Genomic DNA, 251197 nt, shown 5'->3' on the forward strand with positions numbered 1-251197 from the left:
AATATGTATGCATGACTTCACTTGTCGACTTCACAAAAAGATGATACTGGAACAACCTGTTTTTCCCCGGATACTGACTGGGAATATCTTATTGTGCAATGTGACAGGTAAACTCTATATTCTATAGTGAGATATCTGAGATGGTCCAAACTGATAAGATGTTCCAAGATAACAGAAATCAATGTCTCTTGTAATAAATAATGTGCTTCCTGTGTGAATTTTAAGTGAATGATTTAATATGTAAAATTGTTATGTATAGGGCGGTCCTATATGGCAAATGTTCAGGATTGGATCTTCAAAGCCTCCTGTTTGGCACACCTGCCAGTGGCGTAGCATCCAGGACAAGGCAAATATTGTGCCCCCCTAACCAATGTGCCACTCTCTGAGTCCCTTCCTCCATTATACATTGTAATATGTGGGGGTTATTTAGCTTAAATGTAGAGCTTACCAGTGAGCTTAGTCCATACAGTTGCGCTGTTTAAGGGCTTGTTGGCCCACTTCTATTAAAGAAAAACAGTCCATCCAGGATTCCCACGCAGGGGTTTCAACTTTACATAGCAGTAACGAAATAAGTGAAAAATACCAAGCCACCTGGCTCTCAGGTCAGCACTGCAGCTCTGGCTTTGACCTCGGTCCTTTTGACCCTGTTACAGTGTCCCTGTTTGGTACACACTCTGTACCCCTACCGACACACTCTTTCACACCTTCCTTGCTGCTCCAGCCCACAGACTTGGGCCCTCCGTCTGCTCTGTCAGACTGCACCGTGCAGACATGCACACTTCTCCCTTGCACGCCAGGACTCCTCGGGAGGGTGGAGCCCAGATTCCTGGTCCTGTCTGTCTAAAAAGACTCAGCTACACCAGAACCATCAGTGTCCTGGCTAGTCCTAAATCCTGGTCCCAGGATTGGAGATTTCCTCCCACCCAGATCGCTTGGAAATCTCCAGACTCCAGGTCCCCAACTGGACTTTACAAATCAGCAAGGAAACTTAAAAGCCAGTTTCCTGCAAATAAAACAATCCTCCTGGAGCCTCTCAACCTGCCTGGTTGACAATCCTGGGCGATATACCGGCTCAACACTAGTTGCACTGCCACAACATATACAGTATACACTATATTACAAAAAGTATTGGGACGCCTGCCTTTATACGCACATGAACTTTAATGGCATCCCAGTCTTAGTCCGTAGGATTCAACATTGAGTTGGCCCACCCTTTACAGCTATAACAGCTTCAACTCTTCTGTGAAGGCTGTCCACAAGGTTTAGGAGTGTCCATGGGAATGTTTGACCATTCTTCCAGAAGAGCATTTGTGAGGTCAGGCACTGATGTTGAACGAGGAGGTGTCAGGTGACCTGACACAAAAATCCCAGCAGAGAAAAGGTGGATGATCTCCTCCAATGTTCTGGCTCCCAGTCTGATTATTTGAGCTCAACATCTCTCATACATAGGGAAGAAACATAGACCTATAGTGCAAATATCGCTTTATAAAACCCCCGGTGACGAAGTCGGAAGTGACGAAACGCATTGGGGCGTGGCCAGGCGGCGTACCCTACTACTGAATTTGTGGTGACGGAAGCTTCTGGTGTTCCCTGCCTTGGCGTGGAGCCAAGTCTCGTGCACTACGGCTGCTCTCCGCACTAATTGTGTTTATTATGAGCCTGTATTCCATGTTATACAAGTGAGTGCAATTGTCTTATTCATTTTATAAGAATAAATCGTTTATGCAATATTGCACGAGTGGAGGCTGTTATTTGTTCTTCCGCATGTACTAGAGCTCCAGTGTTCTGGGGACTGATCAATTGGAAGTGGATGCTTCACTGGACCTCATACTCAATGTGATTTCTGCTTGTTCACGAGTAAGCATTGTGTTCTGGTGAGTGGCCATTTTTGCATCATCTTTGGCACTTGGTGGTGGAGAAAGTGGTGATCCCTTCTTAGACCGTACGTTCACCGGGACCTTATAACTATTATTGGAATGCACATTTATTTTTATACACTGTGAGATTTTGATAACGTTTTATAAAAGCAAACATTTACTTAAAATATGTACAATGACAGAGAAGCTCGATAAGTTGCCCACTGTTAAGCTTAAGATCTCAAGCCTAACAGTGGGCAACCTATCGAGCTTCTCTGTCATTGTACCGGCAATTTGTATATCCCGCTTGGATAGTCTTGTGCTCTTCAAGCATCTGGCACATGTGAGTGTTCTACATATTTTTAATAAACGTATGCTGCTGGGATTTTTGATGCTGATTCACTGACCAAGCTTAATCGGTTGCCGACCACACGCCGTGCATTTACTGCGGCAGGATGGCTCCCCCAGGCAAACCGACGTAGGGCTACATCAGTCGCGAGCAGGGAGCTAGGGGGCGAGCATGCGTCGCCAGTGGCACGCTCCCATCCCCAGTCGGCAGCGGGAAAGTCGATGCACAGGTCTGGCGGCCACGATTACCACCTGACACCCGCTGAGAGAGAACGACGGTCAGCTGTTGTAAACACAGCCGACCGATCTTCTCCCTGGAATGATCACAGAGCTCCTGTGATCCTTCTATATAGCAGTGGTCCTCAACTCTGGTCCTCGGGCCCACTAACAGGCCAGATTTTAAGTATTACCTTGGGGAGATGCAGACTAGAATACTGCAATCACTGAGCAGCAAATGAGATCACCTGTGATGTTATTTAGTTATCTTGCAAACCTGGCCTGTTAGTGGGCCCCAAGGACTGGAGTTGAGGACCACTGCTATATAGGATCACAGGTCTCTATGGTCACTTCACAAGCCCCCCCCCCACAGTTAGAATCACTCCCCTAGGCTCACATTTAACCCCTTGATCACCCACAATGTTAACCCCTTCCCTGCCAGTGTCATTATTACAGTGACACTGCATATTTATAGCACTGATTACTGTAGTAATGTCACTGGTACCCCCAAAAGTGTCAAAAATGTCAGTCAGGGGTCCGATCTGTCCGCCGCAATGTTGCAGTCCCGCAAAAAATCGCAGATCGCCGCCATTACTAGTAATAAAAAAAACAATAAAAATGACATAAATCTTTCCTGTAGTTAGTAGACACAATAACTTTTACGTAAACCGCTTATTGCGATTTTGTTTTTTCACCAAAATATGTAGCAGAATATAAATTGGCCTAAAATGTTAAAAAAAAATGATTTTTAATAATTTTTTTTGAGAATGTGAAAAATATTGATTTTTTTTATTCAGAATTGTCGCTCTTTTTTTGTTTATAGCGCAAAAAATAAAAAACGCACAGGTGATCAAATACCACAAAAAGAAAGCTCTATGGCTTCTTTCACACGGTCCGCCTCCTTACGTGGACTCCGTGCTGCTCATCAGGGGATCGATACACTGATCCCCGCTGAGCAGGCAGGTGACAGCTCCCTCTCCGCTCTGTATGCAGAGACGGAGCTGTCAGATTCCCGCTGTTCTCTATGGGGAGATCGGATGAGAGTGGACCGCCTGTCTGCTCTCATCCGATCCCATCCGATCCGATCCCCTGGATGGATGGAAAATAGGGTTTCCATCTGTCCGGATTTCATGGACAGGATCGGATGCGGATGGCAGCGGAGACGTCTCCTCTGACATCCGCTGCCCCATAGGGATGCATGGAGGATCCGATCAGATCCGCTTAAAAAACTGACAGGCTGATCTGATTGGATCGTTCGTGTAAAAAAAAAAGGACATCAATTTAATTTGGGTACAGCGTCGCACGACTGCGCAATTGTCTGTTAAAGTAACGCAGTGCCGAATCGCAAAATATGGCCTGGTAAGGGGGCAAATCCTTCCGGTCCAGAAATGGTTAATTGCGAGGTCACACAACATAAGGTGAGAACCCACCTTGCGGGGGGTCACAAGAGTGGAGGTGAATCGTTGGACAAACCGTTATAATAACTACAGTTCATGGATTGTCAATTTTTCATAAATTTTTTGAGCACTGGTGATTGGGACTATTTTCCTATTTTGAATCATGTATCATATTTATATTTATAATTTCAATATCACTATGTATTCATTTATTTCAATATTTATTTACTGATGATATATATTTATTTTTTTGTTGAAACTGTATGTGATTTTTAAAAGGAGTTTTATATAAATATTACCAAATATATATCATTCATATTCATTTATATAGGCAATCACGGATATATACACATACATTTATTATTTTTGATTTGTCATTTTTATAAATACAGATTTATTTTAAAATATTCTATTTACACTTATCTTAAGGGGAGCAAATAGTGCAAGCAGCATAGTCTTATTTTTATCACATAGTAGCTCGCAGGATCACTCACTTTATTTGGCAATATACAGTATCTGACAAAAGTAAGTACACCCCTCACATTTTTGTAAATAATTATTATTATTATCACTATTTTTTAAGTGGTAGTATACAGGATATACTATTATTATTATTATTATTATTATTATTATTATTATTATTATTATTATTCAGGATTTGTAATACAAATTATTCGTATTATTATACAGGATGTATATGTATTTATTTATTTCAATATTTATTTACGGATGATTAATATGTATTTATTAGTTGATATGTGATTTTTTAAAAGGAGATTTATATAAATATTACCTAATATATAACATATTAATTTATATAGGCAATGACAGATATATATATACACATACATTTAATATTTGTGATTTGTCATCATTTATATTTGCGTAGCACAGATTTATTTTAAAATATTGTATTTACACTTACCTTCATGGGAGTGAATAGTGCAAGCAGCATAGTCTTATTTTTATCACATAGTAGTTCACAGGATCACTCACTTTATTTGACAATATACAGTATCTGACAAAAGTAAGTGCACCCCTCACATTTTTGTAAATAATTATTATTATTATTATTTTCATTATTTTTTAAGTAGTAGTATACAGGATATACTAATATTATTATTATTATTATTATTATTATTATTATTATTATTAATATTATTATTATTCAGGATTTGTAATAAAAATCATTCTTATTATTATACAGGATGTATATGTATTCATTTATTTCAATATTTATTTACGGATGATATATATTTAGCTATTTCTTGATATGTGATTTTTAAAAGTTTTATATAAATATTACCTAATATATAACATATTAATTTATATAGGCATTCACAGATATATATACACATAAATTTAATATTTTTGATTTGTCATCATTTATATTTGCATAGCACAGATTTATTTTAAAATATTCTATTTACACTTATCTTAAGGGGAGCAAATAGTGCAAGCAGCATAGTCTTATTTTTATCACATAGTAGCTCGCAGGATCACTCACTTTATTTGGCAATATACAGTATCTGACAAAAGTAAGTACACCCCTCACATTTTTGTAAATAATTATTATTATTATCACTATTTTTTAAGTGGTAGTATACAGGATATACTATTATTATTATTATTATTCAGGATTTGTAATACAAATTATTCGTATTATTATACAGGATGTATATGTATTTATTTATTTCAATATTTATTTACGGATGATTAATATGTATTTATTAGTTGATATGTGATTTTTTAAAAGGAGATTTATATAAATATTACCTAATATATAACATATTAATTTATATAGGCAATGACAGATATATATATACACATACATTTAATATTTGTGATTTGTCATCATTTATATTTGCGTAGCACAGATTTATTTTAAAATATTCTATTTACACTTACCTTCAGGGGAGTGAATAGTGCAAGCAGCATAGTCTTATTTTTATCACATAGTAGTTCACAGGATCACTCACTTTATTTGACAATATACAGTATCTGACAAAAGTAAGTGCACCCCTCACATTTTTGTAAATAATTATTATTATTATTATTTTCATTATTTTTTAAGTAGTAGTATACAGGATATACTAATATTATTATTATTATTATTATTATTATTATTATTATTATTATTATTATTATTATTATTATTATTATTATTATTATTCAGGATTTGTAATAAAAATCATTCTTATTATTATACAGGATGTATATGTATTCATTTATTTCAATATTTATTTACGGATGATATATATTTAGCTATTTCTTGATATGTGATTTTTAAAAGTTTTATATAAATATTACCTAATATATAACATATTAATTTATATAGGCATTCACAGATATATATACACATAAATTTAATATTTTTGATTTGTCATCATTTATATTTGCATAGCACAGATTTATTTTAAAATATTCTATTTACACTTATCTTAAGGGGAGCAAATAGTGCAAGCAGCATAGTCTTATTTTTATCACATAGTAGCTCGCAGGATCACTCACTTTATTTGACAATATATAGTATCTGACAAAAGTAAGTACACCCCTCACATTTTTGTAAATAATTATTATTATTATCACTATTTTTTAAGTGGTAGTATACAGGATATACTATTATTATTATTATTCAGGATTTGTAATACAAATTATTCTTATTATTATACAGGATGTATATGTATTTATTTATTTCAATATTTATTTACGGATGATTAATATGTATTTATTAGTTGATATGTGATTTTTTAAAAGGAGATTTATATAAATATTACCTAATATATAACATATTAATTTATATAGGCAATGACAGATATATATATACACATACATTTAATAATTGTGATTTGTCATCATTTATATTTGCGTAGCACAGATTTATTTTAAAATATTGTATTTACACTTACCTTCAGGGGAGTGAATAGTGCAAGCAGCATAGTCTTATTTTTATCACATAGTAGTTCACAGGATCACTCACTTTATTTGACAATATACAGTATCTGACAAAAGTAAGTGCACCCCTCACATTTTTGTAAATAATTATTATTATTATTATTTTCATTATTTTTTAAGTAGTAGTATACAGGATATACTAATATTATTATTATTATTATTATTATTATTATTATTATTATTATTATTATTATTCAGGATTTGTAATAAAAATCATTCTTATTATTATACAGGATGTATATGTATTCATTTATTTCAATATTTATTTACGGATGATATATATTTAGCTATTTCTTGATATGTGATTTTTAAAAGTTTTATATAAATATTACCTAATATATAACATATTAATTTATATAGGCATTCACAGATATATATACACATAAATTTAATATTTTTGATTTGTCATCATTTATATTTGCATAGCACAGAATTATTTTAAAATATTGTATTTACACTTACCTTAAGGGGAGTGAATAGTGCAAGCAGCATAGTCTTATTTTTATCACATAGTAGCTTGCAGGATCACTCACTTTATTTGACAATATACAGTATCTCACAAAAGTAAGTACACCCTTCACATTTTTGTAAATATTTATTATTATTATCTTCATTTTATTTTAAGTAGTAGTATACAGGATATACTATTATTATTATTATTATTATTATTATTCAGGATTTGTAACACAAATTATTCTTATTATTATACAGGATGTAGATTATCTTTATTATTTGTATTTTATTATTTGTTATATAGGATTTATATAGCGCCAATGTATGTACAGAACCCCCTCTATTGGGATTTTTTAAGGGCATAGATCAAAGCCAGTTAAAAAAGTATGGATTTTCGTCATCACCCATTCATCATACACAACCTGATCGCAGCCATCGCATCCAACTGGAATCAATCGGTGACGGTCCCTCCAGACATTTTTGTTTTTACGGCTAACCTTAACACACAAACCCAATTTGAACTTATGTTTTCCATCAAAAATGGCAGAGGACAAGCCTTCTGGTCTCAATGGTCACCCTGGCTACAACATTCGTCATGTACAGCACACCTGTAATGATGGCACAACATCTCCCTTTGCTACACTGGGAAGCCATCCTTTTATTTTCTAAGTATATCATTAGAGTCCCCCCTCACTTCTCCTAGGAGTACCCAGACGGGTCCTCCTCACCGGTGATGTTGGTTTCAGAGTTACTAGTCCTAAGCCTTAAGTCTTCATTTCTGTAAATCCTTTTGTATGCAGTCGCATATCTTACTGTTGACAGTGTAATGTAATTGGGTGTATTACATAATTAAAAATTTGAATAAAATATGATTGAATTAAAATAAACAAGTTCTCAACACAAATTGATCCCCCAGGTGTGTTTGGAGGCGACAAGCACCTCACCTATTGTAAAGATTAGATCTGATCCTATTGTTTAAGAAGGTTACTACTTTTGTTATATTACTGTAGTACTACTCCCAAGGGAGCTGCTGAGTGTGGGTCCCCCTGGGTTACCGCTAGCAACCGTAGTACCTTTAAGCATGTTTTCAAGTGTGAGCACCTCAAACAAGAACCAGTCCAGTTTCTTTGGTTTTTAGGGTTTATTTGAGAACTTGGATTTGAGAAGGGATGAGTGGGATACTCCAACAACTGAACTATGCACAATTTGGCAGGGACTCTATTAAGATGCTGCTTGACGCTGGTTAATGTTTCACTAACGCTGGTTAACGCTGAATGACGCTGGTTAACGTTGACTGACGCTTACTAGAACTTCACCTCTGACTGTGACAAAGTCCTTTGAGCTCCCTAAGGTACTCCTTCTGGAGGTAGTTGACTTTAGAGCAAACTGTATTGCCGAACACTTCAGGGCCCTTCCTGGTGCCCCCTTTACTTCCCTATCTTTGGGGCTTTAGAACTTGGCACCCCCTTTACTGTAACTACTGGTTAGCTGGCTCCTGGATCCCCATTGAACTCTCTGGAGTGGTCCCCTCTCTTAGGCAGACCCCTGGGCAGATCTTGAGTACTCACAACACTGTTTTTCCACAAGATCTCTGCCCAGCAGCTCCACTCGGTCAGCACACTCTGGATCCTCTGCAGCCCAGCTCAACCTCTGGTCCCTAGGCCGACTGCCTGAGCCACCTTCACACTTCAGCAGGAGGAGAGACAGCCGTCACCTCCTCCTGGGACTGATGCTCCCGCCAAAATACACTCTGTCACATGCTCCCTCAGGATTTATTCCCAATCCCAGGGTGCATTGCGGCAATCCCCGCCCACTGGCACAGTCATAAACCCTGGTGTGCCATTGGCCAGGTTTCCTCCGCTGTCCAACAAGGCTCCTCATTGGATACGGTGGGGAGACTCCCCAGACTCATCAGACCACACCTGGAAGCATGTGACAGATTAGCTAACAGATCCAGCCCCCCTGATAAGCAGACAGGGCCACATATATGCTTTTTCCTAGCACCTACCTAGGAGGGTGCAACATCACCAATTTATAACTATCTGTATATTCATCCACAGCACGGTTGGTATACTACATCTGTATTCTTTGTTACCTTTGAAAATTTAATAAAAATTATTGAAAGTGAAAAACAGTAATAGATTTTATTGCAAATATCTTACAAAGAAATGGCAATATACAAACAATGTCTGATGGCAGACATTACAGTTACAATACAACTTGGTACAAAAAGGAATCAGAGGGCCGTGCTCGTTAGAGCTTACAATCTAAGAGGGAGGGTCAATTGATACAAAAGGTAATAGCTGTGGGGGATGAGCTTATGGAGAAAGGGAAATATTGTATTAGTGAGAAGCTGGACTGGCTTCTTTAAAGAGAAGGGATTTCAGGGATCGTCTAAAGATGAATAGATTAGGAGACAGTGGGACAGATTGGAGCAGGGGCGTAACTACAGGGGTTGCAGGGGTTGCAATTGCAACCGGGCCCTATGCTCCAGGGGGCCCATGCAGCTCCCCTGTACATCTGAATAGGAGGGGCGGCGGGGGAAGCATGTAGAGAAATCACTGTCCTCCTTTTTCCTTCTGTAGCCACAGGAGGAAAATGGAGGAGATTGGTTCTTCTGTATGCTTCCCCCGCCACTCCTCCTATCCAGTTCACTTCTGTTCTGCTGTCTCTGGGCCCCTGTGTGCTCCCCTGGTCCCCCCCCCTACTGTGCTGCCCCGCCCCACTATGCTCCCTCCCCTCTCCTGCAGGGGATGTGTCACAATAGAGAACCAAGAAGGGGTTGGTGAAGGCAAGAAAGGAGGAGGAGTGGCCCTGTATGTGAAAGATAGCATTAAATCTAACCTAATACAAGTTGGTGAGGCCAACATAGAGTCAGTTTGGGTTACGTTGCAGTTTGCTAATCATGCAGTAACTCGTGTAGGTGTGATATATAGACCACCTGGTCAAGTTAAAGAACTAGATGATCTACTAGTTGAAGAAATAGCTAAAATGACAATGAAAGGAGAAGTTATCATTATGGGAGATTTCAATCTTCCAGATATAAACTGGAAAACCAAAATAGCAAGTTCTACCAGGAGTACAGATATTCTAAATTCCCTACTGGGGTTGTCTCTGCAACAAGTGGTTGAGGAGCCAACCCGGAGGGAGGCCATTTTGGATTTGGTATTCACAAATGGGGATTCGGTATATGATGTCATTGTAGGCGAAACCTTGGGATCTAGTGATCACCAGTCAGTGTGGTTTAATATAAGAACTGTGAAAGAATCACACCACACAAAAACAAAAGTTTTAGATTTTAGAAAAACAGACTTTTCAAAAATGAAATTAGTCATAAATGAGTCCTTATCAGACTGGAACGGATTACATGGAGTCCAGGAGAAATGGGACTACTTAAAAGGTGCACTATTGAAGGCAACAGAAAATTGCATTAGACTTGTCAGTAAAAGCAAAAAAAGGAAGAGACCACTGTGGTACTCAGCAGAAGTGGCCCAAATCATTAAAAATAAAAAGCTAGCATTTTGTAATTATAAAAAAACCCAGAGCAATGAAGATAAGGAAATCTACAAGATTAGGCAGAAAAAGGCCAAGCAAGTTATAAGAACTTCTAAAGCGCAGGCAGAAGAAAAACTAGCTCAGTCTATGAAAAAGGGGGATAAGACATTCTTCAGATATATAAATGAAAAAAGGAAATTAAAACAAGGAATAACTAAATTAAAAACAAAGGACGGAAGGTATGTAGAAGAGAATAAAGGGCTAGCCGACTGCCTTAATGAATACTTCTGTTCAGTTTTTACAGAAGAAAAAGAAGGAGAAGGACCTCCACTTGAAAGGATGACTAATGAATCGTTTGATGCATGTGTCTTTACAGAGGAAGACGTTCTAAGATTGCTGTCTAAAGTGAAGACAAATAAGTCACAGGGTCCTGATGAGATACACCCAAAATTATTAAAAGAGCTTAGTGGTGAGCTGGCAAAACCATTAACAGATTTATTTAACCAATCATTAGTAACAGGAGTCGTCCCGGAAGATTGGAAATTGGCAAATGTCGGGCCCATTCACAAAAAAGGTAGTAGGGAGGAATCGAGCAACTATAGACCAGTGAGTCTGACATCAATAGTAGGCAAATTAATGGAAACCCTATTAAAGGATAGAATTGTGGAACATCTTAAATCCCATGGATTGCAAGATGAAAAACAACATGGGTTTACTTCAGGGAGATCATGTCAAACAAATCTTATAGATTTTTTTGACTGGGTGACTAAAATAATAGACGGTGGAGGTGCAGTAGACATTGCATATCTAGATTTTAGTAAGGCTTTTGACACTGTCCCACATAGAAGACTTATCAATAAACTACAGTCATTGAACATGGACTCCCATATTGTTGAGTGGATTAGGCAGTGGCTGAGTGACAGACAACAGAGGGTTGTAGTCAATGGAGAACATTCAGAACAAGGTCATGTTACCAGTGGGGTACCTCAGGGATCTGTACTGGGACCAATTTTGTTTAATATCTTCATAAGTGATATTGCAAAAGGCCTCGATGGTAAGGTTTGTCTTTTTGCTGATGACACAAAGATATGTAACAGGGTTGATGTTCCTGGAGGGAAATGCCAAATGGAAAAGGATTTAGGAAAACTAGAAGAATGGTCAGAACTCTGGCAACTGAAATTTAATGTGGATAAGTGCAAGATAATGCACCTGGGGAGTAAAAACCCAAGGGCAGAATATAGAATATTTGACACAGTCCTGACCTCAGTATCTGAGGAAAGGGATTTAGGAGTAATTATTTCAGAAGACTTAAAGGTGGGAAGACAATGTAATAGAGCAGCACGAAATGCCAGCAGAATGCTTGGATGTATAGGGAGAGGTATAAGCAGTAGAAAGAGAGAAGTGCTTATGCCGCTGTACAGAACACTGGTGAGACCTCACTTGGAGCATTGTGCGCAGTACTGGAGGCCATATCTCCAGAAGGATATAGATACTCTAGAGAGAGTTCAGAGAAGAGCTACTAAACTAGTACATGGATTACAGGAAAAAACTTACCAGGAAAGGTTAAAGGACCTTAACATGTATAGCTTGGAAGAAAGAAGAGACAGAGGGGATATGATAGAAACCTTTAAATACATAAAGGGAATCAACTCGGTAAAGGAGGAGAGCATATTTAAAAGAAGAAATACTACCACAAGAGGACACCGTTTTAAACTAGAGGGGCATAGGTTTAAAAGTAATATGAGGAAGTATTACTTTACTGAGAGAGTAGTGGATGCATGGAATAACCTTCCTGCAGAAGTGGTAGCTGCAAATACAGTGAAGGAGTTTAAGCATGCATGGGATAGGCATAAGACTATCCTTCATATAAGATAGGGCCAAGGACTATTCATAGGATTCAGATATATTGGGCAGACTAGATGGGCCAAATGGTTCTTATCTGCCGACACATTCTATGTTTCTATGTTTCTATGTAATTTATTAGCTCCTTCCTTTTCTGAATGGACAGAGTCATAGTCAGTGACATTGTAAAAAAAATAAAATAAAATGATAAAAAATAATACAATTAAAATAACAAAAAATAAAAACTACTGACACCAGTGGGTGAACTTCCAGGATCGCAAAGGTCACACTTGCAACAGAGCCCTGGCATTCCACCACTGTGGGGAGTCACCAAGATGGCAGGAAAAGGGGGCCCACTGCAGAACTTGTGAAAGAGTCCCGCTGCAAGACCATGATAAAGGGCCCCATTACAAGAGTAAAGGGCCCCGGGATCAGTGGGAAGAGCCCCAGGCTTAAAGGGAAGGGCCCCGGCCAGGGGTCCGGGGGGCCCTTTCTGGTTTCTTGCACTGGGGCCCTGAAGGTTCTAGTTACGCCTCTGGATTGGAGTACAGAGTGCCAAAGGATGGGAAAAGCTCTGGAGAAATCCTGGAGGCGAGTATGGGAGGCGGTGACAAGGGAGTTAGAGAGCAGGAGGTCTTGGGAGAACATAAGAGAGCGGCTTGGTTGATATTTTGAGATCAGGTTAGTGATGTAGCTGGGGGCAGAGTTGTGGATGGCTTTGTAAACTATTGTTAGCACTTTGAATTTTATTCATTGCGTGAGTGGAAGCCAGTGAATGGATTGGCGGAGAGGGGTGGAGGACACTGAACGGTTGGTAAGGTAGTTGAGTCTGGCAGCAGCATTCATTAAGGACTGAAGGGGGGATAGTCTATGTAAAGGTAATCCAATGAGGAGGGAGTTGCAGTAGTCGAGGCGAGAGATAACCAGGGAGTGAATTCAAAGCTTGGTGGTGTCATTGGTTAAAAGGGGTGTATTCTAGCGATGTTGCGGAGGTTAAGGCGGCATGATTTGGACAGGGACTGAATGTGGGCCTGAAAGGACAGTTCAGAGTCCAGAGTTACCCCTAGCACCCTGGCATGTGTGGAAGGACTAATAGTTGTGCCATTGATCGTGACAGAGAATTCAGGAGAAGGAGCATGCGGGGGAGGAAATCTTATGAGCTCGGTTTTAGATAGATTCAGTTTGAGGAAGTGGTGAGACATCCAGGCTGATATGTCTGTTAGTAAATTAGTGATGCGGGAGGAGACTGATGGGGTGCGCTAAGGGGTAGAGAGATAGATTTGGATGTCATCAGCATAGAAATGGTAGTGTAGCTACCCAGGGAGAAGGTGTAGATCGAGAATAGTAAAGGTTCAATGACAGAACCTTGGGGGACCCCCAACGGTAAGAGGAGTTGGAGAGGAGTAAGTGGAGTTGTAAGTGACACTGAAGGCACGGTGAGATAGCTAAGATTCAAACCAATGGAGAGCGCAGCCATGGAGACCAAGCAAATTGAGTTTTTTGATGAGGAGGGGGTGGTCAACTGTACCAAAGGCAGCGGAGAGGTCCAAGAGTAAGAGTACAGGATAGTGACTGTTGGTTTTAGCTGTAAGCAGGGGCATAACTACAGGGGTTGCAATTGCAACCAGGCCCCATGCTCCAAAGGGCCTGTGCGGCTCCCCTGTACACCTGGATAGGAGAGGCTGTAGCTGCAGGAGGAAAATGGAGGAGATTGGTTCCTCTGTATGCTGCCCCCGGCCACCCCTCCTATCCAGTTCACTTGTGTTCTGCTGTCTCTGGGCCCTTGTGTGCTCCCCTGGTCACCCACCCCCCCCCCCCCCACTGTGCTGCCCCCCCCCCCCCCGCCCCCGTGCTCCCTTTCCTCTCCTGCTGGCTGCTACATGCAGGGGATGTGTCACAATAGAGAACCAGGAAGGGGTCGGTAAATATGTATTTTACCAGCTCCTTCCTTTTCTGAATGGACAGAGTCATAGTCAGTGTCATTGTAAAAAAAATCAAATCTGTTGCCCTGTGTGCATTACCATGATGTTTTTGTTGTTCTGAAGTGTCTAATAATGCTTTACGAGCCTTATATTTATAGTCATTCTAGCCCCTTTCCAGTCTGACTTTAGAAGTGCAAGATCCATTCTGTTAGACATCCTTATATCCACTCATGATTAATTAACCAATTTCCACCCCCACCCTTATACCAGTATAAATTTAATACACCCTTAAGGGTTAGCACATTGCTGGGGTAGCACATTGCTTGACATCTTTCCTTAAGTTTCGTTCTTTCTTTCTTTCTCTAAGTGATTTTTTCTACAAGTGATACGCACTTCAAGCTCTGCACTTCAGCAATTGCACAAGGCGAACATACACAGCAAACACCAACAAGCACCAAACTGGCTGCAGGTGACCTTGTCTCTCTATTCAGCTCTTTGCACTCTCTGTAACATGCACTCCCTACCACTCCTGCTGACAGTTGTGTCCTCTCTTCTCAAACTCACTCATATATATCACCCCATCTTCTGTCCTCTCCCTATTACTGCTCCTACCTACCAACTCTTGCTAATTTTACATCCACACACTGAGAAAATGTCCAGGGCTCTGAGGCATGTCACTTCATATAAATTGCACTCCCACATTATCTCCCTCACCCTTCTCCTTGCCCCTGGTGACATATCCCCAAACCTTCCTTGATTACTTTTCTGCCTGACTACCCTACTTTCTCTCTTCTGAAATCCCCACAATCATTCTTGGTGACTTCAACATCCCTGTTAATGCCAATATTACTATCAGGGCTGGGACAAGGTAATTTGGTGCCCAGGGCAAAGATGGCAAACTGCGCCCCCCCCCCCCGGTCCCCAATCCCGTCCCCAATCCCATCCTGGGTGTAATATAAGAATCAATGTAGTTTCAAAACAAGAAAATACTTAAAACAATACAAATTCAATTAGGTTTAATGCGATAGAAACAGAGTTCACTCACACATTTTAATTATATGTATTTTTATTGGAGGCACTTAAAGTGCTTATAGAAAGGCCTGTTAACTGTTTTTTCTGTCAGGGCCCATGCGAACATACTAAAGTTTTCGGTTTTGCATTAATTTTGTGTGAGGTAGTGCCACAATACAAAATATTCACAAAATGCAAAAACAAAAAAGTATCACAAACTTCTCAACCAACATACATGGCCTTCAACAAAAAAGGACCATCAATACAAACTATAATACGTAAAAGTGCAAAATCAAGGGATTACACTAATATTTCTCACTGAAACATATAAAACTTTAAACTGTAATCCTTCCTGAGGTAGTCAGTGCCCCAACCAATACAAAATATTCATATAAATATGAAAAGTGCAAAAAAGAACAAACCTTTATCAAACAACATACATGGCCTTCAGCAAAAAAGGAACCTTCAATGCAAAATATTATTATATAAAAGTGCAAAATCAAGGTATTACACCAATATTTCTCACTGAAACATATACCAGTAACTGTCAAATATAATACTTCCTGAGGTAGCCAGTTCTCCAGTATAAATTATTCATATAAATATGAAAAGTGCAAAAAAAGAACAAACAAAAAACATTTCTCCACCAACATACATGGCCTTCAACAAAAAAAGGACCATCAATACAAACTATTAATACGTAAAAGTGCAAAATCAAGGGATTACATTAATATTTCTCACTGAAACATATATAACTTTCAACTGTAATCCTTCTTGAGGTAGCCAGTGCTCCAATACAAAATATTCATACTTAATAAATATTTCTGTAAAGTTCTGAAAACAATCCATTCTCAGACTCATCCGATTCCCCCATAGAGGACAGCGGGGATCTGACAGCTCCGTCTCTGCACACAGAGTGGAGACGGAGCTGTCATCCGCCTGCTTAGCGGGGATCGATCCTCCCCTGAGCAGAACGACTCCGTCGGCGGGTGCGGACCATATGAAAGGACCCTAAGATCACCAACTTGATGGTGTAAAAACAACTCCTAAAAATTCTACAGTACCGTATATACTCGAGTATAAGCCGACCCGAGTATAAGCCGAGACCCCTACTTTTACCTCAAAAAGATGGGAAAAATCATTGACTCGAGTATAAGCCTAGGGTGAGAATGCAGGGCGGCGGGCATGGTACAGAAGAATGCAGGGTGACTGGCATGGTGCAGGAGAATGCAGGGTGACTGGCATGGTGCAGGAGAATGCAGGGTACTGGCATGGTGCAGGAGAATGCAGGGTACTGGCATGGTACAGGAGAATGCAGGGCGGCGGGCATGGTACAGGAGAATGCAGGGTGACTGGCATGGTGCAGGAGAATGCAGGGTACTGGCATGGTGCAGGAGAATGCAGGGTACTGGCATGGTGCAGGAGAATGCAGGGTACTGGCATGGTGCAGGAGAATGCAGGGTACTGGCATGGTACAGGAGAATGCAGGGTACTGGCATGGTACAGGAGAATGCAGGGCAGCGGGCATGGTACAGGAGAATGCAGGGCGGCGGGCATGGTACAGGAGAATGCAGGGCGACTGGCATGGTGCAGGAGAATGCAGGGTACTGGCATGGTGCAGGAGAATGCAGGGTACTGGCATGGTGCAGGAGAATGCAGGGTACTGGCATGGTGCAGGAGAATGCAGGGTACTGGCATGGTACAGGAGAATGCAGGGTACTGGCATGGTACAGGAGAATGCAGGGTACTGGCATGGTGCAGGAGAATGCAGGGTACTGGCATGGTGCAGGAGAATGCAGGGTACTGGCATGGTGCAGGAGAATGCAGGGTACTGGCATGGTGCAGGAGAATGCAGGGTACTGGCATGGTACAGGAGAATGCAGGGTACTGGCATGGTACAGGAGAATGCAGGGTACTGGCATGGTGCAGGAGAATGCAGGGTACTGGCATGGTGCAGGAGAATGCAGGGTACTGGCATGGTACAGGAGAATGCAGGGTACTGGCATGGTGCAGGAGAATGCAGGGTACTGGCATGGTGCAGGAGAATGCAGGGTACTGGCATGGTGCAGGAGAATGCAGGGTACTGGCATGGTGCAGGAGAATGCAGGGTACTGGCATGGTGCAGGAGAATGCAGGGTACTGGCATGGTAAAAGAGGATCCGGGGTTGTGGCCATACTACAGGAGATGCAGTGCTGTGGGCATGGTACAGGTGGACCATGCCCGCAGCACTGCATCCCTTGTAGTGTGCCCGCAGCCCTGCATAATGGCAGGTAGTGAAGCTGTTTCACTTACCTGTTCCAGAGGCGCCTTCATTTTAAAAATGGCGCTGCCCCGCGCCGACACGTCATTGCGCACGCGCCGCTCGTATACTTTCGGCTATTCCCGGCCTCTCCCGAGCGCCGCCGCCGCCGGTGACACGTATGCGACGGGTGGCGCCATTTTTAAAGCTTAAGCCCGTTGGAGCGGACAGGGAATTTTTTTTTTTTCCTTGACTCGAGTATAAGACGAGGGGGACGTTTTCAGCACAAAAAAATGTGCTGAAAAACTCGGCTTATACTCGAGTATATACGGTACTTTTTACTGTAGTACAATATATCCGTACAATACATTTACTAAACTTACTTTACTTGTTTTTGTGATGCTGCAGTCAGTAACCCTTTCTGGACTTCTGTTCAGGAAATGCTGAATGCATTTGACTAAAAGAAAAAAATATATAAACTATTTTATTTGAAAGATGACATTGACATCTTATGCTGGCAGCTACCTTCTTTAGCTCCCCCCTTAGTATTTCCTGTGCTTCCACAGTGTTATTTTAAACCTGTTCAACCTTCATGGGTTAGGTCTCTTTCACACGGTCCGCCTCCGTAGGCGGATCCGTGCTGCTCAGCGGGGATCGATCCGCCGATCCCCGATGAGCTGGGGGATGACAGCTCCGTCTCCGCACTGTGTGTGGAGAGGGAGGTGTCAGAGCCCCACTGCTCTCTATGGGGAATAGGATGAGAGCGGCCCCTGGATGGATGGAAAATAGGGTTTCCATCCATCCATCCAGATCCATCCACCCATCCAGATTTCATTGACAGGATCGGATATGGATGGCAGCGGGTGTCAGTGGAGGTGTCTCCGCTGACATCCGTTGCTCCATAGAGATGCATGGAGGATCCAATCAAATCCGCCTAAAAAACTGACAGACGGATCTGATCGGATCACCTGTGTGAAAGGACCCTTAAAATTAAAATGTTGAGGACTGACTGAAGAGCAAGTAGGAGTAAAATAATCCCCTTTGCTCCACTAACAGTACCTCCCAGCATTGATGTCAGCAGATGCAATAATATTCCCCAGCATTGATGGAAATGTTTGCAAAAGGAAACCCCAACATTGAAGTTTGTAGAAGCAATATTTTAACCCCCTCACTCTGCCACATCTACCCCCCCCCCCCCCCGGCTCTGTTTGACTTAATTTGTAAAAATGCAGCTTGAGAGAATTATTGTATTGCCCCTAGTCACTGCTGCATTAGTGGCACCAGTGTCAGTGTGAATTAAACAGTTCTGGACCCAAAGTATTTTCCCCCTTAATAACCAGGCCATTTTTTGCGATTCGGCACTGCATTATTTTAACGGACAATTTAACGGTCGTGCGACACTGTACATAAACTAAATTGATGTCTTTTTTTTCCCACAAACAGAGCTTTCTTTTGGTGGTATTTGATCACCTGTGCAATTAAATGTTTTTGCGCTATAAACAAAAAAAGAGCGACAATTCTGAAAAAAAATATATATATATTTTTCACATTCTGCGATATAACATTCCCAATAAAAAGAATTAAAAAATCGAAATATTTTAACATTTTAGGCCAATTTGTTTTCTGGTACATATTTTTGTTAAAAAAAAAAAAAAAAAAAAAATCACAATAAGCGTATTTTGATTGGTTTGCGCAAAAGTTATTGCGTTTACTAACTAAGGGAAAGATTTCTGTCATTTTTGGTGTTTTTTTTTTTTAACGAGTAATGGCGGCGATCTGCAATTTTTTTGTGGTACTGCGACATTGCGGCGGACAGATCGGACCCTTGACTGACATTTTTGACACTTTTGGGGTTACCAGTGACATTTCTACAGTAATCAGTGCTATATATATGCACTGTTACTGTAAAAATGACACTGGCAGGGAAGGGGTTAATTTTATTGGAGAGGGAGGGGTTAATGTATGCCTGGTGCTTACTGACGTGTGTGGGGGGAGGGGACTGAGTGACACAGGGACAGATCGCAGGTTGAGCTATGCTGAACCCTGCAATCTGTCCCTGTCTGTCACTTAGGAGATCCGCCCGCTTTGTTTACACAAGCGGGCGGATCTCCACACTAGATTCCCGACGATCGGGGAAGAGCAGCGTTGATCGCCGCTGCTCCTCCTCTGGCCCGACTCCCCCTGTGACTGAATACAGTGGGAGCGCGCCTCCGAGAAAGGGGAGTGTCTGGCGATGTAGGTCTACGTCGCCAGACGATAACGAACCACTTTGCCGCAGTAGAGCTCGAGTGAGCAGACGGCAAGTGGTTAAAGGTCAGGGAGTAGCAGCACTAAATAATAATTGACCTGCTCTTAGCCCAACAGAGCCCCCCCCCCCATCCCACCCTAATATAAATAGTTGACCTCATCTCAGACAGACCCCACCCTAATTTCAGCCAGAACCCCCCCTTCCCCCCCCCCCCCATCTAAAGAGTTTACCTGCTCTGAGCCAGAGAGACCCCCCCCCCCTCAGCCAGAACCCCCCCCCCCCCACTAATCTAAAGAGTTTACCTTCTCTCAGCCGCCCACCCAGAACCCCCCTCCCTTCCCCCACTAATCTAAAGAGCTGACCTGCTCTCAACCACACAGACCCCCCCCACACACAGAACCCCCCCCTGAGCTGAGGCTAAGGGGGGGGTTTCTCTGGCTCAGAGCAGGTAAACTCTTTAGATTAGTTTCCCCCACTAATCTAAAGGGTTTATCTGCTCTGAGCCAGAGAGACACCCCCCCCCCCCCCCTCACACTAATCTGAACTTCTGAAGAGTTTACCTGCTTTAGACTCAGCCAGAAAGACCCCCCCCCCCCCATCCCATCCCCCTCCATCTGAATGGTTCACTTCACCAGGGCAGGCAGGCTTCACTCACGCTGCTGCTGCTGCAGACAGGCAGACCAGGCTGTGGATGTGCTTTTCTTTTCTGCTTTCAGTTCCTCGAGGTAGTGGCTGAAGGCTTCAGCAGAAGCGTCAGTGCGTGACGTCACGGCGACGGCCGGGACAGACTACAGAGCGCCTGTCAGGGGGGGGTGTTTTCTCCCTGACACTGACAGAAGAAGTAGAAGAACAGACGGCTTCAGGCTGTGCCGAGTGCACTCCTCCTGCACTCGGCACAGCAGGCAGATAGCGGCTGGCGGCCAGCATTAATCTACACTTACTCACAGTCACAGTCAGCACAGTGTATGAAAGAACTAGTTTGCCAGTAGTGGCGCCCCCCCTCTCTCCAGTAAATGTTAGCGCCCAGGGCACCCGCCCCTTTTGCCCCGCCCTTGTACCGGCTCTGATTACTATTGCTTCTAAACCTCTCAGCCTAACCTCATCTCTTGACCTGAAGCAATGGATACAGGCTCCTACACACTCCAATGGCAATACCCTTGACCTTGTCTTCTCCTATCCATGCACTCCATGCAACCTCTCCAACAAACCTCTCCCACTCTCTGATCACCACCTTATTCGTTTCGCACTCTCCCTGTCTTCCACCTCCTCTCCCTGTCTTCCACCTACTCTCCCTCCAACCCCCTAACAGTTACCCGTAGAAACCTTCGCCACCTCAACCCTTCTATGCTCTCCTCTGCTATTGACCATCTATATAACAAAATATCACCTCTGTCATGCCCCAACCTAGCCACTTCCATCTATAACAGCTCACTGTCATCCTCCCTAGACAAGCTCGCTCCCCTCACTACACGCAGAATTCGGCCCCCGACCGCTACAACCCTGGCAAACAGACGATACCAGAAGTCTCCGAAAACGTAGCTGCGCTCTTGAGCACCTGTGGCGCAAGACTAAGTCCCTGGAAGACTTCCGCCAATATAAATCTGCCCTTCTAAAATACTTTTCCTGCCTCCTCACTGCCAAGCAAACCTATTTTACCACGCTCATCCAAACATTCTCTTCTAGTCCCCGTCATCTCTTCTCTACCTTTAACTCTCTACTCTGTCCTCCACCAACTCCACCCTCTAACTCGCTCACTGCCCAGGAGATCACCAATCACTTCAAAAATAAGATTGATGCAATTCGCAAGGAGATCTCCAATGTGCAGAAACCTCCCCCAATTAACAACCCGTATCCACAGGTACAATCATTACTTCCCTCATTCCACCCTACTAGTATTAACGAGGTTGCTGTACTTTAATCTAACACTCATCTAACCACCTGCCCCCTGGATCCTGCTCCCTTGCACACGATACGCTCACCCTCTGACTCTATTCTACGCTCTCTAACTCACATCTTCAACCTCTCCCTCTCTTCTGGCATCTTTCCTAATTCTCTAAAACACGCACTAGTCACTCCCATCCTTAAAAAGCCCTCACTGGACCCCACCAACCTTCACAATCTACGCTCCATCTCCTTACTCCCCTTCTCCTCTAAACTCCTTGAACGATTGGTCTACAACCAACTGAGCAACCATCTGACTAAGAACAATCTTCTTGATCCCCTTCAGTCCAGATTTCGCCCTCAATATTCCACTGAAACTGCTCTCCTTAAACTCACAAACGACCTACTAACAGCAAACACCAATGGACTCTAAACGGTACTACTCCTCCTGGACCCCTCTGCTGCCTTTGACACAGTAGACCACCCCCCCCTCCTCAAAAAACTCCACTCCTTTAGTCTCCATGACCGTATTCTTCACTGGTTCTCATCCTACCTATCCCAACGCACCTTCAGTGCTACTTACAACTCTACTACCTCCTCTCCTCTTCCTTTCTCTGTTGGGGTCCCTCAAGGTTCTGTCCTTGGACCACTCCTTTTCTCAAACTACACCTTCTCCCTGGGTCAGCTGATTGCCTCCCATGGCATGTATACGCTGATGACACCCGAATCTATCTCTCCACCCCCTCAGCTCACTCCATCAGTCTCCTCACACATCACCAGCTTACTAACAGACATATCAGCCTGGATGTTACATCACTTCCTCAAACTCAACCTATCCAAAACCGAGCTCATGATATTTCCTCCCCCATGATCCTCTTCCCCTGATTTCTCTGTCAACATCAACGGCACAACTATCAACCCGTCCACCCATGCCAAGGTCCTAGGTATAATCCTGAACTCTCCTTTGGGCCCCACATCTAATCACAGTTCAAAGCTTTCCACCTCAACCACCGTGACATCTCCAAGATACGTCCCTTCCTAACCAATGATACCACAAAGCTTCTAATCCACTCCCTGGTCATCTCTCGTCTCGATTACTGCAACTCCCTTCTCATTGGCTTACCTTTAAAAAGACTACCCCCCCCTTCAGTCCATCATGAACGCTGCTGCCAGGCTCATCCACCTTGCAAACCGCCCTGTGTCTGCTACCCCTCTTTGCCAATCCCTCCATTGGTCACTCAACCAACAAATTAAATTCAAGTCACTAACCATAACTAACAAAGCCATTTATAACTTGGCACCCAGCTACATCACTAATCTGGTCTCAAAATAAAAACCAACTCGTTCTCTTCATTCCTCCCAAGACCTCCTGCTCTCTAGCTCCCTTGTAACCACTTCCCAATGCTCGCCTCCAGGACTTCTCCCGAGCTTTTCCCATCCTCTGGAATGCTCTACCCCCATCTGTCCGACTATCTCCTACTTTGTCTACTTTCAGACGATCCCTGAAAACACATCTCTTCAGAGAAACCTATCTGGCATCCACCTAACAACTGTACTTTTATTTTCTCCATCAGCCCATCCCCCACAGTTATTACCTCTTGTATCTCTTGACCCTCCCACTTAGATTGTAAGCTCTAACGAGCAGGGCCCTCTGATTCCTAATGTATAAAAGTGTATTGTATTTGAACTGTCTACCCTCAAGTTGTAAAGCACTGCGTAAACTATCGGGGCTATATAAATTCTATATAATAATAATATAATTATTATGGAAATTACAGTCTTATTTAGATAGCAACCAATATATACAATCATTATAGTGTAATTATAATAATCGTGGGGTTATGCAGGAAGAGAACCACTCCTTCTAGTTTCTTGTTCTCTTAGTATTCAAATGGTAATTACACCCTTCCTTGTATTGAATTTTACACCAATGTTATCAACTACAACTTATTATTTTGTGTATTGTTGTTCTTTACAAATTAATAAAAATTGGTTGTTAAAAAAAATAAATGGTAATTACAGGAACATGCCCTACATTATTAATAGGGATGATCGAACTTTTGAAAAGTTCGGTTTGGCCAGAACACTCGAACTACCCGAAAGTTCGGCCCGGATTTCAGAACCCCATTGAAATCAATGGACCCGAACTTCGGTAATCAAAAAACACCATTTTAAAGCCCTAAACCCCAATAAATGCCCCTAAAAAGTGCCTAGGGTTCTGGCTCATGCCCCAGGGACTATTAATCACACAAAAAAGTTCTTCAAAATTGTAATTTTTCATAAAAAAGCCAATTATTGAAAAAATAAAAAAAAAGAGAAAAAAAAAAAGAGAAAAAGAGAAAAAGTGTACCTGTGAAGTTTCAGCTCTGTAGCATGTCCAGAACCAGAAAAAAAAGATAATTTTTCATTAGAGCAGGGATGGTGGGACCCCACTTTTACACCTATATGATCTTTTTTTGGGGGTTCTGGACATGCTACAGAGCTGAAACTTCACAGGTACACCTTTTAGACTCCCCAGACACAAAATCACACAAAAAAGTTCTTAAAAATTGTCATTTTTGATAGAGAGCCAATTATTTTAAAAATTAAAAAAAAAATTAAAAAAAATAAAAATAATTCTTTGGATTTAGTATCTGGGGGTCTAAAAGGTGTACTTGTGAAGTTTCAGCTCTGTAGCATGTCCAGAACCATAAAAAAAAAAGATAATTTTTCAGTAGAGCAGGGATGGTGGGACCCCACTTTTACACTTATATGATTTTTTTGGGGGGTTCTGGACATGCTACAGAGCTGAAACTTCACAGGTACACCTTTTAGACCCCCCAGACACAAAATCACACAAAAAAAGTTCTTCAAAATTGTCATTTTTGATAGATTTTTGATAGAGAGCCAATTATTGAAAAAAAAAAAAAAAAATTTCTTTGGATTTAGTATGGGGGGGGGGGGGGGTCTAAAAAGTGTACCTGTGAGGTTTCAGCTCTGTAGCATGTCCAGAACCAGAAAAAATAAGATCATTTGTATTTGTGCAATAATAGATCTGGAATATGGCTTCTCGCATTTCACACCTTGCCGGTTTAATGGCAGTCGGTTTTTTTTTTGGGCATTTTTTTGGGTTCTTTGGAGTCAGGAAAAACATCTGAACTTGTGTATAGTGGTACTGTATACACAAGTTCAGATGTTTTGCCTGCCTCCAAAAACCCCCAAAAAATGCCTGCAACAACACACCTGGGCGTTTTTTTTTTGGCGCTAGCGTTTTTTTTGGGCAGTTTTTTGGGTTCTTTGGAGGCAGGCAAAACATCTGAACTTGTGTATAGTGGTATATATACCACTATACACAAGTTCAGATGTTTTTCCTGCCTCAAAAGAACCCCAAAAAATGCCCAAAAAAAAACCGCCTGCTATTAACCACTTAAGCCCCGGAAGATTTTACCCCCATTCCGACCAGGGGGTATTTTGCGATTCGGCACTGCGTGACTTTAACGGACAATTGCGCGGTCGTGCGGCGCTGTACCTAAACGAATTTGGCGTCCTTTTTTTCCCACAAACAGAGCTTTCTTTTGGTGGTATTTGATCACCTGTGCGATTTTTTGATCATGCGCTATAAACAAAAAAAGAGCGTCAATTTTGCAAAAATAACAATATTTTTCACATTTTTTTATATGCAATTCCCCCCAAAAAAAATGTAAAAATCAAAATTTTTTAACATTTTCGGCCAATTTGTTTTATGCTACCTATGTTTGGTAAAAAAAATCGCAAAAAGCGTATTTTGATTGGTTTGCGCAAAAGTTATCGCGTTAACTAACAAAGGGAAAGATTTTTGTCATTTTTGTTGTTTTTTTTTTAACGCGTAATGGCGGCGATCTGCGATTTTTTTTGCGGTACTGCGACATTGCGGCGGACAGATCGGACCCTTGACTGACATTTTTGACACTTTTGGGGTTACCAGTGACATTTCTACAGTAATCAGTGCTATATATATGCACTGTTACTGTAAAAATACACTGGTAGTGAAGGGGTTAACTTTATTTGGGAGGGAGGGGCTGTGTGTGTCCCTAGGGGCGTGCTTTCTACTGTGATTGGCTGTGGCTTCAGCTGTAAGGACACTGATCAACGGATCTACATAGTAGATCCATGTGATCAGTGTCTTTGCAGCGAGGAGAATGACAGGCAGCTTGTTTACACAAGCTGCCTGACATTCTCCCTCTCCCCCGCCGATCGCCGAGTGGCCGGCGGACATCGGGTCCGCTGGTCACACGCGCGGGGGGGTCCGTGACCACGCGGGAGCGGGAGCGCGCCTCCGGGGGCGCACGCTCGCTCCCTAGACCCTCACAAGCAAGCAACGTAGCCCTACGTTAGTTTGCCTGTGAGGGGCTGGCCGCCGACGTAGATAGTCGTGCGGCGGTCAGCAAGTGGTTAAACCGGCAAGGTGTGAAAAGCGAGAAGCCATATTCCAGATCTATAATTGCACTAATACAAACAATCTTTTTTTTCTGGTTCTGGACATGCTACAGAGCTGAAACTTCACAGGTACACTTTTTAGACCCTCCAGATACTAAATCCAAAGACATTTTTTTTTTTTATTTTAATTTTTTTTTTTCAATAATTGACAATTTTTAAGAACTTTTTTTTGTGTGATTTAGTATCTGGGGGGTCTAAAATGTGTACCTGTGAAGTTTCAGCTCTGTAGCATGTCCAGACCATAAAAAAAAAGATCATATAGGTATAAAAGTAGGGTCCCACCATCCCTGCTCTAATGAAAAATTATCTTTTTTTCTGGTTCTGGACATGCTACAGAGCTGAAACTTCACAAGTACACTATACACAAGTTCAGATGTTTTGCCTGCCTCCAAAAACCCCCAAAAAAATGCCTGCAACAACACACCTGGGCGTTTTTTTTTTTTTTGACGCTAGCGTTTTTTGGGCATTTTTTTGGGTTCTTTGGAGGCAGGCAAAACATCTGAACTTGTGTATAGTGGTGTATATACACACATACTTATATGTATATACACACCTAGACATATATAGGTGTGATAGGAGCAGAAATATATTGGTGTTAATTGTTTCATTAGCGCAAGTAGTTTTTTCTGCTCCTTTCACACCTATATATGTGCAGGTGTGTATATTGTGACAGGAAGTCAGGTAAATCTGGGAATGTAGTCACTGAGAGGAGACACATTCCCACCTGCTTTGAAAAGTTCACTGATACTATAGGGTGTTGGCTGCAAAAAGAGCCAGCAGGAAGTTGAAAACCATTCAGCTGTTCAGAATGAGGAGATCAAGGCCTCTATAATTTGTCCAGAGAAAATCTATTGAGTGCTGCCTCCTGTCGCCGTGTGGGCTGGGAGAGGAAGGCAGACATACGTGTACCTCCCGACGCCGTGTGGGCATGGGAGAAGGACTGCTGCCGCCTGTCGCCGTGTGGGCTGGGAGAGGGGGACAGTCGGATGTGTGCCTCCCGACAAGCTGGTGAGCATGGGAGAAGACCCCCTACAGCGATGTGAAGCTAAGGAGGGTAACCACGAGTGAAGACGTCTCAAAGGTGAGAAAACAAAGTGTTCCATGTGAAGAGTGTGAAGAGTAAAGGGACCTGTTAAATGAACTGTGTTCAATGTGAAGAATCTGAAGAGTAAAGGATCCTGTTATAAATGAACATGTGCTGTGTGAAAGAAAACAAATGGACATTTGAGTGTCTGCTGTAGGATCAGCAGTGTCGGCCCAACAGTAGGTTGGGAAGACTTCTTAGGTAGGTTCCAGCGTGAGAAGGTAGCCGCCCACAGAGGCAAGGATTTATTTTGTCTTTTATTTTATTTTGGCTGTTTTGACGCTTGCAATTGTGTGAAGTAAATTGCATGAATAAATCAGTCTTGTTTTCAACCTCTGCTCGGCTATCTCTCTGTGAAAACGCAACCCCAAAGGGGTCACCCATACGCCTACCACCGAGCTAATCCCTCACATATGGTGGAGGTATGCAGTGGGCAGAAGCGAAGATCCCTGCAAGGAAGTGCAAATGTGGAAGTGCAAATGTTTGATGAACTTTATCTGGTGCATGAGATTGCACAATCTATGTGTGCAGGAGAGAAGATCCTGACAGAAAAAAAAAAAGTGTTTTAAAGAGACAGCGGTCTCAAAATTATTTGATGAACTTTGTTGTGTCTGGTGCAAGTGACTGCACAAACTGTGTGCGCAGGAAAAAAGATCTTGCAAGAGAGAGAAAAACTACATGTGTTAAAAAGACAGTGGTCTGAAAATTTTTTGCTGGACTGTGAAAAATTTGTTTGTGGAGTTATTGAAGATGGGGCGTTCAAAACGCCTGAAAAATGCAAAGATAGATGAAATGAGAGACCGGATTCTATGGATGGAGGGGATGTTACCGTCTGAACCAGCCCCATCCATGCCTAAAGAGAGTCTACTAAAGAGGAAGGTTGTTGTCCCTAGCAACACTGATGAAACTGCTATGGAGACGCAGTGTGCTCAGATGAAAAGTAAGCTCAAAATGGAGGAGATGTTGAAACAACTGATTATATCAAATACAGCTCAACAGCAGGCAAATGCAGCTCAACAGCAGGCAAATGCGGATTTTCAGCGGAGCTTTGCAGCTCAACAAAAGGCTCATCAAGAGAGCATGGCAGGCTGGAAACAGAGACGCCAGCAGCCAATGGAGGCCATCGGTTTGGAGGAAACCGAGTATGTGTGCAGGGCTGAGTTGGATGCCTTGCAACGGAAAATGGAAGAAAAGGAACAAGCCTTGGAATTGCTTAAAATGGAGCATAGAAACTTGCAGGAAATGAATGAACTACTCAAGTCTCATGTGTCACAGTGGGAAGAATCCACTGCTCTTCTTTTGGTCGAGTTGCAAAAACGCAGAGAGACTATAATGGAGAAAGATACCATCCTCATGGAAAAGGAAAGTGAAATTCAGACTTTGCAGAAGCAAAGTATGGCTGATATGTTGGAGTTGCGTAATCAGCTGGAAAAAAGTCTTCAGTCTTTGGGAGCTACAAAAATAGACCTGCAGGAGTCGCAGGAACAGAATGTTGCTCTGAAAGCGACATTGTCTCTCAGCGACAAAGAGAAAAGTGAAAGAGAGGCTAAATTACTGAGTACTGTGTATGAGCTCACTACTTTGAGCAATGTGGTAGATGAATGGCGTGCGGACTGTGAAAGTTGGAAAGGGGAAGCCCAACGTGTCCAGCAGCAGTTAAAGGAGAAAGAAGCCTGTGTGGCAGAATTACATTCTTATTCCCAGATGCTAGCCAATGAGGTGAAGGCTCTTATGCAGGGAAAAGGAGATTGTGAACATAAGAGGGAAAAAGTAGAGGCACGGCTTCTGGAATCGCAAGTCAAGGTGTCAGAAGGTGACCGATTGTGTGCTAAGCTGTCAGAGAAGGCAAACCGACTGCAGGTTGAGTTGGACAATGTTACAAATCGGCTTTCTCAAGCAGACAGAAAATCTAGAGAAATTGCGGAAGATTTTTCTATCTTGGAATCGCAGCTGCAAGACACGCAGGAACTCTTACAGGAAGAGAGGTGTCAAAGGCTGAGTTTTAGCACAAAGCTCAAACAAATGGAAGATGAGAAAAATGGCTTCCTGGAACAATTAAAAGAGGAGGCGGAAGCAAAGAAAAACCTATCAGAGCAAGTCGCAACATTGCAAGCTCAGATAGCGGATATGAAAAAACGCATGGAAGAAAGCGTTGGTTCATTACAGTGTGTTGAAGATGTGAAAAAGAAGTTTGATCAGATGCTTGGTGAAGAGAAGACTGTGTCTGCAAAATATGCAGAAGAACGCGCCCGTGCAGAAACGGAGGTGCGTGATAACGAGAGCAAAGCCCTGTTCTTGGCTCGCTCTTTGGAGGAAGCTCTAGAGTGTAAGGTTGAACTAGAAAGAGTTAACCAACAGCTGTGTACAGAAATGGAAGATTTGGTCAGCTCCAAGGATGATGTTGTGAAAAGCGTTCAGGAGCTAGAAAAATCTAAGCGAGCCTTAGAACAGCAAGTAGAAGAGATGAAGATTCCGTTGCAGGAACTGGAAGAGGAATTCCAGGCAACAGAGGATCTGTCCCAAAGAGGGGATAGTGTGCCTGATGCAGTTTTTAAAAGGATCAGTGTTTTGGGGTCTGTCCTGAGTGAGCCTCAGAAATGTGATGACACGTGGCTTGAATCACCCCTTTGGAATAAACCGTTCCTTCAAAAACTTCAAGCATTGGAAAATGTATCATTAGAGCTTCAGCAAACAAAAGAGTTGTGTAAGAAATGTGATGATTTCTCAGTTCAGGCTGAAAACCTAGTGGAGAAAACTAAAGCGGAGAAAACTAAAGCAAGTGATATAAATCTGGGAGAAAAAAGCAAACGCCACCTAGTGGAGAAAACTAAGGCTGTTGGTGAAAACGTGAAGCAAATGAATAAGTGCCTTTCAGGGAGTGTTTCCAAAATGGAACTGGTGAAAGACGGGTGGCAGAAGTTTGATCGTGATCTTGAGATGCATTCCATGTGGAATTCAGATAGAGAAAAGGAACTAGGTGACTTTGAGCGGTCAAAAAGTGCATTGAAGAAACCTGTAAAAGAATGTGTTGCAGTTCCATGCTTCTTCACTGATGCAGAGAGGAGGTCTATAATGGATACCACCCAGATCGCTGGGTTCAACTGTGTTGTTGCCTTTGACCCCTATGTTGGTGGAAGGAAAGTTGATGATGTTCTGGTTGGCTTCTTCTGTGAAGAGTTTGGCAAGAAATATAAACTCAATATCAAATCAAATAGTAGGCCTTTACTGCGACTCGCTCAGGAGGGCGAAAAGTTTAAGAAGTTGATGAGTGCAAATGCTTCAGATCTGCCTATGAATATGAAATGTTTGGTGAATGATATTGATGTCTCTGGGAAAAGGAACAGGGGTCACTTTGAAGAAATGTGTGACAGCCTGTTGTCTCAATTGGAAAATCCTCTGCACAGCATCTTAGAGCAAGCAAAGCTCAAGAAGGAAGATCATTCCCTTTTACAACAAAAAGTCAATGATTGTGTACAGCTGTATGGAGAGGCAACTCAAGTCACAGAGGGATGTCAAGAGTCCCTACTTGGAACAAAGCTTAGTGAAGCAAAGGTTCTCAAAGTTTTGTGGAAAACATTTATGGATTGCAGAGAGAGGCGTCTTAAGAATGTTGAAGACATTAAGACTAGCCCAATTGAGTTGCCTATGGATCACGGTCCTCCATGGTGGATTGGACAGACGGCTATGAGGGACAAGCTGTCTGACATTTATGAGAAAGCTGTCAATGAAGATGACAGAAACGAGAAGGAGCAAAATTATGCCAAAAATGCAGTTGAAGAATGTGTATATGAGATGAGAGACAAACTGTGTGGCATTTATGAGAAATCTGTCAGTGAAGATGACAGAAACAGTTTCATCCGGAAGCTTGAGGATAATAGGAGGCTTATCAGTGAGTCAGCAGTGCCTGACACATGCGTGCCTGGAAATATGTGTCCCAACCCTAGGGTTGAAACAAGAGGGGGGGGTATGTGACAGGAAGTCAGGTAAATCTGGGAATGTAGTCACTGAGAGGAGACACATTCCCACCTGCTTTGAAAAGTTCACTGATACTATAGGGTGTTGGCTGCAAAAAGAGCCAGCAGGAAGTTGAAAACCATTCAGCTGTTCAGAATGAGGAGATCAAGGCCTCTATAATTTGTCCAGAGAAAATCTATTGAGTGCTGCCTCCTGTCGCCGTGTGGGCTGGGAGAGGAAGGCAGACATACGTGTACCTCCCGACGCCGTGTGGGCATGGGAGAAGGACTGCTGCCGCCTGTCGCCGTGTGGGCTGGGAGAGGGGGACAGTCGGATGTGTGCCTCCCGACAAGCTGGTGAGCATGGGAGAAGACCCCCTACAGCGATGTGAAGCTAAGGAGGGTAACCACGAGTGAAGACGTCTCAAAGGTGAGAAAACAAAGTGTTCCATGTGAAGAGTGTGAAGAGTAAAGGGACCTGTTAAATGAACTGTGTTCAATGTGAAGAATCTGAAGAGTAAAGGATCCTGTTATAAATGAACATGTGCTGTGTGAAAGAAAACAAATGGACATTTGAGTGTCTGCTGTAGGATCAGCAGTGTCGGCCCAACAGTAGGTTGGGAAGACTTCTTAGGTAGGTTCCAGCGTGAGAAGGTAGCCGCCCACAGAGGCAAGGATTTATTTTGTCTTTTATTTTATTTTGGCTGTTTTGACGCTTGCAATTGTGTGAAGTAAATTGCATGAATAAATCAGTCTTGTTTTCAACCTCTGCTCGGCTATCTCTCTGTGAAAACGCACCCCCAAAGGGGTCACCCATACGCCTACCACCGAGCTAATCCCTCACAATATATACAGACATGGGTGTGTATATATACCCCCTATACTCATGTTCAGATGTCATGTCTGACTCCAAACATGTGCTCAAAAAAGCACTAGCAACGCCTGCAGCCAAAAATGCTGGCGGCGGCGAAGCCATATTACAGAAACGAAAGTGATTTCAGAGAAACTAGCTTTTCTCTATAGCGGTCACCCTGATATGGAAGGGTTTGGTCACCCTGCCATAGCAGTCACTGTCAGTTCACCCTACACTACATTACGGTCACCCTGATATGGAAGGGTTCGGTCACCCTGCCATAGCAGTCAGTTAACCCTACACTACATTACGGTCACCCTGACACTTCATACTTTCCCTACAGAAACTACATTTTTGAAGCTAACTAAAGTGTAAAGTAGCACTCTAACTACACTAGATATCCCTTTCCTCACACTAATAAATGCTAAATGACACTTTTAAAGTAAAATTAACAGAACTGCTTCCACTCTCTTCCATGTCCAGTATAACAATGCTAGGAATTTGGCAGGGGCTATCTTATATACTGGGGGGCGTATTCACTAATGATTGGACTATGGACCCCCTAGTCACTCCAATCACATTCCTAGCATTCTTCTGCCCCCTCAGTTTGCTTTTGCTAATGGTTCTGGTCCAATCACGGGCTTTTAAAGCCCATTTCCTGAACCATTGCATTTTGGTCGGTTCTGGTTGCCGAATTCCGAACTTTTTGGGCAAAAAGTTCTAAATTCAGCCGAACCTCGAACACCCAATGTTCGGGCCGAACCGATGGTCGACCCGAACCATTCGATCATCCCTAATTATTAATACTGTAGCACCCTTCTAGATAGGTGCTAGTGAGTGAGTATAGTTTTTGACTCTGTCTGCCTCTCAGAGGAGCAGCAGGTAAATTCTATATTCTCTCTGCTTAACAGATAGCAGAATCTGTGAGTAAGGTCTACTCAATGTGCTCAGTGTGTGATGCATCTGGTCTGAGGGAGTGTCCCCAACTGACCCAATGGGGAGGCACATTGGATAGTGGAGGAAACCTGGCCAATGAGTACATAGGCCTTGGTACAGCCCCAGTGATTGGCACAGACTGCTGTCTCGGTGCATTGTGGGGTGTAATATAAAAAGCCAGGAGCACATGTGCTCAAGGTCTTTGGCTGGTGAGCAGAGTCCCGCAAGGAGGGTGGCGGCTGCCTCCTCTTCTGCAGTGGTTGGTGTATGGTCACCGGCAGTCAGCCTGGTGAGCCAGAAGTGTGGAGCTGAACCCAGAGGTCCAGGAGAGCTGACTGAAGGAGTTGAGGCACTGGAAAACCTGGAAAGCAGTATCGTGAGTACAGAGAATCTTGCCTAAGGGCCTGACCAGGAAGGGGGCCACTCCGGAGTAGAGTAGTCAGTGGACAGGTGTCAGCTGGTAGATAGAAAAGGGGGTACAAGGTGTGTGCCCTGAAGATAAGTCCTAAAAGGAACATTACCTCAGATTCTTCTAGTGGCAGGATAAAGCTGTGGCCTGGCCGCATTCTCTGATAGAAGTCCTCAGCATTGTGAAAAGTTCAAGTGTTGGAGTATCCCACTCATCCATTCTCCTATCCCAATATTAAATAAAACAACAAAAACAACAACTCCTAGACTGTTCATTGATTGAGCCAAGGAAGTAAAGTGTTAAGATTCTGCATGCAGTTGCTACAGGTAACCCAGGGGAATCCAAAAGTGTAAAAAAACCAGGAGCCCTCAAGGGGGCAGTGCTATATTTGGGTGTCCATCCGGGATATCGTTCTGGGCTACTGCAATGGTTGCTAACGGCAACGGCCAGAAAATCTTGCATAATAACATCATGCTTTCTCAAGAAATGTGCAGGATTGGCAGGCAGTGGCGGCTGGTGCGTTGGGGGCGCATGCGTCCGGCCCCCTAATCTACATGCAGGGCGCCGGACGCATGGAGTTCAATGGGTTTTTTTCTTCTGAATCACCTGATTAGAGCCAGAGGCTCTAATAGGCTTCAGAAAAGGGTGGACCCGGGGCGCAGAGCACTGCGCCCTAGCCCACCCATTTGTGTGACACATTTGTGTGAATGAAAATTCGCTATTTTCACATGGGTCCTCCTCCTGGCCAATCAGGAAGCAGGTCCGAGACCCGTTTCCTGGTTGGCCGAAAGGCGAACCCATGCCATTGGCCAAGGAGAAGGTGGGAGGAGGAGGCGGTAGGACTTGAAGAGACGTGGGGGACTGAGGAGAAGCCGCCGCTGCAAATCAGGTAAGTGCACTGGTCACTCTGAATTGAAGGGGGCATGCTGGTCACTCTGCATTGAAAGGGGCACGCTGGTCTCTCTGCATTGAAGGGGGCACACTGGTCACTCTGCATTGAAGGGGGCATGCTGGTCTCTCTGCATTGAAGGGGGCACGCTGGTCACTCTGCATTGAAGGGGGCATGCTGGTCTCTCTGCATTGAAGGGGCACGATGGTCACTCTGCATTGAAGGGGACACGATGGTCCCTCTGCATTGAAGGGGGCATGCTGGTCACTCTGCATTGAAGGGGGCCGATGATCACTCTGCATTGAAGGGGGCACGCTGGTCACTCTGCATTAAAGGGGGCACAATGGTCTCTCTGCATTGAAGGGGACACGCTGGCCACTCTGCATTGAAGGGGGCACGATGGTCACTCTGCATTGAAGGGGGCACAATGGTCACTCTGCACTGAAGGGGGCACAATGGTCACTCTGCACTGAAGGGGGCATGATGGTCACTCTGCACTGAAGGGGGCATGATGGTCACTCTGCACTGAAGGGGGCATGATGGTCACTCTGCACTGAAGGGGGCACGATGGTCACTCTGCACTGAAGGGGACACGATGGTCACTCTGCATTGAAGGGGCCAGATGGTCACTCTGCATTGAAGGGGGCACGATGGTCACTCTGCATTGAAGGGGGCACGCTGGTCACTCTGCACTGAAGGGGGCATGCTAGTCACTCTGCATTGAAGGGGGCACGCTGGTCACTCGCCATTGAAAGGGGCACACTGGTCTCTCTGCATTGAAAGGGGCACGCTGGTCTCTCTGCATTGAAGGGGGCCGATGATTAGGGATGACCGAACTTTTGAAAAGTTTGGTTCGACCAGAACACCCGAACTTCCCGAAAGTTCGGGTCCGGATTCCAGAACCCCATTGAAATCAATGGGACCCGAACTTCGGTAATCAAAAAACACCATTTTGAAGCCCTAAAACCCCCAAAATCCCCCTAAAAAGTGCCCAAGGTTCTGGGTCATGCCCCAGGGACTATTACTCACACAAAAAAAGTTCTTAAAAATTGTTGTTTTTGATAGAGAGCCAATTATTGAAAAAATTATTGCAAAAAAAAATGAGATTTCTTTGGATTTAGTGTCTGGGGGGTCTAAAAAGTGTACCTGTGAAGTTTTAGCTCTGTAGAATATCCAGAACCAGAAAAAAAAGATCATTTGTCTTAGAATTGCAGTAGAGCAGGGATAGGGCTCCGCTATTTTCACACCTGGCCATTTTTGTTGCAGGCGTTTATTGGGCTTTTTTGTGGACGTCGTTGGAGGCAGGCATGACATCTGAACTTCTGTGTAGGGATATATATACATACACACACACATATATGTATATATACAAATACAGACATATAGGTGTGAAAGTAGCAGAACCCTATGCCTGCGCTAATGAAATTATTTGCAGGGATGTGGCTCCGATCCTATCACACCTATATGTGTGTATGTGTATAAATACATATATGTGTGTGTGTATATATACCCCTATACAGAAGTTCTAATGTTATGCCTGCCTCCAAAAACGTCCACAAAAAAGCCCAATAAACGCCTGAAACAAAAATGCCCAGGTGTGAAAGTAGCGGAGCCACTATCCTGCTCTACTGCAATTCTAAGACAAATTATCTTTTTTATATGGCGGTCACCCTGACATGGAAGAGTTTGGTCACCCTGCCATAGCAGTCAGAGTCAGTTCACCCTACACTACACTACAGTCACCCTGACACTTAACACTTTCCCTACAAAAACTAGATTATTAAATCTAACTATAGTGGAAAATAGTACCCTAAGTACACTAGATATCCCTTTCCTCACACTAATAATTGCTAAATGAAACTTTGAAGCAGAAGTAACAGAACTGCTTCCACTCTCTTCCACAGCCCCTGTATTACAGTGCTAGAGATTTGGCGGGGCTATGTTATATACTGGGGAGCGTATTCACTACTGATTGGCTTCTGGACCCCCTAGTCACTCCAATCACATTCCTAGCATCCTCCTGCCCCCTCAATTGGCTTTTACTGATGGTTCTGGTCCAATCAGGCACTTTTAAAGCCCAGTTCCTGTCCCATTGCATTTTGGTCGGTTCTGGTTGCGGAATTCCGATTTTGTTTCCGCAAAAAGTTCGGAATTCGGCCGAATTTCGAACAGTCAATGTTCGGGTCGAACCGATGGTCAACCCGAACCGTTCGATCATCCCTATCGATGATCACTCTGCATTTAACCACTTGCCGACCGCCGCACGACTATCTACGTCGGCGGTCAGCCCCTCACAGGCAAACTAACGTAGGGCTACGTTGCTTGCTTGTGAGGGTCTAGGGAGCGAGCGCGCGCCCCCGGAGGCGCGCTCCCGCTCCCGCGTGGTCACGGACCCCCCCGCGCGTGTGACCAGCGGACCCGATGTCCGCCGGCCACTCGGCGATCGGCGGGGGGAGAGGGAGAATGTCAGGCAGCTTGTGTAAACAAGCCACCTGTCATTCTCCTCGCTGTAAAGACACTGATCACATGGATCTACTATGTAGATCCGTTGATCAGTGTCCTTACAGCTGAAGCCACAGCCAATCACAGTAGAAAGCACGCCCCTAGGGACACACACAGCCCCTCCCTCCCAAATAAAGTTAACCCCTTCACTACCAGTGTATTTTTACAGTAACAGTGCATATATATAGCACTGATTACTGTAGAAATGTCACTGGTAACCCCAAAAGTGTCAAAAATGTCAGTCAAGGGTCCGATCTGTCCGCCGCAATGTCGCAGTAAAAAAAATCGCAGATTGCCGCCATTACACGTTAAAAAAAACAACAACAAAAATGACAAAAATCTTTCCCTTTGTTAGTAAACGCGATAACTTTTGCGCAAACCAATCAAAATACGCTTTTTGCAATTTTTTTTACCAAACACAGGTAGCATAAAACAAATTGGCCGAAAATGTTAAAAAAATTTGATTTTTACATTTTTTTTGGGGGGAATTTCATATAAAAAAATGTGAAAAATATTGTTATTTTTGCAAAATTGATGCTCTTTTTTTGTTTATAGCGCGTGATTAAAAAATCGCACAGGTAATCAAATACCACCAAAAGAAAGCTCTGTTTGTGGGAAAAAAAGGACGCCAAATTCATTTAGGTACAGCGTCGCACGACCGCGCAATTGTCCGTTAAAGTCACGCAGTGCCGAATCGCAAAATACCCCCTGGTCGGAATGGGGGTAAAATCTTCCGGGGCTTAAGTGGTTAAGGGGGAACGCTGGTCACCCTGCATTGAAGGGGACACGCTGGAAACTCTGCATTGAAGGGGGCACGCTGGTCACTCTGCATTAAAGGGGGCACAATGGTCACACTGCATTGAAGGAGGCACGATGGTCACTCTGCACTGAAGGAGGCACGCTGGTCACTCTGCACTGAAGGGGGCACAATGGTCACTCTGCATTGAAGGGGGCATGCTGGTCACTCTGCATTGAAGGGGGAATGATGGTCACTCTGCATTGAAGGGGGCACGATGGTCACTCTGCATTGAAGGGGGCACGCTGGTCACTCTGCATTGAAGGGGGCACGCTGGTCACTCTGCATTGAAGGGGGCACACTGGTCACTCTGCATTGAAGGGGGCACGATGGTCACTATGCATTGAAGGTTGTGCGATGGTCTCTCTGCATTGAAGGGGGCACACTGGTCACTGGTCACTCTGCATTGAAGGGGGCACAATGGTCACTCTGCATAGATGGGGGCACACTATACCTTGATTACTGAAGGCCCCTTTCACACTTTTGTGACCTCAAAGTCATGCAATTTTTTTCCGCGTTTTTTGCCACAAAGCAGTGCCTATTACATTTTTATGTTTGCGCCCCCCCCCCCCCCCCCCTCCAAAAAAAAATATTTTGAGCAACAGCCGACACTGGTGCCAAGGAGGAGATTGATGCCTGCTCTACAGGGATTAGGGAGAGTGGGATGAAGAATCAAATTCACAGTGATAGTTGCCAACGGCAATGGATGGAATTTTGTCAAAACTGTATTCTGTTCTTTCAAGAAATGTGCAGGAGAGTTAGAGGAGAAGAGATGCATCACTGTTCATTGAAGTAAAGTGTTAAGATTCTGCATGCAGTTGCTACGGGTAACCCAGGGGAATTCAAAAGTGTAAAAAACCAGCAGCCCTCAAGGGGGCAGTGCTACATTACTAACGGATATCTATTTTGTACGCATTTGCACAAATTTGGAAACAGGAAAATTACAATGTGTTGTCCAGTGATGAGCCAACCATACACGGTTTGGGTTTGGGGTTCACCGAACATTACTGAAGTTCAGATGCCGCATCAGAATCCCGCTGTAATCAATTTTAGCCAGATCCTAAATATCAGTAATGGCAATATTCTAGGTCAGTAGGGGAGGAATTGCTGAATTCTAGCTCCCTTGTAACCATTTCCCAATGCTCGCCTCCAGGACTTCTCCCGAGCTTTTCCCTTCCTCTGGAATGCTCTACCCCCATCTGTCCGACTATCTCCTACTTTGTCTACTTTCAGACGATCCCTGAAAACACATCTCTTCAGAGAAACCTATCTGGCATCCACCTAACAACTGTACTTTTATTTTCTCCATCAGCCCATCCCCCACAGTTATTACCTCTTGTATTTCTTGACCCTCCCTCTTAGATTGTAAGCTCTAACGAGCAGGGCCCTCTGATTCCTAATGTATAAAAGTGTATTGTATTTAAACTGTCTACCCTCAAGTTGTAAAGCGCTCTGTAAACTGTCGGCGCTATATCAATTCTATATAATAATAATAATAATAATATAATAATTATGGAAATTACAGTCTTATTTAAATGCCAACCAATATATACAATCATTATAGTGTGATTATAATAATAGTGGGGTTACGCAGGAAGAGAACCACTCCTTCTAGTTTCTTGTTCTCTTAGTATTCAAATGGTAATTACACCCTTCCTTGTATTGAAGTTTACACAAATGTTATCAACTACGACTTATTAATTTGCGTATTGTTGTTCTTTACAAATTAATAAAAATTGATTGTTAAAAAAAATAAAAGGTAATTACGTGAACATGCCCTACATTATTTCTACTGTAGCACCCTCCTAGATAGGTGCTAGTGAGTGAGTATAGTTTTTGGCTTTGTCTGCCCATCAGAGGAGCAGCAGGTAAATTCTATATTCTCTCTGCTTAACAGAGAGAAGGATCTGTGAGTAAGGTCTGCTCAATGTGCTCAGTGTGTGATGCATCTGGTCTGAGGGAGTGTCCCCAACTGACCCAATGGGGAGGCACATTGGATAGTGGAGGAAACCTGGCCAATGAGTACATAGGCCTTGGTACAGCCCCAGTGATTGGCACAGACTGCTGTCTCGGTGCACTGTGGGGTGTAATATAAAAAGCCAGGAGCACATGTGCTCAAGGTCTTTGGCTGGTGAGCAGAGTCCCGGAAGGAGGGTGGCGGCTGCCTCCTCTTCTGCAGTGGTTGGTGTATGGTCACAGGCAGTCGGACTGGTGAGCCAGAAGTGTGGAGCTGAACCCAGAGGTCCAGGAGAGCTGACTGAAGGAGTCGAGGCACTGGAAAACCTGGAAAGCAGTATCGTGAGTACAGAGAATCTTGCCTAAGGGCCTGACCAGGAAGGGGGCCACTCCGGAGTATAGTGGTCAGTGGACAGGTGTCAGCTGGTGGATAGAAAAGGGGGTACTAGGTGTGTGCCCTGAAGATAAGTACTAAAAGGAACATTACCTCAGATTCTTCTAGTGGCAGGATAAAGCCTGGTCGCATTCTCAGATAGAAGTCCTCAGCATTGTGAAAAGTTCAAGTGTTGGAGTATCCCACTCATCCCTTCTCCTATCCCAATATTAAATAAAACAACAACTCCTAGACTGTTCATTGATTGAGCCAAGGAAGTAAAGTGTTACGATTCTGCATGCAGTTGCTACAGGTAACCCAGGGGAATCCAAAAAAAAACCAGGAGCCCTCAAGGGGGCAGTGCTACATTTGGGGGTCCATCCGGGATATCGTTCTGGGTTACCGCAATGGTTGCTAATGGCAACGGCCAGAAAATCTTGCAAAATAATGTCATGCTTTCTCAAGAAATGTGCTGGAGTGGCAAGCAGTGGCGGCTGGTGCGTTGGGGGCGCAGGGGCGGCCCCCCTATCCATGCATCTGACCCCCTAATCTACATTCGGGGGCGCCGGACGCATGGAGTTCAATGTTTTTGTTTTTTTTCTGAATCACCTGAATAGAGCCAGAGGCTCTAATAGGCTTCAGAAAAGGGTGGATCCGGGGCACAGAGCACTGCGCCCTAGCCCACCCATTTGTGTGACAATAGCGAATGAAAATTCGCTATTTTCACATGGATCCTCCTCCTGTCCAATCAGGGAACGGGTCCGAGACCCGTTTCCTGGTTGGCCGAAAGGTGAACCCATGCCATTGGCCAAGGAGGAGGCGGGAGGAGGAGGCGGGAGGACTTGAGGAGATGTGGGGGGACTGAGGAGAAGCCGCTGCTGCAAATCAGGCAAGTGCACTGGTCACTCTGCATTGAAGGGGGCACACTGGTCGCTCTGCATTGAAGGGGGCACGCTGGTCTCTCTGCATTGAAGCGGGCACGATGGTCACTCTGTATTGAAAGGGGCACGCTGGTCACTCTGCATTGAAGAGGGCACGCTGGTCACTGTGCATTGAAGGGGGCATGCTGGTCTCTCTGCATTGAAGGGGGCACAATGGTCCCTCTGCATTGAAGGGGGCATCCTGGTCCCTCTGCATTGAAGGGGGCATGCTGATCACTCTGCATTGAAGGGGGCACGCTGGTCACTCTGCATTAAAGGGGGCACGATGGTCTCTCTGCATTAAAGGGGACACGCTGGTAACTCTGCATTGAAGGGGGCACGCTGGTCACTCAGCATTGAAGGGGGCACGCTGGTCTCTCTGCATTGAAGCGGGCACGATGGTCACTCTGCATTGAAAGGGGCACGCTGGTCACTCTGCATTGAAGGGGGCATGCTGGTCTCTCTGCATTGAAGGGGGCACAATGGTCCCTCTGCATTGAAGGGGCATGCTGGTCCCTCTGCATTGAAGGGGGCACGCTGGTCACTCTGCATTGAAGGGGGCACGATGGTCTCTCTGCATTAAAGGGGACACGCTGGTAACTCTGCATTGAAGGGGGCACGCTGGTCACTCAGCATTGAAGGGGGCACGCTGGTCACTCTGCATTGAAGGGGGCACGATGGTCACTCTGCATTGAAGGGGGCACGATGGTCACTCTGCACTGAAGGGGGCACGCTGGACACTCTGCATTGAAGGGGGCACAATAGTCACTCTGCATTGAAGGGGGCACGCTGGTCACTCTGCATTGAAGGGGGCATGATGGTCACTCTGCATTGAAGGGGGCACGATGGTCACTATGCATAGATGGGGGCACACTATACCTTGATTACTGAAGGCCCCTTTCACACTTTTGTGACCTCAAGGTCACGCAATTTTTACCGCGTTTTTTGCCGCAAAGCAAGGCCTATTACATTTTTCTGTTTGCGCCCCCCCCCCCCTCCCCCCCCAAAAAAATATTTTGAGCAACAGCCACCACTGGTGCTAAGGAGGAGATTGATGCCTGCTCTACAGGGATTAGGGAGAGTGGGATGAAGAATCAAATTCACAGTGATGGTTGCCAACGGCAATGGATGGAATTTTGTCAAAACAGTATTCTGTTCTTTCAAGAAATGTGCAGGAGAGTTAGAGGAGAAGAGATGCATCACTGTTCATTGAAGTAAAGTGTTAAGATTCTGCATGCAGTTGCTACGGGTAACCCAGGGGAATTCAAAAGTGTAAAAAACCAGCAGCCCTCAAGGGGGCAGTGCTATATTACTAACGGATATTTATTTTGTACTCATTTGCACAAATTTGGAAACAGGAAAATTACAATGTGTTGTCCAGTGATGAGCCAACCATACACGGTTTGGGTTTCACCGAACATTACTGAAGTTCAGATGCCGTATCAGAATCCCGCTGTAAACAATTTTAGCCAGATCCTAAATATCTGTAATGGCAATATTCTAGGTCAGTAGGGGAGGAATTGCTGAAGAAAAGTCACGGGGAACTGGGCAGTGCCCAGAGAAATACAGCTGCAAGAAAAAGTATGTGTACCCTTTGGAATAATATGGATTTCTGCACAAATTGGTCATAAAATGTGATCTGATCATCAAAGTCACAACAGTAGACAATCACAGTCTGCTTAAACTAATAACACACAAAGAATGAAATGTTGCCATGTTTTTGTTGAACACACCATGTAAACATTCACAGTGCAGGTGGAAAAAGTATGTGAACCCCTAGACTAATGACATCTCCAAGAGCTAATTGGAGTGAGATGTCAGCCAACTGGAGTCCAATCAATGAGATGAGATTGGAGGTGTTGGTTACAGCTGCCCTGCCCTATAAACACACACACACCAGTTCTGGGTTTGCTTTTCACAAGAAGCATTGCCTGATGTGATGGATGCCTCTCACAAAAGAGCTCTCAGAAGACATACGATTAAGAATTGTTGACTTGCATAAAGCTGGAAAGAGTTATAAAAGTTTCTCCAAAAGCCTTGCTGTTCATCAGTCAACGATAAGACAAATTGTCTATAAATGGAGAAAGTTCAGCACTGCTGCTACTCTCCCTAGGAGTGGCCGTCCTGTAAAGATGACTGCAAGAGCACAGCGCAGACGGCTCAATGAGGGGAAGAAGAATCCTAGAGTGTCAGCTAAAGACTTACAAAAGTCACTGGTAAATGCTAAAATCCCTGTTAGCGAATCTACAATACATAAAACACTAAACAAGAATGTATTTCATGGGAGGAAACCACAGAGGTAGCCACTGCTGTCCAAACAAAACATTGCTGCATGTTTGCACAAGAGCACCTGGATGTTCCACAGCAGTACTGGCAAAATATCCTGTGGACAGGTGAAACCAAAGTTTAGTTGTTTAGAAGAAACACACAACACTATGTGGGGCGAAAAAGGGGCACAGCACACCAACATCAAAACCTCATCCCAACTGTGAAGTATGGTGGTGGGGGCATCATGGTTTGGGGCTGCTTTGCTGTGTCTGGGCCTGGACGGATTGCTATCATCAAAGGAAAAATGAATTCCCAAGTTTATCAAGACGTTTTGCAGGAGAACTTAAGGCTATCTGTCTACCAGCTGAAGGTCAACAGAATATGGGCGTTGCAACATGACAATGACCCAAAGCATAGAAGTAAATCAACAACAGAACGGCTTAAAGTGGAGTTCCGGCCCCGGGGGTCAATTTTAGCTAAAAATCCCCCCGGGACAGTCAGGGCTAGTACATTCCATAATGGATAGCCTCTGAACTGTCCCGGGTCGCACTTACCTGTAAGAAGAAATACTTACCTTGAAAAGTTCTTCTCCAGTGCTGCCATCTTAGGTGTGGGCAGCTGAAGCCGCAGCTTCCCTCTTTGTGTCCTCTTCCGTGATGTTGGAGTCCCACAATGCACTGCACCGGCCCGCTCGTCACTTCCAGTACAGGCGCAGCATCCCTGCACAGCTTCTGGGCATGCCCAGAAGCTGTATAGCAGGGAATGTCGCGCCTACACCAGGAGTGACGAGCGGGGGGGCGGTTCAGGCGCATTGACTCCTGGGAGCGATGACGTTCAGCTCCCAGGAGTCATCGCAAACCGGAAGAGATGGCGCGGGCCATGGCTGCAGAGGGAGGAAGTGGAAGGAAGGTGAGTATATTTTCTTCTATAATAAGGTAAGTGACCAGAAAAAAAAAAAAAAATCGTCAGTATCCATTTCTTTTTCAGGTTGCACTCAGCAAGCGCATGGCCCAAAATCGATTTTTTCGATTTTGAGGCCGGAACTCCGCTTTAAACAGAAGAAAATACACCTTCTGAAGTGGCCCAGTCAGAGTCCTGACCTCAACCCGATTGAGATGCTGTGGCATGACCTCAAGAAAGCGATTCACACCAGACATCCCAAGAATATTGCTGAACTGAAACAGTTTCGTAAAGAGAAATAGAGAAGAATTACTCCTGACCATTGTGCATGTCTGATCTGCAACTACAGGAAACGTTTGGTTGAAGTTATTGCTGCCAAAGAAGGTTCAACCAGTTATTAAATCCAAGGGTTCACATACTTTTTCCACCTGCTCTGTGAATGTTTACATGGTGTGTTCAATAAAAACATGGCAACATTTCATTTTTTGTGTGTTATTAGTGTAAGCAGACTGTGATTATCTATGGAATCAAAAGTGTACCGCGCTATGGCTAAATGTGTGAATTATACCTAAATGCAGCTGTCAAAAAATTATGGTGATGACCAAATTTCTGAAAACGCAGTGCCAGAAACCAGCGCAAAAAGGTATACAAAATATAAATTAAATAAATACCAAATATGACACTCATAAATTAAAGTGCAACGTGCAGTACATGTGCAGTTCATATACAATTGATAATTCTGTGCTGTTCCCACTCCGGGTTTAAAATATATATATAAAAGTCAAAATTTATACCAATATAGTGCCAGTCCGTGATAAATAAATAGTGAATAGTCCAAGTAAATAGAAAAAATTCCACAACAGTCCCAACAAAGTGCTTATGTGCCGAAAACACAGTGCCAAAACATGCCTTCAATCCTGTGCTGTGGGTGGTGACAATCCTCCCCCTCCGGAAAATGCACTTACCAGACTGGGATGACCCCTATGCCATATAGCAAAAAAGGGATCAGTAAGGCTTGTGTCCCAACAGGGAACTTGATGTGGATATCCTTAAAGCCCCGTACACACGTACCGATGGTCGGCTTACAAATGTTCCTCTTTTCTCCCCGGGATGTCGGTGTCTGCTGAAAAGTGCAAAGACAGCACAAGGACAGCACAAGAATTTTGTCCGCCGACTGCAGAAGTGATGTCATGTAATGGTTAACTTTCCCTGTGTTTTCTATTTTCTGAGCATGCCCAGTCTTGCAAATCTGCGGTCTGTCGGCCGAATTGTGTACTGACAGGCGAACAATCGTCCGTTCTGGTGTCGGCATACAAATATTTTCATGTTTGCACGAAAGACTTTTGTCCGCGGATTGTGCGCAGACATCTGTCGGAGGCACCATACTAACACGCGTACAATCGGCAGATCCTTCGTCCACCGACGTTTGTATGCCGACGATCGGTACGTGTGTACGGGCCTTAAGGGTGGGATGCTGTGATTCCCAATAATTCTTAGTGCTCCGATATGCGTAAATGGAGAAAAAGCCACAATAGTGTAACTCTGATAAAACTTTAAGGAATAGCAAATTAAAGGTTACACTCACATTTGGTAGTGCAAATACACGCAGATAAAGTGCTTAGGCAGGTCTGACAGTCTTCCTAGCCGTGGGATACGCTCGGGATGGCTCCTGGTCCCGACGTGCATTCCACCGTGCCGGAAGTGACGTGCCGATGTCCGTAAACCTGAAATTGCGTCGGCGTGTTTCGCCCTCCCCTTCCGGGCGTTATCAAAGACATCATATCATACGTCTTTGATAACGCCCAGAAGGGGAGGGCGAAATGCGTCAACGCAATTTCCGGTTTACGGACATCGGCACGCCACTTCCGGCACGGTGGAATGCACTCCGGGACCAGGAGCCATCCCGAGCGTATCCCACGGCTAGGAAAACTGTCAGACCTGTTTATGATGTTTATGAAGTAGTGTTAAATCTCTCAGAGCTCGTTTCTCCCGAGCGGTTAAACGCTCAGGAGAAACGTCCCGAGTTTCCGAGAATTTAGTATATGGTAACTGTAAGATGATCTTACGGGCAAAGAGTCGCAAATCCTTAATCACTGAAAATGTGTCAATATTTTGTGATGTGCAAAAATTGAGGCCCAGGGATAAGACAGAGATCTCCTCAGTCGTTAATTCACGCGTGGAAAGGTTAATCACCTTTAATCTTTCTTGTTCTGTTGTGTCCGTGTCATGTAGGTGTCTATTTGCCTGTGTCCTTTGTGAGGCTTGTGCGGGTTGGCAAGGTGGGAAAAAGCCGGTGTTGACATTTGGGATGGTGCTGGGGTGTGTACCCGAATCTTGGGGGTTGCCCCCAAGTCATGGGGACCTGGAAGTGGTGCTTCCAACAAAGGAGCTTGTGCAAGTGCAGAGATAGAACCTACATTAGGTATATTAGATGCCTCGTGAACTGAAAGGAAATGAGAGTTGTCTGGATCAGTGGTCCGTCTCTTAGGACTCGAGTCCAGAGAGGACTCTAAGTGATAAAGACTCCTTTTTCTAGTTGTAGATTCATTGGCATTAGAACGATGTCTCTGTGAGGAAAAGGAAGAAGATGGTGTGACCAGGTGGTCCTGCCTCTGATGATGATCTAATATTCGTTTTTGTGTCTTGTGTATTCCAGAGATAGGCCTTGCCATTGGAGAAAGCCCGTCTGTCCCGATCAAACTTTTTTTTCTTTTTTAATGAGAATTTGTTTGTTGAATTGTTCTAAATCACTTTTTAGTTTAGTCTCAAATTGCGTGTATTTTGGATGTGTTTTTAGAGGGGTTAATAGGGACAGAAGTCTCTGTATCTCACCATCCATAGTCTCCATCTGGATCTTATAGTTGGAGGATAGGAGGGCCATCATATTTTTTGTACAGAAGTTTAAATTGTCCTCCCACTTCTGTTTAAAGTCTACAGATACATTGGGGATATTGGGAAAAATTTGTATTCTGAGTCCTTTAGGATTATAACTCTCTCGTGTGTATTTTTCGAAAGATTTTACGTGCTAATATAAGGCTGATTTATTTTCCAGTGCTGATCTCAGACTGGAAAAAAGAAATGATAGATCAGATAAAGGTTTGGACGTTTCATCGTGAGAAACGAGGAAACTTTGCATGAGGGCATCCCATTCGTTACCTTTAAAGCCAGACATGTTTGACCACTATAGATGACAAAAAATGCAGAGAAGGTGAGAATTGTGATGGAAAAAAGAAGAGAAAAAAATGCAACACAAGGAAAAATGAAATACATACAAAAATACCCTGTTACATCTCTATCCTCAGCTTCACATAGAAAAAAGACCAAATGTACTGAGCCAATAGGACCTCCCCCTGAGGGGTTTTTCACCCCAAATAATATTTATTAAAAAGCTCAGTTAAGAATAACTCTTAATACAGTTTGATCAGATTTCAGTTCAATTGCCTAAATTCTGGACACTATATTCTGTAAATCTGCATGTATGGCAGAAGTGATTTGATTAGCAGTTTGGGCCAATACTTTAGCGAGCATTTTGGAAAATGTGGACATCATAAAAGAGAAGTCCTGCTGATTATTGGGGATAGGAGGGGGGATACCCTGAGGCAGGCTTAGCTGATCCGTATAGGCCCCTACCGAGGACTGTAGTAGTTCATCTAAGGTCCTTTCCAGCAGGGACACAGTAGAGGCAGGAGAAAGGATTGTGGCTGGCCCAGGGGCTGTGGCTTGCATGCACTGACCTTGGCTGTAAACATAACAGTGCAATGCCTAAAGGTACAAAACATATGAACGCTTTCAGGGGCATAACTACAGGGGGTTGCAGGGGTTGGAATTGCTACCGGGCCCCATGCTCCAGGGGGCCCAGTAGCAAACCAGTGGGTGAACTTCCAGGATCTCAAAGGTCACACTTGTGACCGGGCCCTGGCATTGCACCACTGTGGGGAGGCCCCAAGATTGCAGGAAGGGGGCCCACTGCAGAACTTGTGAAAGGATCCTGCTGCGGGACCGTAATAAAGGGCCATGCAACGAGAGTAAAGAGCCCCAGGATTAGTGGGAAGAGCCCCGGGCTTGAAGGAAAGGGCCCCGGCCAGGGGTCTGGGGGGCCCTTCATGGTTTCTTGCATCGGGGCCCTGAAGGTTCTAGTTACGCCTCTGAACACTTTAATGCATCCAGGGCCGGATTAAGAGCATCATGGGCTTGGTGCTGAGGATTTTGAAGGGCCTTAAGGGCCGTGCCTTGGCATGCACCCAGAGGAGGAAGAGTGCAGCCACGCATGCCTAATTCAACATGGGATGCTGTCTCTGAAGCCCATAAACACATCCATGCATCGGCAACTGTCCCTCCTTGTCCGGCCTTCGCGCTGTGTGGGGAAGTTCTGAGGGAGCTGCCTGGGGAAGCGAGCATAGAAGCCAGACTTCTGTGTTTACAAGTGACAGAAGAGCGGTAACAGTGAATATGGCCAACCCGGGGCCTATATTAAGGTAGGGGCCTGGAGCTGCAGCTCCAATAGCCCCTACGTTAATCTGGCCCTGAATGCATCATCACTCTAATGAGCAATAATTAATATGATAAAGTCCAAATGAACGGAAAACAGGAGAAGGCAGCCACTAGCACAATAAACACAGGCTTGATGAAAACAGAGGAAACGAAGAGAAGGAAGCCGCTCCCAGCATAGGATAACCATCCACCACTGTGTTCAATGTAATTACACTCTTACCAGACTCAGTGGACCCCCAAAATAATGAGTGGTCAAGCAGACATATGAAAAAATCCTCCTGTGGCAGGACAGCATATGGTAATCTTCAATACATTAATTTCCCAGTGACACCACTAACACAGAGACATTTTTTCCTTCCAGTGACACCACTTAAGCAGTGACATTTTTCCTTTCAGTGACATTAACGACATAGAGGCATTTTTTCCTTCCAGTGACACCATCAATGCAGTGACATTTTTCCTTCAAGTGACACCACTGACACAGCCCCATATTTGTTCACTGATATTAAACTCTTCAGTTTGGAGTTCACCACAACCATTTGCACTATTTTAGCACATGTAACAACCATTCAATACATTTCAGTGTAGCATGGGCCGCTATTGGTCCCACCCCCTTTCTCCACCCAGTGTGGCGCATTTTTCCATCTTAACCTTGGGCACTATAGCATCTCCCCCATTATTTATACTTAAAAAGGGAGGAAAAATCCTCTACATGTTGGCTGGTTCTTCATCACATTGATACCTTCTGGGTAGATAGGGCAGGTGTGGACATCACTTTTTTTAGCCCCAATTTCCTTGTCACAGTCAGGGGTCAGGCTCAGAGACAGCAGCAGAGAGGCTCCCACCGACTAGCAGGAAAAATCACACAAACAGGTCACCCTGGTGGATGGCGAGAGCTCACCCAAGCTGCAGGGTTTAAGTCCTAACCGGTATTCACAAGAGTTCCTGATGGTGGAGGTGGACTTTGCTGCATGTTAGTACCAGGTCACAGTCCTGACCATGTTCTGTCAGTACCAAGTGACAAACCCAGGAGGTGAGCAAGCTGGTGCCCAGTAGCAGATGTAGGAGGCTGGGATCAGAAGCGTAGTCAAGGAACAAGCCAAAGGTCAGTAATGAGTGGTAGCAAAGCAAGGATATGGACAGCAGCAGGAGTGACAAGAGGGAAATATTGACAGGGAAGAGAACAATAATCTTGCAAACAGGAAGTGCAAAAGCATGGCTTAAATAGGAAGTTCATGGGAGGAGCAAAGAGTCCAAGATTCACCAGAAACAAGGTACAAGACAAGATTGTCTAAGACAGTGGTCCTCAACTCCGGTCCTTGGGGCCCACTAACAGGCCAGGTTTGCAAGATACCTAAATTACATCACAGGTGATCTCATTTGCTGCTCAGTGATTGCAGTATTCTAGCATCTCCCCAAGGTAATACTTAAAATCTGGCCTGTTAGTGGGCCTCGAGGACCGGAGTTGAGGACCACTGGTCTAAGGGATCTGATAGGGAGCTGTCCAGCATCTCAGGTGGCTCAGAAGGAAGAGTTAAAACTCGGCGATCTGCGATTTTTAGTGGGACTGCGACATTGCGGCGGACAGATTGGACCCCTAACTGACATTTTTGACACTTTTGGGGGTACCAGTGACATTACTACAGTAATCAGTGCTAAAAATATGCACTGTTACTGTAATAATGACACTGGCAGGGAAGGGGTTAACACAGTAGGTGATCAAGAGGTTAAATGTGAGCCTAGGGGAGTGTTTTCTAACTGTATGGGGGAGGAACTTGTGAAATGACCATAGAGACCTGTTTTCCTATATAGAAGAATCACAGGCGCTCTGTGATCATTCCATTGAGAAGAACGGTCAGCTGTGTTTACAACATCCTCCGTTGGGGAGCGATCGCGGGTGGCAGGCAGCAATCGGAGCTGCCTGCCCCGGTACATCCAGGGCCAGTGCTCCCGGTAGGTGAACTTGGCACCTGCCTAGGGCACCCTGCGCTTAGGGGGCGCAGCCACGGCCGCTGGTTTCCCTACTAGCCTGGGACATCCCCGGTTTGCAGGGCCGATGCTGGCGGGTGCACTGTGGACTGGAGCAGGGGGGCGCCATACAGTATACTTCCAGCTTGGGCTGCCTCCGGAGGGGAAGGGGGGGAGATAGGGATTAGAGTGAGGCATGATTACAAAAAGCCAAACTCTTCTGCTTACCCGGCGGGGAGACTGTCATACGAAGTCCCGCCTCCTGTACCGGCTCCTTCCTATGATAGACAGGACACTGGTGACGTCTATCATAGGAGGCGGGACTTCATATGACAGTCTCCCCGCCGGGTAAGCAGAAGAGTTTGGCTTTTTGTAATCATGTGGCACTCTAATCCGCACTGGTCACTCTGCATTAATGGGGGCACACTGGTCACTCTGCATTAATGGGGGCACACTGGTCCCTTTGCATTAATGGGGGCACACTGATCACTCTGCATTAATGGTGGCACACTGGTCACTCTGCATTAAAGGGGGCACACTGGTCACTCTGCATTAAAGGGGGCACACTGGTTACTCTGCATTAATGGGGCACACTGATCACTCTGCATTAATGGGGGCACACTGATCACTCTGCATTAATGGGGGCATGCACACTGGTAACTCTGCATTAATGGGGGCACACTGGTCACTCTGCATTAATGGGGGCACACTGATAACTCTGCATTAATGGGGGCACGCACACTGATCCCTCGTCATTAATGGGGGCACACTGATCACGCTGCATTAATGGGGGCACACTGGTCACTCTGCATTAATGGGGGCACACTGATCACTCTGCATTAATGGGGCACGCACACTGGTCACTCTGCATTAATGGGGGCACACTGATCACTCTGCATTAATGGGGGCACACTGATCACTCTACATTAATTGGGGCACACTGATCACTCTGCATTAATGGGGGCACACTGATCACTTTGCATAAATGGTGGCATGCACACTGGTCACTCTGAATTCATGGTGGCACGCACACTGATCACTCTGCATTAATGGGGGCACACTGATCACTCTGCATTAATGGGGGCACACTGGTCTCTCTACATTAATGGGGGCACTGGTCACAGGTCACTCTGCATTGGATGGGTCACTGGTCACTCTGCATTAATGGGGGCACTGGTCACTCTGCATTAATGGGGGCACTGGTCACTCTGCATTAATAATGAGGGCACTGGTCACTCTGCATTAATGGGGGCACTGGTCACTCTGCATTGGATGGGGGCACTGGTCACTCTGCTTTAATGAGGGCACTGGTCACTCTGCATTGGATGGGGGCACTGGTCACTCTGCTTTAATGAGGGCACTGGTCACTCTGCATTAATGAAGCACTAGTCACTCTGCATTAATGGAGCACTGGTCACCCCACTCTCTGACACATTGCTCCCACCCTCTGACACATTGCTCCCACCCTCTGACACACTGCTCCCCCCTCTCTGACACACTGCTCCCTCCTCTCTGACACACTGTTCCCCCCTCTTTGAAACACTGCTCCCCCCTCTGACACACTGCTCCCCCCTCTGGTACACTGCTCCCCCCTCTCTGACACACTGCTCCCCCCTCTGACACACTGCTCCCCCCTCTCTGACACACTGCTCCCCCCTCTCTGATAGACTGCTCTCCCCTCTCTGACGCACTGCTCCCCCCTCTCTGACACACTACTCCCCCTCTCTGACACACTGCTCCCCCCTCTGACACACTGCTCCCCCCTCTCTGATAGACTTCTCTCCCCTCTCTGACACACTGCTCCCCCCTCTGACACACTGCTCTCCCCTCTCTGACACACTGCTCCCCCCTCTGACACACTGTGAGTGATGCAATTATAGGGAATGCATGGAGTGTGCTGTGAGTATAGGGAAATAGGAACATTTTGAAGTGTTTTTTTATTTATTGGGGGGGGGGGGGTGAAAGTAGCTGGTCTTGCCTAGGGAGTAGAATAGTCTAGCACCGGCCCTAGATCTAACTAAGCAAATAACTAAACTAAGCATGCGGTGTCTCTCCTATTGGATACTGCATGTACCCAAAGAATGAGGTCAGCTGACCACCTGAATATACGGAATGACCAGGTTATTCCATCAATGGATTTTTTCTTCCCTGATGGCACGGGAATATTCCAAGATTACAATGCCAGGATTCATCGGGCTCAAATTGTGAAACAGTGGTTCAGGGAGAATGAGACATCATTGTCACACGTGGATTGGCCACCACAGAGTCCAGAACTTACCCCCATTGAGAATCTCTGGGATGTGCGGGAGAAGGCTTTGCGCAGTGCTCCGACTCTCCCATCATCAATACAAGATCTTGGTGAAAAATGAATGCAACACTGGACGGAAATAAATCTTGTGACATTGCAGAAGCTTATCGAAACAATGCCACAGCGAATGTGTGCCGTAATCAAAGTCAACCAAATATTAGAGTGTGACCTTTTTTTTTCTTTTTTTGGTGGTGACTTTTTTTTTTGGCCAGGCAGTGTATTTGAAAGTCAGCCCATTGGACACTTGGAAGTCGCATGCATCAAAATATTTGACAAACCATCCGGAGAGTGTAGAGATTTTATTCATCAAGGTTTATTTAATCCACAGGAATGTTACATTGTGGCAGAGATGGGAACATTGTGGTTTATTCCTTTGCAGGATTGAGGACCGTCCCCATGAAAAGAACGCTGTTGGTTTTTTGCTCAACGAGGAAGAAAACAAATGGATTATTAATGGATATGGATGGGGGTAGAGACGTTACAGTTATACCTATGGCGGTGGCTGCGGCGGCCACTGTCCCTTTTTCATCCACGCTTATTACAGCCTGGTGCACGGCCTGAAATATAATAACAGACATGATAACGTCAGCAAATAATCAGCAAACACAACCTGCTCAGCTGTACTTATATAAGATGATTGGTGTCGGGGTAATGGGAATTTCTAATCAGTACAAAAAAAGACCATGAAGTGTATTGTATATAGAATTGTGTTTTTTAAATGTATTTTTATCATTGTTACCATTACTTTTACTTACTGTTGGCAAGACCAGTGTTTCTCAACCAAGGTGCCATGAGCTTGGGACCCGGTTTTCCCTGGATCAGACCTATGAGTTGCAGTGGTGTGGATGAGTTGGTCCTCAGCACCGTGACAACAATGAGACTCTGGATCCAGGACGCATCATGTCATTCATTGCTATGATGATGGCACCATGGCGATGCATGACTCTGGGGGTGCATGCAGGGCTGCCCCCAATATTCAGCAGAATATGGAAGTCCACCTACTTCAGACCTCCTCCGCTTCCTCTCCTCTGCCATGCTACTGAAGCCAAAAAGTAGGGCTCAGATGTAAAAAGGGGACTGTGTGGTTGTGGGGCTCTGTGATGGAGGCACTCTGTGGTGATGGGGTACTCGTGTATAGGGAACTCTGATGTACAGGAGCAACTTTGGTGTACTTGAGTGCTTTCATGATGTGAAGGAGGAACTCCAATGTGATGGGCTGCCTCTGATGTAATGGGGGCCCTCGGATGTAATGGGGGGGGGGGCGCCTCTGATGTGAAGGGGAATCTCTGATGTGATGAGGGATCTCTGATGTGATGGGGGAACCCTCTGATATGATGGGGGGTTTCTGATGTGATGGGGGCCCTCTGATGTGATAGGGGCCCTCTGATGTGATAGGGGCCCTCTGATGTGATGGGGAAACACTGATGTGATGGGGTATCTCTAATGTGATGTGGGGGGGGGGGGTGTTCTGATTTGAAGAGGAAACTCTGATGTGCTGGGGGGCCCTCTGATGTGATGGGGGCCGGCTGATGTGATGGGGCCGGCTGATGTAATGGGGGCCCTCTGATGTGATGAAGGCCGGCTGATGTGATGGGGGCCGAGTGATGTAATGGGGGACCTCTGATGTGATGAGGAAACACTGATATGATGGGGAATCTCTACTGTGATTGGGGGGGGGGTCTTCTGATGTGAAGAGGAAACTCTGATGTGATGGGGGCCCTCTGATGTGATAAGGGCCCTCTGATGTGATGGGGGTCGGCTGATGTGATGGGGGGCCCTCTGATGTGATGGGGAAACACTGATGTGATGGGGAATCTCTAATGTGATGGGGGGGTCTTCTGATTTAAAGAGGAAACTCTGATGTGATGGGGGGCCCTCTGATGTGATGGGGGCCGGCTGATGTGATGGGGGGCCCTCTGATGTGATGGGGAAACACTGATGTGATGGGGAATCTCTAATGTGATGGGGGGGGGGTCTTCTGATTTACAGAGGAAACTCTGATGTGATGGGGGGGCCTCTGATGTGATGGGGGCCGGCTGATGTAATGGGGGCCCTCTGATGTGATGGGGAAACACTGATGTGATGGGGAATCTCTAATGTGATGGGGGGGGGGGATTCTGATGTGAAGAGGAAACTCTGATGTGATTGGGGGCCCTCTGATGTGATGGGGGCCGGCTGATGTAATGGGGGCCGGCTGATGTAATGGGCCTCTGATGTGAAGGGGAAACACTGATGTGATTGGGAATCTCTAATGTGATGGGGGGGGGGTCTTCTGATGTGAAGAGGAAACTCTGATATGATGGGGGCCCTCTGATGTGAAGGGGGACTTCCAATGTAAAGGGGAACCTCCAATGTGAAGGGAAACCTCTGATGTCCAAGGGGGATTCTAATTTGAAGTTAATAAAAAGTTGTTTGTGTGCGCAACATCCCAGGCTCGGGTTTCCCATTGCTAAGTAGCATTTGTATTTTTTATATTTTAGATTGGGGCGGGGGGGTCGAGATTTCGCATACTATTTGTTTGTGAAACGCTGGAATATACAGTCATTGCTCTCAAAGCTAAGAAAGCTCCAACCTAAATGATTGTTTGTACAACATGTATAGGATACCAGCCAATGATCTGTCATCTGCTGTGTCCAGTGGACAAATCTGGTGACGGATCGCACCGCAAAGCGCCCCCTAGGAGGCATGTGAGGCACGTGACTGGGAGGACGTCATATGACGTCCACCCAGGATGGGAAAGCTCCCAATTGGAGGTCATTCTTCTATAGGCCAGGTGGCAGTTAAAAAGGCAACCCCTAGACTGTTTACTGAGCCAGAGGAGTGAATGTTGCTGTTTGCCTGGCTGTACAGATGATGGAGGCCACTGTGCTCACTGGGACGTTCAATGCTGCAGAAATGTTTCTGTACCCTTCCCCCGATCTGTGCCTCCATACAATCCTGTCTCGGAGGCCTACAGACAATTCCTTCGACTTCATGGCTTAGTTTTAGCTCTGATAAGCCCTGGTAACTGTGGGGCCTTATATAGACAGGTGTGTGCCTTTCCAAATCATGTGCAGTCAACTGAATTTACCACAGGTGGACTCCAATCAAGTTGTAGAAACATATCAAAGATGATCAGTGGAATCAGGATGCACCTGAGCTAAATTTTTAGTGTCGTGGCAAACACTGTGATACTTACTGTATGTTACATGTTTTTTTTATTTTTTTTCATTTTTTCATTTTTTTTTTTTTTTATATAGATTTGAAATGATTTCAAACACATTTATTTCACCTTGTCATTATGGGGTATTGTTTGTAAAATGGTAAGAAAAATAATGAATTGAATCCATTTTGGAATAAGGCTGCAACATAACAAAATGTGGAAAAAATGAAACGCTTTGAATACTTTCCAGATTCACTGTGTGAATACAGTATCTCACAAAAGTAAGTACACCCCTCACATTTTTGTAAATGTTTTATTCTATCTTTTCATGTGACAAGACTGAAAAAATGACACTTTGCTACAATGTAAAGTAGTGAGTGTACAGCTTGTATAACAGTGTAAATTTACTGTCCCCTCAAAATAACTCAACACACAGCCATTAATGTCTAAACCACTGGCAACAAAAGTGAGTACACCCCTAAGTGACAATGTCCAAATTGGGACCAATCAGCCATTTTCCCTCCCCGGTGTCATGTGACTCGTTAGTGTTACAAGGTCTCAGGTGTGAATGGGGAGCAGGTGTGTTAAATTTGGTGTTATCGCTCTCACTCTCTCATACTGGTCACTGGAAGTTCAACATGGCACCTCAGGGCAAAGAACTCTCTGAGGATCTGCAAAAAAGAATTGTTTCTCTACATTGGCCTAGGCTATAATAAGACTGCCAAGACCCTGAAACTGAGCTGCAGCACAGTGGCCAAGACCATACAGCGGTATAACAGGACAGGTTCCACTCAGAACAGGCCTCACCATGGTCCACCAAAGAGGTAAGTGCATGTGCTCAGCGTCATATCCAGAGGTTGTCTTTGGAAAATAGACGTATGAGTGCTGCCAGCATTGCTGCAGAGTTTGAAGGGGCGGGGGGAGGGGTCAGCCTGTCAGTGCTCAGACCATACGCCGCACACTGCATCAAATTAGTCTGCATCGCTGTCATCCCAGAAGGAAGCCTCTTCTAAAGATGATGGACAAGAAAGCCCACAAACAGTTTGCTTAAGACAAGCAGACTAAGGACATGGATTACTGGAACCATCTCCTGTGCTCTGATGAGACCAAGATAAACTTATTTGGTTCAGATGGTGTCAGGCGTGTGTGGGGGCAACCAGGTGAGGAGTACAAAGACAAGTGTGTCTCCCTACAGTCAGGCATGGTGGTGGGAGTGTCATGGTCTGGGGCTACATGAGTGCTGCCGGCACTGGGGAGCTACAGTTCATTGAGGGAACCATGAATGCCAACATGTACTGTGACATACTGAAGCAGAGCATGATCCCCTCCCTTCAGAGACTGGGCCGCAGGGCAGTATTCAAATATGATAACGACCCCAAACACCTCCTAGATGACCACTGCCTTGCTAAAGAAGCTGAGGGTAAAGGTGATGGACTGGCCAAGCATGTCTCCAGACCTAAACCCTATTGAGCATCTGTGGGGATCCTCAAACGGAAGGTGGAGGAGCGCAAGGTCTCTAACATCCACCAGCTCTGTGATGTCATCATGGAGGAGGGGAAGAGGACTCCAGTGGCAACCTGTGAAGCTCTGGTGAACTCCATGCCCAAGAGGGTTAAGGCAGTGCTGGAAAATAATGGTGGCCACACAAAATATTGACACTTTGGGCCCAATTTGGACATTGTCACTTAGGGGTGTACTCACTTTTGTTGCCAGCGGTTTAGACATTAATGGCTGTGTGTTGAGTTATTTTGAGGGGACAGTAAATTTACACTGTTATACAAGCTGTACACTCACTACTTTACATTGTAGCAAAGTGTCATTTCTTCAGTGTTGTCACATGAAAAGATAGAATAAAATATTTACAAAAATGTGAGGGGTGTGCTTACTTTTGTGAGATACTATATATATATACAGTGCTCAGCATAAAGTGGCGTACACCCCCACAGATTTGTCAGAAAATCTGAAAACCTTTACTTTCCTTTCAGAATGAACATTCGCTGTTGGAACTCCATACTACAAAATCCTCCCACAAATGTGGGCCATTAATTGCAACCAAGATTTGTTAATTTGCACACACAAAAAATTATTTTTCCTAACAAATTCATTAAAGACCATGTTGCAAAAATGAACACACCCCAATGAAAGTCTTAGAAGCAAAGCTAAATTTTAGACAACAAACAAGAATTCAACTACAGGTGAGTGTAATTATTCATTAAACAGGTGTCCAGCAGACCGGTGATTATAAAAGGGTGTTACTTAATAAAGAAAACCCCTCCCATTTCATGCTGTCAGCAATGGCACCACATGGAAAAGAAATGTTACAAGGCCTGAGAAAGAAAATCATTTCTTTACACAAGAAAGGTAAAGGCTACAAGAAGATCAGTAAAGCTTTACTTATCAGTCAGAAGTTGAATACTGGAGCATAAGTGATACAAAAATGTAACAAAGATGGACCTGCAACCATCTCACAGAGACCCCCAGGCCGCCCATGGAAGTTAACATCTCGACAGCAGTGCCATCTTAAGAGCATTAAAGGGCCCCGGGCAATGCAGTGCACTGGGGCCCTGCCTACACAATCACCCATGAGAAAAAAAAATTATCGATAAGGCTATATTTATTGGTACAGCAGTGCAAGGCTAATGTCAGCTTCCAATTTTGGCAACTGGGTCTGGTGAACACACACACGGGCGGGAGTTAGACTCGACTTTCCTGTGTGTGCTTGTTCCCGTGGAGGCGGAAAGGCATTCCTGCAGTTGTGGGCTCCCCCTCCAGGGCCCAAGTGGCCTGACAGCAGCTCAGGACCGACAGGCGCTTGCCACTTGCTAAGTTCGGTGGCAGGATGCACACAGAAATTAGGACTAATGCTTAGCTGGGGCTGGAACGCTGGGCAGGTGGGGCCCCCTGGGCAAGTAGGGCCCCCGGGCAACTGCCCAGCGTGCTCATTCAATAAGATGGCCCTGCTCGACAGGAGCGTCTTCTGATGAGAAGGGTTGAAGAAAATTGCCATGCAAGTTCACTGCAGTTTGCCAAAGAAGTAGGAAGCCAAACTGGGGTGATTGTTTCCTGTGACACAATACGGCGTACACTGCAGAGGCATGGCATGCAAGGGTGTCATCCTTGAAGGAAGCCTCTCCTAAAGCCCATGCACACAAAAGCCCACCTAGAATTTGCCAGGGCCCATGCTGAAAAAGAAGACTACTGGGACTCTGTACTCTGGAGTGATGAGTAGGGATGATCGAACGGTCCGGGTCGACCATAGGTTCAACCCAGAACATTGGGTGTTCGAAATTCGGCCGAATTCCGAACTTTTTGCGGTAAAGGTTCGGAATTCGGGTAACCCGAACCGCCCAAAATGCATGTGGAAAGGAAGTGGGCTTTAAGAGCCTGTGATTGGCCCAGAAACGTCAGTAAAAGCCAATGAGGGGGCAGGAGTCTGCTAGGAACGTGATTGAAGTGACTATGGGGACCAGAGGCCAATCAGGAGTGAATACGCCCCCCAGTATATAACATAGCCCCGCCTAACCTCTAGCACTGTAATACAGAGGCTTTGGAAGAGAGTGGAAGCATTGGTGTTTCTCCTGCTGTGTTAAACAACGTTTGTGGCATAGCCAATTGCTTGTAAAGCTCCATATCAGCAGAAGAGCAGTCAGCTTACAGAAAGATTGTCAGTGTAGTTAGAAATACAGCGATTGTGAAAAAAAAAATTTAAAGGGACAGTGTCAGTTAGAAATTATCTTCTGCTGTATGGAGCTGTTCTTTTAGTGTGAGGAAAGGGATATGCAGTGTAGTTAGGGTACTATATACCACTATAGTTAGATTCAATAATCTAGTTTTTGTAGGGATAGTTTAAAGTGTCAGGGTTCCATCTAGTGAGCACGTTGCACTGCTGATATATCTACAGCAGGTATACGTGCTTGCTAGTCAGCTATTGTGCAAAATACATTTCAGCGATACACACATCTGCTGTATTTAGCGACAACTTTGGGTCACGTAGCAGTGTGCGTTTTGCAGGTGAATTTCACCACGCACCATGCCAAAGCCTTAGTGACAACTTAATGGCTGTTCTTGTTGTAAGCGTTAAGTCCACTGCAAAAGGCTTTGCTACTCTGCGTCACACACATCTGCTTTATTTAGTGGCAACTTTGGGTCCCATAGCAGTGTGCGTCTTGCAGGTGATTATCACATCGCACAGTTGATAAAGCCTCAGTGACAAGTTAACACCTGTTCTTGTTGTAAGCGTTATCAACTGTGCGATGTGAAAATCAACTGCAAGACGCACACTGCTATGCGACCCAAAGTTGTCGCTAAATAAAGCAGATGTGTGTGACGCAGAGTAGCAAAGCCTTTTGCAGTGGACTTAATGCTTACATCAAGAACAGGCAATAACTTGTCACTGAGGCTTTATCAACTGTGCGATGTGAAAATCACCTGCATTATGTCCCCATCATACACATTGGCTGCGCAGTTGATTAGGAGCAAAAGAAAGGCGTGGTTAAGCAAAAAAGTCATTTTTGAAGGTTTGGCATGCTATAATTCTGGTTCTGGACATGCTACAGAGCTGAAACTTCACAGGTACACTTTTTAGACCCCCCAGACACTAAATCCAAAGAAATCTCTTTTTTTTTTTTCAATAATTGGCTCTCTATCAAAAACGACAATTTTTAAGAACTTTTTTTTGCCTGATTCATAGTCCCTGGGGCATGACCCAGAACCCTAGGAACTTTTTAGGGGCATTTATTAGGTTTTAGGGCTTCAAAATTGTGTTTTTTGATTCCCGAAGTTCGGGTCCCATTGATTTCAATGGGGTCCAGGAATCCGAATCGAACTTTCGGGAAATTCGGGTGTTCTGGTCGAACCAAACTTTTCAAAAGTTCGATCATCCCTAGTGATGAGACCAAGATAAATGTTTTTGGAACTGATGGCTTCAAAACTGTATGGTGTGGCAAAGGTGAGGAGTACAAAGAAAAATGCATGGTGCCTACAGAGAAACATGGTGGTGGCCGTGTCCTTCTGTGGGGCTGCATGAGTGCTGCTGGTGTTGGGGAGCTGCATTTCATTGATAGTAACACAAATTCATAGATGTGCAGCTATATTGAAAGAGAGGATGCTACCATCACTCCGTGCCCTTGGTCATTGTGCACTTTTCCAACATGACAATGATCCAAAACACACATCTAAGGCCACTGATTCAGTGGCCAAGTATTTCTCCTGATCTGTACCCAATCAGGGGACACCTAAGGGGAATTCTGAAGAGACAAGCATCACTCTCCATCCAGCATCCAGGCTCTAAAAGAGGTCGTTCTTGAAGAATGGAAAAAGATCGATGTTGCAATATGTCGCCGTTCATTCCATGCCTAGAAGACTTTGTGTTGCCCTTACAAATCATGGAGGTGATACAAAATACTAGATGGAGGAGTTTTTGTTGTGGGGTGTATTAATTTTTGCATCAACTAATTTGAGTAAAACTGAAGATTTTGTCTAAGTTATATCTTACTTTCATGTAATGAGCTAAACAAATGTCCTATAGAACTCAAAATTTTGAAAATTGTGTTCATTGAGATATTGATTAAAATAGTACTTTTCAAAAGGGGTGTACTCATTTGTGCTGAGCACTGTGTACATATATATATATATATATATATATATATATATATATATATATATATATATATATATATTATAATATCTATATATTATAATATCTATATATGCACACACACTGTATTTTCTTGTGACTTTTCCAGACTCACATTTAGACTTGGTGTGTTTTTTCATGCTTTTTGCAAGTGGACTTTTGTCAAACAGATGTCCGGGAATGCTTACACAAGATACCCTCTCTGCTTCCATTGTTTATAGAGGTGTTCTGATCAGCTATATATAAATGTAATGGTCTAGCTTGACCTTTTGACATGGATGACCTATGCCATGTATGATACTGTACAATAGAGCCATCTAGAGGCTGAATTGGAGAATGTTTTACTATATTTGACATCAGTGTAATAAGGCAGAAAAGGATATGCCCATGTGGGATTGCCTTCTTAAAACTTTCCAAATAAAAGCCAAGAACAGAGATTGAGAGCAGGACTCTGTAAGGACTTAACACCATGAAAGGTCTCTGCCAGAACCTGAAGAAGCTTTTCGCTCCATCTCCTGCAATCGCTGTAGAGTAAGCCTGGGATCCTCATTGCCTGCAGAGATCATGAATCTTATATAGGCTGAGCTAAGTATCCATTTTGTGTATTGTATACAGACCATAGTTTTCCTAGGAAGTAGGAAGTAGGTAGCATTTTTCTTGTTATAGGTATATCTGTCAGTCTTGTATTGTATTCCTATAATTGTAATTGCTAGTATTTACAGAATATTTGTTTAGTAAAAGCACATTAATATACCACATAGGTCTAAGCTTCCTTGGCTTTTACCGCAAAAGCCTTTAAAAGACGCAAGCAAAACGCCATCATGTATGCTTATTGATATATTGTCCTGGGGCAGACTGGCCTTTTAACCACTTGCCGACCGCCCGCCACAGATATACTGCGTCAGGCTGGCTCGGCTGCGCGAACCGCAGTACCTGTACGCCGATTCGTGGGAGCGCTCCTGGGGGCACGCCCGCCCCCATTTGGCAGCAGGGAAGCCGATCCAAGGGGCCAGCGGCCGCAATTGCCGCTGGGCACCTCGCTCCCCGTGGAGAGAACGGCGGTCTGCTGTTGTTTTCTGTGGAATGAACACAGAGTGCCTGTGTTCCTCCTATTTAGGATCACAGGTCTCTGTGTGGATTCCACAAGTCCCTCACCCATACAGTTATAAAACACCCCCTAGGCTCACACTTAACCCTTTGATCGCCCCCTGGGTTAATCCCCTTCCCTGCCAGTGTCATTATTGCAGTAACAGTGCATATTTTTAGCACTGATTACTGTAGTAATGTCACTGGTCCCCCCAAAAGTGTCAAAAATGTCAGTTAGGGGTCCGATCTGTCACTAAAAATAGCAGATCGCCGCCATTTCTAGTTAAAATAAAATTAATAAAAAAAAATGACATAAATCTTTCCCCTAGCTTGTAGACGCGATAACTTTTGTGCAAACCAATTAAAATACGCTTATTGGGATTTTTTTTTACCAAAAATATGTAGCAGAATACAAATTAGCCTAAAATTATGAAAAAATTTCATTTTTAATTGTTTTATTTTTTTTGGGAATGTTATATAGCAGAAAGTGAGAAATATATATATATTTTTTCAGAATTGTCGCTCTTTTTTTGTTTATAGCACAATAAATAAAAATCGCACAGGTGATCAAATGCTACCAAAAGAAAGCTCTATTTGTGGGAGAAAAAGGACATCAATTTAATTTGGGTACAGTGTCGAATGATCGCACAATTGTCAGTTAAAATAACGCAGTGCCGAATCGCAAAAAATGGCCTGGTCATTAAGGGGGGAAATCCTTCTGGTTCAGAAGTGGTTGCAGAGCACCAGACTATGTCATCCCACTTTACCTACTTATGAAGGGCTACCTACCCTTTATGTGTAAAAATATACTTATCACCTTATTTAGCTTTACTTAATTTGCTGTAAGATGACACTTGGTCCTGAGAGGCCCCTCTGGCCATTATTGCTCTGTTACTCTTATTGGCGTCACAGCTCTTGAGGGGGCATAACATTATAAAGCAACAGCTCTGTTGTTGTTCTTAGTCCTCTTAACCGGTTGCCGACCGCCGCACGACTATTTGCTGCGGCGGTCAGCCCCGGCCAGGCAAAGTGACGTATATATACGTCACTAGCCTGGGAGCCAATAGCGGGCGAAGGTGCGCTCCCGCCCCGGCTCGTTCACGAACTAGTCCGCGCGTGTGACCGGCGGACCCGATGTCCGCCGGTCACTCGCGATCGTCCGCCGTGAAGGGAGAAAGGCAGGCGGCTAATGTAAACAAAGCCTCCTGTCATTCTCCCTGATGTAAAAATGGAGATCATACGGTTCTACTATGTAGGGCCGTTGATCTCTGTTCTTACACCTGAAGCCACAGCCAATCACAGTTAGAAACACGCCCCTAGGGACATACTTAACTCCTCCTTCCCCAATAAAGTTAACCCCTTCCCTGCCAGTGTGATTTTTACAGTAACAGTGCATATGTATAGCACTGATTACTGTAGTAATGTCACTGGTAACCCCAAAAGTGTCAAAAATGTCAGTCAAGGGTCTGATCTGTCTGCCGCAATGTCACAGTCCCGCAAAAAAAATTGCAGATCGCCGCCATTACTCGTTAAAAAAAAAAAAAAAACAACAAAAATGACAAAAATCTTTCCCTTAGTTAGTAAACGCAATAACTTTTGCGTAAACCAATCAAATTACACTTATTGTGATTTTTTTTACCAAGCATATGTAGCAGAAAACAGATTGGCCAAAAATGTTAAAATATTTTGATTTTTACTTTTTTTTGGGGGGGGGAATTTCATATAAAAAAATGTGAAAAATATTGTTATTTTTGCAAAATTGACGCTCTTTTTTTGTTTATAGTGCATGATCAAAAATTTGCACAGGTGATCAAATACCACCAAAAGAAAGCTCTGTTTGTGGGAAAAAAAGGACATCAAATTAGTTTAGGTACAGCGTCGCACGTTAAAATCACGCAGTGCCGAATCGCAAAATAGGCCCTGGTCAGGAAGGGGGTAAAATCTTCAGGGGCTTAAGTGGTTAAAGACTCGACTTCATTTCCCTTCTTTTTAGTTTTACAGTAAAAAAGGTTTAACACCTTACAACAAATCCCCTTCACATGGTGGTGATCCAAAGGTAACATTTAAAGTTTGTCCCAGCTTGGCACTATAAATTCACATGTAAAAAATGTGTTTTGTATGAATGAGGCAAAGTCAAAGGTTCTCTGGCTATAATCTCTGCAGTTCGAAAGTGCGATTGTGGAAAATACCACATTATGACCATTAGGTGGTGGTGAGGATCATACTTATATCTTCTGATACTCTGCACCATCCAGTGGCCATAATGCCGTATCTCTGAACTTTTTAGATTTATTGACATGTTATTATTTCAGCAGTTTTCTATGAGAGAACTATCATTGTGTTATTAGAGGATAGTAGGTCAGAGGTGACACCATATTTATGGGCCAAATATAAACTCAATACGGGAAATATAAATAGAATGGACTCTTACCGATCCCACTTTAAGCCCAAAATCGTGAGTTATTCCAGAGAAGTCTGCAGCATCGGTGAAAGGGGTTCTGATGCCAAGTTTAGGTAACTCTTCCTTTAGGTTTATTTTGGAGGTAATATTAAATTTGGGTACAGAAAGTTCAATGGTCCTGTGAAGTAAAAAAAAAAAGACAATGAAGCTTATTATGAGAACTGGAAAATAGTAATAGCTGCAACAATTATTGGGATAAAAAGGACAACTTCAACCACCTTCTCTATCCACCTCTACTGAAGCTTAGACACCCTTATATCTATTGATCCGGAAAAAATTGTAGATCCATACATGACCTGACAGTATATAAAAAACAGGACAATTTATCATTAAACATCCAGTGAGAGTGTTATAAACTGAATGGATTATTTAGGTAAGCCCTCACCCTAAAATTGTTACTGATACATCAATGGCTAGCCACATGCATTAGAATCTGATTGTACAACCTCTGCACAATCTTCTATAGATTTCATGTCCAGTTTTAGGTTTAATTTTTCCACTTCCAGGCACTGTACAGGAATTGGACTTTAATAATAACTATGTACAAAAACAAGCCATTCAATCTATTACCAATTTATAACTTTCCATGCAACATTTTTGGTAGATCTAAAAGAGATTATATAATTACATTGTAACATGCATGTCCAGCTTTAGGCTGCATTCACATGTCAGCTTATAATCGCGGGCAGAACCGCCGCGGTTCCGCCCGCGATTCGGAGATTTATTGCAAATCGCGGGACGCCTAGCGTTGCCCGTTGATTTGCAATAGCCCCCCAAACGCCGAGCGATGTTGCCGCGATTTACGCCCGCCGAATCGCGGCAACATCGCGCAAACAAAATCGCGGGACGCAATACGCTCCAAAGGAGCTCTTGTACTTTTTTGGAGCGTATTGCGTCCCGCGATTTTGTTTGCGCGATGTTGCCGCGATTCGGCGGGCATAAATCGCGGCAACATCGCTTGTTCTGCCCGCGATTATAAGCTGACATGTGAATGCAGCCTTAATGAAGAAACCTGTCAAAATAATAAAACCACGAGGGCTGTAGTTTCCGATCTCTATTTCTGACAGTGCCAGTTGCCTGAGCGTCTTAATGATCAGTGTTGGGGGTAACTAGTTACAATGTAACGGATTACAGTGTACGTTACTTTTTTTGGTAACGTAGTAATGTAACGAGTTACATTTGTAAGATCGGTAACTACATTACTTTACACGGCTTGAGGAACGCGCTTTCCTGCGTTACTCAAGCCGCGCGATCATCATACAATCAGGGTAGCTTTATTGCCTATATAATAAAACAATTTTCATAGCTTCAGCCTCCCACTCCTGCTTTTACTACCCAGAGCCTTAAATAAGTTAGGTTCCCTGGGCCCCATCTGCTCAAAAGAGGGTCCCAGGAGGCAAACTTTTTTTCCTTTTTCGGTCCACGTAGGTATCTATCATGATGTGCCGCGTCGCATGAACTGCTGCACATTATAGTTCCGGCTGGGCGCTGGCCGCCCACTGCCTATGCTCTGTGGCTCTGCCCTCCTCATCGGCTGAGTGATTCTCCGCTCCCTCCGCAGCTGCCGTGGGCGTGGACTCGGAGTGAGGGAGAAGAAGTTTCTGTGAGGTGGGTGGCTGTCTGAGACTGAGAGGGTGCAGAGATCACCAGCAATCCCAGTGGCGGGTGACGGACCTGGCGGTGCAAGCGGCAGTCACACAGTGACAGACTGAGACAACTAAGGAAGGTAAAGTCCGCAGACTGAGACTCCCAACGAGGAGACTCGGGGAGGAGGAGGCGAGAGGACCCAATGAGGAGACGCGGGGAGGAGGAGGCGGGAGGACGCAACGAGGAGACGCGGGGAGGAGGAGGCGGGAGGACTCGAGGAGAAGACGCCCGCCACTGCAGGTAAGTGCACTGGTGGTCAATCTGGGGGCACACTGACTGTGGTCACTCTGGCATTGAAAGGGGGCACACTGTGGTCAATCTGGGGGCACATTGACTGTGGTCACTCTGGCATTGAAAGGGGACACGCTGTGGTCAATTTGGGGGCACACTGACTGTGGTCACTCTGGCATTGAAAGGGGGCACACTGGGGGGCGTCGCGAGGGTGTGAGGACGCATCTCGTGTGAGCTCCTGCTTCCCTGAGTCCAGCACTTGACCTGCAGCGGCCGACTCTCGATCACTTACCTGCCAGCGATGCCACCGAAGAAGCGACCATCCTCCCAACCTCCCGGAGGGCTTTCCACTCGCTCCACGGACCTCCGCGACCTCTTCTCAGCGACTCCTCGGAACTGCCGCGAGGCGGCCAAGATGGCGGCGCCCTGCTCCTCGCCGATCTCCACGCTGCTCCCAGGACCGACTTCCTCCTCAGGAGTGCCGCTGTCTCAGGTACAGGGATGCAGCCCCAACCCCTTCTTACCATATGCTGCAGTATCACCCCATTCTACTGACTCTGGGGACACTGAGGAGGACTGGGACTGGAAGGCCCACATTAAGGCCTTGCCAACTAGGACTGAGATTGTTCATCTGATTACCACTACAGTGGAGCAATCGGTTACTCAGGCTTTAGAGGGGCTGCGGGCGGACACTGAGGCCTTAGGTCACAGGGTGGACTCTCTGGAAAACGGCCAAGACGATGTTTTGCATTCCCTATCCTCCCTTCAAGAGACTGCCTTTACACATGACACTGTCCTTAATACGCTGATGGACCAGCTTGATGATTATGAGAACAGAGACAGGCGCCAGAACATCCGTATTAGGGACCTCCCTGAAGCCACCAGAGCTCCTGACCTGATCCCCTCTGTCCAGGGCATCTTTCGCCAGATTTTGGGAAACAGAGCCCCAGACGTCATAGATATTGACAGAGCGCACAGGGCCTTACTCCCCCAGCCGCAGGATGGGGAGCCGCCCCGGGATGTTATTTGTAAGCTCCATAAATATGCTTTGAAGGAAGACATTATGAAAGCTGCTAGACCTATGGCTGTGATTGACTTTGATGGCGCCCAACTTTCTCTGTTTCCTGACCTGTCTCGTCGGACACTCATGCAACAGCGCTCCCTGCGCCCTCTGTTGGAAACCCTGCGCTCTCATCAAGTGGTGTATCGCTGGGGCTTTCCCTTCTGCCTTACTGCTTCTAGGAATGGCAAATCGGCTGTTCTCCGCACCAAGAATGACCTTCAACGCTTTTGTGCTGCCCTGGATGTCCCCTTGACGGATTTCCCTGAATGGAGGCTGCAGAGCGATATCCCCTTGCCGCAACGTCCTGAACGGTGGCATCAGGTCACCCCGCAGAAAGGGAAGCATTGCAGAGGCTCGCAGCGAGGTTTTGCCCGGGCCTCCCAGCAAGATTAACCCTTATCTACCTCCGTTGGGGTCTTGACGGACGGGCGCTGCCTTTTGCTGCTAAGGGGGGCTCGGACATGTCCCTATGCCATTACGGTGGTATTTGCACTGTTTTATTGCCCTTTTTCTGACTCATGTTTTGTTGGTTTACATGCGGGGCGTTCCCCATTGCGGTCTGGGGCAGGCCCAGGGTTCTTCAGGGCCGTGGGCCTCCTCCAGCCCAGCTGCAGGTCATGATTACTCAGTTATTACTGTTGTGGGCTCGGAGATGCATTGCTCCTCTCACTGGTGGTTCAGTCACTACCCCACAGTAGGTGGCCCGTGGGTTTGGGTGATTCCGTGTCCTCGAGGGTTTTTAAGGTTAGTTGCAGTAGCCTCTTTTCTGTGGCTACGGGGACGCATCCTCTTGGGATGTTTCCCCATAGTGGGGGCGGTTTTTGTTTCCTCTTCTCTCTTCTTTGTTTTCCGCTTCTTTTCTTACGCTCTCTCTTCCTGTCCTTCTCTGTGTCACCTTTCTTCCCCTCTCTCTCCTCCCCTTTCCTTCCCCTCTCCTCCTTGGTGGTTTGGCCGGGGGGTCTGGGTCCCACGGTGGGTGTGCGGAGCAATGTGTCTTGGAGATCCTTTCATTTGCCATGTTTCCCGGGACCATGTTTTCGGGTTATTCGGTACCTATGTGTTTTCTTAGCTTTCCTACTGATATACTATGTCTGATGTGCTACGTGTGACCTTGTACAATGTGCGGGGGCTTTGTTCTCCCAATAAGCGGGGACGGATGTGGCAGGAACTGCGTCACTTGCGTCCTGATGTGCTTTATCTGCAGGAGACGCACTTCACTGCCTCCTCCACTCCCCGCTTACCTACCCAGATGTTTTCCCAGTGGTATCATAGCGTGTCTCCAATTGCCAAAGCCAGAGGGGTTGCCATAGCTATACACAAACAGTGTCCTTTTGTGCTTACTGATTCCCTCACAGACCCCGAGGGGCATTTTCTTTTTTTGAAGGTTACGGTCCATGGCCACGCATATACACTTGCTACTGTTTATGCCCTAAACTCCAGGACAGTCTCCTTTTTGTCCTCCACTCTCACTAAACTGAAGGGATTCCGGGAGGGTATAGTTGTTCTTGGGGGGGATTTTAATGTGGTTCTTGACCCCACCCTGGACTCCTCCTCAGGCTGCTCTCCCCTCTCTTTTCGGGCTCAGAAGCACCTCCGGCAGTTGTTCAGGGCCCTGCATTTGGTGGACTGCTGGAGGATCCTCAATCCAGGGGTCAGGGACTACAGTTATTACTCCAAGGTTCACGACATGTATTCCAGGTTGGATTTGCTTATGGTGGATCAGTTCCATTTGGATTCTGTCTGTGCCGCTTCGATTGGGTCTATCACCCTCTCTGATCACTCCCCGGTCTCCTTATCATTCGTGCCCCCCGGTGCTCACCGTGTGACCCGGTCGTGGCGCCTTAACGAAAACCTCCTGGATGATCCCTCTATTTTGGGACAGGTTACTGAGGCGGTGCGCTCTTACTTCGAGCTTAACTCCTCGTCAGAGGTCTCACCGTCAGCCGTTTGGGAGGGCCATAAGGCTGTGATCAGGGGGGTTCTTATTTCACATGGCTCACGGTTGAAGCAGCAACGACAACAGGAGATCTCTGATTTGCTGGACCGGATCCACTATTTGGAAATCAAACATAAGCGTGCTTGGCCCCGGAGGATGCTCGTTCTCTGGAGGAGCTGAGGGGCACCTTGACGTCTTGTTTGGATAGGCGGGCCCGGGACAAGTTGCGTTTCTGAGTTCACCGTTTTTACGAACATAGGAACAAATGTGGTCGTCTTTTGGCCCGTATGCTGCATAAACGCTCTGAGGCCCGTCATGTCCATGCCTTGGAGACTCCGGAGAGGAAGGTGGTTAGTTCCCCACGGATCGCCAACTGCTTCCAACGATTTTATGAATCTCTGTACCGTCTCCCGCCGTCGGGGGGGGGGGGGGGTGTCGATTGCTCGACATCCGTGATTATGTGTTGGACTTCGGACTCCCCAGGCTCCCTGATGGGGTCCTGGCGGAGCTGGAAGCTCCTATTTCCGAGGACGAGGTGAGCAGGGTGGTATCTGGTTTGCCCGCTGGCAAGAGTTCGGGCCCGGACGGTTTCACAAATCACTATTATAAGGCCCTGCTCCCTGTCCTTGGTGCCTAGATGTGCACCTACTTTAATGCGGTGTCGGATGATCGGCCCCTCCCCCCAGAGGTGTTGATGGCCCATATCGTTGTGCTCCCTAAACCGGGCAAGGACCCCCAGCAGTGTGCCAGCTATAGGCCCATCTCTCTCCTCAATACTGACACCAAGATTTTGGCCAAGATTATGGCGCTTCGCCTCCAGGACCATGTTGCGGCCTTGATTCACCCTGACCAGGCGGGCTTCATGCCCCTTCGGGAGGCCCGCGACAACACTGTCCGGGCTCTCCATGTTCTTCACTGGGCGCAACACGGACCGATGCTTGCTTGGTCCTCTCCTTGGATGTGGAGAAGGCCTTCGACCGGGTGGCCTGGCCATACCTGATGGAGGTTCTCCGATCCCTGGGGCTTGGGGCTCGCATGCTGGGGTGGATCTTGGCTCTTTATCATGGCCCGAGTGCCAGGGTTAGGGTGAACGGGTTGCTGTCGGATCCCTTCCCTATTTTTAATGGTACCCGACAGGGGTGCCCCTTGTCACCCCTTCTCTTCGCCCTGGTCCTGGAACCCTTTCTGAGAAGAGTGAGGGCGACCTCGGACATAGCTGGCGTCACGGTGGGTTCTACGGAACACAAGTTATCGGCTTATGCCGATGACCTGCTGTTTTATCTTTCCTGACCGCAGCTCTCTCTCCCAGTGCTGGTGCGTGAGTTGGACTTGTTTGGCAGACTTTCCAACTTCAAGATTAATTATGACAAGTCTGAGTTGTTACCTATTCACGTACCCCCGCATATGTCTCACTGCGACGAACATTCGGCTTTAGATGGCGGGAGGACTACCTCCCTTATCTTGGAGTGAACATCTCTCCCGACTTGAAAATCCTGTATGACAAAAACTTCGGGGACTTGCTGGCATGCATTCATCTTGACTTGGAATCTTGGGCGTCCCACTCCATTACGTTGTTTGGCCGCATCAACGTTCTTAAAATGACTATTCTCCCTCGGTTGATATATTTATTTAACACGGTCCCTATGCATCTACCTGTATCCTTCTTCAAGCGCTTGCGTAGGGCTTTCTTGAAGTTTGTCTGGCGGGACAAGAGCCCCCGCTTGGCATACTCTATCCTTCGGAGGACGAAGACCGACGGTGGCGTAGGTCTTCCAGACGTCGCTTTGTATTACAACGCGATGGCCTTGGTTCGCATGCTGAACTGGGCACACGACGTTCAGACTAAACCCTGGGTCCCCTTAGAGAAAACACTGTCGGGACAGGATCTAGCTGGGGCTCCGTGGATTCCGGCGGGTGAGCGCGGGCTTTCAGTCTGGACATCGCCCCTGACAAAGGCCACACTTCGTATATGGGATGGCCTTAATGTATCTGGCGACTTGTCCTCGGGCGTGTCCCCTCTGACCCCCCTGGGTGGGATTCCCTGGTTCTCCCCGGGTGAGGATGTCCGTTTCTTCCGCTCCTGGAGTGCGGACGGCAAGCTGTACTGCGGTAAGTTCGCTCCTACGGGCAGCTTGTTACCCTTGGCGACTCTTCGGCGATTTTCCGATGTCCGATTGGCGTTACAGACAACTGACTGTCTTTTTTTTGCTACACTCCCGACTGCTCCCCGCCCGATTACTAGCCTCTCGCCCTTTGAGAAATGGTTTGTAGATCCCCCAGCCTCCCGCCATCTATTGTCGCATATGTATAAGTTGCTTCTGAGTGGGGTTTCCTCCTCGCCCCCTTACTATGTGAGGGAATGGGAGAGAGAGCTGGGGGTGGAATTTTCTCCTCCGCAATTGTCTCGAATCTTCCGTCTGACTCATGTCTCCTCCATTAGTACCAGGATCCAGGAGTCAGCCTATAAGTTTGTGGCTCGATGGTATAGGACCCCTGCTAAACTGGCCCGGATTTTTCCTGGTTCGGATCCCCATTGTTGGAGGGGCTGTGGACAGGTGGGTACCTTCCTCCATATCTGGTGGGAGTGCCCTCTGCTGCAGCCCTTTTGGGACGCTATCCATCGCTGGGTGTCCAAATTGTCACTCACGCCTACTGCTCGCACTCCCCTACAATATCTGTTCCATGACACACTCTCTTCGATCAAACGTTACAAACGTAGTGTTATGCCCTTCCTGCTGAACGCCGCCAAGTGCCTCATACTGAGGCACTGGCGAAGTTCTACCTGCCCCACACTTTCTGAATGGAAGAGAGAGGTTAATCTAGTGATGGAGGCGGAACGTCGGGTTCTGACCTCGCAGGGTAGGCAGGAACGCTTCAAGGATACTTGGACGGGGTGGATGTTCTACTCTGATGAGATTTCCGATGTGTAACAGTTGATTGTCACCGGATGCCGAGGCTCCTGGCCCGCATCCCCTTCGCTTGGGTCCCTACCCCCTTCCAGGCCCCCCCTTACCCTGTCCGCTCTCTTTCCCTCTTTCTATCTATACTGTTCTTTTCTACCTTTCTTGGCTTGCTCTCCCTCTCTTGCTTTTTCCAAAGGCCTCTTGTTGCTGTTATATGTACTATTCATTGTATTCTGGATGCCTGATTTTGGATGCCATTCCTCTGGATCTCCGTGATGTCTGACCGGCCTCCGACTCTCCCTATGGGAACCTTCCCGGATGGCGGTGTCAGACATAACGTACTGGGGGGGGGGGGGGGGGGGTTTGGGGTTTCTCTCTCTGTTTGATGTTTGGCCAAATGGGCACACTCTTTTATGACAGTTTGTTTGACTCCCTGTAGATGCATATGTATTTCTCATGGCATCCAGTTTGAAAGTTTTACCACTTGTGCCTTTTCTATGTCTCTCTTGGCTGCACTTTACTTACTCTTTTTTGCTGTTTTGCATATACTTGTACTATCTTGAAATTGTTAATTAAAGATTATTTAAAAAAAAAAAAAGAAAGGGGGCACACTGACTGTGGTCACTCTGGCATTGAAAGGGGGCACACTGTGGTCAATCTGAGGGCACACTGACTGTGGTCACTCTGGCATTGAAAGGGACACGCTGTGGTCAATCTGGGGGCACACTGACTGTGGTCACTCTGGCATTGAAAGGGGGCACACTGTGGTCAATCTGGGGGCACACTGACTGTGGTCACTCTGGCATTGAAAGGGGACACGCTGTGGTCAATCTGAGGGCGCACTGTGGTCACTCTGGCATTGAAAGGGGAAACGCTGTGGTCAATCTGGGGGCGCACTGTGGTCACTCTGGCATTGAAAGGGGGCACACTGTGGTCAATCTGGGGGCACACTGTGGTCACTCTGGCATTGAAAGGGGACCCGCTGTGGTCAATCTGGGGGCACACTGTGGTCACTATGGCATTGAAAGGGGGCACACTGTGGTCAATCTGGGGGCACACTGTGGTCACTTTGGCATTGAAAGGGGGCACACTGACTGTGGTCACTCTGGCATTGAAAGGGGACACACTGTGGTCAATCTGGGGGCACACTGTGGTCACTCTGGCATTGAAAGGGGGCACACTGTGGTCACTCTGGCATTGAAAGGGGGCACACGGACTGTGGTCACTCTGGCATTGAAAGAGGGCACACTGGTCAATCTGGGGGCACACTGACTGTGGTCACTCTGGCATTGAAAGGGGGCACGCTGTGGTCACTCTGGCATTGAAAGGGGGCACGCTGTGGTCACTCTGGCATTGAAAGGGGACACACTGTGGTCAATCTGGGGGCACACTGTGGTCACTCTGGCATTGAAAGGGGGCACACTGTGGTCACTCTGGCATTGAAAGGGGGCACACGGACTGTGGTCACTCTGGCATTGAAAGAGGGCACACTGGTCAATCTGGGGGCACACTGACTGTGGTCACTCTGGCATTGAAAGGGGGCACGCTGTGGTCACTCTGGCATTGAAAGGGGGCACGCTGTGGTCACTCTGGCATTGAAAGGGGGCACGCTATTGTCATATATATATATGAATAAAACAATAAATATTGTATTGTTTTTTTTTGTGCACTACAAATAAATATGCGCATTGGAATTTGTTCATATTTTTTTTCAAAAGTAAAGTAAAGTAATAAGTAGTGAAGTTACTTTTCAAATGCAGTAACTAGTAAAGTAATCTCATTACAATTTACAGAAGTAACTAGTTACATTTTTTGAGTAACTACCCCAACACTGTTAATGATCTAATGGCATCAAAACTAAAAGTTATGCCTGTGGGCAGCTTAGCTAAAAAATCTATTCTATAAACTATAAATCTTAATAATTTTGGCTACATGGCAGAGCACTGGAGCATCAAGAACACTTCAGAACCTGCACTTTGGACCTTGCCCTTGCCTTTCTACCTGCTGGCATTTTTTCTGCTTCCTACCTCCCCTTTGTTCTACCTTCTCCATGCTTGTGTCATATCCTGCCTGGCCTTGTTTAACCTTCTGCCTGCCTTTGTCCTGCCTCCCACCTGCCCTTGTCCCACATTCTGTCTGCCTATGTCATGCCTGCTGCCTGCCTTTGACCTGTCTCCTGCCTGTCCTTGTCTCACCTTCTGCCTGCCTATGTCATGCCTGCCTTTGACCTGCCTCCTGCCTGTCCTTGTCTCACCTTCTGCCTGCCTATGTCCTGCCTCCTGCCTGCCCTTGTTCAACCTCTTCCTGCCTTTATCCTGCTTCCTGCCTGCCCTTGTTCAAACTTCTGCCTGTCTGTGTCCTGCTTCCTGCATGCCCTTTGTCCACCTCCTGCCTATCTTTGTCCAGCCTCATGCCTGCCCTTTTTCAACCTTCTGCCTACCTTTGTCCTTCCTCTTGCTTGTCCTTGTTCAACCTTCTGCCTGCCTTTCTTCTTCCTCCTGTATTCTTTTTTTCCACCTCCTTCCTGGTTTTGTTCTCCTTCCTCTCTGACCTTGTCCAGCCTTCTATGTCATACCTGCTGCCTGCCTTTGACCTGCCTCCTACCTGCCCTTGTCCAAACCTTATGCCAGCCTATGTTATGCCTCCTGCCTGCCATTGTTCAACCTTTTACTTGCATCTCTCCTGCCTGTCCTTATTCCACCTCCTGCCTCCCTTTGACCTTCTTCCTGTCTGCCCTTTTCCCACCTCCTGCCTGCCCTTGTCCTGCCTACTGCCTACCATTTGGCTACTAGTCAGCATCACAGCACTGCTGGTCCCTGTCTTGGGCTTTCTTTCTCCTGTAAGCTAAAATGAGTATATACGTGATCCCATCCTTTTTTTGGGGGAAGACACAACCACAGCAATTTCCCTTTCCACTTTCAGCTGGCAAATGGCCCGTCAGAATATAGATACATGTAATGCAATAATATAATAATGATTTTACATTTGAATATACAGGTAAACTAGGTTTAGGGTTTTCTTCTCTTACGATTTTCTCCATGATGTCCTCCATCGTTGTATGGTCTCAGCAGACAATCCTTGCTCTACTTCATGGATCTTGCCTGAGTCGGCCATGGCGATAATCATGGATGCGTTATCCTTGTATGGAAGCTCCACCACTGTACAAGGAAGCTCTGTGTCACGGTAATTGTTGTACTGCCCTGTGCGATGCATCATTGGAACATCCACCATTGTGTTCTTATCTACATTGAACTTCCCGGTTCTTGTAAGAGCTGCATTAAAAGTATTCTGCCATTCTCCTAATAACATAAAACATGTATGAGTTTTAAACCCAATAAGATCTCTGGTTAATGGATAAAAAATTTCACACAATTATTAGATTTGATGCCAAATATAAAACATGTTTGGTGGCATAAAAACGAATGTCTTGAAAAAAAAAAAAAATGCAATATATCCCAACAATATATACACATTTCCCATGTTTTGTCTCCTTAATCTCTTGCTGACCAGCTACCGCACTTTCACAGGTCGGCTCTATTACGCAAAACGACGTACCTGTACGTCGCTTTGTGTAATAGACAGTGAGGGCAAGCGCGCACCGCTGGGGCCGTGCGCGCACTGATTGGCCAGAGGGGGAGCCAATTAGCGAGTCCAGCTGACGCGATGTCCGCTGGCCACCCTTGATCACTCCCCATAGAGACAGAATGTCAGTCTGCCTATGTAAGCAAGGCAGACCACCATTTTGTCAAGGATGAACACAGGGATCCTGTGTTCCTGCTATTTAGGAACACAGATCTCTATGTTCATCTAGTGAGTCCATCCCCTACACAGTCAGAAAGCACCCCCTAGGGACACACTTACCCCGTTGATGGCCCCTGGTGTTAACTCCTTCCCTGCCAGTGTCATTAGTACAGTAACAGTGCATGTTTTTAGCACTGATTACTGTAATAATGTCACTGGACCCCTCAAAAGTGTCAGTTAGGTATCCGATCTGTACGCCGCAATGTCGCCACTAAAGCTCACTGATCGCCACCATTACTAGTAAAAAAAAATAAAAAACACATAAATCTATCCCCTAGTTTTTGCACAAACCAACCAATATACACTTATTTGTATTTTTTTTAACCAAAAATATGTGGCAGAATACAAATTGGCCTAAAATTATGAAAAAATTAGATTTTTTAATTGTTTTTATTGGCTGTGTTTTATAGCAGAAAGTAAAAATATATATATATACTTTTTAGAATTGTCGCTCTTTTTTTGTTAATAGCACAAAAAATTGCAGAGGTGATCAAATACCACCAAAAAAAGGAAAAAAAGGACATCATTTTTATTTGGGTACAGCGTCGCACGACTGCGCAATTGTCAGTTAAAGTAACGCAGTGTCATATCGCAAAAAATGGCCTGGTCATTAAAGTGATTCATTAAACAAGCCAAAAGTTGGTAACAACTGGTTGCAACTTGGGATCAAGCAGGAGCATAGTTGAGGAACATGCCAAAGGTCTGCAATAAGTTGTAGTGAAGATACGGATGGCGGCAGAAGGAGCGACAAGTGCAAGATATTAGCTGGAGAGAGCTTAATAATCTGGCAAACAGGAAGTGCAAAGGAATGGCTTAAATAGGAAGTTCATGGGAGGAGCAAGGGGGATCAAGATTCAAGACAAACGAGATACAAGGCACGGTTGTGTTAAGAGATCAGGTAGGGAACTATCCAGTGGCTCAGAAAGAAGAGGCATTACCAGACACAGCCGAGGTCACAGGTTCAGACCTGGATCCTGACACCCGAGGTGATTGAGGAAATCCTTTGGTGCAGGGAAGCTGCCTACCTATCATATATCCTGACAGGGATGCAATTAACATAACATTGACACAAATTTGAACACAGAAAGTGTCAACCATTTTTGTCTCAAGGTTGTAGCACCATTAATCTACTCTATCCCAAGCAGTGTTTTCTGCCTTGTCCAGTTCAACATTCATGGACTACAGAACATCTCCTCCCTCCTTATCTCCATTAAATAAGGGAATGTGTTTTGCTATCGCTATCTAGCAGGGGAGAACCGGCAAAGCTGACAACCTTGGTAGCAACCTAAATGTAATTATTTACTCCAGATTCCAATGCCTTACCCTTAAACAGAACAAAGTTGACCAGGGCTAACTTAGTATCTGGAGGAAAATCTTTGATAAGTTCCTTAATTTTGCCTTCAGTTTTATTCTTCACATATTCATTTACTTCTTTTTTAGCCTCTTCTGGTTTATTGAAATTGGTCTTCCTAATTTCAGCATGGTAAAGATTTTTCAAATCATCTTCAAAGTTCTTCAGCAAGGTCAGTGTCTGCTGTACAAAAAGGGCATTGCCGATGTTCACTTGAAGGCTGCTTTTTGGTTCATTCAGCAGTTGGAGAAGAGTGGAATACGCCTGATGGACCTCACTTTCCATGCTATTCATGTTGTTCAGGCTCAAACCTTCCAAGATTTCCTGGTGGGTCTTTGATTGGGCGCCCAACAACAGCATGGAAAAAGCAGAAGAAATACTGAAAGGTGAGAAAACAACATTTTTGGATGGGGATTTGGAGGTCAGTTGCTTGAAGAAATTGAAGGCGAATTTAGTATTTCCTTTTACTGCCTCGTTTAGGACTTGGACTTTCTTTCCACATTCATGGGACTCTTCAGATTTGTGGCCATCTGAAGCAGTTATGACCGGGATGAGCAAAAGCAAAATTAGGAGGAACTTCATGTCTTCTCAGTATAGACGCTCACCTGCAGGTAATGACAATGTGTTAGCTGATTTTTTTGTTTTCAACCCTTGATAAAACTAAAGAAACATGGCATGAGACTGAGACAAACATCAACATGTAGGCATTAAAATGTACATACAGTAAAACCTTGGATTGAGAGTAACTTGGTTATGAGCGTGTTTTGCAAGACAAGCAAAATTTTTTAGCGCCATGTCACAACTGAGTATAAAAGAGGCGCCTCTAGGTGTAGCAATATGGTTACATTTAATGAAGGTTCAACATTTAGCAACTCACATGGTTGATGATTAAAACAGGCACATCTAAGTATGTAGGCATCTGGGGTAAAGCTGTCAACATAGGCCGTCCTCCATGCCACCATCGACGTCATCCCTTCCACACTGCGCTCTACGAGCACTTCAAGCCTCGCTTTCAGATCGCTCTACTGCAGGGTAGTCTTCCTGGTCACGATTACAGACTGACAGCGGTGATAGCCAGCAGTGCAGAGGATGGCCTATGTGGGCAGCTTTACCCCAGATGCCTGCATATTTAGATGTACCTGTTTTAACTATCATTGCTAACAATATTGCTGCACTTGGAGGTGCCCTCTTCTCTTTAATACTCTGTAGCCCCTGCTGGATTTTGCTTCTTATTCCCTTGTGGAGGTGCCATTTGTAAAAGGACATTTTATGGCTACAAAACCCATCACATTGCTCCAATCTTTGTATATGGACTATAAACTGAAGGATTTATGAATAAATGGTTGTGGAACTAATCATCTTAGTTTCCATTATTTCTTATGGGGAAATTTGCTTTGATATAAGAGTGCTTTGGATTACCAGCATGTTTCCGAAACAAATTATGCTCACTATCCAAGGTTTTACTTTATTATGTTTTCTTTTAGTATATGTGGTATTGCCAGGCTGCTTGACGGGTCTTGGACGGACAGCAACTGACTCTGCCATTCTAACTTTGAAGTTGACGGGAGCTGCCTTTTTCTCCCCCCCTTGCCACCTAGATTGGTCCTCTGTCATTCTTGATTTCTGTAGAATGTATTATTGTACGCTTGTAACTAATGTTGGCTGACTCGTATTCTATATCTATTGTATTCCATTTAGATTACTGTTCATGTTGTATTTTTCTACTTAAAAATTAATAAAAATAATTGAAAGTAAAAAGTGAAAAAACAGCGTTCACCAAAACTACCTCCTCCCACTCATTCACTGGATCTCCAATCACCACGATGAAAAAAAAAAAGTTAGGAATACACTGGTTAGGCCTATTCTACCTGATTAAAATTATCCTTCCTTTGATCAATTATTACACAACTGTATCATCTGTGGGCTGTTACTTTTAATGATTGTATGAAAATACTCACCTGTTCCTTGTGTTCTGCACATTACAACTGTGCCGCCACTTTCCAATATTTACACTGGTGGGCTAAATTCCCTTTGGTTTGATATTTAAACCCTGATAAACATCTGCCCGTGCTTCCTATTTCTAGTATGTTTTAGTCCATTTAACCTCATTCATCTTTTCTTCTGCTGGCCAATTTTTACACTGTTTTATCCTCAGCAGTATCTACATTCCTGTAGAAAAACATTTGCCTGTGCCTTGCGTCAGTTGTACACTTTGGTCCATTCTCCCTCATTAAAAATGTCTTGCTGCTGGCCAATTTTTACACTGTTTTACCCTCTGCAGTCTCTACATTCTTGTAAGAAGACATCAACCTAACCACTTTAGGACCAGGCCTTTTTCTGACATTTGTTTTTTACAAGTGAAAATCTGTATTTTTTTTTTTTACTAGAAAATGACTTAGAACCCCCATAGCATTATATATTTTTCTTTAGTAGAGACTTTAGAGAATAAAATGGCAATCCTTATTTTATTTTGCATGGTATTTGCGCAGCGGTCTTTCACATCAAATTTTTTGGGAAAAAATACACTTTAACCGCTTCCGGACCACCCACCGCCGATTTACTGTGGCAGGGCGGCCCTCCTGCGCAAAACGACGTGCGCCTGCAGTAATCAATTTTTTTTTTAAAAGGACAGCGTAAAAATAAAAAAATGAAAGGTAAAATAAATAAGAAAAGAAAAAAAACGTAAAGCTCCCCGTCCCTCCGAGCTCCCGCAGAAACGAATGCATACGCAAGTTGCGTCCACATATGTAAACGGTGTTCAAACCACACATGTGAGGTCATTTTAGCCCTAGACCTCCTCTGTAACTCTAAACTGGTAATCTGTAGAGATCTTTAAAGCGTCGCCTATGGAGATTTTTAAATACCAATGTTTTTCACTATTCCACGAGTGTGAGCAGTTTTGAAGCATTACATGTTAGGTTTCAATTTACTCGGCGTAACATTATCTTTCACATTGTAGAAAATGGCCAACTTTACTGTTTTCTTATTTTTTAATTTAAAAAAGTAAATTTTTTTCCAAACAAAATTTCATTTGTAAGACGCGCAAATATGGTGTGACATAAAGTATTGCAATGATCTCCATTTTGTTCTCTAGGGTCCCTGCTAATAAAAAATATATAATTTTTGGGGGTTCTAAGTAATTTTCAAGCAAAAAATATTAATTTTAACTTGTGAACAACAAGTGTCAGAAATAGGCCCGGTCCTTAAAGTGGAACTGCACTGCATCTGAGCACCACAAACCAAAAATGCTATTTAATTAATTTGTATTATTTAAAGCAATCTCCCCCCATCCATCCATGTCTCTGTGCTTTATTTTGCTGAGAAATCATTTTTTAAAAACGCCCCCTAGCATTTCTGGTTGTGACCATCTTGAGTAAGGGCAGATGATTTATGTAGCATTTACTTCCTGGAATCCACCTGCCCTTAGCTCAGGCATAGGCTAAGCTGAGAACCCTCCCTCCTCTCCTGAAGACTCCTGGGATGTATGACATAATTTGCCTAGGCATGGAAACCAGGAAGTAACTGAAGAAATGTAAAAAAAAAATGTAAAGAAAAGAAATATGATATTCTTTCCTATCTATTTACTAATGCCATCAGCATAAGGATTATAAATCTCCCATGCTGATTGAGAAAATGAAGTTCCACTTTAAGTGGTTAAAAAGCTCCATAGGCAACACTTTCAAAAATGTTGTTATATAATAGCAGGGAAGAGCACAATAATCTAGCAAACAGGAAGTGCAAAGGCATGGCTTAAATAGGAAGTTTATGGGAGGATCAAAGAGTCCAAGGTTCACAAGAAACGAGGTACAAGACAAGACCCAGATGACATCGCAGTGACGAAACGCGTAGAGCGGCAAAGCAGCGTCATACGTCACTTCCGGTTAGGTGGCTCCGGCCGGTGGAACGCGGAAGCACCGTGCGGCCGAACGCTGGAGATCCACTAAACAAGCTGACGGTGAACTTCCTAACAGTGAGTCGCTACTAATTTTTCCCTCAATGTTGTACTATACTACGCAATGGAAGCTCTCTTGGTCTTTTGTACACTGACTCCCTAGATGCAAGCGCAACGATATTTGCGGAACAACCAGCTCTTACAGGCATCAGGAGAAGGGAGACACAGTATACTAGAGTGAGAAGGGAGAGGCTATTGGTAAGTGCTTTACCCACGGTATTAGCACTCCTCACTCTCAGCACGCGCAACAGGCGTTTTTACTCTCTCACTTTACACTGTATACTGTTTTATAATATTCACCACGGATGTCAGTTTCCTCTGTAACAGGAGGCCACAATAAAGATTTTATTGTCAAATCACTCAATTGCACATAGCACTTTTTGCACTTGCCACCTATCAATAGTTGTTTACATCCGATGAGTGATACATAGATGGTACAATCCAATCGGCACTATGATAAAATATCATCTTTTATATCTGCACTAAATTGCACATTTATTTTGGTAAGCACGAAGCATTTTAACATTTTAAACATTTTATTTGCACAATATTTGTTTACCAATAAGCACTGTGCACTTTCACTTTGGATCACACACAACGAAGTAATTCGCTGTACAAGGTGGTAGCGCCCCATACCAACACCTCCCAACCCCTATATTTCTTTACCCTTGTGGTAAGTTGGAGGCAGCACAACCATCTGATCCCCACATTCTAAATTTAAACATTATTAGTTCAGTATTTGTGTTGCTATCCATAGCGCGGGTGCACCCCAATCTTTAATTGACAAGAAAAGATTGTCTAAGGAATCAGATAGGGAGCTGTTCAGCATCTCAGGTTACTAAGCAAGATGGAAGCAGGATTGACAAGAACGATATATTGGCAGGGAAGAGCACAATAATCCTGACAAACAGGAAGTGCAAAGGCATGGCTTAAATAGGAAGTTTATGGGAGGAGCAAAGAGTCAGAGGTTCACAAGAAACAAGGTACAAGACAAGATTGTCTAAGGAATCAGATAGGGAGCTGTCCAGCATCTCAAGTGACTCAGCAAGATGGAAGCAGGGTTGACAAGAGCGAAATATTGGCAGGGAAGAGCATAATAATCTGACAAACAGGAAGTGCAAAGGCATGGCTTAAATAGGAAGGTTCACAAGGTACAAGAGAAGATTGTCTAAGGAATCAGATTGGAAGCTGTTCAGCATCTTAAGTGTCCCAGTAAGAAGAGGTACTACCTGACAAAGCAGAGGTCCAGGGTTCAGATCCAATTCCTGATACCCCTACTCCATCCAGTTAGGGGGGGGGGGCACAGTTTTACATCTTTGCCCTGGGCACCTGCACTGCCAGCACCTTTAGCTGCTTATATTCACTTTCTCATGACTTGCCAGACAATCGGAGAAAGAGCAGAAGGATGCTTTGCCATTGGATAGATTCAGCCTCTTGATTTGTCCTGGTGACCATTGTAAAAATCCAACTTTTTGCAGTTGTCACCAGAACGGGATGGGAGGGAATATCTTCCGGTGGGGACACCTGACAGCTACGAAGGAGTTTCTCCTGACTTTGGAGAGTCCTCTAATTGTTTCTCTGAGACAAGTAGTAAAGAAATATCTAACAATGGGATACAAAAGAAAACATCTAAAGAAATCTTTGGCTATTTTCCAAAGAGATCCAAAATTAATAAAAGCAAAAAGGTAACAATACCCTGAACACCGTGTACATAGATTATTATCTCACTCACACATTCCAATAATAATATATTCAATGAAAAGAGTGCAATTGCTTGAGAAAGGTCCCATTAGACTTAGACCATCACCACCCCTCACCAGTACCAACCTGACGAGCCTTCTGCAGAGACAGATCCTTCACAACTGCAGAGCCAGAGTCAGAAACAAATCCTATTTATATATTTTTGGTGCCAAAAGATTTCCCTGGCAACTCCGCCCCATGATTAAAAATTACATTTGCACAACATTGGATTGGGCAACAAACTTGATATTCATATATTATAATTCCTTTACTCATCCCTGTTCCAGAAATAATTTCCATTTGGCCCAGTTTCTATTACCTTGTGTTCCTTGCGTGTTTATAATGTCGTGATAAAATAATAGGTCAGGTTCATGAAAATTTAAAAATATGTATGCATGACTTCACTTGTCGACTTTACAAAAAGATGATACTGGAACAACCTGTTTTTCCCAGGATACTGGGAATATCTTATTGTGCAATGTGGACAGGTAAACTCTATATTCTATATTAGTGAGATGTTTGGGATGGTCCAAACTGATAAGATGTTCCAAGATAACAGAAATCAATGTCTCTTGTAATAAATTATGATCTAAATGTATGAATTTTTAGATGAGTGATTTAATATGTAAAATTGTTATGTATAGGATGGTCCTATACGGCAAATGTTCAGGATTGGATCTTAAAAGCCTCCTGTTTGGTATACCTGCCAGTGGCGTAGCACCCAGGGCAAGGCAAATATTGTTCCCCCCTAACCCATTGACCACTCCAGTGGCTAGAGACAGTGGTGAGATGGGTGTCAGCACACAGGCAGTGAGAGTAAGGCTCCATGTACACGGGACGTTGTTAAAAGTCCCTTTGAATGCTGGAATTTTTAGGACGTTTGAAACGTCTGTTCGGTCGCGTTTGTACCCGCGTTTAGCAGAATTTGCGGGCGTTTGCGTTTAGAAGCGTTCCTAGAGGTCAAAAAAATGATTCCCCTTTTAAAATGGAAAAACGCGAACGCTAAACGCGGGTCATCGCGTTCAGACGCGTTCAGACGCGTTCGGACGCGTTTGTGCATTTGAAACGCCGGGAAACACACGTTCGAACGCAAATAATTGCGTTCTAAAAACAGTCCCTGAACGCAACTGCCTGCAAATGACTGTAAACGACCTGGTGTACATGGACAGATAAGATAAAATGTAGATGGGTTCAGGGGCTTCTGAAAAAAACACCCAACTGCTCCTAAACGGCCATTTCCAGCGTCCCGTGTACATGGAGCCTAAAGGTGATGCCGAGTTTCTAACCCTGAAGAGAATCTTCAAGCGGGAACATTTAATATATCTTCACTTCAGTGGCAGGGTGAAGCAGCGGCCTTGCCGCATTCTAAAGTCAGTTGTCCTCAAGATTGTGCATAGTTACTAGTTGGAATATCCCACTCATCCCTTCTCCTATCCAAGTTCTAAATAAAACCACAAAAACAACATCCCCAGGATTGATTATTGACTGAGCCAAGAACTTTCATTGCTTTTTATCTGCTGTCATTTGCTAAGGGTAACCCAGGGGAATCCAGAAAGTGTAATTCTCAGCAGTCCTCTAGGGGGCAGTGCTACAATTGTAAGAGACAATGCAATGTAGCAGCCTGAGGTGTAGAATAATGTATTGGAGGAAGGGAGGTATTGTATGGGATCTGGTATTGTAATTGGATTGGGTGTCCCAATGTGCTTTTCTAGTTCAGACTTCAATGAGGTCTGTGAGAGGAAAGGATAACGTCACTTACAGGGCTGCGGATAGCATTGTGTCAGGTGTGATGAACATGCAAGTGGACTTAGGCTATTTAATGGATCGGATATCTCAGCTCCAGGCCTACTGAAGAAGCCCACTAGGAGGGTGTAATAGGTCTAGGAGGGAGGAACCGAGTCACGTCACCACCGCAATCACATCCATAATGGTGAGCTGGCAAGAAGGTCTCATCGAGTGGTCAGAGGGCCCAGCTGGAAGCCATGAGATGGAAGGTCTCATTGAGGGGTTAGAGGGCCCAGCTGGAAGCCATGAGACGGAAGGTCTCATTGAGGGGTCAGAGGGCCCAGCTAGAAGCCATGAGATGGAAGGTCTCATCGAGGGGTCAGAGGGCCCAGCTGGAAGCCATGAGATAGAAGTTCTCATTGAGGGGTCAGAGGGCCCAGCTGGAAGCCATGAGACGGAAGGTCTCATCGAGGGGTTAGAGGGCCCAGCTGGAAGCCATGAGATGGAAGGGCTCATTGAAGAGTTAGAGGGCCCAGCTAGAAGCCATGAGACAGAAGGTCTCATTGAGGGGTCTGAGGGCCCAGCTAGAAGCCATGAGATGGAAGGTCTCATCGAGGGGTCAGAGGGCCCAGCTGGAAGCCATGAGATAGAAGTTCTCATTGAGGGGTCAGAGGGCCCAGCTGGAAGCCATGAGACGGAAGGTCTCATCGAGGGGTTAGAGGGCCCAGCTGGAAGCCATGAGATGGAAGGGCTCATTGAAGAGTTAGAGGGCCCAGCTAGAAGCCATGAGACAGAAGGTCTCATTGAGGGGTCTGAGGGCCCAGCTAGAAGCCATGAGATGGAAGGTCTCATCGAGGGGTCAGAGGGCCCAGCTGGAAGCCATGAGATAGAAGTTCTCATTGAGGGGTCAGAGGGCCCAGCTGGAAGCCATGAGATGGAAGGTCTCATCGAGGGGTTAGAGGGCCCAGCTGGAAGCCATGAGATGGAAGGGCTCATTGAAGAGTTAGAGGGCCCAGCTAGAAGCCATGAGACAGAAGGTCTCATTGAGGGGTCAGAGGGCCCAGCTAGAATCCATGAGATGGAAGGTCTCATTGAGGGGTTAGAGGGCCTAGCTGGAAGCCATGAGACGGAATGGCTCATTGAGGGGTCAGAGGGCCCAGCTAGAAGCCATAAGATGGAAGGTCTCATCGAGGGGTCAGAGGGCCCAGCTGGAAGCCATGGGATAGAAGGTCTCATCAAAGGGTCAGAGGGCCCAGCTAGAAGCCATGAGACGGAAGGTCTCATCGAGGGGTCAGAGGGCCCAGCTGGAAGCCATGAGACAGAAGGTCTCATTGAGGGGTCAGAGGGCCTAGCTAGAAGCCATGAGACAGAGGTCTCATTGAGGGGTCAGAGAGCCCAGCTAGAAGCCATGAGATGGAAGTTCTCATCGAGGGGTCAGAGGGCCCAGCTGGAAGCCATTAGACAGAAGGGCTCATTGAGGGGTCAGACGGCCCAGCTAGAAGCCATGAGATGGAAAGTCTCATTGAGGGGTCAGAGGGACCAGCTGGAAGCCATGAGACAGAAGGGCTCATTGAGGGATCAGAGGGCCCAGCTGGAAGCCATGAGACGGAGTCAGCATGATTATATAAGAAATGTGGGACTGCATGTACTGAGTACATATCTGTGCGAGGGAGACCTGGATATAAATCGGTATCTCATCAATGGATGCATTTGTTTCATTCTCTCCTCTCGATCACCAAGCTTACATTGTGTCCTCTAATCATCTTATAACCTCCATGCTTGTGAACTTATACACTAACATTAGGAGCAGTGGAACTGCACACATTGTGATTGAACCTGTGTGAGGGAGACCAAGATTCTATCGGATTACTATGACTATAGATACATCTGTTTTTGAGTGTCTCCTCTGGACCACAGAGTTTATATTGCTGTTCCTGTCTTTTTCATGCTACTTTAGGTATTATCATCATAACCAACAATATTCCATTTTTTTTTTTTCAAATTCATGAGAGGTTGTTCCACATTTGGGTTCCAGTCAGATCTTATCTGGCAAATTCCTCCAATTGTTTTTCTTGGTTGACAATATATATATACATTTATTTTACACTTTAACACATTCAATTTTTCATATTCAGGGATGAGCCAAGGGCAGGCCTAGTGCTTTAATTTGTCTAGTGTGTGGTTGTTTTCTATGTTATTTTAATAATTTACAACTAAAGGTTTATCACTCACACATGTGGACTTGATTCAGTCGCATTTAGTTAATTTCCTTACCTTCAGTCCATATAATGGGCTTTTTGTGTTGAATTTCTGATTGTGGCAATGCTCCCCTCATTCATTTGAGACCTTGCAGGACTTTATGCGTTTTTTGGTTCAAGCCATGAGACGGAAGGTCTCATCAAGGGGTCAGAGGGCCCAGCTAGAAGCCATGAGACGGAAGGTCTCATCGAGGGGTCACAGGGCCCAGCTGGAAGCCATGAGACAGAAGGTCTCATCGAGGGGTCAGAGGGCCAAGCTGGAAGCCATCAGACGGAAGGTCTCATCGAGGGGGCAGAAGGCCCAGCTGGAAGCCATAAGACAGAAGGTCTCATCAAGGGGCCAAAGGGCCCACCTGGAAGAAATGAGACGGAAGGTCTCATCAATGGGGTCAGAGGGCCAAGCTGGAAGCCATGAGACGGAAAGTCTCATTGAGGGGTCAGAGGGCCCAGCTGGAAGCCATCAGACGGAAGGTCTCATCGAGGGGGCAGAAGGCCCAGCTGGAAGCCATGAGACAGAAGGTCTCATCAAGGGGCCAAAGGGCCCACCTGGAAGCCATGAGATGGAAGGTCTCATCAATGGGGTCAAAGGGCCAAGCTGGAAGCCATGAGACGGAAAGTCTCATCGAGGGGTCTGAGGGCCCAGCTGGAAGCCATGAGACTGAAGGTCTCATCGAGGGGGTCAGAGGGCCCAGCTGGAAGCCATGAAACCAAGGGTCTAGGTTCCAGGAGTCAGGTTAGCTCCTATTGGGGTGTCAGGAGAACTCCAATCCATAGGCCAGAGATGGGCCATGAAGCAGGGCACTGTGACTAAAGGCTAGAGAGCTAAGCATCCAGGAGAGCTGGACAACATAGTCAGAGAGACTGATAAGAGGAGCAGTGTGGTTCTGCAAATGAAGCTGAGTGAGCTTATGAGCCAGGTGGCTCAGCATTTTCCAGTGTGTGTATTTCTGCTGAGGTTGGAGAAGATCCCCTGTGGGGTAAGTCAGTTGTTGGGGAACTTTTTGTTTTCTTTTAAATAAAAGTGGGCCAGCAAAATAGTTCCTGTCTGCCATCCTGTAAACATAAAAGCAAACTAAGTACCTTCGAATGTGCAACTATTTTATGAGCAGAAAATCCTGCTGGCAATGAAATAGCGCTGAACTGTTCAACTGCTGTGCATTGGCGCCAAGGTGGAAAAGTTGTGCAATCAAAAAATACCCCTTTTCTGACTCTCTCAGATTAGCACTCCTGTGTACCCAAAGGGCAGGGTGTGCTAAATTATTCAAGAGACCAATAAAGACATCTACTTAGCAATGTTCTATATGAACGAGTACATAAGCAATTATCACTTTAAAATTATTACCTTGAAGAAGTCCGGGAAAAACCTCTCAACTGAAAGGAAACATTTCTAGTCCCTACCTAATCCCTACCTTTACTGATAGGCTCAATAATATCAGCAGAAGCTCCCACAGCTCAAGTGATTCTCTGGCACTACCTAATCGATCAAGGCTCCTGTCCAAAATGGGAGGGGGGCTATCGGGATTGTCAGTTTGCACCTAAGCAGCCAGCTGCACCCAACGGGATGCACCCAAGCAGCCCAGCACCCGATGGCCACACCCCAACCCAATACCACTGATACCAGCTAAAGGAATACTATACCTGATATATAACAAGTTAATGGTACATATCCATATTCCTTTATATATTACTTTATTCAAACTAAAAGATTATCCCACAACTACAACTGTATCTATCTACCTAAGTGTAGTACTGCCCCCGTAGGAACTGTTGAATGTTCCCACTGTTTACCAGCACCCCGCCATAAGTAAAGACCAGTCCTTGATTTTCCTTGGCTCACGCTCCAATAATCAATCCAGGGGTATTTGGTTGTTTTTGTTGTTTATTGTAGAATGGAGATAGGAGAAGGAAATATTGGGATACTCCAACTTTAACTATTCACAGTGATTGAGGACTTCTATCTTCTCTATTGGGTGTGAAACAGCCAGGCTGTTGATTCATTTTGCCACTTGGATGAATGTAGATGAAGTCTCTTATTCTCAACATGACTTGATGAAAACGACTTCTCTTCAGGATACTCTCCCTAATATCCTCTCTCTCTCTTCCTCTGCTGTCACCAGTCCACTGACTGTCCTACTGGCAGGGGTGGCCCCCCTCAGGTCAGGACCCTTGACATGAGTCCCTGTACTCATGATACTGCAGTCTCAGGGTCTCCAGTGCCTCCCATCTCAATCAGCTTCCCTGGACCTCTAAGTTCAGCTCCTCTTAACCGTTCCTCTGGCCCTCAGGATGACCTCCTGCGACCACATGGCACCTCTACAGAGGAGGAATCAGCCGCCCCTTCCCTCCGGGACTCCTGTCTCCTGCCAAAGACCCAGCAGCACATGTGCTCCTGGCCTTTATACAGTATCCCAGAATGATAAAAAGGAATAATAGTAGCGCTAGAACAATCTAAAAAAGTTCCTGGAAGAGTTCCTACAATCACCCGTGGATGATCACCAAATTGACAGTGCGGTTGATAAACAGTCCTCACAGTCTTTTAGTGAAATGATCCCATAGGTGAAATATGAACATCAGTCCACTTTCAGATCTTCAATCACCATAAAAATTCATGTATTGTTGACGACAGTGTTTGGATATATGCCAAAACTCCGTGCAATCTGATTGGATCACCACAAGTCCACCACCAAGTGCAGGGGAAGTAAGAAATGGCCACTCACTGGATGCATTTGCTCACTTACTCTCATAAATGAGCATACTGCGCATGTAAGTAACAGATCCCAATGTTACCATAGGACAGGTCACACCACAGGCAAGGATAGTTTCCACTCCAGTGCAGTAGCCCTCTTTTCACACTCTCTCCCAACCGTATGGAAAATAAAAGAGATAACTTCCCTAGTGCAGTATGTCTGATAAATTTTATTCACACCAAATACTCATACATTGCACTCACTTGTATAGTAGTAAAAACACGCTCATCTCAAAATGCAAGGCAGTAGCGGAACCTCCATTCTTACTCAGATCTGGCTCCACGCCAGGTCGGGTAGCCCCGGAAGTTCTTTCGCTGCCAAAATCCACGATAGGGTGCGTCGTCTGGCCACGCCCCGACGCGTTTCGTCACTTCCGGACTTCAACTGGGAGCACCTACCTAGGAGGGTGCTACATAAGGGAGTTATCCCTTTCTATATTATCTGTCTATGCCATCCCATCCCTAGTGTCCATAGAGCAGCAGTGTTGTGACTCTAGGACAGGACTACTCTCCACCTCCACAAGGGGGCGTTCTGTAATCTACAGAGGGAAATGAGCCGGGCTGATAAATTAGCAGCTCATGGGATTTTTTAAAGTGGTATTAAAGGTTTTTTTTTTTTACAAAGTAAATAACAAACTTGTCATACTGACCTATTCTGTGCAATGGTAGACACGATCCTCCTCTTCTCGCATCCCCCGCTAGCGTTCCTGGCTCCTCCCCCTTGACCAATACCCCCAAGCCCCCAACCCTGCTCTATGCATTGATAAGACAGATAAATCCATGGCTTGGTCCCGCCCCCATTCTCTCCTCATTGGCTCACTAGCTGTGATTGACAGCAGTTCAAGCCAATGGCTCCCGCTACTGCTGTCTCAGCCAATGAGGAGAGGGAGTCCCAGGATGCAGTGGTACGTAGTTCTGGCACCTCCAGCACTAAATGAATGTACTGACAATGCATTTTGATGCTGAAGGGTTCTACTGTTGCAGGAAGGTGTTGATTTCACTAAGAGGGGATCTTATATTGCTGGGGGATTGTTACAGGAGGGGGTCTATTTTGCTGAGAGTGTGTCTTATCTTGCTGGGGAGACTACTGTTATTTCACTGAGAGGGGATCTTAGATTGCTGGGGGATCTATTATTAATTCACATGAAGTGCAGCGCCTATCACAAAAAAGCAAATATACTTACCAGTCCTTGAAATCCTGACTCCACTTCAACTTTAATCTCGGTCTATGAGGGGCACATAAAATGTACAAGCTCATTGTGCAGTATGTTCCTACAAAACTATATTGAAAGTAAAAAGAAAACCACTCACATTTGGAATGAAATAGACAGGCGTCACAATCCCATTAGGCTGAAGCTGGGGGATCTATTGTTACAGGAGGGGGGTCTATTTTATTGAGAGGATGTACTGTTGCTGGATGATCTACTGTTGGGGTCTATTGTTGCTGACTGCTGAAGGATCTATTAATGTTGGCTGCTGGGGGCTCTATTGATGCTGGATGGTATTTATTGTTGATGAGTCTGTTGTTTCTTGATGCTGGAGGGTCTATTATTGTTGGCTTCTGGAGGATCTATTGATGCTGGGGAGCAATTATTGATACTGGCGATCCTATTGTTGCTGGGGAGTATCTATTGTTGCTGGGGAGTATGTATTATTGCTGAGGGTATCTATTGTTGCTGGGGGCCTATCGTTGCTGGGGAATATCTATTGTTGCTGAGAGTATCTATTGTTGCTGGGGGCCTATTTTTACAGGAGGGGTCTAGTTTTGAAGAGGAGGCCTATTGTTGCATGAGAGATCTATTGTTGTTAAGGAGGTCTATTATGCTTAAAGTTTTGTTGTTTCTGAGTATCTATTGTTGCTGGGTAGTATCTATTGCTAAGGGTATCTTCTGTTGCTGGATGGTATTTATTGTTGTTGGGTCTATTGTTGTTGGCTGCTGGAGGATATATTGATGCTGACTGCTGGAGGATCTATTGATGCTGACTGCTGGATGATCTATTGATGCTGACTGCTGGAGGATCTATTGTTGCTGAAGGTGTCTATTGTTGCTGAAGTTATCTATTGTTGCTGGGGGTCTATTTTTGCGGGAGGGGTCTAGTTTTGATAAAGAGGTCTATTGTTACATGAGGGCTCTATTGTTGTTGAGAAGGTCAATTTATGCTTCAAGTTCTGTTGTTTCTGGGAGATCTGTTGTTGCTGGGGAGTATCTATTGTTACCGAGGGTATCTATTGTTTCTGGGGAACCTATTGTTGCTGAGTGTATCTATTGCTGCTGGGGGTCTATTTTTGCAGGAGGGGTCTATTGTTACAAGAGGGGTCTTTTGTTACAGGAGGGGTCTATTGTTGATGAGGAGGTCTATTGTTGCTTGAGGGATTCTGTTGTTGCTTAGGAGGTCTACTTATGCTGAAGGTTCTGTTGTTATTGGGGGGGGGGGGGGGTCTATTGTTACCGGCTATAGGGAATCTATTATTATTTATTACTATTCTTGTTATTATTAACAGATTCTATAAAATGATTTCGCACCACAACATTATACTTTATTCTGTATTCTCTAAAAGGAGCGGTACTGAGAGGTGGGTAGGAGGTTGAGAAAAGGGGTGACTTGGGCAAGGGCATGCGCTCAAGAGCGCGGCTACGTTTTTTTAAACTTCTGGTGTCATCTGTTTGCCAAGGTTGTAGGGGGACAGTACCAGGGTCACAAAGGTTGCACTTGCGCCCAAGCCCTGGAGTTCTGCCAATGTAGTTGGGGGGAGGAATCGAGAGACCATACTGCGGCTTCCCAGCGGCTGCAGGGCTCTGAGCTCAGATAGTATATCTCTCACAGCCCAGAGCCATCGCTGACAGTTCTTCCCTCCCCCCTCCCCACACACATGGACGGGAGAGGGGAGAGAGAGCTTGTCCTGCTCCTCTCCCTTTTTTTTTTTTCACAATTGTCTATCTTTTTTTTTTTTGTTTTTAAAAAACCCAGTGGTGATCATAAACCACCAATAGAAAGCTCTATTTGCGAGGGGGAAAAAATAACAGTACAAAAGTATGAAAGTAGAGTGCTTCATGACCGCACAATTGTCGGTTAAAATAACGCAGTGCCGCATTGCAAAAAATGGCCCAGTTAGGATTTTTATCATTATAATTATTATTATTTTTCAGGATTTATTTGCAGCCAACAGTTTGCATTTTACAAAATAAAGGGATTTAGTACAGTTAAAATACAAGGGATGGGCTGGGGTCTGGGAGGGGCTGCTCGTGAGAGCTCACAATCTAATATTATATCTATTAGTAAGGTATACTTATATTATGGAAAGTACAGTCTTATTTAAATGCGAACCTATATATACAGCCATTAGAGTGTGATTATAATAATATTCGGGTTAAGCAGGAAGAGAACCACTCCTAGTTTCTTGTTCTCTTAGTATATAAATGGTAATTACAGGAAAATGCCCTACATTATTATTACTATCAGATATTTATTTTGTACTCATTTGCACAAATTTGGAACAAAGAAAATTACAATGTGTTGTCCAGTGATGAGCCAACCATACACGGTTTGGGTTTGGGGTTCACCGAACATTACTGAAGTTCAGATGCCGTATCAGAATCCCGCTGTAATCAATTGTAGCCAAATCCTAAATATCAGTAATGGTAATTTTCTAGGTCAGTAAGCGAGGAATTGCTAAAAAAAAGGTCATAGGGAACTGGGCAGTGCCCAGAGAAACAGGTACCAAAGTTATAAATAAAAAGCTTTTAAAATTATCATTCTTGGGGGAGAGGAGCTTTTCAGGTGATTTAACCAGGGGCGGCCCATCCATTGGGGGCGCCGCCCCCCTATCCATGCGTCCAGCCCCTTAATCTACATGCGGGGCACCGGACGCATGGATTCCAATGGGGATTTTTTTTGTTTCAAGCACCTGATTAGAGCCAGAAGCTCTAATAGGCTTCAAAAAAGGGTGGGCTCGGGGCGCAGAGCACTGCGCCCTGAGCCCACCCAGTTGTGTGACAATAGCGAATGAATTTTCGCTATTGTCACACGACTCTCCTCCCAGCCAGTCAGGAAGAGGGTTGCGAAACCCCTTTCCTGATTGGCCAAAAGGAGAAGCGATCTTACTGGCCAGTGGACAGGAAGAGGCAGAAGAGACACGGCTGGAGGAAGAGAGCGGCTCAGCCATCCAGCACTCCCCGGCTCGTACAGGAGGAAGGAGAAGGTAAGGAGGAAGGCTGTTGGGGAGGAGGAACGTGTCGCCTGCCAACTGACTGACTGAGACTAACTGACCGACCGACCAAGGGGGGGGGGGGTGCGCATTGGTTTGCCCCCCCCCCTAAATTACCGAGCACCAGCCACCACTGGATTTAACACTTTTACTACAGTACTTCTTTACACGCAATCCTGGTGGCTGCAGCCACCATTGATATGTGTAAATCTGACAAGTCAGCTGTCAGATGAAAGCAATCCTGTGGCTCTGCAGCTGCTGGATCATTTCCACACACACCCTGGTAACTCCCAGTCCCCCAGCACGAACCCCTGCCATGTTTCCCAGGTTCCACATGCCCATCCATGGACCCAGGACCAGTATGGCGGGTGCCACCAGGTAGAATTGAGGGAGATCTCCCATTCCTGTTGCTGACCTGGAAGCAACATGTAAAATATCACATTTGGGTCATGGTGTCTCTGTCCCCAGCCAAATTAGCCAGGGAAGACACTAATAGACGCAACCTGCACTGCCTTAGTTTTATTGGAGGGCAGGTGGGACATCAGGTTCTCATTAAGGAGAAACTCCATATTCCCATTACACACGTTCCTGGAGAAAGCTCTACAGTTTTGCAGCAACCACCAGCTGGAGACCACAATCAGAAAGCCACTCCCTTGTTTGTTTCACAGCAGATCTCCCGAACAGGGGAAATGTTCTAGCCCGAACAGCGAACCCCAAGGCCGCTGATATGGGGGGGGGACCAGTCCTCCTGTAGGGGGCCCAGGCACACAGAGGGGCCCCAACAACACAGGAAACCTGTGTGATCGGACGGAGGGTCAAATATAGAAGGAAACCCTGTGCGGCTCTCTGCAGCGGCTGAATACCTGTTACCCCTCTTGCCAGCTTTTAGCTGCTGCAGGGGAGACACAGACACAGGGCATAATTCCTGTAATTGCCTCTCAGACACCAATCCCCCTCCCTGTTCTGCCTGCTTCTGGTGCCCCCCAGAGCACTGCAGGCTTCCCTGTCCTGTTAACCACTTGCCGACCGCCGCACAACTATATACGGCGGCGGTCAGCCCCTCACGGGCAAATTGACGTACCGGTACTTCACTAGCCTGTGAGCCAATAGGGGGCAAATGCGCGCCGCCGGAGGCGTGCTCCCGCTCGTTCCCTATGCAGCCCGCGCGTGTCACTCGCAATCATCGGTTACACCGGGAGAAAGGCAGGCGGCTAATGTAAACAAAGCCGCCTGTCTTTCTCCCCTGTGTAAGAACAGAGATCATATGGTTCTGCTATGTAGGACCGTTGATCTGTGCTGTTACACACACAGCCACATCCAATCACAGTAAGAAGCACGCCCCTAGGGACACACTTAACCCCTCCCTCTCCAATAAAGTTAACCCCTTCCCTGCCAGTGTCATTATTACAGTAACAGTGCATATGTATAGCACTGATTACTGCAGTAATGTCACTGGTACCCCCAAAAGTGTCAAAAATGTCAGTCAAGGGTCCAATCTGTCCGACGCAATGTCGCAGTCCCGCCAAACAAAATGGCAGATCGCCGCCATTACTCGTTAAAAAAAAAACAATAAAAATGACAAAAATCTTTCCCTTAGTTAGTAAACGCAATAACTTTTGCGCAAACCAATCAAAATACGCTTTTTGCTATTTTTTTTTTACCAAACATATGTAGCAGAAAACAAATTGGCCTAAAATGTTAAAAAATTTAGATTTTTACATTTTTTTGGGGAATTTCATATAAAAAAAATGTGAAAAATATTGTTATTTTTGCAAAATTGTCGCTCTTTTTTTGTTTATAGCGCATGATCAAAAAATCGCACAGGTGATAAAATACCACCAAAAGAAAGCTCTGTTTGTGGGGAAAAAAGGACGTCAATTTCATTTGGGTACAGCGTCGCACGACTGCGCAATTGTCCGTTTAATTCCCGCAGTGCCGAATCGCAAAATAGGCCCCGGTCAGGAAGGGGGTAAAATCTTCCGGGGCTTAAGTGGTTAAAAAGAAATTGTAGAAAAAAAAAAATAATAATTTAACATTGTAAAAAAATAATTTAAAAAAAATTGTAAAATAAAATTTTTAACATGTAAAAAAATATATATATATATACATTTTTTTTTTAATGTAAACAAAAAAAAATGTGCTAATTCACACTGGTCCTCTGTTATGTTTGTGTTCGCTAATAATGATTTTAGTGTATTTTTTGTGAAAATATTGTACCGATATATTCAGGAGGGGGGGGGGGGGGCTGCCAGGTAGGCTCGACGGGGCCCTGTGATTTCCAACAGCAGCCCTGGCAAACCCTATTGAAATCTATGGGAGCCAAACAGGAAAAATCAAAAGTGCCCATTTTGAAGACTTCCATGCAAGAAGCGAACGCACACACAAGTCACACCCAAAGATGTACACAGTCTTCAACCACACATGTGAGGTATCCCTGCGATCGTTAGAGCGAGAGCAATAATTCTAGCCCTAGACCTCCTTTGTAACTCTAAACTGGTAACCGTAAAAAAAAAAATTAAAGCGTCGCCTATGGAGATTTTTACGTACCGTAGCTTGTCGCCATTCCACGAGCGTGCGCAATTTTAAAGCATGACATGTTATGTATCTATCAGCAGGTGTCCCAGCATAACATCATCTTTCACATTATACAAAAAAAAAAAATTGGGCTAACTTTACTGTTCTGTTTTCTTTTAACCACTTAAGCCCCGGAAGATTTTACCCCCTTCCTGACCAGGGGGTATTTTGCGATTCGGCACTGCGTGAATTTAACGGACAATTGCACGGTCGTGCGATGCTGTATCTAAACGAATTTGGCGTCCTTTTTTTCCCACAAACAGAGCTTTCTTTTGGTGGTATTTGATCACCTGTGCGATTTTTTGATCATGCGCTATAAACAAAAAAAGAGCGACAATTTTGCAAATATAGCAATATTTTTCACATTTTTTTATATGAAATTCCCCCCAAAAAAGATGTAAAAATCAAAATTTTTTAACATTTTCGGCCAATTTGTTTTATGCTACATATGTTTGGTAAAAAAAAATCGCAAAAAGCGTATTTTGATTGGTTTACGCAAAAGTTATCGCGTTTACTAACAAAGGGAAAGATTTTTGTCATTTTTGTTGTTTTTTTTTTTAACGCGTAATGGCGGCCATCTGCGATTTTTTTTGCGGTACTGCGACATTGCGGCGGACAGATCGGACCCTTGACTGACATTTTTGACACTTTTGGGGTTACCAGTGACATTTCTACAGTAATCAGTGCTATACATATGCACTGTTACTGTAAAAATACACTGGCAGTGAAGGGGTTAACTTTTTTTGAAAGGGAGGGGCTATGTTTGTCCCTAGGGGCGTGCTTTCTACTGTGATTGGCTGTGGCTTCAGATGTATGAACAGTGATCAACGGTTCTACATAGTAGAACCGTATGATCATCCTTCATACACAGGGGAGAATGACAGGCGGCTTGTTTACCCAAGCCGCCTGACTTTCTCCCTCTCCCCCGACGATCGCAGAGTGACCGGCGGACATCGGGTCCGCCGGTCACACGCGCGGGGGGGTGCGTGACCACGCGGGAGCGCGCCTCCGGCGGCGCGCGCTCGCTCCCTAGACCCTCACAAGCTAGCGACGTAGACCTACGTCGCTTTGCCTGTGAGGGGCTGACTGCCGATGTAGATCTGCGTTAGGCAGTCGGCAAGTGGTTAATTCATGAAAGTGTATTTATTCAAAAAAAAAAATTGCATTTGAAATACCGTGCGACATAAAATATTGCAAAGATCGCCATTTTATTCTCTAAGGTCTCTGCCAAAAAAATGGATAATGTTTGGGGGGGTTCTAACTACATTTTCGAGCAAAAAATACTGATTTTAACCACCCCCCATCCGCGCTACAGCCTATATACGGCTGCAGCGCGGACTTGAATTTTCGGGAGGCCGTTTTTAAACGGCCTCCCAGTGACAGGCTCCCCGCGCGCTCCTGCGAGCGCGCTGCGGGGAAAATCTGTGTCGGCCGTGTCCCTCGGACACGGCCGATCACAGATCGTGGTGAATGGCCAATCACAGCGGCCATTCACCACGTGATCGGGCCGTCCAATGAGCGATGATCTCATATGTAAACATATGAGATCATCTCTCATCGCCGGCGCTCCTTCCTCACACGGAGCCTGCAGTGTGAGGAAGGAGGGGGAGCCTCACAGCGCCGGGGACACAGAGACATGTAATCAGGGCACTGATCACCAGTGCCTTGATTACTAAAGGTAAAAATACACACACAGTGCCCCCCCATTAGTGCCCACAGTGCCCGCCATCAGTGCCCCCCATCAATGCCCACAATCAGTGCCCATAGTGCTGCTAGTCAGTGCCCATCAGTGCCTGTTCATCTAGGCACTGATGAGCACTGACTGGCAGCACTATGGGCACTGAGTGTGGGCACTGATGGTGCTGCCCATCAGTGCCGCTCATCAGTGCCACCTGTCAGTGTCCAGTGCCATCCGCCAGTGCCCATCAGTGCCGCCTGTCAGTGCGGCCCGTCAGTGCCGCCTCTCAGTGCCGCCTCTCAGTGCCCAGCAGTGCCACCTGTCAGTGCCCAGCAGTGCCACCTCTCAGTGCCCAGCAGTGCCACCTCTCAGTGCTCATCAGTGCCGCATATCAGTGCTCATCAGTTCCGCCTCTCAGTGCCGCCTATCAGTGCTCATCAGTGCGGCATATTAGTACCTCCTCATCAGTGCCCATAAGTGCCACCTCATCAGTGCCCATAAGTGCCACCTCATCAGTGCCCATAAGTGCCACCTCATCAGTGCCCATCAGTGCAGCCTATCAGTGCCCATCAGTGCCGCCTCATCAGCGCACATCAGTGAAGGAGAAAAATTTATTTTCAATATTTACTTGCAGAAAATAAGAAAAACTTTTTTTTTTTTTCAAAATTTTCTGTCTTTATTCTTTTTTTTTGTAAAAAATAAAAAACCCAGAGGTGATTACATACCACCAAAAGAAAGCTCTATTTGTGTGAAAAAAATGATAAAAATTTAATATGGGTACAGTGTAGCACGACCGCGCAATTGTCAGTCAAAGTGTGAGAGCGCTGAAAGCTGAAAATTGGCCTGGATGGGAAGGGGGTTTAAGTGCACAGAAGGCAAGTAGTTAACTTGCAAGTAACAAGTGTCAGAGAAAAGGGTTTAGGCATGAAGGGGTTAATATGCTCTCAGAAACGCGCCGAGCACACCGACAAATCAAGGTAACAAAAGTTGTTCAAATGACAATTGCAACTAACCTGTGAGTACAGAAATGATGAACCGCACCCCCTAATCATATAGCTTTGCGCCAGCACATTGTGCAAATGATATTTAATCTGCTTGGAAAAGAAAAGTCTCACGTACAACAAATCAATGGTGGTGGGGGGGGGGGGGGGGGAGTAATCTGAGATTCAGGGGAAATCCTCCAGTCTGTATAAATAGGGATTTACTGTGATGCTCACATTTGCAGATGTGAAGGTTCTGTCTCTGCGGAAGGTTGGTCCGGTTGGCACTGGTAAGGGGTGGTGATGGTCTGTACTCCAAAGGGGGGGACATTTATTATTAAGCCCCTCTTCTCCACGTCATTGAATGTATTGATATTGTAAGGTAGGAGTGAGATAATAATCTGTGTATACAGCGTGCAATGAGTTGTTGCCTTCAGTAAAGTATATATATTTAATTCATTTTATATTTATATGTTTTTTTTTTTTGTTTATTTATTTATTTATTTATTTGGTTTGGCATAAGTATGGGCCAAATTTTTTTTTTATCCCAATGAGCTCAGATTAATTCCACCCCTGCTAGGGAGATTATGGGGTTGATTTACCAAAGGCAAATAGACTCTGCACTCTGCAAGATCAGTTACTCCGGAGGTTAGTAAAAGTCTTCTGATCATCCAATCATATGCAAGCAAAAATGCTGTTTTTTTTTTTTTTTTTTACATTTTCCTTTGCTTGTGATTGGGTATTGTTTGCAAAGTGGATATTTACTTCATTTGCTGAGCTCTGGAGCAATTGCACGGTCTATTTGTCTTTAGTAAATCAACCCCTCTGTCTCTCTCTTTTTATATCCTGCCAACTATTGTCATGGGGTGCTAAGTAGTGAGAAATCGAAAATTCAACAGTGGTCACTGGTCCAGGAGAAGAGGAGAAATTTTCCAGTTCCAGTGACAATTAAGACCTGTACACACGTGCAGATTGTCGGCCGAAAATGTTCGGCCACCGAACGATCGGCCGATTTTCGGCTTGTTAGTATGATGCTTCCGACAGCCGACAGCGCACTTTCGGCCAAAAAGAATCTGTTGTGCAAGCATTAAAATTTTTGTATGCCGACACCAGAGCGGCCGATTGTTCGCCAGTCAATACAGAATTCGGCCGACAGACAGCAGATTTGCAAGACTGGGCATGCTCAGAAAAGAAAAAACACACAGAAAGTTAACCATTACATGACATCACTTCTGCAGTCGGCTGTTGTTGGCTGACAAAATTCTTGTGCAGTCTTTTGCACTTTTCAACAGACACGACAGCCCGTGGACAAAAGACGGCCGATCGTTCGGCCGACGATCGGTACGTGTGTACGGGGCTTTAGAGGAAATTTCTACACATTTTAGAGGGATTTCCTGGCTATGTTTATGAAGCTTAATCAAAGAAGAAAAAAACACTGCACTAGAGTGCAAAAGGAAGCTGCCAACACAAAGAGTAAATATACACACTGCATAACAATACAAGAAAAAACAGCGCAGCGCTGAAATAGTTCAAAAAATGTTATAAACAACATTTTTGAATGTATATACAGTGGGTACGGAAAGTATTCAGACCCCCTTACATTTCTCACTCTTTGTTATATTGCAGCCATTTGCTAAAATCATTTAGGTTCATTCTTCTTCCTCATGAATGTACACATAGCACCCCATACTGACAGAAAAACACAGAATTGTTGAGGATTTATTAAAAAAGAAAAACTGAAATATCACATGGTCCTAAGTAGTGTTGAGCGAACACGGACTGTATTATTCGTGTTCGTACCGAATAATTGGATTTTTTTTACCCGAACACGGACACGGACACTTTACTGTATGTTCGGGTAAAAATCCGTGTTCGGTCGTTTTATTTCCGGGTTTTGCATGCTTTGGCGCTCTTTTCATGGCGGGCTTTCAACAGCCAATCAACAATCGTTTAACTGGTGTGCCTTAAGCCATCCCAGCCATGCCTGCAAATGTCTTAGTAGCTGTGATTGGCCGTCTGAAGCATGTGACCAAGTCTTTATAAGTTCGAGGCAGCCGCCGCAGCAGCGTCATTCTGCTGCTTAGCTAAGGGACAGAGCACACATCAATGTGCTGGCTGCTGATTAGGGAAAGATAGGCAGGAAAAAACCATTTGTGTCCGGATAGAATTGAGGGACAGGTCGGAGTGTTTAGGCAGGGCGAGTTGTAGGCATTTTAGGGATAGAGTCTGCTGAATTATAGGGTCAGTGTCTTCTACAAACTACAATCGATATTGCTGTGTGGGGGGTGGGGTCTGCACTTAATCCTGATCTACGATCTCTTCTCAATCCTGTTAGGGACAGAGTCTGCTGAATTTTAGGGAAACTGTGTTCTACAAACTACAATCGATATTGCTGTGTGGTGTGGGATTGGAGATAGGCAGGTGTCAGTGATCCACATCCATTTTTCTGTGTGTGAGCTGCAGTGAACACAATCTTTTTGGGCTGCAGTGAACACAATCTTTTTGGGGTGCAGTGAACAAAATCTTTTTGGGGTGCAGTGAACACAATCCTTTTTGGTGTGCAGTGAACACAATCTTTGTGGGGTGCAGTGAACAAAATCCTTTGTGGGGTGCAGTGAACACAATCTTTTTGGGGTGCAGTGAACAACATCCTTTTTGGGGTGCAGTGAACACAATCTTTTTGGGGTGCAGTGAACAAAATCCTTTGTGGGGTGCAGTGAACACAATCTTTTTGGGGTGCAGTGAACACAATCTTTTTGGGGTGGAGTGAACAACATCCTTTTTGGGGTGCAGTGAACAAAATCCTTTTTGGGGTGCAGTGAACACAATCTTTTTGGGGTGCAGTGAACACAATCTTTGTGGGGTGCAGTGAACACAATCTTTTTGGGGTGGAGTGAACAACATCCTTTTTGGGGTGCAGTGAACAACATCCTTTTTGGGGTGCAGTGAACACAATCTTTTTGGGGTGCAGTGAACACAATCTTTGTGGGGTACAGTGAACAGAATCTTTGTGGGGTGCAGTGAACACAATCTTTGGGGGGTACAGTGAACACAATCTTTTTGGGGTGCAGTGAACACAATCTTTGTGGGGTGCAGTGAACACAATCTTTTTGGGGTGGAGTGAACAAAATCATTTTTGGGGTGCAGTGAACAACATCCTTTTTGGGGTGCAGTGATCAAAATCCTTTTTGGGGTGCAGTGAACACAATCTTTTTGGGGTGCAGTGAACAAAATCCTTTGTGGGGTGCAGTGAACAGAATCTTTGTGGGGTGCAGTGAACACAATCTTTGGGGGGGTACAGTGAACACAATCTTTTTGGGGTGCAGTGAACACAATCTTTGTGGGGTACAGTGAACAGAATCTTTGTGGGGTGCAGTGAACACAATCTTTGGGGGGTACAGTGAACACAATCTTTTTGGGGTGCAGTGAACACAATCTTTGGGGGGTACAGTGAACACAATCTTTTTGGGGTGCAGTGAACACAATCTTTGTGGGGTGCAGTGAACACAATCTTTGGGGGGGTACAGTGAACACAATCTTTTTGGGGTGCAGTGAACAACATCCTTTTAGGGTGCAGTGAACACAATCTTTGTGGGGTACAGTGAACAACATCCTTTTAGGGTGCAGTGAACACAATCTTTGTGGGGTACAGTGAACAGAATCTTTGTGGGGTGCAGTGAACACAATCTTTGGGGGGTACAGTGAACACAATCTTTGTGAGGTGCAGTGAACACAATCTTTGTGGGGTGCAGTGAACACAATCATTGTGGGGTGCAGTGAACTCAATCTTTGTGGGGTACAGTGAACACAATCTCATACTTCTGAAGATTTGAGGGTGCTGCCTGTTCCATACTCCCCCTACTCCTAGCCTTTTAGGGGTACAAACAATAGTAATTGGGGCCTAGTGTGGTTGTGTACGTGTGATATACATACACTTTTTTGGGATCATATTTTCTATTCCGCTATTTAATCAAAAACCTTTGGGGATCAGTTAAATTGGGGGATAGTCTGTGTTGGTACGTGTGAGAGAGATCCACCTTTCCAAGTTGTTGGGGTTCATCTCATACTTCTGAAGGTTTGAGGGTGCTGCCTGTTCCATACCCCCCCTACTCCTCATCTAGCCTTTTAGGGGTACAAACAATAGTAATTGGGGCCTAGTGTGGTTGTGTACGTGTGATATACATACACTTTTTTTGGATCATATTTTCTATTCCGCTATTTAATTTAACTGGGCCTCCATGCGAGACCTGTGTGCCTTGTTGCGCTGTTTTGAGTACTCCACCAACATGGCCAGTGGCAATGACGCCGTTCTCAGCTTAACTATCCCACTTCTATGCCTCCTTGAAAAAACAATTCGGGCGATGATGGAAGAGGATGTGGCACAGGATGAGGAGGAGGAGGAGGATGAAGAGGTAACATTTCCAAGGCTTTCAGGGCAGTCATTCGCAAGGGGCTCCGAGGGTGGGTTCCTGCACACGCAAACGCCAGGGACGCAATTGTCCAGCAGGGGCACAGTTCTGGAGGATGAGGAGGATGAGGAGGAGGAGGAGCTGGAGGAGGAGATGGAACCATGTTCACAGCAGGGTGGCACCCAGGCCAGCTCATGGCCATCACTGGTGCGTGGCTGGGGGGATACAGAGGACACGGACGATACACCTCCCACAGAGGACAGCCTTTCGTCGCCTCTGGGCAGCCTGGCACACATGAGCGATTACATGCTGCAGTGTCTCCACAACGACCGCCGAGTTGCCCACATTCTAACTTGTGCTGATTACTGGGTGGCCACGCTGCTGGATCCCCGTTACAAGGACAACGTACCGTCCTTAATTCACTCACTGGAGCGCGATCGCAAGATGCGCGAGTACAAGCGCACGCTGGTAGACGCCATGCTGCTGGCATTCCCATCTGACAGCGGGGCCACAGTGGAAGCACAAGGCAGAGGAGGAGGAGGAGGAGGTCGCCAACGCAACCAGGGCACCGCCAGCACCTCAGAAGGCAGGGTTAGCATGGCCGAAATGTGGAAAAGCTTTGTCAGCACGCCACAACAAACAGCAGCACCAGCAGCTCAGATGGAACGTCTTAGCAGGAGGCAGCATTTTACCAACATGGTGGAGCAGTATGTGTGCACACGCCTACATGTAGTGAATGACGGGTCTGCCCCCTTCAACTTCTGGGTCTCCAAATTGGGCACATGGCCTGAGCTTGCCCTTTACGCCTTGGAGGTGCTGGCGTGCCCTGCAGCCAGTGTATTATCTGAACGGGTATTTAGCACGGCTGGGGGCGTTATAACAGACAAGCGCAGCCGCCTGTCCAGAGACAATGTGGACAAGCTCACGTTCATTAAAATGAACCAGGCATGGATCCCACGGGACTTTTCCGTACCTTATGCAGAATAGCAATGGATACCGACCTTACCCACCCATTGTTCCATTTTTGCTCTTTCTCACTCTTTTGGGGTGTACCCTCATTTAAAATTTTTGAAAAGAAGCAGTGTTGGCTACCTCGTCCTCCTCCTCAGGGCCAGATTAATGTAGGGGCTATTGGAGCTGCAGCTCCAGGCCCCTACCTTTTATATAGGCCCCGGGTTGGCCATATTCACTGTTACCGCTCTTCTGTCACTTGTAAACACAGAAATCTGGCTTCTATGCTCGCTTCCCCAGGCAGCACCCTCAGAACCTCCCCACACAGCGTGAAGGCCGGACAAGGAGGGACAGTTGGCGATGCATGGATGTGTTTATGGGCTTCAGAGACAGCATCCCATGTTGAATTAGGCATGCATGGCTGCACCCTTCCTCCTCTGGGTGCATGGCAAGGCACGGCCCTTAAGGCCCTTCAAAATCCTCAGCACCAAGCCCATGATGCTGTTAATCCGGCCCTGGTCCTCCTCCACCGCCGCTTCCACCTACACCGCCCATAGGTGTGCGCAGCCTATTGCATTAAGGTGTGCACCCCAAAGTTGAAATACACATGCATGTGTTTGCCAGCAGGGAGAGTAATGTATCGGGGCCATGTACCTGTAGGCAAGGAGAAATAGAGCAGAGCAGGTCCCAGGGAGATCTTTCCCATCTCCTCACTGGCAATGCTATGTGCCCTAGGTGATTAGGGTGTGCCCAGGCACACCCAGCACACCCTGTGCGCACGCCTATGTCACCGCCACATCCACCACCACCTCAACCTCCCTCCTACTCCATATGGGCCTCGTCCTTCAGAGATGAAGAAGAACATTGTTTTATTTTTCTGTTTTTTTTTGTTGTTTTAAGTTATTTCCCTATCCACATTTGTTTGCAGAGCACTTGCCATGCTCTTAATTACGTTTTGCTGCCATTTGCAGCACTCTAGCCCTTTCCTTTGGTGTTTTAGAGCCATTTTAGTGCCTTAAAGTTCGGGTCCCCATTGACTTCAATGGGGTTCGGTGTCCGGGAAAAGTTCGGTAAAAGTCCGGGACACGGACCCGGACTTTTTTTTAAAGTTCGGCCGAACCCGTCGAACACGGACATCTAGGTGTCCGCTCAACCCTAGTCCTAAGTATTCAGACCCTTTGCTCAGTATTTAGTAGAAGCCCCCTTTTGATCTAATACAGCCAGGAGTCTTTTTGGGAAAGATGCAACAAGTCTTTCACACCTGGATTTGGGGATCCTCTGCCATTCCTCCTTGCAGATCCTCTCCAGTTCTGTCAGGTTGGATGGTAAACGTTGGTGGACAGACATTTTTAGGTCTCTCCAGAGATGCTCAATTGGGTTTAAGTCAGGGCTCTGGCTGGGCCATTCAAGAACAGTCACGGAGTTGTTGTGAAGCCACTCCTTCGTTATTTTAGCTGTGTGCTTAGGGTCATTGTCTTGTTGGAAGGTAAACCTTCGGCCCAGTCTGAGGTCCAGAGCACTCTGGAGAAGGTTTTTGTCCAGGATATCCCTGTACTTGGCCGCATTCATCTTTCCCTCGATTGCAACCAGTCGTCCTGTCCCTGCAGCTGAAAAACACCCCCACAGTATGATGCTGCCACCACCATGCTTCACTGTTGGGACTGTATTGGACAGGTGATGAGCAGTGCCTGGTTTTCTCCACACATACCGCTTAGAATTTAGGCCAAAAAGTTCTATTTTGGTCTCATCAGACCAGAGAATCTTATTTCTCACCATCTTAGAGTCCTTCAGGTGTTTTTTAGCAAACTCCATGCGGGCTTTCATGTGTCTTACACTGAGGAGAGGCTTCCGTCGGGCCACTCTGCCATAAAGCGCCGACTGGTGGAGGGCTGCAGTGATGGTTGACTTTCTACAACTTTCTCCCATCTCCTGACTGCATCTCTGGAGCTCAGCCACAGTGATCTTTGGGTTCTTCTTTACCTCTCTCACCAAGGCTCTTCTCCCCTGATAGCTCAGTTTGGCCGGACGGCCAGCTCTAGGAAGGGTTCTGGTCGTCCCAAACGTCTTCCATTTGAGGATTATGGAGGCCACTGTGCTCTTAGGAACCTTAAGTGCAGCAGAAATCTTTTTGTAACCTTGGCCAGATCTGTGCCTTGCCACAATTCTGTCTCTGAGCTCTTCAGGCAGTTCCTTTGACCTCATGATTCTCATTTGCTCTGACATGCATTGTGATCTGGAAGGTCTTATATAGACAGGTGTGTGGCTTTCCTAATCAAGTCCAATCAGTATAATCAAACACAGCTGGACTCAAATGAAGGCGTAGAACCATCTCAAGGATGATCAGAAGAAATGGAAAGCACCTGAGTTAAATATATGAGTGTCACAGCAAAGGGTCTGAATACTTAGGACCATGTGATATTTCAGTTTTTCTTTTTTAATAAATCTGCAACAATGTCAACAATTCTGTGTTTTTCTGTCAGTATGGGGTGCTATGTGTACATTCATGAGGAAGAAGAATGAACTTAAATGATTTTAGCAAATGGCTGCAATATAACAAAGAGTGAAAAATTTAAGGGGGTCTGAATACTTTCCGTACCCACTGTATATATATATAGATATATATATCTATATATATCTATATATATATATATGTGTGTGTGTGTGTGTGTGTGTATATATATATATATATATATATATATATATTATCACACAAAAGTAAGTACACCCCTCACATTTTTGTAAATATTTTATTCTATCTTTTCATGTGACAACACTGAAGAAATGACACTTTGCTACAATGTAAAGTATGTAGCCAGTTAGGGAGTGCTAGAAAATAATGGTGGCCACACAAAACATTGGCACTTTGGGCCCAATTTGGACATTGTCACTTAGGGGTGTACTGACTTTTGTTGCCAGCAGTTTAGACATTAATGGCTGTGTGTTGAGTTATTTTGAGGGGACAGCAAATTTACACTGTTATACAAGCTGTACACTCACTACTTTACATTGTAGCAAAGTGTCATTTCTTCAGTGTTGTCACATGAAAAGATAGAATAAAATATTTACAGAAATGTGAGGGGTGTACTTACTTTTGTGAGATACTGTATATATATATATATATATATTCAGTAAATCTGGAAAGTATTCACAGTTTCACTTTTTCCACACTTTGTTATGTTACAGGCTTATTCCAAAATGGATTCCATTCATTAATTTCCCATAAGGACAATGTTAAAGAGGTTTGTTTCAAATCTTTGCAAATTTGTTAAAAATAAAAAAACGAAAAAAATCCCATGTACATAAGTATTCACCCCCTTTGCCATGACACTCAAAATTGAGCTCAGGTGTATCCTGATTCCACTGATCATCTTTGAGATGTTTCTATAACTTCATCGGAGTCCCCCTGTGGTAAACATGATTTGGAAATGCACACACCTGTCTATATAAGGTCCCACAGTTAACAGGGCTTTTCAGAGCACAAACCAAGCCATGAAGTCCAAGGAATTGTCTGGAGTCCTCGGAGACAGGATTGTATGGAGGCACAGATCGGGGGAAGGGTACAGAATAAATTCTGCAGCATTGAAGGTCCCAATGAGCACAGTGGCCTCCATCATCCATAAATGGGAGAAGTTTGAAACCATCAGGACTCTTGCTAGAGTTGGCCGCCCGACCAAACTGAGCGATCGGGGGAGGAGGGCCTTAGTCAGGGAGGTGACCAAGAACCCGATGGTCACTCTTGCAGAGCTCCAGCATTTCCCTGTGGAGAGAGGAGAAACTTCCAGAAAAACAACCATCTCTGCAGCACTCCACCAATCAGACCTGTATGGTAGAGTGGCTAGATGGAAGCCACTCCTCCGTAAATGGGACATTGCAGCCCGCCTGGAGTTTGCCAAAGGAAGGACTCTTAGACCATGAGAAACATAATTCTCTGGTCTGATAAAACAAAGATTGAACTTTTTGGCCTGAATGGCAAGCGTCATTGTGACAGAACCCACTGTCACAGTGTGTTTTGGAGGGGACTGTGCGCAAGCCTCCTACCGACAGACTATGGGCCAGAAGCTACTGGAGTTTGGCTCTGCAGCCTTTTGACTTTACCATCCACTACTGCCCTGGGAAGCAAAACGGCAACGCCGACAAATTATCCAGGCAAACAGACATTGACAATTGATCCGTGAGTACTCCCCGGACATCCCCAAGCCGATCCGTTAGGATCAGACTGTGTATGCCGGCTTGGTTCTGGGGGAGCATTGTGGCAAACACAGCCCCTGTATATTGTCCTTCATGTATGCATTATGTTTATTGCATGTGTATACATTTAAGAACCAAGTGTCTGTAATGTAATGTTACAGCCCATCCCCCCCTCCTGTTCCTGTGTCTAATGGCGCTTTTCCACTGCATGGAACCGTACCGGTTCGGCACGCTTTTGTGCTTTTCCACTGCGGTACCGCATGGTATAGGGTCGGAACGGTTCGGTACGGTATAGGTTTGCTTTTCCACTGCATGGAACCGAACGGTACGGTACGGTACGGCTCTGAAAAAACAGTACCTACTCGATTGTGGTTCCAACAGGTACCAAACTGGTACCATATCCCACAATCCTTTGCATGCAGTCACTACTAGCCACTGATTGGTCAGAGAATCACACCCACCCCGTTGTTATCCCACCCACTTAACTTTAGTACTACTTTAGTGGAAAAGCAAACCTATACCGTACCGTACCGAACCGTTCCGACACTATACCATGCGGTACCGCAGTGGAAAAGCAAACCGGGCCAAGCAGGGCCGAGTAGAGCCGAGCCGGTACTAGCCGGTACTTGCAGTGGAAAAGTGCCATAAGTGTGTGGATTCATGACACAGACAATGGTCTGGTCTGAGCTGGAGACATCTCTCCGCAGGGGGTGTGTATTATGCCTGTTACAATGTAAAAATGTTCACAAATGTTCAGTTCTCATTGGGTGATCCTTGTCTCATCCCCGCCCCCCTGCAAGGCTAAGGGGAGTGCCCCTTAGCTGTGTGTAAAACTGTATGTCTGGGAATGTAATAAACAGTTTAAGCTCTGCATGGTTAACCCTCAACACCTGTGTGGATTGTCTCGTGATTGAGGGGTTACGGGCTGGGTATGGCTTCTCTGCAGGCTGTGGGTGCGTTTGGAAGACAGGAGACACAGGTCAGGCGGATGTGCCCACCTGGGGTACAAAGATCCGTTACAGTCATGTTTGGAGGAAACCAGGCACTGCTCATCACCTGGCCAATATCATCCCTACAGTGAAGCATGGTGGTGGCAGCATCATGCTGTGGGAATGTTTTTCAGTGGCAGGAACTGGGAGACTAGTCAGGATGGAGGGAAAGATGAATGCAGCAATGTTCAGAGACATGCATGACAAAAACCTGCTCCAGAGCGCTCTGGACCTCAGACTGGGCGAAGGTTCATCTACTAACAAGACTAAAACCCTAAGCACACAGCCAAGATAACAAAGGAGTAGCTACAGGACAACTCTGTAAATGTACTTGAGTAGCCCAGCCAGAGCCCAGACTTGAACCCGACTGAACATCTCTGGAGAGATCTGAAAATGGCTGAGCACCGACGCTCCCCATCCAACCTGATGAAGCTTGAGAGGTCCTGCAAAGATAAATGGGAGAAACTGCCTAAAAATAGGTGTGCCAAGCTTGTAGCATCATACTCAGAAAGACTTGAGACTGTAATTGGTGCCAAAGGAGCTTCACCAAAGTATTGAGCAAAGGGTGTGAATACTTATGTACATGGGATTTATTCCTGTTTTATTTCTAATAAATTTGCAAAGATTTCAAACAAACTTCTTTCACGTTGTCATTATGGGGGATTGTTTGTAGAATTTTGAGGAAAATAATGAATTTAACCTCCCTGGCGGTATGATTCTTTCGGATTTTAGGTGCTGAAAGCGGTACAATTATGTTGCATGTAATTCTTAAGAATGAGCAGCCCAAACCAACTATTTACATATGATTTTTTTTTTTACTGTGCGTTCTTCTTTATAACATCTCGGGTGTGATAAAGTTTGAAACACAAAATCATAAATTATAATATAATAAATAACTATAAATAAGTTAAAGTATGTGTATATATATATATATATATATATATATATATATATATATATATATATACATAAAAAGTACAGTAAAACTGCAGGAAAGGGCACTGGGGGGCAAACTAATGTGAAATTATTTTATTTTGTAATATATCAGTGTGTTTGCTGTGTTTTACTGTTTGAATTTGCCGCCGGTTCCACCCCCCTGCGAGCGTCACGTTGCAGGAGACGGAAGCCGGGGCACACAGAGCATCTGGAGGAAGATCCGCCGTCACACACCGCCGGGACACATCGCTGGATCCTGGGGACAAGGTGAGTACCCTCTCTACCAGAATCCAGAGATCTTCCTAGCGGTACCCCGAGTGTGGCTCGGGGTTACCGCTTTTGGCACTGAAATTTAACCCCGAGCCACACTCGGGAATACCGTTAGGGAGGTTAATCCATTTTTGAATAAGGCTGTAACATAACAAAATGTGTAAAAAGTGAAGCACTGTGAATACTTTTCGGATTCACTGTATATGAACAACTGATAACTAAAAAAATAGTCCTAACACCGCAGATATTAAAAGGCCAAACACCAAACAGAAATGTCCATAAGAGCAGATACATAGAAAAGTCCTTCTCAGTACTCCATACGAGAAATCACCACAGGAGAAGGAGGGAGTGAATGATGTTAAACAGAAGATAACCGATAGTCTTCCTGCTCCACACCCAATGTGAGTAACACAGGCTTCTTACCAGAGGTAAATGACTACTAAAGTACAGGTGGTCAGACCAGGCACAGGTAAATAGGTCTCCCTCAAACCATATACGACTCTATCCGCTCAGAGTACTTGAACGACACTCAAAAGACAAAGACCAGAAAGAGTTTCCATTGTGCAGTAACCAAAACCAATTTATTGGTAAAATTAGATATTGCACTTACTGTACAAGATTCCACCAATTCCAACAATGAATGTTTTCATGGCTTGCAGTTCCTTTATATTCTTTCTGTAGTTTCCGTTACATAAATTCATAAGAATGTTCTTCTAAATTTCACCCAAAGTTCCACTTGTGTGCTCTGTCAGTGGAAGTGGGCAAGCCAAATTTTCTTGGCTTGCTGAAGTCACAAGTCACATAGTCCTTGTGGGCTTCCCTCTGTACTCCTCTGTCAGTGGAAGTGGGCAGGACCAATATTCTTGGCTTGCTGAAGTCACAAGTCACGTAGTCCTTGTGTGCTGCCCTCTGCACTCCTCTGTCAGTGGAAGTGGGCAGGACCAATAATCTTGGCTTGCTGAAGTCACAAGTCACGTAGTCCTTTGGTGCTGTCCTTTGCACTCCTCTGTCAGTGGAAGTGGGCAGGACCAATAATCTTGGCTTGCTGAAGTCACAAGTCACGTAGTCCTTGTGTGCTGCCCTCTGCACTCCTCTGTCAGTGGAAGTGGGCAGGACCAATAATCTTGGCTTGCTGAAGTCACAAGTCACGTGGTCCTTTGGTGCTGTCCTTTGCACTCCTCTGTCAGTGGAAGTGGGCAGGACCAATAATCTTGGCTTGCTGAAGTCACAAGTCACGTAGTCCTTTGGTGCTGTCCTTTGCACTCCTCTGTCAGTGGAAGTGGGCAGGACCAATAATCTTGGCTTGCTGAAGTCACAAGTCACGTAGTCCTTTGGTGCTGTCCTTTGCACTCCTCTGTCAGTGGAAGTGGGCAGGACCAATAATCTTGGCTTGCTGAAGTCACAAGTCACGTAGACCTTTGGTGCTGTCCTCTGCACTCCTCTGTCAGTGGAAGTGGGCAGGACCAATAATCTTGGCTTGCTGAAGTCACAAGTCACGTAGTCCTTTGCTGCTGCTCTCTGCACTCCTCTGTCAGTGAAAATGGGCAGGACGAATATTCTTGGCTTGCTGAAGTCACAAGTCACGTAGTCCTTTGCTGCTGCTCTCTGCACTCCTCTGTCAGTGAAAATGGGCAGGACGAATATTCTTGGCTTGCTGAAGTCACAAGTCACGTAGTCCTTTGGTGCTGTCCTCTGCACTCCTCTGTCAGTGAAAATGGGCAGGACGAATATTCTTGGCTTGCTGAAGTCACAAGTCACGTAGTCCTTTGCTGCTGCTCTCTGCACTCCTCTGTCAGTGAAAATGGGCAGGACCAATAATCTTGGCTTGCTGAAGTCACAATTCACGTAGTCCTTGTGTGCTGCCCTTCGTATTCCTCTGTCAGTGGAAGTGGGCAGGACGAATTTTCTTGGCTTGCTGAAGTTACAAGTCACATACTCAAGACATCCGGAGTCGTGCCTCCACTTAGGAAGATCTTTTACAAGTCACGCTGAGCCTCAAAAAAGATCCCTTATGAGATGGGCAGCACACAGGGAACAAGAGGTAGGTGAATACCATGAAGCTAAGGTGCCCACCTACAGTGGTCTAAGCAGTAGTATGGTCACCTCACCTTTTCCGGTTATAGATACACATTAGGATTAAGTGGAAAACTATTTGTGGCAATGTGTTCAATTATCTCTAACTAAAGTGTCTCCAGATCCCTCATGAAATACCTTGTTATAGTACAGCTGCTTTTGTTTTATTTTTCATTTTTTTTTCTTTTTTGCATTGTATAGTAATCATGCAAATAATACATTTCCTGTCCTAGGTTGACAACGCCCCACATGATACTGTCACTATAGAGGTAACCATTTTTGTCACCAAGGGTGGTTTTCGAACATGGTTTTTCTCTTCATCTCCAATATATGGGGGGATGGGGAGATTAGTAGATTACAGAAGAAAGACAGGACTGTTTTTCATTGCCAGTTCAACTCACACGATGCCCCTATTCACATCGGGTCGATTTGACATGTCAAATCGCATGCCAAATCAGAGCCTAGTGCCAGCAACAGCACTGTCCGAATCGGTGCAACGCCAACATTGCGGCGCCGCACCGATTCCCAAAAGTAGTTCCTGCCCTACTTTTGGCGACTTCAGGGGGCGATTTCAATAGACATCTGTGCATGAACCTACACAGATGTCTGGAAAGGAAGATATGATCCAGGTGTGGTAGTGGGGAAGCACATGGGAAAAGGAGAAGGGAAAGTGGGGAAATAGAACTACCATACCTGGACAGTGGGGACTTTAATTGTGCCTATTCAACATTAAAAAATATATATCCACATAGAATGTAAAATCTTAAACATTTTTATTTTGTACAAAAAAAATCCAATAAAATAGATATAATCAAAATTGATGATATATATGCATGATAAGTCCACAAGGCCTGAATACAGAAAGTATGATCTGTTGATGGATCAACGCGTTTCGCTAAGGTAGCTTCTTCAGGATCCAGCCACTACATATACATCAGACAGATTTGCAACGTATCATAGCCTACATCAGTGTTTCTCAACTCCGGTCCTCAGGGCACACTAACAGGCCAGATTTTAAGTATTACCTTGGGGAGATGCAGACTAGAATACTGCAATCACTGAGCAGCAAATTATATCACCTGGGATGTATTTCAGATTTCTTGCAAACCTGGCCTGTTAGTGTGCCCTGAGGCCTGGAGTTGAGAAACACTGGCCTACATTAATACTGGTCAAACTATAGACTGCCAAACATGATAACAGGTGAGATCACCTTAGTACCGACCGTATCAAAGGAAGAAAAAGAGGGGAGAAAATCTCCCTCTGAAAAAAAAAGGGAAATCAGTCCACCAGATGGTCAACGGGCTCATAAGGGATAGGGAAAACACCCTCCCAGGGGCCCGGATCTGAAGAGCTGAGAAGAACTATAAATTATAAATTCTCCAGCAAGCCAACCGACCAAGAAAACGGCCAAAGTGAGCGCCAACAAAATCGGTAAAGCCTTCAAAAAACTACACAGCCAAAAGTACTGCAGTGTCCGCTCCTCACTTGCACATCATACACCATCTGGGAATAGAATGATGCCACACAGATATCTCTCAAATCACCCCCGAAGTCAGACAGAAATGCCGGTTTGAAATCGGGGGAGTTCAGCTGAACTCCCCGGATTTCAAACCCGCATTCAGTGTGAACCTAGGCCAAGTCACAAAGGCACTCATTTTGATAAGGTCAACTGGTATTTTCTGTACGTGCAACAAAAATGTTTGTAATGCAGCCATTACATCTAAGGACTGGTAGGCTGTATTATATTACTTTTTTGTTCTTAGGTTTGGTTATCCTTTAATGCCTCCATGTTGCTATATATAAATCTATAGAGCATGCTTCAAGTCTCAGAGAAGGATTAGGTGCCAAAAACAAAGGCCTAACTATCTCATTATCATTATCAGTAGGTGAGCGTCCATATTGAGAAGACATGAAGTTCCTCCTAATTTTGCTTTTGCTCATCCCGGTCATAAGTACTTCAGATAAACACAAATCTGAAAAGTCCTATGAAGAAGCCAAGGTTGAAAAAGAGATAAAGAAAGACCAGGCCTTATGGGAAACTGTAAAAGGAAATACTGAATTTGCTATAAATTTCTTCAAGCATCTGACCTCCGTGTCATCTCAGGACAAGAATGCCCCACCCAAAAATGTTGTTTTTTCGCCTTTCAGCATTTCTTCTGCTTTTTCCATGTTGTTGCTGGGGGCTTGGTCAAAGACCCACCAGGAAATCTGGGAAGGTTTGAGCCTGAACAGCACACATTGCAAGGAAATAGAGGTCCACCAGGCTTTTTCCACTCTTCTCCAAGTGTTGAATGAGCCGAAGAGCAGCCTTCAGGTCAACATCGGCAACACCATCTTTGTAAATCAGAACCTGACCTTGCTCAAGAGCTTTAAAGACGATGTATGGCGTTACTACCATGCCGAAATTATGGAAGAGGATTTTAGTGATGAAAAAGAAGTTGAAAACCTAGAAAAAATAAATAGATATGTGAAAAATAAAACTGGAGGTAAAATAAAGGAACTTATCCAAGAAATTCCTGAAGATACTAAGATGATCCTGATCAACTATGTTCTGTTTAAGGGTAAGAAGAGAACAGAGGCAGCAAATAATTTACAGTACCAGTTCACGAGTCATCCTTGATTTCTTTGTATAATTCTTGAAGAATTATGTAAAATTTCTTTAGCTGTCTGATATGTTAACCCCTTTACCACCGGAGGATTTTCCTGCTTTACGTCCAGGCCACTTTTTGCAACTTGGCACTGCGCGAATTTAACTGACAATTGCGCAGTCATGCAACGCCGTACCCAAACGAAATTTACGTCCTTTTTTTTCCCACAAACAGAGCTTTCTTTTAGTGGTATTTGATCACCTCTGCGATTTTCATTTTTTGCGATATTAATAAAAAATGTGCGAAAAGTTTGCGAAAAAATTGACATTTTCTACTTTGACAGTTAAAAAATATCCAATATATTCAATTTTTGTCATATATTTAGGCCAAAATGTATTTAGCTACATGTCTTTGACAAAAAAATTCTCAATGAGCCTATTTTTAACCACTTTAAGACCGGAAGATTTTACCCCATTCCTGACCAGGCTATATTTTGCGATTCGGCACTGCGTTACTTTAATGGACAATTGCACGGTCGTGCGACACTGTATCCAAATTAAATTTATGTCCTTTTTTCCCCACAAACAGAGCTTTCTTTTGGTGGTATTTGATCACCTCTGCGATTTTTAATTTTTGAAAAAAAGAGGGACAATTTTGAAAAAAAAAAACAATATTTTTTACATTCTGCTATATAACATTCCCCAAAAAAAAATTTAAAAATCAAAATTTTTTAACATTTTAGGCCAATTTGTTTTCTGCTACATATTTTTGGTAAAAAAAAAATCACAATAAGCGTATTTTGATTGGTTTGTGCTAAAGTTATCGCGTTTACTAACTACGGGAAAGATTTCTGTCATTTTTATTGTTTATTTTTTCTTGTACAAAAGTTTTTATTTTGAAAATAAAGGCATTAACATACATCAAATACACGATACATGTGTACAATGAGTAAAGAAAAAACTGGAACGCAGAGAAATAGATATTGGCAGAACATGTTACAAACATAGTACGTGCGCCAACCGGGAAACAACACGGACCAAATAATGAACATCAACAAGCAGAAGAGCACAGGAGGGGACCTAAAGTCCCTTATTATGTCACAATGTAGGAAGGTCATCATAAGGAAAAGGTTCATTACGTTCCAATGAGCAAACAAAGGCTGGACCAGAGAGTACCAAGCCGGGAAGGAAAACAACAGTACGAGACAAAGACAAAAAAGGAAGGAAAAGTGAGAAAGTAGGACAAACAAGAAGAGAGACGACAATAGAGAAAGGCAAAAGAAGGGGCGGGGAGGAGGAGTTTATTTTTTTTTTACTAGTAATGGTGGCGATCTGCGATTTTTAGCGGGAATGCGACATTGCGGCGGACAGATCAGACCCCTGACTAACATTTTTTACACTTTTGGGGGTACCAGTGACATTACTACATTAATCAGTGCTATACATATGCACTGTTACTGTTATAATAACACTGGCAGGGAAGGGGTTAACTTTATTGGTGATCAAGGGGTTAAATGTATGCCTCATGCTTACTGACGTGTGTGGGGGGAGGGGATTGTGTGACGCAGACACAGATCGCAGGTTCAGCTATGCTGAATCCTGCAATATGACCCTGCCTGTCACAGAATAGATCCGCCTGCTTTGTTTACACAAGCGGCCGGATTTCCTCACTCGATCCCCGACGATCGGGGAAGAGCGGCGGTGATCACCGCCTCTCCTCCCCTGGCCCGACTCCCACTGTGACTGAATACAGCGGGAACGAGATAGAGGAGAGTCTGGTGGCGTAGGCCACTTTGCCGCAGTAGCAGCTCAGTGAGTGGTCGGCAAGTGGTTAAACAAAGAAATTTAAGGCATTATTACTGAATTCTTCAGTCCTTAACTTTAATTTGCTATTGCACAGACCCAACATTCCATGAGGTTGATTTACTAAAACTGGAGAGTACAAAATCTGGTGCAGCACTGCATAGAAACCAATCAGCTTCCAGGTTTTTTTTGTCAAAGCTTTGCATTGCCCCCTTCCTGCCCAGGCCATATTTTGCGATTTGGCACTACGTTATTTTAACAGACAATTGCGCGGTCGTGCGACTCTGTGCCTAAATAAAATTGACGTCCTTTTTTTCCACAAACAGAGCTTTCTTTTGGTGGTATTTGATCACCTCTGCGCTTTTTATTTTTTGCGCTATAAACAAAAAAAGAGCGACAATTTTGAAAAAAAAAAAAACAATATTTTTCACATTCTGCTATATAACGTTCCCCAAAAAAATGTAAAAATCCCAATTTTTTTTAACATTTTAGGCCAATTTGTTTTCTGCTACATACTTTTGGTAAACAAAAATCACAATAAGCGTATTTTGATTGGTTTGCACAAAAGTTATGGCGTTTACTAACTACGGGAAAGATTTATGTAATTTTTATTGTTTTATTTTTTACTAGTAATGGCGGCAATCTGAAAGTTTTAGTGGGACTGTGACATTGCGGCGGACAGATCGGACCCCTAACTGACATTTTTGACACTTTTGGGGAGACCGGTACCGGTATAGTAATGTATAAAAATATGCACTGTTACTGTAATAATGACACTGGCAGGGAAGGGGTTAACATTAAGCAGTGATCAAGGGGTTAAATGTGAGCCTAGGGGAGTGATTCTAACTGTGGGGGGGGCGTGGCTTGTGAAATGATCATAGAGACCTGTGTTCCTATATAGAAGGATCACAGGTGCTCTGTGATCATTCCAGGGAGAAGAGCGATCAGCTGTGTTTAGAATAGCCAACCGTTCTTCTCTCTCAGCGGGGAGCGATCGCGGCTGTCAGGCAGCAATCAGAGCCACCTAACCTGTGCATCGGCTTCCCCGCTGCCGACTGGGGGCGGGAGCGTGCTCAACCCCTAGCTCTCTGCTCGCGACCCTACCCCCCCCCCCCCCCGTCTCTAAGTGAGAATTAGCAAAATTTCAACACATTTAAAAATGTCATGTTGCTTAGACTGAGACTTATCAAGTTTACTGGAGCATTATGTTATAGAGTGCCTTCAAAAAGTATTCATACCCCTTCAATTTTCTACATTTTGTCATGTTACAACCAAAAACGCACCTTGTCGCCATGTTTATGAGGACAAAGGGCCTCTTCCCAACAACCCTGGGCTGTGGTTGTGGGGGTCTGCGGCCAGTGGGATTATCGGTATCTGGAAGCTCCCAAATCCTGCCTCCCATGTGAAGGAGTATGGGGTACAATGTCCCCCTACCCATTCACCAAAAAAGTGTAAAAAATAAATAAAAACAGTAGACAGGTTTTTGACAATTCCTTTATTAAAAAAAATACAAAAAAAAAAAACAATGTAAGGGGCGGAGCATTGCATGCTGGGTCGGTGATATCACAGGGGGATGGGACCACCAGGTGATGTCGCCAGGTGGCTCCACCCTTTACCTATATAAGAGCTGGAAAACGGCAGAGCCTGCAGTAAGCAGTCAGCTTTCATTGACGTATCAATTTTTGTTTTGTTTTTTCGGGTCCAGCGGTGGCGGCGGGTGTCAGATCTACATCAGGAGACATTCTTTTTTTAATAAAGGAATGACCAAAAACCTATCTATTGTTTTTATTTCTTTTTGACACTTTTTTTTTGTGAATCGGTAGGGGTATAATGTCCCCTAAACTCATTCACATAGAGAAGCACCGCTTGTTAAAGGAGGCTTCCAAATTCTGATAAGACCCCCACCTGCAAACCCCCACAATCACAGCCCAGGGTTGTGGGGAAGAAACCCTTGTCCCCATCAACATAGGGACAAGGTGCTTTGGGTGCCCCAAAGCACCCACCCACCCCCCGATGTTGAGGACATGTGGCTTAGTATGGTTCGGGGGAGCGCTCGACCGCCCCCCCCCCCCTTTCCTTGCCTGCTAGGCTAAATGCTCAGATAAGGGTTTGGTATGGATTTTGGGGGGACCAACGCCGTTTTTTTAAAAAAAAATTTGCGTGGGGCTCCACCCAAAAGGCTTAGTATGGATTGGGGGGGGGGGGGGAGCGTACGCCAATTCTTTTAAAAAAAAAATTTTTAAATAGCCGGCTGCCGGCAGTTGCCACCACGAGTCAATTTAAATACGATTTGACTCGTTTTTTTTTTTTTCTTTCCTTAGAAATGTCATCATTGCTGCAGCAGGTTCTGTACAGAGTACAGATGCACCACTTTACAAGCAAACTAAGGGAACCCCCCAGGCATTATATTTAAAGAAATTTAAAGAAACATGTCCCCCATGGCAGTACCCGGGCCCCCATAACCTTTTTATGGCCAATTACTTGCATATAAGCCTTCAAAATGGGAAAGTTTGATTTCTCCTGTTAGACTTTAATGGAGTTTGCAGTTTGAGGCGGAACTTTCCCCCTGTTTGGGGGTGTTCGGCTCATCTCTATTGCTTATTTTTTAGAGATTTCATTTTTTTAATTTATATTTTATATGTTTTTTTTTTTTTTTTTTTTTTTAGGAGAATGGAAGGATACCTTTCATCCAGTTAATACTAGAGCTGCAAAGTTCTTTGTTGATGAGAACACAAAGGTGGACGTTCGAATGATGCATCGCACGGGTATCTACAACACTTACCATGACACAGATCTTCCTTGTACAGTGGTGGAGCTTCCATACAAGGATAACGCATCCATGATTATCGCCATGGCCGAGCCCAACAAAATCCATGAGGTAGAGCAAGGATTGTCTGCCGAGACCATACAGCGATGGAGGACATCATTTACAAAAATGTAAGAGAAGAAAACTGCAAGCAAATTTTAATAAACACCCTTTAGTTCACCCATTTATTCAAACATAAATCCATAATTATATGAACGTACAACGTGTATCTTTGTTCTGACTTGTTACTGTATATGTCAGCTGGGAATTGAAATTAGACCTGCAATGGGTTTGCCTTCTCCATTGGATGATAGAAACTGGTATATACTTAGTTTAGTTTATGTGAGGAAGAAAGCCCAAGACCACCTCTAGAAACATTGTAATGTTGACTAGTAAATCAAGAGCAGGCAGGAAAAAGGCAAGCAGAAGGTGGGATAAGAGCAAGCAGAAGGTGGGATAAGAGCAAGCAGAAAGTGGGGCAAGGCATAAAGGGTTTGAATTGCTATGTAGCCCAAGGGTAGGTAGTAGTGTTGGGTAAACGATTCGGCCCAAGCGTGAGATTGGGCCAAGCATTGGCTGTTCGTTCGTTCAGCGAACATCTGAATTGTCAAGGCGTCGGAAGACCTGATTGGCTGAAGCAATAAGAGCTTTGCCCAATCGGGGGAATATAACACTGTCATAGCCATGATTGGACACTGTCACGACTCTCTCCAATCATGGCTTATTGCACTCAGTCCCACCCCACCATATAAAAATATTCTCCCATAGCAGCCATTTGCAGTGGGATATTGGTGTGGAGAGAGATAGAAAAGGGATCTGTTCAGTGCTACTAGCGAGTTAGTGTGCTATAGTGTGCTTTTGTGATTCTTTTGTGAGTGTAAAGTATCAGTTTAGTGTGAATTTAGTGGTAGTGCAGCGTGAGTGTAGTGCGCCCGTTCATTTTTACCCAGTTTCAGTTACCATATCAGTTTGTTGTGTCCGGGCAGGTTTACTGCAGTATATTGCGGTGCGTCAGTGTAGAGTGTCAGGGCAGTGATACTGCATTGTATTGTAGTGCGTCAAGGTACGGCAGTCCAATTTGTTCCCCCAGCGGCAGAGTATTGCCAAATTGTCTCTAGTGATAATGAGGATGGAGGGGATGATGAGGTCACTGAAGTGACTTGGGTGCCGGATAGAGCAGAGGAGAAAAGTGAGGGTGAGGCACAACCCCAACAAGGCAGCCATCATGGCAGAGTAGTGATCAGCCACCCTATTCCATCGCGTTGTGGAGCTCCCGGACCATGTTCCACAGCTCAGCTGTGTGGGCCTTTTTTTAGCACATGTGCAGCCGATCGCACTGTTACAATTTGCAAATTTTGCCTCAAGCAGATCAAACGTGGCACAAACACCAGACATTTGGGTACCACATGCTTGGCAAGGTATTTAAGCTCCTGCCACTCAGCCTGTTAGCAAGAACACCTGAAAGCCACATAAAAGGGATACAATTCTGCTCCTCCTCACTCCTCACCTTTCTGGTCCCCCCCCGCTATACCTCATGACCTCTCAGCAGCCTTCACTGACAAGGGTGATGGCATAACGAAGCATGTCACAGGTCCTTGCAGCACATCTGCCAGTAGCACACCACCAAAATATAGCAGGCAAATTTTGTTACCCCATCTGGTGCAGCAAAAAAATAAAATAAATACAGACACTGCCACCCACATGCCCAGCGTCTAAATTCAAGCTTGTCAAAGCTGCTGGCCTTACAACTCCTGTCTTTCCATCAGGTGGATTCTGCTCCCTTCTGTGAATTTGCAGAATGTGCTATATCACAATGGCAGTCGCAGTCGCTATTTATTTCCACGTAAGGCGATTCCAGCTCTGTACCCTCACATGGAAGGCAATGTTGTAGCATTGTTGGGCAAGGCAGTCAGTCAAAAGGTCCACATTACTGCTGACACGTGGTCCAGCAAGAATGGTCAGGTACAATATATTTAGTTCACAGCACGCTCCATACAGCTGGTGGTGATGCGAGATTTGTCAGCTCCACCCCCTCCTCCTTCATGCATTGTCTTATGAACCCCAGTACCCTCTAAGCATTTGAGGGGCTATTCAATGAGTCAGGCTAAAATGTGCCATGCAGTGCTTCAGCTGGTCTGTCCAGGGGACAGGAGTCGCACCAGAGCAGAGATTCTTGCAGTTCTGCAGGGGAAGTCCCAGAGGTGGTTCACACCATGCCAGCTGGAGCCAGGAATGGTGGTGGGCGATAATGGTACTAACCTCCTGTCCGCCCTTAAACAGGAAAAGTTGACAGCCAGGCAGTGATGTAGACACCCGAAGAAGGATCCTCCTGCAAAACAGAAGGTAGAATATTTCAGATACGGTGATTAAGGAAGTATTTCTGTCATTTTTTGGTAGGGGGTGGCAAAGGATGGGGAAAGAGAGGGAGTACTTGAAGTTCATATTTAAACCTAAAGGCGATTGTGAAATTAGATTGTTGTAATACAAGTGGATAACAGTAGATTTATCAACAGTGTAGTATGAAGATCTTCTTAAACAATCCATTCGATTTACATACTTCTCACTACATGGATATTGGTAAAGCTAAAGGTTCGTGACTAACTTTGGGCAAAGGAGCATTTCACCCGAGGTTTCCCATTTCTTCAGGCCACTGTCCAATTTCAGGTACCTTTCATGCATGGGTGGCTTCACAAATCTTTTGCCAAGTTCAGTAGTTTCTATAAATGTGTCTCAAATGTAAATTTGACTTTGTGGTTGGGCTTGCCCCTCTTTATCATGTTGGCTGGTGTCTCGATTAGTATTGGTGCATAGGGCGGCACAGTGGTGTAGTGGTTAGCACTTTCACCTAGCAGCAAGAGGGTCGCTGGTTTGAATCCCAACCACGACACTACCTGGAGTTTACATGTTCTCCCTGTGCCTACGTGGGTTTCCACCAGGTACTCCGGTTTCCTCCCACACTCCAAAGACATGCTGGTAGGTTAATTGGATCCTGTATAAAATTGGCCCTACTATGTATGTATGAATGTGAGTTAGGGACCTTAGATTGTAAGCTCCTTGAGGGCAGGGACTATGTGAATGTGCAATGTATATGTAAAGCGCTACGTAAATTGACAGCGCTATATAAGAACCTGAAATAAATAATATAGGCTTCACAATGACTATTTTTTCCCTTGGTAGGTTCATTGAACTCTCTGTGCCTAAATTTTCTATCAGTTCATCTATGGACCTAAAGAATGTTTTGTTTCAAGCATTTGGCATCAGAACTGCCTTCACCAAAGATTCTGACTTCCGTAGAATCACTCAAGATAGTAACCTAAAAGTTCAAAAGGTAAGAGTCCATTCTTTTTCTTGGTATTATTTTGGTCATATATGGCCCCTAAACATGTTGTCACCCTCCTAGTTAGGTTTATAGTAGTTTTGAGGCAACTTTAGTTTTTGGCTCCTCTGTAGCCAATTGAAGTTTGATTGTTTTTGGCTGTTCTGGGTTCTGCTGGTTGCAGGTTCAACTGCTTCCCCCAGGTTTCTGGTAAGTTCCAGAGTTTAGTAGGATGGAAGATGCAGACCCTCAACTTGCATATTCCCACAGCCTATAACAGCAGGGTCCTTGTCCTGGTGGAGAAAACCCAGCCTGAGGGTTGTGAACCTCTGGGTCACTTAGCTGAAATCTGGAGAAGGCCATCAGGGTCCCAACTGTGGGAGAGCTAAGGGATCCATGTCTAAAGTTGCAGGAAGCCGTTTGAAGGAAGTCCACAGAGGATCTGATCTGGAGGCTCACAGTACAGATGCTGTGTGGTGCTGAAGGAAAGCATTCAAGTATGCAAGGCACTGTGAGTACAAGACAAAAAGACATCCTAGGGACTGTCCTGGATAACTCTTGGAGAGACTGCTGATCAGGTTTGCTCTTGCTTCGGAGTCCCCTGAGCTGTAGTTCATTAATCACTAGCCTCAAGAGGGGTTTCACCCTGAAGAGACAGTCGTAGTCAGAGAGTGTCCTCCATTATGTTTTGCACTAAGTTTGGAGTATTCCAAGGCTCACCACGTACCCTACTCAATTTCTTTAAGAAATACATCTACAAAAGATACTTGTTGCCTGGGTCTTGTGTACAGAGACTGCAAAGCTACCATATGCCTGGCTGCTTGCACCCACTTGGGAATAGAACTTAGGACAAACAGTGAGGCCCATCATGAGTCTGTACTCTACATACTTCTGACCTTCCATCCTATAACTAGACAGCTAGTAGTTCTGCCATAGGAGACCACTAAAAGCATGTTACATCAAGAAATCTGGAAGTCCAAGAATTTGAGAATCCAGAGTGAAAAAGAGGAGGATTGTGGGGAAGAGGGTTAACTTGAGGTCACTGAGTAACGATGCCCAGACCAAATTTGGCATCATTAGTATGGGTTAGTCATCTATTCGTTAACTCTATGAACAATTTGCATACCTAATTTATTTTTAACATTTTAAGAACATATATGGCTTTTATTTGGTACATTCTTTAAAAAATACACTGCTCATGTTTTTAATTGGCACAGACAAATGAACTATATATATATATATATATATATATATATATATTTTTTTTTTTTTTTTTTACACAATGTAAGCTACAGTGGCAGCTACAGTGTGATCACCATGATTGGCTGTCATGAGTGAACATAATCAGGAACTAGACTGACTGATTCCTGATTATTGGTGTAGACCAGCAGCTATCATTGACAACATGGTCTCAGAACTGGGAGCGAGCCCACTTGTGTGTGCCTAGTTCTAAAGTGGAACATAATTTAACCCTCTCTCAGCATGGAAAACCTTGCCTTAGAAGACTAATCCACAGATTGTGGAAACATCATTGTGCATTAGCTTTGCTGTTTGTGGAGCTATAGGTCTTACTCAGCAGGGGGTGTTTTGAATCTTGGCAATGGAGCAGAATTGGAGGCTGAAGCAAAGTCACAGATCAAGCTAAGGGTAGCAACGAGCAGGGAGTGAAGTATCAAATCAGAGCCTGGATCAAGGGCAGGGATGAAGCCGAGGTCATAAACTGGTTGAACAATAGTACAGAGCAGGATCCAAAATCAGGTCATGAGGAAGCCGGGTCGATTAAAGGAAACCTGCTGCAGAAGACAAGTCAGGGAGCAAGAAACACACTGAAGAGCAGTCAGCAATGACATTGAGTTAGTCCCCTTTCACACGGGCGATCTGATCCGATCTGCCTGTCAGTTTTTAAGGCGGACCTGATTGGATGCTCCATGCATCCCTATGGGGCAGCGGATGTCAGCGGTGACATGTCACCGCTGACACCCGCTGCTCTCCAATCCGATCCTGTCCGTGAAATCCAGATGGATGGAAACCCTATTTTCCATCCGTCTGAAGGATCGTATCGGATGGGATCAGATGAGAACGGACAGGCGGTCCGTTCTCATCTGATCTCCCCATAGATTACAGCGGGGATCTGACAGCTCCGCCTCTGCACACAGAGTGGAGACGGAGCTGTCATCCACAGGTTTGGTGGATCGATCCCCCGCTGAGCAGAACGGACTCCGTAGGGCGGTGCACCCGTGGGAAAGAGGCCTTAGAGCATTACTTAATTAGGCCATTTGGTGCCAATACTGACTCTGGCTATACACACACATCTGCAAGCACACTGTGAAGCACGTGTATAGGTGCCTCTAGCCATTGCTGCACGTGCAGAGACTTGAGCAGAGATATGCACACACATCTGTGCAGATGTCTGAGCCAAATGGCAAATAGGAATTCCCTAATAGTTGCCCACATCAGTTGCATGATAAGTCAAGTCTACCATGTAATGAAGAAAACCAAGACGTTTATTAGATGGAGCACAATACAGCAATTAAGCTACCTTGAGCCATTTCATGCTACAGAGCTTAATCATAAGGCCATATGGTTACAGTCTTTCGGTCATATGATTGGACGCTGAAGTGTGAAATGCATCAAGCTGGTTGTATTGCTGTATCATGCTCCATCTACAACCCCTCTGGTTCCCTTCCTTACCTTGTGGACGCAACCTTTACATGCAATTATTTTCCAATTACCCCAAAGCCAATAATCCTACATAACTACAGCTGTGCGGGTTCTATTTGCTGATGCTATTTTGTATATTCTTATATTTTAGGCCATACACAAGGCTGTCCTAGATGTGGATGAAAAAGGGACAGTGGCTGCCGCAGCCACCGCATTGGTAATGGTTCGAAAACCGCCATTCGATGAGATAAAAATTAACCGTCCATTTATTTCCATAATCTGTGAGCACAAAACCAACAGCATTCTTTTCATGGCCACTGTCATGAATCCTACCAAGAAATAAGCAAGACTGTCCTTGGAAGAACACCACATCTTACACCAATTGAATATTTTCCGGTGTGTATTAAATAAAATTCAATAAATAAAAGCTGTATGTTCTCCAGCCGGTGTGTCAGATCTTTGAAAAATGACTCTCAAAATATTAACACAACATACAAGAAACACTATTTTAAAAAGGTAACAAAATATTTTCTGCTAAATATTTAACAAAAAAATGTTTCCTGCTGAAAATAAGCTATACTTTCCTTTTAGGCCCTGGGCACTATGGTGGAGATTTGCCAAAATACTGTAAGTGATACTTTTACAAAAAAAAAAAAAATCCTTCTTCTGAAAAGTAGAGATGAGCAAAAATTAAAGATATAATTTCCCTAAAATTTTAGTGATATTTAGGACATTTTGGGGGACATTTTGGGAGGAAGGCTTTAACCACTTGGAGGCATATTAAACAGTAGTAGTTGTATCCATTTTTTATATACCTAGTGGCTGTCGCCCATTACTGCTATTTATATATTTTTGGCCTGTTGGTTCCGCTTCCTGGCAATGGACCGCAAGATCTATTAGGGAGTGCTGTGGTATGGGAGGACTGAGAACCTCCCTTGGTGGAACACAATTAACGTAATATCCAGCCGTCTGTTACACTTCCTGATATATGGCGCGATGCCGCACACTAACCACGCCCGACTACGTCATCGCTGATGAAACGTGTAGGGAGGAGGTTAGACGTGAGACGTCATCGCGCACCTGGAAGTGGCAGCCATCCTTTGGGTTGGAAACAATCAGTTTCCATGAGAATTATGCTGTTTTCAAGCTTTTTTAAATGTGAGTTGAACTATCCGGAATAAATCTATTTTATTTTGAACAAACTACCCTATGATGTGTCCCTCTTTACATTTATGGGTAATATGAGTTCTGTATACGATTGAAGAGGATACTGTCTAATATACTGAGGATCCTTGGGGATTGAATGGTCGCTGTGTCCCAACTACTAAGGATATTGCCATGCTTGTTTGACCTTCCATGAGGGGAGTCCACCTCTTAGGGTAAGAAGTGTGTTTGGTGTTGGTGGCGGCTTTCTCTGGACTCTCACCTAGACAGCTCTCGCACTTGCCTCTTTGATCTGATTGATGGACTTTCAACATTAGCGCTGCACTTTTCTTTATCATTGCTAATTTTTACGTTGTTATTCCCTCATATATGTGCTAGCAGCTGGACTTCAGTGATTGAATAATTTCTTCATTACCATATGTATAAATCTATATACGCCCTATCCTAGCGCAACTTTTGTTTTAAACTGCCTTCCTGCCTAGGCCCTTTTTTGATTTTCAGCCCTGTCATACTTGGATAGGCGGACCCCTGTGAACACGTGTTTGTACACAAAACGCGTCGGGAGGGGCCTGCACATTGGCGTCTTGGCCGCCGTACTTCGTCAATAGAAACGGCAGTCCTTCTATGTGGGTTTATGGCCTATGATATTTATGTACATGTACTTTTAAAATATTTTTTTTTTACATTTTTTAAATAAATACTACACCATATAAGCACTTTCTGGCTCCATTTGGTGAGCTTTTTATGCAGCTTATCCAGTGCACAGCGACTGTATGAGTGCCCTCACTTACCAGTGTATCAGCTTCCTGTTGGATTGGATGCAAGGCTTAGTAATATATGGCTTCTGGTGAGTGTATTTGATAGGTGCCAGGGAGCACATTGCAAGCATTTGCCTTTTAACTGGAGCTGTACCAGCAGTCACTGTGACATCCTTTTTTGAATTCTGGTAGCGCTCTGCACATACCATGGAGAAATTATCCCACTTTCTGGATTGGGGACTATTGTGAACTTTTGATTCTATTTTAGCTGCCACCTTGGCTTTGTTCACAGTTATTATATTTTATTGCATATATCTTTTACCAATATTAGTGCTGCACATCTTTTTACATATTTACTTGGAGGTTATATATTCACATTTTTGTGCTAGCTGCTGTGTATATATATATATATATATATATATATATATATATATATATATATATATCAAAATGCACAAACAGGTCAGGTCTGCACACACCCAGTATGTAACTGTATGTATTCTTCGAGTGCAGAGCAGGCAGTGGAGATCACCCAGACTCCAGTATATAGAAAAACAAAGAGGATCCCATCTGCAGCACCTTGTATGTTTATTAAGAGAGTACAAAACTCATAACGGAGACATCAAAATCACAAAAATCAAATCTATTAAGATCCTTCATCAGGTATAGCAAGCGCAAAAATCAGGTTCTTATCACAATCATTATATAGCAACTTCTCTCATCAACTGGAAATTAGCATCACCCGGATAATCTTCACTAAATGTAAAATAGAGACTAAAGTGGGGTACACACTATAAGAAAATCGGGCAAACGATCGTCCGATTTTCTTCGTTGCTTCACAGCAAGTCGGAACCAATGAACGAACATTCGTACGAAAATTCTCCTACGACAAAGGCTTTTTTTTTTTTGTTGTTTATTGTTTCTGATCATGCGCAGTCTTTCTTTTCCGATTTTTCTTGTACAAATATCGTACGAAAACGGTACACATTAAACGAAAATCGTTAATTTTTTTCCATACCAAAAACATTTTAGAGTTTGTCCCTTTGAGAATTTTAGTACGAAAATTCAGAATCGGCTGTGGAAAGTTGTGTATACGAAAACCTTTCGAAAATTCTTTGGACGAAAATATTCGCCCGATTTTCTTATAGTGTGTACTAGCCTTAATTATACAGCTAATATTCAGGAGATACACAATTTAACAGTGTTACTGGTTATCCATATACACATCTGAAAAAAAAAGAAACAAAATATTTACAAAATTAAACAAATATTTAAAAAAGGGATGTAAATCATAATCCTTATTCAAACCTCTAGGATAAATAGTATGAAGTTGTGAAATCCATTTAACTTCCCTCTGTTGTAATTTTAACTCCCTATTTCCCCATCTCTTCAGTCATGGTATGTGATCAATTCAGACTGTGGGGAATTCAGACTGTGGGGAAGGAATAGAGTATTTATGTTGAGATATCCTGTCCTTAATTTTTTGAGTGGTCTCCCCCACATTTAAGGATATAAATCACATATCTACTCTGACGTGTAAAATCCTTTAATGTCAATAGTTTTCCCTGTATGGAGAAGTGCAAATTAAGTGCCCTTGGTCATAATAGAGCACTGAACACAGGACAAGAAGGGGAAAGAACAATTTCTTTTTGGACCTAAAAATGTTGGTACTCCATTCACTTTCTCACTCTGAAATTCAGATTTAATAATCTTGTCCCTAATAGTTCTACCCCTCCTATAAGATGATAAAGGAGGGGCTTTAAACTCCTCAATATCAGGAAAAGCCTCTCTGAGGATCCTCCAGTGCCTTTTAATCACTGAATAAATCTGTGCTGAATGGGAATGATATTGTGAAACAAAAGGAATTCTCCTATTCAGCCTGTCCTGTTTATTCACTCTCCTGTCCATTTCCAGACTCTGAACTCTCAATCTCTCATGGGTTAACTGTTGTATCGGATAACCTCTGTCTGCAAGTCTAATTTGCATCTCTAATAGTCACTCCTGTCTTACCGATGTTTCACTCACTTTGCGATTCACACGTATCATCTGACTGCGGGTCACTGATCTTAACATCGTTGGTGGATGACAGCTTGAGTATAATAATAATTGATTACTATCTGTTGGTTTCACATAGAGATCTGTCCCTATTCCATCATTTTTCCTGTAATTCCTAACATCCAGAAAGGGGATATATTCCTCACTACAATGCATATTAAACTGTAATCATGGTATTATATTAAAATATGAATCAAAACTCTTTAAGGTCTCCATGTTTCCCCCTCATATAGCAAATACATCATCAATAAATCTATACCCCATCACCCCCCATTGTAAAAACATACAGTGGGTACGGAAAGTATTCAGACCCCCTTAAATTTTTCACTCTTTGTTATAATGCAGCCATTTGCTAAAATCATTTAGGTTCATTCTTCTTCCTCATGAATGTACACATAGCACCCCATACTGACAGAAAAACACAGAATTGTTGAGGATTTATTAAAAAAGAAAAACTGAAATATCACATGGTCCTAAGTATTCAGACCCTTTGCTCAGTATTTAGTAGAAGCCCCCTTTTGATCTAATACAGCCAGGAGTCTTTTTGGGAAAGATGCAACAAGTCTTTCACACCTGGATTTGGGGATCCTCTGTCATTCCTCCTTGCAGATCCTCTCCAGTTCTGTCAGGTTGGATGGTAAACGTTGGTGGACAGCCATTTTTAGGTCTCTCCAGAGATGCTCAATTGGGTTTAAGTCAGGGCTCTGGCTGGGCCATTCAAGAACAGTCACGGAGTTGTTGTGAAGCCACTCCTTCGTTATTTTAGCTGTGTGCTTAGGGTCATTGTCTTGTTGGAAGGTAAACCTTCGGCCCAGTCTGAGGTCCAGAGCACTCTGGAGAAGGTTTTTGTCCAGGATATCCCTGTACTTGGCCGCATTCATCTTTCCCTCGATTGCAACCAGTCGTCCTGTCCCTGCAGCTGAAAAACACCCCCACAGCATGATGCTGCCACCACCATGCTTCACTGTTGGGACTGTATTGGACAGGTGATGAGCAGTGCCTGGTTTTCTCCACACATACCGCTTAGAATTAAGGCCAAAAAGTTCTATTTTGGTCTCATCAGACCAGAGAATCTTATTTCTCACCATCTTGGAGTCCTTCAGGTGTTTTTTAGCAAACTCCATGCGTGCTTTTATGTGTCTTACACTGAGGAGAGGCTTCCGTCGGGCCACTCTGCCATAAAGCCCCGACTGGTGGAGGGCTGCAGTGATGGTTGACTTTCTACAACTTTCTCCCATCTCCTGACTGCATCTCTGGAGCTCAGCCACAGTGATCTTTGGGTTCTTCTTTACCTCTCTCACCAAGGCTCTTCTCCCCCGATAGCTCAGTTTGGCCAGACGGCCAGCTCTAGGAAGGGTTCTGGTCGTCCCAAACGTCTTCCATTTGAGGATTATGGAGGCCACTGTGCTCTTATGAACCTTAAGTGCAGCAGAAATCTTTTTGTAACCTTGGCCAGATCCCTGCCTTGCCACAATTCTGTCTCTGAGCTCTTCAGGCAGTTCCTTTGACCTCATGATTCTCATTTGCTCTGACATGCATTGTGATCTGGAAGGTCTTATATAGACAGGTGTGTGGCTTTCCTAATCAAGTCCAATCAGTATAATCAAACACAGCTGGACTCAAATGAAGGCGTAGAACCATCTCAAGGATGATCAGAAGAAATGGAAAGCACCTGAGTTAAATATATGAATGTCACAGCAAAGGGTCTGAATACTTAGGACCATGTGATATTTCAGTTTTTCTTTTTTAATAAATCTGCAACAATGTCAACAATTCTGTGTTTTTCTGTCAGTATGGGGTGCTATGTGTACATTCATGAGGAAGAAGAATGAACTTAAATGATTTTAGCAAATGGCTGCAATATAACAAAGAGTGAAAAATTTAAGGGGGTCTGAATACTTTCCGTACCCACTGTAGGGTGTTTGAATTGTTAGGTGTTAGGAATTCTCAACCATGTCCATATATGTATTTGCATATGGGGGGGGGGGGGGGGGGAGACACGCGAACCCATCGCTGCACCCATCAATTGCAAGTAGAACTCATTATCAAACATAAAAAAGTTGTTTCAAGAATAATCTTAAGCAATGCAATAAAAAAAAAAAAAATGCATCTGTGCCTGGCTATACAATCCGCAAGTGCATAAAAACTTCTCAGCAGCACACACACCCAGCTCATGTTTCGATGGATGTGTATAAGCTTGCTACATCCCATGTAACCAAAACAAAATGTTGAGGTAATGTCACACCACTTAATTTATTTAGAAAATCATTGGTGTCCCTTAAATGAGATCTATCTTTCGCCACTAATGGGGAGATAATTTTAACCAAAAAACTGCTAAAGGTGCACATAAAGAACCCCTACCCGCCACTATAGGTCTCCCTGGTGGTGTGGAGGGGTTCTTATGAATTTTAGGTAATGTATACAAAATTGGTAGAACAGGAACCTCATCCTGTCACTGATCACTGCCATTACTAGTATAAAAAATAAACAAATAAAAATTCCATAAATATATACCACAGTTTGTAGACACTATAACTTTCATGTAAATCACGCTTATTGGGAATTTATTTTACCAAAAACGTGTAGCAACTACATATTGGTCTACATTTATTTTTTACATTTTTTTGATTTTTTCCCTCCTATTTTGAATTGTATTGTAACTGTATTGTCTTCCCCCACATTGTACAGCGCTGTGCAAACTGTTGGCGCTATATAAATCCTGTATAATAATAATATAATAATAAATAATAATAATATTGTTTTATAGATAAAAAAAAACATGCAGAAGTGATTAAATACCACCAAAAGAAAGCTCTATTTGTGGGGAAAAAAATGTAAATTTTATTTGGGTACAGTGTTGCATGACCATGCAATTGTCAGTTAAAGTAACGCAGTGCCATATAGCAAAAATGGCCTGGTCATGAAGAGGGTAAATCTTCTGGAGGTCAAGTAGTTAATTACCACTATGTTTTTATTTTTTGTTATATAAAGACCAATCATTCTGAAAAAAAAAGTTGTTCTTAGTTTCTGTTATAAACTTTGCAAATAAATAATCTTGCTTCATAAATTTTGACCAAAATGTATTCTGCTCCATTTCTTTGGTAAAAAAAATAAATCAGTGTATATTATTTAGTCTGTAGGAAAGTTATAGAGTTTACAAACTATGGTATATATATTTGAAAATTGATCAATCCTGATGTACTGATAGCCTATTTCATTTCTTGAAGCCTGAAAATGCCTGAACAGTACAAATACCACCCAAATAACCCATTTTTGGAAAGTCGACAGTCCAAGGTATTAAGTGAGAAGCATGACGAGTTTTATTTTAAAGTTTTAATTTTTTACCACAGTTTTTTGGAAAATGAGGATAGTAAAAAAAAAAAATGATTTTATTTCACAAAGTTGGCAATTGGGTTTAACAATACATTTCTCACACAGAGCACAAGTATACTTACAATGAAACCCCAAAACAATACTCCTCTCTATTAAGATACCACATGTGAGACTTTTTCACTGCATACATGCATAGAGGTGCCCAAAATCCGAGGAGCACCTTCAGGCTTTCAAGGGGCATGAATAATGCATCAGATTTACTGACTAGCTATAACATTTCTTGAGGCCCTGACGTGCCAGAACAGGAGAAACTCCCACAAAATAACCCCATTTTACAAAGTAGACCTTCCAATGTATTTAATAAGAGGTGGGGTGAGTATTTTTAAGCATCACATTTTTTAGAAAATCAAAAAAAATTTAATTGTTTTTATTTTACACACAGCAGTTAATTATTATGTTATTTTTTACACACAGCATGGACATACTCAGAATTACACGTCAAAACACATTCTGCTTTTTCTCCTAAGTACGGGGATACCACATATGTGAGACTCTTTTGCAAAAAACAAACTATAAATCTGCAATAAAAAAAACTGTGACATCCAAAAACTGCAAAAACAATCTGCAAAGTCTGTGCACAGACATGAAGCTGAAGACTGTCTCTATAGTTCCAGTAAATAGATCAAACTGCCAAGGAGTCTTGAAGCTTCCATCTCACCATCTGGAGGAGGTATAACTGATAAAAACAAAAAAATAAAATAAAAGGAAAGGAAAATGAAGGGCATAGATCTAGTACAGTGAAACCTTTTATTAATACAAACAACATATGCAAATACACTCACATGTGGAAGATGAAAAGGGGTGTCTATATACATTAATACACAGTTTGGAGTGGATGTCAGTGTCAGTGGTTTGATAGATCTTCCCAGTCAGAGGATTTCTCTTGTCTGATAGGGAAAAATCTTCCACTACACCACTGATGCTGGTGGTGTTGTTTGTTGCTTTTCAATGCACAAGGTCTGTGTACTTCCCTTTCCTTTTTTTTATCAGCTGAGACTTTTTTGCAGCCTTGCCACTTTGAGGGGCCCAACATCTAAGGAGCACCTTCAGGCTTTCAAGGGGCAAAAATTAGGCATCTGATTTCCTGACTATCTTTTACGTGTTTAGAGGCCCTGGAATGGAAAGACTATTGAAACAAATATACTTCTTGTAGGTCTACAGACTAAGCAGAGCCCTGAGGGGTGGATCTCCTCCTGTGCAGGTCGTGGTGTGGGAGAATGTAGAGGAAATATCTTCACTACTTGTTATAGTAAATGTTATATACCTTTGGTTTCCTATTTAATTTTCTATCAGCTGTTGTATTAAACACCCATAAGTTTCTCATATATATATAAATATATATATATATATATATATATAATATATATATATATAGCGCTAAATCACTTATATCATGCAGTTTTTGCCATAAAAATAATGCTTTAATAAATAAAAAAAATAAAAAAAAGCTTATTGTATAATACAGTGCTCAGTATCTCATAGGCAGTGCTAGCAATAAATACATTACTACAACTTAGGTGTCCAGTGCTTCATTTTTTTCAAGCAAACGTGTCCAGTGCCACAATTGCATAAATTAGTGTTTCACTTAATTCAAATTTCAAAGTACTCAGCGCATGCAACTTTATCAGCCTTTATCATCAGATGTATATTAGAAAAGTGTTCCACACTACAGTGTGCCTCTAGTCCACTGGTGTTCCTCCTCTGTGTCACCACTCCCCACCAACGAAAACTCACCAGAACTCTTTGTTCCCTTTTACCAAAGGGGTGGGGGAACTTAGCAGAGCAAGATCCTTTTTGGGAAAAGTGCTGTGAAGTTACAGTAAAGTGTGGAAAAATAGATTTTATATATGGACATTCCTTTATTTCTAAATACTATGACTGGGGATGTTGAGAGCGGGCCTCTTGCCAGGAGTATGACACAATATGGCGAAGGATTCCATGAACAGCAGGTGGGTAGTTCTATCCAGGAAAAAGTGTGATTGGCACTTGCACAGTTTGGTGCCAACACCCTCCCAATTCGGAGTCTGGGCCACAGGGCAGTTTTCCAACTTGATAACGACCCCCAAACACATCTCCAAGATGACCACTGCCTTGCTAAAGAAGCTGAGGGTAAAGGTGATAGACTGGCCAAGCATGTCTCCAGACCTAAACCCTATTGATCCTCTGTGGAGCATCCTTAAACGGAAGATGGAGGATCGCAAAGTCTCTAACATTCACCAGCTCCCTGATGTTGTCATGGAGGAATGGAAGAGGACTCCAGTGGCAACCTGTGAAGCTCTGGTAAACTCCATACTCAAAAGGGTTAAGGCAGTGCTGGAAAATAATGGTGACCACACAAAATATTGACGCTTTGGGCCCAACTTGGAAATTTAGGGGTGTACTCACTTTTATTGCAAACAGTTTAGACAATAATGGCTGTGTGTTGAGTTATTTTGAGGGGACAGCACATTTACACTGTTATACAAGCTGTACACTCACTACTTAACATTGTAGCAAAGTGTCATTTCTTCAGTGTTGTCACATGGAGCAGGTCTGAGAAGCAAGCTGGGTATAGAGCCAGGAGATAAGCCAGAGCAGGTCAGGGGTAAGCCAGGTTGGTAACTGGTAATGAACACAAAGGCACAGGAACACAGGATAAAAGCTGAAGATAATCAAGCAATTTCTCATAGCCACTGATGTCTTTATATAGGCCAGTGAATACTGGCAATTAGCATGCATTGCGTACACCAATGCGCCGTTGTGTAATTAGCGTGACCATATTGGGCATTGCCATTTCTACCAGTACTTCTGGGACTTCTTCCCTGACAATACCGTAGACAGAGCCTTGGTACTTCTAGGAGCTCTCCTAGGACAATTCTCCAGACCACAGCAGGCTGCCATACTAAAGCTTCCAGAGAATAAATAGTAAAGAAGGGAGTGGCTAGGCCAAAGAAAACGCCCTCTCTCAAATTAATCAAGAACTAATGTATTAAGAATTGCTAAACCTTTCCCAAATATAAGATGGCCACCACAGCCTCCAGACGGACCACGTATACGCTATCTGGCGGCGGTAGGACCCACTTGGTCCAGTAGGACAGCTCCGACTGCCTGTACATGCGCAGAGCGAGGGGGAAGACGCCAAGCAGAGGGAGAAAAAGCTCCTAGGGAGCCCAGGCTTGACACTAGAGATCGACCTATTATCGGCAAAGCCGATAAATCGAGGGCCGATCTGCACTTTCTCCGATATATCTGAATCGGCCCAGGAGGTTACCAATATTGCCGATATTTCGGGAAAGTGCTGCAATGGAGTGATGGCTGCAGCTAGAGGCAACACCCCAGTAGCGGTGTCCATAGCCGACGGTCGGCTGTCTTGTAATGACAACCAGTGCGGCTGAGAAGCCACTCGGCTGTCATTATAAGGAGCGGGAGGGATGTCCCCACCCTCCCGCCGCCTTCTACGGCTCGCCCGGGTCTCCCGTCCCACCGGGAGACCCAGGCAGCCAGCCTGCACAGCCGCTGAAGACCCAATCAAAGCCGCATTCGGGTCTCTATGCAAAAACCCGGAAGTGATGTCATGACATCACTTCCGGGTACTGGCGCCAGATTTAAAAAAATGATAGCATTCAAAACAGACAATCTTGGCGTTTTGAATGCTTTTAAGTGCAAAGGAGGGGTTTGGGGTCTTTTAGACCCCCAGATCCCTCCACAAGAGTACCTGTCATGAAAAAAAAAAAGAAATTTACAAAAATATCGGCGCATATCGGCCGATACCGATATGCATTGGGCAAAATATCGGTATCGGCAATGAAAAAACGATATCGGTCTATCACTACTTGACACACAACCGAATGAGGAAATATGAAGCAACAGGGACTAAATAAAAGGTCAGAAAAAGTCGGGCTTGGGAAAAGGGAAAAATAAAAAAGGGGGGAAGGTTAAAATGGAACCAGATACAATAAGAGACAGAAAAGTGCTGGGGGAAAGTTTGGAAGAAAAGGAGATGGCTGCTTCTTCTGTTACCAGTTAGAACAGATACCTAAGTTCAAAAATGCCGATACCACGCTCTCAGTTTAGAGACAACTGCTGTCCCAAAAGACCCACAGAAGGGACTCCCTTTCTTATTAGCGCATTTAGCTGCCCAAGAGAAGTGACTGCACCTGGGAGAGACCTAACCCAGGTGGAAGCTGAGGTAAGGACGCTCAACCGACATTCACTGACCATAAGGTATGTGAAAAAAAGAAGAATGCCGGGGGTTCGCTAACCCTTTCTTTTTATGATTTTCACTGGTCCTGAGGGAGGAGCCAAGGTGGAGCTTGTCACAGGGTAGCTGCCATGGAGGCACCAGGAAAAAGTTTTTCCTATAGATCCATATAAGGGAGGGAGATAAACAGTCCGTAAGCAGGATGAGTTGAGTGCCTCGTGATATTGAAGGCCGTTTTCTTGCACCTCTTATTATAAATGTCACTGATAGTAGGTTGACTGCTGCCAATAATCCTCTGCACAGAATTTACCATCCACTGTAATTAAACAGCGACAATAATCTCAAGTGACAATATCATTTGTGTGTAATAATAAACCCAAAAGGCCAACAATACAAAGAATCTTTGCTTCTTTACCACCCAAGCAACCCAATCCATTCCTTGTATAATCCCGCACTCACCGGAGAGAAATGACCTTTTATTATATAAAGGTCTACTGGCTCTTTATTATGTTTCTCCTTATCATTGATCTGCTTTAACCACTTCAGCCCCCGAAGGTTTATCCCCTTCAAGAACAGGCTTTTTTTTGCAATACGGCACTGCGTTACTTTACCTGACAATTCCACGGTCGTGCGGCGCTGTACCCAAATAAAATTGACGTCCTTTTTTTCCCACAAATAGAGATTTCTTTTGGTGGTATTTGATCACCTCTGCGATTTTTATTTTTTGTGCTAGAAACGAAAAAAGACAGACGATTGTGGAAAAAAAAGAAAAAAATATATATACATATATATTATTATTTTTTTTTTTTATTATTTTCTGTTATAAAACACATCCAATAAAAAAATAGGAAAAAAAATCACATTTTCTTCATAATTTTAGGCCAATTTGTATTCTGCTACATATTTTTAGTAAACAAAATCCCAATAAGCGTATATTGATTGTTTTGCGCAAAAGTTATCCCGTCTACTAACTATGGGATATATTTATTTTTTTCAATCGTTATTTGTCCAACCACAGTGGGAGAGGGTCGCCAGCGACGCACATGCTCGCCCCAGACCCAGTGCACGAAATCACGTACAGGTACATGACTTGGCACAGGAGGGCCGCCCTGCTGCAGTATATCTGCGTGGGGCGGTCCATAACCGGTTAAATTCTTATCTTCCTCTCTCAGTGATGCCAACAAATCAAAAGTTCAGGTAGTGTAAAATCTTGCATACTGTGCCACAAGGACCAGAAGGAGAAAGGAGGCGGGACTTTGAGCGATTCTACAAGAGTCAAACAATGGTTGTACAAAATAATTTTATGAAAATTTATTGACATAATAGATTAAAAAATCCCCATACAGTAGGGATAGATAGCAACAAATAAATAAATATAACACATGACAGTATAGACTTTACAGCGTTGGTACATTTCTAAGTGTAAGCCCAATGATGCTCGTCCAAGGCCTCCGACGCGTTTCGACTTTAATCAGTCTTCCTCGGGGGGGGATACCGGACATTGGATTCACACTGATTTCTCTGAAGACATAACATATATTCAGAAAGTATCATACATAGATATATGTGTTACAGACACAGCAAATTATGCTGGGGGTCTATCAAATTATGCTGGGGGTCTATCCCTATGATGGAGCAAGTTGGATCTACCCTAAGACATCCATCATAATCCCTAATACAGGGGACAAATAAGCAGCAACCTGGGCGTGTGCGCCCTCCTGAGTTGTTCTAGTGCCTGGATTTGGTCTAAACAAAGGCAGGTTAAACCTGTGTGCCCTCAAAAATGTATTGGTGCATAGGTATAATCTCATATTGATGGTTGTCCTCAAAGACATGTACAGGTAAACTAATGTAAGGAGGGTTTAGAAGGAACATAATGCCAACAAATCCAAAATATTAAGGATATTCAAGATTGACAAGAAATATATCAAAATCAAATACCTGTATGTGAGAGCCAGTGTTTTTAGCAGGAAAAAAACCTTTTTTAGAGCACATATGGTGTATTTATGTCTCTGTGGAAGTCTCCTGGTGGTGGTTACCCATCCATGGGGGGGTGAATGTGACCAACAGGAGTCGGTGCTCTATACTCTTTACCACTGAGGCAAATACAAGTATCTTACTTCAAATGCCTGGATCATTCGTCCAAGTTTCATCCACCCTCTTCCCTTTTTGGTCGGGTTGTCTTTACGGTATTTTGATCAATGGTATTGACCGTTATGTGATATACTTAAGGGTTTATAAGATTTGTGATCCGAATGAATCATCATATAGTTGACAGGAATCAGTATCCTACGATTCCGAGTCATCTTATGCGCTTCCCGACTCCTTTGGTTCCACCCCCCCCCCCCTGTCTTCTTATAATTTTTACAAGCAAAGTACAGAGTGATGAACTTAAGCTCCAGATGAAGCACACATGCGAAACATGTTGAGTTGTATTGAGCTCACACTCAAAAAATCATGTGTACCTGTGATGACCGAATCTACAGATCCCCTCGGAGGATAGTGGTACCTGCCTGTCCCCTATGACGGATCCTTTTGATGTAGACAACATCACAGATAACTATTAAGTTTGTACATGCTTCTGTGTGTAGCACCCTACAAATAGGTGCTAGGTAAAACTATAGTGGGCCTTGTCTGCCTAACAGCAGGGCTGTAATTTATCTAGTCAGGGTCAGGGCTTCCAGATGTGCCTGCTGAGGGGAGAAGTATCTCCACTGCCTCCTGTGAGAGGCTTCTCATAGGGCAATGTGGGAAGCCCAATCAGGGGACACATCCCAGCTTGTAACTACCCCAGAAGGCAAATTACGCTGCAAGGGATTCTGGGAGTGGGTATAAGTTTGGGGGGAAGTGCGTGGCACGGTGTCTTTGGCAGTAGCAGAGTCCCAGGAGGGAGAGTGCGGCTGTCTCTCCTCATGTCTGAGGAAGGTGGATGTCTCGGGATGTCGCCTGAGAGTCCAGAGAGTGCTGAGTTGAGCTGAGGGGGATCCGGTGTGCCGAGAGCCTGCGGAGAGAGAGAGGGGTTCAGTCCCAGGAAAGCCTACACAGGTCGTGAGTAGAGATTATACGTGGAGATCATATCCCCCTTTATGTATTTATACATGGAGATCATACCCCCCCTTATGTATTTATACATGGAGATCATATCCCCCCTTATGTATTTATACATGGAGATCATATCCCCCCTTATGTATTTATACATGGAGATCATATCCCCCCTTATGTATTTATACATGGAGATCATATCCCCCCTTATGTATTTATACATGGAGATCATATCCCCCCTTATGTATTTATACATGGAGATCATATCCCCCCCTTATGTATTTATACATGGAGATCATATCCCCCCCTTATGTATTTATACATGGAGATCATATCCCCCCTTAACCACTTGCCGACCGCCGCACGACTATTTACTGCGGCGGTCAGGTCTACGTCGCTAGCCTGTGAGGGTCTAGGGAGCGAGCGCGCGCCCCCGGAGGCACGCTCCCGCTCCCGAGTGGTCACGGACCCCCCCCGCGCGTGTGACCGGCGGACCCGATGTCCGCCGGTCACTCGCCGATCGTCGGGGGAGAGGGAGAAAGTCAGGCGGCTAGTGTAAACAAGCCGCCTGTCATTCTCCCCGGTGTATGAATGATGATCATACGGTTCTACTATGTAGAACCGTTGATCACTTTTCATACATCTGAAGCCACAGCCAATCACAGTTAGAATCACGCCCCTAGGGACACACATAGCCCCTCCCTCTAAAAAAAAGTTAACCCCTTTACTGCCAGTGTAATTTCACAGTAACAGTGCATATATATAGCACTGATTACTGTAGAAATGTCACTGGTAACCCCAAAAGTGTCAAAAATGTCAGTCAAGGGTCCGATCTGTCCGCCGCAATGTCGCAGTACCGCAAAAAAAAACGCAGATCGCCGCCATTACGCGTTTAAAAAAAAACAACAAAAATCTTTCCCTTTGTTAGTAAACGCGATAACTTTTGCGCAAACCAATCAAAATATGCTTTTTGCAATTTTTTTTACCAAACATATGTAGCATAAAACAAATTGGCCGAAAATGTTAAAAAATTTTGATTTTTAAATTTTTTTGGGGGGAATTTCATATAAAAAAATTTGAAAAATATTGTTATTTTTGCAAAATTGGCGCTCTTTTTTTGTTTATAGCGCATGATCAAAACATTGCACAGGTGATCAAATACCACCAAAAGAAAGCTCTGTTTGTGGGAAAAAAAAGGACGTCAAATTCGTTTGGGTACAGCGTCGCACGACCGCGCAATTGTCCGTTAAAATCACGCAGTGCCGAATCGCAAAATACCCCCTGGTCTTTTAGCAGCCAAATCCTCCGGGGCTTAAGTGGTTAATCTCCTCTTCTCAAGAGAGAATAAATTCAGTTCCTTTAATCTTTTCTCATAGCTGAGCTCCTCCATGCCTCTTATCAGTTTGGTTGCCCTTCTCTACACTTTCTCTACACTCATATTCCAGATGAGGTCTTACTAATGATCTGTACAGGGGCAAAATCATATCTCTCTCTCTCTGGAGTCCATGCCTCTGTTAATACAAGAAAGAACTTTGCTTGCTTTGGAAACCGCAGCTTGGCATTGCATGCTATTATTAAGCTTAGGATCTACCAGAACGCCCAGATCCTTCTCCGCTATGGATTCCCCCAGATCCTTCTCCGCTATGGATTCCCCCAGATCCTTCTCCGCTATGGATTCCCCCAGATCTTTCTCCGCTATGGATTCCCCCAGATCCTTCTCCACTATGGATTCCCCCAGATCCTTCTCCGCTATGGATTCCCCCAGATCCTTCTCCGCTATGGATTCCCCCAGATCCTTCTCCGCTATGGATTCCCCCAGATCCTTCTCCGCTATGGATTCCCCCAGATCCTTCTCCGCTATGGATTCCCCCAGATCCTTCTCCGCTATGGATTCCCCCAGTTCTACTCCCCCTAGTATGTATAATGCATGCATATTCTTAGCCCCCAAGTGCATAACTTTACTTTACCGGCATATTGTTGCCATACAGGCTATGTTTCTGTTTTTAAATTTTCCAACAATAAATGTTTATTTTTTTTACATTTGTGCCGATAAAGTTCATGTTTTCCGACCAATTTTTCCAGTCTGAACTGAGAGAGTCTCTCTTTCACAGCCCAGAGCCAGCACTGATGACAGAGAAGAGACTGGGAGAGTTGGTTCTACTCCTCCTCCCTTTCCTTTTCTGGCTGCTGGGCTTCAAACCTTCCACCCACACATCTCCTTCTCTGAGGCACAACACTGCAGGAAAGTGTGGGTGGAAGGTTTGAAGCCCAGCAGCCAGAAAAGGAAAGGTGCAGCCTGCCGATCCATCCATCCACTGTGAGTGAAGTCTCCCTCCTCCCTCCTTTACCTCTCTCCTACCTCCCAGTGAGTATGTACAAGGGACTCTAATGTAAGGGGGGCTCTACGGACTTCTTTCTTTCTCACTCTTTTCTTTTTGTTTCTTTTTTTTTCAAACAAGTTTATTTCGATTAGCAAATTAGAGAATACAAGGTTTGGCAACATTTCTGAAATAACAATAGAAAAGTAAGACATTTACATATTGACATATTGAACAGTTCAAAATACTTGTAAAGGAATAAAGGAAATAAAGGAAAATTTGTTTCTTTTCTTTCCTTTTCGTTTCTTTTCTTGACTGGCTGCTCTGTTGTGACAAATTATTAGGGTCTGCATTCACAGTAAATGGGTTAGGGGGTGCAAATTACTTGCCTTGCCCCGGGCGCTGCCAACCCACGCTACGCCACCGATTGAAAGTCCAGCAAATCACTAATACAGATTATATTACTGTCCCTCACATATGTTTATGGCAATGAGAGTACAGCATTGATTATATTTATGTAACATTTATAATCTTTAATTAATGTTTCACACGTTCTACGGTGTCCAATGACACATTTGTATAGCTGGACTCACAAGATGTATTTATATTGATAAAGATTTATTTATTTAGATAAAAGATATTGTAGTTATTGGTTGTACTGTGTTAAGGGTAGCACATTTTTATTATTCTAGCATCAGCCTGTCCATAATGAATGGGCTGCCTTAATTCCCATTCACCTTGGAAGAAATTGTCTCACATACAACAAAGAAATGGGGTTGGGAGTAGGGGGGGGGGGGGGTAACCTGACACTCCAGGAAAATCTTTCAGTCTATATTAATAGAATTTTTCTCCGATGCCCACATTTGCAGATGTGAAGGTTCTTTCTCTACAGAACGTTGGTCCGGTTGGCACTGGTAAGGGGTGGTGATGGTCTAATCCAGTGGTTCTCAACTCTTGTTGCCCTCAGGACCCACTAACAGGCCAGGTTTGCAAGACAACTGAAATACATCACAGGTGATATCATTTGCTGCTCAGTGATTGCACTATTCTAGTCTGCATTTTCTCAAGGTAATAGTTAAAATCTGGCCTGTTAGTGGGTCTTGAGGACAGGAGTTGAGAACCACTGGTCTACTCCAAAGGGGGGAATTTATCAAGTCACTCTTCTTCACCTCATTTTATAATTTATAATATGTTAACAAGGTCAGTACCCAACAGCCATGTCATGTGACACACTGTGACAGAGGACTGCCAGCCAGAGTCATGATAGAGCGCCCCCTGCCTGTGTGTTATCATAATGCTGATGATCTTAACCAGTTGCCGGTTAAGATGCTTCAGGGCGGTCTGGCTGCACAGAATCATATATATATATATATATATATATATATATATATATATATATATATACATGATTCTGCATTTCCGGGTATTTGTTTCAAGGCGGGATCTAGGGAGGGAGTGGGGGTGTGGGCAGGGGGTGAGGCTTAAGGGGGGGGCCTCGTCAGGTAGGCTGTACGGGGCCCCATGATTTCTATCAGCGGCCCTGCTGCCAACACATGGTTAGAATCTCGGCTGGTTCCTGCTGAGCCCTCCAAGATTCGAACAGTCTATGGCCGGCCTCAATCTCTTCTTCTTTACATGGTGAAAAGGGAGAATAGTAGTTTACCCAATAACGTTATGCTTTCAGTTCAACTAATATGAAGTTACAAAGACTGTTCATTTTTGGCAAGGTCACCAGATATTTTCTGTACTTGCTAAAATTGTTTTAACCACTTAAGCCCCGGAAGATTTTACCCCCTTCCTGACCAGGGGTTTTTTTGCGATTTTTTACTGCGTGACTTTAACGGACAATTGTGCGGTCGTGCGACGATGTATCTAAACGAATTTCACGTCCTTTTTTTCCCACAAACAGAGATTTCTTTTGGTGGTATTTGATCACCTGTGCGATTTTTTGATCATGTGCTATAAACAAAAAAATGAGCGTAATTTTTGCAAAAATAACAATATTTTTCACTTTTTTTTATATGAAATTCCCCCCCAAAAAAATGTAAAAATCTAAATTTTTTAACATTTTCGGCCAAATTGTTTTATGCTACATATGTTTGGTAAAAAAAAAAAAAAACGCAAAAAGCGTATTTTGATTGGTTTGCGCAAAAGTTATCGCGTTTACTAACAAAGGAAAAGATTTTTGTCATTTTTGGTGTTTTTTTTTTTTTAACGAGTAATGGCGGCGATCTGCGATTTTTTTTTGCGGTACTGCGACATTGCGGCGGACAGATCGGACCCTTGACTGACATTTTTGACACTTTTGGGGTTACCAGTGACATTACTGCAGTAATCAGTGCTATATATATGCACTGTTACTGCAAAAATGACACTGGCAGGGAAGGGGTTAACTGTATTGGACAGGGAGGGGTTAAGTGTGTCCTAGGGGCGTGATTCTAACTGTAGTGGGACATGTCTATTGGTGTAAAAACAAAGATCAACGGTTCTACATAGTAGAACCGTCTGATCTCCATTTTTACACAGGGGAGAATGACAGGCGGCTTGTTTACATAAGCCGCTCCGCCTTTCTCCCGCTGTACCGACGATCGGCGAGTGACCGGCGGACATCGGGTCCGCCGGTCACATGCCCGCACTCCTCCCTGAACGAGGAGCCCGCTATTGGCTCTAATACCAGTGACAGGCGAGCGACGTAGATCTACGTCACTCTGCCTGGCCGGGGCTGACTGCCGCAGTAAATATACTGTGTGCAGTCGGCAACCGGTTAATGCAGCCATGACATCTGAGGGCAGGTAAGGTGCAATTTATTACATTTTTGTTCCTGGGTTTCGTTATCTTTTAATGCTTTTATGTTGGTATGCAAAGGTCTAGCCACTTGTCAACCACAATATATATATATTTATTTTGGTTTGCAAGTGGTTTACCGGGGTTATGGATGAAGCTATCAGCCATAACCTCTGTGTTTTTAAATTTTTTGGGCTGGTGGCTGGATTTCTCATGAAAGCGGACCGAGCAGTGTATTAGTTGCTTGATCGCTTTCAGGAGCAGCAGGAGGGGACGTCCAGGAGCAGCAGGAGGGAAAGTTTTTGAAGGCACGCCCAAGAAACGATCCAAAGGTGCAGCAAGCTGGTCACAGAGGTGAACAGGGACAAGCTCATCGGCATCGGGTCATGATGCCCCTTCTTGTCTTGGGTGCAAGTAAACTCATTTTGTTTTTGTTTTTTTTAAGAAAAAGATTTTTTGATCTTTTGCTTTTAAAGATAATGAAGAGATGCGGGGTCTCTCCATAAATAGGACTTGTCATCCTTATTCCTTGTAATACGTAGGAATAAAAGTGATTAAAAAACAAAAAAGAATTAAAGAGACTGTGCAAAAATAAAAAATAAAATAAATAATAATAATAAATTATAATACATTTTTTTTTTTTTTTTTTTAAATGGCCCAATTACTCTGTGAAAGTTTAATCACTTCTGGACCGGGCCTTTTTCTGACACTTGTTTACAAGTTAAAAACAGGTTTTTTTTGCTAGAAAATTACTTACCCAAACATTATATATATTTTTTTTAGCACAGACCCTAAAGAATAAAATGGAGATTGTTGCAATATTTTTTATCACAGCGTATTTACGCAGCAGTCTTCCAAACGCAATTTATTTGGAAAAAATAAGTAAACGGTAAAGTTAGACCAATTTTTTTCTATAATGTGAAAGATAATGTTACGCCGAGTAAATAGACATCCAACATGTCATGCTTCAAAATTGCGCACGCTCCTGGAATGGCAACAAACATTGGTACTTAAAAATCCCCCTTAGGCGACAATTTAAAAATTTCTACAAGTTACCAGCTTAGAGTTACAGAGGAGGTCTAGGGCTCAAATTATTGCTCTCACTCTAACGATCGCGGCGATACCTCACATGTGTGGTTTGAACACTGTTTACATATGTGGGCAGGACTTGCGCATGCGTTCACTTCTGCGTGCGCGCTAACGGAGACAGGGCGCTTTAATTTTTTACTTTTTTTCCTATTTATTTTATCTATTATTTTCTATTTTTACACAATTTTTAGAAAGAAAAAAAAAGGTTTTGATCATTTTTAGTCCTATTACAAGGAATGTAAACATCCCTTGTAATAGAAATAAGCAGGACAGGTCCTCTTTATTGTGAGATCTGGGGTCAAAAAGACCTCACATCTCACATTTACACTAAAAAACAAAAAAAATTTTTTTTTTCCTAGTGAAAAAAAAATGGGCTCTTTAAATGCGTTGCTAGGAGACGAAGTTTGATGTCGCTCTGGTTCTCCAAGGCCATAGAGTCAAGTGGGAGCCATCTTGCCCTCACTCAACTTCCTGCCTATGAGGAGCGCACACCGGATCGTTTAAGCGGGGAAAACGACCGGGAAGCGGCAGGAGGGGGGGACACCTCTCCCGCTGCACCGTAAGCGTGATTCCGTGGCGAATCCGCTGCTAAGACCACCCTTATCTGAAAGAGGACTGCCGGCAGTTTAAAAAAATACTGGGGTTATGGCAGCTATCTGCTGCCATAACCCAGGTATTTAATGTCAAAGTACCGACATAAAACTGCGGCGGGCGGTCCGGAAGTGGTTAAAAGCATTGCCTACGGAGGTTTTTAGGTATTGTAATTTGTCGCTATTCCGCTTCTCGGCCTTTTGGCTAAGATCAAGTGTAGTATCTGTTCTTATCAGTGTCGGTATGGAACCGGAAGGTTAGTATCGGTGGTGGCCGAAGTTAACCGGGGCGCTCTGGGCGTAACTGGAGGACCGGAGTAGGTCAAACCAGAGAAAGCCGGATGGTTCCAATGCCTTCCTGATTTGAATGGGTCCGCCCCTGTCAGTTTGAAGGGAGCGAGAAAGCTGGGCGACCACGGTTAGTATTGCTCCTGGATGTAATTGGTGGGAGTGCGGATGGTGAGGGGAAGGGCCCCTCCTCCTGGGTGAATTTGGCTGAGAGGGGGGCCATTTTCTTACCCGGTCGAGGTTGGGCTCTCCCTGAGCTGTCTGTATTCCTGGCCTCCTGACAGGAAGGGCTACGCTTGGTCTGGCCATGGGCTGAGTCCGAAAAAGCCCGTGGTGTACGTGCCCCTGGGGTGGAAGCCCAGGGGTGCCTCAATTTCACTGGTGAGGGGCAGCTCACATGAGTTTTTGTGGCACCTTGGTCACTGCACCATCACACTTTTTCTGCACCTGCCTCTTGGGGTGGGCCTTTTGGCCAACACCAGAGGAATTTTTTATTCCTGGCCGGGGGGCCTGCCGAGGTCTTGCACTTAGGCATAACCCAGCACTTCTCCACTTCCCCTTTCCCCACTCTGTTTTTTCTTTGTTTGTGTGTTCACGTTTGTCCCTTTTTGGTTGTTTTGTCACTTGCACGATGAGTATGGCGTAGGTCCTCGGGCCTGCCCTGAAAGTCTTGGGGGGGATTGGGCATGGCCTTTTGGCTTAGTTCGCCCTCTCCCATGGGGTCTCCCTTCGGGGGAGCCCCACCTAGTACTCGGGGTGGGCTGTTTCGGCAGTCCCCCTGGAGAACAGGGTCTGCCCGGCTTCGGCTGGGCGGACCTAAGTGAGTACCTCAGTCCCTGTCAGGAGCTTCGCGCCCCGGGGGATCAGGGTTAGGGCCCTTCCTCTTCGGAGGAGGGCCATGTGTGTACGCCTTGTGCACTTTTTTGTGTGTCTCACGTTTGTGTGTGTGCACTTTTTAATGCACCGGGTGTAAGTCTTTTGAGTATATTTCACATGCTACGGGCTAAAAAAAAAAAAAAAAAAATTTGTCGCTATTCTACGAACATGTGCAATTTCAAAGTGTGACGTGTTAGGTATCTATTTACTTGGTGTAACATCATCTTTCATCAGTTATAAAAAAATTGGGGTATATATTGTGTTGTTTTTTTTTTTTGTTTGTTTTGTTTTGTTTTTTTATTCATTAAATTTCTTCCCCAAAAAATACATTTGAAAAAATGTTCTACAAATACTGTATGACAAAAAAATTGCAACAGTCACCATTTCATTACCTAGGGTCTCTGTTAAAAACAAAATTTATAATGTTTGGGGATTATAAGTAATTTTTTGGGGGTAAGGATTTGGGGTTATAAGTAATTTTCTAGCAAAAAAGTGTGATTTAAACTTGTAAGCAAAAAGTGCCAGAAAAGGCCTGGTCTTCGAGTGGCTAGAGAGCATGCTAAAAGTCCTAGAAGAGGATCCATTGTTAAAAACAAAGACTTAACTAACGTATTATCATTATCAGTAGGTGAGCGTCTATACTGAGAAGACATGAAGCTCCTCCTAATTTTGCTTTTGCTCATCCCGGTCATAACTGCTTCAGGTAAACACAAACCTGCCAAGTCCCAAGAGGAAACCAAGGATGGAAAAGAGCTGAAGAAAGCCCAAGTATTAAGGGAAACGGTAAAAGCAAATACTAAATTTGTCATAAATTTCTTCAAACATCTGACCTCCAGGTCATCTCAGGGCAAGGATTCCCCACCCAAAAATTTTGTATTGTCGCCTCTAAGCATTTCTTCAGCTTTTACCATGATGTTGCTGGGGGCCAAGTCAAAGACCTACCAAGAAATGTATGAAGGTTTGAGCCTGAACAGCACACATTGCAGGGAAATGGAAGTCCACCGGGCTTATTCCACTCTTCTCCAAGTGTTGAATGAGCCGAAGAGCAGCCTTCAGGTCAACATCGGAAACGCCATCTTTGTAAAAAAGAAACTGACCTTGTTTAAGAGCTTTAAAGATGATACACGGCGTTACTACCATGCCGAAATTATCCAAGAGGATTTTAGCGACCTAATAAAAGTTGAAAAGGAAATAAATAGATACGTGAAAAATAAAACCAAAGGCAAAATTGATGAACTTGTCAAAGACCTTCACAAAGACACTAAGATGGTCCTGATCAACTATGTTCTGTTTAAGGGTAAGAAGAGAACGGAGGCAGCCGGAGCAGATTACCGGTATATCGTACAGTATTGTTTTTGTGTTTTTTTTTGTACTTGAAGAATAATGTAATATTTCTTTAGCTGTCTGATAGGTTAAACACGGAAAAAAAGGGCGTATCAATGAATTCTTTCATCTTTCATATGCAGAACAAATCTGAATATGTCATCTTGCTTAGACTCAGATTTACCAAGTTTGCTGTAGCATTATTCTATAATGCCTAGTTTCCACTGAGCGGTACGGTTTGGTTCGGTTTTTTTCGTGGTTTCCATTGTCAATGGTAATTCTGAACTGTACCACTTTATTGGGAACCTTTCATTGGGGTACCAAGCACATTAGTACCATATCAACAGGGTGGAGCTACACTGTTGAGGTACTGTTGAGCTGAGGTACCGTTGGCGGCGGAAACGCAAGCCTGATCAAGGTGTACCATTCCGAACTGTACCGAACTGAACCGAACTGAACCGTACCGTACCACTTTATTGGGACCCTTTCGTTGGGGTACCAAGCGCATTAGTACCATATCAACAGGGTGGAGCTACACTGTTGAGGTACCGTTGGCGCTGGAAACGCAAGCCTGATCAAGGTGTACCATTCCGAACCGTACTAAACTGTACAGAACCGAACCGTACTGCTCAGTGGAAACGAGTCATTGGTGAAACTATGACTGCAACTCCTTAGCATTGGTAACGTTACATTATGACAGTTATTCCTAATCTTTTTTTCTCCTATACCAGTGCTGGAGAACCTTGGCACCCAAGATGTTTTGGAACTATATTTCCCATGATGCTCAACTACACTGCAGAGTGCATGGACATCATGGGAAATGTAGTTCCAAAACATCTGGGGTGCCAAGGTTCTTCATCACTGTCCTAGAAGAACACTTGAAATAATTTTCAGATGTTGAGGAACCCCTGCTAAAGCCAATTAATTGGTGATCAGTGGGCTAATGCCCTACTTATGGTGGTGGACAGAATGCCCCTACAGATGCCATTGGTAGATGTGTGCAATGTACATTGAAAACATTTGTTTAGTTTCGGATTGATTCGTTAAGTTACTGATTTCATTTTGTCGCATTCGTAACAAAATCTGTTTTGTTTAGTTGTTTGAATTATTCCAATGGATTCAAGGTATTGAAATTCAAATTGAAAATTATGAATTTTGGAAGATGGTTATATTCTTTCTATTCTATTCCATTCTTTTATATTCTATTCTGTTTTATTACATTCCTTTATTCTATATTCTATTTTGTTTTATTTAAATGTTTTTTCTATTCTGTCCTTCTTTGGTTCATTTTATTTTTTCTATTCTGTTCTGTTTTATTCTATAATTTTCTTAAAATTCAAATTTCAGAAGACAGCTAATATTCTTTCTATTTTATTCTATTTGTAATTCAAATTTCAGAAGACAGCTATATTCTTTCTATTTTATTCTCATCAAAATTCGAATTTCAGAAGATGGCTATATTCTTGTTATTTTCATTTATTCTATTCTAGTTTTTTTCTATTCTATTATATTGTATTATATTCCTTTATTCTATATTCTATTTTGTTTTATTTAAATGTTTTTCTATTCTGTCCTACTTTGGTTAATTTTATTTTTTTCTATTCTGTTCTGTTTTATTCTATAATTTTCTTAAAATTCAAATTTCAGAAGACAGCTTTATTCTTTCTATTTTATTCTCATCAAAATTCGAATTTCAGAAGATGGCTATATTCTTGTTATTTTCATTTATTCTATTCTAGTTTTTTCTATTCTATTATATTGTATTATATTCCTTTATTCTATATTCTATTTTGTTTTATTTAAATGTTTTTCTATTCTATCCTACTTTGTTTTATTTTATTTTTTTCTATTCTGTTCTGTTTTATTCTAAAGTTTTCTTATTAAAATTCAAATTTCAGAAGACAGCTTTATTCTTTCTATTTTATGCTCATCAAACTTTGAATTTCAGAAGGTGGCTATATTCTTGTTATTTTAATTTATTCTATTCTAGTTTTTTTCCCATTCTATTCTATTTTATTATATTCCTTTATTCTGTATTCTATTTTGTTTTATTTAAATCTTTTTCTAATCTGTCCTACTTTGGTTAATTTAATTTTTTTCTATTCTGTTCTGTTTTATTCTATAATTTTCTTAAAATTCAAATTTTAGAAGACAGCTATATTCTTTCTATTTTATTCTATTCGTAATTCGAACTTCAGAAGACAGCTATATTATTTCTATTTTATTCTATTCAAAATTTGAATTTCAGAAGATGGCTATATTCTTGTAATTTTAATTTATTCTAGTCTAGTGTTTTTCTATTTTACTATATTCTATTCTATTACATTATGTTCAATTATATTCTGTTCTATTATTTTATTTTATTTGTATTTTATTTTTAATTTATTTGTATTTTATTTTTATTCTATTTTTATTTTATTTTATATTTTTTTATAAAGCAGCCTAAGTTACATAGTTAGTCAGGTTGAAAAGAGGTGCATCTAGTTCAACCAATTAAAAAAAAAAAAAAACAGCAACCATACAATACTATATACACAATCCTATACCTGCAGTTGACCCAGAGGAAAGCGAAAAAAAAAAACCCAGCAAAGCATGATCCAGCAGGGGAAAAATCTCTTTCTGATCCCCTGAGAGGCAATCGGATATTCCCTAGATCAATTTCAGGAAGAAATCGTCATCCTGTTTCACTTTTTTTTTACCTTACTGTATTTATTGCAATATGTTTCTATTTTGAATTCAAATTCATTTTCAAATTCAAACTAATGTTTTTTTTTATTTTCATTTAAATTCTTTTTTGAATTTGAATAACTTTGTTTTCGATTCATTGAAATTCGTTACTATTGTGATTCAGAAATTCGGATACATCTGAATGACAGCAAAATGAAAATTTTGTCTGAGTTTTAAGTTTTAGGGAAATGAATTTCACATGTCTAGCCACTGGCTCTGTCAAGTGGTGTTGGTCTAGAACAGAGCTTCTCAACCAGGGTTCCATGGAACTCCAGGGTTCCTCCAGAGGTTGCTGGGGGTTCCTTGGGCAATGAACAATGTCTGCCTCTCAGATAAGCTCCCACTGACAACCATTCATCGTTTTAGCTATCTGGAAGGAGGTTATTCTTCCCAATGACCACCAGTGTAAGTAGCGTTCTTCCACACTAATGTATCATGAGTTGTAGATAAAGTGATTTTTATCAGGGGTTCCCTGAAACCTGAAAGTTATTTTAAGGGTTCCTCAGTGTTGGAAAGGTTGAGAAAGGCTGGTCTAGAAACTATGCAGACACTATCAAATGAGAGGGCAATCAGCCACGCCATCGATCTCTAGAGGAGCCCAGGTTGAGAATGGCTAGGTGTCAAACTGGCGGCCCTCTGTTGCGGAACTACAAGTCCCATGAGGCTTTGCAGCTACAAGTATAACTCCCATAGGCAGAGGCGTGATGAAATTTGTAGTTCTGCATCACCTGGAGGGCTGCCAGTTTGACACCCTATCCAGGTAATAGCACAGAGCATGCAAAAAATTTGGGGGAGCATACCCATGTATTTCCAAAGCTGCTGCAGCTATGAACCAAAAGACATGTATATTAAAAAAGAATAGCGCGCAAATGCAAAAGAAATTACTACCAAATCTGAAGAGAGTCCATAAATAAAAATGGGGGTTTGGTCCCACCATATGGCCATATCGTGCTCAAGCCCACTACTGCGTCAAAGTACCCCATTATCAGTGGGTCCTACACTATCCATGAAAAAGAGATGAATCCAGCCCTTCTAACCCTTGGAGATAACACTCCTTGCTGGGGAAGATGTGCAAATGCACTACAGGGGACTCCTCCTATATCCACTTGATGGTGGACACTGATTGAGTACAGGTGTGTGTGGGGGGTGGGGAGGGCTGCTCAACCTCGATAGTCTGGTCAGACCGAATACATAATAAACAGGCAAAAAATTTGGGGGAGCATACCCATGTATTTCCAAAGCTGCTGCAGCTATGAACCAAAAGACATGTATATTAAAAAAGAATAGCGCGCAAATGCAAAAGAAAATACTACCAAATCTGAAGAGAGTCCATAAATAAAAATAGCACAGAGCATGTTTTATATTGAGAAAATCAAAATAAAAAGAGGTAACCTGCGCCAAAAACTTCAAAAAGGCCCTTTTATATATGCAATATATCGCAGTCTACAAGTTTCTGTATTTCAATATACACTATATTGTCAAAAGTATTGGGACGTCTGCCTTACACACACACATGAACTTTAATGGCTTCCCAGTCTTAGTCCGTAGAGTTCAATATTGAATTGGCCCACCCTTTACAGCTATAACAGCTTCATCTCTTCTGGTAAGACTGTCCACAAGGTTTAGTGTTGTGTCTATGGGAATGCTTGACTATTCTTCCAGAAGCGTATTCATGAGGTCATGAGAATACCTGGCTCACAATCATCCTAATTCAACCCAAAGGTGTTCAGTAGGGATAAGGTCAGGGCTACTATGCAGGACACTCAAGTTCCCCCACACCAAATTGGTCAAACCATTTCTTTATGGAGCTGGCTTTGTACACAGGAGGGGCACAGTCTTCGGGGAACAGAAAAGGGCCTTTACCAAACTGTTGCCAAAAGGTTGGAATATCACAATTGTCTTTAAAATGGGTCCTCTAGGCCTAGGTCAACCATGGCTCCATTAAATAATTATAGGCCTTGTGGTTCATTCACTTTTCTCTGGAGGTTCTCAGATCACTCAATTTCCTCCACACCAAACTGGTCACACCATGTCTTTAGGGAGGTGGCTTTGTACACAGTGGGGCACAGTCATGGTGGAAGAGAAAAGGGTCTTCCTTAAACTGTTACCATAAAGATGGAAGAGCACAATTGTCTACAATGTCTTTGTATAATGGAGTATTAACAGGACCCTTTACTGGAAACACCAATCATTCGGAGGAGTGTTCTTGTACTTTCTGCTGTATAGTATATCTCTTAACCACTTGACGACCAGCCACCGCACTTATACTGCGGCAGGTCGGCTCGATTAGTTGAGTTGACCCACCCTTTGCAGCTATAACAGGTTCAACTCTTCTGGGAAGGCTGTCCACAAGGTTTAGGAGTGTGTCTATGGGAATATTTGACCATTCATGTTGGACGAGAAGACCTGGCTTGCAGTCTCCACTCTAATTCATCCCAAAGGTATTCTATCGGGTTGAGGTCAGAACTCTGTACAGGCCAGTCAAGTTCCTCCATCCCAAACTCGCTCATCCATGTCTTTATGGACCTTTCTTTTCTGGTATAGTGTATATCAGAGGTGTTTGGAGCTTTACTGCTCTTTATGAAGCATGGAGTATAAAAAAAAAAAAAAAAAGTTGTTTGAAGATCAAAACCTTGCTGCTACATATTAGATAGTGGAGTCTTTTCTGTTTTAAGATATTGCATAAATAAAGATCTATTTTTGCATATTTTTGATGTCCTATTCTTGGGATTTGGACTTGGAGCCAGTTGTATGCCCAGACTTTGGTACCAAGGGCAGTTGTGCTAAATATAGTTTTGGACATTTTTTGGTGCGCACTCCACATATCAACTATACTTTTTATTAGATACAGTTTCGTATCTTAGCAGATTTAGAGTTTACTTACCTAATCATTATTTATTTTATTAGGAGAATGGCAAGACGTTTTTCATCCAGATAATACAAGAGTTGGGAAGTTCTTTGTTGATAAGAACACAAAGGTGGATGTTCCAATGATGCATCGCACGGGTATCTACAACACTTACCATGACACAGAGCTTCCTTGTACAGTGGTGGAGCTCCCATACAAAGATAACGCATCCATGATTATCGCCATGGCCAAGCCGGGCAAGATCCATGAGGTAGAGCAAGGATTGTCTGCTAAGACCATACAGCGATGGAGGACATCATTCATAGAAGGGTAAGAGAAGGAAACTGCAAGCAAATGTATACAAACACCTTTTAGTTGATTTATTCAAATATTATAATATTTATATTAAACATATCTTTATTCTAGCTTACCATATGTCAGCTGGAAGTTAAAATCAGACTTGCAGAGGGAGTGTCTTCTCTGTTAGGTCAGGGAAACTAGTGTATACTTTTTTTAGCTTACGTGAGGAAGACAACTCAAGACCAGCTCTAGAAACCCCGTAATGTTTACTAGTAACTTAAAAAGCCGGCAGCAGGCAGGAAAAAGTCAAGCAGGAGGTGGGACAAGGGCAAAAAGAAGATAGAGAAAGAGCAAAAGTTGTAGGATCTGAAGAGTTCTTTGCCACTGATACTTGTAATGTTCTGGTACCTTTGGGTACCCTAATTACTCTTTCATAAGTGTATGCGCCCCACCATTCTCTTTTGGTAAGGTGCGCATACACCTTTAAGACTGATGCTGTCATCACTGAGCGCCGGACTGGATGGCTATTTAGATCGCCGGCTCTCACTCACATGTGTTCGTTCAAACTGCTTTGTGCCTTGATGCTAACCTGTCTTGAAGCTCTCATGCTTGCAAGCATACCTCGCTGTCGGAACCACGCTGCGCTGATCCCTGTATCCCGCTACCGGATCATCCGCTCTTGCCGAACCTCTCCTCTGCTACATTGCTATTAGTGATAAGTACCCCACAGGGGAAACCTCTATAACCTTTATACTAAAGCTTACACTATCTAGCTCTGCATACTAAGGACTATTACTACATCTGCATTATCTAAGATTGCTAGCTCTTGAGCCTACTACCACCTGTTCTTGCACTGGGTTGATCTCTCTTGTATGTCCACCTGCTACTCTGTCATCTGCTACCATACATGATTGCTAAACCTATCTGCATCCCATCTGCTACTATCTTACTTTCAAGAACATTTCCTTTCAAGTGTCTGTCATCTACCATCTCTACCCAACCTGTCTCTTCAGCCTATCATCACTGTGTTACTATATACATAAGTCACTCTAGGAAACATCTTATTGAGTGTGTGTATTTACTTGCTGAATTGAGATCATCCACACATGATGAGTCATTGAGAGTTGGGATTGGTGTCTCAGCGTTTCTCTACATGACTGCTGAAATGGAATATTTCTGCAGCTGAAAATCCACATCATACGTAAAACGCAGGAGCGTTACAATACTATGCAATGAAGTTCAAAGGTAGGTAGAGCACGAGATTTGGTGGTGAAGCTGGTAAACTCCTCCCAGTACAACAGTGCTTCCGCCAAGACTATAGCATAATAATGGCTGGGCGGGAGCACCGTTGTTCTGGGAGGACAACATATGACATTCTCCCAGAACACACCTCTCACATGGGCATGGGGTCGCTGCCACTGTCTCTGTCCACCAGACACAGCCATTGACTGATCACTGTACCGACCCTGTGATCACTGTGGCCAATCACAGCAGATCACATGACAATTGTAAACTATGGATGGCTTCCTTTAATGCCATCCATTGTATTGTGATTGGTCACAGTGATCACATGGTACAGACAGGGCCAGTGACAGCCCACCTGTACCATGTGATTACCTTTGGCCAATCACAGCTATCAGTTTAATTCAGTAAAAATGGTTGCTTATATCAATGAAATTCACTGGTATAAGCATTTCTTAATGTGTACAAATAAATAAATAAAATTCTGATCACTTCCCCAGAGTAGTACTACAGTGTTACTATGGTAATTTTGTATTGCTCTAGGCACAGTGTGTTAAAAAAAAATCATAAAAAAAAGAAATGTAATATAAAATAAAAATAAAATAATAATACAATAAAATAATAAAAAAATGAAAAAACTGTTATACAAGCTGTACACTCACTACTTTACATTGTAGCAAAGTGTCATTTCTTCAGTGTTGTCACATGAAAAGATAGAATAAAATATTTACAAAAATATGAGGGGTGTACTCACTTTTGTTAGATACTGTATATACCATAGTTTGCAGACTCTATAACTTTCCTACAGCCTAAATATTTAACACTGATTTGGGTTATTTTCACCAAAGAAATGTAGCAGAATACATTTTGACCAAATTTTTTTAGAAAAGTTTACTTATTAGCAACATTTTAAAACAGAAACTAAGAAAAATAAGTTGTTTTTTTTTTTTTTTTGGTCTTTTTTTTTCATTTATTTGTGTGAAAACAATGATACAAATTTAATATGGGTACAGTGTTGCGTGACCACGCAATTGTCATTCAAAGTGTGACACTGCTGAAAGCTGAAAATTGGTCTGGGCAGGAAGGGGGGTGAAAGTGTCCGGTATTAACCACTTTACCACCGGAGGATTTTGCTGTCTTCCGTCCAGGCCACTTTTTGCGATTCGGCGCTGTGCGACTTCAACTGACAATTGCGCGGTCGTGCGACGCCGTACCCAAACGAAATTTACGTCCTTTTTTTCCCACAAACAGAGCTTTCTTTTGGTGGTATTTGATCACCTGTGCGATTTTTACTTTTTGCGCTATAAACAAAAAAAGAGTGTTTATTTTGAAAAAATAACAATATTTTTAACATTTTTTTATATGAAATTCCCCCCAAAAAAGATGTAAAAACCAATTTTTTAAAAAATTTTTGGCCAATTTGTTTTCTGCTACCTATGTTTGGTAAAAAAAATCGCAATAAGCGTATTTTGATTGGTTTGCGCAAAAGTTATTGCGTTTACTAACAAAGGGAAAGATTTCTGTCATTTTTGGTGTTTTTTTTTTTAACGCGTAATGGCGGCGATCTGCGATTTTTTTTGCGGGACTGCGACATTGCGGCGGACAGACCGGACCCCTGACTGACATTTTTGACACTTTTGGGGGTACCAGTGACATTACTGCAGTAATCAGTGCTATAAATATGCACTGTTACTGTAAAAATGACACTGGCAGGGAAGGGGTTAATTTTATTGGAGAGGGAGGGGTTAATGTATGCCTGGTGCTTACTGACGTGTAGGGGGGGAGGTGACTGTGTGAGTCATGGACAGATCGGATGTCCAGCTATGCTGAACAGTCCGATCTGTCACTCCCTGTAACTATGGAGATCCGCCCGCTGTGTTTACACACAGCGGGCGGATCTCCAGACTCGATCCCCGACGATCGGGTAAGAGCAGCGGCGATCGCCGCTGCTCCTCCCCTGGCCCGACTCCCGCTGTGAATGAAAACAGCAGGAGCGAGCCTCCGGCGGCGCGCAAGCGCCGCCCAGAAGTGGGAGTGTCCAGTCACGTTAATACTACGTGGCTGGACGATAACGAACCACTCTGCCGCAGTAGTATTACTGTGAGCGGTTGTAGAGTGGTTAAAGTGGTTAAAGTAAATTCCTTTTTTGTAAGTTAGGGATTTACAGTATGGATGCCAGAGGATCAGCATGGCGGCCAGGCATCTGGCATGCTAAGGAAAGATGAAGATGAGCTGCTGGCTGTGGATCCCTGATATATAATGAGAGAAGTCTTTATGAAGCCAGGTGGCTCGTGTTCAGGAGCTTCCACATAACAGAGGTCCCTCCCCAGAGACAGGGGTCATCTGATTGGGGGAATCCATATGCATTTTAATCCCAAACAGAAGTTCCATAGAGTTTAAACTGTATTCTATTGTTTAACCACTTGCTGACCAGCCGCCATACATATACTGTACCACGGCAGATTGGCTCGTTCCCTCAAAACTACAGACCTGTACTTCGCTTCGCGGGACCACGAATGGGGGGCACTGGTGCCCCACCGGATTCCTGTGCGTGCGCCCATTCACCACATTAATTCACATCAGTGCTCACCCGTGCCACATCCATACCACATTAGTGCCCATCTGTGCCACATCCATGCCACATCAGTGCTCATCTTTGCCACATCCATGCCACGTCAGTGCTCATCTGTACCACATCCATGCCACATCAGTGCTCATCTGTGCCACATCCATGCCACGTCAGTGCTCATCTGTGCCACATCCATGCCACATCAGTGCTCATCTGTGCCACATCCATGCCACATCAGTGCTCATTTGTGCCACACCCATGCCTCATCAGTGCTCATCTGTGCCACATCCATGCCACGTCAGTGCTCATCTGTACAACATCCATGCCTCATCAGTTCTCATCTGTGCCACATCAGTGCTCATCTGTACAACATCTATGCCTCATCAGTTCTCATCTGTGCCACATCAGTGTTCATCTATGCCACATCCATGCCACATCAGTTCTCATCCATGCCACATCCATGCCACATCAGTGCTCATCTGTGCCACATCCATGCCTCATCAGTTGCACATCAGTGTTCATCGATGCCACATCCATGCCACATCAGTGCTCAGCCATGCCACATCAGTGCTCATCTGTGCCACATCAGTGCTCATCCATGCCACATCAGTGCTCATCTGTGCAACATCCATACCCCATCAGTGCTCATCTGTGCCACATCCATGCCACATCAGGGCTCAGCTGTGCCACATCAGTGCTCATCTATGCCACATCCATGCCACATCAGTTCTCTTTTGTGCCACATCCATACAACATCAGTGCTCATCTGTGGCACATCCATGCCACATCAGTGCTCATCTGTGCCACATCAGTGCTCATCCATGCCACATCAGTGCTCATTTGTGCCACATCCATGCCACGTCAGTGCTCACCTGTGCCAGGACCCGCTTCCTGATTGGCCAGGAGGCGGATCCGTGTGACAATAACAAATATTAATTGTGTCCCGCATGTAGATTAGGGGGCCAGACGCATGGATGGGGGGGTCGCCCCCAATACACCTGTAAACAATATATATACAGCGCTATATAAAATCAAATAAAGTGACAATATGCATCATATAAATCAATATTCCTCTTAAAGTGCAATATATAAATAAATATTCCTCTTAAGGTGCAATAATTAATGTCCATAAAGTGCATTCAAAAGTGAAGTGCATGAAAAGTCCACTAAAACATGAATAAATTCGTGAGCCAAACTTTAATCAAGGTGCTTGATAGATGTTTCCATATATAAAGTGCAAGTGACACCACCACCGTTTAGCTACAAGATGGCCTCTCACCTCACTGAAGCATTAAACCAACAATGAATCCTCAATAAGACCAGTGTAAGGGATGCCACTTCCTGGATCAATCTCTCACAATCCCATGGATGTAATTAAAGATAATAAAGCATCTAAGTGTACACTGCTAATATCCTTTTTATTAAATCACATTCAAGATGGAAACGCACTCACATGAATCGGCACAATGGGCTTCTGCGGACCGTACACGCCAAACAGTAGCTGTCGGGAGCCGTGCTGATGGGTTGCCGCTCGTCCGTCCGAGTCTCCGCCCCCTATACGCGTGGCGTCTTACGCTTTCGCGTCACGACTTCCTTAGTAGGGGTGGCCCCCAATACACCAGCCGCCACTGTTCAGTAGTCTCTATATAAGAGCCTCAACTGTATATTTAGCTTTGTGGTTGGAGTTGTTCCACTTTATCACAATGTCTCCACCAGTTCTGGCCCATATAGGCTTTATGATGACTATTATTTTTCCTTCGTAGGTACATTGAACTCTCTGTGCCTAAATTCTCTATCAGTTCAACTATAGACCTACAGGATGTTTTGCGTGCAATTGGCATCAGAACTGCCTTCTCCAAAGATGCCAAGTTCCCCGGAATCACTCGTGATATTAGCCTAAAAGTTGGAAAGGTAAGAGTTTTTCTTTCTTTCTTCATCAATAAATCTGGAAGCCCAGAAATTGTAGAATTTGGAATTAAAATGAGGAAGAGTTAGGAAGGGAGTTAACCAGAGGTCACTGATAAAAGATGCCCAGACCAAATTTAGCAGAATAAGTGTAGACTCGTTAGCTTGTCAATAACTCTATGATTCATTTCCACACCTGAATATTGTTTACATTTTAAAGTGGTTCTAATGGCTCCAGGTTTTTGCATTAACGTAAAAAAAAAATTTGGAGTGCAGCTCCCCTCCCAGCACCCCCCTCCATTTATGCATACCTGAGGCCCATCTTCATCCAGTGATGTGCATAAGAGCAGTAGCTCTCCTGGGTCTCTCTCTCTCCTCATTGGCTCACAAAGCAGCAGCAGCCATTGGCTACTGCTGCAGTCATTTACAGCCAGTAAACCAATGAGGAGAGAGCAGAAGGCGTGGCTGAGCCACAATCTGTAAATGGATATACAGAGCGTGGCTCGGGAATGAGCCTGCTGGAGTGCCCCTATAGTCTTGCTATTGGGGGCACTCGGTGGGGAGGGGGGGGCCCAAACCGTTGGTTGGGGACAAAAAAAGAGAAAGATCAGGGCTGCTCTGTGCAAAACCATTGCACAGAGCAGATAAGTATAACATATTTGTTTGTTTATTTTTTAATTCTCTCCTTTAGAGCCGGTTCACACTGAGGCGACACGACTTCGGGGGGGCGACCTGTGAAGTGGCGTGCACCGCGACTTTGGTGCGACTTGCAGGGACTTCATATAATGAATGTCTATGCAAGTCGCTCCGAGGTCGCCCCAAAGTAGTACAGGACCCTTTTTCTAAGTCGGAGCGACTTGTGTCGCTCTTATTAGAACCGGTCCTGTGCTACTCAATGGACCGCGACCGACCGCGACTTGTCAGGCTGACAAGTCGCCTGACAAGTCGCGGCAGTGTGAATGGGCTCTTAGAATCACTTTGAGGATATATATATTTTATATATATATATATATATATATATATACAGGGCTTGACAAATTTTCCTGAAATCTAGGAGCCAGCTAAAAAAGTTAGGAGCCAGTTTTTTTTTTTTTTTTAAACAAACAACCAAGCTTTATTTCCAAAAAATAACGTACTAAATTTACACAAAGACGACTAGAACCCCACTCTCCTCTATAGCACAATCGGATGGAAACAGACTGTCTGTTTCCATCCGATGTCATCTGATCCGATCCACGGGAAGGATAGAAAATAGAACCACCATCCGTCTGTTTTTGGCAGACAGGAACAGATGGCAGCAGATTAGTGGAGACTGAAGGGTCCGATCAGGTCTGCCTGAGAAACTGATAGGCGGACCTGATCAGACAGCCCGTGTGAAAGGGGCCTTCAGCTGTGGCATGGCCATGAGGAAAAAAAAAAATATATTATTATATAATATAATTTTTTTTTATAATAATTGAAAAAAAAAAAGAATAATAATTTTTTTTTTAATAATTTAAAAAAATAAATTAATAATAATAACCACCACACTCCCTGTCCACTTACCTTTTAAGCAAAAGTAAGTGGACAGGGAGATTAAGCCTGCAAAAACTTCCCTCTTATCTCCTCTTGGGGAAGGAGATGGACAGGCAGGGGAAACAGCCATTAGTTACTGCTTGTCAAACTCCCGGCCACCACAAGAGGGTGCCAGTTCCCCGTTCTCTCACTGAAGAAGGCCGAAAAGCCGCGGGCTCAATTTTCGGACGGCGCGGAAGTCCGTGCACTCAGTGAGTGGTTGGGGGGGGGGGCGCAAAAGGGACTGTACACCTCTTGGAGTGCACCCCAGGCGCCAGGTCGCTAATTCTAGTCGAGGTTTGTCGAGCCCAGTATATATATATATATATATATATATATTTATATACACAGTATATCAGAAACGTGAGTCCACCCCTCACATTTTCGGAAATATTTTCTTATATCTTTTCATGTGACAACACTGAAGAAATTACACTTTGCTACAATGTAAAGTAGTGAGTGCACAGCTTGTATAAGCCCCCGTTCACACTGGGGCGGCCTGTCAGGCGACCTGGTCGCCTGACAGGTCGCCGTAGGTCTCCTGGCATTGAGAAGCTATGGACCCGTTCTAATAGGAGCGACACAAGTCGCTCCGACTTAGAAAAAGGGTCCGGAGCTTCTTTGGGGCGACCCGGAGCGACCTGCATAGACTTCAATGTTATGAAGTCCGTGCCGGCCGCTCCGAGGTCGCGGTGCGAGCAGCGCGCCGCGACCTCGGAGGTCGCCCCGGGAAGTAGCGTCGCCCCAGTGTGAACGGGGCCTAACAGTGTAAATTTGTTGTCCCCTCAAAATAACTCAACACACAGCCATTAATGTCTAAACCGCTGGCAACAAAAGTTAGTACACCCTTAAGTGACAATGTCCAAATTGGGCTAAATTTGCCATTTTCCCTCCCCGGTGTCATGTGACTCATTAGTGTTACAAGGTCTCAGGTGTGTTAAATTTGGTGTTATCGCTCTCACTCTCTCATACTGGCCACTGGAAGTTCAACATGGCTCCTCGGCAAAGAACTCTCTGAGGATCTGAAAAAAAGAATTAGTGCTTCACATAAAGATGGCCTAGGCTATAAGAAGATTGCCAAGACCCTGAAACTGAGCTGCAGCACGGTGGCCAAGACCATACAGCGGTTTAACAGGACAGGTTCCACTCAGAACAGGCCTCACCTTGGTCCACCAAAGAAGTTGAGTGCACGTGCTCAGCGTCATATCCAGAGGTTGTCTTTCAGAAATAGACGTGTGAGTGCTGCCAGCATTGCTGCAGAGGTTGAAGGGGTGGGGGAGGGGTCAGCCTGTCAGTGCTCAGACCATACGCCGCACACTGCATCAAATGGGTCTGCATGGCTGTCGTCTCATAAGGAAGCCTCTTCTAAACACTATGCACAAGAAAGCCCACAAACAGTTTGCTGAAGGCAAGCAGATTACTGGAACCATCTCCTGTGCTCTGATGAGACCAAGATAAACTTATTTGGTTCAGATGGTGTCAGGCGTGTGTGGCGGCAACCAGGTGAGGAGTACAAAGACAAGTGTGTCTTCCTACAGTCAGGCATGGTGGTGGGAGTGTCATGGTCTGGGGCTGCATGAGTGCTGCCGGCACTGGGGAGCTACAGATCATTGAGGGAACCATGAATGCCAACATGTACTGTGACATACTGAAGCACAGCATGATCCCCTCCCTTCAGAGACTGGGGGGCAGGGCAGAATTCCAACATGATAACAACCCCAAACACACCTCCAAGACTACCACTGCCTTGCTGAAGAAGCTGAAGGTAAAGGTGATGGACTGGCCAAGCGTCTCCAGACCTAAACCCTATTGAGCATCTGTGGGGATCCTAAAACGGAAGGTGGAGGAGCACAAGGTCTCTAACATCCACCAGCTCTGTGATGTCATCATGGAGGAGGGGAAGAGGACTCCAGTGGCAACCTGTGAAGCTCCGGTGAACTCCATGCCCAAGAGGGTTAAGGCAGTGCTGGAAAATAATGGTGGCCACACAAAATATTGACTCTTTGGGCCCAATTTGGACATTGTCACTTAGGGGTGTACTCATTTTTGTTGCCAGCGGTTTAGACATTAATAGCTGTGTGTTGAGTTATTTTGAGGGGACAGTAAATTTACACTGTTATACAAGCTGTACACTCACTACTTTACATTGTAGCAAAGTCTCATTTTTTTCAGTGTTGTCACATGAAAAGATAGAATAAAATATTTACAAAAATGTGAGGGGTGTACTCACTGATTACGTCACCGCCCACCTCACGCGTAGCGCCCAATGGGCTTTCTCAAAGGTTCAGGCTAAAACTTTGAGAAAGGCTAAGCCTGAACCTTTGAGAAAGCCCATTGGGCGCTACGCATGAGGTGGGGGGTGACGTAATCACGCTGGGACTAGGCGGAGCTGTCGATTTGCACTATGGTTCTTTCCTCTTGCCTCCTATATGATTGACACCACGGGTTTGGAGTGGACGGCCAGTGGGAGCGCTGCCACTTATTACACTGGAAAGTGCATTTAGACCTCCTTTACTTAGTGAAGTCCCTTCAAGCAGGTGAGAAAACCCCCATAGGTGGGGGGGGGGGAGGCACTGTGGTGATCAGAGGCAATTACTGAAGAGTGTCTGGTGTATGGGACTGCACCCGTTTTTTCATGGACATTGAATTATTTTTAGATGGATTGTATATAGATTTACAAGACAAGATAGACTTACATTAATAATTAAATTATTATACATACGTAGATGATTTTTACACCGATATTTATGCACTATAATTTGAATGCATTTTATTGAAGTAGTGCGCTGCACTGCACTTTTTTGTAATTACCGGTATATATATGTATTGCCATTTGTACAGGTGGTTGGATGCATGGTAGTACTAGCTGCTTCCTATAGTATATAGAGTTGAGTAATAGGTGATTAATACACAGGGACAGCGCGGACATTTTTTTTTTCACATTTATATATATTAGTTTTAGACAGACCTTCCAGTAAATATTACAAGTTTGCATAGAAAAAAATTCCTGACATTTCACAATTTACAGAAACAGTATAATTTGTTATATTTGAAAAGTTTCCCTTGTGTTGTAGTCTTTGACATTGTAGGACATTCGGTGGAAGGACCGAACGTTAGGCTCATCCCTACCTCTTAATTCCCCTTTCATTTGGCTCCGCCAACTCCAGCGCTGCCATGTTTTGATTTTTCTTGGGACGTGCAGATGTGTGGAAGGGTCTTGGCAGAGCCATATGGGCAAATTTGTGAATTTTCTGCATATGAACAAACATGGCAGTTTTGGAATTGCCAAACCAGCCCGTCTTTGCACATGCGTAGCGGAAACCCATTCATGCTCAGATGTGTGGGAAACCTGTACACATATGTTGCTGCTGGGACCCATAGCCTACGGCATGTCTGCACATGCACAGAATCCAGGAGAGGGGACTGGGGGGAGCAAATGGCATTCTTGTGATCAATGGCGGCTGGTGCTCAAAAAATTTTTTGGGGGGGGGGGGCTAAAAGAAAAATGTAATAGGTATTGCTTCGTGGCAAAAAACACCGTAAAAATTGGTGACTTTGAGGTCATTGTACAGGCATGGCACAGGTGATGGTATAGGCATGTCACAGGTCATGGTATAGGCATGTCACAGGTCATGGTACAGGCATGTCACAGGTCATGGTATAGGCATGTCACAGGTCATGGTACAGGCATGTCACAGGTCATGGTATAGGCATGTCACAGGTCATGGTACAGGCATGTCACAGGTCATGGTACAGGCATGTCACAGGTCATGGTACAGGCATGTCACAGGTCATGGTACAGGCATGTCACAGGTGATGGTACAGGCATGGCACAGATGATGGTATAGGCATGGCACAGGTGATGGTACAGGCATGGCACAGATGATGGTATAGGCATGTCACATATAATGATATAGCAATGGCACAGGTGATGTTACAGGCATGGCACAGGCATGTCACAGGTGATGGTACAGGCATGGCACAGATGATGGTATAGGCATTTTACAGGTGATGGTATAGGCATGTCACAGGTCATGGTACAGGCATGTCACAGCCTTGCAGCACTTTTCAAAAATGTAACCTGTATTTGCTGATAATTTGCTGATGCTATTTTGTATATTATTATATTTTAGGCCGTACACAAGGCTGTCCTAGATGTGGATGAAAAAGGGACAGTGGCTGCCGGAGCCACCGCCATGGAAATGGTTCCATTATCGCTATTCGAAGAGATAAAAATTAACCGTCCGTTCATTTCCATCATCTGTGAGCACAAAACCAACAGCATTCTCTTCATAGCCACTGTGATGAATCCTGGCCAGAAATAAACCAGAAGAATACCGCGCCTTACACCAATGGAATATTCCAGTGGGTTCAATAAAACTCAATAAATAAAAGCTGTATAATCTCCAGCCAGTTTGTCATATACCGTATATACTCGAGTATAAGCCTAGAGTGGGAAATGCAGCAGCTACTGGACCCAACTGGACCACCACGAGACCCAAAACAGGGGCTGCGGGCCCAGTGCAGGGGCTGTGGACATGGTACAGGAGATGCAGGGCTGTGGGCATGGTACAGGAGATGGTACAGGCATGGCTCAGGAGATGGTACAGGCATGGCACAGGAGATGGTTCAGGCATGGCACAGGAGATGGTTCAGGCATGGCACAGGAGATGGTACACAGGCATGGGACAGGAGATGGTACACAGGCATGGCACAGGAGATGGTACACAGGCATGGGACAGGAGATGGTACACAGGCATGACACAGATGGTACACAGGCATGGAGGCATGGGACAGGAGATGGTACACAGGCATAGCACAGATGGTACACAAGCATGGCACAGGAGATGGTACACAGGCATGGCACAGATGGTACACAGGCATGGCACAGATGGTACACAGGCATGACACAGATGGTACACAGGCATGGCACAGGAGATGGTACACAGGCATAGCACAGATGGTACACAAGCATGGCACAGGAGATGGTACACTGGCATGGCACAGATGGTACACAGGCATGACACAGATGGTACACAAGCATGGCACAGGAGATGGTACACAGGCATGGCACAGATGGTACACAGGCATGGCACAGATGGTACACAGGCATGGCACAGGAGATGCAGTGCTGTGGGCATGGTGCAGGAGAATCATCTCCTCAGGAGATGCAGGGACTGCAGAGAAGTCTCGCTTACCTTTCCGCCTTACATTTAAAAATGGCGACGCCCGGCGTCAACACGTCACTGCGCATATGCCGTCTGCCCGGGAATAGCCGAACATGTACGGGCTTTCCCGAGCAAGTTGCGGTGCATGCGCACTGACCGGGGCATAATTCCTCCTACTAACACCAATGATGGGGCAGAATTATTTCCATTGACACCATTGATGGGGTAATATTCCTCCAACTGACACCAACAATGGGGCTCTATTCCTCCCACTGAAATCAAAGATGAGGCACAAGTTTTCTCACTGACACCATCAAAAGGACACAATTTCCCCCCCACTGACACCAACGATGGGGCACAATTCCTTACATTGACACCAATGATTGGGCACTATTCCTCCCACTGACACCAACAAAAGGGCACAATTTCTCCCACTAACACCAACGATGGGGCAGAATTATTTCCATTGACACTAATGATGAGGTAATATTTCTCCAACTGACACCAACAATGGGGCACTATTCCTCCCACTGAAATAAAAGATGAGGTGCTAGTTCTTCCACTGACACCAAAGATAAAGGAATTATTTACTCCCACTGGACGCCAGGATATTTTCTACTCCCAATGGCCTTAGTCCGGCCCTCCTAAAGTCAGAAGGACAATAAACTGCCCCCCTTGTTTAGAAAGTTTGGAGACCCCTGCTCTATGGGGACGGTGAAATTAATGTGGTCTTAAATGGTGTAATTGGCTTTAAATAGCTCCTGGGGGTTGCAGAATACACCTTCAACTATCCTGGATGTGTTCTTGTGCCAAAAACACCCCTTCATTATTTACATTTTTTTCCACAAAAAATCAATCAATACTGTCGATATCACCAATCTTAGAGAAGTGCCGGGATGCCCCTGCATACCTTAAATAGTAACTCCACTTCTGTTAAGAAAAAATATTGATTGACTGATTGCACACTCATTCTAATTGGGAGAGTCTGGCTCATTGTAATCACCTGGTGCACTCTCAGTGTTCTGATGAGAAAAGCTGCAGGGTCTGCATCCCTTTAGAAGTTTTTAAACCCTGGGAAGTATCTTACCAACAATGAAAATTCCTATTGCGGAGGGGGGGGGGGGGGTTAAAATCTAACTTGTATCTTAGTGCAGGCTTTTGGGAAAATCAGTGAGCCAATCACACAAGAAGGAAATGCTATTTATAGGGGGTGGGGGTTCTGCATACCAACTGTGTACAAATGCCTCCAGTTTGTCACTCACTGATGGGCAACGTAGGACACTGATGTGCACTGTAGTGGCACAGTAGGGTACTGATGAGTACTGTAGTGCCACTGTAGAGCACTGATGAGTACTGTAGTGGCACTGATGAGCACTGTAGCGGCACTGATGAGTACTGTAGTGGCACTGATGAGCACTGTAGTGGCACTGATGAGCACTATAGTGGCACTGTAGGGCACTGATGAGCACTGTAGTGGAATTAATGAGCACTGTAGTGGCACTGATGGGGGCGTGTGGAAGCTGTCATATGGCGGCCTCCCAGAACTAGCCGGCCGCCCTGTAGCCATCATTCAGCAATGGAGCATTTGGCAAGTTGTTGGGTTATGTTCCCCAGTGTATGTGCTTTATCAAAAATTTAGATGTATACCTTATTTCAGAGCACCAATACCCATCAATGCCACCTGTCAGTGCCCGTCAGTGTCGCCTATCGGTGTCAATCAGTGCCACCTATCAGTGCCCATCAGTGCCAACCATCAGTGCGCACCTATTATTGCAGCCTCATCAGTGCCTCCTCATCAATGCCCACTAGTGCCACTTCATTAGTGCCCATCAGTGCAGCCTATCAGTGCCCATCAGTGCCGATCAGTGCCCATCAGTTTAGGATAAACATTACCTATTGGCAACATTTTTTAATAAACTATGAAAAAGTTTTATTTTATTTTTTTTTAAATTGTCGGTCCTTACTTATTTATTTTTTTAGCAAAACCCAGTGATGATTAAATACCACAAAAAAAAAAAAGCTCAGTTTTTGTGAAAAAAAAAATTATAAAAATGTCATATGGGTACAGTGTGGCATAACCGCGCAATTGTCATTCAAAGTGTGAGAGCGCTGAAAGCTGAAAACTGGCCTTGGCAGGAAGGGGGTGGAAGTGTCTGGTAGGCACTAGTGGTTATAAAGGCAGGTGTCCCAAAACTTTTGACAATATAGTGTATGCGGCTTCTCGGCGTTAAGGCCCTCCCTCTGAGAGGCTGCATAGAGTGTTCTGCCTGCGGGAAGAGGTTAACCGCTTGCCGGCCGCCGCACGACTATTTACTGCGGTGGTCAGCCCCTACTGGGCAAAGCGACGTAGTACTACATTGCTAACCCACGAGCCTGTAGGGGGCGAGCGCGCGCCGCCAGAGGCGCACTCCCGCCCCCGCTTGTTCATTAACATCCCCGCGCGAGTGACCGGTGGCTCCGATGTCCGCCGGTCACTTGCGATCTCCCGCTGGAGAGGGAGAAAGGCAGGCGGCTGATGTAGACAAAGCCGTCTGTCATTCTCCCTGATGTAACTGCAGAGATCATACGATCCTGCTATGTAGGATGGCATGTCTATGTGGTTACATCACAAGCCACGCCTCCCCCACAGTTAGAATCACGCCCCTAGGGACACATTTAACCCACTGATCACCAATAAAGTTAACCCCATTCCCTGCCAGTGTCATTTTTACAGTGACAGTGCATATGTATAGCACTGATTACTGTAGTAATGTCACTGGTACCCCCAAAAGTGTCAAAAATGTCTGTCAAGGATCCGATCTGTCCGCCGCAATGTCGCAGTCCGGCAAAAAAAAAAAAAAATCGCAGATCGCCGCCATTACCAGTTAAAAAAAAAAACAATAAAAATGACATAAATCTTTCCCGTAGTTAGCAAACGCAATAACTTTTGCGCAAATCCAAAAAAAATACACTTATTGCGATTTTTTCCACCAAAAATATGTAGCAGAAAACAAATTGGCCTAAAATGTTAAAAAATTTAGATTTTTACATTTTTTGGGGGGGAATTTCATATAAAAAAAATGTGAAAAATATTGTTATTTTTTCAGAATTGTTGCTCTTTTTTTGTTTATAGCGCAAAAAGTAAAAATCGCACAGGTGATCAAATACCAACCAAAAGAAAGCTCTGTTTGTGGGAAAAAAAAGGACGTCAATTTTATTTGGGTACAGCGTCGCACGACCGTTCAATGGTCCGTTAAAGTCACGCCAGTGCCGAATCGCAAAATAGGCCCTGGTCTTTGAGCAGCCAAATCCTCCGGGGCTAAAGTGGTTAATGTATGATGTAAATATATTTTGGATCTATGCATGTTGGAATCCATATACTGTGGTCTGACTCACTACCACTGATGGAAGTCTTTTCCAAGCATCAACTACTCTTTCAGCAAAGGTTACTTTCTAAGATTCAGGAGGGAGACGAAGAGTCCATAACCAGGATTGGTTGAGTCCCTCGTAGTATAGGAAGCCCTTTGTACGCCTGTTACTATAAATGTCACTGATAGTAGGTCGGCTGCCGCCAATAATCCTCTGCGCAGAATTTACCCCCCACTGTAATTACACAGCGACAATAATCTCATGTGACAAAGTCATTTGTGTGTTAATAAACATAAAAGTCCAACAATACAAAGTCTTTACCTTCTCACAGACAATACTTCTTTACCATTCGTGTAACCCAATCCATTCCTTGTATAATCCGAGAAATCACCTTTTATTATATAAAGGTCTACCGGCTCTTATATATACAGCATTACTCCTTATCTTCCCTCTGCTTTATCTTCTTATCTTCTTCCCTCAGTAAAGCCATAAAAAAATAAATTAAAATAAAATATAATAGTATATTATAACACACAGTATCTCACAAAAGTAAGTACACCACTCACATTTTTTGTAAATATTTTCTTCTATCTTTTCATGTGACAACACTGAAGAAATGACACTTTGCTACAATGTAAAGTAGCGAGTGTACAGCTGGTTATGGGTCATCCTGTGTGATGTGCAATACCTTTGTGTGTTTTTATGTCATTTCCTTGACATTTATCATGTAATTGTGTATCTAAATAAAGTAATAACTTTTTATTAAATATATGTGTGTTTGTAGAAACACTGAGCGGGATAACCACCACCTTTAAAGTCCCGTCATTTCCATTCTTTTATGTTTTCCAGCCTACATCATAGGGACAAACCAAGGGACACCCTGCACCACGGACCGTCACGTGCTCCCCTCCCTCCCCACCCCCGGGGGTGCGCAAGAGTGGCCCATTCTGAAGGACAATACATGATGTCCTCTCAGAACAGGAAAGCCCCCGCCTTGCCATCAATCCTTTTTAGGCCAGGCAGAAAGTTGTTAAATAATGCTGTATAACTTCACAATTAACTTTTAGTGCCGGTTCACACTGGGGCGACCTGTGAGGCGACCTGGTCGCCTCACAGGTCGCCGCAGGTCGCCTCCCATAGGGAAGCTGCGGACCCGTTCTAATAGGAGCGACACAAGTCGCTCCGACCTAGAAAAAGGGTCCGGAGCTTCTTTGGGGCAACCAGGAGGCGACCGCCATAGACTTCAATGTTATGAAGTCCGTGGCGGCCGCTCCGAGGTCGCGGCGCGCTGCTCGCACCACGATCTCGGAGGTCGCCCCTGCAAGTAGCGTCGCGGTAATGTGAACCGGCGCTTACAATATATATTTATATTGATAAAGATTTATTTGTAAATATAAAAGATATTGAAGTTATGGGTTGTACTGTTTTAAGGGTAGTGCTTTTTTACTCTAGTATCAGCCTACTCATAATAAATGGGCTGCCTTAATGCCCATTCAGCCTGGAAGAAAAGGTCTCATATTTATCAAAACAGGGGGGGGGGGGGGTGTAATCTGAGATTCAAGGAAAATCCTGCAGTCTATATAAATAAGATTTTCCTCCAATGCTCACATTTGCGGATGTGAAGGTTCTGTCTCTGTGGAAGGTTGGTCCGGTTGGCACTGGTAAGGGGTGGTGATGGTCTACAGAGGGGACATTTAATAAGCTACTCTACTCCGCATCATTGAATGTATTGATATTGTAAGGTAGGAGTGAGACAATAATCTGTGTATACAGCGTGCAATGACTTATTATCTGCTGCCTTCCTTAGTGTTAGCGCTATAAAACGTTTATTTTTTTTTTGTTCTTCTGCCTGGTGTTGTTTTTGCCTTTTTAAACCCAGGGAGCTCTGCCTCTGCCAGATTTTCCTTGTTGCCATGCTGGGGAGATTTTTTTTTTTTGGTGACTATTCCTGGTCTTGGTGACTATTCCTGCTCTTGGTGACTATTCCTGCTCTTGGTGACTATTCCTGCTCTTGGTGACAATTCCTGCTCTTGGTGACTATTCCTGGTCTTGGTGACTATTCCTGCTCTTGGTGACTATTCCTGCTCTTGGTCACTATTCCTGGTCTTGGTGACTATTCCTGCTCTTGGTGACTATTCCTGCTCTTGGTGACTATTCCTGGTCTTGGTGACTATTCCTGGTCTTGGTGACTATTCCTGCTCTTGGTGACTATTCCTGGTCTTGATGACTATTCCTGGTCTTGGTGACTATTCCTGCTCTTGGTGACTATTCCTGGTCTTGGTGACTATTCCTGCTCTTGGTGACTATTCCTGCTCTTGGTGACTATTCCTGGTCTTGATGACTATTCCTGCTCTTGGTGACTATTCCTGCTCTTGGTGACTATTCCTGGTCTTGGTGACTATTCCTGCTCTTGGTGACTATTCCTGGTCTTGATGACTATTCCTGGTCTTGGTGACTATTCCTGCTCTTGGTGACTATTCCTGCTCTTGGTGACTATTCCTGGTCTTGGTGACTATTCCTGCTCTTGGTGACTATTCCTGGTCTTGATGACTATTCCTGGTCTTGGTGACTATTCCTGCTCTTGGTGACTATTCCTGCTCTTGGTGACTATTCCTGGTCTTGGTGACTATTCCTGCTCTTGGTGACTATTCCTGGTCTTGATGACTATTCCTGCTCTTGGTGACTATTCCTGCTCTTGGTGACTATTCCTGCTCTTGGTGACTATTCCTGGTCTTGGTGACTATTCCTGGTCTTGATGACTATTCCTGGTCTTGGTGACTATTCCTGCTCTTGGTGACTATTCCTGCTCTTGGTGACTATTCCTGGTCTTGATGACTATTCCTGCTCTTGGTGACTATTCCTGCTCTTGGTGACTATTCCTGGTCTTGGTGACTATTCCTGCTCTTGGTGACTATTCCTGGTCTTGATGACTATTCCTGCTCTTGGTGACTATTCCTGGTTCTGGTGACTATTCCTGCTCTTGGTGACTATTCCTGCTCTTGGTGACTATTCCTGGTCTTGATGACTATTCCTGGTCTTGGTGACTATTCCTGGTCTTGGTGACTATTCCTGCTCTTGGTGACTATTCCTGGTTCTGGTGACTATTCCTGCTCTTGGTGACTATTCCTGCTCTTGGTGACTATTCCTGCTCTTGGTGACTATTCCTGCTCTTGGTGACTATGGTCATTGGGGGTGGTAAGTAGTGGGAAATCAAAAATTCCAAAGTAGTCAGTAGAACAGGAAAAGAGGAGAAATCGTATAATGGGGAACCTTATTCCAATGACAACTAAAAGGAAATTTCTTCGCATTTTTGAGCGATTTCCTCTAACTTTCTGTTATGTTGCTCGGACAAGAAGTAGAAATTTCAACTGGATAAAAATTCAATGAAAATTTGTAGATTAAACAAAAAAACAGTTCTTAGATGAGGTGGCTTTATTGCATAAATAAAAAAAAAAACGTATTGTCCCAGGGTGACAACACTCTAAACCAGGGTTTCTCAACCTGGGTTCCATGAAACCCTAGGGTTCCTTCAAAGGTTGCTAGGAGTTCCTCGAACAATGAGCAATTTCTGCCTCTTAGATAAGTTCCCACAGACACCTTTGATCTGTTTAGCAATCTGTGAGGGCGTAATTCTTCCTATTGACTACAAGTGTAAGGAACTTTCTTCCTACTGATCATCATGGAGGGGGTGGGGTGGGGGGGGTGTAATCTGAGATTTCTGAGATTCAGGGGAAATCCTCCAGTCTATATAAATAGGATTTTCCTCCAATGCTCACATTTGCAGATGTGAAGGTTCTGTCTCTGTGGAAGGTTGGTCCGGTTGGCACTGGTAAGGGGTGGAGATGGTCTATACTCCAAAGGGGGACATTTATTAAGCCACTCTTCTCCACGTCATTGAATGTATTGATATTGTAAGGTAGGAAAGAGGATGTCCCTGAGCTCAATTTTGAGTGTCATGGCAAAGGGTATGAATACTTATATACATGGGATTTTTTTTTGTTTTTTATTTTTAATATATTTGCAAAGGTTTCAAACAAACTTCTCTCACGTTGTCATTATGGGGGATTGTTTGTAGAATTTTGAGGAAAATAATGAATTTAATCCATTTTGGAATAAGGCTGTAACATAACAAAATGTGGAAGAAGTGAAGCGCTGTGAATACTTTCCAGATGCAGTGAATGTCTTAATCTCTTCAGCTTCATTATATAGGAAATGGGAGGATTAATAGTTTACAGGAGAAAGACACAATAGTGTTATGCTTTCAGTTTAACCACTTCCCGCAAACTGACATGCCTGTACCTGTCCCTTTCCCTGTCCCTGTCCCTGTACCTGTCTCTGTACCTGTCCCTGTCCATGTACCTGTCCCTGTCCATGTACCTGTCTCTGTACCTGTCCCTGTCCATGTACCTGTCCCTGTCCATGTACCTGTCTCTGTACCTGTCCCTGTCCATGTACCTGTCCCTGTCCATGTACCTGTCCCTGTACCTGTCTCTGTACCTGTCTCTGTACCTGTCCCTGTCCATGTACCTGTCCCTGTACCTGTACCTGTACCTGTCCCTGTCTCTGTACCTGTCCCTGTCCATGTACCTGTCCCTGTACCTGTTCCTGTCCATGTACCTGTCCCTGTACCTGTCCCTGTCCCTGTCCCTGTACCTGTCTCTGCACCTGTCCCTGTACCTGTCCCTGTCCCTGTACCTGTCCCTGTACCTGTCTCTGTACCTGTCCCTGTCCATGTATCTGTCCCTGTCCATGTACCTGTCACTGTACCTGTCCCTGTCCATGTACCTGTCCCTGTCCATGTACCTGTCCCTGTACCTGTCCCTGTACCTGTCCCTGTACCTGTCCCTGTCCCTGTCCATGTACCTGTCCCTGTACCTGTCCTTGTCCCTGTCTCTGTACCTGTTCCTGTACCTGTCCCTGTCCCTGTCCCTGTATCTGTTCCTGTACCTGTCCCTATACCTGTCCCTATACCTGTCCCTGTCCATGTCCTTGTACCTGTACCTGTCCCTATACCTGTCCCTGTACCTGTACCTGTCCATGTCCCTGTACCTGTCCCTGTCCCTATACCTGTCCCTGTACCTGTACCTGTCCCTGTCCCTATACTTTTACCTGTACCTGTCCCTGTCCCTGTACCTGTCCCTATACCTGTCCCTGTCCCTGCCCCTGTACCTGTCCCTGTATGTCGGCTCGGTGAAGTGGTTGTAGCGGGATGATCTGCAGCTGCAGGCATCACCCCGGTACCGTTTTTTAGAGCCGGTGGTCGGCTTTCTGATGGTAACATCCGCTCGGCCGTTATCACAGGGAGCGGGGGGTGTCGCGCACAGTCCCACTGGGAGACCCGAGCAACTAGCCGGCATGTCCGCTGTCTGGTTAGAGTCCCGGACAATGCCTGATTTAGTCTCCGATCAAGGAACCCGGAAGCGACGTCACTTCCGGTTTACTCGACTGCCAGCGCCGCCGATTTAAAAAAAACAGTCAGTATTCAAAAATGCCAATTTTAGCGTTTTGAATACTTTGAAGTGCAGAGGAGGGGTTTGGGGTCTTTTAGACCCCCGATCCCTCCATAAAGAGTACCTGTCACTGCCTGTTGGTGTCACAAGGGATGTTTACATTTCTTGTGACAGCAATAAAAGTGATCATATATTTTATTTTTTAAGGAACAGTGTTAAAAATAAAAAAACTAAAATAAAATAAATAGGAAGAAAAAAAAAAAATGTTAAAGCGCCCCGTCCTCATGAGCTCGTGCACCAAAGAAAACGCATACGTAAGTCCCGCCCGCAAATGTAAACGGTGTTCAAATCACACATGTGAGGTATCGCCGCAATCGCCAGAGCAAGAGAAATAATTCTAGCAAAAGACCTCCTCTGTAACTCCGAATTGGTAACCATTAAAAAAATGTAAACTGTCGCCCATGGATATTTTTAGATACTTTGTCGCCATTCCACAAGTGTGTGCAATTTTAAACCGCAACATGTTAGGTATCTATTTACTCGGGTGACATCATCTTTCACATTATAGAAAAAAATTGGGCTACATTTACTGTTTAGTTTTTTTTTTTAATTCAGTAAAGTCTATTTTATCCAAAAAAAAAGTTTAAAAGACTGCTGGGCAAATACCGTGTGACAAAAAATATTGCAACGACCGCCGGAGTCTTTGCTAGAAAATATATAAATAATGTTTGGGGGTTCCGAGTAATTTTCTAGCAAAAAATACTGATTTTACTTTGTAAACAGCAAGTGTCAGAAATAGGCCCGGTCCTTAAGTGGTCAGCTATAATGAAGTTAAAAAGACGCTCCATTTTTGGCAAGATCACCAGGTATTTTCTGTACTCGCTAAAATTGTTTTAACCACTTTAAGACCGGAAGATTTTACCCCATTCCTGACCAGGCCATATTTTGTGATTCGGCACTGCATTACTTTAACGGACAATTGTGCGGTCGTGCGACGCTGTACCCAAATACAATTGATTTCCTTTTTCCCCACAAACAGAGCTTTCTTTTGGTGGTATTTGATCACCTGTGCGATTTTTATTTTTTTGCATTATAAAACAAAAAAGAGCAACAATTCTAAAAAAAAAAACAATATTTCTCACATTCTGCTATATAACATTCTCAAAAAAAAAGAATTTAAAAAACAAAATTTTTTAACATTTTAGGCCAATTTGTTTTCTGCTACATATTTTTGGTTAAAAAAAATTGCAATAAGCGTATTTTGATTGGTTTGCGCAAAAGTTTTTGGGTCTACTAACTACTGAAAAGATTTGTAATTTTTATAGTTTTTTTTTTTTACTAGTAATGGCGGCGATCTGCGATTTGTAGCGGGGCTGCGACATTACGGCGGACAGATCGGACCCCTAACTGACATTTTTGACACTTTTGGGGGGGACCAGTGACATTACTACAGTAATCAGTGCTAAAAATATGCATTGTCACTGTACTAATGACACTGGCAGGGAAGGGGTTAACACAGTGGGTGATAAAGGGGTTAAATGTGTACCTAGGGGCGTGTTTCTAACTGTATGGGGCGGGGCTTGTGAAATGATCATAGAGACATGTGATCCTATATAGAAGGCGCTCTGTGATCATTCCAGGGAGAAGAACGGTCAGCTGTGTTTACAACATCCGCCCGTCCTTCTCTCTCAGCAGGGAGCGATCACGGGTGTCAGGTGGCAATCGGAGCCACTGCCCCCATCACCACTCATGGGACCGATGTAGGGCTATGTCAGTTCGCGCAGGAGAGGCTGCCTGCCACAGTAAATCTTAACCACTTGCCGACCAGTCACATTGACTGTACTGCGGCAAAGTGGTTCGTTATTGTCTAGCGATGTAGACCTACGTCACCGGACATTCCCCTCTCTCGGCAGCGCGCGCCGCCGGAGGCTCGATGCCGCTATATTCAGTTACAGTGGGAGTCGGGCCAGGGGAGGATTGGCGGTGATCACCGCTGCTCTTCCCCGATTGTCGGGGAATCGAGTCTGGAGATCCGCCCGCTGTGTGTAAACAGAGCGGGCGGATCTCCTAAGTGACAGGCAGGGTCAGATTGCAGGGTTCAGCATAGCTGAACATGCGATCTGTCCTTGTGTCACTCAGTCCCCTCCCCCCACACACGTCAGTAAGCACCAGGCATACATTAACCCCTTGATCACCAATAAAAATTAACCCCTTCCCTGCCAGTGTCATTTTTACAGTAACAGTGCATATGTATAGCACTGATTACTGCAGTAATGTCACTGGTACCCCCAAAAGTGTCAAAAATGTCAGTCAAGGGTCCGATCTGTCCGCCACAATGTCGCAGTCCCGCAAAAAAATTGCAGATCGCCGCCATTACACGTTAAAAAAAACCCCACCAAAAATGACAGAAATCTTTCCCTTAGTTAGTAAACGCAATAACTTTTGCGCAAACCAATCAAAATACGCTTATTGCGATTTTTTTTACCAAAAATATGTAGCAGAAAACAAATTGGCCAAAAATGATAACAAATTTAGATTTTTAAATTTTTGGGGGGAATTTCATATAAAAAAATGTGAAAAATATTGTTATTTTTTTCAAAATTTTCGCTCTTTTTTTGTTTATAGCGCGAAAAGTAAAAATCGCACAGGTGATCAAATACCACCAAAAGAAAGCTCTGTTTGTGGGGAAAAAAAGGACGTAAATTTCATTTGGGTACGGCGTCGCACGACAGCGCAATTGTCAGTTAAAGTCGCACAGTGCCGAATCGCAAAAAGTGGCCTGGAACGTAAGACAGCAAAATCCTCCGGTGGTAAAGTGGTTAATGTGGTTAACAACTTTCACCCGGCTGACGAGTGGGGGCGGGAGCACGCTACCGGTGGCGCGCGCTCGCTCGCTCGCCCCCTAGCATCCCGAGAGCGAGCGCCGTACATTTACGGCGATTTGCCTGGAAGCGGCTGCCTGCCGCAGTACATCTGCGGTGGCCGGTCGTAAAGTGGTCAACTATAATGAAGTTAAGAAGACTCTCCATTTTTGGCAAGGTCAACAGGTATTTTCTGTACTCGCTAAAATTGTTTCAATGCAGCCATGACATCTAAGGACAGGTAAGGTAACATATTACATTTTTTGTTCCTGAGTTTGGTTAGCCTTTAATGTCTTCATGTTGGTATACAGAAGTCTCAGAGAAGGATCAGGTGTTGAAAACAAAGACAAAATCTAACGTATTATCATTATCAGTAGGTGAGAAGACATGAAGTTCCTCCTAATTTTGCTTTTGCTCATCCCGGCTATAACTGCTTCAGATGAACACAAACCTGCCAAGTCCCAAGAGGAACCCAAGAGTGGAAAAGAGCCGAAGAAAGCCCAGGCCTTAAGGGAAACCGTAAAGGCAAACACTCAATTTGCCATCAATTTCTTCAAGCATCTGACCTCCGTATCTTCTCAAGGCAAAAATGACCAACCCAAAAATGTCATTGTGTCACCTTTCAGCATTTCTTCTGCTTTGTCCATGTTGTTGCTGGGGGCCCAGGCAAAGACCCACCAGGAAATGTGGAAAGGTTTGACCCTGAACAACACAGGTTGCAGGGAAATGGAAGTCCACCAGGCTTACTCCACTCTTCTCCAAGAGTTGAATGAGCCGAAGAGCAGCCTTCAGGTCAACATCGGCAACACCATCTTCGTAAATCAGAACCTGACCTTGCTGAAGAGCTTTAAAGATGATGTATGGCGTTACTACCATGCCGAAATTCTGGAAGAGGATTTTAGTGACCTAATAAAAGTTGAAAATAAAATAAGTGGATACCTGAAAAAAAAAACGAAAGGCAAAATTAAGGGACTTGTCGAAGACCTTCACAAAGACACTAAGATGGTCCTGATCAACTATGTTCTGTTTAAGGGTAAGAAGAGAACGGAGCAGATTATAGTATACAGCGCCAGTTGTTTTTGTTGTTTTTATTGTAGTTGAAGAATAATTTCTTTAGCTGATTTAGAGGCGTAACTAGAACCCTAGGGGCCCCGCTGCAAGAAACCATGAAGGGCCCCCTGGACCCCTGGCCGGGGCCCTTCCCTTCAAGCCTGGGGCTCTTCCCACTGATCCTGAAACCCTTTACTTTCATTGCGGGGCCCGTTATTACGGTCCCGCAGTGGAACCCTTTCACAAGTTCTGCAGTGGGCCCCCTTCCTGCCATCTTGGGGCCTCCCCACGGTGGTGAAATGTCAGGGCTCGGTTGCAAGTGTGACCTTTGCAATCCTGGAGGTTCACCCACTGGTGTCAGTAGTTTTTATTTTTTTGGTATTTTAATTTCATTATTTTTTAACATTTTATTTTATTTTTTTACAATGTCACTGACTATGACTCTGTCCATTCAGAAAAGGAAGGAGCTGGTAAATTACAAATTTACCGACCCCTTCCTGGTTCTCTATTGTGACACATCCCATGCAACAGCTGGCAGGAGAGGGGGGGGGGAGCAGGGGGGGGTGGGAGGGCATACAGCACAGTGGGGGGTGACCAGGGGGGCACACAAGGGCCCAGAGACAGCAGAACACAAGTGAACTGGATAGGAGGGGTGGCCGCCGGGGGCAGAATACAGAGGAACCAATCTCCTCCATTTTCCTCCTGCAGCTACAGCCCCTCCTATCTAGGTGTACAGGGGAGCCGCACAGGCCCCCTTGAGCATGGGGCCCGGTTGCAATTGCAACCCCTGTAGTTACGCCCCTGAGCTGTCTGATATGTCAAACACAGAAATTGAGGGCGTTATTGATGAATTCTTCCATCCTTCATTTCCATCCTTAATCTGTATTTCCTATTGCAAACACAACATTTCATGTCCCTATGTGTCAATTAGAAACATTTGAACAAATCTGAATATATCATCTTGCTTAGACTCAGATTTACCAATTTTACTGAAGCATTATGCTCTAGGAGTGACGCCTCTGGGAGAATTCAGGCTGGAGAAAGATCTGGGAGTCTTGGTTGATGATAGACTAAGAAGTAGCATGCAATGTCAAGCTGCAGCTACCAAAGCCAGCAGAATATTAGCATGCATAAGGAAGGGAATGTATTCCAGAGATAAGACTATAATCCTTCCACTTTATAAAACTCTGGTCCGACCGCATCTGGAGTATTCTGTCCAGTTCTGGTCGTCAGTCCTCAGAAGGGATGTGTCGGAACTGGAGAGAGTCCAGAGAAGGGCAACTAAACTGATTAGGGGATTGGAGGACCTTATTATGAGGAGCAATTACAAGCGCTTAACCACTTGCCGACCGCTGCAGGACTATTTACTGCGGCAGTCAGCCGCTCCTGGGCAAAGCAACGTAGAACTACGTCGCTCACCCAGGAGCCTGTAGGGGGCGAGCGCGCACCGCTGGAGGCGCGCTCCCGCCCCCCCTCGTTCACTAACATCCCCGCGCGTGTGACCGGCGGCTCCGATGTCCGCCGGCCACTCGCGATCTCCCGAAGGAGAGGGAGAAGGACGGACGGCTGATGTAAACACAGAGGCTATGTGATCCTGCTATGTAGGATCGTATGTCTCTGTGGTTACATCACAAGCCACGACCCCCACAGTTAGAATCACGCCCCTAGGGATACATTTAACCCACTGATCACCAATAAAGTTAACCCCTTCCCTGCCAGTGTCATTATTACAGTAACAGTGCATATTTATAGCACTGATTACTGTAGTGATGTCACTGGTACCCCCAAAAGTGTCAAAAATGTCAGTCAGGGGTCCGATCTGTCCGCCGCAATGTCGCAGTCCCGCAAAAAAAAAAAAAAAAACGCAGATCGCCGCCAATACTAGTTTAAAAAAAAAACAATAAAAATGACATAAATCTTTCCCGTAGTTAGTAAACGTGATAACTTTTTGCGCAAACCAATCAAAATACGCTTATTGCGATTTTATTTTTACCAAAAATATGTAGCAGAAAACAAATTGGCCTAAAATGTTAAAAAATTTTGATTTTTAGATTTTTTTTGAGAATTTCATATAAAAAAATGTGAAAAATATTGTTATTTTTTCAGAATTGTCGCTCTTTTTTTCTTTATAGCGCAAAAAATAAAAACCGCACAGGTGATCAAATACCACCAAAAGAAATCTCTATTTGTGGGAAAAAAAAGAACATCAATTTAATTTGGGTACAGCGTCGCACGACCCCGCAATTGTCCGTTAAAGTCACGCAGTGCCGAATCGCAAAATAGGGCCTGGTCAGGAAGGGGGCAAAATCTTCCGGGGCTTAAGTAGTTAAAGACTAGTTAGAGGTTGTCCTAGAGGGGTCAGAGGGGCGGAGCTGACCCATAGTAGGCTGACATGAGGAGGTCCAGGAAAGAATGTTATTGTTATGTCACCTGGAAACCCAGGGAGAGGAATCTTTTAGGCTACGTTCACATGTGGGCACAGCGGATTGCGGGCAAAATCCCCGCGATTCTGCCCGCGATCCGGAAATCATTGCAAATCGCGGGACACCTGTGCGATGCCCGTGATTTGCAATGGCACCCCAAGCGCTGTGCGATGTTGCCGTGATTTTCTCCTGCCGAATCGCGGTAACATCGCGCAAACAGAATCGCAGGATGCATGACACCAAAAAAAAGGTACAAGAGCTTCTTTTGTGCGTCATGCGTCCCACAATTCTGTTTTCGCGATTTTACTGCGATTCAGCAGGCGGAAATCGCGGCAACATCGCACAGCGCTTGGGGTGCCATTGCAAATCACGGGCATCACACAGGCGTCCCGCGATTTGCAATGATTTCCGGATCGCGGGCAGAATCGCGGTGATTCTGCCCGTGATCCGCTGCGCCCACATGTGAACGTAGCCTTAGACTTGGTGTGCACCAGGGCTAATGGTGATGAGTGCTAATTATATTTGTGGCTGTGGCTTAAGTGCTTATATACAAATCATTTTAAGATTGTATTGGGGCTAGGGTGAAGATCCTGTAGCCTTCAAGTCTTAACAAGCTCTCCAGTCAATATCCCAAGTATGTTTCATGGTATCGGGTGGAAGAGGCTTCTGGAGGGGGTGGGAATCGAGGAGTCAAGTGGATGTGAGGTAGCTCCGGAGTCTCCTGTGGATCGTGCTGTTTGAGATTGAAAATGATTAGTGCCGGAAGCTTTTGTTGTCTCCAGGGGCTGACTGGCAACTTTCAGCCCAGGGGGCAAGTACAATCCAAAGGCCCATGGTGCAGCGACTCTGCCCCCCTTCCACTCTCCCTCTTCTCGGCCTGCTTCTGACCCCCGTTCCAGGCTGAAGCTCCATTCCAGGTACTCTCTACCCATTACCCATCGGCTGAATCCGGGTTCCCAACCTGGCCGGAAGGGGGCAGTTGGGGGGAGCTGGGACAGCTCGGTTGGGGCTGGCCAGGAGAAAGTCTCTCCAGTGGGGCATGGAACTGGCTTCTGCTCAGACACAGTTTACACCATCCATGTTGGGGAGGGAGGCCTGTGCTCTGTCCTTGTCTTCATCCAGCACTCAGTAGGTCAGCAATAGAGACTTTTTACTTCTCTTCACCAGGAATCATTTAGCCATGTCTGTGGCAGAACAGGTGCAGCCTTTTTACAGGGCATCAGAGTGGCCCTGGGGGCAATTGCCCCCCTGCCCCCTGGCCCAATCCTCCCCTGGTTGTCTCTGAGTAGGGTGGATGGTGTCAATTGCACTTTTTATTAGATGTAGTTTTGTGTCTTAGAGTTTACTTGCCTAATAATTTGAGGTTTAAGCGCCCATTCCGACTGGCGCGACACAATTTTGTGGGGAGACCTGTGAAGTCGCGGTGCACAGCGTGCACCGCGACTTCGGCGAGACTTGCACGGACTTCATATAATTGAGGTCAATGCAAGTCACCTCCAGGTCGCCCCAAAGTAGTACAGGACCCTTTTTCAAAGTCGGAGCGACTTGTATCGCTCCTATTAGAACGGGTCCTGTACTACTCAATGGCGAGCGACCCACCGCGACTTGTCAGGTGACTTTGTCGCCTGACAAGTCGCGCTAGTGTGAATGGACTCTTATTGTATTTTTTTTATTTATGTATTTATTTATTTATTTTATTTTATTTTTAGGGGAATGGCAAGCAATTTTTCGTCCAGATAATACAAGAGTTGGGAAGTTCTTTGTTGATAAGAACACAAAGGTGGATGTTCCAATGATGCATCGCACGGGTATCTACAACACTTACCATGACACAAAGCTTCCTTGCACAGTGGTGGAGCTTCCATACAAGGATAACGCATCCATGATCATCGCCATGGCCAAGCCGGGCAAGATCCATGAGGTAGAGCAAGGATTGTCTGCTGAGACCATACAACGATGGAGGACATCATTCATAGAAGGGTAAGAGAAGAAAACTGCAAGCAAATGTATACAAACACCTTTTAGTCGATTTATTCAAATATAAAATCATATTTATATAAAACATATCTTTATTCTAGCTTACCATAGGTCAGCTCGAAGTTAAAATCAGACTTGCAGTGGGAGTGTCTTCTCTGTTAGGTGAGGGAAACTAGTGTATACTTATTTTAGCTTACCTGAGGAAGAAATCTCAAGACCAGCTCTAGAAAACCCGTATTGTAGACTAGTAACTCAAAGAGCCGGGAGCAGGGAAGAAAAAGTAGGAGGTGGGATAAGGGCAAAAAGAAGGTAGAGAAAAGGGAACGGGTCGTAGGGTCTGAAGTGTTCATTGCCACTGATAATATGCAATGTGGCTCAAAGGTAGGTAGAGCGCAAGATTTGGTGGTAAAGCCAGTAAAGTTAACACCTCATAGGACGTCCACCCAGAACAACGGTGCTCCCGCCCGACCTATAGTACAAATACGGCCTGGGCGGGAGCACCGTTGTTCCGGGAGGTTGTCTTATGGCATTCTACCAGAACGCGCCTCTTACGTGGCCATGGGGTCGTGCAGCGTAATGATCTGTCACCGGCTGTGTCCACTGGACAAAGCCAATGACTGATCACTGTACCGGCCCCCTGCCAGTACCATGTGATCACTGTGACCAATTACAGCAGATCACATGTCAATTGTAAACAATGGATGAATTCTTCATGCCATCCATTGTATACAATTGTGTTGCTAGCTGTGATTGGTCACAGTGCTCACATGGTACAAACAGGGCCAATCACAGTCCATCTACACCATGTGATCAGCTTTGGCCAATCACAGCTAATCACAACAAAAGACACTGAATTAACCAGTTTAATTCAGTAAAAAATGGGTGCTTATACCAATGAAATTCACTGGTATAAGCAATCATCATGTGCAAAATAAAAAATCCTGATCACTTCTCCAGAGTAGTACCGTGCTACTATGGTGACACTGTTTGGTCACAGTGATCACATGATACAGACAGGGCCAATCACAGCCCATCTGTATCATGTGATTAGTTTATTTTGGTAAAAAAATGGGTGCTTATACCAATGAAATTCACTGGTATAAGCAATCATCAAGTGCAAAAAAAAAAACAAAAACTATTCTGTCCAGTTCTGGTCGCCGGTCCTCAGGAGGGATGGGTTGGAGTTGGAGAGAGTCCAGAGAAGGGCAACTAAACTAATTAGGGGATTGGAGGACCTTAATTATGAAGAGCGTCTGCAATTGCTTGATTTATTCTCCCTGGAGAAGAGACGCATGAGAGGGGACATGATAGCAATTTATAAATATCTCAATGATGATCTCAGCATAGAAAAAAATCTATTCAGTCGAAAGGATTGCATGAGGACTCGAGGGCATACAATGCGATTAGAGGAGAAGCGTTTTAACCTCAGACAAAGTGGAGGGTTCTTTACTGTTAGGGCTACAAGATTGTGGAATTCTCTACCACAAGAGGTGGTTTCTGCGGGAAGTATGGTGGCTTTCAAAAGACTCTTAGACTTACATCTCAAGGATCAGAACATTCAGGGCTATGTGAGATGATTACAGCCACACACACCTACACAGGTTGAACTGGATGGACTGTTGTCTTTATTCAACCTCACCTACTATGTAACTATGTAACTTCTCCAGAGTAGTACAGTGTTACTATGGTAACACTGGTCACAGTGATCACAACATGATACAGACAGGGCCAATCACAGCCCATCGGTACCATGTGATTAGCTTTGGCCAATCACAGCTAATCACAACAACAGACACTGAATGAACCAGTTTAATTCAGTAAAAAATATAATAAATTCACTGGTATAAGCAATCATCATGTGCGAAAAACAAATCCTGATCACTTCTCCAGAGTAGTACAGTGTTACTATGGTAATACTGTTTGGTCACAGTGATCACATGATACAGACAGGGCCAATCACAGCCCATCTGTACCATGTGATTAGTTTAATTTGGTAAAAAATGGGTGCTTATACCAATGAAATTCACTGGTATAAGCAATCATCATGTGCAAAAAAAAAAATCCTGATCAGTTCTCCAGAGTAGTACAGTGTTACTATGGTAACAATGGTCACAGTGATCACATTATACAGACAGGGACAATCACAGCCCATCGGTACCATGTGATTAGGTTTGGCCAATCACAGCTAATCACAACAAAAGACACTGAATGAATCAGTTTCACTTGATAAAAAATGGGTGCTTATACCAATGAAATAAGCTGGTATAAGCAATAAAAAAAAAAAAAAGTCCTGATCACTTCCATAGAGTAGTGCAGTGTTACTATGGTAACAAGGCATTGCCCTGGTCATAGTGTGTTAAAAAACAAATAAAAAAAAAAATGTAATAAAAAAATAATAAAAATGTAAAAATTAAAACAAAATATATTTTTTTTTCATACTGTCACCAGTCAGTGTCCAGTCATTTTTTTTAACCCTTTCCTGCCGCCACCTTTCCGGCCTTTGGCAGGAATTCCAATTATGTAACCGCTGTGATGGGCTGTCAACAGAAGTCACATGACTGGAAAGCTCCCAATCACAGGTAGCTGTGCTGGTAACTGTGCTTGGAGCATGCAGGGCCCGTGCTCTCAACACAGCAACGTTTACATTTGGGAGGCATGTATGTGGCCTCACGAATCGTTAAAGACAACCTGCTAAGAGGCCACATATATGCGTACGGCCAGTATAAGGAGGTTAAAAAGATACCTTTTGAAACTCTTTTTTACTCCTCTAACTCCTCCGGCCATCAACCTTCTTCAGTGGTTCTGCTTCTGGGTATGACCATCATCAGCCGCTGGAGGCTTCAGAGGAACCTTCTGCTGGACAGTCAAGGGAGGTGTCCACTCCACCCAGCCAGCGATGATCCTCCTACAAAGAAGAAAGTAGAAGATATAAGACATGGTGATTAGTATTATGATTAGTACCATTTTGTTTTTTAGGAGGGGGAGGGGGGCAGGTGGTGTGGGAAAAGAAGGAGTGCTAGAAGTTACATTTTGAACCTAATGGAGATTGTGAAATTAGATTGTATTGGCACTTTTTCACTGCAAGTACCGGCTCGGCTCTACTCGGCCCTGCTTGGCCCTGCTTGGCCGAGTTTGCTCTTCCACTGCTGGTACTGCATGGTACGGTGTTGGAACGGTTCGGTACGGTACGGTATGGTTTGCTTTTCCACTAAAGTAGTACTAAAGTTAAGTGGGTGGGATAACAACGGGGTGGGTGGGATTCTCTGACTAATCAGTGGCTAGTAGTGACTGCATGCAAAGGATTGTGGGATATGGTACCTCTTGGAACCACAATCGAGGTGGTACTGTTTTTGAGAGCCGTACCATTCAGTTCCATGCAGTGGAAAAGCGCCGCCGTACCGTACCGAACCGTACCTACACCGTACCATGCTGTACCAGCAGTGGAAAAGCACAAAAGCGAGCCGAACCGTTCGGTTCCATGCATTGGAAAAGCGCCATAATACAAGTGGATAACGGTAGTATTATCAACAGTACTATGTGAAAGCCAATCCATTGAATTCAAATCTCTCTTGCGACATGGATATTGGTGAATCTAAAGAAGTCTTCCTCAAACTTTTCAACACAGAAGAACCCTTGAAATAATTTTCAGGTCTCAGGGAACCCCTGCTAGAAATGACTATATCTACAACTCATGATACATTAGTGTGGTGGTCATTGGGAAGAATTACCACTTTTCAGAAAGCTACAAAGATCAATGGTGTCAGTGAGCAGAAATTGCTCATTGCTCAAGGAACCTCTGGAGGAACCCTAGGGTTCCATGGAATCCTGGTTGAGAAACCTTGGTCTAAATATTTGAGACTAGCTTTAAATAAAGGAGCATTTTACTTGAAGTTGCCCAACTCTTCAGACTGCTATCCAATGTTGGGAACCTTTCACGAATGGCTTCATAAATCTTTTGCCAGGTTCAGTAGACTAAAGCCTCGTACACACGCAACGAATTTCCGCCGACCGGTCGTCCGTCTTTTGTCCAGAGTGGTGTTTTGTTGGTTGGAATGTGCCTAGACTGCACACGAATTTTCCCGCATGATAAAATTCTACTTCAGAAGTGATGTCATGTGCTGGTTTGCTTTCTTTGTGTTCTTTCTTCTCTGAGAATGCCCAGTCTTGCTCATAAGATTTTTCCCTGTCGAAATCTGTACTGACTGCACGAAAATCGGACGTGTTTTGATGGAGGACAAAAATTTTATAGCCTGCACACCAGATTTTTTTCAGCCAAAAAGTCGGAGTCGGTTGTCGGAAGCATCATACTAACAAGCCGAAATCTAACAGGCCGATCGGTCGTCGGACGAAAATTCCCGGCCGAATTTCGACCCGTGTGTACGGGGCTTAAGAGCCTCAACTGTATATTTGGCTTTTCGATTGGAGTTGCTCCAATTTATCACAATGACTGATGTCTCGATCAGTATTGGTCCACTTGGGCTTGATGAGGACTATTATTTTCCTTTGTAGGTACATTGAACTCTCTGTGCCTAAATTCTCTATCAGTTCAACCATAAACCTAAAGGATGTTTTGCGTGCAATTGGCATCAGAACTGCCTTCTCCAAAGATGCCAAGTTCCCCGGAATCACTCAAGATATTTGCCTAAAAGTTGGAAAGGTAAGAGTTTTTCTTTGTAGAATTTGGAAATAAAATGGAGAAGGGTTAAGAAGGGGGTTAACCAGAGGTCATTGAGGAAAGATGCTCAGACCAAATGTAGCAGACAAAGTGTAGGTCAATTTGCTACACCGCATTCACATTGATCCTACTTGTCAGGCGGCTTGTTAGCCTGACAAGTCGCGGTCCTCATGCTCCCACTATGTAGTACAGGAGCCGTTCCAATAGGAGCGACACAAGTCGCTCCGACTTAGAAAAAGGGTCCTGTAATACTTCGGGGCGACCTGGAGGCGACTTGCATAGACATTCATTTTATGAAGTCCGTGCAAGTCGCGCCGAAGTCGCGCTGCATGCGACTTCACAGGTCGCCCCCTAAGTCGGAGCGACCTAGTGTGAACGGAGGCTTATTATCACTCCTGAATATTTTTTTTACATTTTAAGGATATGTATGTGGCTTTTGGCGCAATGTTTAACCACTTGACCTCCGGAAGGTTTACTCCCCTTTATGACCAGGCTATTTTTTGCAATAAAGCACTCCCTTACTTTAACCCAGCCTTACTCAACTTTTTTCAACACCGAGGAACCCTTGAAATAACTTCCTGGTCTTGGGGAACCCCTGATAAAATTGACTATATCTTCAACTCATGGTACATTGGTGTGATGGTCAGTGGGAAGAATGCTCCATACACTTGTGGACATTGGGAAGACTTACCCCTATTAACCACTTCTGAACCGGAAGGATTTGCCCCCTTAATGACCAGGCCATATTTTGCGATTCGGCACTGCGTTATTTTACAATTACACGGTCGTGCGATGCTGTACCTAAATAAAATTGATGTCCTTTTTTCCCCACAGAGTTTTCTTTTGGTGGTATTTGATCACCTGTGCAATTTTTATTTTTTTCTCTTTAAACAAAGAAAGTGCGACAATTCTGAAAAAAAAAAAAAAACAATATTTTTCACATTCTGCTATATGAAATTACTACAAAAAAATGTAAAAATCAAAATTTTTTCACATTTTAGGCCAATTTGTTTTCTGCTACATATTTTTGGTAAAAAAAAAAAAAATTGCAATAAGCGTATTTTGATTGGTTTACGCAAAAGTTATCACGTTTACTAACTAAGGGAAAGATTTCTGTCATTTTTGGTGTTTTTTTTTTTAACGAGTAATGGCGGCGATCTGCGTTTTTTTTTTTGCGGGACTGCAACATTGCGGCGGACAGATCGGACCCTTGACTGACATTTTTGACACTTTTGGGGTTACCAGTGACATTACTGCAGTAATCAGTGCTATACATATTCACTGTTACTGTAAAAATGACACTGGCAGGGAAGGGGTTCATTTTTATTGGAGAGGGAGGGGTTAATGTATGCCTGGTGCTTACTGACGTGTGTGGGGGGGAGGGGACTGAGTGACACAAGGACAGATCGCAGGTTGAGCTATGCTGAACCCTGCAATCTGTCACTGTCTGTCACTTAGGAGATCCGCCCGCTCTGTTTACACAAGCGGGCGGATATCCACACTAGATCCCTGACGATCGGGGAAGAGCGGCGGTGATCACCGCCGCTCCTCCCCTGGCCCGACTCCCACTGTGACTGAATACAGCGGGAGCGAGCCTCCGGCAGCGCGCGCGCGCCACCGAGAGAGGGGAATGTCTGGCGACGTAGGTCTATGTCGTCAGACGTTATCGAGCCACTTTGCCGCAGTAAAGCTCTAGCGAGCAGCGGTAAAGTGGTTAAAATGTAACCTGTATTTGCTGATAATTTGCTGATGCTATTATGTCTATTATTATATTTTAGGCCGTACACAAGGCTGTCCTAGATGTGGATGAAAAGGGGACAGTGGCTGCCGGAGCCACCGCCATGGAAATGATTCCATTATCGCTATTCGAAAAGATAAAAATTAACCGCCCATTCATTTCTATTATCTGTGAGCACAAAACCAACAGCATTCTCTTCATGGCCACTGTGATGAATCCTTCCCAGAAATAAACCAGAAGAATACCGCGCCTTACACCAACGGAATATTCCAGAGGGTTCAATAAAACTCAATAAATAAAAGCTGTATATTCTGCAGCCAGTTTGTCATATAGTCAGATTTTTAAAAATGTAATTCTCAAAATTATAACACAATATACAAGGAATACTTTAAAAAAGGTAACAAATAATTTTATGATAAATGATAAACATCAAAAAATAGTTGCCTGCTGAAAATAAACTATACTTTCCTTTAAGGCCCTGGGCCCAATGGTGGAGTACATTTTATTTCAATACATTTGCCAAAAGGTTGTATGTGATATTCCATATTCACCAAAAAAAAAAAAAAAAAAACTTTCTTCTTCTGAAAAGTAGAAATGAGTGAAAATAGGACGTTTCATTTTCCTGGAATTTCAGTGATAATCAGGACATTTTGGTAAATTTTGGAGATGGTGTATGGCAGTGGTCTCCAAACTGCAGCCCTGGGGCCGGATGCAGCACTTTGCTTGTCTTTATCCAGCCGTTGGGACACCATTCCATCCACTGACACTAACAATGGGGCATAATTCCTGTCGCTGATACCAACAGTGGGGCACTATTCCTCCCACTGACACCAACAATGGGCACTATTCCTCCCACTGACACCAACAATGGGTACTATTCCTCCCACTGACACCAACAATGGGTACTATTCCTCCCACTGACACCAACAATGGGCACTATTCCTCCCACTGACACCAACAATGGGCACTATTCCTCCCACTGACACCAACAATGGGCACTATTCCTCCCACTGACACCAACAATGGGGCACTATTCCTCCCACTGACACCAACAATGGGCACTATTCCTCCCACTGACACCAACAATGGGCACTATTCCTCCCACTGACACCAACAATGGGTACTATTCCTCCCACTGACACCAACAATGGGTACTATTCCTCCCACTGACACCAATGATGGGGCACAATTCCACCCACTGACACCAACGATGGGGCACAAGACACCAACAATGGGGCATATTTCCTTCCATTGATAGGAACGATGGGCCACTTTTCCTCCCACTGACCCCAACAATGGGTACTATTCCTCCCACTGACACCATCAAAAGGGCACAATTCCGCCCACTGACCCCAACAATGGGGCACAAGACACCAACAATGGGGCATAATTCCTTCCATTGACATCAACAATAGGGCATAATTCCTTCCATTGACACCAACAATGGGCCACTATTCCTCCCTCTGAGACCCACAATGGGTACCATCAAAAGGCCAAAATTCCTCCCACTAACACATACAATGGGGCAGAATTCTTTCCATTGACACCAACATGAGGCATAATTCCTTCCATTGATACCGATGATGGGTACTGTTTCTCCCACTGACACCATCAAAAGGCCACAATTCATCCCACTGACATCAACGATGGGGCACAATTCCTTCCATTGATACCAATGATGGGACACTATTCCTCCCACTGACACCAACAATGAGGCACTATTCCTCCCACTGACATCAACAATGAGGCACTATTCCTCCCACTGACACCAATGATGGGGGCATTATATAAACATCCCTTGTAATAGGAATAGGGCATGACAGATCCCCTTTACAGTGAGATCTGGGGTCCATAGGACCACACATCTCTCCTCTAGACTGGAAAGCCTGAGATAAAAAAAAAAAACTCTGGCTTTCCACCTGAACACACTGCAGTGTTTACAACTGCCAGGGCCGGAAGTGACATCATAACGTTGGGCCCTGCCTCTGAGAGTCATAGAGACTGCAGGGGACCATCTGGTCCTCTCTCAGCTCTATGGTAAACCTCTGGCAGATTCCTTCCTTCACTCGCCAATCCAATGGGCGATCCGGTAGAAGCACTGGAGGGCAGCGGGAGAGGGGGACGTCCCCTCCCGCCACCTGTGAAAACAATCAAGCGGCTGAACTGCCAATATGATTGTTTTTACAGTTAAGGAATTTGCTGGCAGAAAAAAAAAAAAGATATCTGAATTATGCCGGCAGCTGCATCCGTCATTCAGATGTAACCACTCAAACCTAAGGACGTCATAGGACGGCGGGCAGTATGGAAGTGGTTAACTTTGTACAGAACGCCTCCAGGTTGCCGTATTGCATTGAAATTTACCGAAAATTATATTTGCTGCAGACTGAAAAGGAATGGTAATTTTTAATAAAATTAAATGAAAATATGGCCTGTGTAGAAATTGTATATGTTGCATTTTTTTTTTTTTTTTAAGCTTCATTTTTTTTTTTTTCTCACAAAAGTGGACTTAAGCCTCGTACACACGCGTCGATAATTGGGCGTGAATTTTCGGCCAACGTCCGATCGGCCGATTTTCGGCTTGTTAGTACTATGCTTCCGACAACCGACTCTGACTTTTCGGCCGAAAAAAATCTGGTGTGCAGGCTATAAAATTTTTGTTGGCCGCCAGCACAACGGCCGATTTTCCGTCAGTCAGTACAGATTTCGGCAGACAAAAATCTGATGAGCAAGACTGGGCATGCTCAGAGCAGAAAAAACACACGGAAAGTAAACCAGCACATGACATCACTTCTGAAGTAGATTTTTGTTGGCCAAGAAAATTCGTGTGCAGTCCAGGCACATTCCAACCAACACAACACCACTCTGGACAAAAGTCGGACGATCGGTCGGCCGATAATCGTTGCGTGTGTACGAGGCATTAGTGTACAAGTGTAGAAGTCACAAGATTGGCTGAACAGAATCACAAATACAATGAACAAAATTATAAACGCAACACTTTTGTTTTTGCCCTCATTTTTCATGAGCTGAACTCAAAGATCTCAGACTTTTTCTATGTACACAGAAGGCCGATTTCTCTCCAATATTCTTCACAAATCTGTGTAAATCTGTGTTAGTGATCACTTCTCCTTTGCCGAGATAATCCGTCCACCTCACAGGTGGGACATATCAAGATGCTGATTAGACGGCATGATTTTTGCACAGGTGTGCCTCAGGCTGCCCACAATAAAAGGCCACTCTAAAATGTGCAGTTTTATCACACAGCACAATGCCACAGATGTCACAAGTTTTGAGGGAGCGTGCAATTGTCATGCTGACTGCAGGAATGTCCACCAGAGCTGTTGCCTGTGAATTGAATGTTCATTTCTCTACCATAAACAACATACCTCCCAACTTTTGAACTTCGCAATGAGGGACACTGAAAGAGGAAAATTGTGGGTGTGGCCAATTGCTTAGCAGTGGGAGGGGCTTAAGGGATAGGGTAAACAAAACCCAGACTTCCTAGTACTCATAAAATATGCTTTGATTTCTCAGCCTACCTTAAAGAAGAACTTCATTAAAATAGTCAGAGACTGCATAGCAACCAGCAACTGTTGAGACAATGAAGACTTTAGTGAGAAGTATATAATGTACAGTATTGTGTATATAGTACAGGAGAGTGTAATGTACAGAATGCAGGAGACAGGAGTATGTAATGTACAGAATGCAGGAGACAGGAGTATGTAATGTACAGAATGCAGGAGACAGGAGTATGTAATATACAGAATGCAGGGGACAGGAGTATGTAATGTACAGAATGCAGGAGACAGGAGTATGTAATGTACAGAATGCAGGAGACAGGAGTATGTAATATACAGAATGCAGGGGACAGGAGTATGTAATGTACAGAATGCAGGAGACAGGAGTGTGTAATGTACAGAATGCAGGGGAGAGGAGTATGTAATGTACAGAATGCAGGAGACAGGAGTATGTAATGTACAGAATGCAGGGGACAGGAGTATGTAATGTACAGAATGCAGGAGACAGGAGTATGTAATATACAGAATGCAGGGGACAGGAGTATGTAATGTACAGAATGCAGGAGACAGGAGTGTGTAATGTACAGAATGCAGGGGAGAGGAGTATGTAATGTACAGAATGCAGGAGACAGGAGTGTGTAATGTACAGAATGCAGGAGACAGGAGTATGTATTGTACAGAATGCAGGAGACAGGAGTGTGTAATGTACAGAATGCAGGGGACAGGAGTATGTAATGTACAGAATGCAGGGGACAGGAGTATGTAATGTACAGAATGCAGGTGACAGGAGTATGTAATGTACAGAATGCAGGGGTCGGACTCTGCACCATCCACCCCCCAGCTCTATCCACCCCAAATGCCCATCCCAGCTCCATCCACCCCCCCAGCTCTATACACCCCAAATGCCCAGCTCCATCCACCCCCCCAGCTCTATACACCCCAAATGCCCACCCCAGCTCCATCCACCCTCAGCTCTATACACCCCAAATGCCCATCCCAGCTCCATCCACCCCCCCCAGCTCTATACACCCCAAATGCCCACCCGAGCTCCATCCACCCCCCCCAGCTCTATACACCCCAAATGCCCACCCCTGCTCCATCCACCCCCCCAGCTCTATAAACCCCAAATGCCCATCCCAGCTCCATCCACCCCCCCAGCTCTATACGCCCCAAATGCCCACCCCAGCTCCATCCACCCCCTCACCGGCTCTATACACCCCAAATGCCCACCCCAGCTCCATAACCCCCCCCCCCCCAGGCTCCATACACCCCAAATGCCCACCCTAGCTCCATACACCCCCTAGCTCCATCCCTTCTCCAGCTACACTCTCCCCCCCCCCAGCTTAAAATTTTTAATTTTTATTATTCGCACTTTATTAATCAAGCATTGGGATAATATATTTATTTAATATCTATCATATATTATATATTTTCATATTGTTTGCACAATAATTTAGCATGCGATGCAGATAGCCCAAATAGGTCTATTTCTTTCATACAACTTTTTTACTACTGCTGCTGCTGTTATTATTATTTTTAATATTTTTATCATTATTCACCTTTTATTATTATCTATTTAATTTAAACGCCAGGCGCGGGGAGTCCACTTCTTTTAAGTGTTACTTTACATCCAGATAGAATAACAACCTCCATTTTTTTAGTCTTGCCTCCACTGTCCTGTTACAACAAGTGTACAAATATGACTGGACATCCCAATAGGCATCAGCATTAGACTGTGCTCAGTAACCAGCACTCAGTAATAGACCCCCCTCCTCTGACACATGCAATGGGGGTGTTACAGTGGTCAGAAGCCTGCAGTGCACCCCTCTCTTCTCTTTTCACCACAGCAGTGTGAATCTCTTCTTCTCCCTATTCACTGACCAGGAGCCTGTATCTCTCACTTCTCTATTCACTGATCACCTTTCCTTCTCTCTATACAATATCCTGAAGCCAGGCTGTATCCCCTCTCTTCTATGTTCACTGATGATCAGTGAGAGGGGATACAGCCTGGCTTCAGGATATTGTATAGAGAAGGAGAGGAGAATCAGACCGGCAATCAGTGAATAGAGAAGTGACAGTGCAGTGCCACTTAACTCCGACTGTCAGGGCTGTAGCAGAGAGCCGAGGAGGAGTTTAACAGCACTTCACTCGGCTCCCAGCTACAGCCCTGACAGGCAGGGAGAGAAGCCTACGGAACGAAAAAAAAAAAAAAAAAAACAATGCAGGCGGTTGTGGTGCCAGGACCAAGGGCACCCACCAGCAAACGTGGGGCAAATCATGCCCTGGGTGCCCGGCGCTCCCTTTTACACAGACAGAAGCTACAGGGACAGGGACTTCTTACCAGAGGCAGAGCTGCGGAGTGCAGACCAGGGAGTTGATAGGCACAAAGCGGGAGCCGAGCGGAAGAGGAAGGCGGGGGGCGGAGCTTGGACGCCCTGAACATTGTGTCATCAGTTGCCAGGACGCCGGCGGTCCTAGCAACTAATGTCTGGACTGAGGAGGGGGGCAGGGGGGACAAAGAGAAAGCTTTGCATGTAGTAATCCTTGCTTGGTGCTGTGTGTGAGAGCACACACAACCACTGAGTATACTACTACTGAGTGGAACCCAGTGTTGGAACTTGTTCCAACATTGGGTTCCGGGACTTCTGCCCAGCTCTGCGGGACCCCGGGACTTACTTAAAATTGCGGGACAGTCCCGCGGAATCCGGGACTGTTGGGAGGTATGAAACAATATGGGCTATGTGGGACTTTAGGTGAGACACCAGCAGTTATGCCCAGCGTCTCCATCCCTGTATCAGAAAAAACTAATTGAAAAGGATTAAAAGAGGTGCATGGAAGCCAGCCAGCCCCCAGTCTGATGTACTCACCCTCCAGTCTGCCACCAACCAAGTAGACCTGTCTCATGATATAAATAAAGAACAGGGGTTTAGTTGACACACATTTGCAAACGCATGTGTAAGCTGCAGGGCCACTACACGGCACCCTGTTTTACCTGCAGTCCTAACACTTTTAATTTGAGTGTCTCCACAATGGGAGCACATGGCTGCTAATGGATGGATAGGAGGCAGGTGGGAGGGAGCAGCCCAAACCTCCCCCAACCCATCCCCATCCATGCAAGGCCGGATTAAGAGCATCATGGGCTTGGTGCTGAGGATTTTGAAGGGCCTTAAGGGCCGTGCCTTGCCATGCACCCAGAGGAGGAAGGGTGCAGCCATGCATGCCTAATTCAACATGGGATGCTGTCTCTGAAGCCCATAAACACATCCATGCATCGGCAACTGTCCCTCCTTGTCCGGCCTTCATGCTGTGTGGGGAGGTTCTGAGGGTGCTGCCTGGGGAAGCGAGCATAGAAGCCAGACTTCTGTGTTTACAAGTGACAGAAGAGCGGTAACAGTGAATATGGCAAACCCGGGGCCTATATAAAAGGTAGGGGCCTGGAGCTGCAGCTCCAATAGCCCCTACGTTAATCTGGCCCTGCATCCATGACTGGTCTAGTTTCTCAAAACTCTAATGCGATGTTATGCGATGGTACAAACTGAAAACGACCAGCTGAGAAGCATACACCTCCAACCCCTTGGCGGATGCAGTGTAAAACACAGATTGGGACTTTATATGAGGCAATTGGCCTGTAAAGCACAGTGCCTCCATCCCTAATTTCATAAAATATTTGGGACTTTACATGAGACAAGCAGGTCATGCTATGGTCTCCATCCCTGTATATGAAAAAACTGGGGTCAAATCAGACTGCATCCACCAAAAAACGCATGAAAATCGCACGGTGGGACTTTAAATGAAGCACCAGCCTGTAGGCAAGGTGCCTCCATCCCTGGTTACATAAACAATGTGGGCTATGTGGGACTTTAGGTGAGACACCAGCAGGTAATGCCCAGAGTCTCCATCCCTGTATCAGAAAAAAACGAATTGAAAAGGATTAAGAGAGGTGCATGGAAGCCAGCCAGCCCCCAGTCTGATGTACTCACCCTCCAGTCTGCCACCAACCAAGTAGACCTGTCTCATGATATAAATAAAGAACAGGGGTTTAGTTGACACACATTTGCAAACGCATGTGTAAGCTGCAGGGCCACTACATGGCACCCTGTTTTAACTGCAGTCCTAACACCAAAGGAGTTTCAGAGAATTTGGCAGTACATCCAACCGGCCTCACAACCGCAGACCACGAGTAACCACACCAACCCAGGACCTCCACATCCAGCATCTTCACCTCCAAGATGGTCTGAGACCAGCCAAGGACCTCCACATCCAGCATCTTCCCCTCCAAGATGGTCTGAGACCAGCCAAGGACCTCCACATCCAGCATCTTCACCTCCATGATGGTCTGAGACCAGCCCAGGACCTCCACATCCAGCATCTTCACCTCCATGATGGTCTGAGACCAGCCCAGGACCTCCACATCCAGCATCTTCACCTCCAAGATGGTCTGAGACCAGCCCAGGACCTCCACATCCAGCATCTTCACCTCCAAGATGGTCTGAGACCAGCCCAGGACCTCCACATCCAGCATCTTCACCTCCATGATGGTCTGAGACCAGCCCAGGACCTCCACATCCAGCATCTTCACCTCCATGATGGTCTGAGACCAGCCCGAGACCTCCACATCCAGCATCTTCACCTCCATGATGGTCTGAGACCAGCCCAGGACCTCCACATCCAGCATCTTCACCTCCAAGATGGTCTGAGACCAGCCCGGGACCTCCACATCCAGCATCTTCACCTCCATGATGGTCTGAGACCAGCCCGGGACCTCCACATCCAGCATCTTCACCTCCAAGATGGTCTGAGACCAGCCCGGGACCTCCACATCCAGCATCTTCACCTCCAAGATGGTCTGAGACCAGCCCAGGACCTCCACATCCAGCATCTTCACCTCCATGATGGTCTGAGACCAGCCCAGGACCTCCACATCCAGCATCTTCACCTCCAAGATGGTCTGAGACCAGCCCAGGACCTCCACATCCAGCATCTTCACCTCCAAGATGGTCTGAGACCAGCCCTGGACCTCCACATCCAGCATCTTCACCTCCAAGATGGTCTGAGACCAGCCCAGAACCTCCACATCCAGCATCTTCACCTCCAAGATGGTCTGAGACCAGCCCGGGACCTCCACATCCAGCATCTTCACCTCCAAGATGGTCTGAGACCAGCCCAGGACCTCCACATCCAGCATCTTCACCTCCAAGATGGTCTGAGACCAGCCCTGGACCTCCACATCCAGCATCTTCACCTCCAAGATGGTCTGAGACCAGCCCAGGACCTCCACATCCAGCATCTTCACCTCCAAGATGGTCTGAGACCAGCCCAGGACCTCTGTCAGAAAGCGTCTCAGGGAAGCCCATCTGCATGCTCGTCGTCCTCATCGGGGACTCTACCTGACTGCAGTTCCTCGTCGTAACCAACTTGAGTGGGTAAATGCTCACATTGGATGGCGTCTGGCAGGTTGGAGAGGAGTTCTCTTCACGCATGAATCACGGTTTTCTTAGATCTTTGAGTTCAGCTAATAAAAAATGGGGGAAAAAACAAGTGTTGGGTTTATAATTTTGTTCAGTATATTTTAACAGGTAAAAAAAAATCCTCACTTTTAGGTATTTACAGCAGCTGTTTGACTATAATTCCACACTAAAGCTGAACTCAGGGTACATATTATAAAACTTGTCCCCCACAAGACGCATGCAGAATATACACTTGATGACCCGGCCTGTTCTGGCACTTTTGTTTACAAGTAAAAATCATTATTTTTTTGCTAGAAAATTACTTAGAACCCAAAAACATTATATATATATATATATATATATTTAGCAGAGGCCCTAGAGAATAAAATAGCGATTGTTGCAATTTTGCAATTTTTTTTATGACACACGGTATTTGTGCAGTGTTTTTTTTTAACCACTTAAGCCCCAGAGGATTTGGCTGCTCAAAGACCAGGCCCTTTTTTGCGATTCAGCACTGCGTGATTTTAACAGACAATTGCGCGGTCGTGCGACGCTGTACCCAAATGAAATTTACATCCTTTTTTTCCCACAAACAGAGCTTTCTTTTGGTGGTATTTGATCACCTCTGCAATTTTTACTTTTTGGGCTATAAACAAAAAAAGCAATAATTATGAAAAAATAACAATATTTTTCACATTTTTTTATATGAAATTCCCCCCAAAAAATGTAAAAATCTAAATTTTTTAACATTTTCGGCCATATTGTTTTCTGCTACATATTTTTGGTAAAAAAAAAAAAAATCGCAATAAGCGTATTTTGATTGGTTTGCGCAAAAGCTATTGCGTTTACTAACTACGGGAAATATTTTATTAAAGTATTAAAATCACATCACAGGTTATGGCGGAACAGAAAAGGGTCTTCCCTAAACTTTTACCACAAGGTTGGAATTTGCACAATTGTCTATAAAAAGAGACCTCTAGGCCTAGGTCAACCAAGGCTCCATTAAATCTTTGTAGGCCTTGTTCTTTCCACTTTCTCTGGAGGTTCTCAGGTCACTCAATTTTTTCCACACCAAATTGTTCACACCATGTCTTTATGGAGTTGGCTTTGTACACAGGGCACAGTCATGGCGGAACAGAAAAGGGTCTTCACCAAACTGTTACCACAAGGATGGAAGAGCGCAATTGTCTACAATGTCTTTGTATGATGGAGTAATAACCGAATCATTTACTGGAAACACCAATCATTCGGAGGAGTGTCCTTGTACTTTCAGCTGTATAGTATATAATGGCCACCCGTCCATTGGGGGCGCAGGGGCGCCGCCCCCCCCATCCATGCATCCGGCCCCCTAATCTACATGCAGGGCACCGGATGCATGGATTCCAATAGGGGATTTTTTTTTTTTGAAGCACGTGATTAGAGCCAGAGGCTTTAATAGGCTTAAAAAAAGGATGGCCTCGGGGCGCAGAGCACTGCAACCTGAGTCCACCCAGTTGTGTGACAATAGCAAATGAATATTGCCACACTGATTCTCCTCCCGGCCAATCAGGAAGCGGGTCCTGAGACCTGTTTCCCGATTGGTCAAAAGGAGAAGGCATCTTATTGGCCAAGAAGGGGGGAGGAGACGGCCGTCAAGAAGGGACATGAAGGAGCCTGAGGGTAAAAGCCGCCGCTGCTGCCTGTCATTCTGGAGGAACAAGGTAAGAAAGCTGACTGGCTGGCAGACAGGAGAGATGTGGTGGTGCAGGCTGGAGTGATATGGGGGGGTAGGTCCGTCTGCCGCCCCCCCCCCCCCAACTGATGGAGCACCAGCCGCCACTGATAGTATATTCCTTAGGTAGCTTTCTGTAAATGTTGCATTATTGAGCTCCCACCTGCATGTGTGTTGTTGCCATTTTTATATATGATGTTTCTTTTGTTTTTACTTTGTTTTGTATAGAAAGATCAGGAATCCTCAAACTACGGCCCTCCAGCTGTTGCGGAACTACACATCCCATGAGGCATTGTAAAACTCTGACATTCACAGATATGACTAGGAATGATGGTAATTGTAGTTCCTGAACAACTGGAGGGCCGTAGTTTGAAGACCCCTGCAGAGGCGTAACTAGAACCTTCATGGTGCAAGAAACCACGAAGACGGGGCCCTTCTCTTCAAGCCTGGGGCTCTTCCCACTGATCCCGGGGCCCTTTACCCTCACTGCGGGACCCTTTCACAAGTTCTGGAGTGGGCCCCCTTCCTGCCATCTTGGGGCCTCCCCAAGGTGGTGGAATGCCAGGGCCCGGTCGCAAGTGTGACCTTTGCGACCCTGGAAGTTCACCCACTGGTGTCAGTAGTTTTTATTTTTTGGTATTTTAATTGTATTATTTTTTATCATTTTATTTTTTTACAATGTCACTGACTATGACTCTGTCCATTCAGAAAAGGAATGAGCAGGTAAATTACATATTTACCGACCCCTTCCTGGTTCTCTATTGTGACACATCCCCTGCAGCAGCCGGCAGGAGAGGGGAGGGAGCACAGTGGGGGGGAGGGGAGCACAGTTGGGGGGGGACCAGGGGAGGGAAGAGAGCACAGTGGGGGGGGGGGCAGCACAGTAGGGGGGGCAGGGGAGCACACAGGGGCCCAGAGACAGCAGAACACGAGTGAACTGGATAGGAGGAGTGGCGGGGGCAGCATACAGAGGAACCAATCTCCTCCATTTTCCTCCTGCAGCTACCGGAGGAAAAAGGAGGACAGTGATTTCTCAACATGCTGCCCCCGCCACCCCTCCTATCCAGGTGTACAGGGGAGCCGCACAGGCCATGGAGCATGGGGCATGGGACCCGGTTGCAATTGCAACCCCTGCAACCCCTGTAGTTATGCCCCTGGATCCCTGTTATAGAGTCTAGATCTATGTTTGCCCCAAGCATGTTTGAATCCACTTACTTTTGACTGACTCACTACCACTAATGGAAATCTATTCCAAGCATCAACTACTCTTTTGGTGAAATAATACTTTCTAAGATTCAGGAGGGAGGCAAAGAGTCTATGAGCAGGATTGGTTGAGTCCCTCGTAGTATAGAAAGCCCTTTGTACGCCTCTTACTATAAATGTCACTGATAGTAGGTCGGCTGCCGCCAATAAACCTCTGCACAGAATTTACCACCCACTGTAATTACACAGCGACAATAATCTCATGTGACAAAGTCATTTGTGTGTTAATAAACCTAAAAGTCCAACAATACAAAGTCTTTACCTTCTCACAGACAATACTTCTTTACCATTCGTGTAACCCAATCCATTCCTTGTATAATCCCGCACTCACCGCAGAGAAATCACCTTTTATTATATAAAGGTCTACCGGCTCTTATATATACAGCATTACTCCTTATCTTCCCTCGGCTTTATCTTCTTATCTTCCCTCTGCTTTATCTTCTTATCTTCCCTCGGCTTTATCTTCTTATCTTCCTCCCTCTGTGATGCCATAATAAAATAAATAAAAATAAAATATAATAGGATAATAATATAATACAGGGTTTTTTTTTTTTTCAGTGGGAACGAGGGGGGAACGCGGTCCGACCCCACCCCGCACTCAATGTATGTAATGTCAAAGTGTGCTGAGTGTGCAGAAGGGTACAATGAGGTTGGCTGCTGGGAGATCTATTGTCACTGGGGGATCCATTGTTGTGGGGGATCTATTGTTTGACAAGTGGGGGTTCAATTGCTGCTGGAAGGGATCTACTGTTGACAGGGCCGGATTAAGAGCATCATGGGCCTGGTGCTGCTGAGGATTTTGGAGGGTCTTTTTTTTATGGAAATAAATAAAGTAAAAACACAATTTTTTTTTTTATGAAAACAAATTACTTACCGCGGCAATGTCGCAGTCCCCCAAATAATCGCAGATCGCTGCCATTACTAGTAAAAAAATAACAATAAAAATGACATAAATCTTTCCCGTAGTTAGTAAACGCGATAACTTTTGCGCAAACCAATAAAATTACGCTTATTGTGATTTTTTCTTACCAAAAATATGTAGCAGAAAACAAATTGGCCTAAAATGTTAAAAAAAAAATTGATTTTAACATTTTTTTTTTTTTGGGAATGTTAGATATCAGAATGTGAAGAATATTGTTGTTTTTTTTTTCAAAATTGTCGCTCTTCTTTTCAAAAATGTAAAATCGCACAGGTGATCAAATACCACCAAAAGAAAGCTCTATTTGTGGGGAAAAAAAGGACATAAATTTCATTTGGGTACAGCGTCGCACGACTGCGCAATTGTCTGTTAAAGTAACACAGTGCCGAATTGCAAAATATGGCCTGGTCAGGAATGGGGTAAAATCTTCCAGTCTTAAAGTGGATAAAAATACGCTCATTGAGAATTTTTTTTGTCAAAGACATGTAGCTAAATACATGTTGGCCTAAATATATGACAGAAATTGGATATATTGGATATTTTTTAACAGTCAAAGTAGAAAATGTTAAATTTTCGCAACATTTTCACACTTATTTTATTAATATCGCAAAAAATAAAAAGCGCACAGGTGATCAAATACCACCTTAAGAAAGCTCTGTTTGTGGGGGAAAAAAGGACACAAATTTTGTTTGGGTACAGCGCCGCACCACCGTGCAATTGTCAGTAAAAGTTGCGCAGTGCCAAGTCGAAAAAAGTGGCCTGGTCATTGAGCAGCAAAATCTTCCGGGGGTAAAGTGGTTATTGTTTACACTCCAGATCATGTCCTTTTCTTTGAGGGCAGTGGACAGTATCAATACTATTTTTATTATTTTACTTTTTTAATTAAAATGTTGTTATATTTTTTACAATTACATTTTTTATATATTTTTTGTTAAAAATGGGGAGGGGGGTTGATGTTGGGGGGGTTGGGAGCAGATGGTGTCAGTAGGGCAGTGGATGGATCATCTCCTTTTCTTTGAGGGCAGGGGACAGTATCAATACTATTTTTATTATTTTACTTTTTTTTCTTTAAATTTTGTTATATTTTTTTTTACAATTTAATTTTTTATATATATTTTTTTAAAAATGGGGGGATGTTGGGGGGGGGGGGGTTGGGAGCAGATGGTGTCAGTAGGGCAGTGGATGGATCATGTCCTTTTCTTTGAGGGCAGGGGACAGTATCATTACTAGTTTTATTATTTTACTTTTTTTTCTTTAAAATTTTGTTATATTTTTTTTTTACAATTTGATTTTTTATATATATTTTTTAAAAATGGGGGGATGTTGGGGGGGGGGGTGGGAGCAGATGGTGTCAGTAGGGCAGTGGATGGATCATGTCCTTTTCTTTGAGGGCAGGGGACAATATCAATACTATTTTTATTTATTTATTTTTTTTTTAATTTCAATCTCTGTTATATTTTTTATATATTTTTTTAAAAATGGGGGGGGGGGGTGGGTTGATGTTGGCGGGGTTGGGAACAGATGGTGTCAGTAGGGCAGTGGATGGATCATGTCCTTTTCTTTGAGGGCAGGGGACAGTATCAATACTATTTTTATTATTTTACTTTTTTTAATTAAAATGTTGTTATATTTTTTACAATTACATTTTTTATATATTTTTTGTTAAAAATGGGGAGGGGGATGTTGGGGGGGTTGGGAGCAGATGGTGTCAGTAGGGCAGTGGATGGATCATCTCCTTTTCTTTGAGGGCAGGGGACAGTATCAATACTATTTTTATTATTTTACTTTTTTTTCTTTAAATTTTGTTATATTTTTTTTTACAATTTAATTTTTTATATATATTTTTTTAAAAATGGGGGGATGTGGGGGGGGGGGGTTGGGAGCAGATGGTGTCAGTAGGGCAGTGGATGGATCATGTCCTTTTCTTTGAGGGCAGGGGACAGTATCATTACTAGTTTTATTATTTTACTTTTTTTTCTTTAAAATTTTGTTATATTTTTTTTTTACAATTTAATTTTTTATATATATTTTTTAAAAATGGGGGGATGTTGGGGGGGGGGTGGGAGCAGATGGTGTCAGTAGGGCAGTGGATGGATCATGTCCTTTTCTTTGAGGGCAGGGGACAATATTAATACTATTTTTATTTATTTATTTTTTTTTTAATTTCAATCTCTGTTATATTTTTTACAATTTAATTTTTTATATATTTTTTTAAAAATGGGGGGGGGGGTGGGGGGGGGGTTGATGTTGGCGGGGTTGGGAACAGATGGTGTCAGTAGGGCAGTGAATGGATCATGTCCTTTTCTTTGAGGGCAGGGGACAGTATCATTACTAGTTTTATTATTTTACTTTTTTTTCTTTAAAATTTTGTTATATTTTTTTTTACAATTTAATTTTTTATATATATTTTTTAAAAATGGGGGGGATGTTGGGGGGGGGGGGGGGGTTGGGAGCAGATGGTGTCAGTAGGGCAGTGAATGGATCATGTCCTTTTCTTTGAGGGCAGGGGACAGTATCAATGCTATTTTTATTATTTTACTTTTTTTTTTTTTTTATTTCAATTTTGTTATATTTTTTACAATTTAATTTTTTATATATTTTTTTAAAATGGGGGGAGGGGGGTTGATGTTGGGGGGGTTGGGAGCAGATGGTGTCAGTAGGGCAGTGGATGGATCATCTCCTTTTCTTTGAGGGCAAGGGACAGTATCAATACTATTTTTATTATTTTACTTTTTTTATTTGAATTTTGTTATATTTTTTACAATTACATTTTTTATATCTTTTTTAAAAAATGGGGGGGGGGGGGGGGGTTGGGGGCAGATTACGTCAGTAGGGCAGTGGAGCGTTAGTAGAGCAGTGGCATTGCCCATAATTTTATAATATAATTTTGTTGTCTCAATATGCTCACCTCCTGCACATTCTACACCCGTTAAAGTCCCCTTTCTTTTATTGCGTTGGGCTTGGTTTCCCTTGGTTCCTCATTGGAATTTCAAAAAAACCTCCCCCTCTTTTTAGTTATAATTGGGGCTCAGGAAAGTATTAGGGGAGCTGAGGGCGGGCTGCCACACACAGAAGGCATTTTTTATCCTAATGCATAGAATGCACCTTCTGCCTTTACAATCATTGTAATGGCATCCCCAGTCTTAGTCTGTAGGGTTCAATATTGAGTTGGCTCCACCCTTTGCAGCTATAACAGCTTCAACTCTTCTGGGAAGGCCGTTCACAAGGTTTAGGAGTGTCCATGTGTCGCTCATCCATGTCTTTATGGACCTTGCTTTGTGAATTGGTCCAAATCACTTGGTGGTAATGTTCTATGGCTGCACCTCCAATATGTATTCATATTGATAAAGATTTATTTGTATTGATAAAAGATATTGTATTAATGAGTTATACTTTGTTAAGGGTAGAGCATTTTTTTTATGCTAGTATCAGTCGGTCTATAATGAATGGGTTGCCCTAATGCCTATTTAGCCTGGAAGTAAAGGTCTCGCATTCAACAAAATCGGGGGGGAATGTAATCTGAGCTTAAGGGAAAATTTTCCAGCCTTTATAAAGAGGATTTTCTTTTGACGCTCACATTTGCAGACGTGAAGCCTCGGTCTCTGGGAACAGCTGGTCCAGTTGGCACTGGTAAGGGGTGAGGATGGTCTGCGGGACATTTTTAATCCACTGTTCTCCATATCACTCAATGTATACATATTGTAAGGTAAGAGTCTTTGGTTGGGGGGGCCCGTGGAACCCAGCTTACCTTAGAGAGGTTGAGAAATCCCTCTCTCACCCCCCCCCCCAGGTCCCCCGTATGTGTAAGTCTCCCTGTGTCTATTAGGGGCACAGGGTGACCAAGGAAATGATGGACAGCTACTTAATGGACACTGAGAATATGGTTTGGATTACTTCAAAGGGGACAGTGATATTTATCAACCATATACCTAAAGGAATATATGAAGACTCTGGGTTCCAGGATCCATGTTGAAGGCCTAGCTGCCTATTGCCAATAAAGGACTGCTCTGCACAGTCAGACTCATAGCAGATGATAATATCATCGGCTCAACCACCTGTCTTCCACCCATTGTTGGTTGTGCTGATTTACTCATCTATTGTCTACTGTGAGTTCTGTGTTTACACTTATAATAATGTGTATTGTACTTCATGAGCTCGATGACAGCAAGCCTGCTAGTTAATTAACTCAAGTTAATTAACTCACTGTCATCTGTTAGTTGCTGAGGGGAAAGTAGAATACTATTTGTGTTGGTTGTTCCTTAGATATGTTAATTATGTTTCTGTACACAATTTCATCTGCATATGATAATGTAATCTGGCACCTGAGCTGGTGGGGTAATCTGATCAGGAGGGGGATGTCCTCCCGTGTGGTATATTTTGTGTGTGAGTCTTTACAATAAAGGTTGTTCCAGATCCAGGGGAGGACTGGGCCAGGGGGCAGGGGGGAAATTGCCAACCGGGCCACTCTGATGCCCCATAAAAAGGCTGCACTGCTTCTGCCACAGACATGCCTAAAGAATTCCTGGTGAAGAGAAGTAAAAAGTCCCCACCTCTGACCTACTGAGTGCGGGATGAAGATCAGGACAGAGCGTAGCCCTCCCCCTCAGCATGGATGGTGTAAACTGTGTCTGAGCAGAGGCCAGTTCCATGCCCCACTGGTGACTCTCTGCCCCTACCGAGCTGTCCCAGCCCCCCCAACCGTCCTTGCTGGCCAGGTCTGGAAACTGGATTTGGCCAGTGAGTAGAGAGTACCTGGAGCGAATCTTCAGCCTGAAGGGGGAAGGGGGGGGGTCTGGAGGAGGCTGGGAAGAGAGATAATGGGAGGGGGGCCGAGTCACTGACTGCACCATGGGCTTCTGGTTTGTACTTGCCCCCTGGGCCGAAAGTATCCAGTTAGCCCCTGTCCAGATTTATACAAGCTAAGTTCCGGGCTAGTTTTGTATGGGGACAGCTATAATATCTGATATCTATGTTCAAGACTGGGAGGAAGCTGTATACTGACGGGAGCCCACAAACACGTTGTGGGGTCACAGTTCGGTTACAAAGAGTAAGATCTGTGTATACAGTGTGCAATGAGTTATTACCTGTTGGCTTCCTTGGGATTAGGGTTATAAAAATGTTGTTCCCTTAATTCTTCTTCTTGGTGTTTGCCTTTTTTATCCTAGGGAGCTCTGCCAGATAGCGGGGAAATCAAAAATACTGCAGTGGTCACTAGAACAGGAAAAGAGGAGAAATCTTCCAATAAGGACACCTGTTCCAGTGACAAATACGAGGGAATTTCTTAACATTTGAGAGTGATTTCCTTTAACTTCCCTCTATACCTTTTGGACAATATTTGTCAGACAGAAACTATACAATAAAATGTATAAATTAAAAAAAAAATTGTATGTTTCTAACTACTCAATCTAATATATATAGCCATAAACTATCAGTAAAAAGTTTTAGAATACCCCCATTTTTCCAAAATTTAAATGTGTGCCTTTAAATCAAGATCAAAATAATAACTAGAAAGTAACAAAAAAATGACTAAATGTTTCATTTATATAAAGTACCAGTGCAAATTAAATCCATAAACAAACATATAATGCAAAAAAAGGCCAATGCAATAAATAATAAAGTTTCATATAGATTGTGCAATCAAAAAGGTTTCTCTTTGATAAGGTGCTTCATAGGGATGACACCACAGTGTAACGACAATTTTCCACTCGTGGATTTTCCACTCACCAGGTGAAGTGCAAGCTCACCTCCATTAAAGACCCCTAAGTGCCAACAAAGCATAAGCGCAGATCAATCTTATGGGCCAAACTCTGGTGTTCAGGTTCCTTTAAGAATGGTGGAATTCCCTTCTCCAAGATGGCTCCACACAGCTCACACATAGGTCATAGGCAACAAACAGAAAAAACAGCCACCACTAGTGCAGTACCCAGGTTATTAAAGTGGAGTTCCACCCTATTTTTATACTTACCTCCATCTTCTCGCTCCGGGTCACCTGAAAAAGAAATGGATAATCGCATATTTTTTTTTTTTTTTACTTACCTCGTAGCGAAGAAAATATACTTACCTTACTTCCTTCTTCCTCCTTCCTCGGCCGCGGCCCGTCGTCACTTCCTGGCTCTGCAATGATTCCTGGGAGCTGGACGTCATAGCTCCCAGGAATCATTGAGCCTGCACCGGCCCCGACGTCAGTTCCGGGCATGCCCAGAAGCTGTGGAGGGATGACCCAGAAGTGACGTCGGGGCCGGCGCAGAGCATCGTGGGACCAAAGAAGGCGGAAGAAGACGCCGAAGAGGACGCGCTGGCTTCAAGCTGCCCACATCTGAGATGGCAGCGCTGGACAAGACGTTTGCAAGGTAAGTATTTGTCCTAACAGGTAAGTGCAACCCGGGACAGATCAGAGGCTAGCCATTGTGGAATGCACTAGCCCTGACTGTCCCGGGGGTATTAAAAAAAAAAAAAAAAAATCCAGGGTGGAACTCCGCTTTAAGCTCAATACACTGCACAGAACCCACTTCATAAAATGCAATCACATTTATTAGATAAAAAACATGCATATAATAAAATCAAGCTTCTCACGTGATTCAGTGAAAACTCCTGCCCACCAGTTCCACCTATCAGTGCCAAAAGTTCTGCCAATCAGTGCCTCATCATCAGTGCTCCCTATCAGTGTCACCTACCAGTGCCTATCAGTGACCATCAGTGCCACCTATCAGTGCCCATCAGTGCCCTTCTTTACCGCCCCTCAGTGCCCATTGGTGCCACCCATCAGTACCGCCCATCAGTACACATCGGTGCCACCCATCAGTGCCACTTATCAGTGCACATCAGTGCTGCCTTATCAGTGCCCATCAGTGCTGCCTTACCAGTGCCTATCAGTGCCCATCAGTGCAGCCTTATCAGTGCAGGCTATCAGTGCCCATTAGTGCCTATCAGTGCCCATCAGTGGCGCCTCATCAGCATACATCAATGAAGGAGAAAAATTACCTGTTTGCAAACTTTTATACCAAACTATAAAAACTTTTTTTTTATTTCAAACTTTTCAGCCTTTTTTTGTTTGCAAAAAATAAAAAACCCCAGGTAAGATTAAATACCACCAAAAGAAAGCTCTATTTGTGTGGAAAAAAAAATTATAAAAATTTCACATGGGTACAGTGTTGCATGACCACGCAATTGTCATTCAAAGTGTGTCAGCGCTGAAAGCTGAAAATTGCCCTGGGCAGGAAGAGGGTGAAATTTCTTGGGTAGGCAAGTGGTAATGCCTCCATGTTGCTATATAGAAATCTATAGAACATGATACAAGTCTCAGACCCGGTTCACACTACTCCGACTTGGGACGCGACTTGTGCGACCTCAAGTCGCCCCAAGTCTCTTCTCATTACAAATTCAATGTAAATGAATGAGAGCCGTCTTAATATGCACTACTGAAGTCGCTCCTGTACTACTTCAAGGCGACCTCTATCCGACTTGTGCACATAGACTTCAATGAGAGTCGCATCTAACTCAGATCCTTATCTATTTTCAAGCGACTGTGATCAGACTTTCCAGGAAGAAGCAAAAGATTACCCAGGCATTCCCCACAGACAAAGTCGTCTATCATTTAAGTCTCTTCAAAGTCTCTTCAAAGTCTCTTCAAAGTCTCTTCAAAGTCTCTTCAAAGTGGCGCTAAAGTCGCGCTAATAAGTAGCTCCTTCATGGGGCGACTTTCTGGTCGCGGTAGTGTGAACCGGCTCTCAGAGAAGAATCAGGTGCTGAAAACAAAGACATAACTCTCATTATCATTATCAGTAGGTGAGCGTCTATACTGAGAAGACATGAAGTTCCTCCTAATTTTGATTTTGCTCATCCCGGTCGTATCTGCTTCAGATGAAAGGGAGGAAACCAAGGGTGGAAAAGAGCTGGAGAAAGCCCAAGCCTTAAAGGAAACGGTAAAGGCAAATACTAAATTTGCCATAAATATCTTCAAGAATCTGACCTCCGTATCATCTCAGGACAAGGATTCCCCACCCCAGAATGTTGTTTTTTCTCCTTTCAGCATTTCTTCAGCTTTGTCCATGTTGTTGCTGGGAGCTCGGTCAACAGACTTGTATAAAGTACTCGAAATTTCTACTTGAGTAAAAGTACAAGTGCTCGATCAAAAAATTACTTGAGTAGAAGTGGAAGTGCTCGCAGAAAAAGTTACTTAAGTAGAAGTACTAAAGTATTCAACATTTTTTTTACTTAAGTATTGCAAGTAGTTTTTTCAAAAAATTTGCTACTTAAGTACTAAAAGTAAAAAGTACCAGTAGTTATTAAAAAAAAATTCTACTCAAGTACTGAAAGTAGAAGTACAAGTACTGTGTTATGTAGTTATTAAAGAAAGAAGTCAAAAGTATGAACATCATATTGTTTTTATTATTTCAAATGATTTATTCAAATAAATTAACCTGTGTTTGTTAGTAGTTTCTTGATGCACTTTAAGCGCTGTAGCACCATTTATTTGTTTGTTTCATATTTTCTTTTTATTGGAAAGATTTGGTATAGCAGCTTTTATTATACACAGCCTTTATTTTCCTATGCGCTGATTTACAAATGACATTATACACATTTTTTTGAGCTTTATGCAACCTGCCATCTACTGTTCTGGCAGTGGTCATTTTTTTAAAAGTAACGAGTAACTATGCAGCACAAAAAAAAAAAAATACTTGAGTAGAAGTATCGAAATCATCAAAAAAATGTAGTGAAGTAAAAGTAGAAGTAGGAGAAAAAAATTCTACTCTAGGAAAGTACAGATACCGCATTTCGGTACTTAAGTACAGTACTTAAGTAGTTCTACTTCGTTGCTATACATCTCTGTCGGTCAAAGACCCACCAGGAGATGTGGGAAGGTTTGAGCCTGAACGGCACACATTGCAAGGAAATGGAAGTCCACCAGGCTTTCTCCACTCTTCTCCAAGTGTTGAATGAGCCGAAGAGCAGCCTTCAGGTCAACATCGGCAACGCCATCTTTGTAAAAAACAGTTTTGCCTTGCTGAAGAGCTTTACAGATGATACGCAGCGTTACTACCATGCCGAAATTATGCAAGAGGATTTTAGCGACCTAAAAAAAGTTGCAAATAAAATGAATAGATACGTGAAAAATAAAACTGAAGGCAAAATTAAGGATCTTATCAGAGACCTTCAAAATGACACCAGGATGGTCCTGATCAACTATGTTCTGTTTAAGGGTAAGAAGAGAACGGAGGCAGCCGGTGCACATTCTATTATACAGCGCCCACCGGATCACAAGTTGTTTTTGTTGTTTTTAGAGTACTTGTAACATCTCTGAAGCGCTCTGAAATGTTAGGCTGCATTCACAGCTCAGCGTATTGATCGCGGGCAGAATCGCCGCGATTCCGCCCGCGATCCAGAAATCATTGCAAATCGCGGGACGCAAACCTCCATTCTCTCTTCACGGGGTGCAATCATGGCCGCCAGCCCCGTGGATCGACTTCCCTGCTGGTGAGTGGGCAGCACGTACGTGCCCCCAGGAGCACTCCTGTAGCCCGCCGTACAGGTACGGCTATTTGTGGGAATCTGCTGACCTGCCGCCGTATAACTGCAGCGGCTGGTCAGCAAGTGGTTAAAGGAGAATTATTTAAAAAAAAAAAAAGATTTGTTAACCCTTTGACGCTGAGGTAATGCAAATATGCAGCCTTCTGCTTCAAGGGGTTGTACCGGGTCACGGGTGATGCCTGCTGCAGCTGCAGGCATCACCCCAGTACTGTTTTAGTGCCGATGCTTGGATAATCAGCCACCCGAATGTAATAAAAACCGATGCGGCTAATCAGCCACCCCGCTGTTGTTACAAGCAGCAGAAAGGAGACTTCCCCCCTCCCCCCCTCCCGCCGCCTTCCCGTTCCAGCGGGAGGCCCAAGAAACCAACTAAGGCATGTCCGCCGACTGGCCAGAGACCCAAACAAATCCGGAATCAGCTTTGATCTGGTCTCGGATCTAGTAACCAGGATATCACTTCTGATTAACTGGAGCCTTAAAGGCGAAATATAAAAAAAAAGAAAAAAAGTGTATTTACAAAAAGCCAAACGTGGCATTTAAAATGCTGTTAACCACTTCCCGCCCACCCAACGTCAACGTGCCCCCATTCAATGCAGAGTTAATACAGCATGCCCCCATTCAATGCAGAGTTAATACAGCGTGCCCCCATTCAATGCAGAGTTAATACAGCGTGCCTCCATTCAATGCAGAGTTAACACAGCGTGCCCCCATTCAATGCAGAGTTAATACAGCATGCCCCCATACAATGCAGAGTTAATACAGTGTGCCCCCATTCAATGCAGAGTTAATACAGCGTGTCCCCATTCAATGCAGAGTTAATACAGCATGCCCCCATACAATGCAGAGTTAATACAGTGTGCCCCCATTCAATGCAGAGTTAATACAGTGTGCCCCTGGCCTCTGGATGAAACACGAATGAAGTAGTCACTTACAGTACTTAAGACATTCAGGCTGAGGCTCACAGCAGGCAGCAGGGGTCGGGAGTCGGGACGGGAACGCTTTGGCTCTGGATCCTCTCTCGTCATCAGGGCCGGCTCAGGCGGGAAGGAGAAGGAGACGGTGACGCCCAAGCACCACCCCCCGCACCAATCACAGGACGGCAAGCAAGAGATGGGAGTGTTCCGGGCGCATCGCTCTGTGCCCCGAGCACATTCTAAGGGCTGCCAATAAGCTTCAGGAAAAAAGCACATGAGGACAAAAACCCCCACCCCCTCCATAGCAGCAGCATTGGCCGGCGCCCCTCTGCAATTAAAGGAACACCCTTTTTTTTTCTGCCTGGGGGGGGGGGGGGGCGGCGCCCCTGCGCCCCCTATGTACCAGCCGCCACTGCTTGCTAGGAGGAGAACCTCTGGGTGAATCAAAGACCTGGGGTCCTAGTGGACAACAGGCTTGGCAGCGGCATGAAATGCCAAGCCGCTGCAAGCAAAGCTAACAGAATACTGGGATGTATAAAAAAAGGGGATTCACTCCAGAAATAAAGAGATTATTCTCCCACTCTACAAGACTCTGGTCCGGCCACATCTGGAGTATGCTGTCCAGTTCTGGGCACCGGTCCTCAGGAAGGATGTGCTGGAACTGGAGAAAGTCCAGAGAAGGGCAACAAAAATAATTAGGGGAATGGAGGACATCAGCTATGAGGAAAGACTACAAGCACTGAACTTATTCTCTCTGGAGAAGAGACGATTGAGGGGGGATATGATATCAATGTACAAATACTGTACTGGGGAGGACCATAGCATAAGGAACAAACTATTCAGAGAAAGGGAATACAATAAGACACGTGGCCACTCACTAAAATGAGAGGAAAAATTGTTTAACCTTAAAATACGTAAGGGGTTCTTCACTGTCAGAGCAGTAAGGATGTGGAATTCTCTTCCACAAGCAGTGGTATCAGCAGGGAGCATCGATAGTTTCAAAAAACTATTAGATGGGCACCATAAAGACCACAACATACAGGGGTATACAATGTACAACATACAGGGGGTATACAATGTACAGCATACAGGGGTATACAATGTACAACATACAGGGGGTATACAATGTACAACATACAGGGGTATACAATGTACAACATACAGGGGTATACAATGTACAACATACAGGGGGTATACAATGTACAACATACAGGGGTATACAATGTACAACATACAGGGGTATACAATGTACGGTTAACAGCAAACACACACACACATCATAGGTTGAACTGGATGGACTGATGTCTTTTTTCAACCTGACAAACTATGTAACTATGTAAGTGTTCTATACTAGAGGTAACATGTGAATTAATCATACCTGTAATATAATCCAGCCTTTTTCAACCAGGTTGCTGTGGCACCCCAGTGTTCTTCAGGGGTAGCCTTGGCAAAATGGCTAAAAATGGCTACAAATTGCCACAGGTTTTTTCTTTGTAGAATTACAACTCTGGGCAATGTGCTGGTCAAGCCACTGGCACCCTGACAACCAGTGACATCATCGGTTGAAAAGGAGAATGACTGCATCCTTATTTACTCCACCTCATCCCTACTCCATCAGCACTGGGGTCACATTAGTAAATAGAAGAAGAGAAACTGAGGGAGAAGAGAAACCCCAGAACACTAGTCCGTACCAGTTTGCAATAGTGGAGGAATAAATCGCTTCTAATGTTAGATTGCCAACGTGTATGGATGTGTATTGCTGCGTTATGTAAAACTATTAGTTTAGGGGTTTCTTTTTTTAAACATTTTAGAATGGGGTGCCTCGAGATTGTGCAGAATTGTTATGGGTGCCACAACTAAAAAAAGGTTGAGAAACGCTGATATAATCAAATGCTTCTTTAAAAAGAAAAAAAAACATAAAGTCCACAACTATGCAAATTTTATGTAAATATATTGGGATGATCCTCCCCGCCACCGGCATCCGTGTTGTACGGGGTGCTCACTCTCCCGTCTCCTTTTCTGCAGTTAAAGTTAAATGAACACATACATGTGTCACCACGATGAGTGCTCCCCCCCCCCCTTATAGTTGGGTTCTCACCCCAAATGAAGTGACCTCGTACCTAAGCTTGGGGGATGCTAGGGGGTGAGCCTGCACTGCTGGCGGTGCGCTCCTGCCCCCGCATGTCAGCGCAGAAGCTGATGCAGCGGGCAGACGGCTCCGATTGGCGCCTGACACCTGCGATCGCTCCCTGCTGAGAGAGAAGGACGGTCGGATGTTGCTGACCGTTCTTCTCCCTGGAATGATCACAGAGCTCCTTCTATATAGGAGCACAGGTCTCTATGGTCATTCCACAAGCCCCGCCCCCATACAGTTAGAATCGCTCCCCTAGGCTGACATTTAACCCCTTGATCACCCACAATGTTAACCCCTTCCCTGCCAGTGTCATTAGTACAGTAACAGTGCATATTTTTAGCACTGATTACTGTAGTAATGTCACTGGTAACCCCAAAAGTGTCAAAAATGTCAGTTAGGGGTCCGATCTGTCCGTTGCAATCCCGCTAAAAATCGCAGATCGCCGCCATTACTAGTAAAAAAAAAAAACAATAAAAATGACATAAATCTTTCCCTAGTTTGGTTTGTAGACGCAATAACTTTTGCGCAAACCAATCAAAGTACGCTTATTGTGATTTTTTTTTTTTTTTTACCAAAAATATGTAGCAAAAAACAAATTGGCCTGAAATGTTAAAAATTTTTGATTTTAAATTTTTTTTTTTTTGGGGGGGGGGGGGGATGTTATATAGCAGAATGTGAAAAATATTGTGGTTTTTTTTTTCAAAATTGTCGCTCTTTTTTTTGTTTATGGCGCAAAAAAATAAAAATCGCAGAGGTGATCAAATACCACCAAAAGAAATCTCTATTTGTGAGACATCAAGACATCAATTTTATTTGGATACAGCATCGCATTGACCGAGCAATTGTCCGTTAAAGTAACGCAGTGCCAAATCGCAAAATAGGGCCTGGGTGTTAATGGGGGAAATCCTTCCGGTCTTTAAATGGTTAAAAACAATGTGGGTACTCACATTTTGCTGGTGCTTCCAGTGCACCAGACTAAACATACAAAATATCCTCCAACAGCAGTTTAATTTGTGCCTGCAAGCTGTCAGTCTGCACTCCTGGGAGCTGCTTCTACCTAGCCGCCGGGTGCCGTCACTGTCCTTGCCCCTCCCGTACGCGTATCGGCATGTACTGTGTCTTCATCAGGGGGAAAATTTTAAAGACCACTGCCAGATACAGTGTGTAATAAAATATTGAAATGACCGCCATTTAAAAAAAAAAAAAATATATATATATATATATATATATATATATATATATATACACATAATGTTTGTGGGTTCTAGGTAGTAATTTTCTAGAAAAAAAAAATACTGATTTTAACTTGTAAGCAACAAATATCAGAAAAAGACCTGGTCATCAAGGAGTTAAACCACTAATATTTCTTTATCCTGGCTATTGAAATTTACAAATGCAGCAATTTAGAAATTGGGTGAAAGGTTTAGCAGTGGGAAACACTTTTTGATAGATAAAAAGTGCATTTCATTTACAACTCTATAGATCAGACCAAAATGAGGGACAAATGAGGAGGAAAGATGGACAGAGGGACTTTGTTCCAAATCAGAGACAGCCCCTCCAAATCAGAGACAGCCCCTCCAAATCAGAGACAGCCCCTCCAAATCAGGGACAGCCCCTCCAAATCAGGGACAGCCCCTCCAAATCAGGGACAGCCCCTCCAAATCAGAGACAGCCCCTCCAAATCAGAGACAGTCCCTCCAAATCAGAGACAGCCCCTCCAAATCAGGGACAGCCCCTCCAAATCAGGGACAGCCCCTCCAAATCAGGGACAGCCCCTCCAAATCAGAGACAGCCCCTCCAAATCAGAGACAACCCCTCCAAATCAGAGACAGTCCCTCCAAATCAGAGACAGCCCCTCTCAATCAGAAACATCCCTCCAAACCAGAGACAGCCCCTCCAAATCAGAGACAGCCCCTCCAAATCAGGGACAGCCCCTCCAAATCAGGGACAGCCCCTCCAAATCAACAAACAGTCCCTCCAAATCAGAGACAGCCCCTCCAAATCAGAGACAGCCCCTCCAAATCAGACAGCCCCTCCAAATCAGAGACAGCCCCTCCAAATCAGGGACAGCCCCTCAAAATCAGAGACAGACCCTCCAAATCAGAGACAGCCCCTCCAAATCAGAAACAGCCCCTCTCAATCAGAGACAGCCCCTGCAAATCAGAAACAGCCCCTCTCAATCAGAAACAGTCCCTCCAAACCAAAGACAGCCCCTCCAAATCAGACAGGCCTTCCAAATCAGAGACAGCCCCTCCAAATCAGACAAAGCCCCTCCAAATCAGAGAAAGCCCCTCCAAATCAGAGAAAGCCCCTCCAAATCAGACAGCCCCTCCAAATCAGACAGCCCCTCCAAATCAGAGACAGCCCCTGCAAATCAGACAGGCCTTCCAAATCAGAGACAGCCCCTCCAAATCAGACAGCCCCTCCAAATCAGAGACAGCCCCTCCAAATCAGAGACAACCCCTCCAAATCAGAGACAACCCCTCCAAATCAGAGACAACCCCTCCAAATCAGAGACAACCCCTCCAAATCAGAGACAGCCCCTCCAAATCAGAGAAAGCCCCTCCAAATCAGAGACAGTCCCTCCAAATCAGAGACAGCCCCTGCAAATCAGACAGGCCTTCCAAATCAGAGACAACCCCTCCAAATCAGAGACAACCCCTCCAAATCAGAGACAGCCCCTCCAAATCAGAGAAAGCCCCTCCAAATCAGAGACAGTCCCTCCAAATCAGAGACAGCCCCTGCAAATCAGACAGGCCTTCCAAATCAGAGACAGCCCCTCCAAATCAGACAGCCCCTCCAAATCAGAGACAGCCCCTCCAAATCAGAGACAGCCCCTGCAAATCAGACAGGCCTTCCAAATCAGAGACAGCCCCTCCAAATCAGAGACAGCCTCTCCAAATCAGACAGCCCCTCCAAATCAGAGACAGCCCCTCCAAATCAGACAGCCCCTCCAAATCAGAGACAGTCCCTCCAAATCAGAGACAGCCCCTCCAAATCAGAGACAGCCCCTCCAAATCAGAGACAGTCCCTCTCAATCAGAAACAGTCCCTCCAAATCAGAGACAGCCCCTCCAAATCAACAGACAGTCCCTCCAAATCAGAGACAGCCCCTCCAAATCAGAGACAGCCCCTGCAAATCAGACAGGCCTTCCAAATCAGAGACAGCCCCTCCAAATCAGAGACAGCCTCTCCAAATCAGACAGCCCCTCCAAATCAGAGACAGCCCCTCCAAATCAGACAGCCCCTCCAAATCAGAGACAGCCCCTCCAAATCAACAAACAGTCCCTCCAAATCAGAGACAGCCCCTCCAAATCAGAGACAATCCCTCCAAATCAGAGACAGCCCCTCCAAATCAACAAACAGTCCCTCCAAATCAACAAACAGTCCCTCCAAATCAGAGACAGCCCCTCCAAATCAGAGACAGCCCCTCCAAATCAGAGACAGTCCCTCCAAATCAGAGCAAAAATACGAAGAGATTTCCAGTCACAACTTACCAACCAGCCAGCGACCAACCGAATTGCACTGTCTAACAGAATGCTTTAAAAACAGGGGTTTGGTTGCACACATTTGCAAATACATGCGTAAGCTGCAGGCCCCGGCAAGGCACCCTGATATCTGCAGTCCCTAACTCTACAATTTAAAGAGTCTCTACAATGAGAGCACATGCATCTAATGGGATAGATGGAGGACAGGTGACTGGAGGGAGCCCACCCCTCCTTAAAGGCGCAGGGTCACACTGAACACCCAGCACATCGCGCAATGGCGGCAAAGGTGTCAGTGCGTTGCCTGGTTCAATATAGATATATAGATATAAAGCAAAAAGTGGTCACCCCCCCCTCCAAATCAGAGACAGCCCCTCCAAATCAACAACAGTTGGGAGCAATGTGAACATGCATTACAGACACAGATTTAGCCGATGTGATCTATAAGTTCTATATCACAACGGCTAAATCTGTGTCTTTAGATGTTTTACTCCAGGAGTATATAATGACTTTGAAAATTCTGAAGAAATGCCTAAATAATTCATTACAATTTACCTAAACCTGTTAGATTTTAGTTGACTAAAATGTTCTGATTTAGTTTTGGTCACAGTCTTTTGACAAAAATGCCAATTTAGTTTTAGTCTTATTTTAGTCACCTGAATTCTTTCAGTTTTAGTTTTACTTTAGTTGACTATAATAGAGTTCATTTCACTGGCAAAAATATTTTAGTCAACAAAATTAACAGATGCCTAAGAGCTGGTGATTTTTTCTTGCCTGATGGCACGGGAATATTCCAAGATGACAATGCCAGGATTCATTGGGCTCAAATTGTGAAAGAGTGGTTCAGGGAGGATGAGCCATCATTGTCACACGTGGATTGGCCATCACAGAGTCCAGAATTTACCCCCATTGAGAATCCTTGGGATGTGCGGGAGAAGGCTTTACGCAGTGCTCAGACTCTCCCATCATTTGGTGAAAAATGAATGCAACACTGGACGGAAATAAATCTTGTGACATTGCAGAAGCTTATCCAAACAATGCCACAGCAAATCCGTGCCGTAATCAAAGCTAAAGGCGGTCCTACAAAATATTAGAGTGTGTGACCTTTTTTTTGGGCCGGAAAGTGTAGTTTCATTACTTATCAATTCTAGAGTTAATTTGCCTATTAATCAAAGACTTCATTTAGTTATTCATTTTATATTTTATCCTTAGGGGAATGGCAGGAAACGTTTTCTCCAGATGATACAATGGTTGGGAAGTTCTTTGTTAAGAACACAAAGGTGGACGTTCCAATGATGTATCGCACGGGTTTCTACAACATTTACCATGACACAGAGCTTCCTTGCACAGTGGTGGAGCTTCCATACAAGGATAACGCATCCATGATTATCGCCATGGCCAAGCCGGGCATGATCCACAAAGTAAAGCGCCGACTTTCTCCCGAGACCCTACAACGATGGAAGACATCATTCAGAAATGAGTAAGAGAAAAAAATCTGCAGGCAATGCTATACAGACACCCTCTAGATAATTAGTTTATTCTAGGGGTCTCCAAACTTTCTAAACAAAGGGTCAGTGTACTGTCCTTAAGACTTTTGGGGGGCCGGACTATTGTTATTGGAGTAAAAAAATGTCCCAACATCAGTGGGAAAAATAAATGCCCCATTGTTGGTGTCATTGGGAAGAATTATGCCCCCTTGTTGGGGTCATTGATAGGAACTGCGCCCTTTTGTTGGGGTCATTAGGAGGAACCATGCCCCGTTGTTGGGGTCATTTGTCAGGAGCTGTGCCTCATTGATGGGGTCATTGGCAGGAACTGTGCCCCTTATTGTTGAGGTTATTGGGAGGAACTGTGCCCCATTGTTAGGGTCATTGGCAGAAACTGTGCCCCATTGTTGGGGTCATTGGGATGAACTGTGCCCCATTGTTGGGGTCATTGGGATGAACTGTGCCCCATTGTTAGGGTCATGGAGCTGTACCTCATTGTTGAGGTCATTGGCAGCAACTGTTCCCCACTGTTAAGGTTATTGGCAGGAACTGTGCTCTATTGTTGGGGTCATTTACAGGAAGTGTGCCCCATTGTTGGGGTCATTGGGAAGAACTGTGCCCCATTGTTAAGGTCATTGGCAGGAGCTGTGCCTCATTGTTGGGGTCATTGGTAGCAACTGTTCCCCATTGTTAAGGTTATTGGCAGGAACTGTGCTTCATTGTTGGGGTCATTGGCTGGAACTGTGCCCTATTGTTGGGGTCATTGGTAAGAACTATTCCCCTTATTGTTGGGGTCATTGGCAGGAACTGTGCCTCATCTTTGGGGTCATGGGCAAGAATTGTGCCCCATTGTTGGGGTCATTGGCACGAACTGTGCCCATTATTGTTGGAGTCATTGGCAGGAGCTGTGCCTCGTTGTTGGGGTCATTGGTAGCAACTGTTCCCCATTGGTAAGGTTATTGGCAGGAACTGGGCTTCATTGTTGGGGTCATTGGCAGGAACTGTGCCCTATTGTTGGGGTCATTGGTATGAACTGTTCCCCTTATTGTTGGGGTCATTGGCAGGAACTGTGCCTCATTGTTGGGGTCATTGGCAAGAATTGTGCCCCATTGTTGGGGTCATTGGCAGGAACTGTGCCTCATTGTTGGGGTCATTGGCACGAACTGTGACCTATTGTTGGGGTCATTGGTAGGAAGTGTGCCCATTATTGTTGGGGTCATTGGCAGGAACTGTGCCTCATCTTTGGGGTCATGGGCAAGAATTGTGCCCCATTGTTGGGGTCATTGGCAGAAACTGTGCCTCATTAATGGGGTCATTGGCACGAACTGTGCCCATTATTGTTGGGGTCATTGGCAGGAGCTGTGCCTCATTGTTGGGGTCATTGGTAGCAACTGTTCCCCATTTTTAAGGTTATTGGCAGAAACTGGGCTTCATTGTTGGGGTCATTGGCAGGAACTGTGCCTATTGTTGGGGTCATTGGTAAGAACTGTTCCCCTTATTGTTGGGGTCATTGGCAGGAACTGTGCCTCATTGTTGGGGTCATGTGCAAGAATTGTGCCCCATTGTTGGGGTCATTGGCAGGAACTGTGCCTCATTGTTCGGGTCATTGGTAGGAACTGTGCCCCTTATTGTTGGTGTCATTGGTAGGAACTGTGCCCCTTATTGTTGGGGTCATTGGTAGGAACTGTGCCTCTTATTGTTGGGGTCATTGGTAGGAACTGTGCCTCTTATTGTTGGGGTCATTGGTAGGAACTGTGCCCCTTATTATTGGGGTCATTGGCAAGAATTGTGCCTCATTGTTGGGGTCATGGGCAAGAACTGTGCCTCATTGTTGGGGTCATTGGCAGGAACTGTGCCCTATTGTTGGGATCAGTAGATTAAATATTACCCCAAGGGCTGGATAAAAGCAAGCAAAGTCCCACATCTGTCCCCTGGGCCGCAGTTTGAGACCACTGGTTTATTCAAACATAAAATCATAATTACCTAAAATATATGTTTATTCTGGGTTGCCATAGGTCAGCTGGAAGTTAAAATAAGACTTGCATAGGGAGTGTCTTCTCTGTTAGGTGAAAGAAACAGAACAACCTTGGATTGCGAGCATAATTTGTTCCCGGAAACATGCTTGTAATCCAAAGCACTCTTATATTAAAGCAAATTTCCCCATAAGAAATAATGGAAACTCCGATGATTGGTCCCACAACCATTTATTCATAAATCCTTCAGTTTATAGTCCATATAAAAAGATTATAGCAATGTGATAGTTTGTGTAACCATAAAATGTCCATCCACAAATGGCACCTCCACAAGGGGATTAGAAGCAAAATCCAGCAGGAGCTACAGAGTATAAAAGAGAAGAGAGGGCGCCTCTAAGTGTAGCAATATGATTACATTTAATGAAGGTTCAACATTTAGCAACTCACATGGTTGATGATTAAAAGAGGCACATCTAGGAATGAAGGCATCCGCGGTAAAGCTGTCCACATAGACCGTCCTCCTCACCGCCATCTCTCACTGCCATCAGTCTGCAGTCATGGCTGGGAAGACTACCCTGCAGGAGAGTGATCTGAAAGCGAGGCTTGACGCGCTCGTGGAGCGCAGTGTGGAAGGGATGACGTCAATGGCGGTGAGGAGGACGGTCTATGTGGACAGCTTTACCCCGGGTGCCTTCATTCCTAGATGTGCCTCTTTTAATCCTCAACCATGTGAGTTGCTAAATGTTTAACCTTCATTAACCGGTTAACAACCGCCCGCCGCAGTTATACTCCCAGGCAAATCGCAGTACATGCACGGCGCTCGCTCTCAGGAGGCTAAGGGGCGCGCTCCCGCTCCCACTCGTCAGCGGAGAAGCCGATGCAGCGGGCAGGGGACTCTGATTGCCTCCTGACACCCACGATCGTTCCCCGCTGAGAGAGAAGGGCGGTCGGATGTTGTAAACACAGCTGACCGTTCTTCTCCCTGGAATGATCACAGAGTGCCTGTGATCCTTCTATATAGGATCACATGTCTCTATGGTCATTTCACAAGCCCCCGCCCCCCCCACAGTTAGAATCACTCCCCTAGGCTCACATTTAACCCCTTGATCCCCCACAATGTTAACCCCTTCCCTGCCAGTGTCATTAGTACAGTAACAGTGCATATTTTTAGCACTGATTACTGTAGTAATGTCACTGGTACCCCCAAAAGTGTCAAAAATGTCAGTTAGGGGTCCGATCTGTCCGCCGCAATGTCGCAGTCCCGCTAAAAATCGCTAATCGCCCCATTACTAGCCAAAAAAATAAATAAATAAAAAAAATTAACATAAATCTTTCCCCTAGTTTGTAGACATGATAACTTTTGAGCAAACCAATCAATATTATTGGGATTTTTTTTTACCAAAAATATGTAGCAGAATACAAATTGGCCTAAAAAGATGAAAAAAAATATTTTTAAATTTTTTATTGGGAATGCTATATAGCAGAATGTGAAAAATATTGTTTTTTTTTTTTTTTTTTGAATTGGCGCTTTTTTTTTGTTTATAGTGCAAAAAAAAATAAAATAAAAACTGCACAGGTGATCAAATACCACCAAAAGAAATCTCTGAAAGTGAAAAAAAGTGTCAAAAATGTCAGTCAGGGGTCCGATCTGTCCGCCGCAATGTCGCAGATCGCCGCCTTTACTAGTAAAAAATAAATAAATAAAAACAATAAAAATGACATAAATCTTTCCCGTAGTTAGTAGACGCGATAACTTTTGCGCAAAACAATAAAAATACGCTTATTGTGATTTTTTTTTTAAACCAAAAATATGTAGCAGAAAACAAATTGGGCTAAAATGTTAAAAAAACTTAGATTTTTACATTTTTTTTTGAAAATGTCATATAGCAGAATGTGAAAAATATTGTTTTTTTTTCAAAATTGTCTCTTTTTTGTTTATAGTGTAAAAAATAAAAATCGCAGAGGTGATCAAATACCACCAAAAGAAATCTCTGAAAGAAAAAATTCCGCGCAAATGGATCTGATTATTGGAATGGCTGCAGCCTACCCCAAAAATATAGTACAGAACTATATCAAAGAATAAAAGAAGTATGATAGGGTAATTGGCGCTGCCAATAGTATTAAAAAAAATGTGTATATATATATATATATATATATATATATACAAGGGAGTGGTATATCTGACAAATGCATAAACGATGTAAAAAAATGTGATAACAGTGGTGTAACTAAAGGTCCTTATATATACCCAATGGTTTCAATGTAATCTCACAGTATGTGTTCTAATCAGCAAAGGATATAATTATATCATTAATAAATATTAATCTTAAACCAATAAAATGAAACAACATAAATAAATAAAATATGTGCAGTGCCAACAAGCAATAAATATATTTCAACCAGTGGAAAATAAGTGAATCTAAAGGTAAATAAATAATTGTCGTGACTGGTGTAATAAATAATTTAAACACTAGGTGGCAGTTTTGATATAAAATGTAAAGTGTGGATATCCAAGTAAAAAACAGTTGTAAAGTGATAAAATGTGCCAAGTGGTATGTTAATATCAGAAGAAAACAGTCAATACTAAAAAAGTGAAATAATGGATATCCAGGTGAAAAATTAATATATAAAATAAATACTAAAAATTAAATATTGTGCCAAGTGAAATAGTTTGAAATCTATAAAAACACTTATAGAAATTCCGAGAATAAATATACACAAATAATTAGATAGTCCAAAAAAAGTGAAAGAAGTCCACAAATATTGATCAATATAATGATATTCCAAATTGGTGTAAAATGTGCTATAAAGTCCCAGCAAAGGTTTTCATGGATGGAGGGGGTGCTTCCCAGTGATGGATCAGGTTGTGGGTGTCGGGTGAGGGAATTTCCGTGCTCCCCTTCCTATGTAGCCCGCACTCACCAGAGAGCGGCACCCCTACAGGGGTAACCAGCGTTGGATTAATGGGGTGTTCCCCGAAAAACTGCGGTGAGCCTCTCCACTCCTTCTGGGATCAGATTCACTTCCTCCTTCCAGTAATAATGTAATTTAGGCAAGCGATGTAGCATGGGATCTTGGGCAGCACTCCAGAATATTATCAATGATGTCCGAGATTATATGGATAGAAAACACTAATATAGTGATGTACTGCAAAATGTGTCTGTTTATTAAGCATATAACATGAAGTACTCACATTTAAAATAACGATACAGTGTCCGTAAGCAGGTAGGGACCGCGAACCCCTCGTGTAAGTACAACCTGATCCATCACTGGGAAGCACCCCCTCCATCCATGAAAACCTTTGCTGGCACTTTATAGCACATTTTACACCAATTTGGAATATCATTATATTGATCAATATTTGTGGACTTCTTTCACTTTTTTTGGACTATCTAATTATTTGTGTATATTTATTCTCGGAATTTCTATAAGTGTTTTTATAGATTTCAAACTATTTCACTTGGCACGATATTTAATTTTTAGTATTTATTTTATATATTAATTTTTCACCTGGATATCCATTATTTCACTTTTTTAGTATTGACTGTTTTCTTCTGATATTAACATACCACTTGGCACATTTTATCACTTTACAACTGTTTTTTACTTGGATATCCACACTTTACATTTTATATCAAAACTGCCACCTAGTGTTTAAATTATTTATTACACCAGTCACGACAATTATTTATTTACCTTTAGATTCACTTATTTTCCACTGGTTGAAATATATTTATTGCTTGTTGGCACTGCACATATTTTATTTATTTATGTTGTTTCATTTTATTGGTTTAAGATTAATATTTATTAATGATATAATTATATCCTTTGCTGATTAGAACACATACTGTGAGATTACATTGAAACCATTGGGTATATATAAGGACCTTTAGTTACACCACTGTTATCACATTTTTTTACATCGTTTTTGCATTTGTCAGATATACCACTCCCTTGTATATATATATATATATATATATATATATACACATTTTTTTTAATACTATTGGCAGCGCCAATTACCCTATCATACTTCTTTCAAAAGAAATCTCTGTGGGGAAAAAAATGGACATCAATTTTTTTTAGGTACAGCGTCGCACGACCGCGCAATCGTCCGTTAAAATAACGCAGTGCCGAATCGCAAAATAGGGCCTGGTCAGGAATGGGGTAAAATCTTCCGGTCTTAAAGCGGTTAAAAATACGCTCATTGAGGATTTTTTTTGTCAAAGACATGTAGCTAAATACATTTTGGCCTAAATATATGACAAAAATTGAATATATTGGATATTTTTTAACTGTCAAATTAGAAAATGTCAATTTTTTCGCAAAATTTTTGCTATTTTTTTATTAATATCGCAAAAAATAAAAAGCGCAGAGGTGATCAAATACCACCAAAAGAAAGCTCTGTTTGTAAGAAAAAAAAGAAGTAAATTTCGTTTGGGTACGGCGTTGCACGACCGCGCAATTGTCAGTTAAAGTCGCGTAGTGCCAAGTTGCAAAAAGTGGCCTGGACATAAAGCAGGAAAATCCTCCGGTGGTAAAGTGGTTAACCAAAAATATGTAGCAGAAAACAAATTGGGCTAAAATGTTAAAAAACTTTGATTTTTAATTTTTTTTTTGGGAGGGGGAATGTTATATAGCAGAATGTGAAAAATATTGTTTTTTTTTTTTTTTTTCAAAATTGTTGCTCTTTTTTTGTTTATAGCGCAAAAAATAAAAATCGCACAGGTGAACAAATACCACCAAAGAAAGCTCTGTTTGTGGGGGAAAAAGGGACGTCAATTTTATTTGGGTACAGCCTTGCACGACCGCGCAATTGTCCGTTAAATTAACACAGTGCTGTATCGCAAAAAATGGCCTGGTCATTAAGGGGGGTAAATGCTTCCGAAGCTAAAGTGGTTAACTACAATATAAATCTGACAGTCACAAAAGACTAAACATTATAATCTGTGAAAATATTAGTATATAAAGTGCTTGGTGCAAAAAAATAATTCGTACATTGAATCTTCCACATCAAATGATGAATATTGAATTCAAGCAGTTCCTAGTCTTGATTCACGGTTCCAACTTCCCCACGTTCAAATATAGAATAGGGTGACCAGATGTTCGAGGTTTCCGGTTTCCAGGGACATCCCTGGACTGAGAACACTGTCCCCGTACCAAGTCTGTCCCTGGATTCAGCCTGTGCCCGGTGCTCTGTGTATTATGTAGTCCTGTGCTCGGTGCTCTGTGTATTATGCAGTCCTGTGCCCAGCACTCTGCGTATTATGCAGTCCTGTGCCCAGCGCTCTGTGTATTATGCAGTCCTGTGCTCGGTGCTCTGTGTATTATGTAGTCCTGTGCCCAGTGCTCTGTGTATTATACAGTCCTGTGCCCAGCGCTCTGTGTATTATGCAGTCCTGTGCCCAGCACTCTGCGTATTATGCAGTCCTGTGCCCAGCGCTCTGTGTATTATGCAGTCATGTGCCCAGTGTTCTGTGTATTATGCAGTCCTGTGCCCAGCTCCCTGTGTATTATGCAGTCCTGTGCCCAGCGCTCTGTGTATTATGTAGTCCTGTGCCCAGCGCTCTGTGTATTATGTAGTCCTGTGCCCAGCGCTTTTGTGCCCAGTGCTCTGTGTATTATGACATCCCTGGACTGAGAACACTGTCCCCGTACCAAGTCTGTCCCTGGATTCAGCCTGTGCCCGGTGCTCTGTGTATTATGTAGTCCTGTGCTCGGTGCTCTGTGTATTATGCAGTCCTGTGCCCAGCACTCTGCGTATTATGCAGTCCTGTGCCCAGCGCTCTGTGTATTATGCAGTCATGTGCCCAGTGTTCTGTGTATTATGCAGTCCTGTGCCCAGCTGCCTGTGTATTATGCAGTCCTGTGCCCAGCGCTCTGTGTATTATGTAGTCCTGTGCCCAGCGCTCTGTGTATTATGTAGTCCTGTGCCCAGCGCTTTTGTGCCCAGTGCTCTGTGTATTATGACATCCCTGGACTGAGAACACTGTCCCCGTACCAAGTCTGTCCCTGGATTCAGCCTGTGCCCGGTGCTCTGTGTATTATGTAGTCCTGTGCTCGGTGCTCTGCGTATTATGCAGTCCTGTGCCCAGCACTCTGCGTATTATGCAGTCCTGTGCCCAGCACTCTGTGTATTATGCAGTCATGTGCCCAGTGTTCTGTGTATTATGCAGTCCTGTGCCCAGCTCCCTGTGTATTATGCAGTCCTGTGCCCAGCGCTCTGTGTATTATGTAGTCCTGTGCCCAGCGCTCTGTGTATTATGTAGTCCTGTGCCCAGCGCTTTTGTGCCCAGTGCTCTGTGTATTATGACATCCCTGGACTGAGAACACTGTCCCCGTACCAAGTCTGTCCCTGGATTCAGCCTGTGCCCGGTGCTCTGTGTATTATGTAGTCCTGTGCTCGGTGCTCTGTGTATTATGTAGTCCTGTGCTCGGTGCTCTGTGTATTATGTAGTCCTGTGCCCAGCGCTCTGTGTATTATGCAGTCCTGTGCCCAGTGCTCTGTGTATTATACAGTCCTGTGCCCAGCTCTCTGTGTATTATGCAGTCCTGTGCCCAGCTCCCTGTGTATTATGCAGTCCCGTGGCCAGCGCTCTTTGTATTATGCAGTCCTGTGCCCAGCACTCTGCGTATTATGCAGTCCTGTGCCCAGCGCTCTGTGTATTATGCAGTCATGTGCCCAGTGTTCTGTGTATTATGCAGTCCTGTGCCCAGCTCCCTGTGTATTATGCAGTCCTGTGCCCAGCGCTCTGTGTATTATGTAGTCCTGTGCCCAGCGCTCTGTGTATTATGTAGTCCTGTGCCCAGCGCTTTTGTGCCCAGTGCTCTGTGTATTATGCAGTCCTGTGCCCAGCGCTCTGTGTATTATGCAGTCCTGTGCCCAGCACTCTGTGTATTATGCAGTCCTGCGCCCATCGCTCTGTGTATTATGCAGTCCTGCGCCCAGCGCTCTGTGTATTATGCAGTCCTGTGCCATTTGCCAATAAAACAAAATATATGTCCCCGGATCTCATTTTAAAAACCCGGTCACCTTAAATAAGTGTCCACGTGCAAAGTCAGTATATTATAAGTGCCCCAAGACAAAAAGGATGGCCGCTTACCAGATCCCAAGATCCCAGAGAGAGATCATATGAGCTCACTCAAAGACACAGCCAAATGCTGAATGCCAGCCAACCTGAAAGATTTAACCACTTAACCACTGGGCACTTAAACCCCCTTCCTAACAAGACCAATTTTCAGCTTTCAGTGCTCCCACATTTTGAATGACAATTACCCAGTCATGCAACACTGTCCCCATATTACATTTTCGTCCTTTTTTCACACAAATAGAGCTTTCTTTCAGTAGTATTTAATAATCACTGGGTTTTTATTTTTTTGCACTATAAATGAAAAAAGACCGAAAATTTAGCAAAAAAAAAATGCATTTTTCTTACTTTCTTTTAAAATTTTGCAAATTTAGTAATTTTTCTTCATAAATTTTGGGCAAAAGTTATACTGCTACTTATCTTTGGTAAAAATAACCCAAATAAGTGTATATTATTTAGTCTTTGTGAAGGTTATAGAGTCTACAATCTATGGTGCCAATCATTGAAAATTGATCTCACCTGATGTACTGACGGCCCATCTCATTTCTTGAGACCCTAACAAGCCAGGAAAGTACAAATACCCCCCAAATGACCACTTTTTGGAAAGTAGACATTCCAAGGTATTAAGTAAGAGATATGGTGAGTTTTTTTTAAATTTGTAATTTTTCTTCCACAATTCTTTGCAAAAATGAAGATTTTTATTTTTTTTTTCACAAAATGGTCATATTACCAAGATATTTCTCACACACTGTATAGGCATACTTGAAACTACACTCCAAAATACATTCTGCTACTCCTCCCGAGTATATCGATACCACATATGTGAGACTTTTACACAGCCTGGCCACATACAGAGGCCCAACATCCAAGGAGCACCTTCAGGTGTTCTAGGAGCTAAAAATGACACATATCATTTCCTGATGACTTATCACACTTTTGTAAGGCCCTGGAGCACCAGGACAATGGAAACGCCCACAAAATGATCCTATTTTGGAAATCAAACACCCCAACACATAATCTAGGAGCCATAATGAGTCTTTTGAACTTGTAATTTTTTCCACAAGTTTTTGGTAAATGTGGAAAGAAAATGAAAATGCACTGAAGACTCTCCTCCCCCAGGCAGTCTTGACCGAGCTGTCCCAGCTCCGCCCCAACTGCCCCCTGCTGACCAGGTCGGGAATCCGCATTTTACACAGCCTGGCCACATACAGAGGCCCAACATCCAAGGAGCACCTTCAGGTGTTCTAGGAGCTAAAAATGACACATATCATTTCCTGACGACTTATCACACTTTTGTAAGGCCCTGGAGCACCAGGACAATGGAAACGCCCACAAAATGATCCTATTTTGGAAATCAAACACCCCAACACATAATCTAGGAGCCATAATGAGTCTTTTGAACTTGTAATTTTTTCCACAAGTTTTTGCTAAATGTGGAAAGAAAATGAAAACGCACTGAAGACTCTCCTCCCCCAGGAAGTCTTGACCGAGCTGTCCCAGCTACCCCACAACTGCCCCCTGCTGACCAGGTTGGGAACCCGCATTCAGCCGGTGAGTAGAGAGTACCTGGAGCGGAGCTTCAGCCTGGAATGCACCATGGGCCTCTGGTTTGTACATGCTCCCTGGGCCGAAAGTTGCCAGTCAGCCCCTGCACACAGGGGGATGTTTCAGGATGGAAAACAGGGGAAGGGACAGGTAAAAGTAATTTACTGGCTCCTTATAATCCTGAATGAACACAGTGAGCAATCTGTACCAATCACTCCTGTGTCCATTCATCACGGAAGCATAGTAAAGTGTGTTTACTATGTTTCTGTTTGTGAATAGCAGGAAGCCTCGGAGCGCTTCCTATTCATTCATCTGTGCAGCTGAGGCTACAGGGAAAGGGACTGATACATCTATAAACAAGAAACACAAAGAAAGGCGCATCGACCTAGCGCATTATCCTCCATATAGGCTTTATTGTTAAAACATAGAAATGGCTACTCACAAGCAAAGGTATAAATCAATCACATCGGACTCAAAATCTTGAGTACCGAGAGTAGTCCATACGAATGTCCCTTGTCCTATTAGGATGACGGCTGACGCGTTTCAAGGCATACGCCTCTTCCTCAGAGCCCCACTGATAAATCTATGTCCTCAGTCACTTTCAGCCGGGGGAAGGGGGTCCTGTCAATTGGGCTGTATGGGGCTCTGTGATTTCTAACAGCACCCCTGGTCAGGGATTACAGCCAAATGAAATTAGGTCCTCAGGGTAAGCTCTGTCCAGGAGTCGATAGAGGAGCCGACAACGGGCCCAGACACCCAAAACAGAGGCCCAAAGGAGGAAAATCCTCAAAGTGAAAGACCCAAGGAAGGCAGCCAAATGATGTGTGTCTGCTCTGGATAACAGTGTAGACAGAAAATCTTCAATCCATTCAATGTATATCCTTCTCTCTACATCACAGGTGGCAAACACAAGGCCCGCGGGCCAAATGCGGCCCGCCAGACCTTTTCATGCGGCCCGCATAGCGGCCGCTGCCTGCCACCTCTTTGTCTACTCACTGTCTCCCAAGCAACAAGCGAAAACATCCTCCGGCGCCGGCTTTGTGTGAGCGCATGCCAGCCGATCGGTCTCCAAGGAACCATCTCCCGCTCTCTCTGTCCTTCTAGCGGAGCCAGCTGTTTGAGATGAGCACATATGTCGGCCAACCAGTTTCCAAGGAGACACCTGCTCTCTCTCCTCAGTCCCTCTAGCGGCGCTGACTATTAGTCTCAGTGCCTTTTTTTTTTTTAACAGCGGACTGCACCCTGAGAGCGGGCTTTTTGCCCAATACACAGGCAGGGAGCCGTCTATATGGGGTTGTACCAGAGCTGGGCCAGATAGGAAGGTAGGAGAAATTACAGATGTGAGAGAGTTTTTTGGGGGGGACCGGGGTGGGGAGGGCTATGGAGGCAGGTGGGAGGATGGGAGCAGAGCGCACTTCTGACTCCCGCACTCTGTACTCAGCGCACGCCAAAATTCCGCACGCAACCCAGAACTCCGTACGCAGCCCCGCACTCCATGCGCAGTGCACTCCGAAAGCCCGCACTCCTAAACGCCGCACTCCATGCCCAGCGCACTCCTGAACACCGCACTCCGTGCCCAGCGCACTCCTGGACGCCGCACTCCTGAACCCTGCACTCCGTGCCCAGCGCACTCCTGAACGCCACACTCTGTGCCCAGCGCACTCCTGAACGCCGCACTCCGTGACCAGCCCACTCCTGAACCCCGCACTCCATGCACAGCGCACTCCTGAACCCCGCACTCCGTGCCCAGCGCACTCGTAGTGTTCGGGTAACTTTGAAGAGCATAGATGCAGTGGCCGGGTAATTTTGAGGAGCATAGACGCAGTGGTCGGGTAACGTTAAAGACCATAGATGCAGTGGTCGGGTAACATTGAAGAGTGTAGACACAGTGGTCAGGTAATGTTGAGGAGCATAGATGTAGTAGTCGAGTAATATTGTGGAGCATAGATGCAGTGGTCGGGTAGTTTTGTGGAGCATAGATGTAGTGGTTGAGTAATATTGTAAAGCATAGACGTAGTGGTCGGGTAATTTTGTGGAGCATAAACATGGTGGTCGGGTAATGTTGAAGAGAGTAGATGCAGTGGTCAGGTAATGTTGAGGACCATAGATGCAGTGGTTGGGTAACGTTGAAGACCATAGACGCAGTGGTCAGGTAACATTGAGGAGTGTACACGCAGTGGTAGGGTAACGTTGAGGAGCATAGACGCAATGGTCGAGTAATGTTAAGGAGCGTAGATGCCAGTGGCGGCTGGTGCACTGTGGGCTGGGGGGAGCGGCAGACGGACCAAACCATACTCCCCCCCCCCCGGACCACACCAGCTCCAGCCCGCACACCATACCACCCCCCCATCCCCCCCCCCCCCCCCCGTCACCGGCTCACTCACCCTGGACTGACGTGGAGGGCAGGCGGCGGCTTCCCCCGGCAGCGGCGGCTTCCCCTGCGTCTCCTCCTTCCTCCTCCTCCTTGGCCAATAGCATAACTTTTCCTTTCGCCCAATCAGGAAACGGGTCTCAGGACCCGCTTCCTGATTGGCTTGGAGGAGAATCAGTGTGATAATAGCTAATATTCATTCGCTATTGTCACACAACTGGGTGGGCTCAGGGTGCAGTTCTTTGCACCCCGAGCCCACCCTTTTTTGAAGTCTATTAGAGCCTCTGGCTGTAATCACGTGTTAAAAAAAACCCCATTGGAATCCATGCATCCAGCGCCCTGCATGTAGATTAGGGGGCCGGACGTATGGATAGGAGGGGCTGCGGCCTTGCGCCCCCAATGGACAGGCCGCCACTGATAGATGCAGTGGTCGGCCAAGGAAACTTAATGCAGCAGATGAAATACACATCACCAATTACTTCCCTTCCACATTGGAAGATGTCCAGCATTTCCATTAGCACAGAACTGGTGGAAACCAGTGGGACCCAGGTACCCCTAACTACTGTCCGGAGAAGTCTGGCCAAAAGTGGTCTTCATAGAAGAATTACATCCAAAAAGCCTCAGACGTAGAAACAAGGCTAAGCGACTCAACTATGCAGGACAATATAGGAACTAGGGGGCAGAAAATGGCATCAGGTGCTCTGGACTGATGAGTCAAAATGTGAAATATTTGGCTGTAGCAGGAGGCAGTTTGTTGGGGGGAGAGCTGGAGAGCGGTACAATAATGACTGTCTGCAGGCAACTGTGAAGCATGGTGGAGGTTCCTTGAATGTTTAGGGCTGCATTTCTGCTAATGAAGTTGGAGATTTGGTCAGGATCAATGGTGTCCTCAATGCTGAGAAATACAGGCAGATATTTCTCCATCATACCATACCATCAGGGAGGCGTGTGATTTGTCCTAAATGTACTCTGCAGCAAGACAATCCCCCAAACATACAGCCAATGTCATTAGGAAATATCTTCAGTGTAAAAGAAGAACAAGTAGTCCTGGAAGTGATGGTTTGGCCCCCACAGAGCCCTGATCTCACCATCACGGAGTCTTTCTGGGATGACATGAAGAGCTGGAAGGATTGGAGGCAGCCGACATCTACAGAAGATCTGTGCTTAGTTCTCCAAGATGCGCAACAACCTACCTGCCGAGTTCCTTCACCAACTGTGTGCAACTTAGTCTACCTTGAGGAAGGCAAAGGGGGGGGGGGGCACCCCAAATATTGACTTGATTTAGATCTCTTTTCGGTTCGTTTTCTTTCCATTTTGTTCATTAATAAAAGCAAATTCTTAACATTTCAATTCATGTAAGCATTCTTCATTTAGAATTTTTTTTTACATCTGCCTAAAACTTTTGTTCAGTAATATACTATATACCGTATATATATATTGAACCTGGAAGAGAAGTCTTGTATCAGACAACAAGGGGACGATGAATTTCATGGCACCCAGAAAAGTGCAGGTAAATAGGATTTGTCTCTGACCCTGGGGCAGGCATGAAGCCCCTGTCTCTGACCCTGGGGCAGGCATGAAGCCCCTGTCTCTGACCCTGGGGCAGGCATGAAGCCCCTGTCTCTGACCCTGGGGCAGGCATGAAGCCCCTGTCTCTGACCCTAGGGCAGGCATGAAGCCCCTGTCTCTGACCCTAGGGCAGGCATGAAGCCCCTGTCTCTGACCCTGGGGCAGGCATGAAGCCCCTGTCTCTGACCCTGGGGCAGGCATGAAGCCCCTGTCTCTGACCCTGGGGCAGGCATGAAGCCCCTGTCTCTGACCCTGGGGCAGGCATGAAGCCCCTGTCTCTGACCCTGGGGCAGGCATGAAGCCCCTGTCTCTGACCCTGGGGCAGGCATGAAGCCCCTGTCTCTGACCCTGGGGCAAGCATGAAGCCCCTGTCTCTGACCCTGGGGCAAGCATGAAGCCCCTGTCTCTGACCCTAGGGCAGGCATGAAGCCCCTGTCTCTGACCCTGGGGCAGGCATGAAGACCCTGTCTCTGACCCTAGGGCAGGCATGAAGCCCCTGTCTCTGACCCTGGGGCAGGCATGAAGCCCCTGTCTCTGACCCTGGGGCAGGTATGAAGCCCCTGTCTCTGACCCTAGGGCAGGCATGAAGCCCCTGTCTCTGACCCTGGGGCAGGCATGAAGCCCCTGTCTCTGACCCTGGGGCAGGCATGAAGCCCCTGTCTCTGACCCTGGGGCAGGCATGAAGCCCCTGTCTCTGACCCTGGGGCAGGCATGAAGCCCCTGTCTCTGACCCTGGGGCAGGCATGAAGCTCCTGTCTCTGACCCTGGGGCAAGCATGAAGCCCCTGTCTCTGACCCTGGGGCAAGCATGAAGCCCCTGTCTCTGACCCTGGGGCAGGCATGAAGCCCCTGTCTCTGACCCTGGGGCAAGCATGAAGCCCCTCATCCCTGACCCTGGGGCAGGCATGAAGCCCCTGTCTCTGACCCTTGGGCAGGCATGAAGCCCCTGTCTCTGACCCTTGGGCAGGCATGAAGCCCCTGTCTCTGCAGAAGGCTGGCCATACACACACAGACTTTTTTTTTTTTCTTTTGTTCGATACGTTATATTGTTACAACATTTTAACCACTTCGGGAGCGGAAGGATTTGCCCCCTTCCTGACCAGGCCTTTTTTTTTGCGATTCGGCACTGCTTTATTTTGACTGACAATTGCGCAGTCCTGTGACACTTTACCCTAATAAAATGTCCTTTTTTACCCACAAACAGAGCTTTCTTTTGGTGGTATTTGATCACCTGTGCGATTTTTATTTTTTTGCGCTATAAACAAAAAAAGCGACAATTCTAAAAAAAAAAAAAAAAAAAAAAAAAAAATATTTTTCACATTCTGCTATATAACATTCCCAAAAAAAAAAAAAAAAAATTAAAATCATATTTTTTTAACACTTTAGGCCAATTTGTTTTCTGCTACATATTTTTGGTAAAAAAAAAATCGCAATAAGCGTATTTTGATTGGTTTGCGCAAATGTTATTGCGTCTACTAACTACTGGAAAGATTTATGTCACTTTTATTGTTTTTTAGCGATCTGCGATTTTTAGCGGGACGGCGACATTGCGGCGGACAGATCGGACCCCTAACTGACATTTTTGACACTTTTGGGGGTACCAGCGACATTACTGCAGTAACCAGTGCTATAAATATGCACTGTTACTGTAATAATGACACTGGCAGGGAAGGGGTTAACTTTATTGGTGATCAAGGGGTTAAGTGTGTCCCTAGAGGGTGTTTTCTAACTGTGTGGGGGAGGGACATTTACGAAATGACCATAGAGACATGTGATCCTATATAGAAGCATCACCGTCGCTCTGTGATCATTCCAGGAAGAAGAACGGTCGACTGTGTTTACAACATCTGACCGTTCTTCTCTCTCAGCGATCGCGGGTTTTATATGAAATTCCCCCCCAAAAAAATGTAAAAATCAAAATTTTTTAACATTTTTGGCCAATTTGTTTTATGCTACATATGTTTGGTAAAAAAAAAAATCGCAAAAAGCGTATTTTGATTGGTCTGCGCAAAAGTTATTGCGTTTACTAACAAAGGGAAAGATTTCTGTCATTTTTGGTGTTTTTTTTTTTAACGCGTAATGGCGGCGATCTGCGATTTTTTTTGCAGGACTGCAACATTGCGGCGGACAGATCGGACCCTTGGCTGACATTTTTGACACTTTTGGGGTTACCAGTGACATTACTGCAGTAGTCAGTGCTATACATATGCACTGTTACTGTAAAAATTACACTGGGAGGGAAGAGGTTAACTTTATTGGAGAGGGAGGGGTTAAGTGTGTCCCTAGGGGCGTGCTTCTAACTGTGATTGGATGTGGCTGTGTGTGTAAGAACAGAGATCAACGGTCCTACATAGCAGGACCGTATGATCTGTGCTTTTACACCAGGGAGAATGACAGGCGGCTGTGTTTACATTAGCCGCCTGCCTTTCTCCCTCTTCACCCGTCGATCGCGAGTGGCCAGCGGACATCGGGTCCGCCAGTCACACGTGCGGGCTTCTTAGGGTACGAGCGGGGGCGGGAGCGCGCCTCAGGTCGCGCGCGCTCGCCCCCTATTGGCTCCCAGGCTAGTGACGTACCGGTACGTCACTTTGCCTGGGAGGAGCTGACCGCCGCCGTATATAGTCGGGCGGCGGTCGGCAAGTGGTTAAAGGTAACTTCACTTTTGAAGAAAAAAAAAGTAAAAAAAAAAATAAATAAATAATAATAAAGCGTATTCAATTGCGACACAAGTCATATTGTACTTGAATGTTATTAAAAACGACCTTTCCTTTTCAAAGTGCAGCCGCTGTCTGCGTGCGCCCCCTGCAGACAGAAGTGCAGAATCACATGTACAGGAGCATCTCATAAAATTGGAATATCATCAAAAAGTTCATTTATTTCACTAATTGAATTCAAAAAGGTAAACTCCTATATTTTATACAGATGTGTCACACACAGAGTGAGAGATTTCCAGAATTTCTTTCTTTTAATGTTGATGATTATGGCTTACAGCGAGTGACACCCCAATATTCAGTATCTCAGAAAATGTGAAAATTTCATAAGACCAATAAAAAACAAAAAAACAAAAAGATTTTTAATTAAGAAATGTTGTCTTAGTGAGAAGTCTGTCCATGTACAGTATAGGAGGAGAAGTCTGTCCATGTACAGTATAGGATGGGAAGTCTGTCCATGTACAGTATAGGATGAGAAGTCTGTCCATGTACAGTATAGGATGAGAAGTCTGTCCATGTACAGTATAGGGGGAGAAGTCTGTCCATGTACAGTATAGGATGAGAGGTCTGTCCATGTACAGTATAGGATGAGAAGTCTGTCCATGTACAGTATAGGATGGGAAGTCTGTCCATGTACAGTGTAGGAGGAGAAGTCTGTCCATGTACAGTATAGGGGGAGAAGTCTGTCCATGTACAGTATAGGATGAGAAGTCTGTCCATGTACAGTATAGGATGAGAGGTCTGTCCATGTACAGTATACGAGGAGAAGTCTGTCCATGTACAGTATAGGAGGAGAAGTCTGTCCATGTACAGTATAGGATGAGAAGTCTGTCCATGTACAGTATAGGATGAGAAGTCTGTCCATGTACAGTATAGGAGGAGAAGTCTGTCCATGTACAGTATAGGAGGAGAAGTCTGTCCATGTACAGTATAGGATGAGAAGTCTGTCCATGTACAGTATAGGGGGAGAAGTCTGTCCATGTACAGTATAGGAGGAGAAGTCTGTCCATGTACAGTATAGGATGAGAGGTCTGTCCATGTACAGTATAGGGGGAGAAGTCTGTCCATGTACAGTATAGGAGGAGAAGTCTGTCCATGTACAGTATAGGAGGAGAAGTCTGTCCATGTACAGTATAGGAGAAGTCTGTCCATGTACAGTATAGGGTGAGAAGTCTGTCCATGTACAGTATAGGGGGAGAAGTCTGTCCATGTACAGTATAGGAGGAGAAGTCTGTCCATGTACAGTATAGGAGAAGTCTGTCCATGTACAGTATAGGATGAGAAGTCTGTCCATGTACAGTATAGGAGGAGAAGTCTGTCCATGTACAGTATAGGGGGAGAAGTCTGTCCATGTACAGTATAGGGTGAGAAGTCTGTCCATGTACAGTATAGGGGGAGAAGTCTGTCCATGTACAGTATAGGATGAGAAGTCTGTCCATGTACAGTATAGGAGGAGAAGTCTGTCCATGTACAGTATAGGAGGAGAAGTCTGTCCATGTACAGTATAGGAGGAGAAGTCTGTCCATGTACAGTATAGGAGGAGAAGTCTGTCCATGTACAGTATAGGAGGAGAAGTCTGTCCATGTACAGTATAGGATGAGAAGTCTGTCCATGTACAGTATAGGGGGAGAAGTCTGTCCATGTACAGTATAGGATGCACTCAATACTTGGTCGGGGCTCCTTTTGCATGAATTACTGCATCAATGCAGCGTGGCATGGAGGAGATCAGCCTGTGGCACTGCTGAGGTGTTATGGAAGCTCAGGTTGCTTTGATAGCGGCCTTCAGCTCCTCTGCATTGTTGGGTCCGGTGTCTCTCATCTTCCTCTTGACAATACCCCACAGATTCTCTATGGGGTTTAGGTCAGGCGAGTTTGCTGGCCAATCAAGCACAGTGATCCCATGATCATGTGACCAGGTATTGGTAGGTTTGGCAGTGTGGGCGGTGCCAAGTCCTGATGGAAAATGAAATCAGCATCTCCATAAAGCTGATCAGCAGAGGGAAGCATGAAAAGCTCTAGAATTTCCTGCCAGAGGGCTGTACTGACTTTGGAGTTGATAAAACACAGAGGACCAACACCAGCAGATGACACGGCTCCCCAAATCATCACTGACTGTGGAAACCTCACACTGGACCTCATGCAACTTCTGTGCCTCTCCACTCCTCCTCCAGACTCTGGGACCTTGATTTACAAATGAAATGCAACATTTTCCACAGTCTGTCCCGTTTCAAGTGCGATTTCTAGCTTTAGAACATATCCCACAGGACCCACGAGGTGGTGACTGGGATAGACGCATTGTACAGAGGGAAATGTGGTGGATACCTTCACTCGGGGCAAACTGTAGCCCCGGGATTGAATGAAGCCACATCATTTAATCCCTTTCTACTTGTTTAAAGTTATCTCTATTAAGCAACATATAGTGAAGAACACATTTTATGTATATTGTGGTATATTTCATATATTTTTGTTTATTCTGAATAAACGTTGATGTACATACTGTTTATTTGATGTATATGAACTTTACATTTAGTGCCGGTTCACACTCCGACTTCGGGGGCGACCTGTGAAGTCCCGTGCACCGCAACTTCGGCGCGACTTGCACGGACTTCATATAATGAATGTCTATGCAAGTCGCTCCAAGGTCGCCCCGAAATAGTACAGGACCCTTTTTCTAAGTCGGAGCGACTTGTGTCACTCCTATTAGAACCGGTCCTGTAGCACTGCATGGACCGCGACTCGTCAGGCTGACAAGTCGCGGTAGTGTGAATGGACACTTATTGTTAAAATAATTCATTTTTTTTGCTTAGGTCACATTTCTCCCCAGGAGTTGCAAGCCCCTTTGCCGCATAGCCATTGGGTCGGTACTATGGCACCTTCCCTGTTCCTCTAATTTTGGGGATTCTCAAGGTGACCCCCTTTGCCTATCCAGCTTCATGTCCCCTTCCGCTTTGGTCCACGGGGCAGGCGGGCTTGGTATCACATCCCAGTCTCCTCCCCTTGGAGCCGGGTTTCCAGTGATGTAAGCACGTTGGTCTGATTCCCTGCAATATCGTTGCGGGTTACCAAGGCCACCATTTCAGCGTACATGACAACCTTGCTGTCATGCACGCTGTCCTTGTGCATGCGCAGGGGCACCAGGAGGGACCGACAATGGCACGATGACGTGTCTTGTGTGCGCCATCCCCCTCTCGCCTGTCCTTCTCATGCACGAGCTACACAAGCCTCTTAATGTGCCACGATTGCTTCCATTGGCCTCGCCCTTCGGTTGGCTCCGACTCAGCTTGAGCCCAATGGTGGTTTTCCGCCATTGGGATACTGGAGGGGAGGGGCTACATCTTCGCTGGGCTATTTAGCCCAGCTTGCTTTTTATCATTTGGCTGCTTGGATCTTGATTTCCAAGCAGGGCCGTCTTTAACGCAGGGCAAAAGGGGCAGCTGCCCGGGGCCCAGTCATTGTTGTGAGCCCTCATTGCCTGCAAACAGTTGATACTTGGATTCGGGAGGGCCCAAGAAAATGTTTGCCCAGGGTCCAATCAATATTAAAGATGGCCCTGTTTCCAAGTTCTTTCTTTTATCACGTGATCTGGTTTCTTTTCCACTTTCAAATAAATATGCACCTATTATACCCAATTCACTTATAGCTTTATCCTGGCTATACCCATATAAACGTTGTTGCATGATCACAGGGTGCTGCCATCTTTATTCACTCTGTCTTTGACTGAGATACATCCCCGTCTTTTTCAGTGCAGATATTTTTCTTTTTCTATTTTCATATATCAGTCCAGTGACTTATTCAGGCTTTCTCTATTCTAGGACTCCCATAGACCTTCCACTGGCTCCAGCCGGGGGTCCCTGTTACAGGGAGTCCGACAACCAAATCCCCCCCCCCTCCACAACTCCTGGGAGGTAAAATGGATTGACCTCTGGTTGGCTCTATCCGGCATGACACTAATTTATATTAAGAAGACACTTTTTATTGTCTATGATTATACTATGCAATAGGGAAGATCGTTCCCAAGTATTTGCAATGTAAGTCTGGATTCAGAGTTCCCCTTTTTCTTTTTGTCGTTTTGCTTTCTAATTTATCTGTTATTTCTTCTCTGTGCCTCTCCTGAAGAAGCGAGCTGTGACCTTGCGAAACGCGTGATACATTTTCTCAACAGAGCATTACTTCTTGATGGCAATTGTCTTATTTTTCTGTTCTGTTGTCGTCTACTCTTGCATTCTACATGACTTGGCAAATGTAAATGACTTTGTTTTTAAATGTTTGTTACACCGTTGTTGTATATTTTATATACACATTTTCTCTTTTTTTTATGTTGGGGTGCCTCTCATTAAAGTCCCTTGGGCAATGTTTCTTTTTTGTTTTCATTCTTATGCCTGGCTGATATTTGTACAGAAGTGTGCCCATATACATGCACATTTTTCTCAACCAGCTAGCTAATTGGAGTTCCCTGATAACAGATGTGGCTGCAATATTCACCTTAAGTCTGGTGCTGCCCCTTCACTAAGCCAATAAGTCCAATCCACCAGTGGATGTCGCCAAGCTTTCCGGTTGTTGTCCAGAACTTTCGACCCACTTTCTCCTAGTCCAGGCTGTCATGGACCTGCCCCATTATTTTCCTGTCTGGGCTCAGAATACTACTGCAGAAGCAAAGACACCTCACTGCCACTGGATGAGGAGAAGAGGATCAGGAGAGGAGGAAGAACCGGACTGGCTCCTCTATGCTATCCAAAACCATCCTTCTGAGCTTGTGGCCATATTGAGGTTTGAAGAACCCCAAACATCGTGGAGATAATGGGGAGGTGGAGTTATATACATTGCCACCCTCATTTCTCATGTAGCACTGCCTCCTAGAGGACTGCTGAGAATTACGCTTTCTGGATTCCCCTGGGTTACCCTTAGCAACAGATAGCAAACAGCATTGAAATAATCAATCCAGGGAATGTTGGTTTTTTGTGTTTTTATTGAGAACGTGGATAGGAGAAGGGATGAGTGGGTTACTCCAACTATGAACTATACACAATCTTGAGGACAACTAGCTGTAGTGTGCGGCAAGGCCGCTGCTTCACCTTGCCACTGAAGTGAAGATAGTTTTAACGGTTCCTGTTTTAGTTATTCTCTTCAGGGTTCTGTAACTGGCACCCCCTTTCCTCTCAACACCGGTGTGCTAATGCCCATCCGCTGACCCTAGCTTCTGGAGTGGTCCCCTTCCTGGCAGACCCCTGGGCAAGTTCCTCTGTACTCAAGGACACTGTTTTTCCAGAGTCACTGTTGCCTCCAAACTCCACTTGACAGCATCCACTGGACCTCTGTGATCAGCAAAACCTACGGGGTCACCAGGCCAACTGCCTGTGACCACCTTTCCCATCTGCAGAAGGAGAAACAGCCGTACTCTTCTTCTGGGACTTGGCTTCCCACCCAAAGACCCCCTGCCACATGTGCCCTTGGATTTTATAGCCTATCCCAGGATGCACCACTGTCTGTGCCAACCCACTGGGACAGCCACAAAAGCCTGTGTGTCACTGGCTGGGTTTCCTCCACTGTCCAACAGGCCTCCCTATTGAATACAGTGGGGACACTCCCTCAACCCAGATGAATCACACCCTGGACACATGTAACAGGCCTGAGTAGAAATCCTGCTCCAGAATAAGCAGAAAGAGCCACTATGTATTACCTGCCACTCTCCTGATAAGCAGACAGAGCAAAAATACACTACCTACCTAGCACCACCTACCTAGCACCTATCTAGGAGGGTGCTACACTCGCCAGATATGCAAGTCGATAAGAAGTCAAATTTATATCCCATATGATAGTGATAGGCATTTATGGAATATTGATTATCCATTAGACAAAACACAGCCCAGTTTAACCACTTTCAGACCGGAGGATTTGGCTGCTCAAAGACCAGGCCCTATTTTGCGATTCGGCACTGCGTGATTTTAACGGACAATTGCGCGGTCGTGTGACGCTGTACCCAAACGAAATTGACGTCCTATTTTTCCCACAAACAGAGCTTTCTTTTGGTGTTATCTGATCACCTGTGCGATTTTTATTTTTTGCGTTATAAACAAAAAAAGAGCGACAATTTTGAAAAAATAACAATATTTCTCAAAATTTTTTATATGAAATTCTCCAAAAAAAATGTAAAAATCAAAATTTTTTAACATTTTAGGCCACTTTGTCTTCTGCTACATATTTTTGGTAAAAAAAAATTACAATAAGAGTATTTTGATTGGTTTGCGCAAAAGTTATTGCGTTTACTAACGACGGGAAAGATTGATGTCATTTTTATTGTTTTTTTTTAAACTAATAATGGCGGCGATCTGCGTTTTTTTTTTTTTAGTGGAACAGCGACATTGCGGCGGACAGATCCGACCCCTAACTCACATTTTTGACACTTTTGGGGGGACCAGTGACATTACTACAGTAATCAGTGCTAAAAATATGCACTGTCACTGTAAAAATGACACTGGCAGGGAAGAGGTTAACTTTACTGGTGATCAATGGGTTAAGTGTGTCCCTAAGGGCGTGATTCTAACTGTCAGGTGGCGTGGCTTGTGAATTAATCACAGAGACATGTGATCCTATACAGCAGGATCTCATAGCCTCTGTCATTACTTCAGGGAGAATGACAGACGGCTGTGTTTACATCAGCCGTCTGTCTTTCTCCCTCTGCTGCGGTAGATCGCGAATGACCGGAGGCCATCAGACCCGCCGATCACACGCGCTGGCTCCCCAGGGAATGAGCAGGGGCAAGAGTGCGCCAGTGGCGGCGCACGCTCGCCCCCTACAGCCTCCTGAGCGAGTGACGTAGTACTACGTCTCTTTGCCCAGGAGCAGTAAAACTGCGGCGGCCGGTCGTTATGTGGTTAAGGCACATTTGTGAGAAAGCAGGAAAGCTGGAAAGAAATGCAGAGCTGTCATAAACCTTCACTAGCTTTAGTCCTCAAAATACTCCTATGAGGACTTGTCATAAACTGCCCTGTTGCCCTGCTTGCTGTGGGGTCACTCAACAGGGGGGAGGGGCTAGGAGCACAGAAGAGGGACCTGAGAAAAGGAGGATCCGGGCCACTCTGTGCAAACCCACTGCAACAGAGCAGGTAAGTATAACATGTTTGTTATTTAAAAAAAAAAAAACTTTACAGTCACTTTAAGGAGTGTGAACAGATATAGTGTAAGTCAAGTAAAGTTATCCCTTTTCTGGGGCCTGCTCCTCATTCATCAGGGCTGATAAACAAAATAACTGTCAGGAGCAGGGTCTGAACCTGCAACCTCTGCTGTGTCTGAGGAGGTATCTTCTTTCTGAGCCACCTGGGATGCTGGACAGCTCCTTGGACAATTCCTAAAATGATCTTGAATTGAACCTTGTTTCTCCTGAACCTTGAACCCTTTGCTCCCCCCATGAACTTCCTGTTTTAGCCTTTGTACATCCTGTTTGTCAAATGATTGTGCTCTTTCTCCAGCTAAGCTAAGCTCTTGTCACTCCCGCTATCATCTGTTTCTCTGCTACCACTCGTTACTGACCTTTGGCTTGTTCCTCGACTACGCTTCTGCTTGATCCCTACCTGCTACTAGACCCCAGGCTTGCTTACCACCTGGTGGGGCGATCCTGAGGACCACAACCTGGTACTAACATGCAGCAAAACCCAACTCCACCATTAGGAGCTCTGGTTAGTGCTTAGACCCCACACCTCAGGTGAGCCCATGTCATCCGCTACAAGGATCTGCTGCTGTATAGGGTTGAGCGAACACGGACTGTATTGTTCGGGATCGTACCGGACTTTTGGGTTTTCGGTACCCGGACCCGAACATTTCACTGTATATTCAGGATACAGTCCGTTGTTCAGTTATTTTGGCGCGTTTTTTTTTTTTTTTTTTACGATTCAAACGGTTCCTTTATTGAATAAAGTGGAAAGACACATGTACAAAGATAACAAATACAGAACAGGTCAACAGGAAATACAGTATTGAGCAAATAATCCACAACAATACAAGACATTCGTGTAGGAGAGATAAACATTCAGCCCTCCCTCCACACCTCCACCCGGGAACACTCCATGCAAAACCAGGGCTGGTCACTACACCTAACTCATAGGTGCCGTCCAAGGCTGCCAGACCCTGTCAAACTTCTTAGGACAATTTCGCAACATATAGGTTAATTTATACAGCGGTAGAACAGTATCAATGGAGCGTTCCCAGGAGATTACCGAGGGGGGGAAGGGGCAATCCATTTCAAAATTATTTCCCTCTTAGCATAGTACAGCAGGTACCCGATGAGCAGTTTCGTGGGCCTAGGCCTCAGATCATCATCCATAATACCCAGTAGGGCCAGCGCCGGTGAGACCTGAAGAGTCAGGCCCAATCTATGATTAATAACATCAAAAACCTGTACCCAGTATTGCGCTATCACTGGGCATTCCCAGAACATATGTAAGAAAGTCCCTTCCGAGGTCAGACAGCGCGGGCAATTCGGAGATCTCCGGGGGAAGATCCTATGTAATCTCTGGGGGGTATAATAGATTCTGTGCAGGAATTTGGTCTGAATCAGCCTGTCCCTGGCAGATATCATTAATTTAGTACCAGCCTCAAAGCAATCCTCCCATTCCTCTCTATCCTGGCGCGGTTTTAATGGCGCGGTTTCAACAGCTGCAGGGCAGCCAATCAACAAGCGTTTAACTAGTGTGCCCTTAGAAGCCATCACAGCCATACCTACTAATGGCATGGCTGTGATTGGCCAGTGCAGCATGTGACCCAGAGTCTATATAAGCTGGAGTCACGTAGCGCCGCGCGTCACTCTGCTCTAACTACTGTAGGGACAGGTTCCTGCTGCTGCTGCTGATTTGAGAGAGAGATAGGAGATTATTGTAGGGACAGGCTGGAGAGATTGCTTTCAGGGAAAGAATAGGACACAGGACAGAAGAATCTTCTTTAATCAGATCTACATCGATTGTATTGTGTGGGGGTGCAGTGCACAATCTTTTTGCCCTGACCTGAGCTCAGTGAGGAGGAGGGAGAAAAAAAAAACTTTTATCAGTCTGTTAGGTTGGCGGCGGCGTGCAGCGGCCATTTAATGCAAGCTCAGTGCATATGTGTCTGCTTAATCTGGATTTAAAAAAAAAAAAAACGTTTTTTCCTTCATATTTTACTGTGACTTACAGCGTTTACACACAGTGCTGTTCTAATCTGCTATTCAAAAATCCCCAATTTAAGGGAAAAATAATTATTTTTTATGTTATTTTAAGTTATTTCCCTATCCACATTTGTTTGCAGAGCACTTGCCATGCTCTTAACAAGATTTTGCTGCCATTTGCAGCCCTCTAGCCCTTTCCATGTTTTTTTAGAGCCATTTTAGTGCTCAAAAGTTCGGGTCACCATTGACTTCAATGGGGTTCGGGATCGGGGTCAAGTTCGGGTTAAGTCCGGGGTCACGAACCCGGACTTTTTTTTCAAGTTCGGCCAGACCCGCCGAACCTGGACATCCAGGTGTTCGCTCAACTCTAGTGCTGTATTTATCCAGCTGGTCAGTGGGAGCCACTATTCTAGCCAGGGGAGGACTGGGCCAGGGGGCAGGGGGGCAAGTTCCCCCCAGGCCACTCTGATGCCCTGTTAAAAGGCTGCAAGGCTTCCAGCACAGACATGCCTAAAGTATTGCTGGTGATGAGAAGTAAGAAGTCCCCACTGCTGACCTAATGAGTGAGTGCGGGATGAAGACAAGGACAGAACTCAGGCCACCCCCCCCCCCCCCCAGCATGGGTGGTGTAAACTGTGTCTAAGGAGAGTCCGGTTCCCTGCCCCACTGGAGACTCTCCTCCCCCAGGCAGTCCCAGATTCCCCCAACTACCCCTGCTAGCCAGATCGGGAACTCGGATTCGCCCAGTGAGTAGAGAGTACCTAAATTAGAGCTTAAGTCTGGAATGGGGGTCAGGAGGAGGGTCAGAAGAGGGAGAGTGGGAGGGGGGGCCAAGTCGCTGCACCATGGGCCTCTGGTTTGTACTTGCCCCCTGGGCCAAAAGTTGCCAGTCAGCCCCTGATTCTAGCTACTGGTCTCTGAGCCTGACCATGATAATTACATGGTTTAACACAAAGCGAAGATCATTACATAAGATACTGTAAAATAAATAAAAATATAAACACATATATTTATAATATTTTCACAAAGAGTAGCAGAATTTAGTGATCATAAAAGTAATATAATGTAAAAGGATAGAGGTACTAAAAAATATGTATAGTTATCTAATATAAATATTATCCTATGGAAGCGTATAAGATGAATAATAGAAATAAATATGAATATAACTCATAATATAAAAACTCCTACTTTAAAAATGCCATAACTCAAAATCGTGTAATTAATAATATAATCAAATTAGAAATACGTAATTTTGAATTATGACATTTTTATACTATGAGTTATGATTTTCATATTACAATTTACAGCAACAATTATATCTTATATATTCTCCTATACACTCTATAGATAATCATTTACAATATATAACTATACTTATTTTTTTATGTTCTTTTTTTTTTTTTTTATTTAAAATTTTCAAGTTTAATACAATATAAAACGAAGACATGTAGATACAAAGTAGTGAAAAATACAACCGCATATAAGGGGAACTGGGGGCAGCATGTCTGCTCATGGGAAGTAGGAAGAGGGCAATCAGGGTCAGGAAAGGGCCCAGGATCAGAGTCCTAGTCATATGAAGGGGGGTGCTAGAAGGGGGTTGCATCTGAGGAGGTGTCGTGAAACTGAAAGGTGAAGGCATCAGGGGGAGAGTCCATAGGTTTAGAGATGTAGTTAGAGAAAA

At 44.4% G+C, this 251197-nt stretch overlaps 4 protein-coding genes and 1 long non-coding RNA gene across 11 annotated transcripts; 4 read left to right on the forward strand and 1 right to left on the reverse strand.

The window, feature by feature from the left end:
• Positions 1–53209: 53209 nt before the first annotated feature.
• Positions 53210–84065, reverse strand: LOC309569515 (serine protease inhibitor A6-like). The gene is made up of 5 exons (XM_082275381.1): positions 83961–84065; positions 78154–78786; positions 76058–76328; positions 65220–65367; positions 53210–53482 (listed from the first exon to the last, which is right to left on the reverse strand). Exons 2-5 carry the CDS (start codon positions 78761–78763, stop codon positions 53291–53293), a joined length of 1221 nt encoding a protein of 406 aa, XP_082131507.1. The 5' UTR covers positions 78764–78786; positions 83961–84065; the 3' UTR covers positions 53210–53290.
• A 16243-nt stretch (positions 84066–100308) lies between these two features.
• Positions 100309–223124, forward strand: LOC309569236 (alpha-1-antichymotrypsin-like; the record flags this gene model as incomplete). Its single annotated transcript, XM_082274988.1, has 5 exons — positions 100309–100351; positions 209223–209286; positions 213363–213667; positions 214420–214780; positions 222853–223124. The coding sequence occupies exons 3-5, from the start codon at positions 213389–213391 to the stop codon at positions 223122–223124; spliced, it is 912 nt and encodes a 303-aa protein (XP_082131114.1). The 5' UTR covers positions 100309–100351; positions 209223–209286; positions 213363–213388.
• On the forward strand, positions 115752–121202 carry LOC309569519 (serine protease inhibitor A6-like). Its single transcript, XM_082275385.1, has 2 exons — positions 115752–116418; positions 120914–121202. Exons 1-2 carry the CDS (start codon positions 115767–115769, stop codon positions 121186–121188), a joined length of 927 nt encoding a protein of 308 aa, XP_082131511.1. The 5' UTR covers positions 115752–115766; the 3' UTR covers positions 121189–121202.
• On the forward strand, positions 150204–192957 carry LOC309569235 (uncharacterized protein; the record flags this gene model as incomplete). The annotated part of the gene is made up of 8 exons (XM_082274987.1): positions 150204–150864; positions 156525–156795; positions 162340–162487; positions 168169–168298; positions 181302–181895; positions 186045–186315; positions 190822–190969; positions 192766–192957. The coding sequence occupies exons 1-8, from the start codon at positions 150219–150221 to the stop codon at positions 192955–192957; spliced, it is 2400 nt and encodes a 799-aa protein (XP_082131113.1). The 5' UTR covers positions 150204–150218.
• Positions 223125–240721: 17597 nt separating the features above from the next.
• On the forward strand, positions 240722–242402 carry LOC309569663. 7 transcript variants are annotated; one of them, XR_014226078.1, is made up of 9 exons: positions 240722–240803; positions 240941–240977; positions 241115–241151; positions 241231–241267; positions 241405–241441; positions 241547–241612; positions 241660–241696; positions 241747–241783; positions 242008–242402. It is a non-coding gene; the product is annotated as an uncharacterized lncRNA (long non-coding RNA). The 7 variants fall into 7 exon arrangements; XR_014226079.1 differs by having other exon boundaries at positions 241547–241583; XR_014226080.1 differs by lacking the exon at positions 241660–241696 and having other exon boundaries at positions 241547–241583.
• Positions 242403–251197: the final 8795 nt, after the last annotated feature.

Source organism: Pelophylax lessonae, assembly GCF_965119305.1.
Source record: "Pelophylax lessonae genome assembly, chromosome: 13".
Taxonomy (NCBI): Eukaryota; Metazoa; Chordata; class Amphibia; order Anura; family Ranidae; genus Pelophylax; species Pelophylax lessonae.

Excerpts from the sequence above, each read along its gene's own strand:
- LOC309569515 (XM_082275381.1), bottom strand. The coding sequence starts at position 78,763 with ATGAAGTTCCTCCTAATTTTGCTTTTGCTCATCCCGGTCATAACTGCT. Across the intron at positions 65,368-76,057 it reads AGGACATCATGGAGAAAATC|GACCATTGAACTTTCTGTAC; the intron begins GTAAGAGAAGAA and ends TTTACTTCACAG. Across the intron at positions 53,483-65,219 it reads TTGGGCTTAAAGTGGGATCG|GCCGTGCACCAGGCTGTAAT; the intron begins GTAAGAGTCCAT and ends ATTATATTTCAG.
- LOC309569519 (XM_082275385.1), top strand. The coding sequence starts at position 115,767 with ATGAAGTTCCTCCTAATTTTGCTTTTGCTCATCCCGGTCATAAGTACT. Across the intron at positions 116,419-120,913 it reads CAACTATGTTCTGTTTAAGG|GAGAATGGAAGGATACCTTT; the intron begins GTAAGAAGAGAA and ends TTTTTTTTTTAG.